The sequence below is a fragment of the Ovis canadensis genome, chromosome 18, assembly GCF_042477335.2.
Source record: "Ovis canadensis isolate MfBH-ARS-UI-01 breed Bighorn chromosome 18, ARS-UI_OviCan_v2, whole genome shotgun sequence".
Taxonomy (NCBI): domain Eukaryota; kingdom Metazoa; phylum Chordata; class Mammalia; order Artiodactyla; family Bovidae; genus Ovis; species Ovis canadensis.
In genome coordinates this window covers 34,320,763-34,608,809 of record NC_091262.1, presented here as the reverse complement: position 1 = coordinate 34,608,809, position 288,047 = coordinate 34,320,763, and the positions used below count along the sequence as shown (strand labels likewise).

Sequence of the window (288,047 nt, the reverse complement as noted above, 5' to 3'; positions counted from 1 at the left end):
TAACACATTTTTCTTGTTGCATACACAAGGAAGTGTGAACAGTGATAAACTCTATCAAGAGGTACTAGAAAACAGGAGGGAGACTTTTTTACTTTTAATTTCATAGTTTCCTAAAATATATGACAGTTTACCACGTGTGTACATTTTCTTATTTTTCAATAATAATAATGTTGAGGAATTTTGTGTTATTTCCTCTTAAAACTTTTTGTATTAAAATAGACGTACTGGGACTTCACTGGTGGTCTGGTGGGCTGCCGTCTATGGGGTCACACAGAGTCGGACACAACTGATGTGACTTAGCAGCAGCAGCCAGTGGTTAAGACTCCGCCTTATAATGCAGGGGGTGCAGGTTCAATCCCTGGGCAGGAAACTAAGACCCCACATGCCACATGGCCAAAAGATATAAAAAAATAAAAGAGTGTTGATGAGGATGTGGAGCAAAATAGCACAATTACTTTGGACGATAGTTGGGTAGTTTCTTATAAAACAACATATGTGCTTTACAATGCTGTTAGTTTCTGCAGTACAACAAAGTGAATCAGTTATGTGTATACATATATCCCTCTTTTTTGGATTTCTTTCCCATTTAGGTCACCAGAGAGCACTGAGTCGAGTTCCCAGTGCTGCACAGCAGGCTCTCATTAGCCATCTGTTTCGTACATAGCAGTGTATACACGCCAATCCCAGTCTCCCACTGCATCCCACCCCCCTTGGTAACTGTAAGGGTTTTTGTCTACATCTGTGACTCTATTTCTGCTTTGCGAATGAATTCATCTGAACCATTTTCTAGATTCCACATACGAGCAATATTATACGGCACTTGTCTCTCACTTTCTGACTTACTTTACTCTGTATGACAACACCTAGGTCCATCCACTGGACTTCCCTTTTACTCTTGCTGTGAACTTAAAACCGCTCAAAGGAATTCCCTGGCAGTCCAGTAGTTAGGACTCTGGGCTTTCATGTCCGAGGTCTTGGGTTCAATCTCTGGTTGGGAAACTATGACCCCACAAGCTGCACAACAATGCAAAAAAGAAAACACAAAAACAAGACAAACGAAAAACTATTCTAAAAAATTGCCTTCAAAAATAAAAATAACTAAAAATTGAAAAATCACAGTTGTATACCATGTACACCATTTATGAGAAAAATAAATATTTCTGTCAGAACAAAACAGCAAGCTGATATATACTTATTGTTGAAATTTTGGAACATACAGAAACTTTAAAAAGATAATAAAAAATGTGTACAATCTCAACCCAAATATAAGCTGTTACTATTTCAGTGGATTTTCTTTCATTCTTTTTTTCTGTGCACATGAATGTGGACAGTCTGGATGTCTTTAAACATTTTCCAAGGCAAATGAAACTAAAACTAACTCTAGCCTCGAAACTCTAATGTTTTGGCCACTTGGTGCGAAGAGCTGACTCATTGGAAAAGCCCCTGATGCTGGGAAAGATCGAAGGCAGGATGAGGAGACAACAGAGGATGAGATGGTTGGATGGCATCACTGACTCAAAGGACATGAATCTGAGCAAACTCTGGGAGACAGTGAAGGACAAGGAAACCTGGCCTGCTATAGTCTATGGGGTCACAAAGCCAGACACGATTTAGCGACTGAACAACAAGAAGCCTCTAACCACTAAATTAGCCAGTTACCTCCTTGTTGGAGCCCCCCCTCTTCCTGGACTGCTCAGAGCCCTGGGATTTACATAACCCACAAAGAAGTCCTGCAGACACTGACACGGGTGGGAGAAAAGCCCAGACCTCCCAAACCCTGGACAGTGGCTGTTCCTGCAGTTTTTCATCACTACCACAAGGTGTCACTATTTGATGCTCCTGAGCATTCCCACCAAGGTGACGCTGCAGGCCAGTCCTTCAGACGCAGGCCTGTTAGGTGATTCCACTCCCTCAGCGCCAGGAGTCTTTGACCAGCTCCCAAGGCTTCATTTTTAGTTCCCAATCCTTTCAGCCCCCTCCCCTCAAGCCTCAGCATATTAATTAGCTTTTAATTTTATTAATGTTTTTCATGTTCACAAGTTTTGTCAGTTTAGAGTTTTTTAAGATTAAAAATATTTCTAACAGATAAAATTTATATACACAATGAAATGCACAGATCTTAAGTACACATATCAAAGAATTTCAACAAATATATTTTGCTGTGATGTACACATTTAAAATTTTTATTTACTTAGATTTTTTTGATCTTTGCCTCCCATGGTCACCGTTAGGAAAAAGTGAAAGGCTGAAACGAAGCGAAAAAAAAAAAAAGTTACTGGCTGCCTTATCTAAGGTACTCTTCCGTATTATCTCTGCTTTTTATTGTCTTTGGTCTATTTTACAATTCTGTAAGTTGTAGAAAACCTTTATTAACAAAAATTATTCTTGTCCATAGAAATTCAAATTTTAGTTGTGTTGGGTAGAAAGCAATTGTTGATTGCCCTGTGGATAGATATACATTTGCATCTATTTATAAATTAATTTTAGCGTTCCCTTTCTGCCTCTGTGTTCACGTGTGTTCTTTGACTTATCTTGTGAATCAGTTGTAACATCGCACTGGTTAATTAATGAGTTGAATTAAAATCCTGGACATGTGTTCATTTTTAATCTATGTGAGAGTCATGATTATGTCCTCTTCAAAAGATTATCTTTATTGACATATGTATGCTGCTGCTGCTGCTAAGTCACATCAGTCGTGTCCGACTCTGTGCGACCCCATATGTATGCTGCCACGTGTGAAACATACAGCTGGTGAGGAGCTGCTGTACGGCGCAGGGAGCTCAGCCTGGCGCTCGGTGATGACCCAGAGGAGTGGGATAGCGGGGAGGTGAGAGATACATGCACATACAGCTGATTCACTTTGTTGTACAGCAGAGAGTAACACAGCAGTGTAAAACAATTATATTCCAATAAAAATTATATTTAAACATCACTCATATTGAAAGCATGAGTTAATAAGTTACAGTCTGGATTCATTCCGGAACCAGTTTATTTTCAAGGTCAAACTGAGTTTATGTAAAAAGGCTAGGCCAAGACCTAACAGTTCTTTAACTATGAATCATCAAGGAGAGCTAGAATTCCTTCTTGAGCTTAGAAGACATTAAGAAATATATTCACGAGGATTTCTCCAGGCAAGAATACCGGAATGGATAACCATTCCCTTCTTCAGGGGATCTTTCTGACCTAGGGATCGAACTCAGGTCTCCTGCATTGCAGGCAGATTCTTTACCATCTGAGCTTCCAGGGACGCCCAGAAAACATAAAGAAATATATTTGTGTACATTTCTAAATTTTCAGTCAAATAGGGTGGAGTCTGTACATGGTAGTCTTTCTGTGTTTTTTTTTTTGTTGCTTGTTTTTCACTCCAGCGTCTTGTTAAGGTCTTAAAATTCCAGTGAACTTCTGAGGAGTTCCTGGAGGGCAAGCACTATTTTCATTCATGTCTAGTAATAAGTTGACTCAAAACATTTGTGAAATTAAGCAATTTCCCTAATGACGTGAAAGTTTTTATACAAATGTAAGGGTAAGTAAAGAACCTGCTTGCCAGTGCAGGAGACATGAGACGTGGGTTCGATCGCTGGATTGGGAAGATCCCCTGGAGGAGGGCATGATAACTCACTCCAGTATTTTTGCCTGGAGAATCCCATGGACAGAGGAGCCTCGTGGGCTACAGTCCATAGGGTCACAGAGATTGACATGACTAAAATGATTTGATACACACAGAAGGGAATCGTAGAGGCCTCACGGAGGAATAAGACAGAAGATGCCCCCTCAGCCACCCACCCAGGCGGGCAACCCAGAACACTGAGGCCCTGACGTTTATGTCCCTCCCTTGCTCCCCGTCTCTTTCCCCGCTCTGCAGGCCAGTCACGTGGCAGAACCCAGGACCGCAGGAGGAAAAAGAGTGACAGCTGGAACTGGGGTGGTAGGACAAGCCTCTCTAGCTAGGCAGTGTGGCGGCCACTTCTGCCAGACCTGGAGCTACAGAAGTACAGGATAGGAAACCCCCCGGATGTGGGTGGATGAGGAAGTCGAAGAACAGGAATTCCAGGGTGCTAGCAAGAACACGATTAAAAAGCCTACCACAGGGTCTAGACTGAGTAGGAGGCTGAAAAGGAACAACAAGCAAGGAAGCGAAAGAGGCAGTGGTGAGGATAAAGGGCAGATTTGGTTATTGTAAGGGGCAGGGAGAGATGGAATAAGGAGAGAGGAGCTGAGGTCCTGAAGTGGAAGCAGTTTGCAACAAGGCCAGGCCCTCGGAGGTTGATTAGATGGGGGTGGAAGGTGCTGGAGCAGAGGAGGTGAAGGGACCACGAGCAAAGGTGATGGACACGGGATCAGTGTTGCTTCTGAAGTCACTGAGGGCAAGGGCCAGACACAGGAATGAGAGGAGCTGGGGAGCCAGGTCCCAAAGCCATCAATCAGAAAAGGTTACAGCATGGCCAGGAAAAGAGGTTCCCAGCTAAGCTGTGGCACCCATGGGTGGTGTGGTCATTTTGAGGCAGGAGAGAGATGGGCCCCAGGTTGAGTAGCTGGAATTTCTCCTCTGGACAAATGTGCCAAAATAGCAGGAGTGAGAGAGGAGCTGAGCCCTGCTGAGATAAGAGATAAAAGACCACATATTCCTCATTCTTAAGGGTATCTTACCGACTACACGTGTACAGAAAGGCTCCTTTAAGGTCAAAATGGGAGGGGGTACATGTCTCTCTTTGCTAGAATCCATCTTGGCTGAGAGATGCAGGTACACACATGGGAGGATGCTGAGAGGTACCAAATACGGACACAGAACCAGGCAAAGCGAGACGACTGCCCGAAGGAAACCCAGAATTGCTCCATATAAGTGATTCAAACTACCACGAGGGCATGACTCTCTTGAGTCCGTTTATGTGCCTATACACACCTACTCTTTTTCCTTTTAATGAACACTCAGCTTGTTTCACTCATTTCCGTCTCAAGGTGGAAATTCACTGCTACACAGCTGGCAGGACAGGGCCTTGTCACTGGCCACTGCTCCCTGGAGGTCTAGTGGCTAAGATTCAGCACTCTCGCCGCCTCGGCCTGACTTCAATCTCTGGCTGGAAACCTGAATCCGGCTTCTCACTGCTGCAGGCTGAGGCCACCCGAGATCAATTTCTTTTCAAAGGGAAGTCGCTCAGTCGTGTCCGACTCTTGGCAACCCCATAGACTGTAGCCTACCAGGCTCCTCTGTCCATGGGATTTTCCAGGCAATAGTACTGGAGTGGATTGCCATTTCCTTCTCCAAGGGATCTTCCCAACCCAGGGCTCGAACCCGGGTCTCCCTCATTGTAGACAGACGCTTTACCATCTGAGCCACCAGGGAGTCCTTGTTTTAATTTAATTTCTTTATTTTTGACTGCTCTGGGGCTTCACTGCTGTGCGGACTTTCCTAGTTGTGGTGAGCAGGGGCTAGCTATTCTCTCGTGTGGTGCACGGGCTTCTCATTGTTGTGGAACATGGGCTCTAGGGTGTGTGGGCTCAATTGCTGTGGAGCACAGGCTTAATTGCTCCAAGGCATGTGGAATCTTCCCAGACCGGGGATCAAACCCATGTCCCCTGCATTGGCAGGTGGATTCTTAACCATTGTACTACCTGGGAAGTCCTGCTCAAGACCAATCTGGGAGGGATGTTGGGGCAGCATGGGCAGCATCAGGAGCTGTGGTTCAGCTGCATCATGCCACCCTCCACGGAACAGCTGCAACGCCGAATCTACATGGCAGTGCTCGGCAGGGCAGAGATTGGCGGGTGAAACTGGGGAGGCCGTGTGGTTGTTCTGCTGGTATGTCACCATTGCTGGAGTTTGGGGGTAGTCAGTAAACAACACCCCTCTTTCCCTCCCCTGAGTTTAGCATTAATTGAGAGATGGGTTCAGATGGAATTCATTCAAATAGATTACTCTCATTCAGCAAATATTTATTGAGTTTTATTTGTATGTGTCAGACTCAATGGACTTGAACTTGGGAAGACTCCAGGAGATGGTGAAGGACAGGTAAGCCTGGTGTGCTGCAGTCCATGGGGTTGCAAAGAATCGGACATGACTGAGTGCCTGAACAACAACAATGAAGGATGTGTCAATGACTGAGCAATGGATAAAATTGCAAAATCCCTACCCTCATTGAGCTAACATTCTGGTTGAAAGAGATGGACAATAAATTTTTAAAAAATTTTAAAAAATAAGTAAAGCACACGATATGCATGTGTGTTCAGTTGCTCAGTCGTGTCCAGCTCTTGGTGACGCCATGGACTGTAGCCCACCAGGCTCCTCTGTCTATGGAATTTCCCAGGCAAGAATAATGGATCGGGTTGCCATTTCCTTCTCCATGGGATCTTCTGTACTCAGGGACTGAGCCCGAGTCTCTTGCATCTTCTGCATTGGCACATGGTAGGTAAGAATAACGGAGAAGGTGATGGCACCCCACTCCAGTACCCTTGCCTGGCGAATCCCATGGACGGAGGAGCCTGGCAGGCTGCAGTTCATGGAGTCGAGAAGAGTCGGACACGACTGAGCAACTTCCCTTTCACTTTTCACTTTCATCCATTGGAGAAGGAAACAGCAACCCACTCCAGTGTTCTTGCCTGGAGAATCCCAGGGACGGGGGAGCCTGGTGGGCTGCCGTCTATGGGGTCACACAGAGTCGGACACGACTGAAGTGACTTAGCAGCAGCAGCAGGTAAGAATAAACTAAAGCAGAGAAAAACACATGGAGAGTGCTGGAGGTATAATTGTGAACAAGATGGTCACAAAAAGCCTTGCTGATAAGAGGAGAAATAGAGAAAGACTGGAAGAATAAAACAGTTCGAAATGGACATGGAACAACAGACTGGTTCCAAATAGGAAAAGGAGTACAGCAAGGCTGTATATTGTCACCCCGCTTATTTAACTTCTATGCAGAGTACATCATGAGAAACCCTGGGCTGGAAGAAGGACAAGCTGGAATCAAGATTGCCGGGAGAAATATCAATAACCTCACATATGCAGATGACACCACCCTTATGGCAGAAAGTGAAGAGGAACTAAAAAGCCTCTTGATGAAAGTGAAAGAAGAGAGTGAAAAAGTTGGTTTAAAGCTCAACATTCAGAAAATGAAAATCATGGCATCTGGTCCCTTCACTTCATGGGAAATAGATGGGGAAACAGTGGAAACAGTGTCAGACTTTATTTTGGGGGGCTCCAAAATCACTGCAGATGATGATTGCAGCCATGAAATTAAAAGACGCTTACTCCTTGGAAGGAAAGTTATGACCAACTAGACAGCATATTGAAAAGCAGAGACATTACTTTGCCAACAAAGGTCCGTCTAGTCAAGGCTATGGTTTTTCCAGTGGTCATGTATGGATGTGAGAGTTGGACTGTGAAGAAGGCTGAGTGCTGAAGAACTGATGTTTTTGAACTGTGGTGTTGGAGAAGATTCTTGAGAGTCCCTTGGACTGCAAGGAGATCCAATCAGTCCATTCTGAAGGAGATCAGCCCTGGGATCTCTTTGGAAGGAATGATGCTAAAGCTGAAACTCCAGTACTTTGGCCACCTCATACGAAGAGTTGACTCATTGGAAAAGACTCTGATGCTGGGAGGGATTGGGGGCAGGAGGAAAACGGAACAACAGAGGATGAGATGGCTGGATGGCATCATGGACTCGATGGACGTGAGTCTGGGTGAACTCCAGGAGTTGGTGATGGACAGGGAGGCCTGGCGTGCTGCAATTCATGGGGTCGCAAAGAGTCGGACACGACTGAGCGACTGAACTGAACTGATGCCTTACTGATACCTCAGGGAAGAGCATTCTAGGCAGAAGACTATAAGTGTAAGGGACCTGGGGCAGGATTGGAAAGCCTATTCTGAGACTCTAAGCTAATCATCCAGCATGCTTGGCTGGAGAATCCCATGAACAGAGAAACATGGCGGGATACAGTCCTTGAGGTCACAAAGAGTCAGACATGACTGAGCGACTAACACTTTCACTCTCTTTTGGGAGCTTCCCTGGTGGCTCAGACAGTAAAGAATCTGCCTGCAATGCAGGAGATCCAGGTTTGATCCCTGGGATGAGAAGATCCCCTGGAGAAGGGAAAGGCTACCCATTCCAGTATTCTTGCCTGGAGAATTCCATGGACAGAGGAGCCTGGAGGGCTACAGTCCATGAAGTTGAGAAGAGTCAGACACAACTGAGTGACTTTGACTTCATTTCACTAGAAGCTAATCTTGCTGATCCTGTTTCCCTTCCCAGTGACTGGTTTAAAGGGTGAACAGTGAGTTCTGACCTGTGAGATGAGAAAGATAATCTGCGTGAGGGCTCCTGGGAACGGTTTCCATACTCTGAAGAGACGGTCCCATTGTTCCTATGGAGTTTTCCAGGCTGATGTGGTGTCTGCCACTGTTGCAGTTATGCCATGGCAAGAGTAGGAGGCAGCCTTAGAGGGCAGAGCAGAAAAACAGAAAGAACCTAGGCTTTGGATGACGTCGGGAGGCCATTGACAGTGCTCAGCCTAGAGCTTCCTCAAGACCAATGCAATATAAATGGAATTTAAAAAGATGATAACGATGACCCTATATGCGAGACAGCAAAAGAGACATGATGTAAAGAACAGTCTTTTGGACTGTGTGGGAGAAGGCGAGGGTGGGGTCATTTGAGAGAATAGCGTTCAAACATGTATATTATCATATGTGAAACAGATCGCCAGTCCAGGTTCAATGCATGAGACAGGGTGCTCAGGGCTGGTGAGCTGGGATGACCCTGAGGGATGGGATGAGGAGGGAGGTGGGGGGGTTCAGGATGGGGAACACGTGCACACCCATGACTGATTCCTGTGAATGAATGGCAAAACCCACTACAATATTATAAAGTAATTAGCCTCCCATTAAAATAAATAAAAATTTTAAAAAGACCCATGCAAGGCCGTGTCACCCTGAGTAACTAGGTGTGTGGGTCAATGAATATGTAGATTTACTATTAATATAATGTTTGCGATGTCAGCATCAGGGGAAACACTGACCGAAACTGCCAAGCCTGGCCAGGCAAGATCACAGTCACTTACATGAATTGTCTTAACAATACAAGGTCCTGGAACTAACAAGCTACCACCAGCTGGGAGAATTCAGGAAAGGTCAAGAGGAGAGAGGCAACACCAGTTTATATGTCCTACCGACCTCCGAGAATCCTGTTTGCTGGAATCCCTGTTGGCTGAGCGACGCGTGTGCCACCATGACTGACCCTGAGTCAGAATGACTGTCCAGAGACAACCTGGAAACTAACCCACCACCATAAAACCCGAGACTGTGAGTCACCTGACACAGCAGTCCTCCTGGGTCCCCTTACCTGCTGCTCTCCACCCGGGTGCCCCTTCCCCATAAAGTCTCTTGCTTTGTCAGCATATGGGTCTCCTCGGTCAGTTCATTTCTGAGTATTGGACAAAAGCCCACTCTCAGGCCCTGGAAGGGGTCCCCCTTCCTGCAACATAAGAAAATTATATGAGAATCCAGCCATTATATTCTTCAAGTACAACCTCTTGAATTTGTCACTAAACATACGAAAAAGATATGCAAATTCCCCAATAATCTATATATACACATTAAAATCTGATATCATTGTATGACAATCACTTTGGGAAAATTTTTTTAGGAGTTGCTAATACCCAGTCTGATGAAGAGCCAGAAAAACAAGCACTTTCATAGACTTTTGGCAGAAGTATAAATGGAGAGAGCCTGTGGAATATGATTTAGCAGTATCTATCAATATTTAAATAGGCAGGCCCTTTCAAACAGTTTTGGACTTCTAAGTATCATAGAAAAAATTCATGCATATAGAGACATGTACAAACTGGATATAATATAAAAAAACTGAAATTCACCTAAATATTGCTTAATAATGGAGTGATTCAGTTGATAGAGGCATATTGTTTAATTCTAAATACCATTGACTTGTCATTATTTATAGTATTAAAAAAAAGAGAACATAGGCCCAAAATAGAGTTGATACTGTGTGATATCCCTTTTATGTGGAATCTAAAAAGAAATGATACAAATAAACTTACTTATGAAACAGAAACAGATTCACAGACTTAAAGAAGGAACAGATGGTTGCCAGGTTGGAAGGGAAAGATGGGGGATGCATACGTACACACTGCTCTATTTAAAAAGGATAACCAAGAAGGTCCTACTGTATAGCACAGGGAACTCTATTAAATATTATTTAGCAGCCTGGATGGGAGGGGAGTTTAGGGGAGAATCAGTTCAGTTCATCCACTCAGTCTTGTCCGACTCTTTGTGACCCCATGGACTGCAGCACACCAGGCTTCCCTGTCCATCACCAACTCCCAGCACCTACTCAAACTCATGTCCATCGCATTGGTGATACCATCCAACCATCTCATCCTCTGTCATCCCCTTCTCCTCCTGCCTTCAATCGTTCCCAGCATCAGGGTCTTTTCCAATGAGTCAGTTCTTCGCATCAGATGGCCAAAGTATTGGAATTTCAGCTTCAGCATCAGTCCTTCCAACGAATATTCAGGACTGATTTCCTTTAGGATGGACTGGTTGGATCTCCTTGCAGTCCAAGGGACTCTCAAGAGTCTTCTCCAATACCACAGTTCAAAAGCATCAATTCTTCAGCGCTGAGCTTTCTTTCTTTCTTTTTTTTTTTTAAATTTTTTTGATGTGGACCATTTTTAAAGTCTTTATTGAATTTGTTAGTATATTGTTTCTGTTTCATGTTTTAGTTTTCGGGTGCAAGGCATATGGGATCCTAGCTCCCTGGCCAGGGATTGAACCTGCACCCCTTGCATCGGAAGGTGAAGTCTTAAACACTGGACCAGCAGGGAAGTCCCAGCGCTGAGCTTTCTTTCAGAGAAGGCAATGGCACCCCACTCCAGTGCTCTTGCCTGGAAAATCCCATGGACAGAGGAGCCTGGTAGGCTGCAGTCTATGGGGTCGCCAAGAGTTGGACACAACTGAGCCATTTCACTTTCATGCATTGGAGAAGGAAATGGCAACCCACTCCAGTGTTCTTGCCTGGAGAATTCCAGGGACGGGGGAGCCTGGTGGGCTGCCGTCTATGGGGTCGCACAGAGTCAGACACGACTGCAGCGACTTAGCAGCAGCAGCAGCAGCTTCCCTTATAGTCTTCAAGGGAGAATGGATCCACGTGGACGCATGACTGAGTCACTCTGCTGTGCACCTGAAACTATCACAACATTGTTAGTCAGCTCTACTCCAAAATAAAATAAAAAGTTTTAAAAAATTCTGAATCTTCAGATATGTAATGCTAATAATTAATGATTAAATAAAAAGAGAACATAGGCCCAAAATGAAGTTACTTTTTCTAAGCCCATGTCACCAAGCCAAAACTTAGTACCCAACCTAATTGCAATTTCAATCTCCTGCAGGAATGTCATCTTAACCAGTCTCTCTTTTTTTTAATATTGTATTTATTTATTTGGCTGTGCTTGGTCTTTGTTGCTGCGTGGGCTTTTCCCTAGGCTGTGGCCAGGGGCTACTCTCTGGTTGTGGTGTGCCGGCTTCTCTTGCTAGGGCACTCCGGACTCAGTAGTTGCAGCACGTGGGCTCAGCTGCTCCGAGGCATGTGGGGTCTCCCTGGACCAGGGAGTGAACCCATGTCTCCTGCATTGCAGGCAGATCATTTGCCATCTGAGCCACCAAGGAAGCCCTTGACCAGTCAATCTTAAGAATTTGATGAATTCTTGGAATTTCTTGGTCAACAGTAGTGTGGTAATCTGCCTAGTAGATTCCTCTGATCCCTTAGAGGTTATCCACTTTTTTCCTGGTCACTGCCCCTTTTGTCTATAACAACCTTGCCCTTTCTGCAGCTCTCTGGAGCTCCTTTCTGGTTTTTAGATGGAATGCCACTTGATTCATTCATCATTGAATAAAGCCAGTTTGATTTTTAAATTTACTCACTTGAATTTTGTTTCTTAACAACATCATCATGTTCTATAAAGCCACTGAAAACACTGAATTAGCAAATACAGGCCCATTGCTCTTACCAGAAATAGGTTAGGTTCCTTGGGGCCTCTAACCACATTTTCATCAATTCATCAATTACATACGGCCTTCTAGGTGGCGCTAATGGTAAAGAACCTATCTGCCAATGCAGGAGACATAAGAGACGCAGGTTCAATTCCTGGGTCAGAAAGATTCCCTGGAGGAGGGCATGGAAACCCATCCAGTATTCTTGCCTAGAGAATCCCATGGACAAGGAAGCCTGGTGGGTTATGGTCCACAGGGTCATAAAGAGTCAGACACGACTGAAGGGACTTAGCATGAATGTATGCATCAACATATAACCTTGTTTTGTGTGTGTTTCTATTTAAAGTCACCTTATTTAATATATATTTCTCACAAATAATTGAATGCATGGTCTTTCAATGATTTAAAAGCAAGACTTTGTAGGCCATTTGTGTTGTGTAGGTTCATTTGCCAACATCCATGTAAAACAAGTTAATTTCATCAGCATTGTAAACTTACTCTTCCATATAACCCTTTTCCTGTATAACATTTAGCAGGTTTTTTAAAAAAAATTCTACCACAGCCTCCTGATCTGCAGAGTCAGCCTTGCCTGAAAATTTAATATTTTTCATGCTCTTACTGTCTTTTGAAATATTTGAGCCAGCCAGCACTTGCTGAAAAGATTTAATATTTTCCCGAGTCAATGTGACTATAAATTTCTTTATCTTTCAAACCTCACAACAGTGCTGTCAACTGAGCTATCTTATTGCTCGTCATCTCAGGAATCTATAAATTTAGTCCATGTTTTCTGTAACTTCATCACACACTATAAATGTTACTTTAGCACTTTTTGGAGCAGCCTCATATACAGGTCAGCTAAGTTTCTCTTCCTTGTTCCAGGTGTAAGGTATTGTTGATTCATTAGCATGGAACTCACAACCAAGAACACTGTGATTCATGCCTGAAGGAAACTTACCTAACACACACATTTTCTCCATAAGACACATTCCAGCCTTCTGGATCCTAGAAACACTACACAGCACTTCAACACTACGTTTGGGAGCCGTTTAAAAAGCGAAATCAGGAGACTGTCTCAAAATGGCAGAGCAGAAGTACAAGCACTCATCTCCTCCAGCAAGAGCACCAAGATCGCAATTAGCTACTGAACAACCGTTGACAGGAGGACGCCGGAACCCACCAAAAAAAAGATAGTCCACATCCAAAGACAGAGAAGAAGCCCCAGTGAGTTGGTAGGAGGGGTGCAATCATGATAAAATCAAATCCCATACCTGCCACATGGGTGACCCACAAAACCGGAGAAGAATAAGCCAAAGAAGTCCTCCCACTGTTGTGAAGGTTCTGAGCCCGATATCGGTCTTCCCAGCCTAGGGATCTGGTGAAGGGAAATCAACAACAAAAAGCACAAAAATACAACAAGCAAAAAAGTGGCATTAAATGAAACACACAAAGGATATTCGTTTGCAGTATGAGAGCTGAAGCTGGAGGCAGAGCATGGCCTTGTTCAACCTCAGCTGGAATACACTTGTCAAATGACTCAAATTTTTTGCAGCTCTGCTCTTGCTGCTGCTGCTGCTGCTAAGTCGCTTCAGTCGTGTCGGACTCTGTGCTACCCCATAGACGGCAGCCCACCAGGCTCCGCCGTCCCTGGAATTCTCCAGGCAAGAACACTGGAGTGGGTTGCCATTTCATTCTCCAATGCATGAAAGTGAAAAGCAAAAGTGAAGTCACTCAGTCGTGTCTCATATCTGCAAATGACCCTAGAAGGGCGATAAGCATTGATGTCGGAGTTACAAATAATTTTCGAGAGTAGGTAAATTTTCAAATATGGAATCCATGGACAACGAGAATGGATTGTACCTAGTAAAAACAGTAAGATCAGACTTCCCTGGTAGCTCAGTGAATAAGAATCCACCTACCAATGCAGGGGATAGGGGTTTGATCCCTGGTCCAGGAAGATTCCACGTGCCATGGAGCAGCTAAGCCTATGTTTCATAACTGCTGAGCCCGTACTCTTGAGCCTGGGAACCACAACAAGAGAAGCTACCACAATGAGAAGCCCACACACCGCAACACAGAGTGCAGCTAGAGAAAAGCCCAAGCACAGCAAGACCCAGCTCAGCCAGAAATAAATACATACTTAAAAAAAATGGATAAGATATATCAGTATGTATTTGCATACCAGGATGCCCCTGGGATGTTTTTAAGTGAAAGAGTTACAGAAAAATATGTATAAAGGTTAAAAAAAAAAAAGTGACTGCTTATACGGGCCATGCAGGTAACATAAACAGTGGCGTGAACCAAAGGAGGACATCTGGGGAGAGCAGGGACTAGGAAGACGAGCGCTCACCCCACCTGCAGGGGGCAGCCCACTGCTCAGGACAGTCAATTGTTTTCAGGCAGAAGTAGGCAGCCAGTGAGGACTTCTCTTCCAGGTTTTTAAGATTTTCATGAACTATCCCAATTTAAAATGTTGATGACTATTTCCAGTTTTCTTTTTTTTTTTTTAATATTTATATTATTTATTTATCTGGCTGCACTGGGTTTTATTTGCAGCTTGTGGGATCTAGTTCCCTGACCAGGTATCAAATCCAGACCCCCTGCACTGAAAATGTAGAGTCTTAGCCAATGGACCACCAGGGAAGTCCTCTATTTCAAATTAAAAAAAAATTCTCTGTGAGTCAAACAAAACCCATTATAGGTTATATTTGGCCTACAAGACTGTGTTCCCCAGTGTGTGGCACTATGTATGAGAAAAGTACACATATAAATAGGAGAAAAAAGGTCTCACATTCACTAGACCATTCACAATGGTTACCTTGGAGTAGAGAAAAAAAATAGCATTGTTGAAGGCATGGAGTAGGTAGGTATTCAGTTTTTCTATATTGTTTGAGACCTTGGCCATGGAAGTATAGTAATGTATTATCTACTGTAAAAGGAAGAAAAGAGTCCTGTGAACTAAAGGCCAAGGAGTATTAATCCACGGTCACTGAGATTGGACAATATCAGTGTTCTCTGCCTTGGACTGCAAAGATTTTATTTCTAACTTGGTTTTTTTGGGGCCATGCTGTGTGGCATGCAGGATCTTAGTTCCCAAACCAGGGATCAAACCTGCACCCCCTGCACTGTCTTACTAGTCACTGGATCACCAGGGAGTTCCCTCTGACTTGCTTTTTCAGCTATCATTGTTTTACTTATTAGGGAATGTTTGTTTTCAAGGAATGGAAACCCACTCCAAATAGTTCTATAACGGGACTTCCCTAGTGGTCCAGTGGTTAATACTCTGTGCTTCTAATGCAGGGAGGTAGCAGCAGGGCAAGTGTAGGGCTTATAATGGCACAGAATCTGAGTCTGGTGCAGATAAGAACACCATGTTTCTCTCACTCTGGAATGCACACATATTACCTTTTAGTATCACTGAGATCAGGATACATTTTAGAGTTGACAACATATCAGAGTGTAACTGGCAGTTTTATTCCCTTTCTCAATAGTACATAAGTGGCAGGTTAGATTAAATATGTTAATTTCTTTAGGTTGATGTATATCAATACGTCCCTTGGTACCTTGGGCTCAGAAATGTTCTCACAGAAGAGGCGCTCCTATCGCCTATGGGAAATACCTGTAACAGGAAAAGGGATTAGCGAATTCATAAATCAGGGAGGTCAAATCTTCATTGTCGATAATAAACTTTCCTTATGGTTAATATGGGGCTTCCCCAATGGATCAGCTGGTAAAGAACCCGCCTGTCAATGCAGGAGCCACAGGAGATGCGGGTTCAATCTCTGGGTGGAGAAGATTTCCTGGAGGAGGGCGTGGTAACCCACTCCAGCATTCTTGCCTAGAGAATCCCAGGGACAGAGAAGCCTGGTGAGCTACACAGTCCTTGGGGTCACAAAGAGTTGGACACAGCTGAAGCCAGTTAGCATGTATTCACACATGGTTAATATGACCATTCATTGCTTATAGGTATCAGTAACTGCAAATGTTTGTCAAGTGCAAGATGTGAAACAAAAGTTCTTTCATGTGTTTATGATGAGTAATAGCTTTAATGAAGGCAAAACTCCATGCTAAAGATTAATAAATACCTCATCAGCTTTGACGGAAGAATTGTAACAGCATGATTCAACTTTTTTTTAAAGCATGTATGAGAATGTTTAACCAGTATGTTTCAGGTGTGTGTTTATATTAATATCCCAAATTGTGATTTTCTAAAGTGTAGTCTTGATTTCTAAATCCTCACTACTCAAAGTGAAGTCCTTGAACCAGCAATATGGTACAACACTTGGGAGTCTGCCAGAAATGCAGAACCTCAGGCCCTACTGAATCCAAAAATATATTTAAAATACAAGCTCCAGGACTTCCCTGGTGGGCCAGTGGCTAAGACCCCACCCTTCCAATGCAGGGGGCCTGGGTTCGATCCCTGGTCAGGGAACTAGATACCACATGCCACAAATAAGACTTGATGCAGCCAAATAAATACATATTTTTTAAAAAATGAAAAATAAAATGTAAGCTTCCACATCAACTGCTGAGTGGATTAACAAAATGTGGTGTTTCTGTGGTATGTGTGTGTGTGTTAGTCGCTCAGTCTTATCCGACTCTTTGAGACCCCATGGATTATAGCCTGCCAGGCTCCTCTGCCCATGGAATTCTCCAGGCAAGAATACTGGAGTAGGTTGCTATTCCCTTCTCCAGGGGATCTTCCCAACCCAGGGCTCAAACCTGGGTCTCCCGCATTGCAGGTAGATTGTTTACTGTCTGAGCCACCAGGAAAGCCCTGGTACAACCATACCATGGGTTATTATTCAGCCATAGAAAGAAATGACATTTTGATATATGTTACAACATGGATAAGCCTTGAAAACGTTATGTTAAGTGAAAGAAGCCAGGCAAAAAAGGCCACATATTGTATGATTCCCTTCATATGAAATGTCCAGGATAGGCAAATCCATAAGACAGAAAGCAGATTAGAGTTTGCATGGGGAATGGAAGAAGGGAGGCATTGGAAGTCCCTGCTAATGAGTAAGGGTTTTTTGGGGGATGATGGAAATATTTTCGAATTAGGTAGTGGTGATGGTTGCCCAACATTGTGAATATACTAGACCCCACTGGGTTGTACACTTAAATTTTTGGAATGTTATATTACATAAATTTTTATCTCCCAAAAGTTTTAAAAGTGAAGCCACATCACCTGCAACCTTTTAAAAAAATCATGTGTTGTTGCTTCCTTTTGTTCCCACAGGATAGGAAAATAAAATGCTGCTTAAATCATTGTATTAGAAAGAAATGCCGTCTGATATTTCTTGTTCCCCAAGTAGTACAGCTTAAAAATCTTTGGGATTTATTTCGTATCATCCATGTAAGTGAATGTAAAGTAAAAATTCCCCTATAAATAGAGTGCTGTCGTTAATGTCCTTGAAGGAAAAACAATCAAAATAATAAGAGGCGTTTAAAAGTAAAATTTTAAAAAGCTGTCTCCCCAGATGATTCATATGTATGTTCAAGTTTGAGAGCTTTGCTCTAAATCCCGTCTCCTAGACTACAAGACCTCAGAGTCTTTCCCCACCCTCACCCAGGAAATTCTTCCCTTTTTTCCATAATCCTCAGATATGGCACTATTTCTCTTGTTTTGCTAATCCCACATCCTCCTCTTCACCCTGGCCTGTCTGCAACGGCCTTGATTCAGACAGCTGCTCCACCAGGCAGCATCACCATCGCCCATGGATTAAGAGAGGATCCGCCTACGCAAGAGACGCACAGGAGAGAGTTTGAGCCCTGCATCAGGAAGATCCCCTGAAGGAGGGCATGGCAACCCACTTCAGTGCTCTTGCCTGAAAAGCCCCCATGGACAGAGGAGCCTGGCGAGCTGCAGTCCACGGGGTGCCAAGGAGCCGAGCATGACTGGGTGACTGAGCACACACACACTCATCCTGGCTCCAAGTCTGGGCTGCATCACTTCACCTGTGCCCCGAAGAGAACTGCCAGTGGCCAAGGTCAAGGTCAGCCTCTGCGGAACACAGTTCTCTCCTTTTCTTGGCCCACTGTAATGGAAGAAGAAATAAAGCAGACACCACACTATTCCTTAAATTCTCTTCCTCGCCGCTTCTCCTCCCCAGGCAACTCTGTGTCAAAAATCTCCTCCTTTGAATAAAAAAAAGAAAAGACACCTGATGCCCACACACTTAAGAGAAAATGCAGTAAGGAAAGAAAGGAAGGAGCCTCCTACTCTCCCCTGAGATATTCCAACTCTAACCTCTGCCCAGCCAAAATTTCCTATCAAACACACATAAATACATACACACATACACACCCTGATAGGCAGTAAGATATCAACAATGGTTTTTTTCATGGGTGATAGGATTTCTCTCTTCTTTTTATTGAGCTACATTTCTAGTGTTTCAAATAGTTTTTCATATTACTTACATACTCATACAAATAAATAAAAGTCCTTTGTTAGAGGAAATAAGAAACTCCCCATGGTGATGGAATATGTGATTTCAACATGCATTTTTAAATAGAGAGTTTCTGTCTTGCAGAAGTTAGCCTGTGAGGGTCACAAAGCCCTTCTCAGAAGGTTCACAGTGCACAGAAAAGTCTTTTAATAAGGGCTGTCGGGTTACCAGAGACAGGAAATGAAGTTGGTTCCCAGATCTTGGCAGGGGGTGTGTGGGGAGGCCCTCTAGAAATCTTGGGCTTCCCTTCAAATGAGGACATGCTGAACTCCATCTTCAATAAAGAGGGGGTTCTTAAGAGAACTACCCCATTACTATACACCAGTTGGTGATAATCCCTACCTAATTCTTTTTATCACGTAGACCTAGGCATTAGATGCTTTCTTTTGAATTTCTACCAAGGAGCTGAATTGGTTAATTATTCTGGAAGTGATTTGGCTTAAAAGGATTTAACTTGTTTGTTTGTTTGTTTTACTATTTTTTATTATTAAAAAGGATGAAAGTTGCTCATTTGGTTTCTAATTTTATTCCCTTTTATGTGAGTTATCTGAACCTTTTTTGCTTAAATGGCTCATTGTAAAACATGGCATTAAAAAATTAATGTATTCATTGAAGAATATTTAAGATACAGATGAGCAAATGTTTATGTGTATATACATGTGTGTTTGTGTGTCTACACATGCTTGGATATTTTTAAAAATAGAAATGGTGCATTAGTGGGGAATTTTAAAATTTCGAGTGCCTAGGGGCCTTCCCTGGTGGTCCAGTGGTTAAGACTCTTTATTCCTATGCAGGGAGTGAGGGTTCCACATGTGGTGTGGCCAAAGCAAAATTTCTTTAAAATAATGATTAAAAATAGAGTCGGGGTCAGGTAGGAGGGAGGCTCACGAGGGAGGGGATGCACATATACTCATAACTGATTCCTGTTGTTATACAGCAGAACCAACAAAACATTGTAAAACAGTTATCCTCCAATTAAAATTTTAAAATAAGAATGAAAACCATCAGAGAAGACAAAAAAAAAAAAAATCGAGGGCCTGAACTTTACCATTCAAACTAGCTTAGTCAAGAAAGGACTATTTACTGACTCATGAAAGAAACCTTCAGGGTTATTTCTGGCCTCAGTAACCAGAGACTCAAATATTCTCAGGACTGCCTCCGGGCTTCTGCTCTTGGCTTTCCTCTCTCCCGGGTCACCTCCTTCTCTCAGAATGCAGTTGGGCTGGTGAGAGACACCACTGCCCTGCAAACTCACATCTTCTCATTTTCAGTTCCAAAGAGGGAAAGGTCTTTCCCTTTTGGTTTTAACTTAAAAAGTCCCAGGGAAGGTCCCTCATAGGCTTAGCTTGGGTTACTCGCATGTTCCCTGACAAATTGTCATGTGAAAAGTGACCCAGTGCTGTGATTGCCTCAGGGCTGGTCAAGTGCCACGTCTAATCCAAACCCAGAGACAGAGGTGGCCTAATAAGGTGGCAGTTCCCATCTGAACAACTAGGTGCTGTTTTCTACAGAAGGATTAGGACTCAGGTGGTAAAGAACCCACCCGCAATGCAGGAGACCCCGTTTCTATCCCCGGGTCGGGGAGATCCCCTGGAGAAGTGATAGGCTACCCACTCCAGTATCCTTAATCCCATGGACAGAGGAGCCTGGCGGGCTACATTCCATGGGGTCGCCAAGAGTTGGACACAACTGAGGGACTTTCATTCCCTTGTGGTCCAGTAGCTAAGACTCTGAGCTCCTAATTCAGGGGGTGCAGGTCTGATCCCTGATCTGGGAACTAGATCCCACATGTCATGACTAAAAGGGTCCCACGTGCTGTAACTAAGACCCAGTACAGCCAAATAAACAAATTTTTAAAAAAGAAAGAAAGAAAGAAAGATCAGGTGCCATTGCCCATGGAAGGATATCATGCTGGTAGACAAATGACAAATACTACATACAAATGGGATTATTTTTCAATAACTGTGTTACCACTCATAAAAAAAAATTCAATGATAGTAGCATTTAACGACAGAATGGTATTCTATTCTATTCTGGAATGTAAACATGATGACTGGAAGTGACCATGAGGACAAGAGCCACACACTAAATTTGGCAGAGCAGGAAGACAGAAGATGCCAGGATCCTTTTTTTTAAAATTTAAGTGTTTGGCCTCACCGTGCGGCACATGGGATCTCAGTTCCCCAACTAGGGATCAAACCCATGCCCCCTACATTGGAAGTGTGGAGTCCCAACCACTGGGCCGCCAGGGAAATCCATGCCTGGGTTCTTGATGTCATCCCAGACTTCCTGCACCAGCCCTGTACTTCTTGATACATAAGAAAAATAACCCCTGATTTGGCTAAGCCACAGTGGTCAGGTTCCTCTCACCCATGCCAAGTGCAGTTCCTCTTAAACAGACTTCCAGGCAGCCACTAAAAGTAGGCCAGGGAATTTATTATGAGTGACGGGGGAGGGAAATAAGAACCCAGAGAGGTTGAAAGGGAAGCTGAAACATGGAAAGTACAGCCTATTTATTCTTTGAACTATTAAAGGAAATTGACTCATAGAGCATCCACGAGGCAGTTACAATAGGTGGAAATGGCAGCCACAGGTGAATTGAGCAGAAAGAGGGTTAGAGGTAGCACTCAAGGCTTCTCTGATGCTATGAAGCATGAAGGGTTTCAGAAGTCCCTACGAGCTCCCCGTGAAGGCACTGAGGTAGCTAAAGCTAGGAAGCATCCCAAGGGGCCAAGACTCCTGGGTAGCAGCTGAAGAACGCAACAGAGAAAACAGAGCTTCAGGCTTGAATGGGTCAGGCGGGGGTGCAACCAGTACAGAGACCACCTCCACAATGTGGAGGTGAGCTGCACCTCATGGGAGTGAGCAGGAGCCAGGGGAGAAGGTCAGCTGGAGAACCAGGGTCCTTTCTTGTTGCACTGAAATAATATCTTTGGAAGAAGAAGTGGAAGGAAGAACTTTGGAGGAGATAGTTTCAGAGGGAGTTTGAATTTCAAATTGACTAAGATTTACCCCAAACTGGCTTTGTTTAAACCCAGAAGAGACTATTAGCTGGTAAGCTGAAGAAATGAGAAATCTAAGTTTAATTAGGTGGAAGAAAGCCTCTTGATGAAAGTGAAAGAGGAGAGTGAAAAATTTGGCTTAAAGCTCAACATTCGGAAAACGAAGGTCATGGCATCTGGTCCCATCACTTCATGGGAAATAGATGGGGAAACAGTGTAAACAGTCAGACTTTATTTTGGGGGGCTCCAAAATCACTGCAGGTGGTGACTGCAGCCATGAAATTAAAAGACGCTCACTCCTTGGAAGGAAAGTTATGACCAACCTAGACAGCATATTCAAAAGCAGAGATATTACTTTGCCACAAAGGTCTGTCCTGTCAAGGCTATGGTTTTTCCAGTGGTCATGTATGGATGCGAGAGTTGTTGTGAAGAAAGCTGAGCACCGAAGAATTGATGTTTTTGAACTGTGGTGTTGGAGAAGACTCTTGAGAGTCCCTTGGACTGCAAGGAGATCCAACCAGTCCATCCTAAAGGAGATCAGTCCTGGATGTTCATTGGAAGGACTGATGCTGAGGCTGAAACTCCAATACTTTGGCCACCTCATGTGAAGAGTTGACTCGTTGGAAAAGACTCTGATGCTGGGAGGGATTGGGGGCAGGAGGAGAAGGGGACGACAGAGGATGAGATGGCTGGATGGCATCACTGACTCAATGGATATGAGTCTGAGTGAACTCTGGGAGTTGGTGATGGACAGGGAGGCCTGGCGTGCTGCGATTCATGGGGTCGAAGAGTCAGACACAACTGAGGGACTGGACTGAACTGAGTGAAAGTGTTAATCCCTCAGTCGCATCCAACGCTTTGCGATCCCATGGACTGTAGCCTGCCAGGCTCGTCTGTCTATGGAATTCTCAGGGCAAGAATACTGGAGTGGGTTGCCATTCGCTTCTCCAGGGGATCTTCCCGACCCAGGGATTGAACCTGGGTCTCCTACATTGTGGTGGATTCTTTACCATCTGAGCCATCACAGAGAGACTTAAAAAAAACATTGTACATCTCACTCATAATGTGAGCATTGTGACCACACCACACCCCTAATTTCCCCATACATATAGATCTCTACTATAAGTTTCCAAAAGGGGTGTCACAGGACTTTGAGATTAGTCATGACGAAAATGTCTTAATATCGGTTTTAGACTTGTGACAGCCACAGTGATTCCTTCCAGCCACCCCCACCCACCTTTGGCTGTGCTGGGTCTTAACTGCAGCATGTGAGATCTAGTTCCGTGACCAGGGATAGAGCCCCAGTTCCCTGGATTGGGAGCGTGGACTCTTAACCACTGGCCCACCAGGGAAGTTCCTCAATGATTCTTGCCTCCTGGCGTTCATGTGCTTGCGTAGTCCTCTCCCACACTGTACCAGGGGTGGTATATCGCTTCCAAGATCAGGTTAGCTCCTCTTCCTGCCTCTCTTAGATCACTCACTCTGGGGAAACCAGCTGCCATGTGATGAAGACAGGCCTGTCTGAGGAAACTGCTGGATGAGTGATCTCGGAAGCAGGTTCAGCCCCAGTCAAAACTTCAGATAACAGCAGCTCCAACCAACACCTAGACAGCTGCCTCATGAGAGACCCTCAGCCAGTGACACTCAGCTAAGGTCTTCTAGATTCCCGACTCACAGGAACTGTAAGATACTAAATGTTTGTTGTTTTGGGGACTTCCCTGGTGGCTCAGTGGTTAAGAATCTGCCTTCCAACGCAGGGGATATGGGTTCCATCCCTGGTTGGGGAACTAAGATCCCACATTACCAGGCAACTAAGCCTGAGCCACAGTCAAAACATGACACTGCCAAATAAGTAAATACCAATAAATGTTGTTTTAAACTACAGAGTTTGGGGGTAGTTTGTTATGCAGCCATAGATAACAAATATACTCCCTCTCCCTGCCGAAAATCTTTCTCCACAACATGCTTTCACAGTTTCCCTCCCCTCCTCTCAGCCACGCTCAAGCACCCAGATCCCACCAGGCCAGAGTCCTCTCTCCAAGTGGCCACCTGCGGCACATGGTCTCGTTTCCTCTACTGACTGCTCCTGTGGACACCGAGTTTCTCTGTTCGCCCAATCCTGTCTTCACTTTCCCTCCACAACTAAAAGACTTCGGCACAGGGCTTCCTTGGTGGCTCAGTGGTAAAGAATCCGCCTGTCAATGCAGGAGACATGGGTTCGATCTCTGGTCTAGGAGGATCCCACATACCTTAGAGCAACTAAGCCTGTGTGCCACAACTGTTGGACCTGTGCTCTAGAGCCTGGGAGCTGCAACTACTGAAGTCTGAGCACCCTAAAGCCCCTGCTCTACAGTAAGAGAAGTCACTGCAATGAGAAGCCCACACACTGCAGTCAGAGAGTAGACCTTGCTCGCTGCAACTAGAGAAAGCCTGCATGGAGCAACAAAGATCCAGTGCAGCCAAAGATAACAAGTAAATAAATTATTTTTTAAAAAAGACTGGGGCAAAAGAGACAAGTCAGAGAGAGAGAGAAAGAAGCAGCAGGGGATAAGCATCAGCCAGGTTCTATGAGTCTTCCCTCATCTTCCCTTCACACTTCCTACTGATTGGAGAGCTAAGGAATCTCCCCTCATCAATGGCAGAATACCAGAAAGACCCCTGAGAGGTCGGGAGGTGCCTTTGATTCTCTAGGGTCTGAACTGTGCTCCAGCCCCATGAGTCCTAGAAAACTCTTGGTATCCTGGATGTTCCCTGCTGTTGCTGAAAAGTAAACCCAGACATTGGTTTATAGTGGACAGAAAGCTCTAAACTGCTATTGTGGTCACCTTGCAGATGACTACAATTATGTTGCAGATACTAACTGAATCCCTCTGGTTAAATGAAACAAAGAAGAAAAGACAGAATATTAACTTTGTATTTTAGTGTCTTACTTGGCTTATCTCCCCTGTCAGGCCCGGCCGTGAGCTTCATGAGAGCAAGGACCATGTGTGCTTCCTGTGGGTATCCACAGTGTTCTTGAGCATAGAACACTCCCAGTGAATATTTGTTAGAAGATGCATCATGCTGGAGAATGGTTGAATTAGCATCAAAAGTGTCTTCTGCGGTTAGCTCTTTGGCTGGTAATTCTCAGCTTTTTACAGTCCATCGCAAAATGTACTTTTCCTTTTTTTCCTATCCATTGCTTTATCTATTTTTTTAATCATTACTATTTTAAAAACTGAAGTATAGTTGATTTACAATGTTGTGCCAATCTCTGCTTTATAGCAGTGTGTCAGTTATATACCTATATACATTTTTTATACCTATATATATTCCTAAATGGGCTTCCCTGCCATGCAGGAGACCGGGGCTTAATCCCTAGGTTTGGAAGATCCCCTGGAGAATAGAATGGCAACCCACTCCAGTGTCTTGTCTGGAGAATTCCAGAGGAGCCTGGTGGGCTATGGTCCATGGGTCACAAAGAGTGAGACATGACTGGGTGACTAAAACTTTCACTTTCACATATTCCTATATATGTATTTGTTATATGTAATATACCTAAATAGTCTTTTCCATAATGGTTTATCACAGGATAGTGAATACAGTTCCTTGCACTACACAGTAGGACATTGTTGTGTATTCATTCTAAATGTAATGTTAGTAGTTTTCATCTGACAACCCCAAACTCTCCCTTGTTTGGACTCCCAAGTCCATCCCTCTCCCTTCCCACCACCCCTTAGCAACCACAGGTCTGCTGTCTATGTCTGTGAATCTATTTCTGCTTCAGGGATAGGTTCATTTGTGTTATATTTTAGGTTCCACATTTAAGTGACATCATGTGGTATTTGTCTTTCTGACTTACTTCACTTAGCATGAGAATCTCTAGATCCATCCACGTTGCTGCAAATGGCACTGTTTTGTTCTTTTTAATGGCCGAGTAGTATGCCATTGCATATACAGAACACAGCTTTAGCTGCTCATCTGTCTGTGGACACTCAGGTTGTTTCCATGTCTTGGCTATTGCGAACAGTGCTGCTATGAACATAGGGGTGCATGAAGCTTTTTGAATTACAGTTTTATCCAGGTATAGTCCCAGGAGTGGATTGTTGGATCATATGGTAATTCTGTTTTCAGTTTTCTGCTGATGTACTTTCTTTTTTTTTAATTGCAGTGAAATAACAGAGTAGATAGGCATACTTTTTCATTGTAAGGAAAGGCTTTCCTTATTTTTTAGGTAGTCCCTGCCTCCCCCACACCCCCTCTACACTGGCCCCCAAGTGAACACTGGTTCTCAGGTAAGATCCAGGAGTCTCCACAGTTTGGAACCCAATACCTCATTTCCTAAAATACTTAACGCTCTTGCAGGCTTCCTCTGGCTATAACGGAAAGGAGATTCGCCTTAGAATTGTGCTGCTAATAGAGGAAAGCAGAAAGTCTGTTTTCCACTTAACGGCTCCTGATTGGGGTCTGTTACGTCCAGTCTGAGTTGGCCCGGAACTTGGCGTCGGGACATACCATTCAGGCTCTGGCCGCCCCGGGTTAGGGCGGGGACCCGGCAGAGGAGGCTGCACCCCAAGGTCGTAGCGCCAAGCTGCTCCTCTCTCTGGAAGGCTAGGTGGCAGAAAGAGGGAGATGCCGTGTTTGGTACGGGGCTGCTCTGAGCCAGTCAGGCGAGGCCCGGAGGTTCGCATCTTCAGATCCCTCTCTGACTATAGTCCTTGGATTCCCTTCTCAGCTCCGAAGAGGCGGTCCTAGCAACCAGGTAGCTCGGGGACAGGGTTTAATATACTTGTCACCGCTGGCAACCCGGCTTCCGGGACTCCCGAGCCTTTGCGGTCTCGCTCAGAACTACATTTCCCAAAAGGCTCCGCGGTGATTGATAGCTCTCTCAGCCTATGGACAGGGAAGACTTCTCGACCTAAAATCTAAGAGGCCAATGGGAAGAGGACGGGGGCGGTATTTTCCGGCTGCTGCTGCCTTGCCTGGCGTCCCACCTGTGTCCCCACAGCCCTGTCACGAATCCCGGTCGGGTTCTGGGCAGGACCGCCACGGCGTAGCGGGCCGGCTGCGGCTCGGCGGTGGAGGACCCTCGCTCGGTGTTCCATCCGGGGCTGGGCCCGAGGGCGGTGAGTGATCCGGGGAAGGAGACGGCGGCTGCAGCCTCGGAGCTGCTGAGGGGCGTGGATGGGGCTCGCCCAGCGCCCCGAGGTTCTCCCTGCCGGGTCCCTGCACTCGCTTTTCGGAGCCCACGGGTCTTGCTGAGGAGTGGGGAGAGGTGGCTGCACTTTTCTCTGCCGGCGTCGGGATAGCTCATCCTCTTAATCTTTTTTCTTTTCTTTTTCTTTTTCTTTTTTTTTTGCTCTTCGGTGATGGTCTGATTTCAGTTTAGCTTTGCGACCCTCTGATCGCTGCACCCAGATTAGGGCCTGCAGCACCGCGAGGGAAGAAAGTGGGTCTCGGTCCTAGCCATACGGTCATGTTCCTATTAATAAACCAAGGGCTTCTCACAATGGCACTTAGTCACAGCACCACGGCCTCTAGGGCCTTTGAGGTCACCTGAGGTCACCTGTACAGGGGGCAACAGACTGGGTAGGAAACAGTGTTTGTCTAACCCTAAGAGTCCTCATGCGAAGTGTTGACTCAATGGAAAAGACTCTGATGCTGGCATGGATTGGGGGCAGGAGGAGAAGGGGACTACAGAGGATGAGATGGCTGGATGGCATCATTGACTGGATGGATGTGAGTCTGAGTGAACTCTGGGAGTTGGTGATGGACAGGGAGGCCTGGCCTGCTGCAATACATGGGGTTCCAAAGAGTCAGACACGACTGAGTGACTGAACTGAACTGAACTGAACTGAAGAGTTCTCCATCCTGCTGTCTCTTACAGGGGGGCCCTGCTGTGGGTTTGTAATGGATGTAGAAATAAAATGTTTGCTCAGACTCATTACAGTGTTCACATCCTAATGACATTTTTTTATTAAGGTTTTAAACCAGAGAGATGATATGTATTCCCAGTACATTCTAAGTGGCCAATAGCAATGTCTGTAAATGCATCAGTGTTCCCAGGAAAAGTGTTTGTGTATTCTAGTAGTACCAGGTGCTTCGACAGGTAAGACAAAAGATGAAAAAGAGTCAAACTTCCTCACCCCAGTCTAATCCATTCTCCACTGAAACCCAGAATTCTTTGTAGCAGATTCAGCTTGCTAACTTGTATTTGTTTCTATTGGAAACTCTTTAAGTGGAAAAATGAACAAAAAAACCAACATTATCTTATATTTTTTTTGTGACTCCTACTGCCTTACAGCATATTGATTACTGAATGACTTAATGATTCATCTAGTAACCTGACCATCTCCCCCCAAATAATTTCTTCATGATACTGATGTTGATTTTATTAATGTCTTAATGATTGTTTTCAGTCCCCCAAATTTTGTTTTATGCTTATCCCCATTAAATTTCACCCAATTTTACAGTTTATCCATGTTGGTTTTTTCAATCCATGTCTTTTGAGTCCCATTTCCAACTGCATTAAACCTTGAAATAGAATGATACCTAGGACAGTTCCCTTTGGGCTTCTTCACAGTTTATCCCTTGAAATTAACACTAAATCTATAAGACAAGAAAAGTCAGCCTTTCTCATAACTAATCTGAGTCTAATTAAGTCCGAAATCTCCTACCTAGCTGAGGAAAATGTTGTTGGAGAGAATCCAGTGCTTTCCAGAAATCGAGTTATACCTACACACTCTCCTCTGTTTTTCTTGTCCATTGTGGACAATTTCTTCCTCAAAACAGGCGTGGCTTCAAAAGAGTGAGGGTTCTACAGATGTGTTTGGAGGCCCAGTCCTCACTCTGTGATGAGAAATTTGGCCAAAGGAATGATTATGTAAAAACAGAAAAGAAGAGCATCTGTTGTTGACAGCGTTATTGTTGTTGTTCGGTCTCTAGGTCGTGTCCAGCTCTTTGCAACCCCATGGACTGTAGCATGCCAGGCTTCCCTGACCTCCAGTATCTCCCTGAATTTGCTCAGATTCATGTCCATTGAGTTGTTGACGCTATCTAACCATCTCATGCTCCGCTGGCCCCTTCCCCTCCTGCCTTCAATCTTTCCCAGCATCAGACTCTTTTTCCAATGCTCTTTGCATCAGGTGGTCAAAATATTGGAGCTTTATCTTCAACATCAGTCCTTCCAGTGAATATTCAGGGTTGATTTCCTTTAGGATTGACTGGTCTGATCTCCTTGCAGTCCAAAGGACTCTCAAGAGTCTTCTCCAGCACCATAATTTGAAATCATCAATTTTTCAGCACTCAGCCCCCTTATGGTCCAACTCTCACATCCATACGTGACTATTGGAAGAACCACAGCTTTGACTTTACGGACTTTTTTCAGCATTTACCTCAGAGCTATTCTGGTTGAGAGGGTTTTGTTTGGGTGTGGTGGTGGCTGTCTTTTGGTTTTGAGATAATGGTGAGAATGTCTAGAGAACTCTTGATGCATACTGAGATCTCTTGCTTTAGGAACTGATGACCCTCAATGATGTGGCTGGGGACTTCAGGGACAAGTGGGTTACCTGGACACTGTTTAGAGAGTCCTCTTCAGGGATACCGCACAGCACAGATACAAGAATGGGCTCTCAAAGGGTAAGGATGCAAATTTCCTTCATCTTAGCTTTATTAATATAATTTTTAAATTTTTGGTTGTGCCAAGTGGCTTGTGGGATTTTAGTTCCCTGACCAGCAATTGAACCCATGCCCGCATACAATGGATCTTGGAGTCCTAACTGCAGGACCACCAGGGAAGTCCCTTTATCTTAGACACTTTGAAAGGGCCCAGATCTGAGTGGTCTCTGGGGATGTTGGTCTCTTAGAGCTCCAGCTCTGTGAGAGTAATCACCTCCCTGGCAGAAAAAGAATGACTTCTATTTTTATGGCACTTAGTGGTTTTCAGATTTCTTTGGTATTTTTCTGTCTGATTGGTATCTTACCATAGCCCTTTGATATATGTATTTTCATTCCCCCTTTCCAGCTGAGGACCCTGAGACTTAAAGTTAAGTGGCAAAAGTGAGCCCAACCCAGGTCTTTGTGGAAAAGGGAAGGTGCTCTCCCCAGAGTTTTTTTTCCTGTCACTTAAACAAACAAACTGACCCCTCCAGTGCTCTTTCTAAAATACCATGGCAACTCTGCTTTTTTTTTTTTGGGGGGGGGCTGTACCATGAGGCACACAGGACCTTAAATCCCTGACCAGGAATTGAATTCATGTCCCTTGTGGTGGAAGCACGGATTGGATCACCATTGGATCACCTTCTTTCTGGGATGTCTCTCCTTCTTTCTGCTTTATTTCATATCTATTACACAAGTACTATATATTCACTAAAGGAAAAGATAAGCAAAATGAAAACAAAAGTCATCTATGAAGAGTTATGATCCTTCCAGCCATTTTCCTAAGCATATATACAATTTTAAAAAAAAAGAAAAGAAAAATAATTGGGATCATACTGAATATTCAGTGGTATATCTTACTTTCTTACACAATGTACTGTGAATATATTTTGACAGTAATAAATATCTGTACATTACTTAAAGTAACTACTTAGTATTTTATTGTATGGAATACAGTAATTACATTAAATTGAACCATACATGCGACCATTTTTGGACTACTTTTAACCTATAAACTGGCAATTTCAGATGGCTCTCCTGCTGCTGCTGCTAAGTTGCTTCAGTCTTGTCCGACTCTGTGCAACCTCATAGATGGCAGCCCACCAGGCTGTGCCGTCCCTGGGATTCTCCAGGCAAGAACACTGGAGTGGGTTGTCATTTCCTTCTCCAATGCATGAAAGTGAAAAGTGAAAGTGAAGTCGCTCAGTCGTGTCTGACTCTTCGCGACTCCATCATGGACTGCAGCCCACCAGGCTCCTCCATCCATGGGATTTTCCAAGCAAAAGTACTGGAGTGTGTTGCCACTGCCTTCTCAAATGAAATGATTTCTTTGTTTGGAGCTATTTGGGTCATTTTAAATTTTCACCAGTATTGTGATGATGCTGTCTTAACTAATTGTCTTTTTAAAAGTCTTATTTATTGAAATAATTAGTTAACAGTTAGCTAATATATATATATTTTGCACAATGTCCTTTTTTTGTTTGTTTGCTTTTGTTCACTTCTTTAGACTCTCTAGAAATTTCTGGGTTTGAGAATAGATACATTTCTAAGATATTTGGTATTTTTGCCAAGTGTCTTCCAAAAAGACTGAATCAATTTATTTATTCCTGTTAGCATTATATGAAGTATCTATTTCTTCATATTCTATCTATCATGGGGGGGTATCATAATCTAAGAGTGTAGGTAAAATACTAGTGATAGCTAATAGTTATTGAGGACTTAATCATTTAATCCTCATGACAACTCTGTAAGGTAGGTCTTTTTAATTAAATTTATTTATTTATTTTTGGCTGTGCTGGGTCTTTGTTGCTGCACAGACTATTTTCTAGTTGCAGTGCAAGGGCTTCTCATTGCAGTGGCTTCTCTTGTTGCAGAGCACAAGCTGTTGGGCGCTCGGGCTTCAGTAATTATGGCACATGGACTCTAGAGTACTCCTGGGCCCTAGAGTACACGCTCAGTAGTTGTGGGCTTAGTTGCCCCTCGGCATGTGAGATCTTCCCCCAAACCAGGAATTGAACCTGTGTTCCCTGTATTAGTGACTTTAGGGACATAGTCGTTCCATGGCATGTGGGATCCTCCCAGACCGGGGATTCATCCCCATGTCTCCTGCATTGACAGTCGGATTCTTTACCACTGAGGCACCAGGGAAGCCCTAAGGTGGGTTTTATCATTATCCCTAATTTATAGATGAAGACACAGAGACACAGGGAGTTTAAGTAACTTTCCTAAGGTCACACATCTAGTCAGAGACATAGTTAGGATTCAAATTCAGACAATAAGACTCTTGAGTGTACATCTCTTTACCTATATACTGTATTCCCTGTGTGTCATTGTTTTAATTTGAATTTCTTTGGCTAATGATGAGTTAAAAGTTTTTCACATATTTATAGGCTGCTTTATTTTCTTTTGTGAATTGCCCATTCATGTCCTTTGTCCCTTTTTTTTCCGCCTACAAGTGTTTGTCTTTTTCTCATGGTTATATTGACGGCTGCCCTTCTGGGAAAATTTAAAAACCAAACACTATAGTTAACTTCCTTGCTTCTTTCTAAGGGTGAGGTCATGGCGGCTTTGTTTTGATAAAGTTATCTCTCCACAGGAGTTTAGCCTTGTGCCTTGAGGGATGAGTTACTGTGCTTATACTAGAGTTTCTATCACCCAAGTCTGATTTTTTTTTTTTAATGGGAAGCAAAGAGCTTTTCTTCCTCAGCCTCTTGGGGAGATGACCCTGCTTTATCCCTTTTCACTTTTATTTATTTATTTTTGGCTGCACTGGGTCTCTGTTGCTGCACATAGGCTTCCTCTAGTTCAGCGCAGTTTCCTCATTACAATGGCTTCTCACTGCAGAGCACGGGCTCTAGAGCCAGGGCTTGGTAGTTCTGGTGCACTGGCTTAGTTGTCCTGCAGCATGTGGAATGTTCCTCAAACAGACCAGGGATCTAATCTGTGTACCCTGTATTGGCAGGTAGGTTTGTAACCACTGGACCACCGAACATACATTAGAATTTCCTGGGGTGGTCTCCTGTACCTGGGGAAGAAGAGGGGTTTGCATTTTCTCAAGCCTTATGTGATGGTTCAAATTAATATCCTGTGTTCACCTTCCTTATAGGATTTCAAAACCAAGTGTAACCTCCCAGCTGGAGCAGAAAGAAGAGGCATGGGTCCTACCACTGCAAAATTTTGAGGCCAGGAAGATCCTGAGGGAAAGTCACACAGGTGAGGTGTGTTACCTGGTGGCTGGAAGTCTAACATTTCAGCCCTTGTTTAGTTAAGGAATTTGGAATGCTGCCCTAGACTTTTTAAAAATTTAAATTTATTTTTGGCTGTGCTGGGTCTTCATTGCTTCATGCGGGCTTTCTCTAGTTGTGGTGAGCAGGGGTTACTCTCTACTTGCGGTGCATGCTTCTCATTGCAGTGGCTTCTCTTGTTACAATGTACTCGCTTTAGAGCTCCTGGGCTCAGTAGTTGTGGTTCACAGGCTTCGTTGTCCTGCAGAATGTGGGATCTTCCCTGACCAGGGATTGAACCTGCATCCCCTGCATTGGCAGGCGGATTCTTCACCACTGAGCCAGCAGGGAAACCCTGCCCTAGACTTTGTTCTTGCTATTAGAAGTTTAACTTTGACTTCCTGGACCATCAGTCATTGACCAAATAAAGTCTTCATTTAAATTAAACATTTAACTTTTGTCTAGACTCTAACGTCATTGAAAAAAGTTGCCCAGTTCTGACAATATGTGCTTTACTCTTGATATCAAGGTCACCTCAAGGTTCACTGGACCATCTTAAAATAAAAAGGGCTTGGGAATTCCTTCTGTCATGAATGGGAAGCTCAGTGATCTTCAGTAAACTCTTCAGGAATCAAAATGAGAGTAGTCAGAATAAATGTGGTCTGTTGCAAAAACACTCATTTTAATCTTCTTGCTGCTTTCTGCTGATCTTTCCTGATTGATGTTTAGTCGCTAAATTGTGTCTGACTCTTTTGTGACCCCATGGACTACAGCCTGCCAGGCTCCTCTGTCCATGGAATTCTCTAGGCAAGAAAACTGGAATGGGTTGCCATATCCTCCTCTAGGGGATCTTCCCAACCCAGGGATTGATCCTGAATCTCCTGAACTGACAGGTGGATTCTTTACCACTGAGGCACCAGGGATATACTCTTCAGGAATCAGAATGAGAGTAGTCAGATTAGATGTGGTCTGTAGCAAAAATACTAATTTTACTCTTTCTTGCTGCTTTCTGATGATCTTTCCTGATAAGTAATAACTTCATCCTGTGTTACTTCTGTTAACTTTTCAGAATTTAAGCATCAGGTGGGACAACTCGATCAGGACGTTTCCGAAACGGCAGAACCATGTGGAACATCCTCAGAAGGGGCCAATAAAGATATTTCTCCTCCTCCTAGTTGGGGAGGGAACTGGGAGAGAGGTCTTGAGTTAGCAGGGCAGTGTGGAACCCTCCTGGGAGAGGGCCAGCAGGGGCCCTTTTCACAGGAGAAGGAATTAAACAAGCTCCTGGAAGGATATATAGGAAAGAAGCTGGTGTGTGCGGAATGCGGGAAAATCTTTAACCAGGCCTCCTATCTCATAAGGCACCGAAGAACCCATACTGGTGAGAGGCCCTATAAGTGCATGGAGTGCGGGAAAGGCTTCAAACAGAGTTCAGACCTCGTCACCCACCGCAGAACACACACAGGAGAGAAACCCTACCAGTGCCACAGGTGTGAGAAGAAATTCAGCGACAGCTCGACCCTCATCAAACATCAGAGAACCCACACGGGCGAGAGACCCCACCAGTGCCCTGAGTGTGGGAAGACTTTTGCACGGAAACCGCACCTCACGGTGCACCAAAGAACCCACACGGGGGAGAGGCCCTACAAGTGCCTCCAGTGTCACAAGAGCTTCAGTCGCAGCTCCAATCTCATCACCCACCAGAGGACCCACACGGGAGTGAAGCCCTACGGGTGTCGCGACTGCGGCGAGCGTTTCGGCCAGAGCTCGGATCTGATTAAGCACCAGCGCACCCACACGGGAGAGCGGCCCTTCAAGTGCCCCGAGTGCGGGAAGGGCTTCCGAGATAGCTCTCATTTTGTGGCCCACATGAGCACTCACTCGGGAGAAAGGCCCTTCAGCTGTCCTTACTGCCACAAGAGTTTCAGTCAGAGCTCGCACCTGGTCACGCACCAGAGGACACACACGGGCGAGAGGCCTTTTAAGTGTGACGGCTGTGGGAAGGGCTTTGCCGACAGCTCTGCCCTGGTCAAGCACCAGCGGATCCACACCGGAGAAAAACCCTATAAATGTGGCGAGTGCGGCAGGAGCTTCAACCAGAGCTCCCACTTCATCACCCACCAGCGGATCCACTTGGGAGACAGACCCTATCGCTGCCCCGAGTGTGGCAAAACCTTCAATCAGCGTTCCCATTTCCTCACACACCAGAGAACACACACAGGAGAGAAACCCTTTCACTGCAGTGAATGCAACAAGAGCTTCCGGCAGAAAGCACACCTTTTGTGCCATCAGAACACTCACCTGATGTAGGAAAGTCTTTCATGCCTCTTTTTCTCCCTTCCAAATTTCCATCGCTCTTATCTTTGTTTCTATTTTTTCTTGGCTGTGCTGCAAGGCATGTGGAGCCTTAATTCCCTCTGTGCATGCTCAGTCACTCAGTCATGTCCAACTCTTTGCAACTCCATGGACTGTAGCCCGCCAGCTCCTCTGTCCATGGGATTTTCCAGGCAAGAATATTGGAATGGACTGCCATTTCCTTCTCCAGAGGATCTTCCCGACCCAGGGATGGAGACCAGGGGTCAAACTTTACATTAGAAGTTCAGAGTTTCAACCACTGGACCACCAGGGAAGTCCCACCGCTATGATCTCAAAGTGCTCCAAACAGAGAAAAGCTGAGCATTGGTAGCTTATGTCAGGCCCTAATCTGTTCTCTTTTTCTGTTTTTTCATGGCAAGGATAAACCTAGAGGGTCCAAACAGTGTTCTAAACACAAAAGGCATTCCTTCAGTGTTTTTGACTGACTCATAGAGAAATGTGAGTTTCGTAGTTGATGCCTGGTTACTAGAAAAGAAGTGAGATAAATGTAGTCATTTTATCATTGTGTGTGTGCTAAGTCCCTTTGGTCCTGTCCAACTCTTTTTGATCCCATGGGACCGTAGGCCACCAGGCTCCTCTGTCCATGGGATTCTCCAGGCAAGAATACTGGAGTGGGTTGCCACTTCCTCCTCCAGGGGATCTTTCTGACCCAGGGATCCATCGCAGGTTGCTTGCACTGCCAGCAGATTCTTTACCGCTGAGCCACCAGGGAAGCCCTAAATGACTCATTGTGGGTCATGTGATTAACTCACAGAAAAGCCAGAATCTGTCTGCAGGTCTCTTCCACAACATGGAACAGACCAGCTCTGGGATTTGTTAGAGCAATCCCGAGGCACCACAGGACTGAAGGAACCATATTATGTCCATCAAACCACTCTGAAATTGGAGATGATTCAGGGAGGTAGGCTAAGTTCCCAACAGCTCTACAGGGTCCCATGCTGGGCTCCTTGATACTCACGGCATATGTAAGTGGGTAAGGAGGGAGTTGGGTGTTGAACACTTTGGAGAGAAAGGTGGGAGACTGAAGGTTTTTCTTCCAAGCTTTCCTATGTCAATATAGACTAATACATCAGCCTTGGAACACTAGTCCTCTTCCATTATATGGAGTGCCATCTGAGTGCTGTAACAGGGGATAGAACTCAGCTGACAACCTATTTGCTTTCTTTAATAGATAATTGATCAGAGGGACTTCCCTGGTGGTGCAGTGGCTGAGACTCTGTGCTTCCAATGCAGGGGGCCCAGGTTTTGTCCTTGGTCAGGGAACTAGATCCCACCTACAGAAACTAAGCATTCAAATGCCACAACTAAAGATTCTGCATGACTCAATGAAGAGCTGGTGCAGCCAAATAAATAAAAAGTATTTAAAATTTTCTGTCCTTTATTGTGCCCATCTTGCATGAAATGTTCCCTTGGTATCTCCAATTTTCTTGAAGAGATCTCTAGTCTTTCCCATTCTTTTGTTTTCCTCTATTTCTTTGCATTGATCACGGAGGAAGGCTTTCTTATCTCTCCTTGCTATTCTTTGGAACTCTGCAAAAAACCAGTCAATCCTTGGGGAAATCAGTCTTGAATATTCTTTGGAAGGACTGATGCTGAACCTAAAACTCCAATCTGGCCACCTGATGCGAAGAACTGACTCATTGGAAAAGACCCCGATGCTGGGAAAGATTGAAGACAGGAGGAGAAGTGGACAACAGAGGATAAGACAGTTGGATGGCATCACCGACTCAATGGACATGAGTTTGAGCAAACTCTGGGAGTTGGTGGTGGATAGGGAAGCCTGGTGTGCTGCAGTTCATGGTGTTGCAAAGAATCAGACACGACTGAGAGACTAAACTGAAATGGAAGTATTAAAACATAGATAATTGAATGGGAAAAAAATCTGGTTAATTCAGCGCTGTAAGTTCCTAAAATGTGATCCTTGACCAGCAGCGTTATCATCATCTGGGAACTTGTTAGAAATGCAAGTCCCCATCCCAGACTTACTGAACTGGAAGCTAGGGGTGGGACCTAATAATATGTGTTTTATTTTTAAAAAATTTTTCAAAGATTTTAAAAATGTGGACCATTTTTTTTAAGTCTTTATTGGATTTGTTACAATGTTGCTTCTTTTTTTTCTTTTTTTTAAAATTCTGGTTTTCTTGTCCCAAGGCCAGTGGGATCTTTGCTCCCTGACCACGGATCCAACCTGTGTTTCCTGCGTTGGAAGGCAAAGTCTTAACCACTGGACTACAAAGAAAGTCCTACAATATGTGTTTTAATAAGCCCTCCAGGTGATTATTATGCAGGCCCAAGTTTGAGAACCACAGCTTTAAAAGATGGCTCTTCTACTAAATGCAGCCACAGTACTATTATTGTTCCTACAAAAATTTAACAGGATTTTGTAATACTCCAAATACTAACTCAAATACTGCAGTCAGTGTTCACATTTCCCTAATTATCTTATGTTTTTCTATTTTTAATTTACATGCCTTTTGGTCGTGCTGCATGGTTTTCAGGATCTTAGTTTCCTGACCAGGGATTGAACCCGGGCAGAGTCCTAACCCCTGGACTGGCAGGGAAGTACCTGTTTTTATTTTTCAGTTTGTTTGAATCAAAATCCAGATAAGATCTTTGCCTTCAGTTGGTTGATATGTTCCTTACATAAGCCCTCCCTCTTCTCTCTGTCCTTTTTTTGTATTTCATTTGTTGAGGAAAAAAAAAAACAAACAAACTTGTCCTTTAAGTGTCTACGGTTGTATATTTTGCTAATTCCAACCTAGGGGATCCTTTAATATGCTCCTCATCCTCTGCTCTCCTAATGTTGGTAGCTGGATCTGTAAACATGATCAGATTCAGATTTAGGGAAGGGGAGGGCAAGAATGGGCTTCCCCAGCAGCTCAGTGGTAAACAATCTGCCTGCCAATGCAGGAGATTCAAGATCAATCCCCAGGTTGTTAAGATCCCCTGGAGAAGGAAATGGCAACCCTCTCCAGTATTGTTGCCTGGGAAATAAAAAGATCATGATGCTGGGAAAGATTGAAAGCAAAAGGAGAAGGGGGAGGCAGAGGATGAGATGGTTGGATATCATCACCAACTCAATGGACATGAACTTGAGCAAATATCGGGAGATAATGGAGAGCAGAGGAATCTGGCGGGCTCTAGTCCATGGGGTTGCAAAGGGTAGAACATGACCAAGTGAACAAACAACAATAATATGGGCAATAATACTCCATGGTGATCTTACGCACTTCTGTCAGGAGGCACCTGGTACCTCGTTTAGTCTCATGAAGTTGGCAACCATTGATAAGCTGTTATTTCACTTGGGTTTGCCAAATGCTTTTATATCTGTCATCCTTCTTCATCTATAAGCTGAAATACTTCTTCTGTAAAGAGAACTCCCCCAGTCAACTATTTTGTTTCCCTGAGGTACAGCTTGTATAGGAACAAGAGTTGCTTGATTAGAACCCCTTTGATTTCTTCTTAATATCATTATATAAATGTTGGCCTCCATGCCTTATATTTTAAATGCCTTTCAGTGAGAGACTCTGCTCTGACAGGACATTTATAAATGCATGAATCTCAGAATAAATTTTTTCTAATGGCCTCTGATGTTTTTCTCCTGCTTACACCCCTCCGGTTTGACTGGGTTCTCCAGAAAGCCATGTGCTAAAGAGCTCAGCAAACACCTGAGTGATTCCTTAGGGATGGACTTGCTAAGTTGCCAACTAATACTGGGTTGGCCAAAGAGTTCATTCAGGTGTTTCTGTAAGATGTTACAGTAAAACCTGAAGGGAAATTTTGGACAACTCAGTATTTCTTGACCCAGGCCTGAAAACAGGAGAGGAAATTACATTCCCATTAACTGGGAATGGTTTTATAGCCCTTTCATGGTACTGTAAGAGCACATCATCTTCGTTTATCTTATCTATCCAAGCATTGTTCTAAGTCAGATATAATCAGTATGTTAAATAACCAGGGAAGTCCCATATCCTATTTTATTTTCATCAAAGTCCTTAAACCTGCCTGATCTTTTCCTGTTTACTTGTTTTGGTAAACATCATGGTAGGAGGGAGCCATTTCTCCTACATGCCACTGTTTCCCTCGCACCTAAAACAGTGCCTGGCATGTACTAGGTGCTCAGTAAGCATTCACTGGATGAATTCATGGAGGCGTGCTCATAGGCAAGGGACTCGTGCTGGAAAAATAGCGGTGTGAGATGAAGAGGGACAGGTGAGTGAGAGTTACACCAGGGAGGCTCTTAGTTGCCAAACTGGGTGTGGATATTATTCTCTGGGGGGAAGGAGTGTCTGTCCTCAATGATGGTTTTCCAATAGAGGAAAGGCATGGTCAGTGTTTGAGGAAGTTTGATTGGGCAGCCATGTGTAAATCACATTCCAGAGGGAAAAATGAAAGGCATTGCTTCAATGCATGACATCAAGGGCTTAGTGTCTGGCCCATAGTAGCTCTCCAATAAATGACTGTTAATCACCAAGCACCGTGGCAGGCATTGGGAGAAACAGAACAAAAAGGCAAGACCATTAAACCTTCTTTCTACCTCAAAAGAATTCTTCCTAAACCCTACTGTCACATTCCTTTCCTCCCCAACCTTTTTGAAAAATTTTGTTCTCTATGCCTGTGAAGACTCACTATATTTTTAAAAAATGTTTTATTTATTTGGCTGTGTTGAAACCAAATAAATAGTTGCAGCACAAGGAATCTTCACTGGGTCATGGGAATCTTTTGATCTGGCGCACAGATTCTCTCTAGTTGTGGTGCAGGGGCTCAGTAGCTCATCAGCACATGGGATCTTAGTTCCCCAACCAGGGATCACACCTGTGTTACCTGCCTTGCAAGGTGTATTCTTAACCACTGGACCACTCTCCTTTTTGTCAAACTTCCATTAATATGTATCATATTCTCAGGGCTATCATGTCCAGGCTCTTTTAATTGAGCGTCTCACCTCCATGATACCTTTGGCTTAGATTTCTCTTTCCCCTTCTTTCCTGTATTTTGCTGGTGCTGAGTCACAGAACTTGTCTCCACACTGCCCTTCACCTTTTAAATTGTAATAGCACCATGTGCTTTTTGTAAAATTCTCCAAACAGTACAGAAGCGCTCACAGTAAAATAAATAAATAAGAAAAGAAAATGCCTTGACTTTTCCTTTTTCCTTCCCACAACCTCACTCCCCAGAATTCACCCCTGTAGTCATCTGGCATCCCAAATCTTGTTCCTAGCTCCTGTTTTCCATCTGCACTCCAGCCTCTAAAGAGATGGTTTTTCATCTGTTCTCAATTATTTTTCCCTTCAGTTCAGTTTAACTAAAAAGAAAAAAAAAAACACAAACATTTATTGAGTGCTATACTGCAAGTATCAATAACCTCAGATATGCAGATGATACCACCCTTATGGCAGAAAGTGAAGAACTAAAGAGCCTCTTGATGAAAGTGAAAGAAGAGAGTGAAAAAGTTGGCTTAAAGCTCAACATTCAGAAAACTAAGATCATGGCATCTGGTCCCATCACTTCATGGCAAATAGATAGGGAAACAATGGAAACAGTGGCAGACTTTATTTTTTGGGGCTCCAAAATCACTGCAGATGGTGACTGCAGCCATGAAATTAAGACACTTACTCCTTGGAAGGAAAGTTATGACCAACCTAGACAGCATATTAAAAAGCAGAGATATTACTTTGCCAGCAAAGGTCTGTCTAGTCAAGAATATGGTTTTACCAGTAGTCAGGTATGGATATAGGAGTTGGCCTATAAAGAAAGCTGAGTGCCAAAAAATTGATGCTTTTGAACTGTGGTGTTGGGGAAGACTCTTGAGAGCCTCTTGGACTGCAAGGAGATCCAACCAGTTCATTCTAAAGGAGATCAGTCCTGAGTATTCATTGGAAGGACTGATGTTGAAGCTGAAACTCCGATACTTTGGCCACCTGATGAGAAGAGCTGACTCATTTGAAAAGACCCTGATGCTGGGAAAGATTAAAGGCGGGAGGAGAAGGGACGACAGAGGATGGGATGGCTGGATGGCATCACTGACTCAATGGACATGAGTTTGAGTAGACTCTGGGAGTTGGCAGTGGACAGGGAGGCCTGGCGTGCTGCAATCCATGACTGACTGAGCGACTGAACTGAACTGATACACCAAGTCCTACACCAGATACTAGAGGTATAAAGACAAAACAGTGAAAGAATTCCACATTTAAAAAGCTGTTACATTTGGGGAAGTTACTCTCTCTGATCCTTATTTCTTTACCTGTAAAATGGGGATAAGCCTTCTTTATGGGGTCGATGAGGATTAATGAGATGATACATAGAAAATTCTATGCATAGTACCTGGTATGTTGCGTGTGTTCTATAAATCTCAATAACAACAATGATAATGATCTCATCTTTGCCTTGGAAGAGTTTATAGTTTAATGAGGAAATTCAAAGAATAAGAATTATGCAGGTGAAGAGGGGCTTCCCTGGTTGGTCCAGTGATAAAGAATTCACCTTCCAATGCAGGGGTTGCAGTTTCGATCCTTGGTCAGGGAACTGAGATTCCACATGCCACAGGGCAACCAAGCCTGCAACCGAAACTACAGAGTCTGCATGTGAGGACCCAGCACAGCCAAAGAAAAAAGAAGAAGAAAATTGTTGGAAAGTGGGAGACAAGCAGTTGAAATGAAATTAAAAGGTAGAGGTAGAGAACTGGGAGACTAAAAAGTAATAGCTTGGCTTCAACCTCTAAGAGTATTTCTCAAAGCATGAGTGAAAAACCACCTGCATTCCTCCTCCTGAAGTGCTTGTTTAAAACTCAGATTTAGTGGCCCCACCTCCAGCAAATACGGTAAATTCACACTGTGGAATTCTTGAATACATCAGGACAAATGAATAAACTATAGTTGTATGTATTAACACAGATAGGCCTCAATAAGTCAATATTGAGAGTGAGAAACAAGATGCAGGAAATACATGTAGCAAGGGTCAAAAGACAACACAGATTAAAACAAACAAAACCAAATACTACATTGCTTAAGCAATAAGCACAAACTGTCATGAAAAGCAAAGGATTTATTAATACAAAATTCTAAGCAGAGGTTAATAGGAATGGGGAGGAGGGAGGCTCAGTTTCTTTTCTATTTCTTAAGCTGGATGCTAAGCACAAATATTCTTTTGATCATAGAATTATAATTCTTTAACTTCCTGGTGGTCCAATGGTTAAAACTGCACCTTCCAAAGCAGGGGGTTGGGTTCTATCTCTGGTCGGGGTGCTAAGATCCCACATGCCTAGCGGCTGAAGAACCGAAACATAAAACAAAAGCAATATTGTAACATTTCAAAAAAGACTTTAAAAAAATGGTTCACGTTAAAAAAAAACTTTTAAAAATCAATTAATATGTATTGTTTATATACTCTTGACTTTTAATTTATATTTCACAAGAGAATAAAAAGCAAATAGGAAAACAATACTCTTCCACAAATGAATCTTTTCTACTTAAACCTTATAGAGATGAGTTACACTAAGAAGAGAAAAAAGAAGACAGTTCAGAATGCCTGAGTCCGAACAGACACCAACCAGGTCAATCTCCTCCATTTATTCTAAATCACACACTCACACTTTGTCACTTTTCCTTCAGCTAAAAAACAAACCCTCCCTTTATGTAGATCAGTTAGTGCAAACGAACATTCAGAAGATTACAGGCTCACCCTCCTATAAAGAGCCAAACTCAGACCCTCTGTTTGAATGGAGGATGACCTGCTGTATTAATAACGCTCTTGAGAACATCCTTATTTTTTCCTCTCAGGAAAAAAAATATATTTCCACATTTTGGATTATTTCCACAGGGTGTGAACACTTTTACAGCTCTCGTTGCTGGTTGCCAAATCGTTTTCTGAGTGAATTGTACCAATTTACAATGCTACCAGTCATAAATGACTGCTAGTTTCACCACACCCTCATCCTCGAAAAACACTGTTGCTAATATAATAGACATGATCCTTACATATTGTTTTAATTTGCATTTCTTTATCAGTGAAATTAAACATTTTTTCCAGTGTCAGCTTCTTTATTTCGTCTGTTGTCATTTGTGTACTTAGGATATAGGGTCAGAATCAAAGAACTCCACTATTTAACTTTCAGGAAGTTACTTTTTTCCTGTTCCCGTCCCCTCCCTGCTTCATTATTTTTCAAATGTTCATTTTAGAAATATCATAAAATAGAATTCAGCAAACAAGAAAGGTAAAATCACCTATTACTCCACCTACCAGGGATAACCACTACTGTTAATTGTACATCCTTTTAAACCTCTTCTCTAACAACCTAAACTTTCTGAGCATTTCCCCCCACTTATAAAATGAGATTACTTGTCTCTAAAGTTGATAATTAAATGAGTTGGTGTAGGTGAAAGTGATTTATAAGGTACAGGATGTTTTATAATTGCAAGTTGCTGTGTTTATTATATAAAACACCCTTTACCGTGCCAAACAGAAAGGTGTCACTTTGTTCCCTGGATGTAGCCTGCCAGAACATTCTTCTCTCTAGGATGACTTTCTGCTCAATTCTTCTGAATAAACAAGCATCCACTTAAAAAAATAATAATTTTATTTATTTATTTTTGGCTGCTCTGGGTCTTTGTTGCTGCGCTCATGCTCTCTCTAGTTGCAGTGCGGTGTTTTCTTGTTGCGAAGCACAGGCTCTAGGGCTGGCGGGCTCAGTAGTTCCTGCACGTGGGCTCAGTAGCTGGGGCTCCCGAGCTCTAGAGCACAGGCTCAATAGTTGTGGCCCACAGGCTTATTTGCTCCACGGTGTGTGGGATCCTCCCAGGCCAGGGATTGAACATGGGTGTCCCATACTGGAAGGTAGATTCTTTACCACTGAGCCACTAGGGAAGCCCCACTTATTCTTTTTTTTTTTTTTAATTCAGTATGGAAGATATACAAAAGGGGAAATTCCCTGGTTAGGACTCAGCCCTTTCATTCCATGGACTGGGGTTCCATGCTTGTGTGGTGGCATAGCAAAAAAAAAAAAAAAGTATTATAAAAGTTACAAAGAGGAGAGGAAAGAACAACTGTGTACCTGCCATTCAGCTTAAGAAATTAAAAAAAAAAAAAAAGGAAAGAAGATTTTACCGATACATTTAAATATTCCTGTGATTTCCTCTCCAGTTACAGCCTTTCTCCAACCCATATTCTATGTCCTGAATTTGGTATTTCTCACCCCTGTGCCTTTGTATTTATTGATGCCCTCTGTCTCTCTAGATATATTGATAAGGAGATACTGATATACATCCCTAAGCAATGTATACTACTGGTTTGTATAAACTTGTTTATGTTGTATATAAATGAGTAGCAAGGTTAAGAATTCTGTACCCTGCCTCCCCCAATATTATGTTTGTGAGGTTTTCCATGTTGAACTTAATTAATTTCCTTACTTTAACATTCAGTATATAATTATACCACAATTCACCTGTTTTCCTGACGATAGCTATTAGGTCATTTATGGTTTTTGCTGTCACAGGTATTTCTGCCTATTTTGGGTACATCGTCTTGTGTATTTTGCAATATGTAGGAGTTTCTCTGGGTATACACACCTGGAAGTGAAATCCTGAGGTCACAGGGTGAGCGCATCTTTACCTGGATGTTGCCAAATTATTCTCCAAAGTGACTGTACTAATTTCCACCATCACCATCAGGGTGTAAATATTACCTTTACTATATTTTCTTGTTGGCCCTGAGTTTTAGAGACTTGAATTTTTCAAGTCTGATAGATGTGAAATAACATCTCATTGTGGTTTTAATATGCACTTTCCTGATTAGTCTTGAAGTTGAACAACTTCTATGAGTTTATTGGCTGTTCAGTGAATTCTGTGTCCATAAAGTATCTATTCTTTAAATTCCCTTTAAAACACTCCCTCTCCAGGAAATATTTCCACATCTCCTCCATCAAGCAGGTGGAATCTCCATAACCCTTTCTATTGTATGTCTTGGGTTTCACTCACTTTTTAATTTTACCTTGTACTTTGTTTTGTGTACCTGTCTAAAGGGCAGAGCCTATGTTTAACTCAATTTTATGACCTAATTAGTACCTAGTACAACATTTCATAAATCTTTATTGAATCAAATCATTCCTTCCCTGCTTATAAAATCTTAGTTGCCTATTGTCTACAGGAGAGAGTTGAATCTCCTTAATGGAGCATGTAAGACCCTTACATGGGCTCTGAAAGCAACTTTCCTTCCTGACTCTCCTCTTGGGAGACCATGCTTTCTCTCCCAGATTCTGGATTCTTCATCCACAATGAGGTCCCAGTACTCAAATGTCTGGCTTCTCTCCTTGCAGTCAGGATGCCACGTTAATCCCATCTGTTTAAGCTGCACATCAGATTACTTAACAGAAAAATTTAAGGATCCTAAAGTTAGCAGCTTGCTTTTACTGATGAGCAGGAATTTTGCCCTGAATCTGTCATTTGTGTACTATGTGTATATACATTTCCTTATCCAGGTGCTTTAGGCTCATCTGAAGAAAACTCAAAGCACTTAACTTTATCACCTTAGCCTAGAGTCTAAGCCTGGACACAGCCTGCCCTACCTCTTCAGAGTCAGAGGCATATCACAAACAGAATATATGAAAACATGCCTAATCCACATCGTATCTCCCCAACTGATTCAATTTAATTCAGCAAATACTTATTATACCCCTATGACATCCAGGCCCAGTCCAAGGTGCTAGGGATATAGATATAGACACAACAGTTCTCTCAAGGAGCACATTAGGTAGTTGAAGGAGACCAACATACAGACACACATTTTCAATACAAGGAAGAATATGGGAGCCACAGAAGGGCTGTCTATTTTTTAAAATTTTAATTTATTATTTGACTGCACTGGGTCTTAAGTTGTCCACATGGTATCTCTTTTTTTGACTGCGCTGGGTCTTCACTGCTGCATGTGGATTTTCTCTAGTGTGGCAAATGGGGGCTAATCCTTCGGTGCAGTGTCTGGGCTTCTCACGGCGGTGGCTTCTCCTGTTGTGGAGAACGGGCTCTAGAGTGCACGGTCTCAGTAGTTGTGGTGCATGGGCTTAGTTGCCCCGCAGCATGTGGAATTTTCCTGGAGCAGGGATTGAATCTGTGTCCCCTGCATTGGTGGGCTGATTCTTTACCAGTGAGCCACCAGGGAAGTCTGAAAGGGTTATGTTGAGAGTCAAGGAAGACTTCTTGGAGGAAGTGTCACTTAGAGCAGTTGATATATGAATAAGTAGATGACTACTTCAAGGCATGGTCTTGAAATTAAATTCTTTAAGTTTCCTGTATGAATTCTGCTGAGCTTCCCTAGTGACTCAGTGGTAAAGTCTTAACCACTGGACTGCTGGGGAAATCCCTCCTCATCCTTAAATTGGAGAATTCTTCTATAGTTGACCCTTAAACAACTCATGGGGCTTACCTGGTGGCTCAGCTGGTAAAAAAAGCTCACCTGTCAATGCAGGAGACATAAGAGAGGTGGGTTTGATCCCTGGGTCAGGAAGATCCCCTAGAGAAAAAATGGCAGCTTGCTTCAGTATCCTTGCTTGAAGAATTTCATGGACAGAGGAGCCTGGTGGGCTACAGTTCATGAGGCAGAAAGGAGTCCAACACAACTGAGTGAGCATACACGTGCATGTACACACACACACACACACACACACACACATTCACAGTTCCTTGGCATCTGAGGATTCCATCAACCACCAACTATGTAGTCCTGTAGTATTTACTGTTGAAAAATACTTGCATCTTAGTGAATCTGTGCAGTTTAAACCCATGCTGTTCAAGGATCGGTTGTAGTTCTTGCCTCATAGGCCTGTTGCAAAGATCAAAAAGATAGTGCACAAAACATTTAGAAGTGGACCTGGAGGACATTCATCACAAGGTAGCTATTGTTACTAGTAATGCACTGTTATCCTTGTAGATGTTTAAGAAGCTTGCCATGAGTGAAACCAGCTCATGCAGGCTTGTGTCAGTATCCAGTCCCATGAGGGAGTCCGGTGTTCTTTGCCCCATTTACCTCTCTTCTCTCCATAGTCTGGTCTGGTTACCTCCTGAACAGATGGATCCTAGTATGTCTCTTGATAGTCCTTGTATTGTCCTTTGTCTATAGCCTGGAGACTGCAGTAATGCCTTGTGGCTTATTTTAAGCCCAGCCAGGAAGTCAATGTTCCAGCTCCTTGCTGGGCTGACTTCCCGGCTTTCCTAATGCAATTTCTGAGCCTGTCGTGGTCAGCTGTCCCTAGACCAGAACATGGATGTTCAGAAATGTTTGCTGAAAGGTTTCCAGAGGCAATTAGGCATGCACAAGAATTGAATGAACACGTTCTCATTGACATGCTGTCTATTATCTGTGAGCTGGTGTTGAATGGTGATTTGTCAGAGATTTTAGAATCACAAAGACTTAGGCTTGATTCCTCATCCTGATTCTTGTGACCTTCAGCAAAATACCTAACCTCTTTGTGCCTGTTTCTCAGTTATAAAAATGAGAATAATTATATCTTTTTCATAGGGTTAATGTGAGGATTAAATGAGACAGTAAAGCACCTAGCGTGTTTTGGAACATGGTAAATAGTTGGTGAGTGAAGTGAAAGTGTTAGTCTCTAAGTTGTGTCTGACTCTGTGACCCCATGAACTATAGCCCGCCAGTCTCCTCTGTCCTTGGGATTCTCCAGGCAAGAATACTAGAGTGGGTAGCTGTTCCCTTCTTCAGGGGATCTTCCCCACCCAGGGATCGAACCCAGACCTCCCACATCGCAGGCAGATTCTTTTAAACAGATAGTTTAAAAAATTTTGCTCCTTTCCGAAAAACCGTGAGGTTGAAGATGTATCAAAAGTCAAAATACCTGGCAGGAGATATGCCCAGACACAAGGTCTGGAATATCTAAATACTTGAAGTGCAAGGCAAACTAGGTTTTCTTCAATGAAGAGTAAAGGAGAGTTAAATAGTGATAGACAACACTTATGATTTAAAAAAATATTTATTCATTTATTTGGCTGCACCAGGTTGTGACTGTGGCATGCAGGATCTTTAGTTGCAGCATATAGGATCTAGTTCCCTGACCAAGGCCCAGGCCCCCTGCACTGGGAGCACCGTCTCAGCCACTGGACCATCAGGGAAGTCCTTAACTTAAGCCTTAAACTTAAGGTTTAACGAAGATGAAAACTGACTTTTTATAGAGACCCAGTTCATGGTATTCTGTAATTTGCTCTGTTGACCCCTTTGTTCTACTCTAGTCTTAGCTTACTTACCCAAGTTGTTCAGTCTATAGGAAGACAGAGAAATGAGATCAGAGATTTCATAGATCAAATGGAATACTCACTTTTATTATTGGTTACAGCTGCTCAAAAGACTCATTATGGAGATCATATTGTAAGAGAGGAACAGGGTGCCCAACTAGCTCATCGCTCTTTTAATGCAAAATTTTACCATCAGTATATTTGGCAATACAACTTGTTGACCACTTTATTCCCCTTGCCATACACTCAAGTGTCCTAGGGCATATATACTAGTTTTCTATTGAATTCTGAGCAAGCTTGACTGGATTTTTTGCTCAAGACTTATAAGACCAAAGTAAGAATGTTCACTGGACTGGGCTCTTACTTTGAGCGTCTGGGGAAGAAACTATTTCCAAGCTCTTTAAGTTGTTGATAGAATCAAAATTCTTGAGTTTATAGATCTGAAGTCCCTGTTTCCTTTGCTGACTGTTAGTCTGAGGTCACTCTCAGCGCCTCAAGGCTTTTTTCAGGTCCTTGCCAAGTGGCCCCAACCATCTTTAAAACTGGCAATGGCCCATGAGAGCCTTTCTGTGCTTTAAATCTCTTTGACTTCTGCTACCAGCTAAAGAAACTCTATTTTTAAAGGGCTCATGTGATTACCTGGATAATCTCCCTACCTTAAGATCAACTGATTAGTAACCCTTCATTACGTCAGCAAGAGCCCTTCAAAACAGTACCTAGATTAGTGTTTGAATGGATAACCAAGGGCAGAATCTTGGGCATTGATCTTAGAATTCTGCTTACCAGAGCATAGCCACGGCCCCCTGAAAAACTATATGTCAAATTTCTGAACCTTTGACCTTTAAGAGTATTGAAAAGCTATAGCCTCAGATTTTCCAGCCTCTTGTAAAAGAAGCAATATGCATCCAAGCCCTATATGTATTCATACAAGAAAAAGAACCAAAGCAGTCAAAAGTGTTGCTATCTAACCTAAGGAATCCATCCTGCAAATTTTCTATATGAACTATGTAAAAAGCAAATCTTAAAATTCCAACTGTAAGTATGCTGCATTTGTTGGCAATTTGTTGACACTGAGTTTATTTACCCAAATTTCTGTCTTTGAGAAGTTAATGATCTGCCTGGGAAGATCGACAGATAAATAACTAATTGTGATCTATGAGTTAAGTGCTATAATAGAGCCATGTAAAAGTACACACTTCTTGGAACTGAAGACATTTTTTTATAACTTAAGAATTATTTTGATTAAACATTAAAAAGACAATAAAGTCAGATTTCCTTCATTATAGCATATTATATAGGATATAGTGTCAAATGATAAAAGTATTATTTAAAATAATATACTCATTAATATAAAATAGAAATGAATTTAAATTAAATTTAAATAAAAAAGGAAAAAAGCCTCTATTATGCCTATATATACATACATTATGCCTATACATATAGAACATTTGGGAAAAACTTCACACTTTCTATTTGGATTGGTTCTTTAGAATCATGAAGTTTGTCTGATAAGTGGTGGGGTCTGTGAATGATGACTGAAGAAGGGGCCTACTCAAATTCAATGCATTATTTCTATCACAGTTTGGAATATCTCGAAGACCATCCATTTCATTAAAGAGATTTTTGCAGGAATAAAATTTCTGGTAGCAAAGGCTATTCATATAACTAATATTTAGTTTTCAACTTATATTTTTAAAGAATAGGAGTTAGTTTTTCAATATCTAGGGCCTTGTACCTCATTCACTGGAACTGAAGACAGTTTTGATTGTCTTCCAGCAGCTTTTTGGGACATTGAGAATATCTTTTCAAATGTACATTGATTGACAATAGAGTATATTTATCATTGGGATTTAGGCTTCTCTAGTGGCTCAGACAGTACAGTGCCTGCCCTCAATTCAGGAGACCTGGGTTTGATCCCTGGGTCGGGAAGATCCCCTGGAGAAGGAAATGGCAACCCACTCCAGTAGCTTTGCCTGGAAAATCCCACGGATGGAGGAGCCTGGTATGCTACAGTCCATGGGGTTACAAAGAGTTGGACATGACTGAGTGACTTCACTTTTCACTTCATCACCAGGATTACTTAGTAACTCTTCTCTAAATCAAAGTTAGAGTCAAACTTTTTGTGAAAAGTCTAACTTTATTTGGATCCACTTAGCCATTCCTAAGTCAACAACTGTGGCTCAGATGGTAAAGAGTCTGCCTGCAATGCAGGAGACCTGGGTTTCATCCCTGGGTTGGGAAGATCCCCTGGAGAAGGGAATGGTTATCTGCTTCAGTATTCTTGCCTGGTGAATTCCACGGACAGAGGAGTCTGACAGGACTCCTGTCAGAGATGACAGGTTACAAAGAGTCAGACATGACTGAGCGACTTTCACTTTCACTTTAGTCATTCAGCAAGCATGAATCTGTCATCAGTTCCAGCTCTGAAAGTTCTCTGTCCTTTTCTGAGAAATTAGCTAAATTAACACATCTGCAATAACAATTATGGTACTTTCCCATTGACTTCTCTACCTGGCAGCTGGCTAGTTTCTTTTATGCTGATTGTACGGCTATCTGATTTCAGAAGTATTAAAATGTGAAAAAAAAATTGGGACTTCTTTTTTTTTTTTTTGAAGACATGTAGTTTTTAGTGCTATGGGAAATAAACAAGGAAGTGATTAATTTTGCTTGGGGAAGAGGTGACATTTGAGTTGAGTCTGGGAAGTTGAGCAGGAGTTTCCCAGGCAGATAAGAGGCTAAAAGCTATCCGAGGCCAAGAGAAATCTTTATCATGGTGTTTATCTGAACCTATTCTGTTAATATTGCTTCACTTCCATGAGTCTATAAATGCCTTGAGGCCATGAACCAATTCTGTCTCCAAAACAGCCCATTAGCTCATTTTTGGGGGGGACATTTAATTATTGTTTACTTATTCTTTTCATATTTACTAACTTTATTCATGTATATTCTTACTGAAAAAATGTTATGAGTAGCTTGTTGTAGAACCCTTGGTTAAGTACAGAGAGGCAAATAAATCCTGCACAAATCTGCTGTAATTCCCCATTTGGAGAAACCACTGTTACTATATTGCTTCAGTCCTTTTAAAAAAATTCATATGTACATCTATATCTATCTACCTATACTTTTAAAGCAAAAGTGGTATGTTTATTAGTTCATAATGTTATTTTTACTTAACCATCATATTAAAAATATTTGATCACTATTTGCCTACCCATTAAAGGAAATAATGTCAACTCATAGTTTTCTACTCTTAATTGACTTGATCTCATGACCCCAGCTGATTGAACTAAAGGCTTGGGATCTGATCCAAGGACAGCCCACCTCTAGATGGTCAGAGACATGCTCATGGGGTGAAAAGATGAGCTGGGCCAATCAGACGTCCCTGGATCATAGAATTGGGGAACTGACATCCTCAGTGGAGCTGATGGTGTAAGGATGCCATGGCCTTGCATCAGATAGAGGCTAGAGTTGTGAGGGAGCAGAAAAAATTAGAATGGAGGAAGCTGGTTGTCAGAGAGAGGAGGGTAGAACAGACCTGTGGCAAAAACCGAGATGCCCAGGAGGACAGAGCCGTGCCATCAGGCTTCTGTTAGTCCTTTTTTTTTTTTTTTTTTGCTCTAGTGTTCTAGTCTATACATGTTTATTATAAATACTTCCCTTTCAGTCTTCTTTCCTCTAAAGATAACAAAGTGGGTTTTCTGAGTTCCCTGGTGGTCCAGTGGTTAGGACTCAGTGCTTCCATGGCAAGGGGCATGGATTCAATCCCTTGGTGGGGGGCTGGGTGGGTACTAAAATCCCACGTGACATGAGGCAAGGCCAAAACAAGAAACAAAGAAAAAAAACAATGGGCATCTATTTCTTCAATCTGACCAGAACCATAAACCATTACTTATGGCTGTATAGCATTCCATTGTGTGAAGCTGCCATTACTGAGTAAAAACCAAGCAAACAAAAACAACCTAGTGATGGGCATTTAAGATGTTTCCAATAAGCATCTTCATCATCAAATTTTTTCAGGTTAAAAAATAACTTTGCTACAATATATTCCAAGAAGTGAAATTCCTTGTTTGAAGGATGGCTGTGTAACCACAAAGTTGGACTTCAGAAATATTGTATCAATGTACAGCCCAATCAGCAGAGCATGAGAAAGGTTGCTTTTTCACCCTCTTGCCAATAGGATCAATTAGGTACTGATGAACCTATTTGCAGGGCAGGAAAAGAGATGCAGACTTGTGGACACAGCAGAGGAAGAAGATGGTGGGACGAATTGAGAGAGTGGCATTGAAACATATAACCATGTGTAAAATAGATAGCTGGTGGGAAGTTGTATAACACAGGGAGCTCAACCTGGTGCTATGTGACAACTTACAGGGGTGCGACAGGATAACGGGTGGGACGGAGGTTCAAGGGGGAGGGGACATATGTATACTTATGGCTGGCTCACGCTGTTTTATGGAAGAAACAAACACAACACTGTAAAGCAATTATCCTCCAATTAATATAAATTAAAAAAAAGGAAAAGGTTGGTACTCTGATGTCAGTTATGACCATAATGTGCATTTCTTTGAACTTGTTTTCATTGAGCAGGCATGTGGATTCTGTCATTAAACAGACCTGAGCTTGAGTTCCAGTTATGCCTGTTGCTGTGTGGCTTCAGTTGAATTACTTAGTTCTCCATTTTCTCATCTTTAAATTGTTGAGATAATATTTCTTTGTTAGGATTATTACAAGGTTCAGATGAGAAAATAAATATAAAATACAAAGTCCAGTAAAGCCTCAGTACATTTCATTTATTATACTTAAGAATGACAATTTGTGACAATTAGATAAAGCTATTTTAGATATTCGACACTCAGTGAGATACGAGCTTAAATATTTAATACCTGTTGGAACTGTATGGTTCAAAACTTCCCTGGTGGTCCAGTGATTGAGACTTCTCCTTCCAATGCAGAGGGTATGAGATCCATCCCTTATGGGGGAGCTAAGATCCTGTAGGCCTCAGGGCCAAAAAAAATACAAAACATTAAACAGAAGCAATATTGTGACAAATTCAATAAAGACTTTAAAAATGGTCCACATCAAAAACAGCTTTTAAAAAAGTGATTTTGTTTTGAAAAGCTTGAGAAACAACTAATTTCTGAATTTGTAACTAATTTGTTTAATTAGGGTTTAATTTAACCTTTGGCCATTTTTTTTTTAAATGGAGGTGTTCTATACTTATACATTAACAAGTATCTCACTTTAATATTTTAAAGGAAGAATGGGTAAAACAAAAGTTGCTACAGCAAAAAGCCTGGGTCAGGTTGTGAAGTGGTTTATTTGGCATGCTAAGGAACTTGGGCCATATCCTGAAGAAAGTATTAGGAAAAGACCATAATAAGGAAGAATACGACTGCATTTGTCGTTTAGAAAGAATAAGCAAGTCACTGCAGGGACTTTGCTGGCAGAGTGGAGAACAGAGATGATGTAATCACAGTGGAGACAGAGACAAAAGCAAGATACTTCAGAAATAATACCAACTGCACATAAGACATGAGACAAGGAGCCTGGTATGTCCCTAACTGTGAACTGAGCACTACTAACAACGGTTATTCCCTGAAGTTTGGATTTGCTAGGGTTGGAAAAACTGGACTGTAGTAGATTTCCCAGTGATCACTGGGATCTTCTGTAAAACTTAGATGTAATATTGTGAACTCTTTTCAAATATGAGTTTTCAACATCCTGAGCAATTTTGTTCTGTGTTTCTGCTAATATAATTCCTATCTGTCTGGAAAGGTAGTTTAATACGGAGGAGTTATATACTGGATCGTTGTAAGAGAAGAAAAAACTATCGTGATTTTATTTTGTGGATTGTGTCCTCAAATTTCAGAACTAAATTGTAATGTTTATTTAACCTAAAGCATACCTGTGTTCAGAGCATGAGTTCTCTTAATGGAAGGTCACAACGGCTACCAGAGCTTGTGATAGTACCCAGAGCTGCTGGCTGGATTTCAAGCAGGAGCCCCACTATCTGTGGACTAGCCTTTATACTAGATTTATCTTTTAAATCAGGCACCCAAATAGTTAATATTTTCAATAAGTCTTCAAAAAAGAGAGGTTGAGTCCTTGGGGCTGGATTTTTAAATTATATTTCATAAATCCAGATAATCTTAATCTTATAGTTATCCTATATTAGACTTTTTGTCAATTAACAGTGCCTAATTCTGCCAATGTAGGAGATGCCCCCTAGGGTCCTGGGTGGGGAAGATCCCCTGGAGGAGGAAATGGAAACTCACTCCAGTATTTTTGCCTGGAGAATTCCATGGACAGAGGAACCTGGTAGGCTACAGTCCATGGGGTCACAAAGAGTCGGACAAGACTGAGCGACTGGGCATACACAATAGGGATTATAACAGGAGCAGGGTCAGGGTTCGGCCGGTTAAAGTTTCTGCGGGATTCATAGGTTAAAATGTCCATTGAAGTGAAGTCACTCAGTCGTGTCCGCCTCTTTGTGACCCCATGGACGGTAACCTACCAGGCTCCGTGGTCCATGGGATTTTCCAGGCAAGAATACTGGAGTAGGTTGCCATTTCCTTCTCCAGGGGATCTTCCCAACCCAGGGATCGAACCTGGATCTCCTGCACTGCAGACAGACGCTTTACCGTCTGAGCCACATTACACAGCCGAAAATACTGAACTGGGGCTTCTAGGAAGTCTGGTCTGAGATACAAATTTACGACTCTTCAGCAATTTAAGGTGAACGTGCATAAAGTTATTCAGAAAAAAGTGGGCAAGGGAAAAAACGGAAGAGTGCTGAGGCCAGAATTCCGTTGCATACCAATATTTTAAGGGCAGGCCACAAGTTGCAAGGAGAGGAGGCACTCCTAAAAAGGTAAAGAGTCCCCTAAAAAGAAGAACTTGCAAAAAACAGTGGCAATGAATCTAGCGGGAAGGAGATCTGGACAAACACAACTCTCCTGCTTTAGCATCCACTTCTCAGATACTAGAGGGGTTAAGCAGTTCAACTCCGGCGACAGCTGGCGAAGCTGGGAGACTTGTCTCGACTGCCAGCCTGTGCGGCCCCTTAGGGCAGTCTGGGTCCTGCATGTGTCCACAGGAACACACTGGGCCACTTCAAAGGAGGCCTTCCTTGAGCCCTTTGGTGCAGAAGAGTTTGGTTAGGCGGGAAGGGGAACGGAAGATGCCCACGTTTTTTATGTCAGGCTACAGACACTGGCGGCATTTTGATAAGTGGCGCGGATCGGGCGGCGGCCGGGGAGGGCAAAGATCCAGGGCCGGGGCGGGTCTTCTCCGTCCAGAAGAGCTGCCAGCGAGAAGGGTTGGCGGGCAGGCTCCTCCTTCTTCCTTCCGCCTCCAGAGGGCTTTTTGGGTGCAGGGAGGGGGCCGGGGGCGGAGCCGGGAGGCACAGGCCCTGCCTCCTTCCGCCCTCTCCCGTCGGCGCGGCAGGGCGGGGACGCTGGGGCGGGGCCCGCGGGTGGGGCCGGCGGCGCGGGGCGGAGCCTCGGGGACCAGGGCAGCCCGCGCACTGTGCAGTAGCTGCCGCCGCCGCCGCCCGCGCCTCTAAGGTCTCTCCGCTTCCTGAGCAGAGACCCGGGCTCGGCCGCCATGTCCTCCACGGACGAGGTTGACGGACTGGGCGTGGCTCGGCCGCACTATGGCTGTGAGTGTGGGCTCCGCGGCGCGGGGGTCCCGGGGCGGGCTCGCCGTCCCCCGGCGCCGTTTTCCCGGGGGGCTGGCCTGGCGGGTGGGACAGGGCGGCTGTGGGCCGTGCGGACCCGGAAGAGCCGATGCGACGGGGTGGCGGGTGGCGAGGCTCCCAGCGCGCGCCCCCTCGGTGTCCGAGGCGGCGGGGAGGACCCCGGCCGCCCCCACGCCTGGTCCCGGGCGCTGCGGCCGGAGGGCCCCACCCAGCGCCTCCCGCCGCCCAGCTCGACCGAGATTGGGGAGACGGCCTAGGGTGAGGTGGCAGGAGGACGGTGCAGGGCGTGTCCCGGGAACCGGAGCCCCGAGACGCGGGCTCTGCTCGGGCTTCGCGGGAAGGCGCTGCCCGAGCGCTGCCTGCGGGTACATCCAGGGTCCAGACCTGCCCGGCCCCAGGCTAGCTGAGAGGTGCGGCCCTGGGCAAGTCACTTCAGCTTTCTCGGGCTTAGTTCCCTCGACAGGATTTCAAAAGTGAAGACACAAAAAAGAAAAAAAGAAACATACCTCTGACTTCCTCATTTTCCGAATCTCATTTTCTGTCCCTGTCCTGGGACATCACTGAACTGCAGGTGGAATAGTTACCGCTGGCCAAAGGAGGGCCTTTTGGAGTCTTGAGGTTCCCGATTTTATTTGATATTCTGAGAATAGTGTTTTAGGCTAATTTCACTCGACAGTTCTGTGCCAGGTATTACGTCAAATTTGTGACATTAAAGCTGAGTAAGACCAGACCCTGCTTTCAAAGAACGTTTTAATTAGGGAGGCAGACAGGTGTAACTATCTAATGATAATAAGGAGGGATAGAGATAAAGGTGTCCTGTGAACCAACCAGGCTTAAAAGGTAATGTGGATGAAGAAGAGGGGTTTAGGGAAGGCAGTAGGAACACAGTTGGAACATTTGAACAGAGCCTTGCAGGATGCTGTGCAGTTTGACAGGGCAGGGTGGGGCAAGGCATGAGGGTGAAGCGGAAGAGAGTGAACTAAGTTATGGAAGAGAAGAGCGCTGTGTGTGTTGGCTCCTGAGTTGTGTGGAGTACACAGTAGTGTGGGGGGAAGAGTTAGCAAAAGTAGTTGCGGCTAAATTGGGAAAGGCATTGAATGCCAACCCCAATTAGGCATTTAGCACTTAGGCATTTTTTCTGTTTCCTGGATGCCCCAAAAGAAAGCAGGTTGCTTTGAAGTTAATCTTAGGGGCTTTTGAGACAGACCACCTGGGTTTGAATATAGGCTCCATCATTTATTAGCCTTGGGGCAAAGATCATGGAGCCTCAGTTTCCTCATTTGTAAAACATTTGATAATCACAGGATTGTTGTGGGGCTTCCATGGGAGAATGCATGTAAAAAGCACAGTACAGTCACTGCCACTTAGGTCTCAGTGACTGCTGGCTTTAGTGATTAATAAAAAAGTGAAATAGCACAAAGTGCTCTGGATTGAGAGTCTGGCAGATAGATTAGCGCAAATTTGGACCAAAATCTCAAGTCATATAGTACATATAGTACATGTTCATAATATTGGGGGCTTCCCAGGTTGCTCACCAGGTAGAGTCCACCTGCCAATGTAGGAGACATGGGTTCGATCCCTGGGTCAGGAAGAGCCCCTGGAGAAGGAAATGGCAACCCATTTCAGTATTATTGCCTAGAGAATCCCATGGACAGAGGAGGCTGGTGGGCTACAGTCCCTGAGGTTGAAAGAGGGACAAGAGGGACAACTTAGCAACTGAACAACTGTAACAACTGTACAATATGTTATTGTATTTAAAAGTAAAATAATATTGTACTTTTAAATAGATACTAAGATGAATATATAACAGTTGAAAAATGGTTCCTATCTAAGGAAAGTCATTATAGTCCACCTGGCTATCCACACGTTACCCTAACTCTCCAGGTGACCAGCAGGAATTTGATGCTGTGGCATTCTTTGATAGCTCAGGAAGGGTTACAGATTCTTGCGCTTACATTCTTTCTTTCATGTTTTAGCTGTCCTGGATAATGAGAGACTTACTGCAGAGGAGATGGATGAGAGGAGACGTCAGAATGTGGCCTACGAATACCTTTGTCATTTGGAAGAAGCAAAGAGGTAAAGATTGGCTGGAGAGAAGACTGGGAGAAAGGAGCTGATACTGTGTGAACAAAGATAAAGATCTCGTTGAGTATGTAGATGCGACTGTGGGAGGCAGGTTGTTTGAAGGAATAAGTAAGTATAGCTAGGATATTTTTTTCATAGGAGCAAGTAGCCTTGATGGTAGTTTTATCATGAAACAGTCTGATGGGCACTTTTGTTCAGTTTCTGAGTCATGTCCAGTGGGCGCTTACGTATACTGAAAATTTTCCTGGTTTGTGTTGTTCGGTTTTATGCTTATGGTGCATGTTTTGGGCACTACCAGCTATATGGGAGAAAAGCATTTTTAAGGTTTCAAGTTTGGGGCCTTAATGTTTCGCTGGTTCTTTACTAATTTTGCTTTATATGTGAATTGGGTCCGTTTTCCCCTTGGTAGTGCTCTGGGTGTAGCTCCATCCATTTGGCAATATTCAAAGACTGTTTACCAAAGGCAGTGTCATCTGCATTCTTCGTGAAGTTAATGTGCAACTGCTGTTTTCCATTTTCAGATGCTCCAAGACCTTGTGGTCTTAGGGTGTCAATTTACTATCAGTGGTTCATTTCTTTTGTTCTGGTGCTTGTTTTTTGTTTTTGTTTTTTGCAAGATTGCCGGGTAGATAGATGTAATTACAGATCATGTATCCTATAAGTGAGCTTTGGTGGAAAAGGCCAGCAAGGGAAAATGAGAGGTTTTGTGGTTAAAGTCTAATGAAAATCCAGGATGTTTCAAAGGGTGCTAATAAACAAGAGTTTTTTGTCTTGTTTTGTCTTTTTAATTTTGAAAATCTTAAAACACTACCAGAAAGTCCAGAGAACAATACACCAGACATCATGTATTCCCAAACTAGCAAATGTCAGTCCTTCAGATTTTTCCCTTTGCTCTAAAAAGGCACAGTTGGAGTCCCCTTTGTGTTCCTCCCTGGTCCCATTCTCCTCCTTGCTATTCCTGGGGTTACCTCTAATATGCATTTGATGCATCTTCTTGAATCTGGGCTTCTTTTCTGAGCTTAAAGCCCTTGCATGAGACTGGGGAAGGGGAGAGGGGATTAGTGATGATTTAGGTGGAGAGAATGGTAATAACACTTATTTTTCTAAATGGAAGGTTAAATGGAAGGAGGTGAATATGTTATTAGGAAGGGGGATGTTTCTCATGCAAAGTTTATAAGGAACAAAAACATTAAGTCCTCTGTTACTCATATTATGGACTAGATCTAGTTTTGGAAGGTAAAGAATTTAAAAGCTGTAGCTGATATGAAAGACCACCTTGTGCTCTGTGAAGACTTGGTTGGTGTCTTTGTTGAGGTGACCTGTGGGTGAGAGAAGGGCCCCAACCTATCTTCCTTCCCCCGTCTAAAACATTTCTGTTTTTAATATCGGCTTTGCACAGTAAAATTCCCTTTTTAAAAAAGGATATTTTAGTTAACATTCCCTTGCGACCACTAATCCAGTTCTGTTATTATTTTTTAATTTGCCCATGCTTGTGGCTTGTGTGATCTTGGTTCCCTGACGAGGGATCAAAATTGCACCCTTGGCCGTGAAAGCTTGGAGTCCTAACCACTGAACTGCCCAGGGAAGTCCTCAGTTCAGCTTATCTGGTTCAGCCGTCTCATTTCAGCAAGGAAACTGAGGTCTGAATGTCCATGGTCACATGTAGTTTTCTTTATTGAAGAATAGTTTCCATCGTTTTAAACAGTGGTTTCTAACCAGCTGTGTACAGTAGAACTGTCAGGGGAGCTTAAAAAATGTGGCTATTTGAACTTTACCACAGAGATTCTGGTTCAGTAGATCTGGGCTAAAAGGTCCAGATACCTATATATTTTAAAAACTCCTGATGGTTCTGATTGGGCTTCCCAATGCAGGAGATGCAGGTTCGATCCCTGGCTTGGGAAGATCCCTCTGGAGAAGGAAATGGCAACACACTCCAGTATTCTTGCCTGGAGAATCCCATGGACAGAGGAGCCTGGCGGGCTACAGTCCATGTGATCGCAAAGAGTTGGACATGACCTAGTGACTATCAACAACAGCAGGATGGTTCTCATGGTCCCCCCTAGTAGAGAAATGAGATTGAAAATCACATTTGAGACCTCTCCCTTACACTAGATTACAATAGCCTGACTAGGATGGTGTTCTTTTTTTTTTTTTTTTTTGAAGTTTTGAAAACTTTTATTTTATATACAAAGAGCTAGTATTTCCGCCTAAGGTTGATGTGCTGGATGAGCCATCTGAGGAAGTTCGGTTAGTCCAACTTAATGAAGCCGATGTCCTTCGCATACTGGTGGAAACACTGGCGGCACATATTGAGGCCGTATTTCCGGATGAGACCGTGCCGGTTTGAGCAGACTCGGCAAGAGCGAGAACCCTGGCCGAATTTTCTCGGATGGCTCCAGTAGAGCTGCTGGTGACCCATGTTGCTTTCTCGGCTGCAACGAGGTAAAAGGCTAGGATGGTGTTCTTTATCACATTTCCTTCTTCAAGTGCTCCACTAGGAAGGCATTTAATTTCCCTCTACTCCAGAGCATGTTCTTTTCTGGCAGGTGTTTTGTTTTTTTTTTCCTTTTCCTAGAATAAAAAAGGAACCCATTTCCTTTAAAATCCATCCAGGGGCCATGATCCCCTGGGACGTTTTTCGGTTGGGTGCTTCTGCATACTTAGGGAGTGACTAAGGCGGTGAGACAGTTGAGACAGTCTTGATTTTTCATGCTTTTGGCTATAGGGGAGAGCATAATGGTGGCTTTTTATCCTTGTATGCTCTGCGCTTTGGCCCCACATTGAGGAAATGTGCCTGGTTTATTATATGGAGGCAGTTACAGAAGATCTGGATGCAGTAGCTTTTGTTGTTTGTTTAAAGCTTTGATTAGATTATCAACTTCAGAAGCACCTCTTTAGACTTTACACCTAGAGAGGGCTAGGACAAGAGGCTTGGGGATGTCATGCTGAGAAAAGGAGACTGGGATACCTCCTGGCCACCCATCGAGGCTGCTGCCGCCCCTGGAGTGTCCGAGGTGTAGCACAGACAGATCACATGCTCTTGCTCATTAGCTGCGGCTTCAGCCACCAGTTGTGTCTCCTGCCCTGGTGAGCTGGGGTGTATCTATCTTGTGTGCTGCCCAGGCTCCTCTGGTCCTTTTTGCCTCTTTGGATTGGCCCCATCCTGTTTCCTTCATAACCTCTACCCCTCCCAGTTTGGAGGAGTCCCAAGGTCTGGAATTTACACCCATCCCAAGGCCAGGAAGAAAGATCAGAGAGATCCAGGGGAGAAAAAGCCCCCTCTTTAGTTCTATTTATAACACTGCTGCTCCTCCCACTAGTAGCCCCACCTTTTGCACAGTGGCCCCATTGTGTATCCCAGGGCGCTGTGCTTTCTCCTGTACCTGCCACAGCTCTGTTGTGGGAAGAGAGGAGGGCGTGTGGAGGGAGAGAGCATATTAACAGGGAGTGCAGGCAGGGAGTGTAAGTGAGAGTGTGGGTAGAGAATAGTGAGAGCGTGTTGTGAGTTTAACCTGAAAGGGTAAGTGGGAAAATTTAGGAGTGATTCTCTAAAAGTGTACATTCTGGGAGTGGTTGGGAAATAGAAACTGCAGATTCTGCTTTACTCTAGTTTCGATACAGAAATTAAGTTATTGTCCTAATGCAGTGTCATCAGGTTTTATGCTGAGGGCTACAGAGCAGACCAAGGGCTTTTATTAAGCGAGACTTCTTACATTCTGTATTTATGCTTACATACGGGCTCATTTTTATCCTATTGCCTGTTCTGATTGGGCTTTACATTTGTTTTGGCTAAGCAGCAGTTGTACAGTAGAGATGAAGAGCATTTTTCTCTCAGTTGAAGGAGGTGAGGTTTAAATATATGAGATATGATAAGTGTTCAGTAATAGAAAGAACAGAAGGTTCAGGTGAAAACAGCTGAGAAGGGAATATAACAGACTGCAGGGCAGGAGAACGAGTGAGTAGGACTAAAAAGTGGGAGGAGATCCAGTTAGGTTTAAGGTCACGGAAAGAAGGTTAATTCCAGCATTTCCACAAGTTTGACAGTTTAGGATTCCTTCTTTCAGAGGCTTGCCCATAGGCCTTCTGAGCCTGCCATGGGTCTCCTTCCTCTTGCTCAAGTCAGGGAGCAGAGCAACTCCTCCCCGCTCCCCCAAATCGGGGAAAGCGAAGGCTGTGGCTGGTTGGAGACTGTCAAAAACCATGTGATGTTAACAAGAGTGTAACACTAAATAGAAGCACTTTACCGTCTGTAATTTAGGGGCGTTGAAAACGTATCTTGCAAAGAAATTGGTCCTTGAGAACAAATTCTCTTTTGTACGAATGTATGTCTTTGTTTCTGGCATCGAGTATTTTCCAGATCTCCTTTCCTGTAAGTGGGATCAGAATTCCAGTTACATCTGGATGTATCTAGGCTAGTACACTGCGATCATGAAAAGAGAAATTAAAGACGTTTAACTAGAAGCTTGCCCACCAGCTTGGAGAATTCCCTTAGGGAGGAATATCACTTAAAGATTGGGGAGGGTCATTTTTAGATTGACCCAAGCTCTCCTTTCACAGATGAGAAAACAAATGTAATTGTTTGATGAGGCCCAGTGTGACTAAGGGGCCACAGTAAATGTAGCTTTGTAGTGGTACTTTCAGAGTACAAGCTGGATGCATTCATGTGTTTGTGATTATCAAGGAGAAGTATGGGGCGGGATTTATTCTTAAAATGGTGACATAGATGAAAGTCTCATTTTTTTCTGAAATTTACCTAGTGCAACTGCCTTGGAAAGACTCCATGGTAAGAAGTGGGTTGCTATTTAAAAGTGATAAAACTGATTCAAACTATGAGTGCTTTTTCTTATTATTACAATGTTACAAATCCGCAGATAATGTTCCCAGCGTGGCCACGTAAACCTTGCCTACAGTGTAGCTGAGCCATTTAGTAAATTTACAATTTGAGAAAGGTAGACAGTAATCTGGTATAAATTAGGCAGTCTACTAGTTATTAGCTGTTGTGATTACTAAGAAAAGTCATATGACCATAGTCTCATAATACTTATAATTAAGTAAAACAAATTTTAAAAGGCTGAATAGAACATCTTTGAAAATCTTGACTGTTGAAATACTCGAAGTGTAAAGAATGAGGACTTTCAGTTTTGGCAGGTGTGAGTCTGATTCTGGTCTTGCCAGTTTCTTAACCTTAGGGGGAAGAGCCCAAGTTTGTACTTTGCAGAATGCTGTGCATTTTAGGGAGTTGAGGTGAGTGTTAAGTGCCTGCCTGGCACAGTGTCTGAAGTACAGTAGGCACTCAATAAACGTATTCTTTATCCTGGTCCTTGGGGAAAAGCAGATTTAATGTGGAGATGAAGAGGCATTCATAAACTTTTCTGGGGAATTTTCTGGGTTCTTTCAAGATTCTCAAGGTTGGTAGCTCTAGTTTTTTTGCTTCATTCTTAAGCTGTTGTCTGAAAGAACAAGAGGATACCTCTAGGTATTGGAGGGTGTGAGAAGACTTTTCCTTTTTACATAATGCTTTTCCATGTACTTAAAATACTTTTTGAAGGCAATGGCAACCCACTCCAATACTCTTGCCTGGAAAATCCCATGGGTAGAGGAGCCCGGTAGGCTGCAATCCATGGGGTCTCAAAGAGTCAGACACGGCTGAACGACTTCACTTTCACTTTCACTTTCATGCATTGGAGAAGGAAATGGCAGCCCACTCCAGAGTTCTTGCCTTGAGAATCCCAGGGACAGAGGAGCCTGGTGGGCTGCCGTCTATGGGGTCGCACAGAGTCGAACATGACTGAAGCGAGTTAGCAGCAGCAGCAGCAAATTGCTTTCTACAATGATCATGAATTTTATAATGAAAAAGGAATGGATTAAGAACAAGGAAAAACTGGGAATTCCCTGGTGGTCCAGTGGTTAGGACTCTGCACTTTTACTGTGGAGGGCCCAGGTTCAATCTCTTGACTGAAAAAAGAAGAAAGAAAAAGGAAAAAGTGTCCAAGTATATAATTTTTAGGTAGTGGTAATCACAAATTTTGGGCTTCCTTGGTGGCTCAGACAGTAAAGAAATTTAGAATTTGTAATTGTCATCTTAATTATGATTTTCATTGGGTACATGATGTCTGTAGTTTACTTAGATTTATTCCAAAGTTATATTGCCTTGATTTCTGAAAAGATTAAATGTTTTCCCATATATTTGTTTACTGTTTATTTTATTATGCAAATTATCAATGGTGTTTGTTTTCTAGAGTTATATTGTTGATTTTTGGAAGCTTTCTTATGGGCATCAGCCTGTTGTATTGCTATATTTTCTCTTGATTTTCCATTTTATTCTTTTACTGTATAGAATTTTTAAATTTTATGTAGTTTAAGTGTTAACCTTTTTGCAATTTCTTCTATCTAGTTTAATTTCTGTAAGGCTTTGCTAAAATCTGAAGTTTTCTGTTAGCTTTTCTATGATTTAGTGATTTAATTTTTTAAGCATCTAAGTCTTTAAATTTCCTGTTTCTAAATCATTCCATATTATTTAAAAATAATCTTTCTACTGTGTATTATCGATTGATATCTACTATGTCAGATATTGAATTACATATAGTTCTCTTTCTAGGCTTATTCTGTTATGGTGAACTGTATTTCATTTTTCTTAGAGAAATGTATAACTTCATTTTTTGTATTTGTTATTTAGAAACAACATTTGAAGCTAGCTTGATTTTTAGCTCCAAGACAAGTAACATTTTAAAAATGCTTTTTCACAATTTGAAACTCGTAAAGTTCTTGTTTCTTATAAAGTGTCCTCATGTTACATATTACAGTTGATACCGGCTTAGTAATTTTGCCTGTAAATGTGGAAACTCTTCTCGATTTATATCTTCATATCTTTTTTGTTTATTTTTGCCCTTGGAAATCGTTATACCTTTAATAATTGGTTCTAATTTAGTAGTCTTTCTTGAGGGTGCCTGGTGGTACGTTAGATATCTCAGTGTCTTATGGCTGATCTTGTTTGTTTAAATTTTCTGTTTCACTGACTTGGTTTTCTGCCATCTTGATTTTTCCTCTTTGAGTCTGTTAATGGTGGTTACTTTGTCCTGTTGGAGTGTTCATTTGGGCCTGTTAACTCCTTTTCCCTCTCTACTGTTGTTAATAGGTCAAAAGGTCTCTGATTTGGCTACAAAATCCTTTCCACCTGAAAAGGATCCTGTATGTATCACTAAATACTGTGATTTAGGATTCTTTTCAGGTGGAAAAAAGGAGTTTGCAGTCAAGAGAATTGGTTACTTTACCAGTTTCCCTTATTTTCAGTAAGTGTTGGAGTGGATCTGACCACAGGAAATTGGTGTTAACCGGTTTGTCTGCCAGTCAAGGTTAGGAAAGTCTGGTTGGGCTAAGTCTTGGGCCATTAGTTTGACCTCATCTGACATATTTCTTCTGGCCTTAGATGTCAAAGCAGCAATTGTTCATATGTCTTGATGTTCCCAATTTAAGAAACAGTAAAAATATACTTGAAGGCCGAAGTTGGCATGTTCTAGGAATGTGATTTTCTGGTTTTGCATGATACTCTGTCTCTAATTTCTGCATGATTCCTTCCGTTTCACAGTTTAGCAATTTGGGGATACCTGATGGTAGAAAGACCTGTTTCGAACATTTTTAAACATGAGGTATTTGATGGTTGCATGGCTGTTTCTATCTGGGGCTGCTAAGTAAACCTTTTCACAGGAAGTATTTGTGTAAGAAAGTGCTGGTAGGCAAAGTGAGACCATCCGGAAGTGATTCATACGACTGGGGTTGTTTGTTTAAGTTGGGACTTGGTTGCCTAGAGACCGTATCTGTGCAAGCTGAGTGAAGTGCCACATGAATGCAGAGGTCTCATTGCCTACCTGATCGAAAAAGGACCCTGCCATTTGATTTTTCTTCTGAAAGACCTTTTTATAATCTCATTGATCCCCATACTTTGACTATGTGTGAATCAAAAAATCTTTTATAAATGAAAAAATCTGGTTAAAGGGTTTATGTTGAAGGGAAGTCTACTTGCTTAAATCTAAATGTTTAAAATTTTTTTCATTTAATTGTGCGATAGGAAGAATTAATTTTTTTCAGTGTTTTATTATAGAAACTTTAATACTTCCGATACCTTTACACCAGCTAAGAGGTAGCAAAACAACCCCCACACCCCCTAGCCAAAATCAGCCCTGCAGTTTGCATGGACAGCATGGTATGCAGGATTCCTGTTTGCCCCGAGGTCAGTGTCTCCCCACCCCCTCATCATCATCGTCAGTACCATTTATTGAGCACTTAATCATGTACTGGGTACTGTGCTAAGCACTTCATATGTGTTGTCTAATTAGCTGTGCTTGAAGTCACGTGAGGTGCTTATTCTTATCTACGTTTAACAGAAAAGAAAGCAAAACTTGACTCACCATCTCTTTAAGTGATAGACCCAGATTCCAGGCTTGGCGAGGACTCCAAAGCCTTTGCTCTTCCCTGGTCCAGTCTCTCACTTCCGTACCATTTATGCTTCAAACTCTAATGCCAGCAACAGTAGTTACCGGTAATTAAGCAGAATGATGGTGTGTTGTGTGTTCAGATGCTAAGTCATCTCCAACTCTCTGCGACCCCATGGACTACAGCATGCCAGCTCCCCTGTCTTTCACTGTCTCCCAGAGTTTGCTCAAATTCATGTCCATTGAGTCAGTGATGCCATCTAACCATCTCATCTTCTGCCACCTTCTTTTCCTTTTACCTTCAGTCTTCCCCAGCATCAGGGTCTTTTCCAGTGAGTTGGCTCTTTGCATCAGGTGGCCAAAGTATTGGAGCTTTAGCATCAGTCCTTTCAATGAATATGCAGGGTTGATTTCCTTTAGGATTGATTGGTTTGATCTCCTAGCATACAACGTTACAGTGAGATAGGCATTGTTTTTATTTTAAAGAGTGACAAAAATGAGTTGGTATCACCTATTTCAAGGTCACGTAAGTATCTGTGGAACTCCAGCCCACTTCTGTGTGACACTGTCACTACCGCTGCCAACCTCTACTGAAGGGGCAATGTTTAAGTCCACAGTTCAGTCAGCTAGTTCCCAGACATTAAACAACTTCCTTGGTGTCAGGTGGGTGAGGGAATGTGAGCTATTTCTTGCTTCTCATTGCAGAGTCTCTTTTACCTGCTTCATATAGGTGGTCTCTGTATTTGTCTCATGTATTCTTGCATCTAACAAATTGTCGGACTCTGCCTAATATACTTTTTCTTATTCACTGCAAAGCTAAAGATAGTGATAGGCATACATGAGTAACTGCTGACTATTGATTGAGGAGAAATTTGTGCCTGCATGCTTATAAGAAAGGCAGTAAACATTGAGTTAAGTGATTTTTTACAGGGGTCTAGAAACATAACTTGGGACTTCCCTGGAGGCTCAGTGGTGAAGAATATCTGCCTGCCAATTCAGGAGACTCAGGTTTGATCCATGAGTGAGGAAAATGCCCTGGAGGAGGAAATGGCAACCCACTCTAGTATTGCGGAGAATCCCATGGACAGAGGAGCCTGGTGGGCTACCGTCCATGGGGTTGCAAAGAGTCAGACACCACTGAGTGACTAAACAACAAAGAGACATAACTGGTCTGTGATAAATTTGCATCTGTTTAACTTTTTTGGCCTAACGCCTACTCACTAAGATGGCCTCCCGGGATTGGAAATGGACACAGTGGAGGGCCCATGGTTACATATAGCAACTCTGGGGAGACTAGAGAGAGGGCCTGGTTAGTTTTCTTCTTCCTAACCTGGCACGTCTTCTCAGTTCAGCTCAGAAAGGCTTTCCCTCCTTCCCAGTTGCTTATTTTTTCAGTAGTGACCTCATGCAGACAGGAGTGGCATTGGAAATTGCCTTGGACAGTTTGACAAGAATTGTATTTTTTGGTGTTGTGGGTGGAGGAAAGGCCCGTCTCCAGGCCTCCATTTCTTCCTTACTCTGAATACCTTCCTGCTGACTCACTGGAAACCCTAACGAGAAGCAGAAGGAGTGTCAGAGAGGCGGCTGCCAGCCCAGGGCTTGGCTTCTGTCGGGCTAGAAGTCTGGGGACTCAGAGGACGCTGGCCTTAAGAAAAATTGTGAGCCTTTTGCAGTAGAAGGGAATACTGTTGTTGTGACAGGTGTTTATCCGTAAGGTAGAAAGCATCAGCCTTTTGCTAGGGATCATTAATCAGCAACATAAAAAACTATTTCCTTGAAATGGCTTAATTAGTGTTCCTAAAAATTGAAGCAGAGGAACTGAAGTATAAAAAGAGGGAACGGGGCACATTTAGAAGACCTGAAAGGGAAAAAAACCTATGATATTAAAAATAGAAAAATGGTATAGAAATAAAATTTAAGGAAATTCCCTGGTGGTACAGTGGTTGGGACTTCATGCTTTCACTCCCAAGAGCGAGGGTCCGATCCCTGGTAAGATCTGGTAAGCCGAGTGAAGCAGCCAAAAAAAAAATTTGAAAAAAATCTCATGATGTAGCGGATCATTTTATTACAAATAACGTACATCTTAGATAAAGTTTAAAACAGCTAAAAGGAGACAAAAGTTACTTATCACTTCATGGCCATCACAGCACAATGTTTTCCTGCCTCGAAGACTTAGTCACTGCTAATTTGACGAGCTTGTTCTAGACAGTGGCTTGACTTTGGGGGTTTTCCTTTAAAAACTCAAGAATACCCACAAAGGTGTTAGCAGATTTGGTCTTTAACTTTTTAAAATTAAACTTTTATTATTAATTATTTAAAAAACAGGTAATATAGAGACATGAAACTTAATTCAGAAGCTCTGCTAGGCTATCCAGTAAAGAAAAAAAAAAGAGTCTGCCTGCCTAGTCTTGTTTGCCAGGCACCCAGATCTTCTCTGTATATGCAAATCACTTTTGTTTCCTTGTGTAGAAGTGATAACACTATACTTTCTTCTTTGCATCTTGTAACATATTCTGTGTGAATACATTATAGTGCTTCATTTTTTTCCCCCTTCACAGTTGCTTGGTTTTTCAGTATACAGATTTAACCTATCAGTGGACGTATCCCTCCCAGCTTGTACGCTTATCAGTAGTGGTGTAGTTAGCAACTTTGTATGGCTGCCGTCTTGTTGCATTTATGAGTGTTGTAGGATGAGTTTCTAAAAGTGGAATTTCTTTATTTTTTGGTTTTGTTTTAGATCACTTTATTGCCAAACAAGTTGCTACAGATTTATGAGAACAAATCATTTGATTTTCAAGGAACCTTGAATTTTAAATATTGGAATAAGGGATTGTGGACCCATACCTCTCCATGAATATTATAAAGAAAAAAATCCAAACCAAGAATTTACAAAGATGAATTTATAATCATCCCTCTTCCAGTTTATCTTCTTTCTCAACCTCACTTGCCAGCTCTACTAGACATTCAGTTAGGAAAACCTAGAAATTACTTTTTTTTTTCCTGTCACCTTTCAGGTCTAGTTGGTGCAGTTTTTTAGTGTTGTTTTAATACGTGCATGTGCAGACATGAGTGCACACACACCCACACCCCATCTATTTCTGTCAGCTCGCCCCATCCTCACTGCCACTTCCCATATTCAAGCTACTCTCATCGCCTAACTGATGTACAAAGATAACCCTTCATTTGGTCTCCTGTCGCCTGGGCTTTACTGATGGCTCAGCAGTAAAGAATCTGCCTGCAGTGCAGGAGATGCGGGTTTGATCCCTGGGTTGGGAAGATCCCCTGGAGGAGGAAATGGCAGCCCACTCCAGTATTAAAGCCTGGAGAATTCCACGGACAGAGGAGCCTGGAGGGCTATAGTGTGTGGTGTCGCAAAGAGTCAGACACGATGAGCATGCACATATCCACTTTTGATCTCTTGCAAGTGATTCTTTATCTTTAAAGACAATGATCATTTACAGGCAAATAACCGCCCCCCCCCCCCAGCCCAATGCTATCCCATGCTATTTAATTTCCTCTCTCCTTCATTAACAGTTAAGATAGGAAACAACACACCTGCAAGGTGCTGGTGGAGTTTGACTCTAGGCCCAAATCTATGATCTAAACCAAATTAGTTTGTTTTTTTGTTTTGGGGCACTAAGCCCTGTCTCTTTTGTGACCCCATGGACTGTAGCCCGCTGGGCTCTTCTGTCCATGGAATTTCCCAGGCAAGAATACTGGAGTGGGTTGCCATTACCTCGTCCAGGGGATCTTCCTGACCCAGGGATCGAACTTGAGGCTCCTTCTTAGGAAGTAGATTCTTTACCACTTAGCCACCAGGGATGCCCCAACACATTAGTTGAAGTACTGCATTAGTTATATTATACTAAAAGTAGAATTTCTAAGTCAGTGGGAATATCCACATTTTGTTGTTGTTCAGCTGCTCAGTCATGTCCGACTCTGTGAATCCATGGACTGCAGCATGCCAGGCGTCCCTGTCTTTCACCATCTCCCAGAGTTTCCCCAAACTCATGTCCACTGAGTCAGTGATGCCATCCAACCATCTTATCCTCTGTCATCCCCTTCTCCTCCTGCCTTCAATCTTTTCCAACATCAGGGTCTTTTTCAGTGAATCAGTTCTTGGAATTAGGTGGGCACAGTATTGGAGCTTCAGCTTCAGCATCAGTCCTTTCAATGAATATTCAGGGTTGATTTCCTTTAGGTTTGACTGTTTTGATCTCCCTGCAGTCCAAGGGACTCTCAAGAGTCTTCTCCAACACCACAGTTTGAAAGCATTAATTCTTTGGCGCTCAGCCTTCTTTATGATCCAACTAACATCTGTAAATGACTACTGGAAAAAACCATAGTTTTGACTATACAGACAAATATTGTCAGTCTGCTCTCTCTGGAGGTTGTACCAGACTATATGTACATCAGTGATAAATGAGAAGACTGCTTTCCCTATGATTTCACTAACCTAGAGTACGTTTTCTTCGGTATGTTTTCATAGTTACGAATTTCATAGTTGAACGTGGTGTTGTAATTGCAGTTTGTTTTTCAGATTGCCTTACTCCGAGTGAAGCTGAGCATCTTCACATGTGTTCAAGAGCCTTTCTGTGTCCTTTTCTGTGAACTGTTTGGGAGTTCTGTGCTCGTTTTTCTTTCTTCTTTTAAACCCGTGAAGTTTTTGTTTGTTTATTTTGGCTGCACTGGGCCTTCACTGCAGGCATCCTCTAGTTGTGGAGAGCAGGGGCTGCTCTCTGGTTGTGCCTGGGCTTCTCACTTCGGTGACTTCTCTTGCTGTGGAGCACAGGCTCTAGACGCTTGGGCTTCGGTAGTTGTGGCTCGAGGGCCCTAGAGGGAAGGTGCACCGACGTCAGGGCTCCGAGGCTTGTGGAATCTTCCTGGGCGAGGGATTGAACCTGTGCCCCCTGTACTGGCAGGCAGATTCTCACCCACTGGACAACCAGGGAAGTCCTGCTCATTTTTCTAGCGTGTTATTGCTCTTATTGATGTAAAGCGAGCTCTTTTTATATTGAGGAGGTCGACCCTTTGGATGCTGTCTTTTAACTTTCAATTTTAAGGTGTTTAAAATAATTTAGAATTTTAAAAACATGTTTGGTTTTACTAAACTTTTGTTTTTTAGCTTTATGGCTTTGTATCATTTTTAAAGGGACTCTTTAGTCCGTCTCCATACAAAAATATTCCCCCAGGCTTTCTTCAAGTATTTTTAGGATGTAAAGAATTTTAACATTTGACTCTTTGATCCTTTTAGAATTTATTTTGGTGTAAAGAGTGAGGTAAAACTCTTTCTCTAGATGGTATTTGGATAGTATCTTAAATCAGCTGTCCCCAGCCTTTTTGGCACCGGCCCCTGGATTGGTCCCACGGATGGGGGTTAGAGGAGGTGGTTTGGGCTGATTTAAGCACAGCAGCGTTGGCGCTCTGATGAGAATCTACTGCTGATGCTAATCTGATAGGAGGTGGAACCTAGATGGTGATACAAGCAATGGGGAGTGGCTGTAAATACAGATGAAGCTTCATTCGCTTGCCAGCTGTCATCTCCTAACAGGCTACAGACTAGTACCAGTCCGTGGTCCCAGGGCTGGGGACCCCAGTCTTAGATGTTGAGCACCAGGAATGGCTCTCTCATGAAATGTGCTCCGGAATTTGCCAAACTCTTTAGTCTATGAATTGAGATTTAACTTTCTTTTTTTTTTTTTTTCAGAATAAAGCATTTCAACTTTTGAGAATTTTGCAACATATGGCTTAAATATCCTCTTGGAAAAATTAGCTAGAAGTTTCCAGAGAGTTTTCAAGCAGATTGTATTATGTTAAAAAGGTTAATTGTGTAATGAAATTGGTCTTGAGAAAACCGGTTTTGGATGGACAGTTTTGACATGTATACTGTGAAGGTATGAGTCAACTTGTCAAACTCACCATTTATTCTTTGTGTTAAAGGAGAGTACAGTTTTGAGGAACTTTTGAAGACTGTGTAGCTAACCTCTGTATCACTATTTTGAGGTGTATTCTGTTAATGTGACGTTAAGGAGGAAAGGGTTTAGTGGTCAGATATGTTTCAGAAGTACTGTAATATTAGACTGTCATGGGCTGTAAATTCTGAATCTTCAAGGGCGAGGATCATGTAGGCAATATTCCTCCAACCTAGTTTACTATCAGATTTTTTCCTCACAGATTGTCTTTCTTAGGACTAGTTGTTTGGGAAACAGTGTTGTCTATCAGAATAATGGATTCAAGGGACTATTTCAATTAAGAATTCAAGACCTCTTGATGGTCACTTCTTAACTGTTTTATGTTTTATCTGTAGTTTCATTACTTCCTTCATTGAGTTCTCATGTTCTTGATTTATGGAGCTTAAACTAAAGCCATTAAGGTACAAATTGGGTAGGCACAATTACTGAACTGTCGCCAGTGATCTTTAAGACGTTGTGAAGAACAGGAGTGTGAGTTTTGAAAATGGGGGACTGCAAATGTACTAGTTACTAAAAAGGAGAAGATACCACAAATTCTAGTCTAGCGAGCTAGTCTCTGGCAGAAGTCCGTAGCATACGCCCTGTCATGTGTTAAAGAGGGCTCCCCTGGTGGCTCAGACAGTGGAGAGTCTGACTGCAGTGCAGGAGCCCCGGGTTCGCTCCCTGGGTCGGAAGATCCCTCGGCAAAGGGAATGACTATTCACTCTAGTATTCTTGCCTGGGAAATCCCATGAACAGAGGTGCTTGGCGGGCTACAGTCTATGGGGTTGCAAAGAGTCAGACACGACTGAGAGACTAAGCATGTATATATGGCTTATGGGAAGAAATGAAGGGATCCTTAGGAGTCAACCAGGACTTCCTGAGAAAGGCCCTGTCACCATGACATCATTGCCTTTTGGACAGGGTCCCCAGATTAGTGAATCAGAGAAGCAGAGTAATGTCTAGATTTCAGTAAGGCATTTGAGAGTTTGTCTTGTGATGCTTCTGCAGATTGGATACATGTGGACTAGACTGTAATGTGATTAAGATTTGTAACCAGTTGAATAAATCATTCCAGAAGAGCTGCTAGATGGGGAGTGACTGCTTCATGGGTGTAGGGTTCCTTCTGGGTGGAAATTTTCTGGAATTAGATAGTCATGGTGGTTGCACATCATTGTGAATATACTAAAAACCACTGAACTCCATTCTGTAAAATGATTAAAAAATGGTGAATCTGTCTAATATACATTGTAGCTCAAAAAAAGGAGCTGCTAGGTTTTTAATTCAAAGATAACTTGTTAGGGCATGTTACATGCAAAACATTTTTTTTTTTTTTTACACATTTAAAACATTTGTGTTTGGACTTGTGAATGCATTAGTGGTATACTGATCAAACTTCAGTTGCTGGAATGGTTACTACGCTGCACATAGTTAATACATGACAGATTTTGCTTTCAAAATACCTTGAATGTAATGATGGAATTTAATAATGATAACTGTGACGTCCTGCACTCGGGTTCAAAAAATGGAGTGTCTGCAACACAGGATAGAGAAGTAGCATTAGTAGGGAGAGGATTAGTGAGAATAAAAACAAAGTGAACCAAACCTGAGATTTCTTTTTTATTTTAGGAGCTAAGGCAATGGCACCCCACTCCAGTACTCTTGCCTGGAAAATCCCATGGACGGAGGAGCCTGGTAGGCTGCAGTCCATGGGGTCGCGGAGAGTCAGACACGACTGAGCGACTTCACTTTCACTTTTCACTTTCATGCATTGGAGAAGGATATGGCAGCCCACTCCAGTGTTCTTGCCTGGAGAATCCCAGGGACGGGGAAGCCTGGTGGGCTGCCGTCTATGGGGTCACACAGAGTCGGACACGACTGAAGTGACTTAGCAGTAGCAGCAATGCAGCTGCTGACTTTCTTTCTTTATTTTTTTAATTGGAGGATGATTGCTTTACAATATTGTATTGGTTTCTGCCATACATCAGCATGGATCAGCCACAGGTATACATATGAGATGTTTATTAACTCATTAGTAGGAATGTGACCTGTGCAGCAAAGGAAGAGGTGGTTCTACTGTCCTCTGTAAGAATCAGAGGCTACCTGAAGCTGGTTTTATGTTCTGGAGGCCATACTTTAAGAGGGACGTGGACAGAGGAGCCTGGTGGGGTACAGTCCATGGTGTCCCAAAGAGTCGGACACAACTGAGTGACTGAGCACAGCACAGTACGGAGATTATAATGCTTGGGGAGTAACTGAAGGACAGATCACTTAATATGGAAACAGAATTTAGAGGGAACACAGAATCATAGAATCGCAGAAGATCAACGTCTCCTCCAGTGTAGGAGTTTATTCACCCGTTAATGTTTTGCCTGCCATTATTTAAAAATCCCTGAAAAATGAAAGAGAGTTTCAGTTTATCATGTGCAGTACCAGAGGAATGGAACTTGTCAATGAAAATCTGCTTAATTGAGGAAGAACTTTGTAACAAGAAGAGATTTCCCAAAACTTGCTTTGAGAAAACACATGTTGCAGATTTTTATGTACAGATTGTATAAGGATTAGTGGAAGATTTATGTTCTAACCTAAGGGCTTTCTCAAGTCACTTAAAAATAGTTTTTATTTCCATTTCCTATTATTAAAAGGTACTTTTATTTTGAATGACTTGATAATATTCCATTGCTCATTGTATTTTTTTTTCTGACAGGGCTAAAATTGTTGGGATGGTTATGTTGCGTGCTTAGTCGCTTCAGTTGTGTCTCACTCTTTGTGACCCCATGGACTGTAGCCCACCAGGCTCCTCTGTCCATGGGATTTTTCAGGCAAGCACACTGAAATCAGCTGCCATTTCCTTCTCCAGGGGATCTTCCAGACCCAGGAATTGAACCTGGGTCTCCTGTATTGCAGGTGGATTCTTGACTGACTGAGCTACAAGGGAAGAGTTATTCAAAAATTACTCAACATCAAAAAAAAAAAATTACTCAACATCAAAGGATGAAAGATCTAACTGATGTCAAAAGGCAATATAGATTGCCCTGGAAATGATGCAGAAAGTTAATATGTGAAAGTTTAGCTAAGGAAGAAATTCTTTTATGGCTGAGTTTTGCAATATAGTCTGAAATAGTATGGGAGGGAATGGACAGCATAACTGTGTGTGTGTGTTCGTCTTACTCTCTTGTGCTCCTTTAGGGGTGAGTCTTTTTCCACTTCTTGGTGTCCAACAGCATCTGGCCACAGATGTTGCCACAGTGCTTTTCACAGAGTAGATGCTCAGAATATCATTCCATTGAATTGGTGAAAAGTTGTGTGGAATAGGGGGGCTCTGGTGGTTAAGAGAATTCCATTGTTGATGATGATGAGAGTTCAGCGTTATTTCTTTTTTCTTTCATTATTTGGCTGTATTAATCATTGAGACCAGGACTGTGGTCCTCAAGCGAGAGAGAAAACAGTTTGACATTCAGCAGTTATTTACTGAGCACCATGCTTCAAATAGAAATCAGAAAAGGATTCCACCCTTACCTTCTTAAATAATGTTAAGAGGTAAAGAGATACTGAGTAAAAAAGTCTAGAGGAAGTTTGGAGGAAGAAGAGATTATTTCCAGTGGTAGACGGTGGGAGAGTTCATGGATGGAGGTGCCTTTTGAAAGTACCACTTGAATTGTCAGAGATTGGCTGTGCCGATCAGAAGTTTTATCAACCTTTATTCTTAGTACACATCTCCATCCCTGGCTTCCCATGTCACAACTTGATGAACTCCACTTTCTCTACAAACTCCCTCATTTTTTCTGGCCCTAACAAATTTACGGCATCTCTTTTATCATGCCGTCTTGACTTCCTTCCCTGTAGCAATGGAGAACTGTTTTTCTTCTTAAGATTCAATCTTCTCTCTGTGGTCTGGATCCTGTGCCTTCTTATCTTCTAGGGTTCTTATCCAGTGTTTTTTTCTTAACTTGGGCTCATAACTTGACTTTTTTTTTTTTTTTTCAATTCTCTTTCTTTAGCGCATAAATGTCCTCACCCATTTTAGATAGGCCCCCTCAATCTGAGACCCTGTCTAGGATTATTGTCTTTTCTTTTCTCCTTCAAGAAAAGCTTGTCTTTATTCCCTATGTCCACTTTCTTGGTGTGTCTTAACTCAGGTGGGTATAATCGTGTGCCCTCCTTTCCACCCACTGTGATTTCTCTTTCTCGAGTCACCAGTGACCTAATTGCTGTGCCTGTTGGAAAATTTTCATGACTTATTTTACTTAATCTCTGAAGCATATGACACTCTTTGTCTTTTCGCTTCATGAGATTTTTCTTAGTTTTAACTGGGTCTCTTTTTATGCTTTAAAATTTTGACCTGTGTAAAAATATATTGCCTATCTAAGAAAATAAATTTGGGCAGTGCCTCCTCCAAGAAGCTTACTTGGACACTCACCCTTACTCCAGGTCTGAGTTAGATGCCCCTCTCTTGTGTCTCTATGGACTTCCCAAGTGTCTCAGTGGTAAAGAATCCACCTGCCAGTGCAGGAGATGCGGGTTCGATCCCTGGGTCTGGAAGATCCCCTGGGGGTAGGGCATAACAACCTGTTCCAGTATTCTTGCCTGAAAAAGCCCATCGACAGAGGAGCCTGGCAGGCTGCAGTCCATGGGGTCACAAAAAGTTGGATGTGACTGAGCACACACACACTCTTGTGTCTTTTTAGCTCCTGCCCCTCAGGTGTCTTTACTGTAGTTTTCACAGTATAGTGCTTTATACTTATGTCTTATCTAATTTACTGTGAGCCTTAGGGGCTTCCCTAGTGGCTCAGATGGTGAAGAATCTGCCTGCAGTGCGGGAACCCTGGATTTGATCCCTGTGTCAGGAAGAGCCTATGGAGAAGGAAATGGTTACCCACTCTAGTATTCTTGCCTGGAGAATCCCATGGACAGAGGAGCCTGGTGGACTACAGTCCATGGGGTCACAAAAAGTCAGACATGACTGAGTGACTTTTTTTTTCACTTTAGAGACCAGGAGCTATGTCTTTGATGATTATCACAGTTAACCCCGCCTCTTGATATATTCTCACTAACGATTAGATCTGAACCATTAACTTTTTTGGTGTATTCTTGCTCTGCAGGCTCTCCTTGCTCCCCTGGGCTCTAGCAGCTGCTGCAGTTGGCAGTGACTCAGAGAACTGGTTTTTTTGCAAAGAAATATGTGCCTGTCTTCCACCTAGTAGAGGACTCTCACCTGTTTTTTTTTTTTTTTTCTCAAGAGCTGATTGCAGTCAGCAGTGACTAGGCTGAGGCTTTAGCTTACTTTGAAGTTTTTTTTTTTTTTTCTTTAGGGTTAAAAGGTCTTTCATGCTTTATGATATGTGGTAAAGTCGAGGTGGATGGGTGGATAGGTTGAACACAGTAATGTTTCACCAGGCTGAGCTTCTGAATATTTGGTCCGAAAGTGAGTTAATCCTTTTTGCCCAGAACTTTTCACTGAAGTATAAATACCGTAAAATTCACTCATTTTCAGTGTATAACTCAGTGATTTTTAGTAAATTTACCAAATGGTACAAGCATCATCATCATAGTCTAGTTTCTACCACCCTAGTTAAGACGAGGGACCGTTTTGAAATTCAGACATTTACTTTTGGCAAATGAACCTGGCATATCTCATGTCCAGTTCAGCAGAATGAAATGATTAGTTCAGGGATGGGTCTATATTAGGTATCAAGGAACACAGAGGTTAAACTAAGTTACTTAAGATGAAGAAAAAAAAAATTCCCTTCTACTTCTCAGTTATTCCTATAGCTGTTCAGATTGGTTTAATTCATATTCAGAAGTTTCTTTTAAAACAGATACTATCAAGATTTCTCATTTTGCGTGTATGGCTTGGAAAACTAGCCTGCCTTTCTTCAGTAGTTCTGCACCCATTAATAGCCCCTCTTCCTAATCCATTGTGTTTGGAGTAATCTTGTAAATCAGACCTAATCACTTCCTTCCCTGTTTCAAATCCTTCAAAGTTTCTGTACAGTTTCTTCCTTTGGCTTGACATGTTCCCCCGCATCAAGACACACAGACGCACACAAACCCATTAACACATAAATGCCATTTTCTCTGGGAACCCAGCCCTAATTCCCCTCCCTCTTCATATGGTGAGGAATGCCTTTTTGAGTAATCTACACTCCTTTTTCTCAGGACTGGGTTTTTGCCACACAATGTTGAAATTATGAGGCTGTTTCCAAGGCTGAGATGGTGCTCAATGTGTTAGTGGCTCAGTACTTATCCTGTTTATGAGGAAAGACGGCCTACTCGGGAGGTTTTTCCTCAGTGAGTCATGCAGACATTTGGGGGCCGTTTGCTCTGCAAGCTGGGTGTGTACGCGCCGAGCCGCTCCTGGAGGAACTGAATCTCAGTGGTTTGGAGTAGTCAGTTCCGGCATTGGTGTGTTCCGCTTCTGTATTGCACAGAGCTGGGCAACCGCTGAAGTCATGTGCTGGGTGGAACTTGTTCAACTGGTTTCCTCTTCACAGACCCCTAATTCAGATTCCCACCTTGATTCTTCTCTCCGTATGCTCTCGGTCTGGGCTTGTTTCAAGGCTTACCACATCAGAGTCCTCCAAATAGTAATTTCTTTGTCTTGCCGAGCGGTGGGATGGTAGGGCCACGTAGATGCTCCCTTTGACAAATGTTATCAGGGAGCCCACACGTTACTGGGTGTCAGACTGTAGAAGCAGGTTTATTTCTGGGATTTGGCTGTCCTCTACACATGCACAAACACATAGCTACCAAAATTTAGAGCCTTAGCGCTTATATGCGTTACCTCAGTTAATCCTCACAGCAGTCTTCTGAGAATAGGTGCCATTCCTAATCCTGCTTTACAGACAGGAAGTAAGCTCAGAGGTGTAGTTAGGTCATTCTTGTTCATTATTTCCTTCCCTCTTTTCTCAAGGAAGAAGCGGGTATGTTCCTTTCCATAGATAACTGCCCCCTGTGTTCTTGAGAATCTTCTTCTTTACTTTGTTTCTTGTGTCTTTAGTCCCGCTTTCCTTGCAAGGTGCAAGTAAGTGCCTCTTCTTCAATTATTTAAAAAAAGAGAGAGGGAAATGCATGCCTTCCCTGGCCGTGCCACCACCGCAGACTCGGTCGGTTCAGTCGCGCAGTCACGTCCGACTCTCTGCGACCCCAGCTGTTTCTTTTCTTTTTTCTTTATTTCTGGCTGGGCTGGTCTTCGTTGCTGCTCTTGGGGGCTGCTCTTTGTTGCAGTGCGCAGGCTTCTCTCAGTGTCTTCTCTTGTGGTTGAGCATGGGCTCTGGGGCTGTAGCAGGTTTCAGTGGTTGTGGCACACGGGCTTAGTTGCTCCACAGCGTGTGAGATCTTCCTGGACCAGGGATCGGACCTGTGTCCCCTGCCTTGGCAGGTAGATTCTTAACCAGTGGACCACCAGGGAAGTCTGAACCCTTTCTTCATTCCTCTGATTTTTCTTCCCTTTTTAGATTTCTTGAGAAGGAACTCTACACTTGTTGTCTGTGGTTTCCCACCTCTACTGACGTTTCTGGTGATAGTATCTGATCCTGTCTCACCACTCCACTGAGACACCCCCTGTTGGGGTCCCAGATGACCTTCTTTCTTATTTGCCAGGTTCTTTTCTTCTGGCCACCCATCTCTGCAGCATTTGAAGTTGGTGACCTCCCCAATTTCCTAAAATGTTTTCTTCCTTCCCTGCCATCATGTGATTCTCTCATAGTTCTCATTTTACCATAGGAACTGTTCTTTCTCTGTAATATTTGCCTCTTAACTATTCGTGTTTTCCAAGGCACAGTCCTGGAACTTGAAAATTTTTCACTACGGTCTTTCTCTAGGGAGCTCATCCACTCCTGGGGTGCCACTTTTCAAATCTAGGTCTCCAACCTGGTTTTTCTCTTGAGTTTTTCAGACTTGTACTTCCAACACATCTCTGCCTGGGTGTCTCATGGACCTCTCCAGTTGAACACATTTCAGACATGAGCTTTTCATTCTGGCCTGCTTCCCCAGGGGTCCCCAGCCTTGTTTAGTGGCATTGTCTTTTATTTAGCCATCCATTCCATGAGTCACCAAATCATCTCTTAAAAATAAAACAACCTTGTTCCTTTTACGGAAGCTTTTGCAAGTTTGCTATAGATGGTACACGTTGCCAGTGGGACAGTGTGAGAATGTGAGGTTTCCCTACATACTGGGCAATAATAAGTTACTATCCTTTTTTATCTTTGCCATTCTGATAACTGAAAATGGTTTTATTGTTACTTTAATTTGAATTCCTTTGATCAGTAGTGAGGTTAAGATCCTTTTCCCCATAATTGCTGGTTATTTGTATTCTTTTCTGAATTGTCTGTTTGTGTTTCTAGAGCATTTTCCTAGGGAAATATTTGTCATTTTATTTATTTAAAGCATATATATGTGTGTGTGTGTGCGCGCGCGTGTGTGCGTATCTAGAAATTATGTGAGGGAACTTTCCGGGTGGTCCCATGGTTAGGACTCCATGCTTCCACGGTGGAGGGTGGGACTCAGGTTCAGTCCCTCGTCGGGGAACTAATATCCCACATGCCATGTGGCCAAAAAATAAAAATAAAGATTATGGGAGATTATTAGCTCCTTGTTATGAGTTGCAAATTTCTCCTCCAGCTTCTTTCAGATTTTAATTTTTTTTAATTGCCTTGTAGAAGTTTAGTGATGTAGCCAGTTTATTTCTCCCTTTTAAAAAATGATTTCTGTGTCCACAGTCTTGTTTGGAAAGGCCTTTCTCATTTCAAGGTTATATGACCATTCATTTATTTATTTTTAAATGTTTAAAATTTTTAATGTTAATTTTAAAAATTAAAAATTTTAACATTAATTTTTTAATGTTTTAAAATGTCTAATCCACTTGATAGGAGCTTTTTTTCCCCCCCATTTGTCTGTTAAACCTTCATCTTTCTCAGTGTCCTTCTAACCCCTACTCCCAGCCATATAACAGATCCTCAAGTGGGGTCAATTCTTTCTCTGAAATTGCTCATCACTTTTCTTTCTGTTTCCACCGTTGCCCTAATTGAAGAGCCTATTACCTCTCACCTGGATCCTTGAGGTAGTTGCCTAATATTTCTCTGTTGACCTGCCTTCTGTGCTGTTGTCCTAGTTACCGTGCTAAATGTCAGATCTGACCAAGCTACTCTTCTGCTCAGAAAGTTTTGTGATTTCCATTGCCTGCAGATTAAAATCCTAATGTTCCAGACACATCTCCACGTACTCCTCTACCACGAGGATTTGTCATTCCTTAAATATGCCATTTGTTTTCAGTCCTTTTTGCTCTTTTTTTGTGCTGTCTCCTTTATCCTCAGTGTCTGTTTTTCCCATTTTCACCCCTCTACATGCAATTTACCTTACAAAGCCTAGTTCAAATATCATCTATTGTAGCCAGTAGTTTAAGCATCTCTCTTCTCCGAGGGGTGATCTCCAGGTATTCAGCACTTTTTTATGCCACTGTAAGGTTGCACAGAGTGATCCATTAGAAATGTTTCCTAAATGGGTATATAATTGTCAGAGTACATTTTTAAAATATGTATAAATCAAAGTTTTATCAAAATAGGCTAAATATGAAATTATATCAGGACTATTTATAAGAATTATTATGCCATTATAGTAAAGATGGGCTTTTATAAAAGCACGTATTTTTCACACTAAGGGTGTCAACTTCAGTGTTTAATAGGTCTCCTTTTTGGTACTTGATAGAATAAGGGTTGTTAATGAGGGCCATGCCCTGTAGTTTAGGATGCTTTCACAAGCATCAGAACTTGAGTATTAAGAACTTGAGTATTAAGTAGATGATAACTATTATTATTTTCAAAGGAAGCAATATATTGCAGCAATTGAGTCTGAGCTTTAGAATCACACCAACTTGGGTTTAATTGTGAGCTCAGACACTTACTAGACAAGTAATCTTGGATAAGTTACTTTGCTTTGAGGAGTCCATGTTTTGCCTTTTTTTTTTTAATCAGTAAAGTAGGAATAATAATACTGTTTACCTTAAGGGGTTTTGGAGGGATCAGCTGAGATACTGCATGTGAAGTAGTCAGCTTAATGTCTGTCTGCCAAAATTAAAACATGGTGTTAGAGGGTTTTTTTTTTTAGCATTATTTCTAGAAAATGAACCATTTAAAACTTACTTTTTCTGTTTAATAGTTGTGTTTCAGGTAAGATGTCACTTAATTTTTTTTTTTTTTTTAGTAATTTTCATTTGAGTTAGATTTGTTAAAGCTGTTGTAGGGTTAAACTTGAGGAGAAAATGTTCAAAGTTTATATCCCTTTTTGTGGGAGGAAGGACTAACAACTCTGTTCTCAGTTTCCTTAATGTTAGGAGTCTTGTCGCCGAGGCCTGTGTGTGGTCCTGGTGGAGACACCTCATCACAGATAAGAGTGTGCTGGTATCACCAGTTGGTATAATATTCTCAGAACTTTTTGTTTTTAAGTGACTTATTTGTTAAAATATTTGTACTTAAAGAAAAACTTAAAAGTCCTGTTTGTTGCCAAAGAGATTTTCTAAAACACTGATCTGATCAGGCCACTTCTGACTTAAAATCCTCCAGTGTCCCTTGTGACAGATGGAAAGGTTTCTTAGCTGATAAGCAGGCCTTGCACCATCCAAGCTGCTTTTTGTTTTTGTCATTACCTCCTGCCTTCCCTTCCAGCAATGTCAGTGCCGAGCTGTTCTGTAACCCACTGTGTTTTCTCAGCCCTCCCTTCCTTTGTACATGGTATGCATTCTGCCTGGAGGCCTTCTCTGCTTTGCCCATTTGGTTGACTCCTCACCATTCTTCAAACTCCACTAGTATTTATGGATAATGTGAAGCTGGGAGAGAAGTTAGTATTTTGGGCCACAGAATTAGGATCTGCAAATATGTTGACATTCGGGACAATGGGCTGAATCAGCAGAAAGAAATGTGCTAGAGATGAGTGCAAATAAGAATCTAATACACGGAACTGTAGAGATCAGGTTTAGCAGCTGTGTATTCGGGGGAAAACATACTAAGAAACTCTGTTGATTAGCAAAGTGTTATACAGTAATAAAATCAAGGCTTTGTCTGTGGTTTTGGTCTGTTCAGAATGAAGAAGTGATGTTCCAGTTCCATTTCAGGCCAGTCAGACCACACCTGGAACATAAGTGTTCAGAGATGAATGAGGAAGATTCGAGGGACAGGGAGTCACATCTCAGACTCCTGGTAGCACCAGCTGATGCCCTGAGTGGTAACTTCATGCCAGGCACTGTTCTTAACTCTGTGTGGTAATCTCTTAACCCTCACGGTCATCCTATGAGGTAGATGCTGTTCTCTTTTCTTGAGGCACACTTGAAGGAACTGGAATCATCTTACTGACAGAAGTGTCAGCATGCGACTCATCATATAAGAGGAAAGGAGGAAAAGCACATATGTTTTTAAGATACCAGCCAAGCCCTGTGCTTAAGCCCTGCATTTCATATGTAATCTTATTTAAGCCTCAACAATAGACCTATCCGGAAAGTATTGTTATTCCCTTTTAACAAATGAAGAAATTGGGTAAGTAACAGAGACAAGATATAAATCCAGGTCTTTAAAAGTCCTCGGCCATTTCTGGACACATTATATTTTAATTCCATATGTTGTCTTGCTCCATGAGGCATCTTAGGGTGCTCATGGGGAGCTGATGCTGGCTTAATAAAAAGCTTTTTGGCTACTAGAATCCTGAGATGAAATGGGTTAATAACTTGAATGTGTGATTCCACGTCAGCATCAGTGATCAGAGGTCAGCCTGGATGCTCATATACTTGAGCTCACTCAGTCCTGTCCAACTCTTTGCGACCCCGTGGACTGTATCCTGCAAAGCTTCTTTATCCGTGGGATTCCCCAGGGAGGAATACTGGAGTAGGATTTTCTAATCCAGGAGATCTTCCCAACTCAGGGATCGAACCCGCCTCTCTTGTGCCCCCTAACTTGCAGGTGGATTGTTTACCACTGAGCCACCACAGAGTCAGTTTACAGCATGATTTGACCAAGATGTTTTGGGAGTATTCAGGCGTTAAAGTGAGGGAGGGAGTGGGAGGTGAGAGGGGAGTGGAGGAGTTAGGTAGCCTGGAAGGGTTTTAATGAGCCTTCCAACCGTGAAATTCTATGAACAGTAAGATAGTTTTCAACATGAGAGTTGGTAACATGAGAATTGTGTTGGCCAATGACTTTTCTTTTGTGCATAGATTTTATTTATTTATTCATTCAGTTAGTTTTTGGTTTTTTTTTGGCCTCACTGCACGGCGTGTGGGATCATAGTTTCCCAGCAGGAATCCACCCTGTGCCCCTTGCATTGAAAGCATGTAGTCTTAACTGCTGGACTGCGAAGGAAGTCCCAAATTTATTTCATTTTATTTAGATTTCAGCTTTATTTCGGTACAAGTAACATATAAAATTGTAGGACTTTGAAAGCAAGTACATTGTGGTGATGTGATGTATGTATGCGCTGTGAAAGGATTTCCTCTGTCTAGTTAACATATCCATCACCTCACGTGTTTGTCTTTTTCTTGTTTTTCTGGTGAGAACATTTACGGTTCTGCTCTCTTTCGCTTGCACAATACAGTGTTATCAAGTATAGTTACTGTGTTTTATGTTAGAGCCTCAGGCCCTGTTCATCTTACAGGTGTATGTTTGCATCCTTTTACCAATCTCTCCCTATTTTCTCCAGGCCCTACCTCCTGGCAGGCACTAAAAGTTAGACTTTATTTATGTATTTTATCAGATTCCACATGTCATTGATACCATACAGTATTTTTTTTTATACCCTTTGGTTTATTTTACTTAGCATACTGCCCTCAAGGTCTGTCCATGTTGTCACAAGTGGCTGGATTTCCTTCATTTTCATGGCTGAATAATATTTCTTTGTATGTATATGCATACCTGATGCTGGGAAAGATTGAAGGCAGGAGGAGAAGGGGACGACTGAGGACGAGATGGTTGGATAGCATCACCAACTCAATGGATATGAGTTTGAGCAAACTTTGGGAGATGGTGAAGGACAGGGAAGCCTGGTGTGCTGCAGTCCATGGGGGGTCACACAGAGTCAGACACAAGTGACTGAAAGCAACAACAACAGTACATATATCATAACCTCTTTACCCATTCATGCATTTGTGGGTCCTTGGGTTGTTTCCCTATCTTGGCTGTTGTGAATAGTGTTGTGATGATTGTGAGAGTGCAAATATATTTTTGATATCCTGTCTTCATTTCCTTTGGACATACAGTCATCCCTCTGTATCCGCAGGTTCAGCATCTATGGATTCAGTCAACTGTGGGTTGAAAATATCCAGAGAAAAAATAATTCTGAAAAGTTTCAAAAAGTGAAATTTGAATTTGCTGCTTGGCAGCAATTATTTACATAGCATTTACATTGTATTCACAATAATTCACATAGCATTCACAATGTATCAGGTATCATGAGTAATCTACAGATGATGTAAAGTATATGGAGGGGGTGTGCTTAGGTTGTATGCAAATACTACGCCATTTTACATACAGGAGTTGAGCATCCTTGGATTTGGGGTCTTACCTGAGTCCAGGGTTTCAGTCCTGAAACCGCCCTGTTAATACCGAGGGACGTCTGTATACCCCGCGGAGGCACTGCTGGATGGAAGGCAGTTCTGTTCTTAGTTTTTGAGGAACGTCCATATTGCCTCCGTTGTGGCCACACCAATTTATATTCCCACTGTTGACTAGAAAAAAAAGTGCAATCTGGAAGCTGAGAATTATGTTTCATTAGGCTGACTTAAACCCAAGAGACAGCCTCCCAGATAGCTCAGAAGGACTGTTTCAAAGAGGTAAGGGAGGAGCCAGGAAAAAGTGAGAGTATTTTGGGAAAAAAAGCCCAAAATGCTCAGGTAGTCAGAACATCATAAGACTACTGCTATCAACACCACCACCACCCAGACATCTCAGGTTAACAAATTTAGTGTTTTTCTACATATGGGAAGATGCAGGAGTCTGAGCTTATTGAAATTATTCCTTTTTTTTTTTTTTTTTTTGGTGGTACACTGTACACCTTGTGGGATCTTAGTTCCCCAACCGAATCGAACCTGTGGTCCCTGCATTGGAATCACAGCCTTGTCTAACTCAGTGAAACTAAGCCATGCCATATGGGACCACCCAAGATGGATGGGTCATAGTGGAGAGGTCTGACAGAATGTGGTCCATTGGAGAAGGGAATGGCAAACCACTTCAGTATTCTTGCCTTGAGAACCCCATGAACAATATAAAAACGCAAAAAGATAGGATACTGAAAGAGGAACTCCCCAGGTCAGTAGGTGCCCAATATGCTACTGGAGATCAGTGGAGAAATAACTCCAGAAAGAATGAAGAGATGGAGCCAAAGCAAAAACAACACCCAGTTGTGGATATGACTGGTGATAGAAGCAAGATTCGATGCTATAAACAGCAATATTGCATAGGAACCTGGAATGTCAGGTCCATGAATCAAGGCAAATTGGAAGTAGTCAAACAGGAGATGGCAAGAGTGAACGTCAACATTCTAGGAATCCGTGAACTAAAATGGACTGGAATGGGTGAATTTAACTCAGATGACCATTATATCTACTACTGCGGGCAGGAATCCCTCAGAAGAAATGGAGTATCCATCATAGTCAACAAAAGAGTCCAAAATGCAGTATTTGGATGCAATCTCAAAAACAACAGAATGATCTCTGTTCGTTTCCAAGGCAAACCGTTTAATATCACGGAAATCCAAGCCTGTGCCCCAACCTGTAATGCTGAAGAAGCTGAAGTTGAATGGTTCTATGAAGACCTACAAGACCTTCTAGAACTAACACCCCCAAAAGCTGTCCTTTTCATTATAGGGGACTGGAATGCAAAAGTAGGAAGTCAGGAAACACCTGGAGTAACAGGCAAATTTGGCCTTGGAGTACAGAATGAAGCAAGGCAAAGGCTAATAGAGTTTTGCTAAGAGAACGCACTGGTCATAGCAAACACCCTCTTCCAACAACACAAGAGAAGACTATACACATGGACATCACCAGATGGTCGACACCGAAATCAGATTGACTATATTCTTTGCAGCCAAAGATGGAGAAGCTCTATACAGTCAGCAAAAACAAGACTGGGAGCTGACTGTGGCTCACATCATGAACTCCTTATTGCCAAATTCAGACTGAAATTGAAGAAAGTGGAGAAAACCACTAGACCATTCAGGTATGACCTAAATGAAATCCCTTAATGATTATACAGTGGAAGTGAGAAATAGATTTAAGGGACTAGATCTGATAGAGTGCCTGATGAACTATGGATGGAGGTTCGTGACATTGTACAGGAGACAGGAATCAAGACCATCCCCAAGAAAAAGAAATGTGAAAAAGCAAAATGGCTTTCTGAAGAGGGCTTACAAATAGCTTTGAAAAGAAGAGATGCAAAAAGCAAAGGAGAAAAGGAAAGATATAAGCATCTGAATGCAGAGTTCCAAAGAATAGCAAGAAGAGATAAGAAAGACTTCTTCAGCGATCAATGCAAAGAAATAGAGGAAAACAATAGGATGGGAAAGACTAGAGATCTCTTCAAAAAAATTAGAGATACCAAGGGAACATTTCATGCAAAGATGGGCTCAATAAAGGACAAATGATAGGGACCTAACAGAAGCAGAAGATATTAAGAAGAGGTGGCAAGAATACACAGAAGAACTGTTCAGAAAGATCTTCACGACCCAGATAATCACAATGGTGTGATCACTCACCTATAGCCAGACATCCTGGAATGTGAAGTCAAGTGGGCCTTAGGAAGCATCACTATGAATAAAGCTAGTGGAGGTGAGCTATTTCAAATCCTGAAAGATGATGCTGTGAAAGTGCTGCACTCAATATGCCAGCAAATATGGAAAACTCAGCAGTGACCACAGGACTGGAAAAGGGCAGTTTTCATTCCAATCCCAAAGAAAGGTGATCCAAAGAATGCTCAAACTACCGCACAATTGCACTCATCTCACATGCTAGTAAAGTTATGTTTAAAATTTTCCAAGCCAGGCTTCAGCAATACTTGAACCATGAACTTCCAGATGTTCAAGCTGGTTTTAGAAAAGGCAGGGGAACCAGACATCAAATTGCCAACATCCGTTGGATCATGGAAGAAGCAAGAGAGTTCCAGAAAAACATCTATTTCTGCTTTATTGACTATGCCAAAGCCTTTGACTGTGTGGATCACAATAAACTGTGGAAAATTCTGAGAGAGATGGGGATACCAGACCACCTGATCTGCCTCTTGAGAAATCTGTATGCAGGTCAGGAAGCAACAGTTAGAAGTGGACATGGAACAACAGACTGGTTCCAAATAGGAAAAGGAGTGTGTCAAGGCTGTATATTGTCACCCTGCTTATGTAACTTATATGCCAAATACATCATGAGAAACGCTGGGCTGGAGGAAGCACAAGCTGGAATCAAGATTGCCAGGAGAAATATCAGTTACCTCAGATATGCAGATGACACCACCCTTATGGCAGAAAGTGAAGATGAACTAAAGAGCCTCTTGATGAAAGTGAAGGAGGAGGGTGAAAAAGTTGTCTCAGCATTCAGAAAACTTAAGATCATGGCATCTGGTCCCATCACTTCATGGCAGATAGATGGGGAAACGGTGGAAACAGTGGCTTACTTTATTTTTGGGGGCTCCAAAATCACTGCAGATGGTGACTGCAGCCATGAAATTAAAAGACGCTTACTCCTTGGAAGGAAAGTTATGACCAACCTAGATAGTATATTCAAAAGCAGAGACATTACTTTGCCAACAAAGGTCTGTCTAGTCAAGGCTATGGTTTTTCCTGTGGTCATGTATGGATGTGAGAGTTGGACTATAAAGAAAGATGAGCACTGAAGAATTGATGCTTTTGAACTGTGGTGTTGGAGAAGACTCTTGAGAGTCCCTTGGACTGCAAGGAGATCCAACCAGTCTATCCTAAAGGAGATCAGTCCTGAATATTCTTTGGAAGGACTGATGTTGAAGCTGAAACTCCAGTACTTTGGCCACCTGATGTGAAGAGCTGACTCATTTGAAAAGACCCTGATGCTGGGAAAGATTGACAGCAGGAGAAGTGGACGACAGAGACTGAGATGGTTGGATGGCATCATTGACTCGATGGACATGGGTTTGGGTAAACTCCAGGAGTTGATGATGGGCAGGGAGGCCTGGCATGCTGCGATTCATGCGATTGCAGAGTTGAACACTACTGAGCGACTGAACAGAACTAATGATTTAATGATGCTGAGCATCCTTTCAGTTACCTGTTTGTTGTTTGTATGCCTTTGGAAAACTATTCCGTACCTCTGTCCATTTAAAAATTGGAGTGTTGGTTTTTGTGTGTGTGTGTGGTTTTTTTTTTTTTTTGCTGTTGAGTTCTTCAAATATTTTGGAGATTGACCCCTTAACAGATATATGATTTGCAAATACTTTCTTCCATTCTGTAGGTTGCCTTTTCATTTTGTTGATGGTTTCCTTTGCTGTGCAGAAGCTTTTAAATTTTATATGATCCTTCTTGTCTATTTTTGCTTTTGATGTCAAACCCTCCAAAAAAATTGTCCCCAAGACTGATGCCAAGGAGCTTACCCTCTGTGTTTTCTTAAAGGGGTTCTACAGTTTCAGATTTACAGTGTTGAAGTCTTTAACCCATTTTGAGTTGATTTTTTTCGTGTCTGGCATAAGATAGGTATCAATGCATAGATTTATTCTAAAGTGAACTTATACAGTTAAATGCTTAACTGTTATAAGGAAGTTTTGTATCTGAGCTGAGAAATACTGGTGGACTTACAGTTAAGCTGAAATATTTAAAACCCTGTTAAGTGGACAAAATGTGCAGAGATACCAGTCTTTTTCCTGCATGGGAGAGTTACAGCTCTGTCCTGTTTAGACAGCTCTGTGGAGCTCAGCCGTGTTAGGCTTCTGGGGTGATGTGGTAAGAGCAATAGTGGTTTAGTGAGAAGGATTCTAAACTAGGAATCAGGGTCCTCTTATCCCACCTTTGTCACTAACTGGCAGGTAGCCTTGGATAGACCTTAATTCTTATTTGTAAAACAAGAGGGTTGTGCAAATTGGTACAATCTTTGGGTGAGCTTTTGGTCAATAACGTCTTTTGTTTTGGAGTTAGACTTCTAAGATCTTTCCTCAGCAGTTAATTATAAATACAGAAGAATATTGTGTACAAAGATGTTCCTTGGAGAATTATTTAACAATTGAAAACATTTAGAAATGTTATAAATATCCAAGATAGGTGACTGATTAAGCACTTAGTGGAATTTTAATGTGACTCAGGGTGTTCAGAGACTGTATAATAACATGGAAAATATTTATAAAATAATGAGAAAGTTCTTGTAGTTTTCTATAATGGATGTGTGTTATATTGGGGGGAAGACCCCAAAGGGATTTGTCCTAACAGCTCCTTGCTCTCGCATTTTGTGGTTCTTTGAATTAGTGGCAGAGGGGGAATCTCAGATGGGCTGGAGAGGATGGGTGAGTTTGTTGTTATCTCCTCAGAATTATAGTAGAACTCAAACTGCTGTTATGATTAAAAATGATAGTAATATAGCACGTCATTTAATATTCTTAATTTTCCAAAATAATTTGGTCCTCATTTAACTAACTTTATGCTTATGAACAAACCAGATGATACTTTTGCTGTGGAGCAGAGTTTAGAATGAAGGGTGAGCCGTGCAGGGAACTGGAGTGCAGATAGGGGCTTGTTTAGAGACCCTCGTATGCTTTGCTTGTTTCTTCTAGCTCCTGCTCTCTGCTTATCTTTTTTGACCAGGTCACAGGTGACTTTTCTTTCGGCCTGACAGTTGTGTGGTACGCAGGGCATTCAGCTCCACCAGAAAGCTTGCGAGTCTTGTCCTCAATCGGGACTGTTTTAGAGTAGTCAGACAAGAGGAGGCAGAGAAGGATTGTAGGGGGTGTGGCTGTGGTCCCTCCTTTTAATGTGATTGTAATCTAGTGGTCTCAGAGGAGAGGAGAGCCTGCAGAGCCCTGGTCGCTGGCTCTGACGCAAGGCAAAAGAACTAGTGAGCTGTTTATCCAGTCTTCTCCATTTTGAGAGGAAAACGTTACTTTTTCTTTACACCCTTATGTGGTAAAGGACTGTGTTTCGCTTTGAGTTATTCCAGATTTGTCCCTGTTAACGAGAACACAAGTTAGACTGCCTCCTGAGAGCAGGGGTTGCCAGGAGCTGTTTGCTGTATCCTTTTCAGCAGTAAAACATTGGAGGGACAATTATTTCCGATGACTACAGCTCTTTTTCATACCATGGACCTACGTTCTTCTCCACATTGCCCTCCTGGTCTTTAGGCTGTTGGAGAAGCATAGTTTGGATTTTATAGTTGTTACTAATTGGTATCTAGTTACTGTGGCAACTCTCTTGGGAAACTAATTTGTTTCTTCTTTTTCCTGTAGTGACATTTCAGTTCTACTGTGTAAAAGAAAATCCAGAGGAGAAAACATAATATCATTGAATATAGGAAATAACCAGAAAATTCTCTTGCCCATTCATCTATCCAACTAATATTTATTTGAGTACCGACTTAGTGTCAGATGTTATGCTGAGTTAGAAACAGGATAGTTTTGAAAGTGAGGTTGAATAACTATTTTGTAGAACTTGAGAAAAGTGGGGCCACTGTTGCTTTCCTTTATTATTTTTTTTAAAGATTCTGAGTGGTAATCTAAGTTTGAAAAGATGGAATACAAGAAATTTTATTATCTTTTAAACTTTATGTATCAATTGACATTATAAATGGTTAATTTTTCTGTTGTCTCATTTGTCAGTAAATCTAATTTTTACTTCAGTCTGCTGTATCTTTGTTCTTTTGTGTTTTTCATTTGGCTTTTCAAATATTTAGCACTAGTGAAATAGACCAGGCATCATATAGGGGTCCTCTTCCCACCCCACCCACTGCCCTGGTGTGGTGAAGAACATGGGGATAAGAATAGCCTTGTAAAGTTTGAGTAGCATAATTTTAAATTAAGGGTTTTCAATATGGAGTCAATGAAATCTCTGAAATTATAAACTTAGGTATGTGTACATTTTTGAGGGGAGGCATATAGCTTTCCTTACATATTCCAAGGATTCTGTAACTCAAAAAAAAAGTTTAAAAGCATTGCCCTGAATGGTATTTTAGTTACCTACATTTCTGTTGGTAGAAAATGTATGCAACTAAATTTTGCTTTGTTTTGTCTTGAAAGTGAAAGTGTTAGTTGCTCTGTCCAGTGACTGCGAGCCTGTGGGCTGTAGCCCACCAGGCTCCTCTGTCCGTGGAATTCGCCAGACAGGAATACTAGAGTGGGTTGCCATTCCCTTCTCCAGGGGATCTTTCTTACCTAGGGATTGAACCCAGGTCTCCTGCACTGCAGGCAGATGCTTTACCATCTGAGCCACCAGGGTTTTATCTTGGGCTTCCCTAAAATCTTATAAGAGGAATCTGAGGTAGACAGTAGAGTTTTCTTTTCCTTTCCAACTTCCTCTCCCCTCTTAAAAAAACACTTAATTCATTTGTACTGGTTCCATTGGAGTTTCCTAAAGTATTTTAGGTGAGATGATTGACTGTTTTGGTTAACCCCCAAACGGCTTTAAAATCTGAATCTAGAAATTCACTGTCAATGCTGAATTCTCAAACCAGAAGAGAACTTCATCTACAAATTTAAGTTTCTGAGCAGCTGAGAGATGGTGGCTTCAGTTACAAAGGATTATTGTTAGGAGTTCTTCAGGAGCAACTGAAGGAGTGAGGGAGAGGGTCTGGGTTGAGCTTCGTGGGCAGTGAGGACCCGGTCCAGCTGGTGTCTTGTTGCAGGAGAGGAAAGGAGGGCAGAGAAGTGGGTGGCGTTTATACTCAGGAATTTTCCTCAGCTCCCAGCTTCTGAGGTGTGACTGGGCCAGGACAAGGATGTATGTGAAACTTAATCTTTTTTTTAAAAAATTATTTATTTATTTATGTTTGTGTTGGGTCTTCGCTGCTGCTCGGGCTTTTCTTAGTTGCAGCAAGTTGGGGCGGGGCGGGGGGGGGCGGCTACTGTCTAATTGCTGCATGGGTTTCTCTCATTGCAGTGACTTTTCTTGTTGCAGAACGTGGGCTCTAGGGTGCTCAGACCTCAGTAATTGTGGCTCCCGGGCTCTAGAGCACAGGCTCAGTAGTTGTGGGGCACAGGCTCAGTTGCTCAGAGTCGTGTGAAATCTTCCCAGATCAGGGATCAAACCCGTGTCTCCTGCATTGGCAGGTGGATTCTTTAACCACTTAGCCACCAGGGAAGCCTCTGAAGTTGAATCTTTAAAGAGTGTTGCCTAGGTTCGATATAAACTTGTCCAAAGAGAGTGGAAATTAAGCTTGAGATCTCTGAGGAAAGTGTTCAGACCTTCCCTCGCTTTTCTCAAGTCCTTTCTCCTTCTGTGCAGGTGGATGGAAGCATGCCTTGGGGAAGATCTGCCTCCCACCACGGAACTGGAAGAGGGGCTTAGGAATGGGGTCTACCTCGCCAAGCTGGGAAACTTCTTCTCCCCTAAAGTGGTGTCCCTGAAGAAGATCTATGACCGAGAGCAGACCAGATACAAGGTGAGTCCTTCCCTGCTTGGTGCTTCAGTTTCCATAAATCAGAGAGAGAAGTTTAGCATCCCTTATCCCATGAAAGAGTTACTGAGAAATATGTGGAAATGTCTTTGTTCCAACAAAATAAAATGCCTGGCAGAGTGGAGAAAGTTCAGTGCAAAGTCAAGATATAGTAGTAAAAGAACTTGAGCTGACTATTCCTGGTGCAATTCTAATCAGTAATTTGTACAGAGAAATTTTCATGGTCCTTAATGAATTTTTTGTTTCTTAGAAGGCAGAGGAGATAACTAGGGGAATTACTACTTTAATTTTAACCAAACTCTGAGATTTGTTGACAGATTAAAAGCATTAGCAACTTTGGAGGGGAGAAAATCACCTCGTGATATTAAAGTTTAAGATAAGTAGGAAAGTGATCTGATTTTAAGAAGTTGAGATGAGTGTTTGATTCTTGCGGTCTGGGACCCTCAAAAAGAGGACTACTTTAAGTAAGTTGGGATGTTGACTAGGACCAAATTCCATTGCCTACAGAGTTTTTGTGGGGAGCTTTCCTAAGAACTCTTATCTAGAAAAGGATGAGTGTAGAAGATAGTGGAGGATTACAAAACCAGAGCAAATGTATGAGGGGTCAACTGTCAGAACTGGGTCAGAGCTGAGAATTAACAATGAAGACAGAGTCAAGAAAGATTTTTGCTTTATGTTTAACTTGGAAGGAAAACAAGGGAACTATAGATCTTAAGCCAGAATTAACATCCCAAATAGAAACTTTCCCTCATCAAAAAGCAAAGACTTGGGACTTCTCTGCTGATCCACGAGTTGAGACTCCATGCTTCCATGCAGGGGGTGTGGGTCCAGTCCCTGGTTGGCGAACTAAGATCCCACATGCTGCACAGTGCAATCAAAAAATAAAGAAAGAATTATGCTAACCTCATTTAAAAATTTTTTAAAAAGCAAAGATTTATGTGTGGAGTGTTAACTCAGTAGTTATTCTAGAGATACCTCCTGAGTTGTTCTGTCAAGAGCTTACAGAATGTGTGCAGAACAGATAGGCATGAGAGGCCTGGAGACTGCAGCAGCAGTAAAGCAATTAGCCTACTCCTCTACCTGTCTTGAGAGTGAGCCTTCCTGAAAAACAACAGGTGCAGAGGTTTAGAGGGGGACGTTTGTATGTGTAGGATGAGAAAACCTCATTTGGGGAGTATCTTCTGCCTGCCAGGCACCACATTGCGTGTTTTATGTACATTTTCTCAGTTAATCTTTCTGACAGACATAAAGTAGATGTTTAAGATGGGTAACAGTGTCAGTCAGTAAGTCATGCCCAACTCTTTATGACTCTATGGACTGTAGCCGGCCAGGCTCCTCTGTCCATGGCATTTCCCAGGCAAGAATACTGGAGTGGGTCGACATTTCCTTCTCCATGAAAGATGGGGAAACTCAGACTCAAGGGTGAAGTGCCTTGCCCAGTGTCACCAATAGATGGCCACGTAAGGAACAGAATCCAGAATAATTGAATTCCAAAGACCATGTTCTGTTGAGCACACCGTACTCAGAAGATTCTCCAGATGGTACTTCATTGAGAAGAGCTGAGATGTGGTTTTGGCTTCTAGGGATTAAATGTGAACGTATGCTAGAGATAGACCTTAAGTTTAAGGGGACATGCGAAGTCTCACAGAGAAGCTTTTACAAGGAGAGTTTTTATTTAGGATTTGCTTCAGTATTGCCAAACAATGTCTAATGGTCTTTCGTTTGTTCTAGGCAACTGGCCTTCACTTCAGACATACTGATAACGTGATTCAGTGGTTGAATGCCATGGGCGAGATTGGATTGCCTAAGGTAATTTATGTGATAGTCATAGTTCTGGCTTAGTTCTGGCTGTTTTGGCGGAACAGTTCTCATTCAACATATAAAATTATCTTCAGTTGGTGTTTTATATATATATGTGTGTGTGTGTGTATGTGTGTAATTTGTTTTTCTTTTTTAAATGCTAAAGGCTCTCTCCAGTTTGTTTTAGGAATTAGCTTTGTTCTTTTTCTTTTATATTTCTCATCCCTGCTTCACCTTACCTAGAGAAATTCCCTATGATGTCCTTTACTTTTACTACACCAAATTATAAATGTTAAAATTCTCATACCATGAGGGAATTCCTTGGTGGTCCAGTGGGTTAGGACTCCAGACATTTAGGTTCAATCCCTTTTTGGGGAACTAAGATCCTACAAGCCTTGAGGTGTAGCCAGGGAAGGGAGGGTGGGGGGTGGGAATCACGTGCCATGAAATGTACCATTTTAAAGTACACAATTCAGTGGATTTTGTTTGTTCACAGAATTGCTACATTCAGGTCTGACTTTAGGAAACATAAGGAAATATTTTAGAAACATCATTTTGCAGCTTTTGAATAACTAAATCTGTGGGGAGTATGAAGGGCTTATTTTATATTTCAGACTGTGTAGGCCATGTAATGATGTTGACTTCCTATATCTGGTCTTGGTGATGGCTGTAGTTTGTTTTTATGACGGCTTTACTGAGGTATAATTGATGGCAGAAAAGTGACACATATTTAACTTTTACGTCTTGAGTTTGGAATGACGGCTGTAGCTCTGTTTTGGCTGCACTGAGTCTTTGTGGTTGCTCTCAGGCTTTCTCTAGTTGGAGAGAGCAGGGACTACTCTCTAGTTGCAGTGTGCGGTTTCTCACTGTGGTGGGTTCTCTTGTTGCAGAGCGCAGGCTCTAGGAATCGGGGCTGCAATAGTTGCGGCATGTGGGCTCAGTAGGTGGAGCTCCCGGGCTCTAGAGCACAGGCTCAGTAGTTGTGGCACGTGGGCTTAGTTACTCCATGACAGGTGGAATCTTCCCAGACCAGAGATCAAACCAGAGTCCAATACATTGGCAAGCAGATTCTTATCTGCTGTGCCACCAGGGAAGTCCAGGGCTGTGCTTTTGATATGGGAGTAGGCATCTTTGAGCATTTTTGCTCCTGAGTTTGTTTAGTGCTGCTTTTAGTGAAATTGCTATCTCAAATGTTGGGCTGCACTTCACAGGCTGGCAAGCCTTGTAGTTGCCCAGCTTTGAGACTGAAGGAAGAGCCCAGAGACAGCAACAGAGACATCCTTGGTTTATTGGATAGGGGATCTTCTGTGTCTGGAGCAGGCTCTGGAGTAACACCCTGCCGTGGGTCGCAGACAGCAGACAGAACATGGCGGCAGGCTTTGCTGTTGGTGGTGCAGATGGGGGGTTGTTTACCACTTACTTTGGCCCAGGGAAAGCAGCAGCGGAGCACGTCCTTCTTGGCCCCTCGAGCAGAAGTCTTCCCTTTGATAAAGTAGCATCGTGGAGCCATTCTGATCTAAAGATTAGAACAGTCACTAGCATTTACTGATCAGGCTGTACAGTTAAGAGGGAATGTCAGTCATATGAATAGGGTATAGGTGAATCAGGGTCTGGTTGAGCAGGTGATGTACAGAAAGCAAGAGAATCACTGACCTGGGTGGTGATCATACAACTAGCTGCCCAGTCCTACCTTGAATAGCCAGAGAGGCCATGATGTAGTACAACTGTTAGAGGCAAGGACAGCTTTTATTCCCACTACCCCCACCATCCTTTGACTTAAGAATTCTCCTTCTAGGAATTTATCCCCACCCACATCCCACCAGCTCAAAATAAAAAAAAAGGAAAAAAAATTAGACAAGCACAAAAAAATATTATGTAAGGCTTTCTAGCATTGCTTATGATGTAAAAAATTGATAGCAAACCACATGTTCCTCCACTCCAGGTATTAACCATGTTACAGCCCATCAAATACTACTGCTGCCATTGAAAAAGGATGATGTCAATCTGTATACCTAACTGTGATGTGTTAAGTGAAAAATGAAATCAGGCTAAGATTATACAACTTTGAGTTCTGGCTTAGATGAGGTCAGGATTTTTGTCTAAAAATAGAGTGTTCTTAGGAAAAATCTGCAGACAGAAATAGTTTTCATTTCTGTGTGATGGAGTTAAGGGGTGGTTTTCATTCTATTTATACTTTCCTGTGGAGTCTAAGTTTCTGTAACCAAAGAAAGATCCAGAAGAAATGTAGAGTATCAGAAGGTGGCTGAAGCCACTGGGAAATTAGCGTTTGGCATTTTGCGGAGCGCTCAGCTCACTGTTGCACACATGCCTGTTGAATTGAGTTTAACTCCGAGCTACGTCTTGGCTGAAGACTAGGCTTGTGTCCTCTTTTGTTCAGAGCAAAGTGCTGAAGCTCTCTTCCCTGCACTGGTACATTTGAGAATTAAGCCCCACACATGTCAGGAAGTGCAATACGTCATGCTCTTACAGCCACTAGGCCTTTCTGCGCACCTGTAACTTCCTGATCCTGTTTTTTATATAGTATGCCCAATGGGCAATGACAGTTTAACCTTTTTGAATGATACTAAGAGTTTTGTTAATAATTGCTCTTGCTAATAGTATTTTTACTATAAAAATGCTTTTTTAATAATTTAATTTTATTACCTTTTTTGTTTACTAACAGTAGTGCATTGTCCTGAACCACAGTCTTGACAAACAGAATTCCCCAAAGGCTGTCAGAACAATTGTAGAAGGGAATGGCAACCCACTCCACTATTCTTGCCTGGAGAATTCCCATGGACAGTGGAGCCTGGCAGGCTGCAGTCCACGAGGTCGCAAAGAGTCGGACACAGCTGAAGTGACTGAGCCCATGGCTATTAGCCTTGCTCTGTAGGATTTAAATCCAGAAGATTTCTGAGTAATGTAGACTAAAGATGCTTAGCCTAAAAAATGTGTTTTTGCCCATAATATAATGTGTGATCAATAATTGACAACACCTATATAGTATTTTTAAAATTTTATTTATTTTTAGTTGGATGATGATTGATTTACAATATTGTGTTGGTTTCTGCTGTATATCAACACATATATAGTTTGGTTGAGATGTCTTTCCTAATCTTTTTATGTGGTACATACAAACTATAGAGACTTAATATAATTTTTCGATTTTTATCCACTTGACTCTTCATTATAATTGGTGCTGTTGGCCAGCTCCTCCATGAAGCATGTTATTGTTTTTGCTTATTTATTTATTTTATTATCATTATTATTTTTACTTTACGATATTGTATTGGTTTTGCCACACATGAACATGAATCGGCCACGGGTGTACACGTGTTCCCAATCCCGAGCCCCCCTCCCCCCTCCCCCCGCCACACCATTGTTTTTAATCTGCCTGATAGGCCTCTGTTTTCTTCAGCTTTTCTACCTTCTGTATCCTAGTGGGCATTCTTTAGGATGCAGTTCTGTTTTTAGCCACTTTCTCTAATTCTTATGGTTTCAGTTGTTTTGAAGGCTCTTTGCTTCACGATAAACGCAGCGTCTTCAACTGGCTACTGGACGTTTTTCTGTGGATAGCTTTCTATCTCTTGGACTTTCTCGTATCTAAAACTAAACCTGCCTTTTCTCCCAAGTGAACTTCTCCTCTGAGTAAGTGGCACCGTGTCATCATTTTCCCAGTCACCCAGGCTCAAAGCCTTGGCGTTTCCTTGGACTCCTAAACAGTCTTTCCCCAAGCCTTCCTCAGTTGTTTGCAGTGTCTGTTTTTTCTGTTGAAACCACCTCCCAGCCTGGTTTCTCCAGCTTCAATCTCTTCACTATTCACTGTGTTTTGTGCCTTGTCTGCAGTCAGATCTTCCTGAGGCTCTGGTTTTAGCTTTGGCTTCGAAGCTAGGACTTCTCTGAGGCCTGCATGTCAAGTTCAAACTGGTCTGACTGTCAAAGTCCTCATAATCTGTCTCTGTCCTATCTAACCAACCTTTTTTTTCTATTACTTTCTAAAATGGATTCTGTAATATTTTGGGGGAAGGATAACTGACTTTGACCATGATTTTCACTGATCAGGGGAAGACATGTTAGTCTTAGGAAATGAGCATATCGACCTCAGATCAGACGTGGCGACCCGCTGAATTTAAGCATATTAGTCAGCGGAGGAAAAGAAACTAACCAGGATTCCCTCAGTAACGGCGAGTGAACAGGGAAGAGCCCAGCGCCGAATCCCCGCCCCGCGGTGGGGCGCGGGACATGTGGCGTACGGAAGACCCACTCCCCGGCGCCGCTCGTGGGGGGCCCAAGTCCTTCTGATCGAGGCCAAAAAAAAAAAAAAAAGGAAATGAGCATATAATGTAAAAATTATCGAAAGAGGTGATTCTGGTACATCTTGTCTCTCTTTTGGTGCACAGCTCTTATTGGGAGCCACAGGTATTGTGGGAGTGGTGGTAGTGCTCGGTCGTGTCCAACTCTGTGACCCCATGGCTGCAGCACGCCAGGCTTCCCTGTCTCTCACTGTCTCCTGGAGTTTGCTCAAATTCATGTCCGTTGAGTCAGTGATGCTATCTAACCATCTCGTCCTCTGCTGCCGCCCCCTTCTCCTTTTGCCTTCAATCTTTCTCAGCCTCAGGGTCTTTTCTAGTGAGTCAGCTCTTAGCGTCAGGTAGCCAAAGTATTAGAGCTTCAGCTTCCAATGAATTCCTTCCAGTGAATATTCAGGGTTGATTCCTACATTAGTAAGGTTGATTCCTTACATTGCTTATGATGAATTGTCTGTTCACCCTAATGAAGTTATTTGCGGAACACTGATGATCTTTGCTAATTGTCCAAAGTTTTATTTGTATCAGTGATGGCTGGTGAATGATTAAATGAAACCAGATGGGTGCATACCTGACTCTGCTTCTTTTATTTCTCCTTAGATTTTTTATCCAGAAACTACAGACATCTATGATCGAAAGAACATGCCCAGATGTATCTACTGTATTCATGCACTGAGGTAATAGGGTTTTCTTGGTTGAATAAGCAGTATATAGGTATAGAACACAGATTGGTAGTTGCCAGACGTGGGGATTTGGGAGTGGGTGAAATGAGTGAAGGTGGTCAAAAGGTACAAACTCCCTGTTATAAAGTAAACAGGTCCCGGGAATGTAAGGTACACCATGGTGACTATAGTTAATAATACTGTATTACGTATTTGAAAGTGGCTAAGAGAGTAGATCTTAAAAGTTCTCATTACAAGAAAAAAAATTGTAATTATGTGTGGTGATGGAAGTTAACTGGACTTACTATGGTGATCATATTATGCTATACACCCGAAATTAATGTAACATTATTATGTCAGCCATATCTCTCTGAACTATGCATTTCATTTGAGATATAGCCCCTTTCTTTTAAATTAAAATCTCTTAAAATTATAAAAAACTATATGTATTTGAAAACTTATTGTTTACCATTTTGTTTCAACCTGATAAACTGAATTACAAAATACACTGTGTCTTTTTTTTAAACTCTTTATTCAGTAGTGGAGTATAGCCAAGTAACAATGTTGTAGTAGTTTTAGGTGAACATGAAGGGTCTCAGCCATACATATACATGTATCCGTTCTCCCTCAAAGCTTCGTCCCATCCAGGCCACCACATAACACTGAGCAGAGTTCCGTGTGCTATATATATAGCAGGTCCTTGTCGGTTACCCATTTTAAATATAGCAGTTTGTGTACATGTCCATCCCAAGCTCCCGAACTATACCTTCCCCCCGGTCTTTCCACCTCAGCAACCATAAGTTCGTTCTCTTAAGTTTGTGAGTCTTTCTGAACATAATACTCTATGTCTTGATACTGATTGGTAACATAGTACCAGCAATTATCAAATGGTTGATTGATAATTTGTTTAGTTATCTAGGACCTTGACAAGTCATTTGTTCCTTAAATAATTTTTATGACAATGTAAATATAATAAATAGGAATTGAAACAAGGTATAATTTTTTTCTCAGTTTCATAGTAAATTTGGAAGATGACTTAATTTCAGGTCCTCAGCCCTTAGAAGGAACACAGTACTAAATTGGAGGGAGGAGGTGATCTGTCTGGAGGGGGCGGGGTAGGATGGGAGGGGAGCAGGTGCTGGTAGTCTGGTATTTCAGAGTGGCTTAGATTTACTGGATGGCCATAGGACTAAACCAGAAGGCGATACAAGTGGGTGAGTATAAGAAGGAACATGGACTATGAGATTTCTTTTCGCTTGGGCTGTTCTTTTTATATAGCATCCTGTGTGTGCACCTAATAAATGTTAATTGTATATATAAATGTATGTATAATGTTGTTGTTGTACAAGAAGCCTGCTGTCTCCAGTTTCTTGATCAAATGTGTGCCAAACCCTGGGTATCACTGAAATCAGCATGAAACCCTTGAAAGAGAGAATGTAACTGAGGGCTGGTAGACCTCTTGTGTGGACTGATGGATGCATTAACCCCCTCAGAGTTTCCCTCCCTAGGCTCTCTACCTTCTCGTCCATCTGTTAGGCTGCATTGAGAGCTATCTTTCCAGAACAGTCTTCATATTACCAGACACTTCATAAAATGCTTTGATGATTCCTTTGTAGTGTCACCTCTAGTCATTCCCTCCCGTGTATCTGTGCTCTAGTATCTCATGCCTTTGCTTCTGCTGTTTCCTCTGCCTAAAATGCCCTTTTCTCCCTGGTTTAACCTGTGCTCTTCCCCGGGTGCCACCTCAGGATGCTGCTATAAGTATCTTCTCTTGCTTTTTCCTTCTGAAGCAGAATTAGCTACTTACCATCTTTGTGCTCCTTTAGCATTGCCAAGAAAATGCATTGGTCATAGCAAACACCCTCTTCCAACAACACAAGAGAAGACTCTACACATGGACATCACCAGATGGTCAACACTGAAATCAGATTGATTATATTCTATGCAGCCAAAGATGGAGAAGCTCTATACAGTCGATAAAAACAAGACCAGGAGCTGACTGTGGCTCAGATCATGAACTCCTTATTACCAAATTCAGACTTAAATTGAAGAAAGTAGGGAAAACCACTAGACCATTCAGGTATGACCTAAATCAAATCCCTTATGATTATACAGTGGAAGTGAGAAATAGATTTAAGGGCCTAGATCTGATAGATAGAGTGCCTGATGAACTATGGAATGAGGTTTGTGACATTGTACAGGAGACAGGGATCAAGACCATCCCCATGGAAAAGAAATGCAAAAAAGCAAAATGGCTGTCTGGGGAGGCCTTACAAATAGCTATGAAGAGAAGAGAGGTGAAAAGCAAAGGAGAAAAGGAAAGATATAGGCATCTAATTGCAGAGTTCCAAAGAATAGCAAGAAGAGATAAGAAAGCCTTCTTCAGCGATCAATGCAAAGAAATAGGGGGAAACAACAGATTGGGAAAGACTAGAGATCTCTTCAAGAAAATTAGAGATACCAAGGGAACATTTCATGCAAAGATGGGCTTGATAAAGGACAGAAATGGTATGGACCTAACAGAAGCAGAAGCTATTAAGAAGAGGTGGCAAGAATATACAGAAGAACTGTAGAAAAAAGATCTTCACGACCCAGATAGTCATGATGATGTGATCACTAATCTAGAGCCAGATATCTTGGAATGTGAAGTCAAGTGGGCCTTAGGAAGCATCACTATGAACAAAGCTAGTGGAGGTGATGGAATTCCAGTGGAGCTATTTCAAATCCTGAAAGATGATGCTGTGAAAGTGCTGCACTCAATATGCCAGCAAATTTGGAAAACTCAGCAGTGGCCACAGGACTGGAACAGGTCAGTTTTCATTCCAATTCCAAAGAAAGGCAATGCCAAAGAATGCTCAAACTACCGCACAATTGCACTCATCTCACATGCTAGTAAAGTAATGCTCAAAAATAATAATAATAAAATAAATAAAGTAATGCTCAAAATTCTCCAATCCAGGCTTCAGCAATACGTGAACCATGAACTCCCTGACGTTCAAGCTGGTTTTAGAAAAGGCAGAGGAACTAGAGATGCCAGAGATCAAATTGCCAACATCCGTTGGATCATGGAAAAAGCAAGAGAGTTCCAGAAAAACATCTATTTCTGCTTTATTGACTATGCCAAAGCCTTTTTCTGTGTGGATCACAATAAACTGTGGAAAATTCTGAGAGAGATGGGGATACCAGACCATCTGACCTGCCTCTTGAGAAATCTGTATGCAGGTCAGGAAGCAACAGTTAGAAGTGGACATGGAACAACAGACTGGTTCCAAATAGGAAAAGGAGTGTGTTGAGGCTGTATATTGTCACCCTGCTTATGTAACTTATATGCCAAATACATCATGAGAAACGCTGGGCTGGAGGAAGCACAAGCTGGAATCAAGATTGCCAGGAGAAATATCAATAACCTCAGATATGCAGATGACACCACCCTTATGGCAGAAAGTGAAGATGAACTAAAGAGCCTCTTGATGAAAGTGAAGGAGGAGGGTGAAAAAGTTGTCTCAGCATTCAGAAAACTTAAGATCATGGCATCTGGTCCCATCACTTCATGGCAGATAGATGGGGAAACGGTGGAAACAGTGGCTTACTTTATTTTTGGGGGCTCCAAAATCACTGCAGATGGTGACTGCAGCCATGAAATTAAAAGATGCTTACTCCTTGGAAGGAAAGTTATGACCAACCTAGATAGTATATTCAAAAGCAGAGACATTACTTTGCCAACTAAGGTCCATCTAGTCAAGGCTATGGTTTTTCCTGTGGTCATGTATGGATGTGAGAGTTGGACTGTGAAGAAGGCTGAGCGCTGAAAAATTGATGCTTTTGAACTGTGGTGTTGGAGAAGACTCTTGAAAGTCCCTTGGACTGCAAGGAGATCCAGCCAGTCCATTCTGAAGGAGATCAACCCTGGGATTTCTTTGGAAGAAATGATGCTAAAGCTGAAACTCCAGTACTTTGGCCGCCTCATGCGAATAGTTGACTCATTAGAAAAATCTCTGATGCTGGGAGGGATTGGGGGCAGGAGGAGAAGGGGACGGCCGAGGATGAGATGGCTGGATGGCATCATGCACTCGATGGACGTGAGTCTGAGTGAACTCCGGGAGATGGTGATGAACAGGGAGGCCTGGCGTGCTGCGATTCATGGGGTCGCAAAGAGTCGGACACGACTGAGTGACTGAACTGAACTGAACATACCTCTCACTCCACTTATCTTACTTTTTACACTGTCCTCTGGTTACTGTTTCTGCTTGGCTGTCTTGTGGACTCCTTTGGGGCAAGAAGTATTTCCTTTGTTCTTTATCTTTGTGTTGTTAGTACTTAGATGCCTGGTATATAACCACAATAAATGTGTGTGTCCAACTTATACATTATAACAAATCTCCCTCCCTTTCTCCAGCCCAAGGGGATAATTTGTGCCCTGTCAGTGAAAAAGGAAATGGTACTTTGTCTTTATCAAAGGGCTCTTCATGTTTGTCTCTGCTTATCCAGTCATGGTTCAGTTCAGTTCTCACTTTCTTGGTGAAGTTTCTCCAATGACAGCTTTTATCTTTTCCTAAGCCTCTGGATTTTTTTGTTTGTTTGTTTGTTTTGTGTGTGTTTAGTTATATATTCCTTCTTTCATATCTTTTCTTCCTATTATATTTATTAGCATCTTAGTGACAGAAGTCATGCATTACTTTTTTTCTCTCAGAGGTACATGGCATAATGTTGGACAGACAATGGTAAAATGAGGATTTAAGAACATTGTTCAGGAATAGGTGATAAGTCAGAGAATTTTCAGAATGTAGCCATTTCCGATGTATATGTCTGAGCTAAAATCAGATTAATTCTGAGTGCTGTGGTTGGCTCAGGGTTCCGTGAGGCCTGTCAGTGTTGCTAATCTTGTGAAGGCAGTACCCACCATGGTATCTGAAGTTGGCAGGCAGAGAAGCTAAGCTGGCAGAGTTCCTCTCTGCTAGGCCTGTAGCTACAACTCTCTGCCATGTAACCTGGGTCCCAGGCCCTCACTTCCCCTGAAGAGAGACTGAAGAACTAACGGTGCCTTTCTCATGATGGAATCAGAATGAGAAAGGGAGGAAGCCTGCTATTGTTCTCTATTTCTCTGCAATAGGCAGTTTGTGCTTAGAAAGTATATACACAGCAGTGTGTCCCGGTTGGTGATTTACAATTTCTTTCCTCCCTGTTTTTCCTGAGGGGTGGGTTGGCCACTCTTGGTAATATGTAGGAAGTATTTCTAAGTGCTTGAGGCTCTTGTTTACCTTCACAGGACTGTGTTCAAGGCCGCTCCCTCACTCCACTTAACCTGTTTTGGGTGAGGCACTTTTTCCCTTTGGATCAATAGTGATAAAGAAGCATTATCTCCTTGTTTTCCCCCTTCCTGCCATCTGTCATCACCCCCCCACCGCCCCAAGTCTTCGTTATTCCTGAGGTACTCACTGTTCTTAAGTCAGACTAAATTACTCTTATAGGTTACACTCCACTCTCAGATAAGACTCTACTTCTCCATTATTCCAGATGTATTTGTATACTTCCTTTCCATTCCCTACCCACATGCTTTATCTTTTTAAGAATTCACTTTGGGGTTAAATTGGCCCATAATCGTTTATCTTAAATTCAAAAAAACATGCTGAAAACTCTGAATTTTGGTTCAGTTCAAACTCATTTGTTGGCAAGATCTGATCAGTATTAATTGAGATTACATAGAATGTATATCTACTTAATGTGATTATTCAGATGTTTTTCTGCAGAAAAGGTAATGTATTTGATTAGGGGTGCTTCCCCAAGAGTTGTTGGGGGGTGTTTTATAATGCTGCATACACTGTACAACTTTTCTGAGAAATCCTAAGTTAGTATTTGGCCCAGAGAATTTAGGTAAAGGATGTGGGCCTGTACTAGATTCTGTTTCCTCATCACCTTCTGTGTTTAAGAGCATTTGTTAGTGATCTTTGAGATTAGCATAGTGATTTCTTTCATAGGTTACTGTACAGTCACTGATTTGTATTCCCTGGTGGCTCAGACAGTAAAGCGTCTGCCTGCAATGCAGGAGACCCGGGTTTGATCCCTGGGTTGGGAAGATCCCCTGGAGAAGGAAATGGCAACCCATTCCAGTACTGTTGCCTAGAAAATTCCATGGATGGAGGAGCATGGTGGGCTATATAGTCCATAGGGGTTGCAAAGAGTGGACACGATCGAGTGACTTCACTTTCACTTTCTTTCACTTTCACAGTCGTTGATGATAATCAGAATCCAGATAGGCTGACACAAGCTTCTCATTGCTATAGAGTATAACTTAATTAGGAAAAAAAAAGAAAAGAAATCTGAACTCAATTACAGGCTGATTGTGATAGATAGCTGATAGCTTATTTGTGAAAGCAAGCATAGGAGGCCAGGAACAAAAACTGAAAGTGATGTTTGTTGTTAGGATTTTTAAGTTTTAGCTGTGAGTTTAAGTGCTTTCGAACATGGAGCAACATGGAACACAACAGACTGGCTCCAAATAGGAAAAGGAGTGCGTCAGGCTGGATACTGTCACCCTGCTTGTTTAACTCATAGGCAGAGTACATCATGAGAAACGCTGGGCTGGAAGAAGCACAAGCTGGAATCAAGAGTGCCGGAAGAAATATCAATAACCTCACCTAAGCTGGTTTTACAAAAGGCAGAGGAACCAGAGATCAAATTGCCAACATCCGCTGGATCATGGAAAAAGCAAGAGAGTTCCAGAAAAACATCTATTTCTGCTTTATTGACTATGCCAAAGCCTTTGACTGTGTGGATCACAATCAACTGTGGAAAATTCTGAAAGAGATGGGAGTACCAGACCACCTAACCTGCCTCTTGAAAATCTGTACGCAGGTCAGGAAGTAACAGTTAGAACTGGACATGGAACAACAGACTGGTTCCAAATAGGAAAAGGAGTGTGTCAAGGCAGTATATTGTCACCCTGCTTATTTAACTTCCATGCAGAGTACATCATGAGAAATGCTGGACTGGAAGAAGCACAAGCTGGAATCAAGATTGCCGGGAGAAATATCAATAACCTCAGATATGCAGATGACACCACCCTTATGACAGAAAGTGAAGAGGAGCTAAAAAGCGTCTTGATGAAAGTGAAAGAGGAGAGTGAAAAAGTTGGCCTAAAGCTCAACATTCAGAAAACGAAGATCATGGCATCTGATCCCATCACTTCATGGGAAATAGATGGGGAAACAGTGGAAACAGTGTCAGACGTTTTTTTTTGGGGCTCCAGAATCACTGCAGATGGTGACTGCAGCCATGAAATTAAAAGACGCCTATTCCTTGGAAGAAAAGTTATGACCAACCTAGATAGCATATTCAAAAGCAGAGACATTACTTTGCCAACTAAGGTCCATCTAGTCAAGGGTATGGTTTTTCCAATGGTCATGTATGGATGTGAGAGTACTGTGAAGAAAGCTGAGCGCTGAAGAATTGATGCTTTTGAACTGTGGTGTTGGAGAAGACTCTTGAGAGTCCCTTGGACTGCAAGGAGATCCAACCAGTCCATTCTGAAGGAGATCAGCCTGGGTGTTCTTTGGAGGGAATGATGCTAAAGCTGAAACTCCAGTACTTTGGCCGCCTCATGAGAAGAGTTGACTCATTGGAAAAGACTCTGATGCTGGGAGGGATTGGGGGCAGGAGGAAAAGGGGACAACAGAGGATGAGATGGCTGGATGGCATCACCGACTCGATGGACGTGAGTTTGAGTGATCTCCGGGAGTTGGTGATGAATAGGGAGGCCTGGCATGCTGCGATTCATGGGGTCACAAAGAGTTGGACACAACTGAGCAATGAATTGAACTGAACTGAACTAAGCGCTTTCAAGGCTGAATAAGAGGACCCAAGTGGCCATTATGATTCCATTTATAGTTCCAGCATGTCCTTAAAATATTCCTAGTAATTAAAATGAGATAAAAGCAAGATGATGCCCATCTGCTTTCAGCTTCCCTTCTCTGCTTTTTACAGCAACTAGTGATAGCATTGTGATGCCTTTGATTATCATTGAAGACATTAGGAACTCACTCTTTTTGGGGCTGTGAAAGTAACATGCTCAAGCTTTTGTTGAAGTGTGGCAACCACTTTCTTGTTCTACAGTAGAAATAAAAGAGGAAGAAGTTTCTGGAGAAAAATATTTTTACCAATTTAGAATGCATATGGAACATACTGTACAGGGAAAGTACATGAAGAAGCATATTACATGTCCAGAAAGTTATTAGCTCTTTGACTTTGGAAACTGTGTTGAATAATGTAAAATCTTTGGAGAGAGGAACTTTATTTCCATCTCGAGCATTTTATTGAAAAGAAAAGCCCATAATTGTATATGTATCATTTGTATTTGTACTTACCTGAGAAAATGATTGGTTACTGTGGATGTATGTATTCTAATGTGTTTTCAGAATACTTGATTTTTTTAAGAGTATGCATTTGGGTTTCTCTTATACCGTTTGGATGCTGATCAGTTTTGTGAATGCAGTGTATGTGATACATGTTTGTATTTAGATAACATTTGGATGTAGAGAGTATCTGCAAATGCTGTAGGCTACTTTGTTGAGTCTGTGGTTTGTTTCTTAGATATTTTTTATTTCCTCTCTTATTACTAGGCTGTCAGTGTCTTGCTCATGTTAATCCCTGTGGAATGGTTTTCTGATCTAATTTATTCTGAGCTGGTAGAGCCTTAGTCTCTGGTTAATCTGATTCATATTTATAGACATCCATCCATCTGTGAAATATTGATTATTATTTATTAATATCTGTCAGGCTCTGGGTAGGCCACTGGTAAACAAGACTTTTATTGACCCTGACCATGGGGCTTAGAGTCTAGGAGATTTTTATTTAAAGAGTAAAGATTTATGATATATACTTTATGTAAAACTCTTAAAGTACCTGAATTAAACTTTTCCACCAGTAATACGAATTCAGCTTAAGTAAGATTTGCTGAGTCATTTTCATGAGACTTTTCTAAAACGTCTTTTCAGTTAAAAGTTACTGATCACAGGAAGTTAAACAGAAGGGAAGAGACTTCACTTACATTTGTTATAATAACATTTATGTTAATGTCTGATTGCTTATTGGATTTGTCCTGGAGCTAGGACTTAAACTTGTGTCTCCTGAGTCCCAGCCCAGTGCTTTTTGCATTACATTATGTGACTTTTAAGGACCTCCTTGTTATATAAAACTAAAAGAAGGCTCTGAGATAAAGTATCATAGCGGCTGAGTGTAATATGGCAGAGTCCTGGGAGTCTCCTTGTTCAGAATGCTTCTGTTCTTTATGCTGGTTTTCCCCTTTGACTTTAGAGCAGCAGAACATCTGGCTGGGAGTCCTGACTCTTTTGCGTATTATGTCTTCTAGTTTGTACCTGTTCAAACTAGGCCTGGCTCCTCAGATTCAAGATCTGTACGGAAAGGTTGACTTCACAGGTAAGAAGTTCCAGACCTGGCGGGAAGTGCTTGATTTATGTGGAAATAGCCTGGAGAGTCAACTGTACCAATCTTAAAGATGCGGGGCTTTAAAAACACTGTGCCAGCAGAGATTTAAAAAAAAAGCATGAGGAACCTGCTTCCCTGGTGTGGTGGAAGGAACACAGGACTTGGGGTTTCAGGCTCTGTTCTCTCAGTTATGACATGGTGTGGTTGAGAAGTCTCCATTTTCTTCTATCTAAATTAGAAAGAATATTAACATCTAATATTAAATGGTCACGTACAGTGAGAAAAGCTTTATGACAGTCTTTCCCTTTCCCTTCCGGTGAGCACCATTTGTAGGCAAACGAAGTGGTGTGATGGTGGTGAGATGATACAAAGTTGACAATTTACTAATTTTAAAACTTTAGTTTATTTGGGTGGGTGTTTCTGTGTATATTTGCTATAGTCAAATCCTTAAAGAGATGGGGGCTTGGGGAGAAAAAGAACAGGGGGAATATTGGCGAAGGGTAAAATAGACTCAAATATTTTTGAACTGGTGATTATTTTATAGGCCTATAGGTAATACAGCTTTTATCTATGATGTTTTTTCTTCCAGGGAAGTTGTTCCCCAGACTTGGGGCAAGGGCCAAACCTTAAAATGTTTCTTTTATCATTTGGCTTCTGGCCTTAGACACAAAATTGTTTAGTAGTAGCTAGTGACTTGGATTATAAAGACTAAGATAACTGGCTTGTGATTCACTTCTTGTTCGAGGTCCCTTTAAAGCTACTCCATTCATAAGTTCATTAGAGGAAATCCCATTAGTAGCAGTTTGGGAAAACTATTCTGTATAGAGCCATTCTCATGTTATGGTTATTTCTGATGCTCTTGATAGTACTAGTAATAGTTCCTGTGTCTGTTGAATGCATGTTATATACCAGATATCAGGTTAAGTGCTTTCCGTATATTATCTTATTTAAATCCTTATGACAACCCTAAGAGTTAGATATCATTTTTTATCCAGTACATTTTGTGGTTAAGGAATCTGTTTCCTTCTAAGGCCTGAAAAGGTGCTTACCTTTGGGTCTTCATTCTTTCCTGTAGAAGAAGAAATCAACAACATGAAGATTGAACTGGAGAAGTATGGGATTCAGATGCCTGCCTTTAGCAAGATTGGGGGTATTCTGGCTAATGAGCTGTCAGTGGATGAAGCTGCATGTAAGAAGAGAGTGATTTCATGGGTTCAAGCGGAGTTGTTGCTTCTGCTTTCAATGATTAATACTATAATGGTGGTCTTGGACATGAGGCATTTTGCCAGCAGGTGTCTAGTGGCTCAGACAGTAAAGAGAGAGTCTGCTTGCTATGCAGGAGGTCCCAGTTCGATCTCTGGGTCGGGAAAATCCCCTGGAGAAGGGAATGGCAACCCTCTCCAGTATCCTTGCCTGGAGAATCCCCATGGACAGAAGAGCCTGGTAGGCTACTGTCCATGGAGTTGCAAAGAGTCAGACATGACTGAGCAACTAACACTTCTTTCTTTAGGTCAGTAGATATAGTTTCAAACACTGCTATACAGTTGTCTATGCTGTTAATTGGAAATAAGTGAGAAAAAATCAAATAAGTTTGATTAAAATAAAAGCACTAGAAAGCAAATTTTACATTTCAATGCCTTTTTTAGTTTCTTATCTTCTAATGGAGTTTACATGATAATTAAGGGTGAACATTTCCATAACAAATGCTCACATGCTCCCTGCAAAGTCCCTTACTGAATGTTTTCCCCATAAGATTCCAGGTTGAGCATTTCAGATATGGATTATAGGCAGAGCTGTGACTTTTTGTGTTAGGGAAAAGACAGGGCTCACAAGATCTGGGGATTCCTCTAACCCCTCTGTCTATGAAAAAGCAGCCTCTGTTTGTGCTGGGGGATTGCCATGTTTGAATGTGTAATGTACATCCTTTACTTTATATAACCTCAGTGTTCTGTGTTTTGAATTCTTTTTTTTTCAGTACATGCGGCTGTTATTGCCATTAATGAAGCTATTGACCACAGAATTCCAGCTGACACCTTCACAGCTTTGAAAAATCCCAATGCCATGCTTGTGAATCTTGAAGAATGCTTGGCCTCTACCTACCAGGACATACTTTACCAGGCCAAACAGGACAAAATGGCAAATGCTAAAAACAGGGTAAAAATGGAACATTTGCTCTTTTTAATTGATCTGTAGAGGCTTCCATGGTAGCTCAGCTGGTAAAGAATCTGCCTGCAATGCAGGAGACCCCAGTTCAATTCCTGCATCGGAAAGATCTGCTGGAGCAGGGATAGGCTACCCACTCCAGTATTCTCAGGCTTCCCTGGTGGCCCAGCTGGTAAAGAATCCGCCTGCAACGTGGGAGACCTGGGTTCGATTGCTGGGTTGGGAAGATCCCCTGGAGAAGGGAAGGGCTACCCACTCCAGTATCCTGGCCTGGAGAATTCCATGGACTGTATAGTCCATGGGGGTCACAAAGAGTCAAATACAACTGAGCGACTTTCACTTTTCACAACTGATTTACAGTCTTTCATTATTTAATATGACTCCATTTTAAAGATCAGTTTTATTGAGATACTAATTGATGTATAATAAAACCCAGCCATGTAAAGTATCCAGTTTGATGAGTTTTGACCAGTATATACAGATATGTGACCACCACCCACAAAGTGCCCATATCTCCCTTTCAGAGTCAACCTCTACTGCCTCCCTCTGTCCACCCCTGACCCCGGCAACTCCAGGTCTATTTTTTATCACTTTAGCTTATCTTTTTTGGAATTTTATATAAATGAAATGGAGTTACCAATATGTAGTCTTTCAGTATTAGATTCTATTTTGACATCTACTTTCTTCTTGAATTGTGTGCAAACCTGTGAGAGGCTCTGACATCTAGTCTGAGACAAGGATTCAGGCTCCCAGATGAGCAGGGCAGGGTTCACCAGTGTCTCCTTCTGCCGGATTCTGGAAGAACCCCTTGAGCTTGTTACTTACGAGTGGATCTCCTTTCTATGTTTTTGGTCACAATCAGGTAGCACTCTGCTTTGTTGTTTATTAAGGATTTTAAGCCACACCCTTCCTTGCTCTTGACTCTGTCGTGGTGGGGGAGGAACACGTGTATTTCTGTGGTCTTCCTGGAGACCTCAGCTAATTTAGCTACACCTTTTATTCATCTTCAGACAGAAAGCTCTGAGAGAGAAAGGGACGTTTATGAGGAACTGCTCACTCAAGCTGAAATTCAAGGCAACATAAATAAGGTCAACTGTAAGTATGTGCCCCTGTCAAGCCTCTAAAGGAATGTCACTGAATAATGGGCCTGTGGACCTGTCCATGGTTTAAGTCCGTATCAGGCACTTGTGGGTTTGCCTAGGAACCATCGCCTGATGACTGTCTTTTGTGCTCCTGCGTCTTCTCTTTGGGCTAACATGGTCCTCAGGCAGCACGCCCCCCGCCCCCCCTGCTCTTCTGTTGTAACTCGCAGACTGGAGTTTTTGGCTGCAGTTTTACTCTTTTCACCCTGTGTTAGACACTTAAATCTGAAGAGGGATTTTGTTTTTCTGTTTTTAAAGTAATACTAGTTTTGTTTTTCTTTTAAAGAGTAATACAAGTTATCTAGAAATGAGCCACAAATAAAAAATAAGACTCCTAAGAATGACCATGCTTGGTATTTTTAACATATCCTTCAAAATGTATTTAAACAGAAATGAGGTTGTCCTGTTCACCTTGATTTTTGTATATGTGTTACACAAAAATTAATTTGAAAAATTAATTTCTTGAATTAATTTAGTCTCTCTTTTGCAAAAGAACCTGCATCAGTTTCTTATTACTTGCCAATCAAACGCTGTTCCCTGGCCTCATGGAGCTGTTTATGCACTGTTTCATGCATACAGCTCTCTAGATACTCATGTGCCTACTCATCTCCCACGTTCATTGTGTTCATTTTATGACTCATGAAGAGTGGCTCTGGAGTTGTTCAGACCTGGGATTTGATCTCTTGCCCTTGTATTAATCATTGTGGGAACTGGGCACCTGTGGCATAGAATCATTATACGCGTGATGAGATAATATATGTTAATTGGCTCGTATTTAGTAAACACTCAATAATATCATCATTACTGTTGTTAATCATGTAACTGCCCCACTGTAATGCCCTCACGCCTCATCTCTTACCTCATCCAAATTATACCCATCATTCAAGATTCAGCTCAGTTCTCACCTCAGCGTGTATCCTAGCTCACAATATACTTGCCTTTCACATCTCCTACAGCATCTGTATGCTTAACCACACGATTTTGTATTTACTTCTCTGTTGTCTTTTTTCGTTTTGTTTTGTTTTTTTACATCTGTATAGACTTAAACTTGGGAGAAGGCAATGGCATCCCACTCCAGTACTCTTGCCTGGAAAATCCCATGGATGGAGGAGCCTGGTAGGCTCCAGTCCATGGGGTCGCTAAGAGTCGGACACGACTGAGTGACTTCACTTTCACTTTTCACTTTCATGCATTGGAGAAGGAAATGGCAACCCACTCCAGTGTTCTTGCCTGGAGAATCCCAGGGATGGGGGAGCCTGGTGGGCTGCCATCTCTGGGGTTGCACAGAGTCGGACACGACTGAAGCGACTTAGCAGCAGCTTAGCAGACTTAACTTGAGTTTACTTATGAATTCTGCTTCTTTTTAAATCCTCATAATTCCTAGCATAGAGTTAGAGTCACCGAAAGAAGTAAAGAAAACCTTGTTTAATTCAACCAGACTTGACCTTATGTTATTTTGATCAAGATGATAATAATAGTAGTAATAGTCATCAGGGTCCTCTCTGTTCTTTGGAGATCCTAATTTCTCACTTGTACTAATGCTCTGAATAACTGGTGAGAATTTATAGATTTTGCCAACTCCTTATGGTAGAGAGTTCTAAATCCTGACCAGGAGTCTGTGTGTTTTGTTCCATTCTGGTTCCTTTAGGATAAATAGCTTTCTGAATAGAGCTGTAGTTCCATTCACGTGTGGGTAAACCAGAATGTCCTTGCACTCAGTTCTCTCTGTAGAAGAAAGTCTAGCACATTTCCTGCTGTACACACTGCATAAAATACTCTTTTATTTACTGAGGGACTTTACTATGTTGTGTGGGGCCTTTATTGCTATACCTGGCTGATTATGTTAGAGTTAGTTATAAACTCATAAGGAAAGAAACGTATGTGTATATTTTGGAAGTGTTCCATGCATATTGTTCTTACATGGTCAAAGGAACAAAATAATAAAACTTCCCTCAGATATGTTTCAGTGAGGAAGGTAGGCAAATGCATAATTTCAGGGCAACTTGGCTAGAACAATTCAGTGAATAATTTCAAGGCAACCAGAGACGTGTGAAATACAGTCAGAGTAAAGAAAAGAATGATGACTTTTCCTCAAGGTTTGTACATGACCCTTCACTGGGGTTCTTAGGGTAGATAAGGAGGTGAGGATAAGGCAGAATTCTCAATAGAGGGACAGTCTTTTCCTAACAGTAGGGAAAGTCAGAGACAAGGGAACGTTGGAAGACAGAGGGACTTTTAGGTCCCAAGAATTATCTTAATGTAATTATAGATAAGATTCTTTCCCTAGGGCTTGCAGTGTAGCCATTATGCTGCCCCAGAAGAAAGCTGCAGGCCAAATAGTTATAAATGAGAAAGAGTTCTTATTTTTTTGTTAAGTAGGATAAGAAAAATTAGATAATTAAAGCATAGTGGGAGAAAGTATGTGAATAATGTTCCGGACCAGTGGTCCCCAACCTTTTTGGCACCAAGGACCAGTTTTATGGAAGGTAAATTTTCCATGAACCAGGGTGATGGGGGTGGGGGTGGGAAATGGCTTCAGGATGATTCAAGCACTTTATATTTCTTGTGTGCTTTATTTCTGTTGTTATTACATCAGCTTTACCTCAGATCATCAGGCATTAGATCCTGGAGGTTGGGAACCCCTGTTCTAAACTTTATAGTATAAGTATTAGTAAATATCCACTTAAATATTTACATATTTATGTACATAGTAAGTTTACCTTTCCAGTAAAAGCATAAATGACTAGATACCTTTGCAGATGGATCATCTGAAACTCTGTGTTACAGAGAGGAAGCCTGGTTGTTACCAGCCTGTGTTGCTTGTATTTTTAGTCCCCCACTACTACAGAAGCTTCCTGAGGATGGAGACAACCTGTTTGTTTTGTTCTTGACTATGTTTACAGCCTGGTCCTTGTGGTGGGAAAATGCTTGGTTAGTTGGCTAGCGGCCACGTAGACCTGCAGCCATGATTCAGAGAGCTGCTCACCTCCTCTTTGTGGTGACCTGTGAGCCAAATCATAGGGGAGAAGGTTGGGAAGAGGAGAACACTCTTAGGAATCTAGCCTTTCGCCCTTTTACCTCTTGGTGTTATTTATTAGTTCTGGTTTGAGACTGTTTTTCCTTGGACTATTTTCTTTATGACATCTTACGTTAATTTTCTTTTTTGTTTTTGTTTTTGTTTTTTTTTTTTTACAAATGAAAACAGTTTAAACTGATAACTACTGCTGTGCCCCCAGTATTTTGATTTTTAGTATTTTATTATTGATTTGTTTTGCTACTTTGGTGATAAGATTAGATGTTCATTCCTGGGTGGGGCATGGGAAGGAGAACCCTATTTTTTCTTCTAAAAATAGGGAAGCTGAAAATAATAATTACGATTTTCCAGGGGCTGTCATTTCTGAAATCAGAAAATGTATTATTTTGACTTTCAACTTAATACCTTATTTATTTTATAATATGCAAAGTACTTTCACATGTATGATTTAATTTAATCTCATGAGGAATCTTAGGAGGAATGTACCTTTATTATCATTTTCAGATTAAGGGAAATCTGCATTTTTACTGTTGATAATGTGTTAATGACTTGTGTGATGTCAGGTTCTATGCTAGAAGTACAGAATGTTGAGGCAGCGCTGAGAGCCCCTTCTGCTCCACACGGTCAGACCAGCCTTGATGTCTCAGCACTGCTTAGGGGCAGGAGATGCCAGGATGATGGAGGGATTCAGAATGATGCTGTATAAGGAATATTTGAAGGAAGTAAGGCTCTTTGGTTGGGAGTAGACTGTCACAGGGAAGAGGGGTTGGAGGTACTCAAGTATCAACTCTAGTGTGTAAGCTTTAACAATTTTTTTTTAAACAGAATCATCTAGAGATGTAGTAAATTGCAGTGGGAGACACTTTCTCCTGTGTAGTAGTTCAGTCTGGATAAAGACTCGGCATTTTATCGGGAATGCAGGCATGTATCATTGGTGCCTCTTAAATTGCTGCCCTTATTGGTGCCAAGCTGTCTACATCTAGAAGTTTGTAAGTAGGCCTAGGGTGTGGTCTAGGAATCCATTAATTCTGAACACCCTGAGAACCTCTGAACTTGGAGACTTTAAGGTTCTCTTCCACCCTCAAAGCCTAATGCTGCTGTGATGCTTCACAGGAAAGGCTATCTTTTTTTTTTTTTAATTTTACTTTATTTTACTTTACAATACTGTATTGGTTTGCCATACATCAACATGAATCTACCACGGGTGTACACATGTTCCCAATCCTGAACCCCACTCCCACCTCCCTCTCCATACCATCTCTCTGGGTCATCCCAGTGCACCAGCCCCAAGCATCCTGTATCCTGCATTGAACCTAGACTGGCAATTCATTTCTTACATGATATTATACGTATTTCAATGCCATTCTCCCAAATCATCCCACCCTCTCCCTCTCCCACAGAGTCCAAAAGACTGTTCTATACATCTGTGTCTCTTCTGCTGTCTCGCATACAGGGTTATCATTACCATCTTTCTAAATTCCATATATATGTGTTAGTATACTGTATTGGTGTTTTTCTTTCTGGCTTACTTCACTCTATATAATCGGCTCCAGTTTCATCCACCTCATTAGAACTGATTCAAATGTATTCTTTTTAATGGCTGAGTAATGCTCCATTGTGTATATGTACCACAGCTTTCTTATCCATTTATCTGCTGATGGACATCTAGGTTGCTTCCATGTCCTGGCTATTATAAACAGTGCTGCGATGAACATTGGGATACACGTGTCTCTTTCACGTGAAAGGCTATCTAATTTTATTTCCCCAGTCTGAACTGAGACTGGTTTTTGGGAAGGAAAAATATTCCCGGCTATGATGTTAACACAGTTTTGTCTTAAGCATTTGCCTTTTTTTCCTCCTCAGTGCTTGCTGCATTAACAAATATAGACCTGGCTTTGGAGCAGGGATCTGCACCAGCCTTGTTTAAGATCCTGCAGTCACCTGCACTGGGCCTGCGAGGGCTGCAGCAGCAGAATAGTGACTGGTACCTCAAGCAGCTCCTCAGTGACAGAGAGCAGAAGAGACAGGTAACCTCTTGAGTGGCACCTGTAAGGCTTGACTTCCATCCATTTCAATCTCATGCTGTTGTGTAAAGATATCTGTGGGGCCTTCCCCCCACCCCCCCACTAGTATAACTGTTTCTCCTACATGTGAATTAAGCTGTTTAATATCCTCAGGTAAACTGCACATTGTCTTCGGCTCTCTTTTCCTTGTAGAGTTGTAAATCCCCTCTTAAACAGCTTCGCCCACCCTCTGAATCTCACCACCTCTTCACTTGAAGTCTGTTAAATCCCCAACTTGAAACTGTTGGGCAGAGGACTTCCCAGGTGGCTCAGTGGTAAACTATCCACCTGCCAATTCAAGAGATGCAGGTTCAATCCCTGGGTTGGGAAGATTCCCTGGAGGAGGAAATGGCAACCCACTCCAGTATTCTTGCCTGGGAAATCCCATGGACAGAGGAGTTTGGTGGGCTACAGTCCATGGGGCTGCAGAAGAGTCAGACATGACTCAGTGACTGAACAACAAAAGCCGCTGGGGAGAACCTGAAATTTTATGTTCTTTAGGAATTTCCACTTTAAAAAAAACACACCACACCTCACTAGTTTTCCTCTCGCTAACACTGGGAAAGCATTTAATATTGTGGTAAGAGTAGACTGTGTGGGATTGTACTCTATGGGTTTTTATTTTTTGGAATAAATACAAGGGGCTTTTTTTTTTGCTAAATAAGGACTAGTATACATTTTATAAATTCTCATTATTGGCCAGAGAAAGCAACATTAATGTGCTAATGCTTCTGTAAAGATTTTATCTTGGAACATTTCGACGTTCTTTGCAAAATATTGTTTTAAGTTTGCTGGTATCTGGAAAGTCATTCTTCCCCAGATTTGACAGGGTTTTGCCTTCAGTTTGGGCTGCTGCTCCAGCTGCTTGTAGCCTGAGCTGTCTCTTAGGTCTGTGTCTCAGTGTCCCTGACGACTGTTGTTGAGATGTGAGAACTGTGAGGTCTGGACATGCAGGCCAGAGTCATCTTCACCTGAATGTTCTCTGCTTTTCTCAGGGTGGTCAGGCTGAGCTCCTGCAGAAGGAGGAGCTACAGTCTGGAGTGGATGCCGCAAACACTGCCGCCCAGGAATATCAGAGAAGTAAGAGTCCCCTCAACTGTGTGTCCCCTGAGGTGCTGAGTAGGGGAGGAGAGTGCCTTTGTGTCATGGAGGAGCCTAAGAGTAGATTCTGTCACTCCTCACCCCACCCCAGGCCTATCAGCCACAGTCAACTACCAGGCACCTTTGGTGGCAGTAGCAGTTCTCCAGTTTTAAAAGTGGAGCCAGAGTCTGGGCAGGCCCACTCTGGCTCTAAGCTCGTGCTTACACGGCTGGTTAGGACTCCCTGGTGGCTCGGTGGTAAGGAATCTGCCTGTTAATATAGGAGAAGTGGATTTGATCCCTGGGTCAGGAAGAGCTCCTGGAGAAAGAAATGGCAACACACTCCAGCGTTCTTGCCTGGAGAATCCCGTGCGCAGAGGAGCCTGGTGGGCTTCAGTCCATAGGGTCACAAAGAGTCAGAAACAACGTAGTGTCTGAACGACGACGACGACGACAACTTTGCCAAGCTCTCCTTGATGCAGAGGAGGGATGTTTTAGGTAGAGTGTAGTGGTGGCAGGCAGGAGGAGTTGGAGCAGAAAGAAAACGGGTGAGGAGAAGAGAAGAGGAAAGAAAACATATTTACTGAGATGCAGCTCACATCCCATTGAGTTCATCCTCAGACTAAGAAGACCACTGTCTGAAGGTAGAAGTTCCACTTCAAACGTCACAACTAATAGTTTAGCTGCAGAATATGATTTTCTCCTGTGAAGACTGGTGTCTGTGCCCCTTTGGGGCTCTGGGAGCCAGTGGCTTTTCTGACCTCGAGTTCTCTACCCAGGGTTAGCGGCAGTGGCAGCCATCAATGCCGCAATCCAGAAGGGTGTGGCCGAGAAGACTGTCCTGGAACTGATGAACCCCGAAGCCCAGCTGCCCCAGGTGTACCCGTTTGCCGCCAATCTTTATCAGAAGGAGCTGGCCACCCTGCAGCAACAGAGTCCTGAGGTGAGTTCACCAAACCCGTGCTGTTTGTGAGCAAAACAAGAGTGGACATGAATTTAATACCCACTTCTGGGTGTAGTTAGGCAGAACCTTTGATTTTTTAACCAGGATCTTAGACTTCCTGTGCTTTTATTAAATGTCTGACCTCCCTGGGTCTTCCAAGATGTCCTTCCTTACTCTTTCCGCACGCCTCCCTTTCTCTGCAGCATAGCCTCACCCACCCTGAGCTCTCTGTTGCGGTGGAGATGCTGTCATCGGTGGCCCTAATCAACAGGGCACTAGAATCTGGAGACATGAACACAGTGTGGAAACAGCTGAGCAGTTCAGTGACAGGCCTTACAAACATCGAAGAGGAGAACTGCCAGAGGTGGGTGCCCCTGACCCTAACCTCTTCTGTGAGCCAACACTCTTATTTTCTCTGCAGGAATCGGGACTTCCTTGTAATCGTCTTTTGGTTCCCCACCCACCCCCGTATTTCAATTCATTTTGTTATGCTCAAGGATTTGTAGTAAATTACAGATACTATAGCATTCTACTCCTAAATTTATTATAAATATGCTTATTTAAAACAATGAGGATATTTGTCATGTAGTCAAAATAACACTCGTATACCTTGTCAAGTCAATAATACTTGAATATTTTCTAAACTAGTCTGTTTTCTTACTTCTTCTCTTGTTCCCAAATTGTTTATTCTTTTCAGCTGGTTGTTCAAACCAGGATGCAATCCATATTGTGTCCTTTTGGTAGCTTTTATTTATTTAAAAATTTTATTTATTTTTAATTAAAGGATAATTGCTTTATTGTGTTAGTTTTTGGCATACATCAACATGAATCAGCCATAAGTACACACATGTCCCCTTCCTCTTGAACCTCCTTCCACCTCACCCCCCCCCCACCGCCACTTTGATATTTTTGTAATCTAGCATTGTCCCTTTCTTTATAGTGCTGACTTGTTAAAGAGTTGGAGCCAGTTGTCCTCTAAAATGTCCCATCTTCAGTTTTGGTTGCTTCTTAATATTTGTTTTATTCCTGTAAATTGGAAATCAGGTCTAAAGGCTTGTCAGGATTCAGTGAAGTAGTTTTGGTGACGTGTGTTTCATATTTTCTCATATTAAGAGGCATGTAATACCTGCTTGTCCCCACCATCAGAGATACTGAGATTGATCCTTGGATTAGGCAGTCTGCTAGTCCCTTCATTGTGTATTTATTTTTCTTCCTTATCTCCAGAACATAATCTTTTTTTTGGTACCTTTTACACCATCACAATGTCCAGTTTCCACTTAACCATTTGTCTAATGTTTTTGACTCCGACTGATAATCCTTGTGTAAACCCAGACTTTCGGTGAGAGTTGCTGAATGGTGACTTGTTGACCTGCCATCCCTTCTGTGTTTATTAGCTGGCGCATGACCTTGTTTTCTGATCCCTCAGAGGGATCAGGGCTGCTGCCTCTGATTCCAGAGTTAGTCTTACCTGAAATTTAGAACAAGTAATATAAATATTTTTCATATAGATATTAAGAATTAGTGGTATCCTTGTATTTTTACCCTTTGTTCAGGTTAACGCCTGGGTGCCAAAGCTGACCTAGAATACATCAAACTGTTGGGGTTCCTCAGCCATCTCTTGGATCCTGTGCCCCCACGTCTTCTTATTCCCATCCACAGAAATAACCCTGCAGGTCCCTTTTCTAATGTTGCCCTTCTCTCTTTTGTTGGGGGAATGGGGCAGGTATCTGGATGAGCTGATGAAGCTGAAAGCTCAGGCCCATGCAGAGAACAATGAATTCATTACGTGGAATGACATCCAGGCTTCTGTGGACCACGTGAACCGGGTGGTGCAGGAGGAGCATGAGAGTGAGTGAGCTGCTTCCGCTCCCCAGGCCGTGCCCCAGCCACGCATGTGTGACCCCACCCTCCCGGGGACGCTGCCCCAGGGGATTTCTGGGAACTGCAAAAAACAAAAAAGCCTGTCCATTTAGCTATCTCAAAAAGCTATGGTTGTCTATTTTAAAAACACCAGGCCACTGCTATAATTGGAGAAGAATGTAAAGAGAACTAAGGTTTTTCAGGAGGTGAATTGAATGTGGTCTGTTACTTTTAAATGCTGTTATAACAGGTTCTGACACTGCCTGGAGCTAGATCATACCGCACAAACTGTCCTCCCTAAGAGGTCTCTCACTTCAGACACCAGCTTTGAACCTGGTGTTCCCAGGTCACCACACTTCCAAAAATATATTCAGGGGTCCCCTGCACCCCCTCAGTTTCGGTAATTGATTCAACTGAGTTACTAAACCCAGGAAGGCACTGTACTTGTGGTTATAGTTTTATCATTGTTGTTGTTCAGTCACTCAGTCGTCTCCGACTCTGCAACCCCATGGACTGCAGCATGCCGGCCTTCCCTGTCCTTCACCACCTCCCGGAGTTTGCTCAAACTCATGTCCATTGAGTCAGTGATGCCATCCGGCCGTCTTGTCCTCTAGTGTCTCCTTTTCCTCCTGACTTCAATCTTTGCCAGCATCAGGGACTTTTCTAATGAGCCAGCTTGTTGCATCAGGTGGCCAAAGTATTGTAAAGAGTATAAATTGAGTTTTATTGTACAAGAGTACAAAGAGTTTTGTGTAGAGTACGAATCAGGACCACTCGAAAGAAACCAATGGGGTGGTGTCTGGAAGGGCCCCAAATTCAAAGCTTCTGTGTCCTCAGGATATGTTGCCCTTTCCAGCCCACCGATGTGTGTCATATCCCCGGAAGGTCACCTGAGCTTTGGCTATCCAGAGGCTTTACCGGGGCTTCATTGCTTCTGATTGATTGAATTACGTGGCAAAGTAGTGGCCAAGTGATGGAGCTCAGTTTCCAGTCTGCCTTTTGTGTCTGGAATAGCCAAGCTGATGTTCCGAGATCGTAAGACTCAAAACCCCAACCTTCTGATCACATGGTTGGTCTTTCCAGCATGACCAGCCCCTACCCCAAAAGTTTCTAGGGGCCCAGCAGGAGTCACCTGTTTGGCATAAACTCAGGTGTGATCCTAGGAGCCTACCATGAACAACGAAGATACTCCTATCACTTGGGAAATATGGTAAAGAATCTGCCTGCAGTGCAGGAGACCCGGGTTTGGTCCCTGGGTCGGAAAGATCCCCCGGAGAAAGGAGTGGCTTCCCACTGCAGTATTCTTGTCAGGAAAATCCCATGGACAGAGGAGCCTGGTGGGCCACAGCCCAGGGGGTCGCATGGTGACAAGACACGACTGAGCAACTTTCACTTCCCAGAAGCCAGAGACAAAGACCAGCCAAATTCTTTATCACACAGCGGAGTCTTTACAGAGGCAGCGCAGGGCCTTCGCTGGCGGCCCGGTGGTCGAGACTGTGCGCTTCCACTGCCGGGGGGTGCGTTCGATCCCTGGTGGGGGACGAAGGTCCCGCATGCCATGTGGTGTGCCAGAAAATAAAGATTAAAGAAGAGTAGTCCAGCTGGCTGAGATACTTAAGGAGTGAACATTCCTAGTTTTATTTAGTGTTTCCTGTGAGAAATAATCAGTGATTTAGTGGAAAGAGCCTTGCCTTGGAGAAGGAGGCCCTGAACTTTGATTTTCCATCTGCCACTTGTTTACTGTGTGATCTTAAAGAGATACCTAAACCTCATCCTTTTATTTTTTTCTATAAAAATGTTGAACTAGGTGATGTTTAAGATTCCCTTGAATGCTTGAGTTTGGGATTGACATGTGCAGACCGCTATATTTAAAATGGATAACCAACAAGGACCTATTGTATAGCACAGGGAACTCTGTTCAATGTTATGGGGCAGCCTGGATTATTTGAGGAAGAATGCTGCTACTGCTAAGTCGCTTCAGTTGTGTCCGACTCTGTGCGACTCCATAGACAGCAGCCCACCAGGCTCCCCTGTCCCTGGGATTCTCCAGGCAAGAATACTGGAGTGGGTTGCCATTTCCTTCTCCAATGCATGAAAGTGAAAAGTGAAAGTGAAGTCGCTCAGTCGTGTCCGACTCTTAGCGACCCCATGGACTGCAGCTCACCAGGCTCCTCCATCCATGGGATTTTCCAGGCAAGAGTACTGGAGTGGGGTGCCATTGCCTTCTCGAATGGACACGTGTATATGTATGGCAGAGTCTCTTCGCTGTTCACCTGAAGCTATCACAGCATTGTTAATCAGCTGTGCCCTAATCCAAAGTAAAAAGTTAAAAAAAAAAAAAGATTCCCTTGAACCCTAGACTTTTTGTGAATCAAGAATAGCTTTGATCACACGTTGGAGTATACTTGAAAGCTATCCTGTAAAGCTAGTTTCGTCACAGTCTTCATCACTCTTCAGTTAGACCAATTAAAAATAAAACAAAAAGACTTGAGATTTCAGTAGGAAAATAGATATAAGGGAGTTTACTTAGATGAAAAAACCCCCCTACATTTAAAGGAAAAAATTTATATGCTGCTTAACATTTTGGATGGCAAATTGTAGTTTAACTCGTGGTAGCACTTACGGGGGAGCCTGGTGGGCTGCCGTCTATGGGGTCGCACAGAGTCGGACACGACTGAAGCGACTTAGCAGCAGCAGCAGCAGCAGCAGCAGCAGCACTTGGGTAGAGGATTGATGGTCACTTAGCTTGTTTAAAGACTGATTTATTTATACAGTTTCTTAATTAAAAAAAATAACCTTCTGTCCATCCCTGTGTAGGGATTTTAGCCATTGGTTTGATTAACGAAGCCCTGGATGAAGGTGATGCCCAGAAGACCCTGCAGGCCTTGCAAATTCCTGCAGCTAAACTCGAGGGGGTCCTCGCAGAAGTGGCCCAGCATTATCAGGACACACTGATCAGAGCAAAGAGAGAGAAGGCCCAGGTGAGTGGCCCTGAATTGTTCCTTTCTGTTCAGAGAATGCCATCCATCCTAGAACTGAGACAGGGGGACGGGCGTTCACTCAATGACTCTTTTCCTTGGGCACCCTTAGATTCGGAGCAGTGGCGTACACAGTGTAAGAGTCATAGACTCTGCCTTCCAGAACTTGTGCTGTTTTACACTTTTGATTTGTTTGTTGGTGTTTGTTGTTAGGGTTGTAGACACACCTCTTATGTCTCTTTACATAAATTATCTGTTGAAACATAAGATCCAGGAAAATGTGTCAGTTATTTAAGTATACAGTTGTATAAATGTTCAAGTGAGCATACCTATGTAACTGGCACTCGGATTATAAAAAGCATTAAGAGAAACCCCCTTATATTCCCTCACATCCTTACTCATTCCCTGCAGTGTGCTGGTAACCAGCGTCCTGATTTCTAACACCCCAGTTGATTTTTGTCTGGTTTTGAACTGTATTTAAATGAGATCACACATTATTTACTCCCGAGTCTGGCTTCTTTTGCCCCACATAATGGTAGTGAAATTCATCCATGGGGTTGCATGTAGCAGTAGTTGGTTCATTCTTAATGTTGTGTACTGTTCTGTTTTGTGGTTCCATATTCTGTTATTGGTGAATTTTTGGTTGTTTCTGACTTGCTATTGCAATCAGTGCTCCTGTGAATATTCTAGTGCATGTCTTTTGGTGAATGTATATATGCATTTCCGTCAAGTATACATTTAGCAGTGGAATTTGTAGGTCATAGGGAATACATATGTTAAGCTTTAGTAAATAATGCCATGAAGTTTTTTTTAAAATAATGGCTTTATTGAGATACTGTTCACATGCCATATAGCTCACTGCTTAAAAATGTACAGTCCAGTGGTTTTTCGTTGTTCATAGACAATCAATTTTACAGCATAACCAAAATCAATTTTGCAGCACTTTCATCACCCCAAAAAGAAACCTAGGGGACTTCCCTGGTGGCCCAGTGACTGAAACTCTTAAACTCCCAGTGCAGGGGGCCCAGGTTCAACCCCTGTTCAGGGACCTAGGTCCCACCTACTGTGACTAAAAGATCCTGTGTGCTGCAACTGAGACCCAGCAAAGCCAAGTAAATAAACAAGTATTGTTTTAACAAAGAAAGAAACTTGGTACCCGTCAGTACCAAGTTGCTCCCCTGCCATCTCTTCAGCTCTAGTCTACTAGAGCTACTTTCCGTCTACTTGCCGTCTGTGGATCTGTCAGTTCTGGACATTCCATATAGATGAAATCATCAGTACAGGGTGTGGTCCTTTGTGACTGGCTTCTTTCACTTGGCTTGGTTTATCCAAACTGTAGCATGCATTAGTATTTTCTTTCTATTGTTGAACAATATTCCGTTGTATGGCTGCACCACATTCTATTTGTCTGTTCATGAGCTGATGATCATGATTCCACTTTGTGGCTATTAGGGATAATGCCGATATGAATATGTTTTCCAAAGTAACTGTCACACAGACAGTTTTAGAAAGTTTGTTTTGCCTCTTAGGCAGTTTGTTGAGGAGATGGATGAGATTTACACCTGTTTTAGTCCTCTTGGTGAGTAGGAATTTGCCATGCGTTTAGTAGGCCCTCAGTTGTTTGTTCTGTGATTAAAATGTAATGACCATCTGTTTATCTGAATTGTGGTTCATCTCCTTTTAAATTCTTCCAACAACAGTTGAATAAGGACCTCCTCAACAGTTATGCTGAGACCTGCAACTTTGAAGATCCCTGCCATGAGGTTCTTGCAGCAGGCAGAAGAGCTAAAAGAATTTCTTTATTCAGGAGGTCAGATTCTTTCTGGAAAGTGAAAAGTAGTAAAACAGACCAGTGCTTTTGTATAATTGGAGCTTTTGTACACTGACACCCTTGTGGGTTCTGTAAGTTTGGGCTGTGGGGCGGGAGTTGTAGATAGTACAATTTTTTTTTTTTAAGAGGCAAAAATGAACTGTGGAATTAGTCCAGGGACTAGATTTTATTTTTAAAATGTGTGTATTTATTTAGGCTGCATTGGTCTTTGTTGTTGTGCGTGGGCTTTCCCTAGTGGTAGAGAGTGGGGCCTACTCTAGTTGCAGTGTGGCGTCTTATTGCAGTAATTTCTCTTCTTGTGGAGCATGGGCTGTAGGGTGTGTGGGCTTCAGCAGTTGTGGCACATAGGCTTTTGGTGCCCCTTGGCATGTAGGATCTTCCCGGACCAGGAATTGAACTGGTGTCCCTGCATTGGCAGGCAGATTCCCAACCGCTGGACCACCAGGGAAGCCCCATAGTATAATGTGGATAGAACTTTGATTCTGTTGTCATGAGGGTACTTGACATTAATGTGTCCTGAGTGTACACATGTAGCAAGTACCAGGCTCCTTTTAAGAGGGTCGTTATTATGCATGTCGGTTGGTCCTGTGCTGCCGGCTGAATCACAACTCCCAGGAAATTCTGTAGCCGGGAAATTGAGACAGAGACATTAGCTGCTTTTAGTTACCTCTAGTGAGAAACAGTTGGCCATAGGAAGCCATAAATGGAGGTCTGTCTGTGATACCAGTTTGTTGGATCAGAGCTTCCCAAACTCGACTGATCACTAGAAACCTTGAAAGGTCATTTTTAAAATGCAGATTCCTAAGCTTTAACGCTGTTTCTACTAATCCAGAATCTCTGGTGTGGGGCCTGGCTGCTATGATTCTGCACAGGCCAGTGGTGGTCATGTTGTCTTTTGCTGCCTTATTAGTCCAGAAGGAGTGGACCTTTGAAAGAATGAACTAAGTCTGGGTCCATGTCTAAAAAAGGAAAGAAGATTGAGGATATAAGTTGCACCTGCTCTCATGTGATGGGCCTCACTGCTCCTTTTGTTTGGGTCGTGGGAGTTAAACTTTTAGAGGATGTGACTGGAGTTTGAAGTATTTCCTTTTGGTGTGGAATAACTTTCCAGAGTCCATCAAAGGCAGGGGAATAGGGAGAATTAGAGGAAAATTTACTTACACTGCCAGGCTCAGTTGGGTGCACTATAGTTTCGGTATAATTGTCTTCTTTTAAAGCTTAAAAGCTCAGCTTTTAAGTTCCTCTTGGGAGTAGTTTTAAAAATAGCCATCTGAGTTCCAAATTTAGCAAGTGAAAGAGCTTAATTTAAGTTTGGTCTGTTTTTCTTGTATTATCTCTGTGTCTGGTTTTGGTACCAGAGTAATAAAGGCCTCACAGAATGAATTGAGTAGTGTCCCATCCTCTTTTACATTTTAGGAAAGTTTGTAAAGGATCAGTGTTACTTCTTTAAACATTTGGTAGAATTCGCCAGTGAAGTCATATGGTCCTGAATTTTTGGTTTGGTTTTATTTTTGTAGGCTATGTTTTGATTTTTTTTTTTTAACTGATTTTTATCTCTATATTTGGTATAGATCTGTTCAGATTTTCTTCAAGTAAAATGCCTCTTTTTCTTTCACTTTGCCTTCAGGGAATTCTGTTATGCATATATCTTCCCTTTACTCAAATCTGCTGAATCCCTCTAGTGACTATTTCAGTTATTGTGTTTTTCAACTCCATAATTTTATCTGTTTCTTTAATGTGTGTGTGCGTGCGTGTGATATTCTCTATCTGGTGAGGCATCGTTCTCGTTTCCCTTAGTTATCTGAGCATACTTTGGATTGCTGACTGACTGTTTTGTCTCCTGGTTGTCTGCTTTATTCTTGTCCTCTCTGGACTGTGCTGTCTTGTTTTTTCACGCATCTTGTAACTTTTGGCTGAAGCTAGACACTTTAATAATGTAATAGAGAAGGTTGGGAATCAGCTTCTGCCCCGCCTGGGGGTTTATTGCTGTGCCGGTTCCCTTCTGTCGCTGCTTGCTAGTGATTTTCAGTTCTTTCAAGTCTGTGTTCTTTGTCATGTGTGTCCGCTGAAGTCTCTGCTTGGTTAGCTAGTGGTCAGCTGATGATCAGACAGAAATTTCCCTGAATGCCTAGAACCAGCAAAGCTTCCAGCCTTTGCGGAGGGGCTTTGTGTGTTGGGGCCTGCCTTCAACACTCAGCGAGGCAGGTCACAGTTTTGCTTTAACCTTCACTTCATGCTTGCCCGGAGCCTCAGGCTCAGCCAGTGGCCAGAGCTTACAGTCTTATCAGATCTTTTCTGAGCGTGTGCAGAGCCTACACATGCACTATCATCGTCTAGATCCCTGTCCCAGGAACTTGCCAGCGCTTTTCAGAGCTGTCTGTGGACATCTCATTCTCTAGCTTTTCCTCTGGAGTTGGTTTTATTTTTTTGTGCACTGCAGCCTGTGGGATCTTAGTTCCCCGATCAGGGACTGAACTCCAGGAGTTGAACTCTCCCTTGGCAGTCAGAGCATGGAGTCTTAACCACTGGACCGTTGGGGAAGTCCATCCTTTTAAGCTCTTCTGTTAGCCTTTTTTTTGCCTAAGTGTGTATCCACTGTCTCAGACATCTCTGATGTGAACCAGTTACCCCTTAACTGTTTTGGACAGATACTTCAGAAAGGCTGTTTGCACTGGGCATGCTCTGAGTCAGGTCAAATAAAGAGAACCTAGCTGTGGTCTTCCAGGGAACCCCCTAATGTGTCAACTAATGACAGTTCTCTGGGAATAGGTAGATTTGAAGGAGGAAGGTGTGTACGGGGTGGGAGCCGAGTGGGTGGGCAGAGCACAAAAAGGGAATAAAGCCATTTAAAGCGCCACAAACCTCACTCTTCTTACAGAGAGTCAACTGTTCTTGATAAACTCTCTCTGACTGCTGGAAGCCTTTGGTTAATTTCTGGAGTTTTGAAAAAGTTAATTCTGATGATTTTTGCCAGTGTTTCTGTTGCTTTTGTGTAGAAGGGATATTCGGAGGTTCTGCCTCTACTGTTTTCACCAAGTCACTTCTCTTCCTTTAAATGTAGTGCCTTGGGAATCCTTGCTAAAAGTAGATTACTGGTCATTGGTTAGTATTGTTTGAATGCCAAGGCATGGTATTAGTGATGCCTAAAGCTCAGCTTCTGCATGCAGCAGTGCCGAATCGAATCTCAGAGACAGAGTTTTGAGTGAAGCAGAAAAGAATAGCTTTATTACTTTGCTAGGCAAAGTGGGACACAGCAAACTCCTGCCTTGAAAAGCTGCATGTCCCCACTTGGAGAAGACAGTAAGAAGTTTTATAGACTGATGGGTGGATAGTGAGGTAAGGAAGAGTCAGCGTCATCAACCTTTAGGTCTAACTAGTCTGGGGTCTACATGCTTGTGGGCAGAATACCAAACTCAGGGAAGGTCACAGAGGCTGAATGAAAGCTGTTTCCTGTAATCAAAGAAATGGGAGACAGAAAGACTCTGTGCCCCGGAACCCCACAGGGCCCTGCCTCAGTATCATCAGGGGTTCTCCAGGAACTCACAACTGTAAATATGAACGATGTTAAGTCTTGCTTCTCCTCAGCCGCCGCAGTCTGTGTGGACACAGGCATGCATGCGTGCACGTAGCTGAAACCCAGCGGGTGTGCACTGACACAGCTGGCCCAGCTGTTAGAATATTGGAGACTTTGGTTTGGTACACTGCTCCTGTCCCAAACCTCCCAAATGTGTGGCACCCCCAGTTCTAGCTCTTCCCTGAGCGTTTACTGTGAGCAACTAGAAGATCGATACCTAAACCATCAGGGCTCCATTTTGATCGCTCAGCACTTGTGTTAATAAATGTTTTATAGATTCATTTATGTGTGTTTCATGTGTATATGGTAGGTATGGTGCTTTAATGTATATCTATGTGTATATATAGCATGGTTAATGTATGTGATGAGTGCTAAGATATTACATTTATATTACACATATATGTGTCTACACATTTATGAATATTTTAGAAATCATGACACGTGCATCCATGCCACATAAAACAAGAGAGACTTCTAAGGAGATTTTAAGGGGTGAGACGTGCCCTTTGTGGGCTTCCCTGGTAGCTCAACTGGCAAGGAATCCGGATCAGGAAGATAATAGGCTACCCACTCCAGTATTCTGGGCTTCCCTGGAGGCTTAGACAGTAAAGAATCCACCTGCAGTGTGGGAGACCTGGGTTCAATCCCTGGGTTGGAAAGATCCCCTGGAGAAGGGACTCTACCCACTCCAGTATTTTTGCCTGGAGAATTCCATGGACAGAGAAGCCTGGGAGGCATGGTGTCGCAGAGTCGGTCACAACTGAGCGACTTGCACTCTCACAGTGCCCTTTGCAAATGTCTGTGTGCCTTCCATATATACACATAAAATGGTAACTGTTCTTTCTTTCACCTGTCTTCCCTTTCCTTTCCCTGTATCTTGTGGCATCTCTACCTCTTTTACCTCCAATCACTGCCCACTACTTGGATTCTTGTTTCTGGTCCCTGGCTCTTTACCTCTTCTAAAATGCAGTGTGCTTCAAAGTGTAGTCAGAGATGTCAGGGGATGTTATTTCGGTATATTTTATATGGCATTTTCACATTAAATATTTCATCTTAATATCCTCTACAGTATCTCGTCAGGTTTTTAACTCTCTAGAGTGGTTTGAGTTAATCCTTAGAGCAAACTCTCACAGGAGGATGTTGGGTTTTGTCATCTGATTTGATCTAATTGGAGCAGTGAGGTCCTCTTCATGCCTTATACTGGGGTGATGGTGTGTGTCATCTGTCTTGCCTCCTTCAGTCAGAGGAAGGATGTTTCAATCTCATTTCCCCCGACCCCCCTGAGACACAGATCGAGTCTGTTTTTCCCCTTTCACACCGCAGCTCTGTCGCTCGTTTCTGAGGAAAGTATGAAATGTGTGTGCGAAAGGCCATGTTTTGTTCCTCCTGCTCTAGTCTGCATGGGACAAAGATGACAGAACTCTGGATGGTCAGAATTTCTTTTTCTTGATATTTACTTGTTTATTCAGCTGCACCAGGTCTTTGCTGCAGCACAAGGGATCTTCGATCTTCGTCTTTCATCTTAGTCGCAGCATGTGAGATCTAGTTCCCTGACCAGGAGCTGATTGAACCTGGGCCCCCTGCATTGGGAGCACGGAATCTTAGCCCCTCGACCAGCAGGGAAATCCCCTGGATGGTCAGAGTTCTTGTTAAGCTCCGCCTTTCTCCAGATGCAAGGAAGGCTGAGCCAAACCTCCCAGCTTTGCTTACAGGAGATTCTGTGCAGAGGTCGCTCGTGTACGATTAGCCTAAAAGTGAACCTCCAAATGACGCGATTCTGTGGAAGTACCCGTTTTTAGGGGGCAAGGACGTTTACGCCACTTCTCTCAGAGACTGCACCTTCAGCTGCCTCGCTCATGACTTCTCAGTTTAAGTTGTCACTGACTCAGTGTATTATCTCATGTTGAAACTATTACTTCGCACTGCCAGTGTTTATTCATAGGACTCTTGAGAGTTGTGTGTGGCCATTTTCTATTTTGAGTAACAGAAACTGACCAGTGGTAGAGAACAGCTAAGTTCTGCAGCTGTTGGGTGACTTGTTCTTGCGTTTGTTTATTGGAGTCCTCTTTTCCTTTACCGAGACTGTGAGCTTCCTACATTGGTACAGTGCCTATGATTATAAGCCCAGCACTTAACATAATTTAAAGTGGTCTTTCTTTCTAAAACTCTGCATTTGAGCAAAATCTTTACTTTGGATTTCCGGTGCCTTCCTTTGGCCTTACCCTGTTACCAAGGCACTTTGTAAACTGCGGGGATTTGTGACTTCTTGGCTTGGCTGAATGAAATAGTGTGTCTCTCCCCAATAACAGAGGAGGAAAGCCAAGCCTCCTCTAAGATTTTGTAGTTTCTTCAACTACTGGGCATGCTGAAGACAGTGAAACTTTCCATTTTTTCCCAAAGCCAAGACCCTGCTTCATCTGACAACACAATTAAAGTAACTGACCCCAACCGTCTCCTTGGTGCCTTGGCAAATTATATTTATATCAAGCAGTCTCAAAGGATTTTTTGAGCTGCAATTTATCCCAACTGCTATTAGCTCAAGCCTCAGGAGTAGTTACTCTTGCTAGGTCTGCCAAGGTTGTCTCAAACACAACTCTCCCAGCCTGGTCACTTTGAAACCCGAGGTGCCTTGCCTAAAAGGAGAAAAAGACTCCATTTCTGCCTCACTCTTGTCACTAGTATTCAACTCAAACTACACTGTGGGCTGGAGAAACTCTTGTTGGCCACGCTGAGTAAACTAATCACCATTTATTATGTTTCTGTGTGAAGAGGTCTCTAAGTTTCCAACAACTGCTTTAATTTCCAAGTTTTAGAATATAAGTTGATGATAAGCTTAAATTCCCCTAGTGACTCCTAGCTTTACATGTGATAAAGTCTTGATAGTCTTAAAAATAGTGGTCATAGAGAATGTATTTTTGTTGTTGCTTAGTCGGTAAGTTGTGTCTGACTCTGTGCGACCACATGGACTGTAGCCCACCAGGCTCCTCTGTCCATGGGATTTCCTAGGCAAGAATACTGGAGTGGGGTGCCATTTCTTTCTCCAGGGGATATTTCCAGATTAGGGATCGAACCTGTGTTTCCTGAACTGGCAGGTGGATTCTTTACCACTGAGCCACCAGGGAACCCCCCAAAATATGCAGAGAATATTTACTCCCTCTGAATATTGCTGGCAAAGAAGGTTTTTTTTAAAAAAAAGATGTACTGTGTGTTCATATGCGTGCTGTGGTCCTTGTCAGCATTTAAGTCCCCGGGTCTCTTCCCAGTTTGGACCTTTTGCCCCTTCTAGCTGCTCTTGTTCTCCTGAATGACTGGAATTCATCTTCCTGTATCCGTCACTTACATTTGAGATACTTCTCATGTGACCCTTTTACTAGTTTTTGATGCTGGCTTCTTCCAGTTGATTATTCCACATGTCTTGTATATTTGAAACCTCTTCCTCTGTTTCTCATTGAGTCTCAGAAGCCACCATCATGGCATGTACCCTGATTTCATGCCTCTAATACCGTTTTGCTCTTAATGGTTTATAGGAAACCCAGGATGAGTCAGCTGTGTTATGGTTGGATGAAATTCAAGGTGGAATCAGGCAGTCCAACAAAGACACCCAAGAGGCACAGAGGTGTATGTATCTGTTTTATTTCCGTTCTGATGGAAAGTGGGGAGTGGCAAGGTGTTCCATAGCTCAGTACTCAGCTTGACCAAGATAGAGGGCTGGGGATTCTCTGATTGCCTAGTGGTTAGGATTTGGCGCTTTCACCGTGGAGGCCCGGGCTCTATCCCTGAATGGGGAACCATCCCACCGGCTGGGTGGTGTGGCCAAAATTAAAAAAAAAAAAAATAGTTGTAGGGGGGACATTGTGCTAGTAAGCAAATCTAGATGCTTTCTAAACTATTCCAGTAACCGTTCTCTCCTGGGGTAGTTGCCTTAGGAATCTTCGCCATCAATGAAGCAGTGGAGAAAGGCGATGTTGGCAAAACACTCAGCGCCCTTCGTTCCCCCGACGTCGGCTTGTATGGCGTCATCCCCGAATGTGGTGAAACTTACCAGAGTGACCTTGCTGAAGCCAAGAAGAAAAAACTGGCAGCAGGTGAGTTATGGGTAAATCAGTGTGTCAGTAAGTAAGAGCTTAGAAATGTCATGGAACAGAGGAAGAGGAAAGGGCCAAGCTGTAGGGAAAGGCACTGTATGCAGTATGGGGCTCATTGCACAAGGAGATAATACTGCCGTGTTTAAAAATAACTGTTTCTGCTCCTTGAGTACAGCTACTGTTAAGAAGGTCAATTTTCTGAAAATGTTTCTTTCATAGGATATAGTTCTGATTACCTAAGCCTATAAGATACTTAAAAGTAGTTCATCTGCAGAAAGGGGGGAATAGAGATAAGATATTTTATCCCATTTTATGCCCCCCCCCTTTTTTTGAAAATTAAGTAGAGAGACTGAGTGTTTGCAAGTCTTTTATGAGAATAGTTTTCTGATACACGTGGTCTTACTTTGGTGTAGGCTTTGAAAGGGGCAGAGGTAGACGAGGTCAGTTTCCCCATGTGGACTTCATAGGGATTTTCTTTTTATAGTGTGGACATGAATGAGCTAAATGAGACATTACAGAGCCATAATTTAAGAGGCACTGAGGATCCCTGTTTACTCTCACAGAGCCAAGGGGCAGGTTTTGGGAATGGTCTTCATTTCGGTTGCTCAGCCTGATCAGAATGATCCTGTAGGATTAGACATGTGGCTGTGGGGAGTGTGGCTCTGAGTTTCTCTGATCTTTCGTTTATGTCAGGAGATAACAACAGCAAGTGGGTGAAGCACTGGGTAAAAGGTGGATATTATTATTACCACAATCTGGAGACCCAGGAAGGAGGATGGGACGAACCCTCGGACTTTGTGCAGAATTCCATGCAACTTTCTCGGGAGGAGATCCAGGTAGGTCACATTTATTCACAAAAGAAGAAGCTGAGAGACAGTACCTGTAGTTTAGAGGTTATACTACTTAGGAAGAACAAGGGTGTGTGGTCCGAAGCCTTAGACTAACATAACAGTAAGGCTATAGAAAAGATCCTGCTATGCAGCGCGGGGAACTCTGCTCGGTGTGATGCAGCAGCCTGAATTGGAGGGGAGTTCGGGGGGAATGGATACGTGAATCTGTATCGCTGAGTCACTTTGCTGTTCACCTGAAACTGTCACAACGTTATTAATTGGCTATAGTCCAGTATAAAATAAAAAGGTTTAAAAATAAATAATAAATTTTAAAAATAAAATTAAGGCTATATAACTAATTTGGAATAATTTTTTTTAGTACGAGTACCTCAGATCTAAATTAGTAGAACATCTGGATTATAGAATTAGGTCAGATAAATTGTGTGCTTTTTTTTTTTTTTTTAAGAAAACTTGAATGGTCCAGCAAAAAAGAAAAATGAAAAGTTGTTCTGACACCTCATTAAATACAACTACTCTTACTCTTTCCCAATTTACATGCTTAATCTCTTTTCTGACTGTCCCACAAACTCCAAACTTTGTTAGACTATAGCCTGCACTTTCACATAAAGTTAGCATTTTTTTATCTCAGCTTTCAGAGCACATCTTTACCATCCCCTGTGTCTTTGCTGATGCTGATGTTCATTCTTTTTAGAATTTCTTCATTCATTTGACACTTTCTGAACACCTCCTATCCTCCTACATGTACCAGATATTCTTCTGCGCATCAGATGTGTAATCATAAACAAAACAAAGTCCCTGCTAATGTGAGATGTCCCTCCCCTGCCATCTACATCTGTCAAAATTCTGGCTGTCCAGGCATACCCATCTCAAGTGTTACCTCCTCTGTGTAACATAGATCAATGCTCTCCAGAACTTAACGTGTGTGTGTGAATCACCCGGGGATCCTGGTGACGTGAAGACTGACTCTGTGGGTCTGACATGAGGCCTGAAATTCTACATTTCTGACCAGCTCCCAGGTGATACTGGTGCTGCTGGTTCAAGCATATAGTTTTAAATACCACCTACATACATAATCATGTCTCCCTGTCTTTGAAAAACAAAAAAGAGAAAAATTTTAATCCTCTAGAGCTCTCCCGATTCAGTCTTGCCTGTAGGTTCATACTCTGTTCTTACTAAATGCCTTTGAGTTCGTCTGTCCTTCGTGAATTCATTTTCCATTACCATTCACGTCTTAGCTCATGGCTATCCAGCTCTTACTTTAGTAAAACTCCTGCTTCAGAATGCATCAGTGGCCTCTTAATGGCCAAGTTCAGCGAGGAGGTGTGCTCTCATCACAGGCGGCCTCTCAGTGTGTTTGCTTCCTTAAACCCTCAACTCTCGGCTTCTCCAGCGCTGTTCTCGTCTGGTTCTACTTCCGAGTGTCCCTTCTTAATCTTTCTCTCCTTTCGTTTCCTCTGACTCCGCTTGTGTTATATCTGGGTTCCATCAGCCCCTTTCGCTTCCTCCGTAGGCTTCCTCAGTCGTCTCTTTCAAGCCGGTAGCCCCCACTTTGGCCTGTGTGCCTGCAAACCTAAGTCTTGTTCCTTCAGACTCGCTGCCTGCCACCTGAGTCCTTCTCCTCACCACCAGGTGTGCCTTTGCATCTGCAGTTTAGGAGTCCAGCAGACACCTCAGCACAGGTTGGCAGGAAAATCGGGCCTGGAGTGGTACATAAGGGTGTATTTTTTTTTCCTCACATAAAGTAATTCTGGAGTTGAGCATTCAGGGAAGGTGTGGTGGCTCCACGATCTGGTCTGTCCCAGGGTTCTTCTGTCTTCCTGCTCTGCCATTCTCAAGGTCACCTTGTCCTCCAGAAGGAAGGCAGGCAGGAAGTAGGAAGACGGGGAGGAGAACAGGTAGGCCTGATGCCAGCTGTCTGTCTCTCTTAAAGAGTTTTCCTTCCCAAAGATCTTACCAAGCTGCTTCTGCTTGCATCCCATGGACTGTCCCTAGGTCATATAGTCTTTTTGTTTCTGTTTATTTGGGGGTTTTTTTTGGCTGCACTGCATGTCATGTGGGATCTTAATTCCCTGACCAGGGACCAAACCCATCCCCCCTGCAGTGGAAGCACAGAATCCTAACCACTGGACTACCAGGGAGGTCCTCATGTAGTCTTTTAACTGTACACATTGCGGCCTGGGGGTAGCAGGGGAGCAGCTCTGACATCCAAGACAAGAAGGGACCATGGCTATCAGGTGGGTCTGCAGGTGTTCTCAGTAACCATTCTCGGCACTCCTGCCCTCACCCAGGGTGATCCAGGGCTGCTCTCACTGGGATCATACGCTACCAGGATTCTAATTCACCCGCTCACGCTAATCTGCCAGCTACTCAGCTAACCATGCTGCTTTTCTAAAACATATCTGACGGTTTTATTCCTCTTTGAAGGTTTGCTGGTTCTCCGGAGCTGGTAGTAACAGTCCAAACACGCTAGGCTGCTTCTCCAGACCATCTGTAGTCTGTCCACTCCCCAACAGGGCCCTCCTCTGTGGCGTTCCAGGGGCTCCAGGCCTTGGTGGCACCTGTCTCTCTGTCTTCTTATCAGTATGACCCCAGATCAGGAAGCACAGTTCCTGGGATGGTCAGCATTAGGTAGGTGAGTGAGTAAAGGAAATGACATGAGGTCAAAGAAGGATGTGAGGACAACTTGGCCTTGAAAAATAGACCTGAAGTCTTCATTCCTGTTTCTTGGCTAAAGGTCTAGAATAGGGGCTTCCCTGGTGGGCCAGTGGTAAAGAACCCACCTGCCAATGCGGGAGGCATGGTTTTGATCCCTGGTCCAGGAAGATCCCACATGCCATGAGGTCAGTAAGCCTGTGCACCGCAACTATAGCCTTGGCCAGCTGTGAGCATTAGTGTGTGACTGCAGATGACACCATGTTAAAGCTCTGTTATGTGTACGTCTTCTCATGTGACTGCTGTGTTTTCAGAGTTCCATCTCTGGGGTAACGGCTGCGTATAACCGGGAACAACTTTGGCTGGCCAACGAAGGCTTGATCACCAAGCTGCAGGCTTGCTGCCGGGGGTACTTAGTCCGGCAGGAGTTCCGATCCAGGATGAATTTCCTGAAGAAACAGATCCCGGCCATCACCTGCATTCAGGTATTTCAGAGCCTCCTGTGCGCAGACTGCAAGGGGGCTTCCAGAGCAGGACTGATGAACAGTCAGAGCCTATAGTCGAGTGTCTGAGTGTAATGAACAGCCAGCACCTGCAGTCGAGTGTCTGAATGTGATGAACACCCAGTGCCTACAGTTGAGTGTCAGAGTGTGGTGAACACCCAGTGCCTACAGTCGAGTGTCTGAGTGTGATGAACAGTCAGCGCCTACAGTAAAGTGTCTGAGTGTGATGAACACCCAGTGCCTACAGTCGAGTGTCTGAGTGTGATGAACACCCAGTGCCTACAGTCGAGTGTCTGAGTGTGATGAACACCCAGTGCCTACAGTCGAGTGTCTGGGTGTGATGAGCAGTCAGCGCCTACAGTCAAGTGTCTGAGTGTGATGAACACCCAGTGCCTACAGTTGAGTGTCTGAGTGTGGTGAATAGTCAGTACCTACAGTCAAGTGTCTGAATGTGGTGAATAGTCAGTACCTACAGTCGAGTGTCCGAGTGTGATGAATAGTCAGAGCCTACAGTCGAGTGTCTGGGCGTGATGAACAGTCCAGTGCCTATGATCGAATGTCTGAGTGGGTTTTTGCCTTCTGACCATCCCTTTCTCTACTGCCACATAATCAAGTGTGTGCTTAATGGTATTCAGTGGTAAGTTGTCCAGCTCAGTGGCAGTTCTTCTCAGCACCTCGCGGTCTCCTAAGACTATTCCTTTACGTGAGGTTTGAATATGGAGAGAAGCAACTCTTGATTTTGCTTCAGTGATAGGGAAGCTCGGAAAGAATTCTGGGTTAGGAGTTAGGACTCCAGCACTGGCAGGTGGCGGCGAGCCTCTTCTCTGAGTCCTCCTCTGTAAATGTGGATGCTAATGTTCATCTTACATTCCTTGCCGATTGGTTGTGAGGAGCCAGTGACAGCATCTGTGTGGATGCCCTTTGAAAAGCGTGCAGCGCTGTGCTCACCTCCAGGAGGTGGAAGTTGGCCAGGTGCTCTCCTGGTGGAGGTGCAGCCCAGTTGCTCCTTCCTCCATCACAAGCGGGCGTGGTCCTTTTTAAAGCTGTGTCGTGAATTGCTCTTGGGGGACCTTTTTTAACCTCCTCTGAGCCTTGGGAAATGATGTGTCTTCTGTAACATTTGGGTTTCAGTCTCAGTGGAGAGGATACAAGCAGAAGAAGGCGTACCAAGACCGCTTGGCTTACCTGCGCTCCCACAAAGATGAAGTTATAAAGGTACGTATCCCAGGCAGGGTTTCTTGTCAGCATGGCATGCGAGCGTGGCATGTGCAGAGATGAAGGGCTCTTCTCATTTCTGGGACCCCCTCTCCTTCTCCACAGATCCAGTCTCTGGCAAGGATGCACCAAGCTAGAAAGCGCTATAGAGAACGCCTGCAGTATTTCCGAGATCATGTGAGTACCCCGGGAGAGAAGTACCAATAGAATCAATTTTGCTGTGTTTGTGGTGGACATATGAATTGAGAAAGTTCTTCTTTTGTGTCCCTTAGATAAATGACATTATCAAAATCCAGGCTTTTATCCGGGCAAACAAAGCTCGTGATGACTACAAGACTCTCAGTGAGTAACTTGGCTCAGCAGAGAAGAGTTGAGGCAGTGGCTGAGAGCCATCGGGTTCTGGGTATTCTCCACGGATCTCTTTTCTTGTCCTGCAGGCAAGGCTTGGGGGGCAGGGTGCTGCTTGTGACTGAAGCCCCTTTGCTAACCCATGGCTTGGTGTCTTGCTGCTTGCCGTATCTGCCTTCCACATAACAACACAGCAGTAGCATGGCCAGGAAGATTGCACTTGGTGGTTGTCTCTGCACATCTCAAAAATAAACGAATATCTTACGTGTGAATAGAGCTGCTTTTGTTTTCCTTTGTAAATATATGACAATGCTGCTGCTTTCCAAGAGACAGAACTTCTTCTGGGAATGCCATTCCTCATCTGACACATGCTTTCTCTCTGTCAGTCAATGCTGAGGATCCGCCTATGATTGTGGTCCGGAAATTTGTCCACCTGCTTGACCAAAGTGACCAGGATTTTCAGGAGGAGCTCGATCTTATGAGGATGCGGGAAGAGGTTATTACCCTTATCCGTTCTAACCAGCAGCTGGAGAATGACCTCAATATCATGGATATCAAAATCGGACTGCTGGTGAAAAATAAAATTACACTGCAGGTATGGTCCAGTGTCAGCCAGGGCCTTGGGGCACTGTCCTCCCTGATACCTCTGCCTCCCGCCTTTATGCCTTGCAGGGCTGGCCTTCTTCTCAGTGAATGCTGTACGTTTTCTTTCATGTTATATAAGAAATGAAATTATTTGATCATATAGCTTTAGTCTTATCCATCCAGTGGCTAAGACTGTGCTTCCAGTGCAGGGGGCCTGGGTTCCATCCCTGGTCAGGGAAGTAGATCCCACGTGACACAACTTAGAGTCTGCTTGCCACAGCTAAGACCTGGGGCAACCAAATAAATATTTTTTAAAAACAGAAAAGAATAGATAAAATCATCCCATAATTCCACCACTCTAACAATCATTTTGTATCCTACATTTTTATTTAATATAGAGGATAAGATACATTTTATGTGATATCATCACAAAAATTATTTTTAATGGCAGTGTAATAATTGATCAGGAAGTAGTCTGAGTCACGTCTTTTTCCAGACTATTTGGCATTTTCAACTTTTTTTTATTACAGAATAATACTGCAGTTAATATTTCAGTGTACATGTAGCTTTTATTGTATATAAGACTTTGTAAGATAGACTCCTAGAAGCTGGTTTCCTGAATCAATGGACATTTTTAGGATTAGGTTCTTTATAAGTAGACTTGAGTAGGAATAGATTTGATTGACATAATGAAAATAGGATTTAATGCAGTGATTCCAGGGGCTTCCCAGATGTCTCAGTGGTAAAGAATCAACCTGCCAAGCAGTTCGATCCCTGGGTTGGGAAGATCCCCTGGAGGAGGGCATGTCAACCCAGCCCAGTATTCTTGCCTGGAGAATCCCATGGACAGAGGAGCCTAGTGGGCTACAGTCCATGGGGTCACAAAGAGTCAAACACGACTGAGTGACTAAAACAGCAACAGCAGATGGTAGTAATTCTAAAATATATAATGGGATCTGCCAGTGCAGTAGACCTTCATGAAAGTTTTTACGTGGTAAAAACCTGTCCATAATGCCCAGAGTTGCATCTTTGAAAGTGTTTTGATTTATGTATATATGTGTTTGTTTACAGGATGTGGTTTCCCACAGTAAAAAACTTACCAAAAAAAATAAGGAACAGTTGTCTGATATGATGATGCTAAATAAACAGAAGGGAGGTCTGAAGGCTTTGAGCAAGGAGAAGAGAGAGAAATTGGAAGCGTATCAACACTTATTTTATTTACTGCAGGTGAGTGGCTCCTGGAATCAGTACTGTAAAAGTTAGTTAACTTTTTCTCAAGAAAACCTTATGCATGGATCTCTGTGGAAGTCTTTCTGATTTCCACTGAGGGGTGAGCAAAGGGCTTGCCTTATTTTTCTTTTACTATTCAGGTACATCCTGATCCTTTAAGCTGAAAAGTCTTGAATATTTGTGCCAGCCTTCACGTTACATGGAAGTCACTTATCCCTTGGTTTATGTTTCAGACCAACCCCACCTACCTGGCGAAGCTGATCTTTCAGATGCCCCAGAATAAGTCCACCAAGTTCATGGACTCTGTGATCTTCACTCTCTACAACTATGCCTCCAACCAACGCGAGGAGTACCTGCTCCTGCGGCTCTTCAAGACAGCCCTGCAGGAGGAGATCAAGTAGGGACAGATTTCTGCAGAGCTGGGAACCCCTCCCCTCCATCACAGATGCTGCCAGTTAGAGATTCAGGCCTGTTTGTGCCTTTTCTCCACACTGTGATATGTGTGAAATACTTAATCTAAAGAAGCATCTATTTTTTATAACATAATAATACATAGTATAGAACTTCCCTGGTGGCTCAGCGATAAAGAACCCACCTGCCAATGCAGGAGATGTGGGTTCTATCCTTGGATCAGAAAGATCCCCTGCAGAAGGAAATGGCAGTCCGCTCCACTATTCTTGCCTGGGAAATCCCATGGATGGAGGAGCCTGATGGGCTACAGTCGATAGGGTTGCAAAGAGTCGGACACGACTTGGGGACTAAACCACAACAGCAATGTATGTTATACACTAATGCAAGCTAATTGTACTGAAAGTACAAATTAACTACACATATACCATATATATGTAATTAATTGGTCTTCCCTGGTGGCTCAGATGGTAAAGAATCTGCCTGCAATGCGGGAGACCTGGGTTTGATCCCTGGGTCGGGAAGATCCTCTGGAGAAAGGAATGGCAACCCACTCTAGTATTCTTACCTGGGAAATCCCATGGACAGAGAAGCCTGGTGGGCTATAGACCATGGGATCACAAGAGTTAGACATGACTGAGCAATGAACAGTTTCACTTTCACTTTTTCATACTATGTATACTACACACCAACATAAACTAATCATATATACACAATATAAACTAATATGCTAATGATGAACTAGTATAAACACTAATATAAAGTGTTGCTGTTTCTGGGGAGATGACAGAGTAAGACATTTGCCAGTAATTTTAGAAACATTCTGTATTAAGATAGAATTTTAAAGAAACTGATCCAAATAGGAAACTTTCTCATCTTTAGCTAATAAGAGACCCGATCATGTCCCCATGATAAGAGTTTGCAGCAGCAGGCAGGTTCCGTATTCAGATGAGAGTTGGGAAAGTTTCTAGAGAAAGAGCATGTACCCAACCTCTTTCCAGCTACTTCTGTTTTTAAGGAGATGGGGGTCTTTAAGTAGGAAGGATCCGAAAGTTGGTAGATTCGTGATTAGTTTGAATTGAACTTGTTTCTTGTGTTTTACAGGTCGAAAGTAGATCAGATTCAAGAGATTGTGACAGGAAATCCAACAGTTATTAAGATGGTTGTGAGTTTCAACCGCGGCGCCCGGGGCCAGAACGCACTCAGACAGATCTTGGCTCCAGTGGTGAAGGAGATCATGGACGACAAGACCCTCAACATCAAAACTGACCCCGTGGATATTTACAAGTCCTGGGTTAACCAGATGGAGTCCCAGACAGGAGAGGCGAGGTATGATCATCACAGCCCCTTTTTCTTTCATGCTTTTAGTATTTTCTCTCTCTTTTTAGGCAGTTAATATTTCTTTGATTTGAAAGTTAGTAATTGTTCAAATAGTTTTTCCATAGGAACCTCTTCTTTAAGTAGTTGAGTTGGTAGTTTCTTCACTTATTTAGCAAATATTTATAGAGTACTTCCTAAGTGCCAGACAGTGGGTTAAATGCACATATACTGATACGATGCTGGGGACTTCCCTGGCGGTTCAGTGGTTAAGACTTCACTTTCTAAGTGGGGTGGGGTGCGGGTAATCTCTTGTTGGGGAGCTGAGATCTCACATGCCTCTTAGCCAGAACAAAACATAAAACAGAAGCAATATTGAAACAAATTCAATAAAGACTTTAAAAAAATGGTCTACATTAAACAAACCAAAAAAAAAAAAATACAATAACAGATGAGACATACAATAATGATTGAAACCAACACACTCCCTGCCCTCTGTTCATAGTTTGGAGAGATGAGACAGGTACATAGAAATGAAGTTGCAAGCTGAGAGTAGTTTTGTGAAGTTTTGTAGTCTTGTAGGGAGCTGTGATGAAGCATACAAGTGGGAGCTACCTTAGAGTGGTTGGACAGAGCCTCTCTGCGCGGGTGAGCGTCATGTGGTGGAGGCCGGAGGGTGCAGTGGGCCCTGCCGAGTGCAGAGTCTTCCTGTCCAAATGCTGGCAGGTGAAAAGAGCTCAGAGAGCCTAAGACTGGAAGGACACTGGCATCGCAGAAATGGGGCTAGGTGTGAAGAGACACCTGGATCTGAGTGAGATCTCTCTGTTCTGTGAGAGGGAACAGGAGATGCTGTGGGCGAATGATGAGCTGCCCTGGAACACTGCAAGTTAGGCCAACTAAATTACCATAATCCAGGAGACTTCTGTGCCCAGGCCATAGTTTACCACCTACATGAGTACATCCAGAGCAGGAATGTGTCACCAGAATATGGGAAATGCTGGGGAAATATAGCTCAGAGAGCCAAAATGTTTCTGATTTTATCTAGCTTGGGTGAGGGCTAAAGATGTGAGCAGTGTGGTCTGCAGTGGGTTTCTCATTTGGTGCAGAGTAGGGTTAGATCATACGTGAGGTTCTCGGGGGGTAATCTTCAAAATTCAGATCTCCTATCCCTTAAATGGCTCTCCCTGACTTCTGGGGAAGTCCAGACTTAGCAATACACACAGGGCCCTCCATGACCTGGCCTCTATTTATTTTAATGTTCTCATCTCTCCTCCTCTTACCTCCTTGTGTTTGATCTTCTTTCCTAGAAGACTTTTTTTCTCCCATATTTCTGAGTTCATATGTTCTTTCCTTATGGACGTCTTCTCGATTCCTCCAATCTGAGTAGAAGCCTCTTCTCTGTGGCATTGTAAGACTTCCGGTCAGCTTCTTATTGTTGCACGATGTGTTTACAGATATTACGTGTGTGTCTCTCCCACACGTATAAACCGTGAGGAACTCAGGGAGCTATCATGTCTCTTAACGCTTTGATCCCAAATGCCCATCACAGTGCCTGGCACATAGATCTAGGCTCTAAATTCACAGCTGAAAACCCGAGCCCCAGTTCCAGCCCCACCATTCACCAGCTCTGTGAGTGTAACAAAATTACCTGGTCTCTCTGGGTCATTCTGCTTGTGAAAGACACAGCCTCGCCTCAGGCTGCTGGTCTAGCATGTTGTTGTTCATTTGCTAAGTTGTGTTCATTTGCTAAGACTCTTTGCGACTCCATGGACTGCAGCACACCAGCCTTTCCTGTCCTCCACTGACTCCCTGAGTTTGCTCAAACTCATGTCCATTGAGTCGATGATGGTATCCAACTGTCTCATCCTCTGTTGCCCCCTTCTTCTTTTCCCCTCAATCTTCCCCAGCATCAGGGTTGGATCTGGGATCTCCTTGCTGGAGGTTGGATCTGGTTGGATCTCCTTGCTGTCCAAGGGAATCTCAAGAGTCTTCTCCAACACCACAGTTAGAAAGCATCAGTTTTTTGGCACTCGGCCTTCTCTGTGGTCCAGCTCTCACATCCATACATGACTACTAGAACCATAGTGTTGACTAGATGGACCTTTGTCCAGGAAAGGAAGATCTGTCACTGCTTCTACTTTTTCCCCTACTGTTTGCCATGGAGTGATGGTCTAACATACTTGGGGGTAATGTTTGCTTTCCCAGCAAACTGCCCTACGACGTGACCCCAGAGCAGGCCCTGTCTCACGAGGAAGTCAGGACTCGGCTAGACAATTCCATCCGGAACATGCGGGCTGTGACTGACAAGTTCCTGGCAGCCATCATCAGCTCCGTGGACAAAATCCCGTGAGTGTCGCCCGCTGTGGCCCCCGGTAGAGCCCAGCACTAGTGGCCTCCAGCTCCCGGTCCTTCTCACCAAGTTTTGTCTACCCCACAGCTATGGGATGCGCTTCATTGCCAAAGTGCTGAAGGACTCCTTACACGAGAAGTTCCCTGATGCTGGTGAGGATGAGCTGCTGAAGGTAAGACCGAAAGCTGGCACGTTCTTTCCCTTCCGATAGTAGCCCTGGGAGGGAAAGGTGCCCAGACCAAACCTGGCCTTAGACCTTCGTTTTGCTTGTTTCAGTCGCTTGGTTGTGACTGCCTCTTTGAGAACCCATGGACTGGCCTGCTGGTCTCTGTCCATGGGGTTCTCCAGGCAAGAATACTGGAGTGGGTTGTCATTTCCTTCTCCAGGACTAAGCCTGACCTTGAAAATGAAAAGTAAAGGTGAAAGTCTCTCAGTCATGTCCAACTCTTTGCAACCCCATGAACTATACAGTCCATGGAATTCTCCAAGCCAGAATACTAGAGTGGGTAGCTGTTCCCTTCCTTAGACCTTTAGTAATAAGGACCTTAGCATAGATTTTGTCAGTAGCTCACCATTAAGCGTGAGGTTTTGAAAGTGATGGTAAACAATAAATGATACCTCTCTTAGTTCCTGTATGGTTCCTATGTTGTTTGAATGGCACATGGCTATCAACCAAGTAGAGAAGATGGATTTTTCTGTCTTGAGATAGCATTTCTTTGAGTCCTGTCTTTTTGCTGAAGACTTGCTCCCCCTGCTGGTGGCCAGGTGAATGGTAGCAAGCACAGTTGTTTGCGCTAAGGCTGTTGCTGATAACTCTTTCTTACTCAGCTGTGCTCCCTCTTTTTTTTTTTTTTCCTTAATCTGAACGCTTTTTTCTTCTCTCCTAGCTCTCTGCTTTCCTACAGTGAGGCCTCGATTCTAGACTTTCTGTTCAGGTGAATTCATTTTCTTTTTTTCTGAATGAAACTCCAGGGGAAATGCTTTGACTGTCCTTGAATTCTTCTGTAGAAGAGATATGTGTTGAATGGCTTTGATTTCAGAGGCATTGACTTGTCTGCCTTTGACGTCTGCAGCATGAGGATGGTGGGGGTTGGACAGATGACGCTAGGTCAAGTTCAAGGGTTTGTTTTAGCTTCTTAGAATGAGTGCCCACCTCCATGGTAATGAAAAGTACATGTGGCTGACGCGGCTTTGTTTGCTGCTGTGATATGTGGACAAAGAATGCCCTAAAGTGCTCAATAACAGACTTTATGTCTACCATTTTTACCTTCTGAATCTGTTCTTTCATTAGTAGTGATTCTCAATTCTGTTCTCATTTTCTTTTTTTTTCTGCATCCAGTCGAGGGAAGTTTGGTCATTTTAGTTTCAGGCCTTGAGAAAAGGTGTGTGTGTGTGCGTGTGTGTGTGTATAGAGTGGTTTTTTTTTTTCCTCACAGGGCCACATTTTCTGGTTTTGTTAGCAAAGTCATTTGTGGCTTTCTTGTTGAAGTGGCTTTTAACACCCATTTCTTTTTCCTCTGTTCCCAGATTATTGGCAACTTACTTTACTACCGATACATGAATCCAGCCATTGTTGCCCCCGATGCCTTTGACATCATTGACCTGTCGGCAGGAGGCCAGCTCACTACAGACCAACGCCGCAATCTTGGGTCCATTGCCAAGATGCTCCAGCACGCAGCTTCCAATAAGATGTTCCTGGGAGATAACGCTCACTTGAGCATCATTAATGAATACCTCTCCCAGTCCTACCAGAAATTTAGGTAAGGGGAAAGGGATGAGGTACATAGAAGACAGTGGGTGTGCTTCTAACTTTTAAGGGTAAAGACGAGATGAAATACCACACCCAGAATTCCCTGGACCACAGTATCGTAGGATACGTGCCTGATGTGCTCAGAGCTCCAGATGATGATGAGAAGCATGTGTGAGCTGTTAAAATGTGTTTTGGACTTCCCTGGTGGTCCAGTGATTGAGAATCCGCCTGCCAGTGCAGGGGACAGAGGTTGGATCCCTGGTCCGGAAAGATTTCACATGCTGTGGAGCAACTAAGCCCCTGTCCCGCAGGGAGAGGAAGCCCGTGAGCAGCAGCAAAGACCCAACAGAGGCAAAATAGAAATGAAAAATAATACTTAGAAATATATTTTAAAAGTAAAATGTGTTCCTATGAGATAGACAGTGCTTACCATAAACATAACGTCTACATCAGGCACATGTTACTTTGCAATCAGAGAAGAATTGGAGAGCAGTTTTAGTATTTGTAAGTTAATCATTCAGTCGTGAGTTCAGGGCGTTGTCTTCGAGAGTTGGGTCCGACAACTGGTGTTTGAGAACCGTCTTAAATTATGGTTGAGCGGTTCTTATGGGCAGAACTAAAATAAAGTGGAAAGAGCGCCAGCGTCCCAGGGCTGTCAAGCACAGCGGACAGGCCGCGGTTTCTCTCAAGTCAACCGTCTCACCTGGCTTCTGTTTGAACTCACCATTCCAAGGGTTTGTGGGGTGTCCTTCCTTCATCAGCTTCTTAAACGCCTGGCACTTGTTGGGGCCCGGCTCCTGTGTTTATTTTCAGACGGTTTTTCCAAACTGCTTGTGATGTCCCAGAGCTTCAGGATAAATTTAATGTGGACGAGTACTCCGATTTAGTGACCCTCACCAAGCCAGTGATCTACATCTCCATCGGCGAGATCATCAACACCCACACGGTGAGTGTTCCTCAATGACGTGATTCCATTGCCCTGTCTTAGCTGCCTTCTCTGGCCGCTGCCCACTGTCTCTGGATGCTAGATACCTCCCCATCCTTTGATCTTACTGACATCACATCTGCCTTGTTTCTTATCTTCCTTTGCTTATTTTTCTTAACTTTCTTGAAGTGATCCCCAGGCCACCTGTGTCAATATCATCTGGGCCGGCTATTAAGAACAAAATTTCCAAGAACCCCACCTCAGGCCAGCTGAATCAGAAGCCCCGTGGGTGGGCTTCAGAATTTCTGTTGTGACCTCTGATATAATGACTGGATAAAATACTGTTTTTACAGCTCATTCCTTTTCCCCTTTGGGGGCATATAGAACAAGAAATGAGGAAGTAAAATGAAATTTCAGTGATTGTCATTTTTGAGGATATCACCATGCAGGATTTGGCGAATGGCCCTGAATTATTAATAATGTTGATCTGATGCACTCTTCTCTAAATTAAAAGATACTATATACCAGAAGCTTTTAGCAAAAGCATGAGTGTGAGTCATTTGAACTGGTTGTAGAGTACGTTGATAACTTGGGTATTGAAGTCTGTGAGCTTCCTTGTTCTTTCTTCTGTACTGAAGTCGCTCAGTCATGTCTGACTCTGCGACCCCGTGGACTGTAGCCTACCAGGCTCCTTTGTCCATGGGATTTTCCAAGCAAGAGTCCTGGAGTGGGTTGCCATTTCCTTCTCCAGAGGATCTTCCCAACCCAGGAATCAAACCTGGGTCTCCTGCATTGCAGGCAGACACTTGACCGTCTGAGCCGCCAGGGAAGCTAGTTTTCTTCTGCAGGGTACATTTAAATCCTTTCTGTCTGGTACTGGGAGAATACCAGCATTTCTTCTTCATGCATCGCGGGCCAGCATGCTGCTCTGTGTGTCATGTTGCTTATTTGGGTCAGTCTGTTGAGGATTAACTTGTCAGTTCTTAAAAACACAGTTTTGTTGTCTATCTTTTGTGCTGTTAGATGTTGTGGGTGGGGCTGGGGGATGGTGGGTTGAGTGTGTGAATGGAATTGACCCCTGGATGTGTGGATGCAGCTCCTGTTAGACCACCAGGATGCCATTGCCCCAGAGCACAACGATCCGATCCACGAGCTGCTGGACGACCTCGGCGAGGTGCCCACCATCGAGTCCCTGATAGGTAAGGTTCCAACTTAACTGCCTGGAAGCTGGAGATGGGGAGCATGGTAGGAGTGCTGTGATTGTCTCCTCATCTGTCTCCACGCTGTTCACGCTCCAAATACACATCAGGGAAGAAATGAGGTGCCATCCCCATCTGTTTGGAACTGAAGTCCAGTGGATAATGGACTCAAATAATGCATATTATAAACGCTCAGATATAACACATATCTGAGGATGAGATGGTTGGGTGGCATCACCAATTCATTGGGACATGGACTTGGACAAACTCTGGGGGATGGTGAAGGACAGGGAGGCCTAGCCTGCTGCAGTCCATGGAGTCACGAGTCAGACGCAACCTAGCGACTGAACAGCAAGAGCAGTACAGATAATCGTATGACTAGAAAGGACTGAGCAGGGTATTTTGAGAGAGAAATATTACAGTGTTGATTTGTCAAACATTTATTATTTTATTAGGGGTCCTTTGTCTTAATCATTTGGCATAAATTTTTTTTTTCTCACTGAAGGGTATCCTTGCCACAAGGTACATATTGGCTGATTCAGCTATCTTCTTAAACTTGAATTCTCTTTTATTTGAATTATCATCTACTGTCCAATGTCTCTTCTCTGTATTATACTGATTTTTTTTCCCTACCCTTCCAAAACTTTAGGAGAAGGTGCTGGCAATTTAAATGACCCAAATAAGGAGGCACTGGCTAAGACGGAAGTGTCTCTCACACTGACCAATAAGTTCGATGTGCCTGGAGACGAGAATGCAGAGATGGATGCTCGGACCATCTTACTGAAGTGAGGATTGAAAGGAGGAGGAGTGGAGTGACTAACCCAGTGATCACGCCTGTCCCTTGGTCTTGCTGAACGAGTCCACTTGTTCATACCTAAAATGACCTTGGCCATTTAAGCCCAATACAGTTCTGTCATCTCCCATAGTATAGTTGGCACAGAACTCACCTGCCTTATTTGCTAATGAGATGCTGAAACGAATTTGCATCTCTGAGATCCTGACCTTAGTGCCCACTCTGTCATAGCTGCATGAGTGATCCTGCGGCTTCAGGTACCTGTGTTAGGGCTGCCCAGTGGGACTCTGGGAGGCGGTGTTTGTTCTGCTCCTGCCGAGGTCCCTTCGAGAGGAAGCGGGACAGGTGCTAATGTGTGGATGCCTCCTGAATCTCCTTTCAGCACAAAACGCTTAATTGTGGATGTCATCCGGTTCCAGCCGGGAGAGACCTTGACTGAAATCCTAGAGACACCAGCCACCAGTGAACAGGTAAAGTTTGGGGGGTTAGTGTGTACCATAATTAGATGGACAGGTGCTCCTGTGGTGGGCATGTGACAGGGCTGACACAGATGGTGAGAGGCGGTCACTGGGAGGTGGGCCTGGATGTGGCTGGCAGATGGTAGCGTTCAGGGCTTCCGGAGAAAGCTGGTGGTCCCTAAATCCAGAGGTAGATGTTTCTAGGGCACAGAGCTCACTGGCACTTGCATACCGTCTGTCTGTACGCTTTAATTTAACCTGAGACAGAATCAGTGAGTCTGCCCAGCAATTTATTGAATATTGTATTTCTAAATTTTTTAAAATTTCATTATTTTTTGGCTGTGCTGGGTCTTTGTTGCTGTATGAGGGCTTTCTCTGTGTGCGGTGAGCATGGGCTTCACATCGCAGTGGCTTCTCTTGCTGCAGAGCACAGGCGGTAGGGCCTGAGGGCTTCAGTAGTTCTGGAGCATGGGCTTAGCTGTCCTGAGGCGTGTGGGGTCTTCCCAGACCAGGGATCGAACTCATGTCTGCTGCATTGGCAGGTGGATTCTTCACCGCTGGACCGCCAGGGAAGTCCTGTAGTTAGAATTCTGTTAAATGCCTTGGTAGGTAGGAGAGAAGAGTAGAATATGGCTCCTGAGTTGTGTGAACTCATGATACGGTTTGATATATGTGACATATAAACTGAAACAATTAGAAAACCACTGAAAATTCACCGTGGTCTTGACTCTAAAAATAATAAAAATTAAGAAAGGGGCCAGTGAGGAGCAAAGCATCAGGAAGGTATGGGGCTTGAACCAAGGTTCCTTATTTCACAGATGACAAAACTGAGACCCCCTTGAGGTTAAATAACTTGCCCACGATCATTCACTTACAGTGGCAGAACCAAACTTGGGTCTGGTTCAGTCTGACTCCAGTTCATGCTCTTTATATCACATGATAAGCAGTAGTTATGATATTAGAAGAAAAAGGAATATTGGGAAAGGAATTGCTCCAGGTTGGGAAAAATTACAACCTTTCTGAGTATAAACATCCATAGTATAAACAATTCAAAATAGGGTCCCAGAACCTTAGCCACATGCTAGGATCTATCAGCATTAGAGGTGATCATTGATGGTTTGAGAGAGAACAGTCATCAGGAAAGGACCATGGGTCCTTTGGCAGCACCAGCCCTTGCTAGGACAAGGAAGATGTGCAGAGAAGATGAACAAGGCAACAGCTAAGAGAAGGCACTGGATTTGGGGTGAGAGGAATGGTGATGAGAACTGGTGATGATAGCCAGACTTTGAGGAAAGTGCTGAAAGAAGGGGAAGGCTCGTTTGTTGGGTGGGAACACAACAGACAGACATTGGTTGGTGACTAGAGAGATACCAGATACAAGAAGGGTCTCTTCACTGGCGTTTGCAGCACGTTTGAAAGCAGAGGGCAGGCTTGCAGGTGATCCAGCTGTGACGAGGTCGGGGGAAGAAAACATCCACCGGCCACTGGCATTGCATTGGTGTGATTGTAACGTTCATCACGCCAGGTTTCAAGCAAAAGTAAATGGTTTCCATATCCCACATGTGATAGGGAAAAAGTGAGGGATTTTGTATGCAGTAGAGTTCAAGCTCCTGATTAAACCTCGGAGTCCAGGAAAGAAGCCAGCATCTTGGGACTTCCCTGACAGCCCAGTCGTTAAGATTTTGCCTTCCAATACAGAGGATGCAGGTTCAGTCCCTGGTCAGGGAGCTAATATCCCGCACGCCTCACAGCCAGAAACCGGAACGATATTGTGACAGGTTCAATAAAGATTTTTTAAATGGTCAACATTAAAAAAAAAAAAAGATGCCAAGATCTAGCTTCATAGATGTTTCTCTTCTAGATGAAAGGAGAGCGGCCTCTGCTTTATGCAGTTTGTCGTGTGTTGGGCTGGGGGGCAGGGGGGATATAAATATGTTATCCTCTGTTTCTAGAATATAACGTGTGAGCTGGGTAGGCTCCGGCGTGGGTTAGGGTGGAGGCCTCCCACGAAATCCTCTTTCTTGCTGTAGGAAGCAGAGCATCAGAGGGCCATGCAGAGACGCGCCATCCGTGACGCCAAAACCCCGGACAAGATGAAGAAGTCCAAAACCATCAAGGAGGACAGCAACCTCAGTCTTCAAGAGAAGAAGGAGAAGATCCAGTCAGGCTTGAAGAAGCTCACAGAGCTTGGCACCGTAGACCCAAAGAACAGATACCAGGAACTGATCAATGACATCGCCAGGGTACGGCATTTAGGGGACAGCAGTGGCCTGGCCGTGCTGAAAGCTGTCTCAGAGGCTTGTGGGGGCATGGTAGCTGTTCCAGTGACAACATACCTTTAGTTCACGGGCCGATTCAGGTCCTCTCCTCCCGGGAATCGCTTCTGACCCTTCCAGCATGAGGTCCTAGCCCGCCCTCCCATGGCTTATTCCCTGGCCTAAATTAGTAGGAAGAACATCCTGATTAGAATTTCCTGTGTCTCAGTTTGTCTTTTGACCTTAAAGAATCCCTCTGGCTCTTTTCAGCGATAACTGTGCAATAGAAATTCGCTTCAGATCGATTATCACATCCTAGGTTTGTGTGAGTCTCCTCAAGTAAGAGGCTCTGGTGCAGGCCGAGGAATTTATGCGTCCTCTGCCGTTGCACTAAGGGCACACCACACACACCTTGGCACTTGTTATAGTAAAATGATTTTTTTCCTCCCTCTCCTGACAACATATTTAAGATGTATAAACAAGCTTTGCAAGTTGATTCTGAGACTGTGAAAGGAATCCATTTCCCCTGCCTCTAGAAAATAGAAATGGGGGGAAAAATGGATGAGGTCTGAATTTCCTTGTTCATTCTTGAGCATAAAACTGCTGCCTATGACGAACATGTGGTGAAGCAAGGCCGAGTTAAACCCTGCCAGATTCTAGTGTTAATGGTTCGAGAAGCACATGACATCGTTATTTTTGTGATTTTAATAATTATGTCTCAGGATATTCGGAATCAGCGGAGATACCGACAGAGGAGGAAGGCTGAGCTGGTGAAGCTGCAGCAGACGTACGCTGCCCTGAACTCCAAGGCCACCTTTTATGGAGAGCAGGTGGACTACTATAAAAGCTACATCAAGACCTGCCTGGATAACTTAGCCAGCAAGGGCAAGTGAGTATTTTTATAAAGAATCAATGTCAGGGGAAGAAGCAGAGGCAACTGAAGTGAGTGACATTGGAGCTTTTTACTGACAACACACTGGATCTGTTTATTGCATTAGTCCTTTGTTTGGCTTCTAATTGTTTGTAATTTCCTAGTTCCATTTGTTACGTGTGCGTGCTTGCTAAGTCACTTCAGTTGTGTCCAACTTTTGTGACCCCATGGACTGTAGCCTGCCAGGTTCCTCTTTCCATGGGATTTCCCAGGCAAGAATACCGTAATGGGTTGCCATTTCCTTCACCAGGGGATTTTCCCGAACCAGGGATCGAACCCAAGTCTCTTACGTCTCCTGCATGGCAGGCAGGTTCTTTACCGCCGAGCCACCAGGGAAGCCCTCCTTTTGTTATGGTATGGTGTAAATAAATAATGTGTGGAGGGTTTCAGGGATGCTTATTTCTAAACATCCTGTGTTCCAAAGTATCTTCTCGGCCCTAGAAATTAAAGAACCTTGTAAAGGGGTCATTTAGTGGCCCCCAAACCAGGATGTGCCTCAAAACTCAATTAAGAAACAATATAAACAGTTAAATTCCTGTATTTCCTGAGCACAGGCTCCCAGACCATGATTTTTTCCCAGCTTCCAAGGAAGAACTGATGCAGCCTCCTTGGTGCTGGCTACAAACCATCAGTCTGCCCATTTTTCAAGGAGGGAAATTGAAAATCCAGAGAGTTGAAGTGATTAAGCACAGGTTCTGCTTACTAGAAGGCTGTTTATTATTTACTCCCAACTTTTCATTTTGGGACTTTTCAAACCACAGAAAAGTAAGCACCCATATACCTTTCAGCTATCAACAGATTGACTGTGTTTAGCCCATCAGCTTCCCCTCTCCCTAGCCTGCTTACTCTTCCCATCTGTGCCTTTTCTCTCCCTCCCTGAAGACTTCCCAAAGTAAGGCAGGGCTGACAGTGAAGGGGTAAAAATCAGATTCACGTAACCGAGCCCGTGGAGTTGGCGCCTCTGTCCTTCTGAAATGTCCCCATCATTCTCTGAGCAACCCTTGACTTTGTGACGTAAGATGTTTCTGGTTCAGTTTGTATTCTCCCCTCCCCTGGCTTGGAATCAGCTATTTTTCCAAACATCCTTTGTTCCTTTTAATGAAGAATGGTATTTAGAAACCGAAATCTAGGGACTAGATATGCTCATTGCCAGAGCCATTATTGTTTCAGGCCTTCTAAGCAGACAGAGCTAGGTTCTCATTTCCTTTTTAATGGCTGCATGGTATTCCATTATAGAGATAAATTAACCACTGAGTCAGTTCTCCATTGATAGACATTGACATTGTTTCCAGTTACTTATTATAAAAAATTCTGTAACAAATAGCCTCTTGTACATATGTCATTTTGAAAATGTAGGCATATTTTTTAAGATAAATTTCTAGAAATGTAATTTCCAGCTTCAAAATTTTATGCAGTTGTGATTTTGATAGATACTTCAGTTGCCAGCTGTAGGGATTATTACCTTTTATACAACTACCAGCTTTTCTGCCCCATTTCTTGAGAGCCCTCACTTGAGAGTCCCAGATCCTGTTCTTATTCATCTCAGTTCCTCCCTAGCTTACTTTTCTTACGGCTTCTTGCCTTGACTATCCCAGTGGCCTGCTAACATCTGTTTCTTTTTCCTTGTTCCCATTCCTCTGTGTTGCTATGCTGACTTAAACTCTTCTAAAAATGACACATTCTAAGGTATTTTTTTTTTCCTCTTCACAGCCAAGGGGGCTAAGAGTGACTCCTGTGGGATTCCCTTCAGTATAGTTCCCTGAAGCAGAGCTCCTAGCCTTCGTTTGCCATTTTAGAATTGGTTTGTTGCTTATGCTTGGGTATGGGAAGTTTGTTTTCCAACCTCATATCCTTGAGTGACCAACAGAGATTCACAGTAGATAGTAACTTATAGAAAGTAACACAATGTGGTCTTTACAGGGTCTCCAAGAAGCCTAGGGAAATGAAAGGGAAGAAAAGCAAAAAGATCTCTCTAAAATACACGGCAGCTAGACTACATGAAAAAGGAGTTCTTTTGGAAATTGAGGACCTGCAAGTGAATCAGTGAGTGTTTACTTTTTAACTTTATTTTATATATTGATTATTTTTGTTTCTGCGTTTGTCATAGCTTTATCTTATTGACTTTCTCTTATCTGGATAATCATTATTATATTTTATGTGTGTTTGTGATTGACTAATTAATCAGTTATATGCAGAATTTGGCCTAATACCCAGAGTTAATTTGTCTTTCATAGAATGGAATGTATTTGTATCTTTTCCCTAATAGGCCTCTATTCACATAAAGATTATTCACTCACTTTCCTACTTTTTTTTTTTAACATAAATTAGAATGATACTGTTTATAGTCATGTATCCAGCTTTCTTCCTCGTTACATGTTGTGAGCATTTTTCGCATAGTTTGAATGACCACATAATTTTTAATACTGTAGTTTTAATTTAACCATTTACCTATTGTAGAATATTTTAAGTTGATTTTGCTTTTTACAATATTACACATATAATAACACCTTTATAATGTAATCTTTGATTCTACCTCTGATTATTTATTTTATGATAGATGCCTAAAAATGCAATTTCTGGTCAGTGTATAATTTTTTTTATTGTGAAAAACACAAAACATAGAATTTACCATCTTAACTATTTTTTTCTAAGTAGTTAGGCTTTTGGCCACACTGTGAGGCATGTGCGATCTTAGTTCCCCACCCAGGAATCAAATTCATGCTCTGTGCATTGGAAGTTGGAGTCTTAACCACTGGACCGCCAGGAAAGTCCTTTTTAACTACTTTTAGGTGTATAGTTCAGTAGTGCTAAGTACATTCACATTGTTGTGCAGCCCATCTCCAGAACCTTTTCATCTTAGAAAACTGAAACCACCCATTAAATTACGACTCCCATTTCCCCCAGCCCCGGAAAACCAGCATTCTCCTCTCTGATTCTGAGTCTGACTCCTAGTTGCCTCATACAAGGGGAGTAATATACTTGTTTTTTGTGTCTGACTTTCTTCAGTTAGCATGATGTCCTCAGGGTTCATGCAGGTTGTAACCTGTGACAGGTTTTCTTCCTTTTTAAGCCTGAGTCGCTTTTCACTGTATATGTGAACCACATTTTGCCATCCATTTGTCCCTTGATGGACATATGGGTTGCTTCCATCTTTTTGTTGTTGTGAATAATGTTACACTGAACATGGAAGTACAAATATCTCTTGAGACCCTGCTTTCAATTCTTTTTGATGTATACCTAGAAGTGAAATTACTGGATCATATATGATAAAGTCTATTTTTAATATTTTTAGGAACTGCCATACGATTTTCCATAGCAGTTGAAAAAAAATTTTTAACTCATATGTATTAATATTACAAAATATTTTCAAACAGCGTCCAAAATGTGTATGAAAGTACTTCAGTTCAGTTCACTTCAGTCGCTCAGTAGTGTCCGATTCTTTGCGACCCCATGAATTGCAGCACGCCAGGCCTCCCTGTCCATCACCAACTCCCAGAGTTCACTCAGACTCACGTCCATCGACTTGGTGATGCCATCCAGCCCACTCAGCCTTCTTCACAGTCCAACTCTCACATCCATACATGACCACAGGAAAAACCATAGCCTTGACTAGACGGACCTTAGTCGGCAAAGTAATGTCTCTGCTTTTGAATATACTATCTAGGTTGGTCATAACTTTCCTTCCAAGGAGTAAGCGTCTTTTAATTTCATGGCTGCAGTCACCATCTGCAGTGATTTTGGAGCCCCCCAAGATAAACTCTGACACTGTTTCTACTGTTTCCCCATCTATTTCCCATGAATTGATGGGACCAGATGCCAAGATCTTCGTTTTCTGAATGTTGAGCTTTAAGCCAACTTTTTCACTCTCCTCTTTTACTTTCATCAAGAGGCTTTGTAGCTCCTCTTCACTTTCTGCCATAAGGGTGATGTCATCTGCATATGTGAGGTTATTGATATTTCTCCTGGCAATCTTGATTCCAGCTTGTGCTTCTTCCAGTCCAGCGTTTCTCATGATGTACTCTGCATAGAAGTTAAATAAGCAGGGTGACAATATACAGCCTTGACGTACTCCTTTTCCTATTTGGAACCAGTCTGTTGTTCCATGTCCAGTTCTAACTGTTGCTTCCTGACCTGCATACAGGTTTCTCAAGAGGCAGGTCAGGTAGTCTGGTATTCCCATCTCTTTCAGAATTTTCCACAGTTTATTGTGATCCACACAGTCAAAGGCTTTGGCATAGTCAATAAAGCAGAAATAGATGTTTTTCTAGCACTCTCTTACCTCAGTAATTCTTTACCATCATTGAATAGCAAAGCAATTTTTGATATTTTTGACTTAATAGATAAAAAAGATAACACTTAAATTTTGCATTTTTTAGAATTCTAGTTGAGGTTTTTGGGGTGTGTGTGTGTATTTAAACATGGCTTATTATCTATGTTTTCTCTAATTATTTTTTCAACTGAGCACCTTGGTGTTTTGGGTTTATTTGTTTTTTAGATTAGCACTGTATGCATTTTTCAGACCTGTTTCATAATTTGTTATTTATTCCCTTCTTTTTTGTCATTATTTCCTGTTATTGTTCAGATGCCTATCATTATTTAATAATTTGCTACCACAGATTAGAAACCAGATGACAAACCAAACCAGTTAAAATAAAATTACTTATTACGTAAAATAATATCTTTATAAAACCCATGAGAGTCTCCTGTTGAGTAAAATGCGTGTGTTTTAGTCTGTGGACTCTGTAACCTCTCATCTAGCTTCTTAGTGACCTCTTTTGCATCCTCCATGATTCTCAGCTCTGTTTATAATAGAGCAGTTTGCTCCATAGTTGAGTTTTGGAAATCTGGGGTGACACACTTTGATCACCTGGAGAACAGCTTGCTCCCAACGTCTGGTGCCATAAAGCTCCTGAGCATGTAACATGTTGAGAGTGAGTGGCGCCTTAAGTATTCTCAGTAATAGCAGTCTGTCTTTGGTAATACTCGGTCCATTAATATCTGTAGCACCTACTCCTTCCAGAACACCCGCTGTCTTGGTTCTTTTGGTTCTGACCCCGGCTTTGTTTATGTACCATTTCCAGTCCTCAGACATGCTTGTTTTCAGACATCTGTCTTTTCCTCCTTCTCCTGGCCCCATTTCCTCTTGATTCTCCTTTCACTATCATGTTTCAGGAGTGGCCACATGGAAGGCCAGGATGACTCCTGACGTCATCCCTTCAGAGGTCACTGTGTCCTTCCTCAGTGGCGCCTCTCTCAGTAGGAAGCACGTTCTCCCAGGAGAGGTTGCCACTCTTCTCTCCAGATCCCAAAGCAGATGGTAATTACAGCATCAATATCACACACATCCCCCCCTGTGAAAGCACTTTGCACCTTTATTTTGTCCCCCTTTTCACTGCTGAACACTGAGCTCATCTCCTTTCCAGACTTCACAGAATATTTTTATATGAGAACACAAAAATCAAACCCTCATGATGTTGTGTTTCAAACAGGTTTAAAAATGTCATCTTTGAAATCAGTCCAACAGAAGAAGTTGGAGACTTCGAAGTGAAGGCCAAGTTCATGGGAGTTCAGATGGAGACGTTTATGTTACATTATCAGGTGGGTCTGCACCAGGTGAAACTGACAGCTCTTCGTGTGAGATAGTCGTGTTCTTGTCAGGGTAGGAACGGGCAGAAAAGCAGACCCACGTGAGGAGAGCTGCCCGCACATGGCAGTGAGCTGAGGGCTTCTGTGTGTCTGACTTGGTCTGTTTGGGCTAGTGAGCTTTTGCAGACGTATACATCTTCAGAGAGCATACCTGAAGCTTCCACTTAGGATTGCCGCTAAATTAACCGACACCTTGGATTTGAACAAAATGCTTAGGTACAGATCTCGACAGTACAAAATCATGAACTTTTTCAGTAGCTTGAAATCTTTTTCCCCCCTCTCATTTTGATTTGATATAGGGGGTTTAAAGGTATACTTCTGACAAGATGTGTGTAAATTGCATCTTTGTAAACTAAATCTCACTTTATTTATATTTTGGGAACTTTTTTTTTTTTTGGAGAGAAAGCAACTTTTTTACTGAATCTAAGTTAATAAATAGGGATCACAGAACAAATAGCAGACAAACAGCGTGAGTTACATCAGAATGAAAAAAATAAATGATGGGCCTGGGTTTCCAGTCTGAAGCTGTTATGCAATATGGCTCTTTTTTGGCCACACCACACTGCTTTGGGATCTTAGTTCCCCCACCAGGAATTGAACCCAGGCCCTGAGCAATAAAAGCACCAAGTCCTAACTACTGGACCACCAGGGAATTCCCCTCTGAATCCCTTTCTAAATTTAAGAATTCTGCAGTGAATTATTTTGTAACATAACTGTCCCTAATTTTTATTTTAAAACATCTCTCTCTCTCTTTTTTTTTTGCATTAAAAAATGTAAGGGTGGTGAGAGGACTCCTAGGTAATGTCCAGCTTCCATTAGTTCTGTGAGCACAGTGCTCCGTGGTTGGTACCCAGCTTATGTTCCTCAGATGGCTGCACCCTGTCAGGCTGGGCAGGGGCCTTTCCCTGAAAGGAAATTCGGGCTCTTGCACATGTTGCTCCCCCTTCGTTGGGAGTTTTCCCCCGCTTTTTTCCTCTGTCATTTATTGAGGACTTTCATGTCATTACCACAGCTAAAACTTGCCCCACCAGCCACACCACAGTCAGTTTCTCCTTCACCTCCATAGCCTATAGAGCCAGCCCCTGTTCACTACAGGCATCAACTTACTTTCCTCTCGACTTCCAAACTGCAGACTCCTTAAGGACAGGTAGTATTTCTCTGTCTCCTTCTCAATGACCAGTAGACCCTCAAAACACATTAACTGTACAGATGTGAAATGATTTTATGATGCACCTAGCTAACTCAAGTCCTTACGCGAAAAAGAGCCTCTTATTCCCTCAGTTTCACCAAATTTGTGTTGGCTGCCCATTCTGCCTCAGCGTATCACTCCATGCACAGAGTCATTAGCTATGGAATGACCGCCAGGTGCAAGGTGTTGCAGTTCAGATAACACACCAGGGTCCTTGTCCAACTGGAGCCCCTGAGATTTTTCCAAAAGATGAATTGGTTGAACTTTTGGGGTCCCTTCCAGCCCCTCTCTTTTTTAAAGATTTTTTTTGCAGTCTTTGTTGAATTTGTTACAGTGTTGTTTCTGTTTTACGTTTTGTTTATTTTTGGCCCTGTGGCATGTGGGCTCTTGGTCCCCCCACCCCACCCAGGGATCGAACCCACACCCCCTGCTTTGGAAGGTGAAGTTTTAACCACTGGACCACTGAGAAGTCCTGCCTTCAGCCCCTTTGATGGTTGCTTTTTCACTACCGCTCTTCCAGAGTTTGGGTGTGAGACCACTCTGATTTCCTCGATTTGTTCTGGACAGTGGAGGGTAGTAGAGAAACAGGCCTTAGCTGTCAGGTCCAGATTTACCACGTCCTGCTCTGTTCTGTTGGGCAGGTCATTTAACATCCTCCAGCCTCAGTATTCTCATCTTTAAATCTGAGATAATCACCCCTGGTAGGATTTCTGACAGGACTTAAACAGACGTCGTATAACATGCTCCTACACTCAGGGGCATATAGTAAATGTGAAAACCATTTAGTCCTCTCTTCCCCGTTGTGTTCAGGATAGGAAAGCTGTCATTTGAAAAGGGAATGGAGACTCTAGTAGACAGTGTTGAGATGACATTACTGGCCTTATCTTGTGTTCAGGGGTTACTGTGTCTCAGCCTGGATTGAAACGCCGTCACCTTCTCCAGGCGACATGTCACCTAGACTGACTGGGCCACAGCAGGCAGTTCCGTAGCTGGGGACTTGTGTCGCACCCCAGCTCACATCTGGCACACAAGGCAGGCCTCGTCCCTTCCGGATCCCTCCTTTTCTTGTCCCACGGACTTGATTAACCATCAGAATGTTGTTTTTGAACAGGACCTGCTGCAGCTACAGTATGAAGGAGTCGCTGTCATGAAATTATTTGACAGAGCGAAAGTCAACGTCAACCTCCTCATCTTCCTTCTCAACAAGAAGTTCTACGAGAAGTAACAGAGCATTTGCTTCCAGCCCAGAAGGATGAAGAAAGAAGTGCCCAGCGGCAGCCTTTCTGAAGGTCCTTCTTTACTTCTTGGAAACAAGGACCCAGCCCACACCATTGCTGCAGTCTAATATCGCCCCCAGCTCCACAAGTTTAACTCCTCCCGCTCAACAGGGACATTGGTCGTCCTTTCTTCATAGTGAAATTGTATTTCAGGCCCAGTCTGACCCATCTTGTTCCTTCATTCTCTTCTATTAGGGAAGAGTGGGAACTGTCCTAAAATCTCTCATGTTGTTACAGTCGTAGAGGTTGCGTTACTATATTGTAAGCTTTGGTGTTTGTTTCTATTAGCAATAGGGACAGTGGGATTTGAATACTTGCTGTTTAGAAGTGGAAGCCATTAGCCCAATAACGTGCATACTTAGAAGACACACAGTTAAAATGTTAGATTATCCATAGTTATTAGGTTGTCACTTAAAAGTGAAGTTCCTTTATATTACTGTTCCATCAGTAAAGTTGAAGGATATGGGGAGGCTTTGGTTGTCTTCCATTCTGTCTTCCTTTATGGTGGGAGCTAATAGAAGTCACTGTTCTGTGTTCAAAGGAAGCATTTTCTAGAAAGAGAGGGATATTGTTTTTAAATTTGACCATTACATTTGGGCAATTCTCATCAGTGGATGGGAGAGTCCCATTGTTAAAATTAAGCTATTTAGGTAAATTCAGAATGGTCTGAACACCTGCTTGTTTCTCTTGGTGCACAAGATTGACTAGTTTCAGGCAAACGATCCACTCCATCCCTATGGCAAAGGAATGGGTTATCCCTAGCATAGAATGTAACTATTTTCAAAGCTGTTTTATGTCTTAAGAGTGCCTTATGAAAGTGTAGATTTATTTCTTAAAGTGGGGGTGATAGGAATTTTAAAGATTTATATACTGCTTCAAAAGTCTTTAGAATACTGTAAGAAAACGGTTTGGGTTTTTCTTTTTTTTTAATTGGCTTATCTGTATATCTGAACTCTTAAAACTTTCTTATAGCTAAAACACTAGGGTTTATCTGCCGGGTTGCAGAGAGATTATCCTGCCTTAAACAGACTGAAACAAAACCAGGCAAAAGCAGCCAAGTGATGTTACACGTGATATTAAAAGCTGCCCCCCCCCCCCTTTTTTTTTTGTCTTTTCTCTTGCTGCCCACACTATGCCTTTATTTTATGAACTCTGTTTTTCAAATTTAGTCACAAACAATTCAGTGCTAAACACTGAGCTCATGGAGCTTTCATTCTTAGATTAAAAGTCATGTACTTTTTTAAAACAGTCTTTTTATCCAGGAAAATATATTGAAATCATGCTACTGAGCCTCATTTCCTCTGATGTTTTGGTTCAGTGTTCTTTTATCATAAAACATAAACTAACAGTTAAACATTTACTGGTGTATATTTAAAGCCAATAAACTGTCTTCATTGATAACAAATCATGTGACGCATCCCAGTTACAGATGTTAAGTGTTGGAAGTGTGTTTTTCATGATAGACTGTTTACTGAGTCAGTTTACTGAGTCAGGTCCACAGGTGCAGATTACGAGTCTACACACCCCATGCAGCCCACAGACAGGTGAAGAGGTGAGGTGTGGAGTGTCATGGAAAGAGTCTCCACTACCTTGACCTCGTTTCTTGTGTTTTGCAAGACAATTTTTTTAGTAGATATTTTCCTCAGATTAAAAGAAGATAACCACTCTAAGTGGCATTGCCTCAAAAACTGGGACCAACCAAACTGTCAACTGTTTTACATTAAAAGATGATATTCAACCCAAATTCATGTCGGGCCCCAAAGGCCACGTTGATGACAGACAGTGAGCGAAGTTCACAACTCTTTAATGAAGCATGATGTGTCAGTGGCTGTAAGGAGCATGGTTCCCTTGCCACAAAGGGCACAAACTACCCTCAAGAATTCTGATGGTAACTGTGCGTAATTACATTGTTCACAGCATTGAGGATGCCCAGACAAAGTCAAGTCATGGCGTTAAAACCTGGTAGCTCTTTGTAATTTTAATTTATTAGCCATAGCAGTCTCTGTCTCAGTTCTCTCCTTCTTTGACCTTCTCTTCAACCAGCCATCATGACATTTACCATGAATTTCTTCCTTCAAGAATTTGGACTGCCCATCAGATCGTTGCCCCACACAATTGCCTCTGTATCTCTGTATGAAATAAAAGGTCATTCGTTTGTTTTTGTGTTGATTTCCCTCAGTCTCATTGTTAGCAGTTCCTGCAAAACAGTGTTAACTAGAGTGAAGTTTAATAATTGAAAACCACAACAGAAAACAACCCCTTCATAGTCTTTTTGAAGGAACAAACACAAATCAGCTATCTCAAAGCAATTGTTTTAAACTTGTGAGCCTTTTTAAATATAAAATACTGTAAGTAGCCTCAGCATAAAAAGAATTGGGGGGTGTGGCAAGGTGGAGAACTAGCATAATGTCACTTAATACTTTTTTAAAGTGAAAAAACCATCCAGGGAGTTCCCTGGTGGTCCAGTGGTTAAGACTCTGCTCTCCCAATGCAGGGGTCACTGGTTCAGACCCTTGGGCAGATCCCACGCGCCACAACTAAGGGTCTGTGAGTGCAACTAAGACCCAACACAGCCTAAATAAATATTTTTTTTAAAATCATCCAGTTTTTCTTTAATCATTATTGGTGGACATTTCAATGTCAGTTCTGATCAGCAAATGGCTGGAAATTTCAAATTACCATAGCATTAAATGTTTTATGGCAGTAGCACTCTAGGTCACAGTATGTCCCTCCGGGGACTTCTCCATTACATACAAATCACCAGAAAAGACTATGGAACATTGGATATGGGAAAAGAAAGCAGCAGCAAAAGGGAGGGAAAATAGCTGCCTTTTTAATAAGACCCCAAGGGGCAGCCGTACTTAAAAATACAAATAAAGGGTCTTCCCTGGTGGCTCAGTAGTAAAGAATCCATGTGCCAATGCAGGGGGCTAAGGTTCAACCCCTGGTCTGGGAAGAGCCCACTTGCCGTGGGGCATCTAAGCCCGTGCGCCATAACTACTGAGTGTATGCTCCGGAGCTTGGAGAAGGCACCGCAGTGAGAAGCCCACGCCTAGAGAGGACCCAAATAAAACCCCTAATTTTATTTTTTAATACTTTATTAATTGGAGGAAACACCCTGCTGTGTATGAGAGGAAGAGCTCATTGGTAGGGCACTGCAATGGGACTGACTGTTTTAAAAGGCGCATGAAGCGGGGTAGGATGGATTGGGAGACTGGGATTGTCGTATATACACTGCTATGTATAAGATAGATAACTAATGAGAACCTACTGTATAGCACTGGGAACTCAACTCCGTGAGTGCTCTGTGCTGACCTCAATGGGAAGGAAGTCCAGAAAAGAGGGATATATGTGTACGTATGGCTGATTCACTGTGCTGTACAGCAGAAACTGACACAGCATTGTAAAGCAACTACATTCCAATAAAAATTAATGGCATGTGGACATAGCCCTTTGTCGATTGGAAAGTTGACATCTTTTTTTCCTCTTTAAACTCGTGTTTCTATTCCATTCCCTTAGAATTTTATTCTAATGTAATCTTTTAAAGCATAAGTCTTAACTTTTGACCATCCTGTCATCATTATTTGTGAAAAAATTTAAAATATTTTATTGCCTGTGACCATAAGGCTCTTAACGATCCAGAAAAATACTTTGCATCATAATTATTATTAGTGCATCTTTAATCAAAATCCCCTAATGTATTGTCTTGACAAAAAATTCTAAAAGATATTTGAAATGCATCTCTTAATGAGATAAATGAAAGTTCTTAAAGTGCAGGTTTAAAAGCTTATGGCTAGGGACCTCTCTGGCAGTCAGTGGTGAAGACTTTGCCTTCTATTGCAGGGCTGCTGCTGCCGCTGCTAAGTCGCTTCAGTCATGTCCGACTCTGTGCGACCCCATAGACGGCAGCCCACCAGGCTCCCCCATCCCTGGGATTCTCCAAGCAAAAACACTGGAGTGAGTTGCCATTTCCTTCCCCAGTGCATGAAAGTGAAAAGTGAAAGGGAAGTCGCTCAGTCGTGTCTGACTCTTTGCGACCCCATGGACTGCAGCCTACCTGGCTCCTCTGTCCATGGGATTTTCCGGGCAAGAGTACTGGAGTGGGGTGCCATTGCCTTCTCCCTAGTGCAGGGGACCCAGGTTCAATCCCTGGTGGGGAGCTCACATACCTAGCAGCCAAAAGAAACAAAACACAAAACAGAAGTAATATTGTAACAAATTCAATAAAGACTTTAAAATGAGCCACATAAAAAAGAATAAAAAACTTTAGTGCGTGCATGTTAAGTCACTTCAGTTGTGTCCATAACTTTGCGGTGCTATGGACTGTAGCCCGCCAGGCTCTTCTGCCCTTGGGATTCTCCAGGCAAGAATACTCGAGTGGGTCACCATGCCCTCCTCCAGGGGATCTTTTCCCACCCAGGGATCAAACCCTTGTCGCTTTTGTGTCCTGCATTGACAGGCAGGTTCTTCACCACTAGCGCCACCTGGGAATACCACCCCTCCCAAATATGTGGATAAATATTACTGCTGACCATAATAAAAGAGCTGTTGACCAGTTCTCTTCCTATTTTCACTTTTATAAATGTGAGCTCTCAGAACCTTTGCTACCATAAATAAGTCACTCAGTCGGGTCTGACTCGTTGGGACCCCATGGACTGTAGCCTACCAGGTTCTTCTTTCCATGGGATTTTCCAGGCAAGAATACTGGAGTGGGTTGCTATTTCCTTCTCCAGGAGACCTTCCTGACCCAGGGATTGAAGCCGGGTCTCATGCATTATAGACAGATGCTTTACCTTCTGAGCCACCAGGAAGTCCATAGTAAGTACTAATATATGGAATGGAAAGTGTTTTGTGATAATGATGTCACCCATTTTTTAGGACTCTAATCATATCTCCCAAATCTCAATGAAATTATAATTAAAAAATTAAATATGATTAGGCCCTCTAATTTTGCTGAAAGCAAAGAAAGTTTGGAAAAGAGCTGATTATCCAGTCTGTAGATCATACACTGTGTCAAGGCTTGGGAAGTGGGCGAGGGACTTACACTAAGACTTATTGAATGACTATGAGTTACACTCATAACCTTTGACTTGTGGTTGTTCAGTTGCTAAGTCGAGTCTGACTCATTGCGACTCCATGGACTGCAGCATGCCAGGCTCCTCTCCTTCTCTGTCTCCTGGAGTCTGCTCAGATTCATGTCCATTGAGTCACTGATGTTATCTAACCATCTTATCCTCTTCTGCCCCCTTCTCCTTTTAACTTAGAGATAACTTACTTAAACTAATACACTAGTGATGCTTTGGAAAAGTAGAAATATTTTAATACTCCTTTGGTACAACAATTTTTAAACAAAATTTTATCATGGAAAAAAATGTCTAACAATCTAAACAGAAGGAATGGTATAATGAACTCCCATGTGTCCATTGTCTAGCCTAAGCAGTTACCAACACTTTCATCTCTACCTTCATCCACATCCCCTTGGGTTATTTTTACAAATCCCAGCTACAGTCTCATTTCAACCGCAAATACTTGAGTATGTATCTCCACCACAGTGTTTCTCAACAGGGAGCAACTGTCCCTCCATGAAACACTTGACAATATCTGGAGATGGTTTTTGCTGTCTTTATTAAGAGAGCTCTGCTGGCATCTAGTGGGTGGAGATGAGGGTTGCTGCTCATGCACGTCTTAATGCAGAGAACAGACCCCTCAACAGAAAATGAGCTAGTCCAAAATGTCGGTAGAACCCAGGGTGAGAAATCCCACTCTTAACATTGGGAAAAAAAAAAAACTCCAAGCCATTATCACACCTAAAAAATAAATTTGAAATACTGAATAGGCAGTCACTGTTTACATTTCCCCAGACATCTGATAATTGGCTTAAACATTTCATATATTTGAATCAGCTGCCAAACAAGATTCCCACATTACATTTAGTTGATGGGTTTCTTAAATCTCTTAATCTATGAATTCTCTCTCTTTTTAAAATTTTAATATTTTTGAGTACTCTGATTCTCTGTTGCTCTGTGGGGACTGTATCCAGATGCGGAGAGCAGGAGCTTCTCTCTAGCTGTGGCGTGCAGCCTCCTCGTGGTGGCTTCTCACGGCAGAGCGCAGGACCTAGGGCACGAAGGCTTAGTAGTTGTGCACGGGCTTAGTTGCCCTGTGGCATCTTCTGGACCAAGGATTGACCCAGTGTCCCTTGCATTGCAAGGCAGATTCTTAACCACGGGCCACCAGGGAAACCTCTCTCTGTTTTTTCAAATCTTGGGTTGGCCAAAAATTTCTATCAGGTTTTTCTGCAAGATGTTACAGAAAAATGCAAATGAACTTTTTGGTCAACACAATATTTGGTGTTGATCCTATAGAATTTCTATTCTCTGAGGTTTCTTATTATATCTTGATCTACAGGGTGATCTCAGGGATGTATCTCTTTGTGATGTAAAGCCTGATCACAAAGTTCAAATATTTCCAGCTTGATTCATTTGTTATAAATTTTCCTGTCCCCTCTTCATCACATACCACATGGGTTCAGCAGCCACTGACATGACTGACTAGATTTCTTACTTCATTGAGGGTTGCAGAATGGTGATAATCAGCCATTACTTCTTCATTTATCAGAATTTTTCTAAAAAGAATGTCCTATCACCAACTATTTGGTTACCTTGAAGACTATTGAAAAGATGGAATGCTGTCTCTCTCCCTTTATTTGCCAGTTTTCAAAAAAAGCGTGTTCCCTAACATCTTCATCTTCCCAGGTGGCTCAGTGGCAATGATCCCGCCTGCCACGCAGGGGATGCAGGTTCTATCCCTGGGTTGGGAAAGATCCCCTGGAGAAGGAAATGGCAACCCACTCCAGTATTCTTGCCTGGGAAATCCCATGGACAGAGGAGCCTGGCGGGCTCCTAACATCTTCTAAAGGTGACCGGTGAGGTTTTGTTTTTTTCAATCCTGTGACTCCTGGTTTTTTTAATGTTTTAATATTTGATGTCTTTCAGTCCACTGTAGATATACATATATTTTAAAAATATATAAGAATTTTATGGTAAATTTTAAATTTAAATGTTAAAAATTTTTTAATGTTTTTACATGCTCAAATTGTCCTCTTTTGGACCAGTAGAAGTCCTTCAGTGGGGACTGTCCTTTCATCATGACCCCAGTAGACTTTGATAGCTTCCTTGCTTTCTGGCTTAAGATGTTCCAGCCACATCTTGCTACTTTACTCACCCCCAGACTTCAAATCAGCTATTTCTCCAAGGACCCCTGCTTACTTTTAGTGGGAAAGGGTACTTGGAGAATATAGTCTGGGTGCTAGGAGAACTCATGACTGTTAGGTTGGTCATTGTCTCTGTTTTCAATAGAGTTTTTTAAAGAACATTTCCTGAGTTCATTCTTTTCTTCTAATAAAATGCTTTTATCTTAACATATGCAGTTCGATGAAAGAAAAAAATAATGGTTGTAGCATTTGCCAATTCCGTAGTGTGAACACCTCCCACAGCTGATTTCAGGCTTGATGCCATTGGTCATTGAACATAGAGTTGAGGGGTAGGAGTGTTTTTGTTTCGTCTTGTTTGGCCACACCGTATGGCAGGCGGAATCTTAAGTTCCCCAACCAGGCATTGAACTCTCACCCTGTGCAGCAGAAGCATGGAGTCTTAACCACTGGACCTCCAGGGAAGTCCCTAGAGTTGGGAAAAGATGCTAACAGTTGGCTTTCGTGAGTTGGTGCTAAACTACTGATTTTATTCCAACAGTAATAGGGAGCAATGGATGGGTTTTAAGAAGAGCAAGAAATGATAAGATCTGGGTCTCAGAAATGTGGAGGATGGATGGGGGTACGGAGGCAAGACTCCAGGTTACGCTACTTCCTGTTTGTCCCTCAGATCCACTCTCCACCTTCTACTCTCCTCTGGGCCCTAGGAAGCTGGCTGTGTAGACTACATCACTGTCTCCCTCCAGCTTCTGCTTGGGTTTGGCCAATGACAGGCACCTCAGGAGAGCAGAGGTCTAAAATAAGGTGAAAAAACAGTGAAGTGAAAGTGTTAGTCGCTCAGTCGTGACTGATGCTTTGTGACCCCACGGACTATAGCCCTCCAGGCTCCTCTGTCTGTGGAATTCTCCAGGCAAGAATACTGGAGTGGGATGCCATTCCCTTCTCCAGAGGATCTTCCCAACCCAGGGATCAAACCCAGGACTCCTGCAGTGCAGGCAGACTCTTTACCATCTAAGCCACCAGGGGAGCCCAGAATAAGAAGAGGTTAAGACTTATTCTTCCAGGTCCCTGTGAATTAACTTCTCTCCCTGCCAAAGGCCAGAGTTCCTCTCGGATTCCTCCCGGGTTCCTCTCTACAGATAACCACCTTCTCCCTGTTGCAGTAAGCAATCCTTCCCCAGGTTCCCTGTGGCCCAGAGAGCTAATGATTCCTGCTGTAACTAGCCCCAGGGGGTCCTGCAGTATCTGTAAGCCTTGCCTGTGTCTTTATTAACTTTTCTTCCAGTCTCCAGTTTCAGCAGCCATCTGTTTCCTGCTGGACCCTGACTGATACACAAATGGACCAGTTAAGGTCTCAGTTAGTGAGAGACTTTGCTACTTGAACTGGATAGTGGTTGTTAGGATGAAAAGGGGTGGGTAAATTCTAGAGATGTTTAGGAAGCAGAGTTGGTTTACTGGGTGTTGGAAGAGTGGAACCTGGGTCAGCAGGTGCTCTACAGGAAGTATTCTAAGATCAAGAGAGATGATTTTAGAAAACATTAATTTTTGCCTAGCTAAAGCATTTATGACATTTTGATTCTACTTGTTTGACTTAGTATGAATAGAATGCTAGATTTCTAACAAAAAAAAATAAATATGCAACAAGCAACAAAGGTTTACTATATAGCACAGGGAACTATAGTCAATAGCTTGTAGTATGTAGTAACCTATAATGGAAAATAATTTCAAAAATAATATATGTGTTTATGTATAACTGAATCAGCTTGCTGTGCACTTGAAACATTGTGAGTCAACTATATTTCAGTAAAGTATATATGTTAAGAAAAAAAAGAAATTTGGAAAGGGTTGTATTCCATCATTCTCCTTGGAAGTCACAACACACATAAACATATTAAAAACCTCTGAGGGACTTCACTGGTAGTGCAGTGGTTAAGAATCCACCTTCTCAATCCACTATTGTCAAATATCTTTTGATATTGATTTCTGACATAATTCCACAGGGATAAAAGAACAGACTCCATATGATCTCAATACCTTTAGACCATGACATTTTTGCCCCTTGTTTTGCTTTCCTGAAAATGTTCCAGTGTCTCCTTGTTTATAGTCTATGGGAACTTGGACAGAATTTGTATCCTACTGTTGTGTGAAAATTGTATAAATCTTAATTATGTTGAATTGGTTCATAGTGCTTTTTAAGTCTGCTGTATCCTTCTACTTTTTTTGTCTATCCATTCTATTAATTTTTGAGGGCATGATATTGAAAGTGTCGGACACGACTGAGTGACTGAACTCAGTCGTGTATCCTCAAGGAGGATATTGAGGAGGCTACAATAGTACCTGGCTTTAAGCTCTCAATAACTGTTAAATATTACTTAGGAAACAAAAAAAATAAACTAAAAATCTTAATTTACCTATTTAAAAAAATAATCATAAGCTAAATGGAACTATGTATGTAATTTTGTTCTGTATTTTCCAAGAATCCTATACATGTGTTATACTTTCATAATTAAAGAAAGAGCCCACCTTCCAATGCAGAGGATGCAGGTTTGCTCCCTGGTCAGGGAGCTAAGATCCCACATGCCCACGCACAGCTAAGCCCACGCACTGCAACCGTGAGCCTGTGTGCCACAAGGAAAGACCGCACGTGCTGCAAATAAGACCTGATGCGGCCAAAAATGAAGAAATAAGCAAACATTTAAAAAATAAGAAAAAGCTTTGAGAAATCCTACAGTCAGGAGACCAGCCCACCCCTCCTGCTTTTCAGGGAGCCTCTCTTAGCCATCTATAAGACTCATGTTCCATGAAACACACCCTGTGAGATGCTAGAGAAAGAGGAGGCTACAATAGTACCTGCTTTAAGCTCTCAATAACTGTTAAATATTACTTAGGAAACCAAAAAAAAAAAAGTGGGTGTTTGTAGGTCACTTTTGCTAAAGAATTTTGGATTCCATTAAAACACTTGAGTTGGGTGAAGTTATTTGTGAAATGCTTTGGGCCTTAAATTGCAATTCTGACATTTACCCCTAAATTTGATATGATTCTGTAAAAATGTATACTTGATAAGCTCACTATACTTTCTGAGTCACTGACCTTTGGAGAAACACATTTCCAGCTCCTATGAATACAGAGGCACCAAGTCTGCAAAGTGGAGAATAATCTGGATGTAGGGCTTCCCTGGTAAAGAACCTGTCTGCCAATGTAGGAGACACGAGTTCAATCCCTGGGTCAGGAAGATCCCCTGGAGAAGGAAATGGCAGTATTCTTGCCTAGAGAATCCCGTGGACAGAGGAGCCTGGCAGGCTACAGTCCATGGGGTCACAAAGAGTGGGAGATGACTTAGCAACTAAACAACAACAACCGGGGTTGAGAAGGCACACAAGTGAAAGGGTGACGTAATAGAAGTTAAAGGATAATTCCTCTCAAAAAAAGCCGACTCAGAAAGACTAGCTTCCAAAAATAAAAGAACCAGTGCCCAAACACCCTTTTCCATGAAAAGAAACCAGGACTGCTTGGAGAAGTAACTGGTTCTGGGACTGGAAAGGAAAAGTACAAGATGGTCAGGATATCTTGTTGTGTCCAGAAAGGAAAAAAAATACTAAAAAATGGATAGGGACATATTAGAAGGACACAGAAGCCAGATTAAAGGTTAAAGCTGGGATAACTTAAATGTAATAATAGTAGTGGGTTATAACCTATTGAATAAAATAAGAATTCATGAGCCCATTCTAATATAAAAGAATAAATAGGGAGAAGGCAAGAATCGTTAATGAGTGCTAAAACTAGTTTTCTGCAAGTTTACTGAGTAACAAAATATTTATACAGTCTCAGACTGTCTCCCTTTAAGAGTTCTATTGACTATTAATGGAAAAAATAGAAACTTTACAGTGGAGAAACCTGGCAGACAGCATCTTAGCTAAATGATCCAAACTTAACGTCATTAATGGGACAAGTTGACATTGTGTGCCTCCTGATGGATAAAATAAAAACGCAATATTGCTCCTGGGCTCAGTTCACTTCAGTTCAGTCGCTCAGTCATGTCTGACTCTTTGAGACCCCACGAATCGCAGCATGCCAGGCCTCCCTGTCCATCACCAACTCCCGGATTTCACTCAAACTCACGTCCATCGAGTCGGTGATACCATCCAGCCATCTTATGCTCTGTCGTCCCCTTCTCCTCCTGCCCTCAATCCCTCCCAGCATCAGAGTCTTTTCCAATGAGTCAACTCTTCGCATGAGGTAGCCAAAGTACTGGAGTTTCAGCTTTAGCATCATTCCTTCCAAAGAAATCCCAGGGCTGATCTCCTTCAGAATGGACAAGTTGGATCTCCTTGCAGTCCAAGGGACTCTCAAGAGTCTTCTCCAACACCACAGTTCAAAAGCATTAATTCTTCGGCACTCAGCTTTCTTCACAGTCCAACTCTCACATTCATACGTGACCACTGGAAAAACCATAGCCTTGACTAGACAGGCCTTTGTTACTCCTACCCAAAATGCATAATCTGAAATTAATCAGGAGGACACACTACACAAACCTTAATGAAGGGACTGTCCATAAAATAACTGGCCTGTCACTACAAAGGGCTTCCCTGGTGCCTCATTTGGTAAAGAATACACCTGCAATGGGGGAGACCTGGGTTCGATCCCTGCATTGGGAAGATCCCCTGGGGAAGGGAATGGCTCCCCACTCCAGTATTCTGGCCTGGAGAATTCCATGGACTGTATAGTCCATGGGATTGCAAAGAGTTGGACACACTTCAAAAATTTTCAGAGTCAAAGACAAAAACTGAACAACTGTTCCAAATGAAAGGATACTAAAGAGGACTTCCCTGGTGGTCCAGTGCCTAAGACTCTACATTCCCAATGCAGTGGTTGGGGAACTGTATCCCACATACCGCAACTAAAGATTCTGCATTCCCAGTGAAGACTGAAGATCTTGCATGCTGAAACTAAGACCTGGTGCAGTCAAATAAATAAATAAATATATTTTAAGAAAGAATAATAAGATTTTTTTAAAAAGCTTTAAGAAAAAAAGGGATACTACAGAGACATGTCATTCAAATATTGAGAGCAATCCTAGATTTTCTTTTGCCATAATAATGTATTGGGATAGTTTTCAAAATTTTTAAATAAATATCTGCAGATTATATAATATACTAAAGCAAAGTCAATTTCCTGATTTTGATAATTGTATTATGGTTACATAAGAGACTACTCTTGTTTTTATGAAATAAACACCAAAGTTCTTATGGATAGATTGGCATCATATCAACTTACTCTCAAATGGTTTAGAAAAAATGAACATATATACAGAGAAAGAAATAATAATGCAAGTGCAATAAAATCTTAATATTTGGGAACCTGGGTAAAGAGTATATGGGAATTCTTTACAAAATGGCAGCTTTTCTGTTAATCTGAAATTATGAAAACATTAAAAGTTAAAGGAAAAAAAAGAAATGAAGGTCTTTACCAAAGTGCATCAGGAATGATTTTGGCTGCAAGAAATGGAAAACAGACTGCCAGTGATTTAAAGATTGAGAGCTATCTTTGTTTCACAGACGTCTGGAAGAAAACACTTGCTAGTGTTGGTTTAGCTGCTCACAATGCTAGCCCTGATCAGGTTGTTTTCCGTCTTTCTGAATCTGGAATTTCTTAATGCTTTCTCTTTTTGTGACTGCAAGATGGCTTCCATAGCTCCAGGCATCACGTCTGTATTCCAAGTACAAAGCGGGTAGGGGCTGGCTGCAGTTGAATATGTTCCTTTGATCTGAAAACCAAAGTTTTTCAAAAAGCTTCCTGTTTGGCTTTCCCTTAAGTCTCAATAACCAAACTAGTCATGTGGCCAGGCCCATCTGTGAGAGAGCCTGGGAAGTGGCATCTGCCTTTCTGGGCTCTGCAAAAGAAGAGTGGAGGGAGTTTTGCTAAGGAGTGATTACTTTCCATTTGAAAACTATGGCCCATATTAATTCTTGGGTTCATCCTTTTTTATATTTATTTCAATCTTTAAAAATATATATATTTACTTACTTGGTTGTGCCAGGCTTTCATTACTGCATGCAAAGTCTTAGTTGAGGCATGTGAACGCTTAGTTGCAGCATGTGGGATCTAGCTCCCTGACCAGGGATCCAACCCAGGCCCCCTGCACTGGGAGCACGGAGTCTCAGCCACTAGACCACCAGGGAAGTCCCTGTGATTTCATTCTTAATGGCAGCATTTCTTAAGGTTGACCCACAAAGGACCTACATCAAAATCGCCTTCTATGATTTTGATCTATGGGCCCTGAACATTCCTCAACATTCTGGCCGGTTATGCCACAGATACAAAGCGCTGGTCATTCCTCACTGGGCCATTCCTCAGAGTTGTGTTTATAGCGAGCAGCTCGAAGCAATGAAGCAATGTCTTCTTCTGAGTCAAAGAGCAAATTGATTCCTCTCCTGGGACAGAACCCATGCATGTCTGGGCATCCATCTGGGCCCTTATTTTTTTTTTTAATTTTAAAAAATATTTATTTTTGGCTGCCCTGGGTCTTTGTTGCTGCTGGGCTCTCCTGCAGTTGGGGTGAGCAGGGGCTACGCTCTAGTTGTGGTACACGGGCTTCTCATTGCGGTGGCTTCTCTTGTTGCAGAGCACGGGCTCTAAGGCACAGGGTCAATAGTTTCACAGCAGATGGAATCTTCCTGGACCAGAGAAGGGACCCATGTCTCCTGCATTGGCAGGTGATTCTTCACCACTGAGCCACTAGGGAAGCCCCATCTGGGCTTTCCTGCATCATCCCCGTGGGACCTGGTGGGCAAGGTGAACTGACACATAAATGACGCTCACGATGCTTGCTGTCTCTGACCCGGGAATCTCATGCCTCCTGGCAGCAGCCATGCAGTAGTAACAGGCTGATGTACAAGTCTGTAAGTGGGGTAAAATCCCAGCCTGAAAGACTAAACTCTACCACAGGCAAAGCTGACAAGGAAGTTTGACTCTCTCTGCCTGGGTTCTGGGAGGAGGGGTGGGGAAGCCCCTTGAGAAGCCAAAAACTCGGCCCATACACGGGTTTAGGATCTGAATGTATGGTTTCTATGTAATAAAATTCTCATGTCTGGTAATTGATTCCCATGCACCTCATGGAACAAAAAAACCCAACAGCAACATTTGAGTCATATTCCCACTACCCAGGATTTCCATGGGGTATAAATCAAGCCCTCCTAAAGTTGAAAGCATAGTTAAAAACATTAGGAAATAATCCATCATAAACAAGAGCCTGCAGATACAACAAACAGGGTTAGAGCTCCCCAAACTTGAAATAAGAGAACTACTTGCTGAAAGAGAATATAAAATTAGTATAACTAAAGGCATAAAAGGAAGAATAAAAAGATAAGAATAGAACCCAGTGAAGAATAGTTGTGCGTGCTCAGCTGTGCCTGACTCTTTGCAACCCCATGGACTGTATCCTGCCAGGCTCTTTCTGGGATTATACTGGCAAGAACACTGGAGTGGGTTGTCGTTTCCTTCTCCAGGGGGTCTTCCCAGCCCAGGGACAGAACCCATGTCTCTCGCATCTCCTGTACTGCAGGCAGATTCTTTACCGCTGAGCTACCAGGGAAGCCTTAGTAAAGAGTTGGCATATCTGACAAAGAACTAAATGGAGTTTGTAGATGGGAAAACAGTTCTTAAGGAAGAAAAAACTCAACGGATAGGTTAAATGACAGATTACACATGCCTGGAAAGAGAAGTCAGTAAACTGGAAGACAAATTTGATGAAATTACCTAGATGTAGCACAAAAATTAAGAGTAGAAAAATATAAAAGGGAGGTAAAAAAGACATGAAGAATAGAATGGAAATGCTTAATACACATCTAATTAATCTTCTAGAGGGAAAGAACAAATATGAATAAGCAGCATTTAAAGAGATTTTAGAAAAATTTCCTAGAACATTTGGAAGACATATAGCAGAGTCTTCCAGTTGTTCCCTGTCATCTAAAAGTGATGGCCCTCAAAGTGAAATCCCAGAGAACAGGCAGCATCAGCATCACCTGAGAATTTGCTAAAAGTGCGAATTCTCCCCACCACCCAAGACATACCAAGGCAGCAACTCAGAGTTTCTGAGCTCTTTGAGCCCCAGAATGTGCTCAGCAATCTGTGTTTTATGCAACCAGGGGTCAGCAAACTATAGCCAATAGGTCAAATCTGCCCCACTGTCTGCTGTTGTAAATAAAGTTTTATGAGGATACAGTCATGTCCATTTCTTTATGTGCGGTCTATGGCTGCTGTCATGTACACTGGCAGAGGTGAGTAGTTATGAGGAGACAAGAGCAGATGATCTGTAAAACTCTTCAGCAAAAAGTTTCCAACCCCTGACTTTGACAAAGGATACATCTCAGTGAGTGTGGTTCCCAGAGTTTCTTTTCTATTCCTCTTAGACGGATGCTCAAGTGATGGTAGCAATGGTCAACAGACCCAAGGAGCTTCCAAATAAAGCTCCCTGGTAGTCCAGTGGTTAAGAATCTGCCTGCTAATGCAGGGGACATAGGTTCGATCCCTGGTCTGGGAAGATTCCACATGTCTAGGGGCAACTGAGCCTGTGCGCCACAGCTCCTGAAGCCTTCCTTCTAGAGCCTGTGCTCCACAACAAGGGAAGCCGCTGCAATGAGACACCTGTGCACCACAGCTAGTGAGTAGCCCCCACTTGCCAGCCTCAACTAGAGAAAGCCTGTGCAGAGACAAAGACCCAGTGTGGTCATAAATACATTTAAAAAGAATTTTTTTTAAAGGTCCCAGTTTTAAATTTACTCCTGCAAAAGCAGCCATATCAGTTCTTGGAAACAACTTAGGTGACATTAGCACATAAGAAAATACTTTTGCCATTCTGCAACTCAGGTCACCTGGGTCCTGATTCTGGGTTCACCATCCTGAAATTCTTAGCATGTCCAACATATGCAGTTTTTCCTTGCCTGTGCCTTTACTTTTAACTCTTTTTTTTTAACCCTCCCAGCACTTCAACATATAACTTTTAATTTTTGTCCAGTTAGGGGCTTTCCGGTAGCTGGCCTAGCCATGACTTCCACCCTATGGACCAATGGTAATCAGCACAGCAGAACATAAAAAGATGAAACTGAAATGCCTGCAAAGCAGGGGAAAGGGGAAAATCTAATGAGAAGCAAGATGATTTGAATCAGAGAACTTCAGAAAGAGGGCCAAGGCACCTGAAGAGGGAAGGGATAGAGTTAAAAATACAAATATTGGTCAAAAATGTGTACAAGATGCAGTTAGACACCCAGATACTTTGCACTGTGGCTGTAGGCGGGAGGTTAACTGGGGAAACAGAGGCAGAGATGTTTTGGACTTAGGGTGAGGCAAAGACAACACCAGTGAGGTGTTGTCTGAAAACAGAGAGATTAAGTGCAAGGCAACACATCAAATAGTGGAACTCTTAGGACTTTTTTTCCCCACGTGACTCTCAGAGAGCCAGCTGCTTATTTATACTTCTGGATAGTCAACTGGAAGATTCTTTAGGCCGGAGAAATTGACCTGCCCAAGAGAAAAAACAAATTTTAAAGTCTGTTCAGTGGTACAGATGAACCTATTTCCAGGGCAGGAACAGAGATGAAGATGTAGAAAACAGACACGTGGGCACAGGTGGGGAAACGGAGGGTGGGGCAAATCGGGAGATTGGAATTGACATATATATACGGCCTGTGTAAAACAGCCGGCTGGCAGGAACTGACTAGAAAGCACAAGGAGCTCAGCTTGGTGCTCTGTGAGGACCTAGGGGGGTGAGATGCAGGGGCGCAGGAGAGAGGTCTAAGAGGGAGGGGATATATGTATACACATGGCAGATTCACTTCATTGTACAGCAGAAACTAACGCAACATTGTAAAGCAATCATATTCCAATAAAAAAAGCAAAACACACACCAAACCCTAGGGATATTGTTACCTGGAGGACATGCACTGAAAATTCTGGGTCTCTGTTCCAGTGAGTTCTCTAGTTAAGAAACCTCACAGGTGCACAGAGCTTCCAGTTAGTTCTTTAAAAACAAGTGATATTTGTACTTCCTTATTTTTTCCTGATTTTACTAGCAATACATACTTATCTCTAAAACTGTATATAATTTAGAAATGTGTAAAGTGGAAGATAATTTTTCCAGTAGTCCCTATTCCTCAAAGACAAATGTTATTAACCCATATCTTGATATACTTACAAATTTTTTTCTATTTAAATGTAACAGGTCCTGGCTTGATCCTGTAATAAGGCCAAAATAAGTGGGCTTGAAACAAAATCGGTACTTCTCTCTCAGCCACGTCATAGCCTAGAAGCAGTTGAGAGCTGATACTGTGGTTCCCCAGGGCTGGGAAGCCAGGGGTCATTGCTACTACTGGTTTGTCATTCTCAACACAGTTTTTATCTAATGGTCTAGGACAGCTGCTCTATCTAGTTACCACATCCATATTTCAGCCAGTGAGGAGAAGAGGGAAAAGGTCTTTCTCCTTTTCATTTAAGGGCATGATCCCAAAGTTGCCTGTATTTCTTCTGCTAACATCTGTGGCGTGAAACATGACCAGATCTATTCACAAGGGAGAGTGGGAAACGTAGTCTTCAGCTGATTTTAGCTGGGCAACGAAGCATCCAGTTAAAGTTCAGAATTTCTTTTAATAAAGGAAAAAGAGGAGAATGAATGTTGAGAGAACAGCTAGCAATTTCTGCTACAGAATATATAAAAATATTAATTTAAATCATTTTAATTTCCAGAAACAAGATATCTATACATATTTAGTGTTTCTGTCTTAATTATGAATGGAGTCAAGGATTACCAGAGGCTTGAGGGAAGCCTCTAGATGGAGACCAAAATGAACAAACTAAAAATTGAACTCAGACAAAGCAGAGACAGACAATACAAGGAGTAGAAGAAAATATAAAAACAGAAATAACCTCTAATTAATAGCACACCCTTGAAATGAGTATAGGATGCTATTTTAAAAAGGAGCAGTCAGAAATCAGGAAAGAGCATCTAGAAATTAGAAATACAATCACAGAAATAAAAGTTCAACAGAAAGGAAAGACAAAATTGAAAGAAAGAGCTGAAAAAATTTATTAGGAAATAGAATAACAACAGCAAAAGACAAAAAAAAATAGAAAATAGGAGAGAAAAGATGAGAAAATTAGACAAGCAATGTAGGAGACCCATTAACTGACCAAGTAGAATCTCCACGAAAGAAAGAAAAAAGAATATTGCCGAAAAGATAGGACAATTTCTCAGAACTAAAGGATATGAGTATTCAGTTTCCACATACATATCTAATGCCAGTGTGGTGAACAAAAATAAAGCCTCCCACCGAAGTACATTATCATAAAATATCAGAATACTAAGCCTTCAGAGAATGGGGTGTGTGTGTGAAAATAAATAAACAATAATCACCCTCAAAAAGCAGGTCACCTACAAAGGAAAGGTGAGAGTGAGTGGAATGTGAGTGGACTTCCCAATGGCAACACTGGAAGTGAGAAAACAGTGAAGCAATGCATTCGAAGAAGTAAATGTGAAGGATTTCTGATGAAGACTATTCTTAGCCCAAATGTCAATCAAGTCTGAGGGAAAAATAAAAACATCTGCATACGCACAGAGCCTGAAGGATTTTATCTTTTATGTATTCTTTCCCAGGAAACTATTGGAGAATGTCCTCCGCTAACATGAATTAGTACATGAAGCAGGAGGACAGCTTGAGATGCAGGAGGCAGAGGTCAGAAGACGGGAGATGAAGGGAACTCTCAGGATGAAGGGAGGAGAGCCAGCAGATAGCAGGCGAGGAAAGCAAGAGTCCAGGATGCAGCAGGGAGGCAAAGTGGTCTGCGAGAGAAGTTCCCTCCCAAACTGCCCGTTCATAGGTTCAGTAATGTCTTTCAGAGTTCAACGAACTTTAGAAAGAAGACCAGAGGGACCAGAAGAGGGGAGAGACAGAGCTAAAACCCAAATACTATAAATCAGAGTTTGGGAAAAAAGATTTCTAATGAGTTGAGAGAAATCTAAGCAAAAAAAAAAGTGAAGGCAGGTTTTAACTAAAAAAAAAAAAAGTTTAAAAATGGAACTATTGTGTATTGTGTAAACACTTAATATTGACTTACCAAAAATTATCATATATTAATAACTACATTGAAAGAATGGGAGCAGGGAAAATCATATTTGTGTTGGGGGCACAAAAGAGCCAAAGCATTCTTCCCATAGTAGAAAATGAATAGTTAACATCTAAAACTAAAAAAATAATCACAAAACAGCAGGAAAAACTTATTTACCATGGGAACTGGGACTTACTTGGGAAAATTGTGTGCCTTGTAAAGCTATTGTTAAAAAATTCACATGTATTTATTTGATTAAAAAAAATTAAATGGAAAGTGATTAGATTAACCACGACTATTTTCCAAATTAGATAAGGGCAAAATGGAAATAAAAAAGAGTCATTCAGGGCTTCCCTGGTGATCTAGTGGTTATGAATCCACATGTCAATGCAGGGAACACTGGTTAGATTCCTGATCTGGGAAGATTTCACAGGCCTCCGGGCAACTAAGCCCTTGTTCCGCAACTACTGGGCTCCCAGGCCTAGAGGCCAAGTTCCACAACAAGAAAAGCCAGTGCACACAGCAACAAAGACCGTAAATAAATACATAACTTAAAACAACAACAACAACAGTCATTTAGTGCAACAGAACCCAGACATGATAGATCCCTGCATTGGTGAACTGGTAGATGAAAATAGAGGATTTAGCTCAACACCCATTCCAGTGTCCTACGGCGCCTCCCTATATCTCAGAAGCTGAAAGGCTATAACCACATTTCCTAGATGTTACTGCAGCTAGGATTCTGGATGCAGTTTTGGCACTTCCAGTCCAATTTTGTTTCTTATTTGATTTGTGAGGTGGAAGTGAAGCTGAGCCTTTGTATGTGCTGTCTATTGGTGAGTACTGCTGTATTTTTCTATGGTGGCTTCAGGGTCCAGGAGGTGGCCAGGGTAGTGACAGCCCTCCAATTCAGTAGGTGGCTTCCAGATTTTAGAAGAAGCAGTGGCTCTTTTGTTGGCCTGGTTCTGCAGCATGTGTCTCCAGGTCACTGCTGACCCTTTCGACCCAGAGTCTGCTTGCTCAGCCCTCCTCACAAGTCCTTAAGCCATTTTATACCCTATAGTAAATCCTTCCGTACTTTATCTAGGATGAATTCTGTTCTTTGAAACTGAAAAAGCAGAAAATATAGAGTAAAAGCATGATAAACAGTACAAAATAAGACAGAAGAAATAAATCCAATCATAATGAATCAAACTAATCATAATGAATCAAACTAACCTCTAGCTAATAGAGGTATGTTCTCATTAAATTTTCTGAAAAACAATCTATGAGACGCAGGAAAAGTAGAGAGAAATACTACACAGGAATTAAAACAAATGAATCAATACAAACGAATTTCAAAAGCAATGGTAAATGAAAAAAAGGTGCCAAAGTTTATCTAGCATGATGTAGCTTTTCTGTAAAATTTTAAAAATAAAATTTGGTATTCCATATGCAGTTGGTGGATCCATATGCCGTATATAATAAAAGTGTAAAAACATTAATGTGAATGATAGGTACCGACTTGAGCCCAGTGACCACCTCTAGGGAGGAGGGAGAAACAATAAGGGTGGGGTTTTAGATCTGCCTGATTTTCTATTTCGTTAATAAATACCAAGTAAATGAAGCAAAATGTTTTGATACATTTAACCTTGATAGGGGAGGGCGTGGGTGGCGCTAACATCATTTTCTGCAGTCTTCTGCGTGTCCCTGATAGTTACTAGCTTACAAAAGGCAGAGACACACTCTCAGAGGCGTCCAGGACATCTTTACACACATCAACATCTCTACGGAGAGGAACTACGGGGGCTGCAGACAGGGAGAAAACCAATGAGGCTGACTGACTAGGTTGGAACTGGAGTCCAAAAGAGCCCACGGATGCTCATAAAGAGCCTGGAAAAGGGGCCGGGGCTGAGGAGCGAAGAGGGGGACCCCCGGGCGGGGGGGATGGTGTCTCAAGTGCAACTCGGGAGACGGTTTTAGAAACTGAGATCCAGATTTAGTAACTGTTTTCTTGGGTGGGCCCGAGCGGACCGTCAGCGACACAGATCGAGGGAGGAAGCGGGCTGGGAGGCGGAGGACGGAGGGCAGCTGTTAGGCCCCACAGGGGTGGGAACCGAGGGAGAGGATTGCTCAAGCGTAGGTCGCCCGTTTTCGCCCCGCTGAAGGAAGTCGGCCTGGCTGGGGAGGGCGAGCAAGGTGTTCAAACTCTTTGAAAACTGTAACGTCAATCCGAAGGCCAGGCGAGCCCTACCGGGGAGCGCTTCAGTAAAATGGTACCCTAGCGGCTCCCTCACGTCGGGCCCGCTCTGCCGCGCGAGCCGGGGGTCTCCTCGCGGGGTCCGCGCGGCGGGTCGCGAGCCGGGCGCGGGACGCCGGGGAAAGCCCTCCGGCGGCGGGCGCGGGGCAGGGTCGGGGCCGGGCGGCGGGCGGGCCGCGCCGAGGGCGGGGCCGGGCGCGCGGGGGCGGACCTCGGCGCGCTCCCGGCCGCTCGCTGGCGGTGGGGCCGCGGCGGCTCCTCTGCCGGGTCGCGCCGGAGGACGGGCTTCGGGCGGCGGCTGGGGCTGGCCTGCGGACGGACGGGTGGGCCGAGGCAGGGCCCGCGCCCGCCGTCTCCCGCCTCCTGCCGGCGCCGGGCCCGCGCCATGGCCGCCTCGCCGGGCTCCGGCAGCGCCAACCCGCGGAAGTTCAGTGAGAAGATCGCGCTGCACACGCAGCGGCAGGCCGAGGAGACGCGGGCCTTCGAGCAGCTCATGACCGACCTCACCCTGTCGCGGGTGAGGGCCCGGGTCGCGCGGGCGGGGGCGGCCACGGCGGCGGCGGCATGGGGAGAGGTCGCGGGGCCGAGGCGCCGGCGGGGCCGGGCGGGGGGCCCGGGAGCGGGCCGGGAGAGTCCGGGAGCGGGGCCGGCGCCCCCCGCGCGGCCTCGGCGCGGGCCCGCCTTCCGACACCCGCTGACCGTCTGCGGTCGCCGCGGAGGTGGGAGGGTCGCGGGGGCCGGCTGTGCGGGGAGATGGGAAGGGGCCGAGCCCGGGAAGGCGGGCCGCCGGGTGAGGGAGGCCTAAGGGGGAGGGTGACCGGGAGCCCCGGGAGGAAATCACAAACAGCTTGGAGGCGGGAGGTGCGGCTTCTCGCTGCTCCGAACATCCACCGCCCGCGAGTCCTCCGGGACTGCCCGGCGGGGCGGGCCCGGGGCTCCCACCCGCTCCCTCGGGAGAGCTTGGCGCACCCGTGCATCCGGGGACGGCCCCGGCCTGCTTTGGGGTCCGTCTGGGTATCAGGCGGTGACTCCTTATCGAGTATGGGGCTTTGCTCCTCTCTCTCAGTGGAAGTGCTATATCCGTCCGGTTTACCGAGTTCGGCCCCGGTGTATCATGCGAACTGGGAAGGTGCACAGCGTTGCGGGTGACCCGAGGAGGGTCCAGGGGGACCGAGTAAGGTCCAGGGGGCCGCGCGACCAACACCCGGCGAGGTTAGGTAACTGTCGAGGGAGGCAGTGGAGGATGGAGGATGGAGGACACAGGAGTGTCTGCGCAGGGCTGCGGGGAAGGAGGGTCAGCGTGAGCGGGGGCAGGCCTTGAGGATCCTGAGTGCTGACCTTGAAGGACCATCAGGAGGATGGGGGAGGGTATGCAGGCGCGGGGCCGGGGTGCGGGGCAACCCGGAGGAGAGCCCAGTTGCAGCAGACTGGTGGTTCCTGGCTCGCTGAGCTGCAGACGCGTCCGTTGCTGGCCAGCAGTGTTTGGGTATCTGTTGCCAGAATTGGGAGGGTTTTTGTAGAAATCAGTTAAGAGATTTTAAATGTAAAACCGACATTTCTTTACATTTAAAATTGGGAGACCTGATAACACTCCTGATTCCCATGTGACAGCCGCTGGCGGGAGCTGGGTGGTGGCTGCGCACGCCTTCTCTGGCTGGCCACAGTTCACACCACACCCTGTCATGATCCCCCCTCCTGATCCCCCACTGCTGAGCCTAGATGTCATTTGCCATTTATCATATTTTTGATGTTTTGGTTTTTTTTTAGTGAAGTTAAGGAGAAACAGAAATATTTCTTATGCTTACTTTTCTATCATCATGAGAAGAAATATATGCAGATTAAAAAGACAGGATTTCAAGAATTTTTTTTTCCCTTGTGTCCTGGCTGGTTTCACTCATTTATGACCTGCCTGGTGTCCATTTGTGACCTTGGTTGTGTCCCGGGATGAGCATGTCAAGCTCATCACATTGAGGAACATGACAGGGTGAAAGCTGAGAATTAATGCTGGGGCCTGTGTTGTTTAAATACATAAATTTTATGTGTACAGATACATGCATTCTGTATGTATATCTAGAGGTGATCTGCTTGCTCACCCAATTCATGAATCCCGTTTAAAGTGTCTCAGACAAAGGAGGCCGTAATGTACAGACTCTTTCAAAGGCAGTTAATTTTCACAAGTCCTGTGTTCACTGAAGTGAGTCTGATTATGTTACTTAAATATGTTCAAATGTAAACTTGTATGTAAAATTCTTTGCTTTAACTGTGATATAACCATTAGCTAAAATATAGGTACCAATAAATTCAAAGTTACAAATGTAGTGAGTTCAAATGGAATTAAGTTAATGTGATAAATGCTGTTTTGCTGAACTGAATTGAGGCTTTCAGTGTGAATCTCATGTTAAACCCTATAGTTCAGATTATCTGGAGTTTAGCAAGCCTGACCAACTGTGCCTTATATGATAATTCAATTCAGCCACCACTTTTCTCTGTTCTAATTACCATAAACTTATGATGTCATTTTGTCCTTCACCTTGTACAGGACATTATTTACATGTTAATTCTGCCTATTACTGTCTACCAATTGCAAGTAAAATAATGAATGCTAGTTGGGTCCTCTGTGTTCATAAACACAAAGGCAAATGATAATTCTGAATTTGCCTAGTAATTTTTGCTTATTTACATTTTTAGGAATAACTTTCATAATGAAATTACAAAGCTGAAGTACTTTTCGTAGAGAGTTCTTTGATTCCCCGAGCATATGTCCCAAATTCCAAGGGTCCAAAGATCTCAGATGGAAAAGAATCTATCCTGTTCAGCAGATTATCGATAATCTGATGGCACATATACTGATTTTCCATCACCAGCCCATGGCAGTCATGCTTATGGATGGAACAGACATTGCTAATCAACCTAGGTACTCTTTCCTTCCTGAGTCTGTGCTGGGCTTTGAGTCTTTCTCCTTATAATCAGAGTTGGAACTAAATCCTATTTGTTTAGTTGGTGGGATAGATTAGATTATGGAGAATTTTCCACTCTAGCTTTAGGGGTGCAGCCTTATCAGGAAGCAGTGGATAATTTTTGAGAAGAGAATGCTAGGAGGATCAGTTCAGTGATGATGGTAAAGAGAAGGAAGAAAGCAGAGGCAGATAGGCCTGGAAAGAGGCTGTTCCTTTGTTCATTCATTAATTTGTCAGTACTTGAGTGCCCAGTGGGGAGATGTTGGGGTGGAGTGAAAGGTGGGAGGAGGTGAAGATGTGGTACTTCCCTTCAGAGATCTTGTTAATTTGTTTAGCAAACACCTTTTGAGTCTCTTGTGTGTGTGGGAGGGGGTGTGGGGTAGGATGGACCCTGGGGATACAGTAGTGTGAAGTCGCTCAGTCGTATCCGACTCTCTGCAACCCCATGGACTGTAGCCTGCCAGGCTCCTCTGTCCGTGGAATTCTCCAGGCAAGAATACTTCTTTCCATTTCCTTCTCCAGACAGTAATACGGTAGTGTCTCCTAATAGATTGTAGGGATGCTATGGAAGACGAAGATTAATGGGGAAGACATTCATTTGACAAGTAAGCTCACATTTTGATGAATATTATGAAAGGGGAACAGCTGGGAGGGTATGGTAGAGAGTCCTCACCTCTTACAGTGTCATAAAGAATTAATGGGAGTGGAGAAGGTGTTTGAGGGTATATACTTGTGTGTTGAAGGAGGCAGAATGTTTTAGGCACAGGGACAGAGGTGCAGCAAGGGAATGAAGAGGGTAATTTGAGATGAGGCATTCTCAGGAATTTGGGACTTGATCCCAAGGACAATGGAAAGGTACTGAAGGGGTTGAACCAGGAGAGATTTACGTTTTAAAAGAATGACTGTAACTCCCGAATAGGATAGATCAGAGGGCGAAGTCACAGGGAAATGGTTTAGAGTCTAGGAGGTGTGATGGTGGGAATGCAAGGATGCAGTGAGGTGAACAGGTTGATTCTTAGAAGGCAAAAAGGACCAGAATGGTGAATGGATGAGGGAGCTGAGGGAGAGGGAGGACTCGAGAATGATCTCCAGCTTTCAGAGCCGAGCCATTTCAGGGTGTCCTCTGTTGAGAGGGGCTTCCCTGGTGACTAAGATGGTAAAGAGTTCATGTGCAATGCAGGAGACCTGGGTTCGATCCCTGGGTCATGAAGATGCCCCTGGAGAAGGGAATATCTACTCACTCCAGTATCCTTACCTGGAGAATTCATGGACTGAGGAGCCTGGCAGGCTACAGTCTTTGAGATCACAAAGAGTTGGACCGACTGAGCAACTAACACTTCCACTTCACTTCTTTTAAGAGAGGAAGTGCTGGCAGGGGCAAGTCGGGAGCAGACTCGGTGTCAGGAGATGCCGAGTTTGAGGTGAGCATGAGGCACTTAAGTAGAGATGGTTCAGCGGACAGTTGTCTGTTCGCTTCTGGAGCTCAAGAAGGAAGTCTTAGCTGGGGGGGGGGGGGGGGGCGGGGGCGGGCGGGTCTCTTTGCTGGGTAGCAGCAGGAATAGATTCTGCTGCCTAGAAAGAATTTCTAGAACAGATCTTATAGATTGGTGGCCTGAATTGTAATTTGGCTGTGTGATTTTTTTTTTTTTAATTTCTTTGGTGGGAGGCCCCAAATGTTTTTTTTTTTTTAATTAGGGCCAACAGTGAATATTGAGATTTTTACATTAAAATCTGGACTCTGGCTTCTTTTGAAAAATGAGATTATCTAACAACACTTACTGTCCATTTCTGCATGACTGCTGAATGGCAGCTGCCCCCATTAGACATGCCCTTCATTCTGCCACAGACTTCCTCACTCTCTGTGGTTTCCTCACAAGTGATTCTAGCCTGCTTCGCTTATTTGCCTTCCATACTTGGCACCCCTCCGCTCTTGAGTTTGTAACTCTGCTGCAGAATGAAACATGCAAAGGGCCTAGGAGATGTCCAAGGAGCTGCACCATTTAAAGGAGAGGGACAGGAGGAAGGGAGGAGAAGGGGCGACAGAGGATGAGACGGTTGGATGGCATCATTGACTCAGTGAACACAAGTGTGAATGAACTCTGGGAGATGGTGAAAGACAGGAAAGCCTGGCATGCTGTAGTCCATGGGGTCACAAAGTCGGACAAGACAGCAGAGGAGGATGAGCCCGCAAAGATGACTGAAGGGTAGACAGAGAAGTAGGGAAAAAACCAGGAGGGTCATGGTTCAGAGAAGGGAGGGCGGACCAGCCAAGCCCAGTGCTGCTGGCTAGTCTGATGTGATAAAGACCCAGCCTCTGGTCTAGTCGTTTGGAGGTTGTTGGTGGCCTTGGTGAGAGCCACCACATCCACAGCATACTGGGTGGAAGGGAACTTGTGAGGCACTGAGGGCTTGAATGAAGGAAGCAGGAAAGGGTTGGGAACCTGCTTAAGAAGTCTGGCTTTGAAGGACAACTGGTAGTGTTGAGAAGCCCCAGGATAAATGCCACATAATCTGGAATGTTAATTTTGCTTGAATATTTGGGAGGAACTGTCACTTTCATGGGCTTCCCAAGTGGTGCGTGGTAAAGAGTCTGCCTGCCAGTGCAGAACATGCAAGGGATGTGCGCTTAGTCCCTGGGTCGGGAAGATCCCTGGAGTAGGAAGTGGCAACCCGCTTTAGTATTCTTGCCTGGAAAATCCCATGGTCAGAGCAGCCTGGTGGGCTGCAGTCCTTGGGGTCGCAGAAGGTCAGACATGACTGGGCATGCATGCACATCAGTTTTGCATTAAAACAGGCAATAGATACGGTATAGTGAGGCCTCTGAGAGAGGAGCAGAGAGAGGAGAGGATAAAGATTAGGTGTGGTTTGACTGTGGAGTGTTATCGCTTTGCCAGGCATTGTGCTGATCACTCTCCATTCATTGTCTCCTGGAGTTCTCACAGCAGCCCTATGGACTGTGTGGTCTACAGTGTTCCTCATTTTGTGGAAGGTGGCATGGCCAGTAAGAGGCAGTTCTAGGGTCTGATGATGGTTGTCACACTGAATGTCTATATGCTCAGCTGCTTTTCTCCCCCACTAAGATACCCAGTTGTACTAGTGGCATCTGCCGAAAACAGTTCTCCACTGAACTGCTGTGACACTTTGGTCAAAAGTCAATTGGCCATATACGTGTGGGTCTGTTCTTGGACTCTCTCCTGTTTCTGCTGATCTGTTCATCTTTCTTTTGAACAGTAGTGCACTGTCTGGATTATGATAGCTTTATAATCAGTCTCAAAATGAGGTAACTTAAGTCTTCTGTCTTTACTGTTCTTAAAAATTGCTTTGGTTACTCTAGCTCATTCACTCATCCATAAATTTTAGAATTGTCTTGTCAGTTTCTGTGAAGAGGCCTGCTGGGATTTTTGGGGGGGATTGTGTTGACTCTTGACAAGACTTTTTCAAAAACGAATCGGTGAGACTTAGATCTCATTTCTTATAGACATTGGAGGAAATTCCACTGAAGTATGAGACCAAAAAAAAAAAAAAAAGATAACCAACCTCTACTGTACAGCACAGAGAACTCTGTTCAATATTCTGTAATATCCTAAATGGGAAGAGAATTTGAAAAAGAATATATGTATATATATAAATTAATCATTTTGCTGTACATCTGAATCGAGCACAACATTGTAAATCAACTATAGTCCAATATAAAATAAAAAACTTTTTAGACTTTTTAAAAAATTGAAAAAAATAAAGTGTATGCCTATAGGCTAAAAGTTGCTAACTCAAGGTACCAGGTGAGGTAAAAAAATGAATGGAGGGATCAGGAATGAGGTGGTAAACGGTCACTGATCTCAGGCCAGAGTGGAGGATAACAGGGTACAGTGAGGACTTGGGGAAGCTGGAGAACCCAAGCCTTGTCTGAACTCCATGCATTGCCTCGCAGCTCCATGCCTTGTTGCCAGGCAAGAGTATGGGTTTAGTGTTCGTCAGATCTTTCAGTCAAGAGAAGATGGAAATCCAGATTTTTGTGCCTTCTTGCAATGTTTTAAAATTTAAAACATCGAGTGTGTCAGTTCCATGTGGGTCGAACAGAACTCTCTAGGCTAACCATGGCCTGTAGCCTGATGGTCCAAGTCCTCTGTCTCAGGCTACTCATTCTTTGATCCTCATTCTCCTTATCAGTAAGCATGATGGTATGGGAGACCATCTCTAAGGTTCTTTCTAGCTTACTGGTTCTCAGTTTCAAAAGAGGAGGGCCTCAGAATTACTCAGTAGTTTAGGAGATGGCTGAAGCTATCAGCACTAATGACGTTTTGAGCAGTTGTCCCAGACCTTTACACACACTGTCACATCTGTTCTCTGACTTAATCCTTCCATCATCTGTGTGAAGTAGGCAGCAAAGTGGTTTGTGCAACCACATGGGAATGCCAGGTTACGACGTCAAGTCTTCCCATTCCAAATCCAGCGCTCTTTTTTTTTTTACTGTGGTGCAGCCATCTCTGAAAACTCTAGGAATGGACATTTTGGTAGAGCCAGCAGATGCAGGAGACGTGGGGAGGGACTCCAGTTCGGCTGAAGGCCCATCTCTAGCTAGATCCAGAGCTCAGCTTGGTTGAAGTGTCAAGGCTTTTGGGTAAGAGTTTAAGCCTTTGTGAAAACTCCCTGAAGGTAGAGACTTTGGCACATATTCATCTTAGTAAGCTGGTACCTGGCACTGTACCCAATACACAGTTTACCATTTTTATGTAAGTGAGTAAGTAGATGGGTTGATGGAAGAAGGAATCAAAAGCTTTAGATTAAGGGGGCTGAAAATTTTGTCTAGAGAATCTCAAGGACAGAGAGTCGAATGTTTCCGGTTGAGAATGTTAAAAGCTGAGACTTTATACTGATTACTTAGCTGATAGATGGGAAAAGCTCACCATGGCCTCCCTCTCGTATTTGACTCTCAGATCTGGGTTTTGATTAATAGATTATTACCATTTCCCTGTGCCATGTTTTTGAAAAATCAAGTACTGTGGGTATAAGGAAGCTAAGGCTGCCAAAGGATTTTATATGATATGCTTTTATAACCTCCAGACAGATATAAGCCCTTATCTTTGGAGATACCTATTGAAATATGGAATGCTAGGCTGTCTGGCTTTCAGTGGAGTGTAATGGGTAATGAAGGAGATAAAGATGAATCAAGGTTGGATGTAAGTTGATCGTTGTTGGAACTGGAAGATGAAGAAATGGGGTTTCATTATACTCATCTCTGCTGCTGCTGCTGCTGCTGCTGCTAAGTCGCTATAGTCGTGTCCGACTCTGTGCGACCCCATAGACGGCTATTTTGTATGTATTTGAAAGTTTTCATAATAAATGTAAAAACAAAAACCCAGAGCTCGCCATAGGCTCGGTGAAGCTTTTGGTCACTTTTCCCTGAGCATGTGAATAGTGTGATCATTGAGGAAGAAATGGATCACAGGAGAGGAACATGGCAGAAATAAGAATGTGGGTTTTGAGTTTGCCATAGCTCAGGCTCCTCTAACTGGGTGACTTTGGGCAGGTCTCTGACCTTCCCTAAGTCTGGGTTTCCAGGGTTGTAAAGGCAGGATCACTTGGTCTCCCTTGGTTGTTGAGAGGGTGAGGGATAAAGTGGGCATAGCATCTGAGGACAGCCTCTGGCTCATCTTAGGGGCTCATATCTGGTAGTTTTTATGATTATTAGGCAAAGACAGAGAAAGTAACGAAAGGGTAAAACTCTGCCTCAGGGTTCCCAGCTACCCCCTTCTTCCCTACATGAATTACAAGTGCCAAGGGTTATATAACCACCGAGGTAATTTATTGTTTTAGAAACAGAACTCTCAAAGATCAAATTGGACCACTCTGGGATTAAGGACCGTAACCAGTTTACTGCCTTTTGGAAAATGAAGCAAGAAAGAACTTATAGAATAAAAGCATATTAAAACAGTGGGACACTATGTTATACCTGTTGAATTGGTCTCCTTCTTTCCTCTAATTAAGGATAATATCCCATGTTAGTGAGTTTTTGGCCAAACAGTTTTCTCACATATACATTGCTATACCCTCTGGGAAAGCATTTTGGCAATGTGTGTCGAGAGCCATCTAAGAGCCCAAACCCAAGACTTAGTAATCACTCTTTGAAATGTATTCTAAGTCAGGAATGCAGAAGAAGAAATGTTATGTAGCCATTTAAAATGCTTATATAATATCATAGAAAAAGAGTTGTGATGCAAGCTTGTAGACTTGTGCCTATGTTGTGATCACCACTGTGCAGTTTTGTTTTGTTTTTTAATTTTGGCTGTGCTGGGTCTTTGTTGGGGCATGCAGGCTTTTTCTAGTTATAGTGTGGGCTCAGTTGCCCTGCAGTATGTGGGATCTTAGTTTCCTAACCAGGGATCGAACCCCTGTCCCCTGCTCTGGAAGGAGGATCCTTAACCGCTGGACCACCAGGAAGTCCCAGTGCAGCTATTACACCTGAAAGTAAATGGAGACTGGAAAAGAGCATGGAGAAGGGAGGATAGTATGTTAGGATCATGGGCAGTGGCTTACTTTTTTTAAATTTCTTTTATTGCTGTTAAAGATTGTGCCTGCATGCGCCACCTCCCCCACCCCCCCTCAACACACACACACATGCACTCAAAGACTGTCTGTGCAAGAAGGTCTTTGAGTCATGCCTGGGACATGACATGGATAAATTCCTTCCCCAAAATAGACGAATCAAAACCCAGAAAGCCCCGGAAACTGGAAGGTTTTAAGTAGAGAAGAAATTGAAACCAAGACTTTCACTCTTGAACCATGTCGCTGCATAACACTGTACTTTGATGCTTCTTTCAGATCTTTGCTGTCATGTCTCAACAGCTTTGAAATCTCTCTGTCCCCAGGTTCAGTTTCAGAAGCTTCAGCAGCTGCGCCTTACACAGTACCACGGAGGATCCTTGCCCAACGTGAGCCAGCTGCGGAGCAGTGCCCCAGAGTTCCAGGTACTGGAGACACTTGCTTCCTTCACACCTTGTGAGATCTCAGCTCCATGGCCAGGGATCGACCCCAGGCCCTCAGCAGTAAAAGCAGAGTCTCAACTACTGGGCCACTAGGGAATTCCCAATACTTACTATACTTTCTTTGAACTGAGTGGAGTGTAAAAGAGGCAAAAATTTTCCTTGAAAAGATTAGATATCAAAGGATAAAGTTCAATAGTGTTCTGGGCAATCCATTATTATTCGTTTCACAAATGGTCCAATGTAGCACTGTCCAGTGGAAATACACTGTGAGCTACATATGTCATTTAAACATTCCTTCATTTAAACCATGTTAAAGAGAAAGAAATCAATGTACTTAATTTTAACATTGCTTAAGTAATTTCAATAATTATTTGACCCAGTGTATCCAGAATAATATTATTTCAACATATAATCAGTATTAAAAAATTGATGAGATATTTCATCCTCTTCTTTTTTTGAATGAAGTCTTTGAAATCTCATGTGTATTTTGCACTTAAAACACATCTTAATTTGTACCAGTTATGTTTCACCACCTTCATGTGACTGGCTTCCACCATATTGGACAGGACAAATCTATGGCACAGATAAGTGGTCAGTACTTTGTTTAGAGGAGTAGTGTCATAGAGCGCTTTAATCATTCATGTTATTGAAAAGCCTTATTCGAAACAATGTGGAATCAGTGATTTGGACAATGGTATATGATATTGTTGTTGAAATCTGAATTAGATTTAGGTATCCTAGTCTCTGAAAACTTAGGAGCCTGACATTTTCGTTAACGCAATTTAAGATTAAGTGTTAAATCTGGTATATAAACTTTAAAATGAGGTATAACTGTATTCATTTGGATGCCTCTCCATTTTAAAAGTACTGTCTTCTTTCTCTGTGGCGAAATCTGGTTCACTTGTTTGATGATGTCCCATAAAGCAGAAGTAATATTATTTAAATGGAGACTTGCATTTGAGAGTGCTGATAGAAACTCTTAGGTATAAGGCGGGTAGAAAAAGTACTCTGTGAACCGGTTTGTGCCTTAGTACACTGGAGTCTTGTCTTTAGCATAATGACTTTGGGATCTCACCGCAACACTGCCTGCATTAGAAATCCACTTCTAGCAGTCAGACTATCTTACATCTTGGCCCGTTGGGTCATTCAGTATCCAAATAAAGTAGATCTCTACCTTACGCTGGAGTTCGTGCTTCAGAAAATAGGGCATCGCCAAGGGGTACTGGGTTTGAGATTCCAGTTTTGTGGTACTTTCCTATCAGCCTTGGAGGAATACAGAGCAAACTGTACTGTCCCTCCCCTGGTATGTTGGATGGGACAAAGTGACAGGCCCTGGGCTCCCCAGGATTCTTTGAGTAATTTCTAAACTTTGAAGCAATTGCAAACTTAGAGAAAAGTTGGGAGCACAGTAAAAATAGCTATATTTTTCCCCTTGAGAATAAGTTGCTGATCTCATGCCCTGTCAGCCCCAAATACTTGACTGTGTGTATTTCCCACCATCAAGGCTATTGTTCTACATGAGCTGAGTAGAGCCGTGAAATCAGGAAATTAACAGTGATGTGTTACTACCATTTGACAAGCTTGGGCACCTTCAGGGTGGTATGGCTGAGGACACATTATTAGTATTTGATCCTGAGACCCCATTCAGGTTTCCCCTAGAGGTCCCGTTACTGTCCCTGACAGCAAAAGGATCGAGTTCAGAGCACATACATTGTCTTTAGCCCCTTCTGGACAATTCTTCCGTTTTTTATTTTTGACAGTAAAAAAATCATTTTCAAATTGTGTGACCTTGCCACTTCTGAAGGTTGCAAGCCAGTTCTTTTGCAGAATATCCCTCGATTGGGGTTTGTCTGATGCTTCTTCAAGATTAGATTTAGATTATGTGTCTTTGGCAGAAATAGCCAAAATTGATTTTAATTTTGTATCCAGTGAAGTGAGTGATGTTTCATTTACATGATGTTCACTTTTATCACTTGATTCAGGTGGCGTTTGTCAGTCTTCTCCACTCTAAAGTTACTCTTCTTTGTAATTAAATACGTATTTTGGCACCCTACTCCAGTACTCTTGCCTGGAAAATCCCATGGATGGAGGAGCTTGATAGGCTGCCGTCCATGGGGTCGCTAAGAGTCGGATACAACTGAGCGACTTTACTTTCACTTTTCACTTTCATGCATTGGAGAAGGAAATGGCAACCCACTCCAGTGTTCTTGCCTGGAGAATCCCAGGGACGGGGGAGCCTGGTGGGCTGCTGTCTATGGGGTCACACAGAGTTGGACACAACTGAAGTGACTTAGCAGTAGCAGTTTGTGAGGAGGTAATTTATCAGGATTCTCATCAAACTTTCAACTTATACATTTATTTATTTCTACATATATATAGGGTGTAGTGATTTCTTATATTATCTGATGGGTTGTAATCTCTAACTATTATTAGTATTTTGGTCCTCACATTTTCCCTGATTAGGCTGATAGGAGCCCCTTCCCAAGAGTCTTGTCAAAGTGAGAAAAAAAGGGAATCCCAGAACCATAAACTATTTTTTAAGCAAACAGCGCTAGAGTTTAACTTATGTACAGTACCTACTTGTATATACGGGGGCCTAATCTCTGGCTGCAGTGTGTGGACTTCTCATTGCAGTGGCCTCTCTTGTGGTGCGCGGCGTCTAGAGCTGATGGGCTTACGCTGTATGTGGGCTCAGTAGTCCAGTGGCTTCTCTTGTGGCGCACGGCGTCTAGAGTGGATGGGCTTACGCTGTCTATCTGGCTCTAGAGGATGAGCTCAGTAGTGGTGGCATATGGGCTTAGTTGCTCTGAGGCACATGGGATCTTCTCAGATCAGGGATTGAACCTGTGTCTCCCGAGTTGGCAGGCAGATTCTTTACCACTGAGTCACCAGGAAAGCCCTGACCTCTCTAAGATTTATAGTTTTACATTGTATAATTACGACCACAGCCCAAGTTAAGAACAGTTTCATCATCCTGCAAAAGTTCCCTTAACATCCCTTTGTAATCTATTTCCATCCCCACCTCCTGCCTCTGGAACCACTGATCTGCAGTTTTGCCTCTTCCAGAGTGTCCTCCAAATGCAGTCAGATGCAGAATTTGTTGACATAGAAATTGCATTTGAGACTCACTCACCTCTATTGTAGCATGTATGTGTTTCTTAGAGCTGCCATAACAAAATACCACCAACTGGGTGGCTTACATTTTAAACAACAGAAATGGATTCTGTCACAGTTCTGAGGCTGGAAGTCTGAAATCAAGTCCATAAGGCTATACTCTCTGGGGACTCCAGGGAAGAATCTATCTCCTCGTCTCTTCCGAGCTTCTCTTGGCTGCCACCAGTCCTTGGGGTCCCTTGCCTTGCGTGCTGTCACTGCCCTGTTGATCTCTATTCCATATGACCGCCCTGTTTGCCTGTGTTCGGATACCCGCTTCCTTCTCTTATAAAGACACCACCCTAATCCAGTATAACCCCATCCTAACATGTTTACATCTGCAAAGACTCTCTTCCCAAATAAAGTCACATTCACAGGTACTTGGGGTTATGACTTGAACAAATCTTGGAGGAACATGATTCAACCCACTGCATTGCAGTTATCAGTTGTTGTTTAGTCGCTGAGTTGTGTCCATGTGTCTTTTGTGACCCCATGGACTGTAGCCCACCAGGCTCCTCTATCCATGGGATTTCTCAAGCAAGAATACTGGAGTGCATTGCCATTTCCTCCTCCAGGGGATGGTCCCAACTCAGGGACCGAGGCCAAGCACCCTGCATTGGCAGGCGGATTCTTTGCCACTGAGCCACCAGGGGAGCCCTGTTGCTGAGTAGTATTCCACTGGAGGGAGGGACTATAATTTGTTTATCCATTCATCACTTGGTGAGCACTTGGATGGTTTCCACCTTGAGGCGGTTGTGAGTGAAAATATTCACATTCAGTTTTTGTGTAAACACCTGGTAGCGGAACTTTTGGATCAAACGTAAGTGTATATTTACCTCTGTGAAAGACTGCCAAACTACCGTACAAAGTGGCTATACCATTTCACATTCCTGCCAGCAAAGTTCCAGAGACTCTGTACTCTCTCCAGCCCTTGGTATTTCAGTTTATTTTTTTTTAAATTATGATTAAAAAAGCACAACATGAAGTTTATCATCGCCACCATTGTTAAGTGTGCAGTTGAGTAGTGTTGAACATATACACGTTGCTGTGCAGCCAGTCTCCTGAACATTTTCATCTTATAAAACTGAAACTCCATGCCCATTAAACAGCAACTCGATTCCTTCATTCTCCAGCCTCTGGCAACCACTGTTCTGCTTCTGTCTCTCTGACTCTGACCACTCTAGGTACATTATATAAGTGAAGTCATATAATACTTGTCTTTTTGTGACTGGCTCATTTAGCATAATGCCCTTGAGGCTCATTCATATTGTAGCATGTGACAGGATTTCCTTCCTGTTGAAGGTTGAATAATACTTCATTGTATATATATGCCACATTTTGTTTATCCATTCATCTACTGATGGACACTTGGGTTGCTTCTACATCTTGGCTATTATGAATAATGCTACTATGAACATGGGTATGCAGACACCTCTGTGAGATCCTGCTCTGAATTCTTTCTGATGCATTGCCAGAAGTGGGATTGCTGAGTCACATGGTAATCCCATCTTTAATGGTTTGAGGAACCCCCATACTGTCTTCCACAGTGGCTATAGCATTTTGCATTCCTGCCAACAGTGTGCAAAGGTTCCAGTTTCTCCACATTGTTGTTACTATTTGCTGGTTTTGTTTGAATTCTTTTTTTTTTTGGATAGTAGTCATCCTAGTGGGTGTGTGGTGGCAGTGTATCAGTTTTAAAAAGTTGGTCATTCTGGTGGATGTGTAGTGGTATCTCATTGTGGTTTTAATTTGCATTTTTCTAATGACTTAGGAGGGCATGGCAACCTACTCCAGTATTCTTGCCTGGGAAATCCCATAGACAAAGAAGCCTGGCAGGCTATAGTCCAGGGGATTGCAAAGAGTCAGACACGGCTGAAGTGACTTAGCATGCACAGTACGCGATGACTTACGATATTGAGCATCTTTTTGTACACTTATTGCCGTTCTTATCTCTTCTTTGAAGAAGTGTCTGTTTAAATTTTTTGCCCAGTTTTAAAAAGGAGTTCTTCTTCTTATTGTTAAATAGTTAGAGTTCTTTATTTATTTTGAATACCTTTTCTTCAATAGATATGTATTTGACAAATAGTTTGTTCTGATCTGTGGGTTATCTTTTAATTTCTTAAAGTTTTGAAGAGCATAAGTTTTACATTTTGATGAGGTCCAATTTATCAAAATTTGCTCTTTTATGATTTATCTTTTATATTGTCTCTAAGACTTCTTTGTTTAATTCAAGGTCAGAAAGATTTTTTTTCCAATGTGTTCTTCAGAAGTTTTATTGTTTTAGGTTTTATACTTCAGTAATTTCAAGTTAATTTTTTTAATGTGATGCAAAGAGTGGGTTGGAAGGCTTTTTTGCATATGGATGTTGAATTATTGAGCATCATTTGTTGAGAAGACTTTCCTTTCCCTACTAAATTGCCTTGGCACCTTTTAATATTTTTATTTACTTATTTATTTGATTGTACTGGATCTTAGTTGCACCACTCGAGATCTTCTGTCTTCCTTGCTACATGTAGGATCTTAGTTGTGGCATGTGGGATCTAGTTCCCTGACCGGGGATCAAACTTGGGGCCCTGCATTGGGAGTGCAGAGTCTGAGCCACTGGACCACCAGGGAAGTCCCACTTTGGCTCCTTTGTTGAAAATCAGTTGACCGTATATGTGTGGGTCTGTTTTTGGACTCTCTCTTCTGTTCCACTGGTCTCTATGCCCATCATTTCACTAATATCACACTGTCTTGATTGCTGTACCTTTACAAGAAGACTTGAAATCAGGTAACAGGAGTCCTTTAGCTTTGGTCTTTTTCAAAGTTTTTTTTGCTTATTTTAGTTCCTTTGCTTATCCGTAGAATTTTAGATTTAGCTTATTGACTTCTACAGAAAGGTCTGCTGGGATTTCAGACGGGATTTCATTGACTCTATAATGATGGTGAATCTAAAACTGATGTTTTAATACTGAGTCTTCCAATCCATGAACATGGTGCAGAAGCGGAGGTTCTTGAGTCAAGTATCATTTAAACACAGCCCACTTCCTGTTTGTTTATAGATCCTTTGGAGTTTACAGAATGTTTTCACTTCTGCTGTTCTACTTGATCTTTAATACATTAATTGGTAAGCATGCTGCTACTGCTGCTGCTAAGTCGCTTCAGTTGTGTCCGACTCTGTGCGACCCCATAGACGGCAGCCCACCAGGCTCCTCTGTCCCCGGGATTCTCCAGGCAAGAACACTGGAGTGGGTTGACATTTCCTTCTCCAATGCATGAAAATGAAAAGTTAAAGGGAAGTCGCTCAGTCGTGTTCAACTCCTAGTGACCCCATGGACTGCAGCCTACTAGGCTCTTCCGCCCATGGGATTTTCCAGGCAAGAGCACTAGAGTGGGTTGCTATTGCCTTCTCCAGTTGGTAAGCATAGTACTGTGTTAGTATTGGTTAAAGACTAATTTTCTATTCTAATGGAGGATCTGAAAGTATACTCTTCATCTAACCCATTGGGCTCTTGTTCGGAGAACACAAACTTACCTGATGAGTAAACCAAAGTAAGCTTTTTCAGGCTATGTTCTGATAGTCCTTAGCAAGAGGCAGGTCATCAGTCAGGAATGGCTAGGGTCACAGCCCTCCTGTTTCTGGGCCGGGCCTGGCTTGTGTGCATGGAAGGCAGAGAGAGGAACTGAGTGATACCCTCTCTCGGAGGGTCCGGGGAGGGCCAGCTGGTCTCTGGCGTGTTTCAGCCTGCATGACAGCCAGGGCTCCTGTTCACTGTGCAGCCTGATTGTCAGGCAGCTACTGAGAGAGACAGAGGGCATCTATTTGTACAGCACTCTCTGGGCGCAACTCTGTCCTTTCCTAACCTTCACGTAACTCATCTAGTTCTTTCAAACTGTATCACTAAAAACTAATCACACGTTTGACATTTCTGACTTCATTTTTAAAAAGTTGGGTCATCTTGTTTGTAACTGAGAGTTTATAAGATCTAACTAATTTAGGAAACAGTCTGATGGGAGAAAACCCTGTTGCAGGTAGCAAGATGTGGGCCAGATGTGGAAGCTGATTTTTCTGAGACCCACTCCCAATACACAGGGGTATAGTGAAACCAACAGTTCCTGTAGCAAGTATGTAGGAGAAGCCGAAATTGCAAATCCTGGTTCGATTTTAATGGCTTTCCATTGATGCATTTCCTTTAAAATTTTTATAAGATTCTTTCAAAAATGATTGACAGAAGATTTATTGGTTGAATTCAAACAAATGGAAGACTTAAGTAGCAACATGAACCTTAAAATGCTACTAATAATAGCCAACACTTGTTGAGTGTAGGCTGTGTGCCAGACACCACATTAAGCTCACTACAAAGATTATTTAATTTTCACAAAAACTGATTGGAGTTGGTATATGTCTTTGGTAGTTGTCAAAGCATTCTTTGAGTTGTATGTGATAAAATAACATAGCAACAAATTACAGTTCTGAGACAGGAAGAACTTGTATTTATCACTTTTGACTTCTTTTTCTTTCCCCCTGTGCTCTTCACGTTCTCCCCACCCTGCCAAGACCTGTGCTGTCCAGCGTGGTAGTCACTGCTGTGCTGTCTGTGCTTAGTCGCTCAGTCATGTCCAACTCTTTGCTACCCCGTGGACTATAACCCACCAGGCTCCTCTGTCCATGGGGAGTCTCCAGGCAAGAATACTGAAGTGGGTTACCATGTCCTTCTCCAGGGGATCTTCCCAACCCAGGGATCGAACCCACGTCTCCTGCATTGCAGGCGGATTCTTTACCATCTGAGCCACGAGGGAAGCCCAAGAATACGGGAATGGATAGTCTATCCCTTCTCCAGGGGATCTTCCTGACCCAGCAATTGAACCAGGGACTCCTGCATTGCAGGCGGATTCTTTACCAGCTGAGCTACCAGGGAAGCCCATGGTAGTCACTAGCCATATTTAAATCTTTAATTAAGATGAAATAAAATAAAACACAACGGAAGATTCACTTTCGCAGTCACACATCCTTCAAGTCTCAGTAGGCACTCCCTAGATTAAGGCTGCACGTGCCCCTGAACACCCAGTGCTTTCGGATGATCTGTGCTCCCTGCTTTCCTTCATCAGCCAGTCAGGTCACTGTGTCTTGGCTAAGGTGCTTGTTTGGATTATAAGAAAAGTGTTCTGGGGGAATTCTCAGTGGTTAGGACCCCACGCTTTCACTCCCAAGGGCCCAATTCCATTCCTGGTTGGGAAACTAAGATCCTGCAAGCCAGTCGTGTGGCCAAATAAATAAATATATAGATATATTCTGATTAAATTTATATTAAAAATTTTTGAATGGACCTAGATATTATTATACTAAGTAGAAGCAAGTCAGAGAAAGAAAAATACCATATGATATCACTTAAATGTGGAATCTAAAATATGATACAAATGAACTTATTTAGAAAACAGAAACAGACTCCCAGACTTAGAAAACAAACTTATGGTTACTAATGGGGAGAAGGAGTGGGGGAGAGAGAAATTAGGAGAGTGGGATTAACAGATACAAACTACTGTATATAAAATAGATAAACAACAAAGTCCTACTGTATAGCACAGGGAACTTGTATTCCGTATCCCCTAATAAACCATAAAGGAGAAGAATATGAAAAAATGCACATATGTATAACTGAATCATTTTACTACCCACCAGAAACTTAACACAACATTGTAAATCAACTGTATTTCAATTTAAAAAAATAAAAAATGTTAACTTCCACTTCACTACTCTGAGGCACATGCATTTTGAAAGAGGGTGCCTGAAAAAATCACACATCTCCAGTTGGCAGAATTCCACACAGTAAATGTTGGTGGTTAACCTGAAAGGCTGTGCAGAAGGGCTTATCCTTAAATTATGGAACGCACGCACACACGCATATGCCGGTGGGCATCTGAACGAACAAACTGACCTGTGAGGCCTTTGTGTTCTCCTGTTCCTTCCCTCCTCTAAGAGAGGATTAACTACTCTTCTTTTTCTCCTCTCACTAATTGATAGATAATAAATACATTCATAAATTTCTTGCAACCACTGTGGTGGCAGAAACGTATTTCTGTATGAAGCTTACAAAGAGTGGAAATGGGTGAGTTGGCCTCTCCGCAGAAGAAGACTGTGGCCCAGTTGGTAATGGTGGAACCCCCTCAGCTTTGGCCCTGAGGTCTGGGCAGCCTGCACGCGGCCACTGCCCCTCACTGAAGGAGGGCTGCTGTGCTTTAGTTCCATGATCATGGACTCTCAGAGACGATCCCAAAATAGTCAGGGCTTGAGTCATGGATTAGAGTCTCCACAGAGACCTCAGAACAGCCTCTCTTGTGCCTTCAGATGGTCTTCAGAAATTCCATCTATCTCCACCTTCAGCTCTCTCCCAGAGCTGACAGCATCTGCTGACCCTCTCCCACCTCATTCTCCCGTCTCCTGGAGTCATGGCAGCAGCTTGCAAGGTGAACTTGCCCTGAGCCCCTGCCTCCGTTAGGTCCTGGGCAGGGGTAAGCTGTGGTATGCCGAAGAGTGTGGCTTGGGTGTCCAAGCTCTGGCTCTACTGCTCTTTTGATCTGTGATCCTTGGCTTTCCCTCAGCCTCTCTAAGCTTTTTTTTTTTTTGCGTATAAAATATAATCATAATTATCCATAAGGTAATCTGAGATCGTGGGAGGCATGGGAGCATGGACCGAGGGATTTGGGAGCTGGACTGAGTTAAGGGAACTAGGGTGTAAAGATAACTGATTCCTTCCCAAGCCGCTAGCTAAATTCTGTTTATGTATGCTCGTTCGTCATAGTTTGTGGCTTCTGTGGCAGTCATCTCTCAGAACTTGAAAGTGAGAGGGAATTTTGTTCCCAAGGTCATAAACCTTAGCTAGTGCAGCACTTGGGCACAGCATGCTCTCTGCCAGCCCTGAAACAATACCCTTTTATCCAAATACTATTAGTTAATAATAGAGAGGGCAGTGGCCTTGGTCTTCTGCGTGAGATTTAGAAGACCACATTTATAGATTATTTTATCATGCGTTATTTCCAAGAAAGATTTTCACCGATTGCTAGTATCTCTTATGTCTAAATGACAGTTTTCTGAATTTGTCACTAAACTTTGTTTAGGAGTCTGTACCTCCCCAAACTACATGCACTTTGCAACTGTAATTTTTTCCCCACTGCCTATCTCTGTGCTTGATTTGCTGCCTGGCTTGCCTTTGCTTTTGACTTCAATGAGTTCTTCTCTTCTGCCCAAGGAAACAGTGAGAAGCCCAGAAAGCTAGGGCCTTACTTAATAGCTTTGGAATGTGCCTCTGTCCCAAAATAGGAACTGTGACCAAGAATACGGTTGTCATATTTTTAATACAGAGTCGGGTAGTGCTTTCCCCCCTTTTTGTCTAACCATACATGTTGAGTAGAAAACTTACAGCATGAAGGAGAAAAGTAGGCAACTCATGAATCTCTAGTCACTCGGAATAGAGGTCTTTGATATTATGCTAGGGGCAAGGAAACACTGGCCCCGCACCCTGAATCGGGAACATCTGCCTCCATGAGAACTTGAACAAGAAACCTGGAATACGGCCACATTCATTCTGCTGTTCACGTGCTCCCAGCTGCTCATGTGATGGAGGGTAAGGAAGAGCATGGATACTCCAGACAGTGCTTCCAAGACTGAGCTGTATTCCATTAATTTAAATTTTTTTATGCCAGATAATACTGGAAGAGATGGGAACTTCTCCTGAGAAGTCCACCTGTTAGATAAAATCAGGGGTCTGCTTGAAAAGAAATTCTTTGAGGACTAGAGTGCCAGACATTTTGTTGTTACTGTTTTCAGATGCTAAGTTGTGTCTGACTCTTTGCGACCCTATGAACTGCAGCACACCAGGCTTCCCTGTCCCTCACTAACTCCTAGAGTTTGCTCAGATCCATGTCTATCGAGTTGGTGATGCCGCCCAACCATCTCATCCTCTGTCGTCCCCTTCTCCTCCTGCCTTCAGTCTTTCCCAGCATCAGGGTCTTTTCCAGTGAGTCAGCCCTTCACATTAGGTGGCCAAAGTATTGGAGCTTCAGCTTTAGGATCAGTCTTTGCAATGAATATTCAGGGTTGATTTCCTTTAGGAGTGACTGGTTTGATCTCCTTGCAGTGCAAGGGACTCGCAAGTCTTCTCCAGCACCACAGTTCAGAAGCATTTTGCTTTAGAATAAAAGCTTTAGTGCCACACATAGGCTGCCCAGCATGATGGCCAAAAGGTCAGACTCTGAGTTCAAATCCTGCCTCTGCCACTTTCCAGCCAGGTGACATGGGACAGATCACTAACATGTCCGCCTCAGCTTCATCATCTGTAAAGTGAGGGTGGTGGCAGGGCCCATGTCAGAGTTTTGTCGTGAGGAATGGATGAGTTAATATCTAGGACACTGTCAGAACAGTGCTTGGCACAGGATGAGCCTCTGGAGGTCTTTCCTCTTGTTGATGGCTTTGTTCCTACCCGCTACTCCCACCCTGCTCTTCCTACCAATGTAATTACTTCTACCACCTCGTCTGTGGCCACCTCAGTGGGCACTGCTGCCTCTAGGGCTTTGGCCTCTGCCGGGCTTGAGTTCCAGCTCTGCCACTGTTTAAGTCCAAAAGCCTCTGTGTCTGCATTTGCAAGATAGGGGTGTTACGAGTGTCCTTCCCAGGGTCCTGGTGAAGATGACCTCAGGGTCGTGCATGTGAGGCTTGTTGCTGTCTTATTTTACTGCGACAGCTCGAAGCCAAGGTGTCACCCACAGAGTGCTGGGCTCTGTGGTGAGTTCCAAGTACTTTGTTCTTATTAATAAGCTGCCAGTGCTTGAGAATTGACACGACTGAAGCGACTTAGCAGCAGCAACAGCAGCTTGAGAATTATTTTTAAAAGGTAATTGGAACTAAGTCAGGTTATCCTCATGTAGCATTGCTGTTTGCTTCCATATTGAGAAATGGGCAGGTGCTTGGAGGTGGGGACACCCGGGGTGCACCTGCTGGACTATGGGTCCTGCATTTGAAAGTTGAGAGCTTTGTGTGAAGCGAAAAGCAGGTGCGGGAGCCACGGGTCTAGGGGTGCTGGCCCCTCTGTCACAGAGTCCTGTCCACGGTCTTCCACATTCGTGCTCCTCCACAGGGCAAATCCCTGTTCCTGCTGCTTGTCAGACCGAAGTGCCGTCCTCCCCACATCCAGCCATTTTTATCCTGTCCAGACATGTGCAGGTGTGCTCAGCCGCTCTGCCATGTCCGACCCTGTGGCCCCCGTGGACTGCAGCCCACTGGTCTCCTTCTCTCCACGGTATTATTCCAGCAAGAATACTGGAACGGGTCACCATTGTTATTCGTCCAAACATACGAGTGTGCTCAGTCGCTCAGCAGGGTCTGACTCTTTGTGACCCTGTGGACTGTAGCCGGCCTGGCTCCTCTGTCCGTGGGATTATCCCAGCAAGAATACTGGAGTGGGTAGCCCGTTTCTTCTCCAGCAAACATATGTAGATACTGAGGAAATACTTGCTTGGACTCTGAAAATCGCTTTCCATATACATTAAACAGCTACTATGACTTGTTCTGACTTTACCCATTAATAAATATTGACTGAGTGCCTGTTAAGAGTCAATGATTATTGAGCTTATAAAGATAATCATCCACTTAGGAAGCTTATAATCAAGTTTGAGAGACAGGTTGTGTACACAAGAACTTTAACAGAAAAGCATTGACTCTAGTTTCTTTTTCTTTTTTAGCTTCCATTTTAAACTTTTATATTCAAAAAAAGTAAAACATTGTGTTTTTTTTATAGCTTGTTCCCTAATTCTTTGTTATTCCTTGAAAAGTGATATATACCAATTGTATAAAATATAGAAACTGTGTAAAAAATGAAAAGGAACAGAAAAAGTTATCTGTATCTCATCAACTAGAATCTCCTTTTGAATGTTTTATTTTAGTTATTTTTCATGCATCTTTTATAGGTGGTATCATTTTCTGTATTTATAACCTTTTAAGAAAATTTCAACCATTATGTAATCATTATTTCCCTAAGTTATTAAGATACTTTATAATTTTAGTAGCTAAATAATATTTCATCACAAATGATATAATTTATAACCACTTTCAGTATATTTTGGATATTCTGACTGATTCTGAGTTTTCTTTATTATACATCATACAGTAATAAACATCTTTGTGTATGAGTCATCTGTTTCTGAAACATAGATTCCCATAGGAAGAATATTCAAGGAGTAGAAATATTTGTAAGGTTATTAATACATGTGGCTTTGTTGCTGTTTTGTAAATATCAAAGATATTTAACCTAACAAAAATTTTGACTCTGATTTGAATATTTATTGGCTTAGCCAAAATGTTCATTACCTTAGGTCCTTAGCCTTTGCAGATCTTATGTTCCAAGTGTTGACTGTTTAAGAATGACTCCAAATGGGGGAAATGAAACTATATAGATACATATATATATATACACACCAGAAACTAATACAACATTGTAAATCACCTATATTTCAATTTTAAAAAAACTAAAAAAAAAAATGGAATGACTCCAGAGTTCATGACATAAGAAGTCTGCATATATACTGAAGCACGAAACTTAATCACATGGACCTTGAGGGGCCATGAGTTGAGCCCCTTGTCTAGTGAGGGACCAGGGCTGCTTAGCACATGTTTCACTGGGGCTTCATGGTTCTTTCTGCAACACCTCTGGTATGTTGCTTTAAAAATTAACTTTTTTAAGTGTAGAGAACTTCTGTGAAAACTGAAAAAGCCATTAATTTATAGTATACAAGTATGCAAAGAAAATCTGTGATCATCAGAGAAATGTGCCTCAAGAAAAAAACAAGTTTGTACAGTTTTTTCCATATTAGAAAAATGAAGATTTTCTTTCTGATTGTTTAACGGTGTTTATTAATCTGTCAGTTATAGAAAACAAATATGATTTCATTTTTAGTGCCTACTGAAGAAATTTTTCTCTGTATAATAAGTCATGAAATGGTTATATGTATCTTTATGTCAAAATAAGAAAATACATTCATGAAATCATCAGACAGTAAGCTGCAACAGCTCAACAGACATTATCCCCCTTGCATTAATTCTAAAAGATCTTTGTATTTTGGTGGGAATGCCTTATACTCTAGCTAGGAGAGACAGTATGTGGAAAACAATTTAATCAGTGTCTAGGAAGAAGTCAGAGAGCACTGTTAGTAAAAGAGACACTGCTTAGACCAACCACAGGTTAAGCTCTGCTAAACCTAATACCTCTGAGTGAAACCACCCACCTGCCAGGCCCCAGCATCACCATCTAGAGCAGCTTCCCCCTGCTCCCTTTGTCTGAACTGTTCCCCTTCAAGTTGCTTTCTGTCCTCTTGGAGACGAGGGGATGGCAGTTACTTCCTATCTCGCCCCCAGCATGTTTCTTGCTTTGATTTCCCAGTCCCTTGGCAAACTGTCACCCCCAGCTCTTCCCATCCCAGGAGCTGCCTTTTCTTCGCTCCCCTCTGCAAGGTCTCAGACATGTATGAAAGGAGAGAGTCGTGTTTCTGCATGCCCGGACCTTTCACATAGTGACCTGGCCCCGTGGCCCTGCCCAGTGTGCTAAAGGCCTGGAGTCAGTCTGTGATGGGCCAGCATCGCCCTGATGATGCAGCTGAGCGCAGATATGGAGTCAGGTCTATCTGGTTTCTGGCTCCCGGTGTGGGCTTCTTCCCCAGGCTCCGGAGGCCACGTGACCCCTGATCAGCCAGCCTTCGCGCCATCCCTGAGGCCCAGAGAGAGAAGCAGAGGGACTGGGGCTGCCTCTCACCCTGTAATTTGGCTGCAAGTCACCATCGTTGGCCTCCTGCCTCAGCTCTGATAACTGGACTCCTGTCTGGTTGTGATTGCCAGGATCCCATGGTAACCTGCTTCGTATCCCTGGGCCTCCCTCCCGGGGACTGAAGTCCTGCCCTGAGTCAGTGACCGTGGCTCTTGGCTGATGTCAGCCACCCCTCTCCCTGGATCCCCGTGCCCTAGATTTCTCATTGTTCCAAAGGGCCTGCAGTCAGGAAGCCTCTGTTCTGGACTCTTATCTCAGCAACGGCAACTCTGCCGTCCCAGTTACTCAGGCCGAAACCTTGGGCTCATCCTGAACTCCTCCCGTTCTCTCTCCTCCCACGTCTGAGCCTTCAGCAAATTCTTGGTCCTACATGAAACATGTATCCCGCCTCTGCCTCCTGTGATCTGCACTTGTATCATTCCTGCCCTGGATTCTTACAAAGACCGGTATCCCAGCTTCTTCCTTATCGCTTTTCAGTTACTCTCAGCCCTGCCATTCGAATGATCCTGTGAAAAAATGAGCCAGATTCTGTCACTTCTGTTTTCAGAATCCTCCGTGGCTTCCGGTCTCACAGCGCAAAACCAAGGTGCGAAGCACAGTCCCTGCCCCATGAGGCCCTTCCCCTCTCTGCTCTCGCCTGCTGCGTGTCTGTCCAGCACCCTTCTCAGCACTCTCTCCACTCTGGCCCCTCTCTCTGCTCCCCAAGCCCCCGTGGGCCTCACTGCCAGGAGTACTCTTCCCCAGATGCCTTTTTTTGGCCGCGCTGGGTCTCTGTTGCCGTGCTCGGGCTTCTCTAGGTGCAGCGTGTGGGCTTAGTTGCTCCGAGGCACATGAGATCTTAGCTCTCCTACCAGGGATCGAACTTGCATCCCCCGCACTGGAAGGCAGATTTTTTAAAAAAATTTATTTATCTGTAATATTAAAGGATAATCACTTTACAATATTGGGTTGGTTTCTGCCATACAACAACAACAATCAGCCATAAGTGTATGCACATTCCCTCCCTCTTGAACCTTCCCCCCAAACCCACCCCTCTTTTGATTGTCACAGAGCACAGAGTTTGAGCTCCCTGCATCATACAGCTAACTCCCACTGGCTATCTGTGTTACATATGGTACTGTCTGCGTTTCACTGTTACTCTCTCAATTCATCCCCCCCTCCTTCCCCAGCTGTGTCCACAAGTCTGCTCTCTGTGGCTACGTCTCCATTGCTGCCCTGCAAATAGGTGCATCAGTACCATCTTTCTCGATTCCTTGTATATGCTGTATGCTATTTGTCTTTCTCTTTCTGACTTACTTCACTGTGTATAGTAGGCTCTAGGTTCATCCACCTTATTGGAACTGACTCAAATGGAAGGTGAATTCTTAACCACTGACCATCAGGAAAGTGTGCCCTTCCCCTCCCAGATACCTGAATGGCTTCCTTCCCCCTGGTCTTGGCTCTTTATTCAGATATCTCTCTTCGGTGAGGCCTTCCCTCCTTATAATCGTAACCCCACCCTAGTGTCTTGTTTCATTATTTTTTTTCTAATTACTATCCCACGTGCTATGTATTTCTGTTTATTCATCTAATTTTTTTTTCTGTTTCCTCCATTGGAATGTAAGCTCCATGAAGTCAAGGGCACTTTGGTTCACTGTTATATCTCCAAAGTCTGGAACAGTGTCTGGTCAGGGTATGAATTCATTAGATTATCTGTTGAACGAATAAATCAGGTAGTTGAAAGAATGAATCAGGTAGTTGAATGTTTGCCATGTGTCAGCACTGTTCAGGCATTTTATATGAACATTATCTCATTTAATTCTCGTGACTACCTACGAGATGGTACTTTTGTGAATCCCATTTTGCTGATGAGAAAACTGAATCTAATGAGAGGTTAAGTGACTTGACCAAGAGGATCTGACCACACACAAAACATTGGTTAGGACAGTATGTTAGAATGAATGTTTCTTTTTACTAAACAAATCTGCATTCAAGTCCAGCTCTGTCAGTTATTGGCTGAGTTAAAACCTCTTTTGAGCTTCAGTTTTCTCAGATACAAAATATGGACAATGATTCTACCTCTCAGGTAGCAGGACTGCATGAGATCATGGGTATGTGATTTTCATGTATTTTTTCCTGATGACTGGTAGGGTTGACATTTTTTCATAAATATATTGGCCATTCAGCTTTCCTCTGGGAATTTCCTGTTTATAACCTTTACCTTGCTTTCTTTTCCTTTCTTTTTTCCTTATCAAGTTGCAAGAGTTTTTTGAGTATTAGATATACACATTGTCCTATGTGTTACAAATAATTTTCCTCCCACTGTCATTTGTCTTTTGGTAATGTTTTTGGAATCTTCTTTGATTCATGTATAGGCAGACCTCAGAGATACTGCAAGTTCAGTTCCAGACCACTGCAATAAAGGAAATACCACAATAAAGCAAGTCATAGGAATTTTTTTTTTGTTTTCCAGTGCATATACAAGTTGTGTTTATACTATATTGTAGTCTATTAAGTATAATAGCATTATGTCTAAAAAAACAACATACATCCCTTCATTAAAAATATTATATTGCTAAAAAAAATTCTTTAGCAAGTGGTAATCTTTTTTACTGGTGGAGGGTCTTACCTGTGTGTTGACGGCTGCTGATCAGGGTGGTGGTCGCTGTAGGTTGAGGGCTTAAAATAAGACAACTCAAGTCTGCTGCATTGATTGACTGTTCCTTCCACAGACAGTTTCTGTGCAGTAGTCAGTTCTGTTTCATGACATTTTACCCACAGTAGAGCTTTCAAAATTGGAGTCCATCCTCTCAAACTCTGCTGCTGTTTTATCAACTAAATTTAAGTAATATTCTAAATACTTTGTTGTCATTTCAACAATCTTAACAGCATCTTTTCCAGGAGTAGATTCCATCTCAAGAAATTACTTTCCTTGCTCATCCATAAGAAGCAACTTATGTTTAAGTTTTATCATAAGGTTGCAGCAATTCAGTCACATCTTCAGGCTCCATTTCTAATTCTGGTTCTCTCACTGTTTCCACCACATCTGCAGTGCCTTCCTCCCTTGAAGTCTTGAATCTCTCAAAGTCATGCAGGAGAGTTGGAACCCACTTCTTTTAATGTTGATATTTTGACCTCTTCCCTTGAGCCATGCATGTTCTTAATGGCCTATTGAATCTTTTCCAGAAGGTTTTCAATTGACTTTTGTACAGACTCATTAGAGGAACCACTATCTATGGCAGCTAGAGCCTAATGAAGTGTATTTTTTTTTTCTTTTGGCCACACCGTGCATGGCATGAGGGATCTTAGTTCCCTAAGGATCAAACCAATGCCCCCTGCAATGGAAGCACCAAGTCTTAACCAGTGGAGCACCAGGGAAGTCCTGAAGTGTATTTCTTAAATAATAAGACTTGAAATTACTCCTTGATCTATGGGCTGCAGAATGGATGGTTCACACCTGCTAACACAACATTAATCTCCTTGCACATCTCCATCAAAGTTCTTGGGTAACCGTGTAACTTGTCATCAAGCAGTAATATTTTGAATGGGATCTGTTTTTTTCTTTTTTTTTTCCTGCGCAGTAGGTCTCAAGCATGGGCTTAAAATATTCAACGAATATGTTGCCAACAGACGTGATATCATCTAGGCTTTGTTGTTCCATTTATAGACCACAGGCAGGGTAAATGTAGCATAATTCTTAAGGACCCTAGGATTTCCAGAATGGTAAATGAGCGTGAGCTTCAACTTCCAGTTACCAGCAGCATTAGTCCCTACAGGAGAGTCAGTCTGCCCACTTTGAAGGGCACTGACTTCTCCTCTCTAGCTATTGAAGTCCTGGATGGCTTCTTCTCCCAATAGCAGACTGTTCATCTGCACTAGCAGTCCCCAGCCTTTTTGGCACCAGGGACAGGTTTTGTGGAAGACAGTTTTTCCGTGGACTGAGGTTGGCGGGGAGGATGGTTTCAGGATGATTCGAGTGCACTGCTTTTATTGTGTACTTTATTTCTATTGTGATTACATCAGCTCCATCTCAGATCATCAGGCATAGATCCTGGAGGTGGGGGACCCTGATCCACTGAAGATCTGCTGTGTAGTGTAGTCACCTTCATGAATTATCGGCGCCAGGTCTTCTGGATAACTTGCTGCAGCTTCTACTTCAGCACTTGTTGCTTCACCTTGTACTTTTATGCCATGGAGGTGGCTTCTTTCCTTAAACCTCATAAATGACCTTTGCTGGCTTCAGAAGTTTCTTCTGCAGCCTCCTCACCTCTCTCAGCCTTCACAGAATTGAAGAGAGTCAGGCCTTGCTGTGGACTAGACTCTGGCTTTAAGGGAATCTTGTGGCTAGTTTGACCATCTGTCTAGACCGCTGAAACTTTCTCCATATCAGCAATAAGACTGTTTCCCTTTCTTATCATTCATGTGTGCACAGGAGTGGCACCTTTACTTTCCATCAAGAACTTCTCTTTTGCCTTCACAGCTTGGTTAACTGGTGCAAGAAGCCTAGCTTTCTGCCTTTTCTGGCTTTCGACATGCCCTCCTCACTTCAGCTCAATCATTTCTAGCTTTTGATTTAAAGTAAGAGATGTGCAGCCCCTCCTTTCACTGTGAACACTTAGAGGCCACTGTGGGGTATTAATTGGCCTAATTTCAGGACTGTTGTGTCTCAGGGAATGGGGAGGCTGAGGAGAGGAAGAGGGATGGGGGACGGCTGGTCGGTGAAGTTAGAATGTGCTCATTTACTGCTTAAGTTTACTGGCTTATCTGGACCCAGGTCCAGGGTACCCCAAAATAATGACATCAGAGATCACCAATCACTTATCACTGCAACGAATACAGTGATAATGAGAACGTTTGAAATCGCAAGAATTACCAAATGTCACAAACGCACAAAGTAAGCAAATGCTGTTGGAAAAATGACACCAGTAGACTTGCTCGATACAGAGTTAACCCAAACCTCAATTTATAAAAAAACAAAACAGAACGCAGTATCTGTGAGGCACAGAGAAAGCATTATATACCTGTAGTTAGCGATCGAGTGTTAGTGGCCGCTCAGGCCCGGGAGAATACAGATTTACTCGTTCAGCAGTACTTCTTGAGTGTTAGGACCTCACAGGACGGTCGCTCAGTAAGGGCAGTGCTGTATCTCTGACTTTGAGCTTGCGTCACCGACGGCGGCTAGCAGCTTTGATTGTAGCAGATTCTTGAAAAAGAACGTGTTTTCTCAGAGTCAAGTAGACCCGGACAGCTCCCAGACTTTGGCCACATAACCAGAAATTTCCAGAGGCTTGGAATTTGTGGGCGTAGCTCCAAGAGATCAGGCCTGCATCATCCTCTCCTTTCCCCGGCAGCTCTGCGGCATGGATAGAGCAGAGAACGAGGACTTCAGACTTGCCCTGTGAGGTGAGCACCAAAGGCAGCTACTGGAGGCATAGTTCTTACTCCCAGCCTGGGAGGCTCTTCAGAAATCATGTGATGTATTACCAGGTCACCAGCTCTGTGGATGCTCGAAGGTTAGGGTGGGTGCAGCAGTGTGGACCAAGAGCAGCATCCAAGTGCTCCCCGCCCGAGCCCAAGCTGCAGGTCTGTGCCCCTGGAAAGTAAATGTCCTGGGAATGAGTCACCAATCCTCCTGGTTTCACCCTCCGGGCCAGGTTTAGTTTGTGGAGACATCTCACACAGGAATTGTCTTGTAAGCCTCTTGGGGGTCAAACAAAATGGGTCTCTCAGAAACCTTTAATAACACAAAAGTCCTTGTTTTGAAAGAAGCATCTTCAGCAAATTTCTCCCATGAGACTCTACAACCTGCCAGCCAGTGCATCAAAATAAATACAGTGTTCATGCTCCACTTTCGTATCTTAGCACCTGGTCAGGTATGCAGTCCTCGGAGGCAGACTGGGGAACTGGTGACCAGCTTCCCCACCAGCTAGCACTGGGACTTTAGACAAACTCTCTAAACTCTCTGTGCCTCAGCTCACTTGCTGAGGGGTGCTACTGAGAGTACTTAATACAACATTGTGGTGAGAATGTAATTACAACATGTGTCTTTAGAACAATGCCTAACATGTAGCTACAAGGATGCTTGCTCCTTGAAAGAAAAGCTATGACAAACCTAGGCAGCGTATTAAAAAACAGAGACATCAACTTTGCCCACAGAGGTCTGTATAGTCAAAGAAATGGTTTTTCCAATAGTCATGTACAGATGTGAGAGTTGGCCCATAAAGAAGGCTAAGTGCCAAAGAATTGATGCTTTCGAACTGTGGTGCTAGAGAAGACTTGAGAGTCCCTTGGAGAGCAAGGAGATCAAACCAGTCAATCCTAAAGGAAATCAGTCCTGAATATTCATTAGAAGGACTGATGCTGAAACTGAAGCTCCAATACTTTGGTCACCTGATGTGAAGAGCTGACTCTTTGGAAAAGACCCTGATGCTGGGAAAGTTGAGGGCGGGAGGAGAAGGGAGGGACAGAGGATGAGATGGTTGGATGGCATCACTGACTCAATGAACATGAATTTGAGCAAATTCTGGGAGATAGTGAGGGACAGGGAAGCCTGGCATGCTTGCAGTCCGTGGGGTCACAAAGAGTCGGATACGACTTACCAGCTGAACAATAGCAACAACACTTAGCTATTGCTTGAGAAATGCTGTGAAGTTCCTCATACATACTCTCCTGTTGAGTGAAATTCTAGAAGCTAAGTGTACCAGCCTTCCAATTTGATTTCAGTAAATTGTCAGTATCATTTTTCTGTCTTTCGTTGCAAGTACTCTTTCTAGGGCTAGAAAGTTAAGCTTTGGCTGTTTTTTTATAAAGCTGCTTAAATTCCAGACAGGCTAGTTACCTCCTACTCAGACTTCAGTGACTAGCTGAAAATACTTTTGCGGAAAGTCTTCATCAGCCTCTCGTGGGGTCAGCAAGGCTGTGTGTTGATCCCTTGACCCAGCGCAGCTTCCAGGAAAGGTAGAGGGAATAAATACCCAGACAGAGAAGACGGGCCTTGGTGGTGCACAGCCCAGGACAGAGCCCAAGCCTCTGGATTTCCTTGCATTTCAATTTCATGTTAAATTCATCTTGTATTGATACGAATGCTTTCCTCCTGAGCCCAGCGTGTGACTGCTGAATCATGAAGAGAGGGAGAAAGAGCACTACCTTTAAAGCAGTGATTGTCTGCAACTAAACTTTTCATTTCTCACACTTTTTGGCAGTAGAAACAGCCAAAGTTTTGTTCTAATTCCCTGCAAAGTTTCACAATAGTCAGGAGTCAGAATTGGTCCCTGTGTTATGAAACTGCCACTTTTTATACTTTAGACTTTAAAAATGAATCTTTAGTTGTGTATGACTACTTTTGATGTTTTCCAAGAGTCAGGGTAGCATCTACAGAAGATTCTACACTGACCTTGATACCAGGTACCAAAGCAGTTTTCCCAATTCCAAAGCAAGAGTTGGTGCTTCAAGGAATTCCCCAGGTACAGAAATTGGCTGCCTTGGTGACAGCTTACTAACTAACATCTTAGCCCTCCTCCGTCTTTACCCCCACCCTCTTGGGGACATGAGTTCAGAAAGCTCTCCTCTAATTTTCTCCTGAAACCTCGGCAGAGGCAGTTGCCTTGGAAACCACCTCCTTTTATGTTAGTTTGCTTGAGTGCAAGAGAAAACATTTCCCCACAGCCATTAATTAGGTAGAAGTTTAACAGTGGCAAGGAGAAGAGTGCAGACTGTGCCTGAGTGCCTGCCTGTGCTTTGTGTACCCCATATCCTTTAATCCTTGCATCAACCCTCTGAGATAAGCATTATCGCCATTTACTGGGGCTTAAGTAGTAACGTGCCCAGGGTCACCCGAGGGTTAAATGCTGGAGTCTGGCTTCATATCCATGTTTCTCTTGCCCAGGCTTTTGCTTTTATTTTGCAAATCAAACAAGTATGGACACACAAAATCAATTCATTTTCAGTTAGGAAAGTGTTTGTATTTTCTTTTTCTCAGTTTGGGTAGGTAGATGCCTTTTTCTCATCCCCTGGGGCCATCAGTTGCCCAGTTCAGGGTGACTTGTGCTTGGGTTCCTCCTCTGAGATTCTGTCTGTTCACTTGTCTGCCCCCTGGAAAGTCTTTTTGCTGGTTGAATCCTACTTTCAGGGCTTTCCTTGACCCTCTAGGAACCCTGTCCTGGGGTTAGTCTGAAGTTGCCCCTGAAATGAGATCTCCCTGCTGGAACTTGGTCGGGAAAAGCTAGAACTGGATGGCTAGTGTTAAGTCACTCAGTCATGTCCAACTCTTTGCGACCCCATGGGATGTAACCTGCCAGGCTCCTCTGTCCATGGGATTCTCTAGGCAAGAATACTGGAGTGGGTTGCCATTTCCTTCTCCAGGGGATCTTCCTGAGCCAGGGATGGAACCCGCAGTCTCTTGCACTGAAGATGGGGCTCAGATAACAAAGGCAGGAGCAAGACCAAATGCATGCAGGGTCCAAAAGGTCAAGGAGCCAGTGAGGATGGTGGGGGGTGGGCAGTGGTCAATTCGAGCAGACACGGCCCCACAGGTCGTGACTCTCCAGGCGCCATGCCTGCCCAGCCTGCTGGGTGCCTGGGACCTGAAGAGCTCAGGGACTTGCTGTTGAATCAGAGGCACGCTATCTCTTCTCAGTATCTCTCACCCACCATCTTGTCATTCACGAAATTGCTCAAGACATGCCTTCTACTAGTCTGTGCCTGTTGATCTCTAAGTAATTTACAGGCCTAATTTAGAATTAACTGATTTAGGACCATCACTCAAAAGGTTTGAAGCAGCTTATAAAGTGTAACTCGAAATGAAACCAAGAGGAGGACACTCAAAGGGAAACATTTATGGGAAGCAAAGCACAGCCTTGGCTGGGCTTCTGCCGATAAACTCTCGCTTGGAACAGAGGTCTTTCTGTATTGACTGCTGGCCCTGGCCAAGACAACGCTGAGCTTTTAGAACCAGAACAGACCCTGTAAGTCTTTTGTTGCAACACGCTTACAGTTATGGGTGAGAAAATTGAAAGCAGGAAAAAGTAGATGATTAGCTTAGTGTTTCTCATCTAGTAAGTAGCTGATCCCAGGATCAAATTCTACTTCCTATGTCTATAGAGTTTTCCAGCCACCCTGTACCATTTGACCAGTACATTTGCCTTTTGTTTCTGCATGCAGTGGAAAAGGAAATTTACCCCTTCCTCCCTCCCTCCCTCCCTCCCTCCTTCCCTCGCTCCCTTCCTTCCTTCCAAATAGGGTTAATACCATTAATTTTTGTTTTTTAAGATTTTTTTTTTTGATGTGGACCATTTTCAAGTCTTTACTGAATTTGTTGCAATATTGCTTCTGTCTTATGTTTTGGTTTTCTGGTCACGAAGCATGTGGGATCTTAGCTCACTGACGGGGGATTGAACCCACACCTGCTGCCTCGGAAGGTGAAGTTTTAACCACTGGGTCACCAGGCAAGTCCCTCATTTCAGTGCTACCACTTGTACCACTGCCTTGCATGGTGAAAATGTAGCGAATTTGTACCAGACGTGGGGCACTATTGCTCAATACTCTGCATATACTGTTTACTCTTCCCAGTAGCCCCAGTTACTGTCTCGATTTAAACCGGGGGACAGTGGAGACTAAGCAGGATGAGTACCAAGCAGGCTCCCCAGATCTCGCAGCCGTACGTGGTAGCACCGGATCTCAAGTCCTGGCTCCTCTCTTACGGAGATCATGCCTGTGACGCCTGGCAGCCCTTCTGGCAGTTTTGTGGTGTTTGTTCTTTTGTCAGATGACTAAAACAGAACCATTTTCTCCAAATGCAGAAGTTGAAACCTGTTGAGGAAATTCAACCGGAGTATTTCTTGAAGAAAAAAGAAACCATTTCCTGATTTCTTCATCTGTCCACCCGGTGACATCTTTAGGGCTGTTACTAGCTGCCCCCTGCCTTCACACACCAGGATGGAGTTCTGCGATAGTTCTTCAGGGACTTCTGAGGCTGTTGGGAGGGTCCGAAGCTCGATGCCCCGCCTCTTTGATTCCTTTGGCCTGACATCTGGCCCTTAAAGTCTCACTGTCCCAGCCGGCCGTCAAGGAGAGGCAGACGGCAGAGGCCCCAGGTCTAGTCCCTGCGGTTACTCTAGACATTCCTCTCTAGATTCTGATTGGCTTTTACTGCAGACTTCTGGCGTGTCCATTGTCCAAACCTTGGCGCTGAAGCTCTGGCTTTTCAGCTGCCTCTGATCCTTTGGACTTGTTTGTATTTGCCACAGATAGAAAAGTCAGGAAATATGGAATTCACCAGCAAAGAGACCTCTGGGAGTGTGTCTGTTACTCTGTCGAAGCAATGATACGCCAAGTAGAACTACAGTTAGATGCCATGAGCCAGAGTGATTGGTAGATGGGCTCAGACTGTAGACAGCGTGGGTTCAAAGCCTGCCTCCACCCTTGCTGAACTTCGTGCTGAAGAACATAAGCTTTCTAAGCTTCAGTTTCTTCATCTGTGAGATGGAGATGTTAGTAACATCTCACAAGTTTGTTGTAAAGTTAAATGAGATGATGTATAGGAAGCATATGTGCCTGGAATGTTGTCAGTGCCAATACAGGTTAATAATTTAGCCTTTTTGCCCATCAAATAAGGAAAAATTTTGAGTTCATACTCAGTGTTGGTGAGGGGCTAATAAGATTTGTTCTTGTCTGTGTTACTATAGACAGTGTAAAGCAGTGTACATCTTTTTGAGAGCAGTTCAAGAATATGTATGAAGTGTTAAGATATTCATATTCTGTGATGAAATCTACTTTTGGGGCTCCAGCCTAAGAAAGTAATCCAAGGTAGCGAAAGAAAATTTCAGGTGTGATAATGCTGCAGTATTATTTATCATAGTGAATAACTGACTCGAGTAAAAGATGGTACATCTACTCAGTGCAGTTAAAAATGACAGGTGTAAAGACTCTGCAGATAGATGGAAAAATGTTTCTGCTGTTAATACTGTATTAAGGAAACAGTTGAAAAGGAGGCCCAGCATTACAGGCACCAGCGATTAGAGGAGAATGTGAAATTCCCACACAGCTGCCAGGACACGGCTGCTTTATCTCCAGGGACTTTTTGACACGCCCACTGTGACACTAGTTTGTTTGTTTGTTTTTAAATATGGGGGGGGGGAGTGAAGTAATGAACGAAACATAGGACCTAACTCATGCCTGAGTCTTACCATCCGTTGCCAGCCTCTAATCTCAGGCCGAGGGTAAAGGGTGAAGGGCAGTGAGGGGTGAAGCAGGAGCTCAGAGATGCTCTGAGAAGTCACTCGTGTCTTACGTGGGTGTCTTCTCAATTTCTCGAACTTCTCTTTGTAGATCCGGGGTGGGGAGAGGCGGATGTGGGCATCCGTGTGGTTTCTCACTCTTGACCTCGCCACTGTTGGGGACCTACTCAGTGAAATTCCTAACAGTTTCTTCAGCCACACATCCATCCTATTGATGCTTTAACTCTTCTTCCTAGTGATTATTTGGGAGAAAGAGTGATAAGTTTTAAAAGTTAACCAAAAAAAAAAGTTAACCAAGTAGGTTGTAAATTAATCATTGTTCTTTACAAAAATTTTAATAGTAATTCATCCTCGTAAGACTTCAAACAATCCAGGAATTAGTAGGATACAGAGTCCTCAGTAATGAGAGGTAGGTTCATGATGAGAAAGAGCCTGGAATGTCTGTAGTCTCTTGCACATGACTTGATTATAAAAACAGCAGTCTTTACTTTGGCTGATAAGTCTCATGTTTTGACAGGGTTCAGCAAAATGTTCCCCGAACAAAATGCCTGTGTCAGAGGGGTCTTGTCAAAATGTCCAGCTTGGTACTACAGCTAGGAAAAAACACATACAGGGAGCAAAGACACTGAGTGAAACAGTGCTTCTTTTTGTGCAGCAGGATTAGAATTATTATATAGTTATAATGTGTATATATTATAATATATTATTAATAATATATTAATATATTATATATAAATATATAGGTTATTATAATAACCACCTGTCCTTCTGTGTCCCAGATTTGTCTATGAAAGTGTTCTGTCATTGTGAAGTGATGTGATAAACCCAGGGTGGAGGGGTTCAGAAAGCGGCTGGGACTCATCTGAGCGGTGCCTACCCCAGACCAGGGGTCGGGGGGGGCACCAGGGAAGATTTTCCTGGGGGGAGAGGTGTCTGAGCCAGGACCTGAGGGCTCTAGGACTATAGGACTAAAGGTTGGCATGGGGCGTGTTCCAAGCAGAAGAAACAGCATTTGGCAAAGCTTGGAGGCAAGAGAATGCGTGTCCTGTTTGAGGAACTGGAGGTTTGGTGAGACTGGAACACAGATCGAGCGTGAGATGGGGGTGGTAAGAGCTGAGACGGGAGGATGGAACAGGAACAAGATCACAGAGGATTGTTCTTTCTTTGGAAGGGATTTAAATTTCCTCCTAAGGGCAATGTAAAGCTGTTGGGGAAATACTTCTTTATTTGCTTGCCTGCTCACTCAGTTATATATTCTCCCAGATTAATGCTTATGTAAAAGTAATACATGTTTGTTGCAAAGACTCAATACAGAAGTATAGAAAATGAAAAGTAAGCTCCCTTTCTCTCTCTTTCTTTTAAATAAACATATTTATTTATTTATTTAGGCTGCCTTGGTTCTTAGTTGTGGCATGCAGACTCCTTAGGTGCCTAGTTGCAGCATGCATGAGGGATCCAGTTCCCTGACCAGGGATCGAACCCAGGTCCCCTGCATTAGGAGCGCAGAGCCTTAACCTGCACTCTGGACCACCAGGGAAGTCCCTCCCTTTCTTTTCTTGACAAACTCCTCAGTCTAATCCCTGGAGGGACTTGTTGCCAAGGGTTTCTTTTGCACCCTTCCAGGAGTTTTCTCTGTATAAGCAAGTATATATTGTGTGTATGTATACTTTCTCTTTACACAAATGGAACCATGCCATTCTAAATAACTTCCACCTTAAAAACAAAACTTGAACATCTTGGACATCTTTCTATATCAGAACATAAAGATATGTATTCTTTTCAAAGACAGCATTGTACACTATTACATAGCTGTCTCATCATTTATAATACTCAACCAGTTTCTTATTGAGGTCTAGCACTTAAGACTGTGTTGTTGTTGTTTAGTCGCTAAGTCATGTTCAGTTCTTTGTGACCCCATGAACTGCGGCACACCAGGCTTCCCTGTCCCTCACTATCTCCTGGAGTTTGCTCAAATTCATGTCCATTGTGTTGATGAAGCCATCCAACCATCTCATCCTCTATTACCCCCTTCTCCTCCTGCCCTCAGTCTTTCCCAACATCAGGGTCTTTTCCAATGAGTTGGCTCTTTGCATCGGGTGGCCAGAATATTGGAGCTTTAGCTCCAACATCAGTCCTTCCAGTGAATATTCAGGGTTGATCTCCTTTAGGATTAACTGGTTTGAACTCCTTCCTGTTCCAGGGACTCTCAAGAGTCTTCTCCAGCACCACAATTCAAAAGCATCAATTCTTTGGCACTCAGACTTTTTTATGGTCCAACTCTCACATCTGTACATGACTACTGGAAAAACCATAGCTTTGACTATATAGACTTCTGTTGGGAAAGTAATGTCTCTGCTTTTTAATATGTTGTCTAGGCTTGTCATAGCTTTTCTTGCGAAGAACAAGCATCTTTTAATTTAATAGCTGCAGTCATCATCTGAAGTGATTTTGGAGCCCAAGAAAATAAGTTTTTCACTATTACAAAGCAAACTGCAGTGGAAAGTCTTGTTATGTGTATCTTTGGGTATTTATGTAAGGTTGATACCTATAGGTTATGTTCCTATACATGTATAATATATACCCAATATATACCTGTATATCCATGTACAATAGCTGGGTAAGAGGATGTATACATTTACAATTAAGGAAGATATTACTGATTTAATCCCTGTAGAGACAGTTATACTTTCTATTCCCACCAGCATTATCTGAATGTCTGTTTCTTTGTATTGTCTGCACCATAGGCTATATATGCTTTTAAAAATTGTGGTTAAAAAATAAAAATACATGATATATACTTCACCACCTTTACCATTTTTAGCCATACAGTTCAGTAATGTCGAATATGCACTGTTGTGCAATCAGTTGCCAAAACGTTTTCATCTTGCGAAATAGAAACTATTTCCATTAAATAACAACTCCCTGTTTGCCCCTCCCTCTGCCCCTGGTAACCACCATTCTGCTTTCTCTCTCTGTGATTTTGGCTACTCTGTGTCCCTTATAGTAGTGAAATCTTACAGTGTTTGTTCTTTTGTAATTGGTTTATTTTATTTAGCATAGTGTCTTCCATGTTCATCCATGTTGTATGATGTGCCAAGATTTCCTTCTTTTTACAGGCTGAATAGTTTTCCATTGTATGTATAAACTATGTTCTGTTTACCCATTCATCCAGGGAAGGATCTTTGGGTTGCTTCTACATCTTGGCGATTGTGAATAATGCTGCTATGATCATGGGTATGCAAATATCACTTCGGAATCCTACTTTCATTTCTTTCTGATACACTCTTAAAAGTGAGATTTCTGGATCCTATGGTAATTCTGCTTTATATTTGAGGGAACAGCCATACTGTTTTCCATACTGTCTATACCATGTTACATTCCCACCAGCAGTGTACAGAGTTCTTATTTCTCCATATCCTTTCCAACATTTGTTATTTTCTGTGGTTTTGATAATAGCCATTCAAATATGTGTGAGAGGATTTCTCATTGTAGTTGATTTGCATTTCTCTAATGAAAACTGATGTTGAGCATCTTTTCATGTGCTTATTGGCCACTTGTATGTTATCTCTGGAGGAAAGTCTATTCAGATAATATCCATTTTTTTACTCTTTGCCAATCTAATGGGTAAAAATGCATCTTGTTGTTTCAACTGGCATTCCTTTAATTATGAGTGAAATTTATTCATTCCTTCAGCAAATAAATATTGAGCAGCCTCTAGTTGTCTGGCACTGTGCTAAACTATTAAGGACATAACACAAAAGGCAGGTTGAATGTCTCTTTATGCTTCTTTGACCATTTGTATTTCCTGTTCTGCATGCTTTGTTTTTAAGTCTTTTGCCTGTTTTTCTATTGAGTACTCTTTTTATTGGTTTTTGAGACTTATTTATTACATATTAAGGAAATTGACTTTTTGTGTATTAGATTTCTATTGCTGTGTAACAAATTACCACAAGCTTAGTGGCTTAAAACAACAGGAATTTTATTATCTAACAGTGTCTGTGGGTCAGAAGTCTGGTTACAGCTTACCTAGGTTCCCTGCTTCAGGGTCTCACCAGTCTGCAGTCCAGAGAGTGGCGGAGGCTGTGGACTCATCAGAGGCTGAACCGAGAAGGCACTTCTCAGCGCCCATGGGCTGTTGGCAGTTTATTTTCTTGTGGTTGCCGGACTGAGGCACCAGTTTCTTGACGGGGAGTCCCCTTGGTTCCTACCAGCTGCCTACACTTCCTTGCCCTGTGGGCTTCTCTAGTTTGGCCAATAACTTCACAGCAGCTTATTTCTTCCAGGCCAGTGAAGAGTCTCTCCAGCACCTCTGCTTGCAAGACAGAGTCTTTAAAATATCAAAACAGATTCACTCCATTGCCATATCCTGGTGGTTAAAAAAAAAGTCACAAGTTCTGCCCACATTTCAGGGCAGAGAATTTCACAAAGGCATGAACCCCAGGCTGTGTTGATCATCAGGAGACACCACAGAGTCTGTGCACCACGATCTGCCATATATATTCCAAATAGTTTCTTCATTTAGTAGCTTTTATTTGTTTGGTAGTTTTCTCCTCTAATTTTTATGGAACAAATGTATTGATTTTTGTCGCTTCTGTATTATAATTTGTATGTTTAGAATGACCTTTATCATGTCAAGATTTCTCAAGCATTCACCCAATTTTTTTAAAACCCATACCATATTCTAATACTGTTGTTACTTTGGGATTTATTTTGACTTGAGCCTTGAGACAGCCTTTTCCTTCTATGTCCAACTTATTGTCTCAGTTCTTGAATAATTTATTTTTTATATGATTCTTTCTGTTTTGTTACATTGATGTGGCTGCCCATTTCCTCTGTCCATTTCCATATCAGTGTAGTTACTGTAGCTAAATTTATAATATACTCTTTGTTTTTTATTTTAATTGTTTGTTTTTTAATACATATGTATTGGGTTGGCCAAAAAGTTCACTTGGGTTTTTTCATGTGACGTAGTAGGAAAACCCAAAGGAGTTTTTTGGCCAACCCTGTATTTAGTATTCATGAGGTTTAAAATTAAAGATAATCAAAAGAGTATGCAATGAAAATACCCCTTCCATCTCTGTCCTAATCACTCAGTTCACTCCCTACGGGCAATAACCATACACATTTTTGTAACTTGATATTCTTCCAGAGGTATTTTTTTTTTTTTTTTTTTAGTTTTTGAATGCTCCAGAGGTATTTTATTTAGTATTGAATCCACTTCACCCCAAGGTAGCTAACCATACCCATTTATGTACCTTACATTTTTCACTAATATATTGGAGATCTTTCCATCGCACCTCACCAGGAGCATCCTTACTCTTCTTTTGTTTTGTTTGAGTGCACAGTATTCTATTGTATGGATTTACCAAAATGTCTTCAGCTAATTCTCCATGGATGAACATTTAAATTATTTACAGACTTTTTGAAAATTTACAGACTAAGTTGCAACAAATAACCTTATACATATATAATTTTGCACACCTGCAAATACAGCTGCAAGAAAAATTTTATAGGAGTGGAGTTGGTAGGACAAGGAGTATATGCATTTATAGCTTTGATGGGTAGTATCAGTTCACCCTCCATAGAAACTGCACCAGTTTACATCCCTACCTGCCACATATGAAAGTGCCTGTTTGCCCACATCCTCCCCAGCTCAGTGTTTTATCAAACTGATCTTTGTCAGTCTTACAGATGAACAGTCATGTCTCTGTGTACCTTTAAGTTACATTTCTCTTATTATGAGTGCCATATATTTTCCCCTATGTTTATGAATTATGTATTATCTTTACTGTGAACAAACTGTTCATATCTTTTGCCCTAAATTCTTTAGAGTGGTTGATCTTTTTCTTATTGCTTTTTAAGGAGCTCTTTATATATTAAAAAGGAAAGTAGACATTTTCCCAGCCTGCCATTTGTCTTTTGACTTTTTCTGTGATTTTTTTTTTTTTTACCATGCAGACATTTACATTTTTTATGTATCAAAATTTAATGTTTTTCAATGACTTCTAGGGTTTTGTAAAAAGTCTTTTTCTCCTTGTTTCTTGTAGTACTTTGTTCCTTCCTCTTTAGCTGTAAAATCTTTGATCCATTAGGAGCTTATGCTGATATATGGTGTGCAGTGTGGATCTGACTTAATTTTGTTCAGTTTCCTAGCCAGTTGTCCCAACACTGTTTATTGAATAATCATCTTTTCTTCACTGATTTAAAATACCACTTTTATCAGATACTAAATTCCCACAAGTGTCTGATGATATTTTGAGACTTCCTGTCCTCTTTTATTGATTTGTGTGTCTATTCATACACCAGAATCACACTAACTGATTACCATAGCTTTATATTACATTGTAAAATTCTAGTTGGGTTAATTCACTCTCATGTTTCTTTTCAGGGATTTTTCCAGGCTGTCCTTGCATGGGTATTTTTCCAGGTGAACTTTAAAATCGACTCATTAGTACCTATCTAAAAAAATCCTGTCATTAATGAGTTTTATGTAGTTGAATGATGTGATCAGATTTGTGTTTTAGAAAAATTACTCTGACTGCATTGTGGAAGCTAGGTTGGAGGAAACAAGATCGGAGACGAAAAGACCAATGACAAGCTGCTGCAGTGACTGGGGAGTGGGTGGGTGAGAAAGTGAGGAGTAGGCTTGGGAAGTGTCTGCAAGGTCAGAGTGACCAGACTTAGTGACGCCTGGGATCGGGAGAGGCTGGGAGGAAGTGTTCAAAGAGGACCCCAGACTTCCAGGGCTCAGCCCTGGGGCAGTGCCATCCCCAGACATTTGAAACACACGAGATAGAGCCGGTATGAGAGGAAAAGGACAGATTTGCCTCCGCACATGCTGAGTTTGAAGTACAGCCAGGTAGTCCTAGAAGAGTTGTCCAGTGAGCTGTCAGACTACAAGTCTGAAGCTTTGGTGAGAAGTCTGTGTTGGAGATACAGGATTATATGACAGAGCCCTGAGGAAGGCCAGCACTTACAGGATGATCAGGGAGTTCAGGAGCTGGCGTGTTGTTGTTTGGTCGCTAAGTTGTGTCCGACTCTTGGCGAACCCGTGGACTGCAGCTTGTAAGGTTTCCCCATCCTTCACTGTTTGCCTGAATTTTCCCAAACTCCTGTCCATTGAGTCGGTGGTGCCATCCAACCATCTCATCCTCTGTCGCCCCCTTCTCCTCCTGCCCTTAGTCTTTCCCAGCATCAGGGCAGTCAGCGTAGAAGACTGGACAGAAGCTCCCACAGCGGTGGGAGGAGAACATAAAGTCGTAGAAACCAGGGAAGAACGTCTTCAAAAGAGAGTGAATTGTCAGTCATCTCAGATGCCTCTAAGAGGTCAAGTAACTCAACAGCTAAAACAGTCCGACTGGATTTAATAACAAGGACAGTCTGTGGTTATCTTGGGGAGAGAAGGGTCAGTGGGGAGGGGTCGGGGGCTGAGGTAGGGGGTCGGGGGCTGAGGTGGGGGAGTCGGAGTTGCGGTGGTGGTCGAGGCAACTCCGTCAAGAAGCTTGGCTGTGGAGAAGGGAAGAGACAGGGATGAGAGGAGAACAGAGTAGCAAGTTCTGTTTCAAGCCCCACCCACCGCCCATGGGAGAGGCTTGGCTGTGATGAAATGCAGGTGAGAGGGAGGCAGTTAAAGGTAAGAGGGTAGTGACTGAAGGCTTGGAGGACCCGTAATCCTGAGATGGACAGAAGGACTTAGGTTACAGTGTTGATATATGTTCTCTCAGGGGTTTTTTTGTTGTTGAGTTTTCTGATATTTTTGTTTGGCTATTTTTTAAAACTCTATTTATTTATGGTGCACTGGGTCCTTCTTTGTTGCCGCACATGGGTTTTCTCGAGTTGTGGAGAGCAGGGGCTCCTCTCTAGTTGTGGTGACGGGCTTCTCATTGTAGTGACGTCTCTTGTTGTGGAGCCCGGACTCTAGAGCGCTGGCTTAGCAGTTTGTGGCACATGGGCTTAGTTGCTCCAAGGCATGTGGGATCTTCCCGGATCCGGGATTGAACCCATGTCTCTTGCATTGGTAGGCAAATTCTAAACCACTGGACCACCAGGAAAGTCCCAGTTTGGCTATTTTTATATCTTGAGAATTTAGAGAAAGAACTTCTAAAAATTGGAATCAGGTTTAGAAGTTTAATTGACGATTAAGTTAAAAAGCAAAGTATAGAATAGTGTATTAGTATGCTACCATTTGTGTAAAAAATGTAGTAGAAATAATATATATTTATATTAACTGTACGTGTATAATCAGTATTTGGACGGAGTTACAGAAACTAATAAATCTGGTCACCCACTGGGAGGTGGGAGATGGAAACAGGTGAGTAAGAGTTGGAGGTTGTCTCTTCACTGTCAAGCTTTTAAGAATTTAAATGTGTTATTTATCCAAATGATATGATCTAAGCTGGTTGGTTGTTCTAAAAAGTAATGGTTCCGCCAGAGCCTGAGCTTTCTTAGCTATTTATGGCTCTAAGTGTGATCTCTCTGTCCTGCCATGTCTGAGAACCTCCAAGAAGCAAGCTTTATGTCTGTGAGCTGTAGGTGTTTGCTTTTTCTCTGCTTTTCCCCACTGGAGACCAGCAGTTCTGAGGAATTGGAGAGTCCTCTATTATGGTTCAGGGAAAAGGACTTTGCCCTGGACTGGTGTGTCCTGGCCGTACTATCCACAGTTTGACTGAGTGGGCAATTAAGGTTTCTGCACCCAATTCCACCATGGACAGCAGGGGGTTCCTGGCATCCATAGGCTCATCTCCTACCATTCAACCCGGTTATGACACCATCTTCCCAGAGATAAAGGACTGCTGCCCTCTACACTTTAGACACCAGTTGCAAATCTCAGTCTTGGAGTTACCTACAACTTCTGTCCAACTTGGCTGCAAATCAGAGGTTTCCATGATCTCCCCCTCCTTTGGATTCAATGAATCTGATAGGGCATCTCATAGAACTCAGGAAAACATTTACTTACACTTACCAGTTTATTATAAAATAATATGATAAAGGATACAGATGAACATCCAGATGTAAGAGAGGCGTAGGGCCAGGAAGGTGGGAAAGGGCACAGAGCTTCCAGGCCCTCTTCAGAGCATACCACTCAAATCTCCAGTGTTCAGCAACCAGGAAGTCCTCCAAACCCCATCCTCTTGGGTTTCTATGGAGATTTCATTGCAGAAGACTGATTGATGACATCACTGACTGTTAGTGATTGATTCAGTTCTCAGTCCCTTTCCCCTTCCTGGTGGTGGGGTGGGGACACTGAAAGTTGCAACCCCCTGATCACAGAGTGGGTTCTCTTGACAGCCAGCACCTACCCTTAGGTATGCTCCAAAAGTCACCCGATTAACAGCAAAAGACACCTGTGCCGCTGTCAGCCCTTAGGAAATTCCAAAGGCTCTAGGAGCTGTGTGCCAGAAATGAGATGCAAAGCTGGCTTATAGGGAAGAGAAAGGAGAAAGGGGGCAGTCATAATCCTGACAGGGGCAAAGTTGCCCCCTGGTTGTCCGCTTCCCAGCTGAGGCACACCCCCTGACAGTTAATCCTGTGACTTTTCAGTCTCTCTATTACCGTAAAGAATCTGCAGTTTCGATCCCTGGGTTGAGAAGATCCCCTGGAGGAAGGCATGGCAACCCACTCCAGTATGCTTGCCTGGAGAATCCTATGGACAGAGGAGCCTGCCAGGCAACACTCCACGGGGTCACAGAAGAGTCGGACACAACTGAGTACACCCATACACTGGGATCCAAATGGGACTTCCCTCCACCTTCCTCCCTCCTCCTGGAGGTGAGGTTGCCTGACCTGGCATTGTCAGGGCTGACCATGCTGACCTCCCCAGTCACAGAGCTAGGGAAAAGCCCACCTTCCTCACAAGTGAGGGGAGACTCTGCCCTACTCTTGGAAACCAAGAAGCTGTCAGTACATGGTCTCCCACCAAAGGAGAGGCCCCACTCAGGATGGCAGCCCTCATCAGCTCACATCTGAGTGGTCGGTTATCTCTCTCCTGTCTGTAGGCAGAGCGGGGCCCTTGTAGGTGAGATGAAATGGTTTCCGCCTTGTGAGTCCTGCCAGTGTTTATATGAGTGAGGAAAGGAACGCCAAACCAACATAACCCGGGGTCTCCAAACGAGCAAACCGGACGTATTTGCAGGTTTAACTCAAATTAAACGGAGAACCTGGTCCCACAGCTCAGCCCCTCTACTTTTGCTAGTTTGGTTCCTCATGGAGAAGAGTGACCTTATAATGGTGAATTTTTAGAAACCTCTCAGTGGGCAGATTCCCCCAAGGATAGTTTACAGCTCAGCCTAAGGGAAGATGTAGCAGAAGCAGGGCTGTATGAAAAGGGAGTGGCCTGCCTGGGAAGGCTGTCGGGTCCCCTCTCAGCAGGGGCTGGATGCCCACAGCCAGGGTGCTGCTTAGTGGGATTGATGGCCTGTAAGGGTGTTGAGGCCCGGAGGAGCAGGACGCTCTATGTGCCTCTTCTGAGCAAGTGGTCAGATGAGGAAAAGTACCCAAGGCTCTTTTAAGTCAAAAACAGGATGTACTTTTTTTTTTTAACTCAACATGCTTTATTTAGAATTGCCACGTGCTGGTCTAACTAAATATTTCAGATTATTTTATTCCCTCTAGAAACATTTTCTTTTAGGATACCTTTTTAGTTCCTTTATTATACACTTATTTTGTCCTTTAAAGTCATGTGAAAAAAAGTACTTTAGTACTAACTTTGGCAGGCCATGTGGTAAAACACTGAGCTTTCATCCCTTTTTTTGCATGTCTGTAAAAGTTATAGAAGGTCCCTGGAGAAGGGTATGGCAACCCACTCCAATATTCCTGCCTGGAGAATCCCCATGGACAGAGGAGCTTGGCAGGCTATACAGTCCATGGGGTTCCAAAGAGTCAGACACGACTGAAGCGACTTAGCGCACTTAGAAGTTATTGGGCTAAAGCTAATAAAGGTATCCTTAATTTATTCTAGTGTCAGAATTTAATTTTTAAAAATTAAAAAAATTTTAATTAAAAAATTAAGCTTTTAATTTGAACATTTAAGGTATCCCCCAAAGTAGAGAGTAGAATAGTGAGCCCCTTTATACTCATCACCAGCCTTCTTGGTGTGTCCCAGCTTTACTGAGGTGTAATTGGCATGTGACGTTGTATTGGTTTAAGGTATACAGCATAATGATTTACTGTGTGCACACACTGCAAAATGGTTGCCACAATAAGCCTAGTTAACATCTAACAAAATAAAAACTGCTCCCTCAGGTGATTCAGGGGCTCTGAGAGAGTACTCTGTAAGGCTGGACTAAGGCCAGCTTGAAGATAGTGTAGCCCTGGCCAACCTCTGGGAGAAAAGCCCGACCTTATTGCCCAAACCTAGGAGCCTTACAGTTTTGTGAATCAAAATATCTCCCTCTGGTGTGGCTGAGCACCAGCTCCTGCCCAATTCTGACACTGCAGAGGGCGGAGGAAGAGGTTGGGGAACTGTGGTCCGCTGGGGCTGGCAGGGCACTGGTGGGTCTGATCCTGGAGATTTGTAAAGTATTTTGAATTTTCCTTTAAGTTTTTTTTTTTTTAATGGTGATATAATAGAGTCTCTAAGCAAGCTATGAAATCCTTTTTATTCTGCTCATATTTTAAGCTAGAAGTTAACTGCTCCATTTAGCCCCGAGGCAGTGGATTTCAAGCTGCTGCTTTGCTGTGGGCTGGTCTTCCTCCCTCCTTCCCTTCATCATGAGAACCAAAGGAGGCACTTGCTGTGGCTGGAATGAGCTCCAGCTGTGTTCCCAAGAGACGACAGTTGTCCCTTGATTCGACTGACCCTTTTAGAAAAAGGGAACCTATAACATCTTCCACTGACTTAACCTGCATGTAAATAAGAGGCCTTGCAAGCTCAAGAAACCTGCCTTACTCCCTACCCTTGTAAAGTCTCCACTCTTCCCCATAGAGAAAGTTATTCAGTACCAGGGGCCAGTCTTTCCTGCACTTACCAAGAAGTAAAGACGAGCTGCCCAGCATTGTGGAAAGGCTAGAGTGCCTGCTGAGCAAACTAGCGAGTGTGACCTCGGGGCCAAGCAGTAACACACCGTGTCCAGTAGTACCTTTTTGATCTATTGAACTGCCAGCCAGTCTCCTGCCCCACCTATAAGTCTACTAGGACAGATGAAACAGATGGGAGCTCAGATACATAGAGGAGTTCGGGATAATTGAGGTAGCATTTTAATTCTATAGGAGGGAGCATGGGATGGTCAATACATAGTCTTGGAACTCATGGCTTATCTTTTATAAAATATTAAGTCAGACCCCTACCCCAAATGAAACTGTTGGATCCAGTGTAAAGATGTAAGCATGCTGTTTATACTACAAGTAGCCAGATATTTCAGCTAGGCTGTTACTCTGCAGTTAGATCTTGGGCGTTCAATAAATTTATAAGAACGTAGTTAAAAGTTTATTTGGGACGTTTCTAGAAAATACATATTGTTTTCTGTATATATCAGCAAAAATCCGCTTATAATCTGCTTATATGTGGGCAGCTGAGCAAAGGAGGCAAAACAGCGAGGTGATGAGAGCCCCGAAGGAGTCTCAGAGCCCCACGTTCAGATTGCTGGGCTATATGGCTGTGAGGAAAATCACTTTGTCTCCTTGGATCCCGGTTGCCCGGCTGTAGGAGAGCAGAGAGCTGGGCGCCATGGTGGCCAGCGGCCCTTTGCTCGCCGCTCGGGTAGCCAGCAGCTCCTGTGCCCTTGTGGTGCTCATCCCCACCTGGTCTTCACGTGCTCTGTGCTGAGAAGCCAGGTGGCCAGTTCATGAGGCTCAAGTAAGGTGCAGTGGAGAACCTGAGGGGCTCCCTCCCGAGTGCTCTCCCAGGGGGCTCTGTTTTGCTCCTGAGAGCCTCTCTTTGCTTCCTGGTGAGAGGGGTGAGATGGTCGCATAAATGACCCCTGCTTCAGGCTCACACGTGGTCCTTATACTGTGAAACAACAATGGCATTGCATCCTGTCAGCATGTATTTCCAGTACTGACTGGTATTCCAGAAAAACGTTTCTTGCTCTTACAGGAATTTTATTATTTTTTGTCTTGCTCTATAGTCATAACATCTACAAATGAAACTATTGAGAATTGTCCTCTGTCGACTTGTTCCTGTTTGAGAACACTGACTGGGCATCCCCTTGTAAGGATACTGAGGTTATGGTATTCTGGATCAGGATGTTTCAAAGGAACCATTTATCTGCTTAATCTCAGTCTTCTAAAATTTTCTTAACTGTTTTTTGAAAAAATATTTATTTGTCTTCACTGAGTCTTAGTTGCTGCATGTGGGATCTAGTTCCTTGACCAGGGATCAGACTCAGGCCCCCTCTATTGACAGTGTGGAGCCATAGCCACTGGACTACTAGAGAAGTACCCCTAAAATGTTTTAAATCCATTAAAGCAAAACCTCAGTAGAACTTCTGACAATGCAAGAAGGTACTTGGTCATCCTACTAGCATTTAGAAATCTGTATTTCACTCAAGAAAATTTGCAAATTACATGTCTCCCGCTTTTAAGAACACTGTATAGAAATATAGCTGTACGCTAAATTGACTTCGTTGCAAGGAAAAATGTCTTGGTCATTGACATACATATAGTATACTATAGCACATATACCTTTAATAATGACCATCTCCTTGAGTTGGCAATAAGCAGCTCTCCAGTTCTCAGACTTCAGCTCACTTCACGACTAAACATGGGCTTCGTAGGAATCTGCTTGCAGTTTCTTAGTCACATGAGAAAGATCTGGGGTTTCTAATTAACCACAAACTTAATGGTACGCTGGCAGTGTTGAGCATCTGCTGAAAGAACCAATGCAAATGTGGGTCACGTTGACAGATCAGCAGTGCCTAACTAGAGGAAGTGATCTTCCCCTAGGAAAAGGCTGCCAGGCTCAGCCATTCACCCCAGGCGCAGGTGATGTGCGGTGGGTGGCCGCAGGTGGTGCCTGCCTGAGGTCTCGGTCCTTGTGGGGAGAACCCAGGGAGTATGGTGCTGTCTGACACTGGCCTGCAAGTCCACAGTGCTGCTGCTTTTGGCAAACCCACATATCCTATTTCATCCCAGAAAGAGTTCTGGCATCAGCATTAACCCTGCCACCCCCACCGCATCAACCACCCTAATGCCTACAAACCTGAGCCAGTTTGCTGTCCACGTAGAGATATTTTCAGAGACAGTCAGGAGCACGCAGTCCTACGGAGTGGGGAGAGTCGAGGCCAGGACTCTGCGCGTGGACACTCAGTTCCCGGTAGTACCTTGAACTCCTTTAGATTTGTTTCCTCCTCGCAAAGTTCAAGGCTTCCCCGATGGCTCAGCAGGTGAAGAATCCGCCTGCAGTGCAAGCGACGCTGATCCAGTCCCTGGGCCTGAAAGGTCCCCTGGAGGAGGGAAGGGCAACCCGTTCCAGTATCCTTGCCTACAAAACCCCACGGACAGAGGACCCCATGGCGGGCCACAGTCCATATAGTTGCAAAAGAGTCGGACGTGACTGAGCAGGCATGCACGCCTAAAGTCCAACCACAGCAACTAAGTAAGGGTCGCCTACGACTTCCTGCTTGCCAGCTCAGGAACCACCCTGACCCTTGCACCGCAGCTTCATTGCCCTCTACTATTAAGGTTTGTGGAACCTTGGTGTTCAGGCTGCACTCCATGCGTCTGCCCTCTCTCAGGTTTGGGGCCGTAAGCCCAGAAACTACCTTTGCCCTGCCTTGGGTTACCACTCAGTCCTTCCTCTCCGTGCGCAGCCCTTGGCAATTCAGTCACAATGCAAAGCAGAATTGTCTGGCCACCACTGGGCTGTTTGGGTTCCTGTTGAGCCTCCTAGTGCTAAACTTCACTGTCAGGCTGTTGATGCTGGCACCCCTGAGTTCAGTTCCCTCAGCTGCCAGCAAGGACACTGCTGCCATCAGGGTCCATTCCCATCTGTTTTCTAGTGCCTGGGGGCCTGCGGCGAGACCTGTGCTGGCCCAGGCAGAGACTTGAACTTGTGCCACAAGGAGGAAGAGAAGAAATTATCCAATGTAGGCAGAGATTATCCCACCAAACACACACTGAATCCAAGTAATAATACAGGATCTGGGCCAACAGGGGTTAAGTCAAAAGAGGCAAGTGTAAATAGAAAATATATATGTAATAGGAAACCTGGAAGACATTCCAAGAGGTTTCTGTGTTTTGGATCGTCGTCTTCTTCTTTTAAATTTAATGTTCTGGCCGTGCTGCCTGACATCTGTGGCTCAGGGTCTTAGTTCCCCAGTCAGGGATCAAACCTGCACCCACTGCGGTGGAAGTGCAAAGTCTTAACCACTGGACTGTCAGAGAAATCCCCTTGGACCCCTTTTGAAAGACCCTCCATGCCCCCTCTATTCGCTGGCCTCTGGTAGTCCAGTCTGGCAGTAGCTGTGCTCTAAGACTCCTAGATGAAAATGTTGTTTTCAAGTACATTTCCCATTCGTGTGATTTTTTATCACCAGAGAGACCTCTGTTTTCTTTAGTCCTGGAACAGAGTCATCCGTCTCTTAAAATTATGTCTGTTGTGTGAACAGGTTCTGATAAAGTACACAGTGGGTGTTCAGCCTCTTGATGAACAAAGGTGTTTCCGTTTATTATTCCCTGCAGTAGTGCACTCTCTCTTCTGAGCTCAGCATCCGTCTTGCCTATCGCAATGGATATTTTTCTTCCAGTACCACAGGTGTTCCTCAGGAAGATCTTTTTATTTTAGGTGTTGATAGATTTGGATTGTAAAAGAACTGTTCAACTAAACCAGCCCCAGCATTTCATCAGCCCCCTTGGGAGAAATAGGAGTCATCCCCAAATCCAAGATATGAAAATCCGTATGTTTAACAGCAAAATGAGTGGCTAGTTCTTAACTAAAAGGAGCTCCCCTAGAAAGACATACTCCATCATAGGGTTCTTTTCATAATGAGCTAGCTCTTTGACCTACGATTCAGCTTACGTGCAAGAAGGTCTGTTTCCATGTGTTTCTCGAACATCTCTGGCATAATATTGTATACACATTGCCCCATTATGTATGATATAATGGCGCAGCCTAGAATTTGGTTTTTGTCAACCAAAAAGCTTTGCCTTTTATGATGCCAGACTCAAAAATGTAGAGAATGTACTCCAAGCCTGCCTTAACAAAGGACTTTGGATTTATTGACCATGACTTTATCTTGAATCTGTTTGTATTTTCATTTGTGCCATTTGGGCTGTGGCGAGTTGCGTGTTTCCCACTAGTATTCAGGTACTATTCTTTTTTTTCTCCTTGACTCGGGGTTCACAAACTCAGACGTCTAACATAAGACGTCCTCAAAGTGGTCTGGTGTCCCATTTGCAGAGAAGAGCTACTCTCAATTTCAGTCCTCATTGCCATGTGGGAAGTTGGGACCAGTGTGGCTAAAATGTTCAGACTTTTCACTAGAAGCCCCAAAAGTTTTTAAACATTGTTGAGTTAAAAAAAGACAGTGAGTTTAAAAAAGACTGTGTAAGCCAGTAGTCCCCGGTCCAGAGGTACCCCATTTTATCTCTGGATGCTGTGTCTGTGTTTCTGCATGCCGGATGCCATAGGTACCCACTTCGTTTCTGTCTTAAGCAAACCTCTTTTTCATTTCACACATACCTCCTTGTTACTGGGATTCTGTGTATAAATTCATAGTCTCCAAATTGTGACAGTGTTTAAAAAGTCATTCTTTCAACTTCCATCTTCACACACTAAAGACTCATTTATTTTTTTATTTGGCTGTGCTGGGTCTTAGCTGTCTTTAAGACAGCTGGGTCTTTGCGGGATCTAGTTCCTTGAGCAGGGATCGAACCCCAGCCCCCTGCATTGGGAACTCAGTCTTAACCACTGGACTACTAGGGAGTCCCGATACTATTTTAAATTATTCTATAATTATGCTGACACAGCTCCATGCTGCATTTGATTCGCCTTGACTCAAGGCAGAGTCACAGATACCAGTAAAACTATAAAGCCAGTCTTGTCATCTGTTGTTGCTAAGAGTTGTTGTTCTTGATGGCAAGTGGCAATGTCACAGTCACAGGCCAACCGACTCTTCTCCATTCTCTCTGCAGCCGGCGTTCCACCCAGCTGACAGCGTGCGAGGGACCCGCCACCACGGGCTGGTGGAGCGGCCGTCCCGGACTCGCTTCCACCCGCTTCACCGACGATCCGGGGACAAGCCGGGACGACAGATATCCTTTCTCATTGTCTGAGGGGAGGATAAGTTTTGAAATGTTTGAAAACTTTTCAGAGTTTATTTTCCCAGTAATTTCCTTTTGGCCTCCAAATCTTCGTTTCATCTGACGAATGGAGGCAATAAACCTAAGTGACTTGGAAACTAGAAACATTTCTGCAACTAAAAATTGGAAGGATCCTTGTAGGTGTTTACTTTATGAAAGTGTCAATAAAGTTCCGTCTAATGAAGTAACTGTCATAAGCAGCCTGTCATTCAGCCCCATTGCAAGGCCTTCTCAGCATTTTCTTCAGACATTGACAAAATCAGAATTAACCCTGACTTTAAACCAGGTTAGATTTAGTCGGTCACACTAAAACAGACATAGAGATAGGTGATTTATGTTTATTTCTGTTCACGCACTGGCCTGCTGCTAGAACTTATGGAAGAAATTTTTATATAATTTTCTATTTAGGGAATTTCAAACTCAACCAATGACATCTAAAATACAAAGCTGGTATTTAGGAGAATCTTGCATAGTGATATTTATTCACACCAAATCCTGTGCTGTGAAGTAGGAAGACAGAAAAGGAGGCTGTGAACTCATCGGACAATTTTATTTATCAGGTCAGAGCAGGACGTGGTCTAGCGGTGTGTACAGGGCTTTGGGAAACAGGCCTGAGCTGGGATTTGCGGGAGAGGAGACAGGTAAGTATTCCAGGAGAGTCTGCACTCTGCCCTCGTTCTTCTCACCCGCAGGGCCGGAGGCAGGCAGGAGAGGCGGGGTGAGTCTTGCTGCAGAGCTGGGTTCCTGGCAGTGATGGTAGGGTTGGCTTCAGCAGCCTAGAAAGCAGGAAGTGGGGGGAGGGCTCTCGTGTTTACCGAGCACCTACTCATGCCAGGCACTGTGCTAGGCAATTCATAATCATTTAGATGAACTCAAAATTTACTGGGCAGTTTGCTTTTTTAACCCCCACTTCCCAGTGAGGAAACTTGAGTGTCAAAGTGACTTGCCCCAAATTCCACAGCTGAGGCTAGAAGGGCCCAGATTCAGCCCCAAGTCAAGCTGACTGACCCCCAGCCTGGGCCGCCTTCTTGCTCCAGTGCTCAGTTGCCCCCAGGACCACACTCAAGAGAGACCCCCGTGGAGGAGGTGTGGGGACACAGAGGAGCTCCCACTGCTTGTCTAGCCCTCAGGCTTCTCACAGTTTTTTATCAATCTGAGGCGAGGATAAGGACCCCAATGGATGTTTGCTTCTCGCCTCTCCCCACCCAGGGGCTTCCCACCCAAGTCCACCAAGATGCCTTGACTCCTGACATCATGCAGCCATTATCAGAGCAGGCGAGAATGATGACTGATTCTTTCCCTTTCCCTTCTGGGAGGTGGGAATTCTACCATTTAACCACCAACACATCCCTCAAATTCCTTTCTGGAATGGATCATAACTTTTACATAGAAATGCAAAAGGGAAATGAGAATAGAGGCAGTTCTTCAGCAAATTCACACATGTGTAGGTGGTTGTCCATCGAACCATTTTCTAAATTGCTTGGAATTTTCCAGTAAAAGACTTAGTGTATTTCTTTGCTTGATGTGACTAACATTATATCTTTTCCTAATTTCTCAGCTCCCTCTTTCTCTCAGAGATGTTCTCTCTAAATATTTTAATACATACAGATATATTTATGGCTACCTCAGATCTTTTTTACAGCAAGTATAGTCTAAATATATGCATATACTCACAGCTTTTTAATTTAAAAAAATTTTATTTTATTTTGGCTGCACCTTGTTGCTTGCAAGATCTTAAATTCCCCCACCAGGGATTGAACCTGCTCCCCCTGCAGTGGAAGTATGCAATCTTAACCTGGGCTACCAGGAAAGTCTTCCTCACAGCTATTGTTTTTTTTTTTTACTTTTTATTTTGTATTGAGCTATAGCGAGTGAGCAAACAGTGTTGTGATAGCTTCAGGTGGACAGTGCAGGGACTCAGCCATACATATACATGTATCCATTCTACCCCCAACCCCCACTTCCATCCAGGCTGCCACATAACACTAAGCGGAGTTCCCTGTGTTGTACAGTAGGTCCTTGGTTATTCATTTTAAATACAGCTATCTCATAGCCTTTTTTTTTTTTTTTTTGGCTGTGCTCGGTCTTGGTTGTTGTGAGGGCTTTCTTTAGTTGCAGCAAGTAGGTGCTCCTCTCTAGTTGCAGAACGCAGCCTTCTCCTTGCGGTGGCTTTTCTTGTTGCAAAGCACAGGCTCTAGGCACACAGGACCCAGTAGTTGTGGCACATGGACTTAGTTGCCCTGCAGCATGTGGGATCTTCCCAAACCAGGGATCGAACCAGTGTCCTCTGCATTACAAGGTGGATTCTTAACCACTGGACCACCAGGGAAGTTCTCATAGCTTTTTAAACTAGGAGACTATCTAGAGAAGGAGGAGATCGAGGAAAGGCAACAGAGAAAAATGTTCATTCACTTAAAAACAGCTGGTGTTGGGCGCCATTTACATTCTGTGGATGTCATGGCAAACAATCACGCACTTCTGCCCTCCAGTCACTCACAATCTAGCGGGAGAGGCTGTGTGGCGACTGCAGGCGCCACCGCCCGGAGGCTGTGCAGACTCAGAGGCGCACAGCCTGAACCAGTCCTGGGGGGATGGAGAAGGCATCCTAGAGGAAAACCTGAGGCTTGAAGGATAGGTAACATGCGAGAGGACAGTGTTTTTATTTATTGAACAGGTATTTTCACAGAACCCCTTCTCCGCACAGGTACTGTTCTAAGCACTGGGGACTCAGTGGTGAGAGAGACAGCGGTGTCCCTGCCTTCCTGAGTGGGCGATGTCAGACAGCAAACAGGTTAAAAAAAATTATCAAAACAAAATAATTTCAGGTGGTTGTAAGTGATAGACAGAGAGGAAGACACCCCTGGAGGGCGTGTTTCAGGCAGAGGGAATAGCCTGTGCAGAGTGCCAGAGAGGGAGCCTCCACTGTGTGTGCAGGCGACTCTGTCTCCTTCCAGGTAGTAAGCTGTAGGCTGTATAACTTGACCATGTATCCGGGTCAACTCATGAGAGCAGCTGCAAAGCAGATCACCTCCTAAAGGGAGGAGAAGCAGGAACCAAGTAAATACATAGATGAATTAGAGTTTCTCATCAGACAGTATACATCTGATTCACAGACCATGAGACGTCTCTCTCTTAAGCACCTAATGGGGGTCCCAGGACTGGACATCTGCTGACTCAAAAGAGTTGTTTCGTGTAGGTCTGCCCATGAATGAACAGTGAGTCTCCTTTGAGGAATCAAGGGACCTTGAGCTCCTGTGTTGAGTCCGTAAGTCATGTCTGACTCTACAGCACGCCAGGCTTCCCTGTCCTTCACTCTCTCCTGGAGTTTACTCAGACTCATGTCCATTGTGTTGATGAAGCCATCCAACCATCTCATCCTCTGTCACCCGCTTCTCCTCGTGCCCTCAGTCTTTCCCAGCATCAGGGTCTTTTCCGGTAAGTCGGACCTTCATATCTGGTGGCCAAAGTTTTGAGCTCCTGGTAAAATGTAGAAGTAGAATGATTTTATGTTGAAGATACTAAAATATGTAGAAAGGATGGGGAAGAGGGCTGCAGTGCCATCTTTTCTTTCATGGCCTACATTCATTTTATTTTGTGATAATTTGCTTAAAATGGTTGCCTTTCTCACCAGTCTATTACCTCCTGAACGAAGTTTTATCATTTGAAAGGATTAACACTGGTTTGAATCTTTGTTAGAACAAAGAGAAGACGTGTACCCAGAATTTTCTTATTCTAGCTGTTTCTTGGCTCAGGTGTTATTTTAGATAGCGGGTACACTGGCTTAGGAAGGGGTCGGTCTCATGATACAGTGATTGCAAATACAATGAACTCCGCTAACAGTGTGGCCAGACACAAGCAGCAGAGCGCCGGCACCAGGGCGTTCCTCCTCCGGTGGGTGGCCATGGCCACAGAGAAGGCTGGCGCAGTGGGCTCTGAGCTCTGCCATGGGCATGGGGCCACCACAGGCAGAGACAGGGCACTGCCCAGCCGAGCTCTGGTCCAGGCCATACTCAGGACAGAGGTGAGGCGCTGACTGGTGCCCGACTGGGGGTCTGGGCTTGAGAACTCAGAGGAGAGGCCCTCCCGCCTTCCTGCAGCTGCTTGTGTCCTAAGCAGCCCTTCTCACTCCTCAAAGGAGCAAATGTGTACCCCAGACACCATCCTGCTGAGTTTCCAAACTATTAACATAAATTTACGTATTTGTCATATGATCTCAGACCTGGGGGTCGTACATAGAAGAGGAGGAGGACACACTAATGACTCATAGAAGTGCCTTCCTCTCAAAGAGATGTGTTTTTAGGAAGAGAGAAAAGCAAACGTCTAGAAATTTTCTGATTTATATTTGCCAGCAAGGTTGGAGCGTGTGTTGCATCTGGAAAACTAGAATGAATGGTCATGATGAGACGCCTTGAGATCCACTAAAGCTAGGAGTGGCTTTCCTCTTTGGAGCAGGCCTTGCTTTGGTTCTGTTCATACAAGGAGATGAAAATGTTAGAACATTGGTTTATAGGACCAAACTGTTTCTTTGAAGGGCATCACCGTTGTATTTGAGAAATGTTGGACTCTGTCTCTTCTGGAAGGTTCACAGTTTTATATTAGGGCTGTGAGAAGCCTGGCAGTTAAGAAACTTTAACCCAGAGTTTTCAAATCTTGCTTGATCACTAAACCCAGTTTTTACCTAACACCCTTTAAAGATTTCCATCTCAAAGGGAATGCAAGTTTTTAGAGTTTTAAGGGGGAAAGAGTCAGACTTCAGAATTCTACCCATCTCCCATTTGTCACTCGTGTGCTGAGGGAAACAGGAAGATATCCTCGTACATTCAAGGACCAAAAAAGGTCTCGTTCCTGTGCCTCCCTTCACGTGTGACGTGCAGATGTATTCCAGCAGGACGTCACTGGAAGCCAAAGGACCAGAGGAAGTTGAGCGATGGTGAAGACATGGTTAAGAAACTAGGAAGGAACCAAATGCTGACTGGTTTTATATATTAAATCCGGCCCTGACACCTGTCTCAGTGAGTGTGGGTTCTACTAAGCAGACCTAGAGTTCAGGAACCCTGCCAGCTGCATGGATGACCACGGGCCAGCCCCACAGCTCCAGCAGAAAACAGGGTTCCAGAGGGGAAGAGAGAGCCTGGCGCCTCAGGCTGCTCCTGAGCCCTGCCCCAGGTGCCCTTCCCGCATGGGAACAGGAAGCCAAAAGAAGAACCGGGCCATGCAGCCATTACTGGGGAGCCCAGGGAAGAGACAGGGTGGGTTTTGTGTGGGGTTTCTGACGCTCACTGACCCCACCCATGTGCAGGGAAATGGGCCACAGATGTCCTGTCTCATCAACAGAAGGGCAGAACGTTCTCAGTGACTGAGGCCTTCCCCTCTAACATTATCTGAGCTGAGAAGGAACAGGAGTCCCTTGTGGGTGGACTGGGGCAGGAACAGGGAGGAAGGATTCTCCTCCGCAGAGCCACAGGGCCTTGGGGAGAGAGAACAGCCCAGGGTGACTGACACCTCCACCTGAGTGCCTGGGTGGAGGGCGCCCCCCATTATTTAGGATGGACTGGAATACGATGGAGAGAGGAGAGGCAGCATGACGAGTCGGGGTGGAGGTAGAGTTTGGGATGCTTTGGGTGGAGAAGCCAAGTAAGGCAGTGGGAAGGGCGGGCTTGGAGTTCATGAGAACTGTGGCAAGCTGGAAGTTTGGATTCATGAGTTACTGGACTGTGGGTGATGGATGGAGCCAAAGGCATGGATGGGACTGAGCAAGGCAAGCATGGCGGGCAGAGGAGGGGGGCTGCCTCTCAGAATCTCCTCAGGTGATCTTCCCAAAGTGGCTGCACCCGGAATCTCTCTCCAGCCTCCCACCCTACTCCCACTCTACTTGGTACCCACGATACCGAGGCTGTTCTCCCCATCACGTGCTTTTGAGAGCAATGCAGGCGGATGTGGGCTGAGAGACCATGAAGCCATAGAAACTCTGGGACCATTAGGGTTGAAGGTAGAAGAGGAAGACCCAGAAAAGGAGCTGAAAAGCAGTGCACAGGGGGATAAATCAAAAGATCCATTATAATGTGGGTTGTTTTTTGACTTAGGTTTAACTGAGGTGATGGAGGCTTTCCTGGTGGCTCAGATGGTAAAGAATCTGCCTGTAATGCAGGAGACCCAGTTTCAATCCCTGGTCAGAAAGATCCCCTGGGGAAGGAAATGGTAACCTACTCCAGTATTCTTACCTGGAGAATCTCATGGACAGAGGAGCCTGGCGAGCTATAGTCCATGGGGTCACAAAGAGTGGGACACAGCTGAGCGACTATCACTTTCACTTTCTTTCAAGGTGATAATGGGTGAGGGGCTGACCTGGCTTGTTTTCCCTGTCGCCTAGGCTGTTCTTCTGTTTGTTTCCTGGAAACTCGCAGGCACTCTAGAAATGTTCATTGAATTGAATGGTAAATTCTAGTTTACAAATAAGGGTATTTTTTCTGTCTGTTTAGGATGTTCTTCGAGGCGTATCAGTACCGTGGAGTGATTAAAGCCACCTGAACAAAGTTTTCTCAGATCTTCAGAAGAGCAAATAAACGTTTTCTAAAAGCTGCTTCTGTTGAGTTTAGCTGTAAGCCACTGACACGAGGGGCAGTAAAGCAGACGGTATAGTACCCGCCTGCAGTGCAGGAGGCCCGGGTTCGATCCCTGGGTTGGGAAGACACTCTGAGAAAGAAATGACAACCCACTCCGGTATTCTTGCCTGGAGAATCCCATGCACAGAACAGCCTGGTGGGCTACAGTCCATGGAGTCACACATACACACATACGCACGCACGCACGCACGCACGCACGCACGCACACACACACACTGAGATGAGTAGGCTTCCCTGGGGGCTTAGTGTCAGACATTACCGAGTCACACACACACACACACACACACACAGATGAGTAGGCTTCCCTGGGGGCTTAGTGGCAAAGAATCTGCCCGCCGTTGCAGAAGACATGTACCAATCCCTGGTCCAGGAAGATCCCCTGGAGAAGGAAATGGCATTCCACTCTAGCATTCTTGCCTGGAAAATCCCATGGACAGAGGAGCCTGGTGGGCCACAGTCCACGGGGTCGCAGCGCTGGATACGACTTAGTGACTGAACAACAGCAAAAATTGACGTGAGTGATGGCTAACGTTAGGGCATCTCTTGATGCCGATAGGTGTTGGGTTTTGAATATCCATTAAGTGAGACGTGAATGGTGAGAACTGGGAGAGCTCAGAGGTCACATCTTTTAACTTTTGATGCCTCAGCCCCGTCACGTTAAAATTTCAGAAATTCACCACGTACTCCTCAACATTGAAAAGATCGATGTTTGATCATTGTACGACTATTACTCCACTATGTTCTGTTTGTTTACTGGTTCTAGATAAGTGGACTTAATGACTTTAAAGGTGGCAGTGTCCTGAGAGAAGTGGTAAATTTCTACTTCAGAATTAAGTATTTCTGGACAGAGGTTCATTAAAATCTGCTGAAAAGAGAAGGGCCCAGTGCCTTCTCCCTAGTGGTTCTGCCAACTAAGACACTGCCGTTTTTCCTTCAGAGGCATTCTTGTCTCTTCACCTTTTCCTCTCTGTCTCCTACTGTGGTCCATTCCGACCTGTACTTTGCGTGCATACATATGTACTAAGTTGCTTCAGTTGCGTCTAACTCTTTGCAACCCCGTGGACTGTAGCCCATTGGGCTTCTCTGTCCATGGGATTTTTCAGGCAAGAATACTGGAGTGGGTTCCCATGCCCTCCTCCAGGGGATCTTCTGGACCCAGGGATCCAACTCACGCCTCTTCTGTCTCCTGCACAGCCTAATAGTTAATGTTGAAGAAGCGTCTGGTCTCTCTTCTGAAAGCACCTCTGTTTTATTGCATTGACTAAGATTCAGATTAAGAAAGAAGGTAACTAGAGCTGACCATACTTGTGTACAGGAAGTGAAACTTGTGATCATAGTGCTTCTGGCAGAGAAACATTTCGTTAAGAGTTCATCAGTGTCCCTGTTTCACTCATGCCAGGTTCTGCCTACATCATAGTTCCTTCTCCATCAAGGCCTCCGTTTCCTCCTGAGCCTTAGATGGTAGTGGCTTCTTTGATACAGAATCACCGAAGATCACAGGAGAATAATATGACTTAGAATGTGTTTAGAAGGTATTCTATGTGTATAATTAAATTAACCAAATGGCTCTATTGTACTCAGCACATATAGTGTAGCATCCCATCTGTTTTTCCCTGTTTCCATTTCATCTGGAATGTGTTCTAAGGCAGGCTAGACCCAGTGAAGAATACAGAATCCATAAAACGGGGCCCCTGACCATCTAAGGAAGTTCACATTTCTCCACAAACCTAATGTAGCTCTCTTAGGGTTATAAGAAACAGGAACCCTCAACTTGAAGAAAAAGGAAATGTATTGGCTTATGGTTACTAGAAGCCCAGAGGGCTAGATCCAGGGGTCCATACAATAGCACTGAGACTCAGGATCTGGGGGCGTGCCACCTGTACCTTGACTTCCAGGGAGAGAGACCCAGGCCCACAAGGTCCCTGAGCTCACCACCGCAGCTGGGGGCAGTCCTTTCTTCCCCATGAGCCCATCCCTGAGCTAGTCACAGGGGTTAAGTGACGTTGAATGGAAATGCTGGGTGTGGGTACATTCTGTGGGACAGGGAGGCCTACACAGAGTGACAGCCAAACCAGGTTTCGGGTCGGGGTGCAGGCAGGTCTTGAAAGTAAAAGAGGTTGGGCACGTAAAAAAGAAAGAAAGAAACACCCCACATGAATCACGCAAAGATGGTGCTGGTTAGGAAATAGGGGAATAAACTTTTCCAGGGGAAGTTGATAAGCCAAAGTAGGAGGAAGAGCTGTCGGGTATAGAGATAAAGATACAAACTGAAAACTCAGCAGCTGAACTCCGCACAACTCCAGCCGCTCAGTTCTGCCTCAGCTTCCCCTTCGTCTGAGTTTTCCTTGATTGAAATTTCTACTTCGATGGTAGCACGCTTGGAGCAAATTACGCCTCACAGCCCCTGGATGAAAGTTGGCCCAGGTAAGCAAGTCATATTTTCAAAGATATGATGGGCATGTGCTGTGCTTGGACAGTCTCACTTTATTTTACCCACCTCAGATGTCATTTTAGAAATTTCTAATCTAAAGCACAGACAGACTCTTGTTTTCACTTATAAAACTTAAATCTCTCCACATAATAATCATAGGCTTATATGAAAGTCTAAAATTAAAAGTTATTTAAATCAATCTGAGTCTTCATTTTAAAGACCAAATAGAAACACATTCAGAATACATTGATCAATATGATAGTCTGATTTGGTATTATTATATTTAAATATATAAAGGTGTCATGGTAAGCTACTGGAAGAAATAGAGGCGATAGTAAGCCTCTAAAACTGTAATTTGCATAGTGGATTTGATTTAGGGTCTCTTTGAGTATTTTTATATGTAGAGAATATGTACCCCCAAATTGAGTATTTTTTGGAATAGTACTGAAGGGGACAGGATATAGAGCTAACTGAACACATTCTTACATCCAGTGGATGCAAGATACCATTTTCAGATCGCCTGTTCAGATTTAAGAGGCGTTTGAAATGGACATGTTGAAAACTTCTAGCTCCTTGGATTGAAGTCCATTCTCCATCTATTCTTGGGGCAAATACTGACAGCACTTGCTGTGGATAATGTAGTCAGGACCTGGGAAAGGCAGGTATGAAGAGGGTAACAGCGGGCCCCTACTGCAAGTAGAGTTTCAGCAACCCTTAAGAATCTTGGGATCCATGATTGTAGAATGAACATAGTATCTTATTTTAAATCATAAAAGCATTAGGCAGTCCATGGTGCCTCTGTCCATGGGGATTCCCCACGCAAGGATACTGGAGTGGGTAGCCATTCCCTTCTCCAGGGGATCTTCCTGACCCAGGGATCAAACCTGGGTCTCCTTCATTGCAGGCAGATTCTTTAATTAAATCATAAAAAGATATTTCCAATTTGAGATTGTAAAAAATTTGTATTTAAGAGAAAAATGCCCTATGCTTTCTAGAGCATGAGGATTAGTTAGATTAATATTTTCAAACATTGGATTACTGTAGCAGTTATGTTCCTCTTTATGGAACTCTGTAGAGGAGTGCAGCATTTCTGTATCAGGGTTTGCCAGGCATCCCCTGTGCACACACTCGGGGTATGTGATGAGGGGTAGTTTTTCACACATCTGGAATAAGACCTCACATCCCCAGAGAGGAGTTGGTCATGGATCTGAAATATTTTGAAAGGCATTCAAAAGTGCTTGTTTGTCGTTTAAAAAAAAAAGACCAAAAACCTCCTTGCATGCCCAGCTGGCTCATTTGCTCGCCCTATTTGCACGAGTTTCTGATAGTTTTTATCATAGAAGTCAGAAATCACAGGACCTGGAGAGATCAGCTGTGCAGCTGGGTGAGTAGAAGGGCCGGTTCTCAAACCCAGGCCTGAGGTTTCCCTTGCTCCTTGTGGACTGAACTTCTTTTCTTTTTATGTTATTCTGGTTTTTAAAGGCAGCAGCCTCCTTGGAAGGAAGAGAAGCACCCTGGGTTCAGGCTAACATCTGCACTAAACAGGTACATAGCTTGTTTTCTAGTAGAAATAAACTTTAAAGAAGGCAAATCACCTTGATGGTCCTGCTGCTTTTTAGTCTATCATTTGTTTGCCAGAGTACTCTTATATCGATGGGTTGTGTTTTTACAAAGTGTTAAAAAAAAAAAAAAAAAGCAACCTGAATCTCCCACCATGTAGCAAACACCTGCTCAGGACAACGTAGCCGTGAGAACATGACGTCTGAGTGAATGACAGAGTTCGCCTCCTACTCTGTGTCCTTGAGCAAGGTGCATAGCTTCTCTGTCTCACTTTACTCATCTGGGAAAAGGAAGATAACAGTACCTACATCAAGGGATGGTTGCAAGGATTAAATAAGATACATAAGAAACACAAGGAAGCATAAGCATTCAATAACCGTTTTGAACTTCAAGCTTGACCCCAGTGTTTAGGTCATTTTGTTCAATCCTGATCACATTCTACAAGAATGAGTATGACTTTCTGTTCTAAGAAGTTACAAATGACTTGTCCAAGGTCTCTTAGCTAATATGTGATGGAACTGGGATTAAAAAAAAATTTTTTTTAGTGCAGAATTTTAACATACACAAAAGGGAAAAGCGTTACAAGGATTCCATGTGCTTCTGTGTCTAGCCTATCCCCTGCCCTTCCCACCCTTATCCCACCACCAGCCAGATAGAGTATTTCACCTGCAAATATCTCTAACACTATAAGGCTGATAGGAACCTTTAAACAACAACAACAACAACAACATAACCGCAATGCCATTATTTCACTTAACAAAATTAACAATAATTCCTAATATTATCTAATACTCAGTCTGTATTCACATCTCCCCAGTTGTCTCTCTGCATTTGATTGATATTCTCTTGAGTCTCTTTGAATCTGAACCCAAGGCTCCCCGGTCCCAGAGTCCTTGCTTTTGCTGCTGCTTCATCCTGGTTCTGAACTGCCTGTCCTTTGTGTAAACCCAGCCCAGCCATGGTGCACAGTCCAGCCACAGGGCTTAGTGGCTGCAGAAGGCCATCACCCGAAATAGCCCACAGAGAAGCATTTTAGGCTAATTTGAAGCCTCACACAAGTTCTTTTTTGGCAGTTTGACCCTTGATGGGACAAGTAAATAATATCTCTTGGAGTCAAAGCTGCATGTAAACTGCAACTGTCTGGGAGAATCTCAGAAATTTGCTATAGTTCCACACTCCCCCCAATTTTTGTCATACAGTTCTGTCACAATCTTAAAAACCATTGAGGCCCTCAAACAGTATTTATTCATGTGGGTACATTTGTTTGTGTTTAGCTATTGATATTGGAAATTAAATTGAGAGATTTATAGAAGATACTTATTAATACACTTAGAAATAGCAATAATAAACTCATTACTCATAAATAAACTCATTTATGTCAACATAAATCGTATTTTTGTAAGCCAAGTTATATTTTCTGAAACAAACTAAATCACTGAGAAGAGAGGCGTTGTCCCTTTTATGTATCTCTTGAAGACAGCTCGATCCTCTGCTTGTGCGTTCAGTCTGCATTGACATTGCGCGTCACGAGGCTCTGGAAAGCTACCGTACTCATGAGGGCAAGAGTGAAAGGGCAGAGAACACGTTAGAGTTAGTCTGAAAATCGTCCTGACCTTGCATTCTCCCTGGAAGGGCTGGAAAGCCGCTGCTTTGGTGGTCCTTCCTGGGGGAGGAATTAGTCCCGGATGGAGAAGATCTAGCCCAGCTGCAGAGACTATATTGGCCGCAGCCATCTTCTGAGTTGTGAGGAAAGATGGAACGTTTCTTAAAGAAAGCCGTGAATCCAGTATCTTCCTTGTTGAACCATATCGTTACGCCACTAGCTTCAAAGTGTGAGATCTCACAAGTACAAATTGCTGTCTTCTGGGTGTGGGTCATCCTCAGAGGCTGATGTTGTTGTAAGGGACTGCAGGTAGGTCCAAACCCCTCATTTTATGGATGATTGTAAATCTGTTATTCTTGCTTTCTCTCCCATTGGTAATTTTCAGGAAAGAATATTGCATTTTCAGTAAGGAAAAATGGATTTTTCAGCCAGACTCTCTCTCCCACCCCTCCCTCTTAGGACCAATTCTGACTCTGCTCTTCACACCAGCGCTCTGAGTACCAAGCCCCAGGACCCCTATGGAGGAGGGGGCCAGTCGGCCTGGCCTGCCTCATATGTGGGTAAGACACGTAGGCCGGAGGCCAGCCACTTCTGTACCGTCTTGTTCTGTCCTCGGGGAGTGAGGGGGAGAGAAAAGCTTATACCGTGTGCCTTTCCTTGGCTCGTCTTCCCCGGGGAGCAACTCCTGGCCGGGGAGGTGTGTGTGTGCTCGTGATGAGATGAGAGTGGACCTTCCCTCCCGCCTCTTCCTCCTCAGGTTCTCCGTGGCGTGTCTCGGCCCTCAGACTTTCCTGCACGCTCTCGCATTGTAAGGTCCTCATCGGTTTTATGGGGACTCGTAGCAGCTTTCTAACTGGTCCCCTTATTTGCAATCTCCTGTCTTCCTGATCCAGTCTTATGTCGGGTTCTCTGAAAGCCCTTTTTCCACCCAGGATCTGGACAAACTGAGAAATAAAAGCAGAAGTGACACAGGGAGGTGGATGCCGCCTTTCCCCCTGATAAGAGGAAGTGGCTTCTCTCTGGGGGGTCATGTCTATTCAGACCAAACCCCAGAGGGATGCTGACTCCCCCAGTGGCCAGCAGCCCGGGGCCAGAGGAGCGGGAGCTCACCTGTTGCCCACTTTGCTGCAGGTCGTTGTCCCGCCTCCCCAGGGTGACCAGGAGTGGGGGAAAGAGTCATGCCATCTGCTTCCAGAATGACCCAAATCTGATCAGATTCCAGTCACAGTACCACTCCCCCACCTCTAGGAGAGAATCCACATCTCCCATTTTGGAACCATAGGGACCCCAGGATCAGGCAGCCTGTGCCCACCTCACTCCCCTTTCTCCTTACTCACCAACCCTTCCCCCCCAAGTCTGTGAACTGCTTTGGGTTCCAGAACTGCTTCATCCTGCTGCCATCTGGTCCTCTCTTAACTCACTCCTGACTCAGCTGGCCAGCACCCTCAGCTTTGTCCTCATGTCTGCAGAGCCATCCTTACCCTTCCTCCCTTTGCCAGCCCAGAACCCGCCTTGTCCTCCCAAAATCCTGGAGCCCCTCCCTGTAGACGGCTATCGTGCCACTGACTGCCTCTCCCATGGGTGTGCTTCTCTTCCGCTCCAAGTAGATTGCTCTTTTAAAAAAAAAAAAAATTAACTTTTATTTTAAATAGGAAAGCATTTCTAGTGCGACAGACATCAAGGTATTTAAAAGGCATCAAAATTTGGTGCATAGCAACTCTGGATCATAGAGGTTTTTATTCTTGAGGGCAGCAGAGCAACCCCCACGAAGGGTCTTGCAGGGGAAGCTCTTACAGGAACCCCACGTGAAGCAGCTGTGTGAGGGGCTGCTCCCAGTAGAGTTCCTGCAGTCAGCGTGTTAATGGTCTTATCTTCCACACAGAGTCAGGCATGGAGGAGCCCTCAGTGATGGAGAGTGAGGAGGAATTACTTGGTGGCTTATGCATACAGAGCACACTCTAGTCACTGACTAAGCTGCACCTGAATCACATTTGGTTCAGTAAGATGCCGTCCAAGCCTGCCTTTCTGGGGTTTATTATCTAGCACGAACAAGGGTCCCGAAATAGCCATTCCATGTGCACACTGACCGTTGTCCACAAACAGAGCTATGTGTTTGGTCTGAAAACGAGAATAAATACATCTTTGGCCAAGATACTACTAGCCTTTAGTTTCTTTTACTTTTTAGATAGTTTAAAGCCTGAGTAGTCCCTATTCCTTTTGAGGAATCCATTCTGGGTCTTATTTCCTTGCATACAGTAGGGATGGGGTTTAATCATCCCGTTATGTGTTGTGATAATGCTGTATTTGTTCCCTTGATGCGATTCAGAGATGCTCCATTTACCCAAGCAGTTTGTCAAGTATGAGCTGCTTGAGGACAGGATGGGGCCGTCGAGCTTTGTGTGCACACAGGGGGCTGTGAGGGTAAAGCTGGCAGCTGTGTTGAAGCTGGATGTGGTTCCACCACTCACCACTTAGAGGAGTAGGACCTATGGGAAGCTGGAGTAGTTTAGCTTCCGCATCAGTAGTTACAGGTAGTGCGTAGGGATATATAAGCCTATGGACTTCCCTGGTGGTCCAGCGGTTAAGACTCCACACTTCCAGTGCAGGGGGTATAGGTTCAATCCCTGGTTGGAGAAGATCCCACACGCCCGCTGCATGGCATGGTCAAAAAAAGCAGAATGTGTGCTTAGGGCTTGCCCAGTGGCTCAGCAGTAAAGAATCCATCTGTGATACAGAGATACAGGAGGCGTGGGCTTGATCCCTGGGTCGGGAAGATCCCCTGGAGGAGGAAATGGCAACCCACTCCAGTATTCTTGCCTGGAGAATCCCATGGATGGAGGAGCCTGGCAGGCTACATGTCTGCCACATGGCATGGTCAAAAAAATAAAAATGAAAAAGAGGGGGAGAATATATAAGCCTAAAAAAGGTGCAGCAAGGTCTTAGTCTCCGTGGATTGGGAGGGAACCAGACTGATAGACTTCAATCTGGAACTCCCGAGAAAGAGCTGCCTTTCTGCCTCTGCCACTCCTGCGTTCCTGTTGCCCTCTGTTCAAAGTGTGCGCTTCTCTAGAAAGGGCTAAAGGCCTAGAGAGGACAAGGAAATCCTAAGTAACAGGACTTTGAGGCCTACATGCAGAGAGGAAGAGAAATAGCTAAAGCAAGTGATTAATCAAGTGAAGTATTTACCCTAAGAGTGATGTTGCCTGCAAGGGAAGAGGTGCGAAGTCTCAGAAGGCGTGAGTGAGGACAAATAAGAAAAGCAACAGAGTGTCAGTGTTGATCCTACAACGGAGCCATACGGCAGGCAGAAAGAAAGAAGGAAATCCTGGAGCAGAGTCCCAGGGTCCCTACTTTTCACATCAGCAGCTCGAGCCTGCCGTGTTTGTACCCCGGTATCTGACAGCTGAGGAAGGCAGGCCGACCTCCAGCCTGGACGTCGGAACCGTGTCCCTGCTTCAGTTGCCTTGGAAGTACAGCAGAACTCAGAAACACATCCAAATATGGCTGTGTTTACATGGGAAAGCCAGTGTGTTTAAAATATTATTCAAGTCTCCAAGGATAGGAATTATTTCTGGAGAATTCTATCTGTTGGTGGGAGCTATTTTAAATAGTTTCTTGTCTTTCCCCTCTCCCCCTGTCATTCATGAAAGTTTCTCATTTGCTTTCCTTTCAGACTTTTAAAAATATCGACTAGCTTTGCAAAAAGGTATTTCTTATTATAGGAGCTACCAAATAAAGTAAAGATTTTTAAAGTGATGGGAAAAATTATAATTGAAGCTGGGAATTAGACTCCACAAGCAGAGAGCAAGAACTGCCTTTTCCCTGGGAATCTTTCCTGAGGATAGTGATGTAGCTTCAATTAATGTTCCCACTATTTTTTTTGGTTCTGAGTAGATCATAAGGGAGCATCTGCTGACAGCTTAACTACATGAGCAGAAAGCTGTGATACATTCACGAGCAAAAGTTTGTGTCCCAAGAAGACACAGTCATTAGGCTGATACATGGTTAGTAATTCTCATAATGGTTATTCAATTTGTGCGACAAGGCATCCATGGTGAGGAGTTGATGGAAATGAGAGAAATAGACTTTTATGCAACCAAGCAAGATTTTTATAATTTCTCTCTTGTTTAATTATCCAGAACTTAGCAGCATGTGCAGTTTAATTATCATTTCATACTCACAGGCACGCACACACACACACACACATATACCCCCTGAATGGGTAAGCCTGATGGCACTCTGTGACACTTGCCTATTGCCCTGTAGTCTAGGACTGTACCTAACCCACCTCTGCTCATCACTAGCAAGTGGAGGAAGGGGCCAGGGTGGTCCTTGCCCTTTCAAGTAGCAGTCTAGAGCTAAGGGCAGAGCAAGGCATGTTGTCTTCTTAGCACCCAGAGCTGAGTCTCACCAGCCTTAAGAAACACAGCCCTGAGCTCCTTCCCAGGGAAGGAGATCTGCCTTGAACCCCAGTGATCCTACCGCAGGTAATACTATACCTTTGACCAGCACCATGAAGGCTTAAAATGCAAATAGCCCTGAAAGAAATGAGCCTGTTGGAGAAGGAAGTGGCACCCCACTCCAGTATATTCTCGCCTGGGAAATCCCATGGACAGAGGAGCCTGGTGGGCTATATATTCCATGGAGTCACAGAGAGTCAGACACAACTGAGTGACTAAACAAACGAGAGAGAGAGAGAGAGAGAGAGAGAGAGAGAGAGAGAGAGAGAGAGAGGTGAGCCTTGGTTGCACAGACGGGAGGGAGAGGGGGATGGCAAAGGCATCGGAGATCTAAAGAGGGGGCAGAAGTGTCACACAGGTGGCAGGAGGGCTCAGAATGGGGAGGTCTCCTGAGAGAGACACTCTGGTTAAGTACTCTGCCCCCTGCCCTCTACTTCTGTTCCACAGATCCAGGCTGTGCTGGGAGGTGTTCTAGATTCGCCAGGTGTGAGGGTGGGGAGAGGGAAGGCGGCCTCAGTTACGTTCAGGAGGTCAGCCCCTGGCGGCTCCTAGTCCGCGAGGTTTCTTGGAACACACGTGAGCCTTGGTTGTGGCTGCTTGTCCCCTGCAGGGCTGCTCCATGTTTCCCCTGCTTCTGGATACCCACTGACAACTCGCTCCCTTTTATTTTTATCCCTGTATTTATAGTTGTATCATCTGATATTTTTCATCCAGTAGTAAAAATCCAGGCTTGGATATGTTGGGAAAAAACTATACAACGTGAGAGCTGTGAGTTAAGTTTTATTTGGGCAAAATGAGGACTGCAGCCGGGAGATGGCATTTCAGATAGCTCTGAGAGACTCTTCTGAGGAGGCGACAGAAGGAGCCAGGATCTGTAGGAGTTTTGCAACAAAGGGCAGGTAGTCTGAACATCAAAAGATTGTGGTTAATTAAAGAAAACCAGACAACCTGTGTATGGGAAGGTGCAAGTGTCCAGGCTCCCTGAAATCCTTCCTTTCACGTGCAGCTCAGCTGTTGGGGCCAGTGCCCTGTGTCTTCACATCCCGAATTTCCTCAGGGCTCACCATGGGGAGTGGCTGTAGTCTGATGGCTGGTAGATGGAGGTGTTTTTTCCTTCCTGAGTTCGCTGGTGGCTGCAATCGCTGGTGACTGTGACAGCCTTTGTTTACTGATACGGCAGGAAACATTCCATTTCTCACATATTTTGGTTATATATTAACTTGGTGCTAACACATTGGTTATTGCCACCATCATCCCTCTAGTTACCGAAACTCTGAGCCAGGAGTTAATTGTCTTTAATTACTCTCATTCCCACACCCCTCACACCCATTGAGTAGCCAAGTCCTGTTCATTCCACGCCTGCTGTGTATCTCAAATCCGCCGCCTCTTTTCTGTCCTCGCTGCCAATAAATACCCCACTTATTTCCTTCTTGTCTGGACTGTTATGGAGGCTTTTCACTTGGTCTTCCTGCCTTCAGACTTTCTCCTTTCAATCTACCTCACATTCTGCTGCAACAACAGTCTCTCCAAAACAGAGGGGATACACGTATGTGTATAGACTTCCCAGCTGGCTCAGTGGTAAAGAACCCACCTGCCAGTGCAGGAGCTGCAGGAGACGTGGGTTCAATCCCTGGATTGGGAAGCTCCCCTGGAGGAGGAAATGGCAACCCACTCCAGTATTCTTGCCTGGGAAATCCCGTGGACAGGAGATCCTGGTGGGCTACAGTCCTTGGGGTTACAAAGAGTCGGACCCAACTGAGCGACTCACACTTTGTGCCTTTTTACTTCACTCTCTATATTACTTCTTTCTTTTCTTTGTGATTTGGTTAGAGGTTCTCAGACTTTGTAAACTGTTCTTCTTTCAGGACAGAGGCAGTAAAAGATTTTAAAGACGGAGATAATTTTAAAGAAAAGTAGATAGGCACCAACCTTAGACTTCAGTTCAGTTCAGTTCGTCGCTCAGTCATGTCTGACTCTGTGACCCCATGAATCGCAGCACACCAGGCCTCCCTGTCCATCACCAACTCCCAGAGTTCACGCAAACTCAGGTCCATCGAGTCGGTGATGCCATCCAGCCATCTCATCCTCTGTCGTCCCCTTCTCCTCCTGCCCCCAATCCCTCCCAGCATCAGAGTCTTTGCCAATGAGTCAACTCTTCGCATGAGGTAGCCAAAGTACTGGAGTTTCAGCTTTAGCATCATTCCTTCCAGAGAACACCCAGGACTGATCTCCTTTAGAATGGACTGGTTGGAAGTTAGCTCTATCTATTTTAAGTTTACTATAAATGCTGATGCCCTCTGAGTGAACATCACTATACCAAAATTGCCTTGGAATTTTCAAAATTCTATTTGAATCAGAAAGATTTACTAATTCATTAATAAATAAAGGTGAAAGCACTGCATAATAGTGTTTTTTTCTTTCCCACTAGGTTTCTGTGATGGTGAGAATGACGTTCATGGGGAAGGTAATGAACTGATTTCACCTACCTGTGCTGAGTGGGATGCTGACTGTAGTATACATAACCTCCTCTTAACATCTGATCTAGTTAATACTCAAGTTTTCTGGACTTCCCAAAAAATGCTGACAACTGCTGACTTGTTTACTTTTCTGAGAGGCTCTACAAAATTAAGGCCAGCCCTGATCAAGGCCATGAGAAGGGAAGTGTGTGGTTAGACTACGAAGGCTCCTTGTCATCTGGGTCCCCATGGTCCCACAGTCATAGGGCTGTACAGGGGAGCAAGTTGTGATCACATGAGAATAGTGATTAGACACTTAAGCCATTGGTTGTTCCAATATCCATCCTTCCTCAGCTGTCTTTCTCAGCCTGTTTAGAAAGTTTTGTGAGCCAGTAATCGACAGATATAAATAATGTGAGGAAAATGCAAAGTGATTGCAAAATGAAATTGCAAGCCTTACAGAAGATAATGAGTTTCATAAAGCTGATTAATGTTGGGGATCTCCTAAATGACTCTGGAAGCTATTGACAGATGAAGGCCTGACACAGCTCATTTATTCATGCAGTACCAGGAACTATTTTCTTTTCCCTAAAATTTTATAATCTGAAATTTAATTTTCATAATCTGAAAGTGAACAACTAAATTAGGTTTATACACTGCAGGGGTCAGGACTTACAGGGACTGTGATAAATGAGGAGCTTCCTGTGCCAGAAGCAAATCTCTTTCATCATCATATATGCTCCTTTCTGGGAAGGCCATTTCAGGCCAGGAGTAAAATCATGAAAAGATGAAACAGCAATAAATATCTAACCCACTAGGACAGAAATAAAGAGATGGCTGCAAGGTTGTTTGCATTTCCAGTGAGTTCTTTGAAGAATTACAACCAGTCTTGGATATGAAGTGACAAAAAGCAATGAACTTCTCCAAGGAAACAATCCCCTTTACAGTGCTGGAGTCCATTCCAGCCATATTCTTGTGACCAGACTGTCATAAGAAGTAGCCTTAAGCCATCTCACGCATCCCTTGCAACTTTTCCTGTCATCTGATGTTATCTTTCAGGGGCTTCCCTGGTGACTCAGATGGTAAAGAATCCAGCTGAAATGCAGGAGACCTGGGTTAGATCCCTGGGGCAGGGAGATCCCCTGGAGAAGATTTCCTCATCCCTCTGGGTTCTCAACTCCTCTTTCTGCCCCACACCCAGCTCAGGACCAGGCATCTTCACTGCCACCTTGTCTTCCATGGAATATTCCTCTTCTCTCTTTGTTACCTTCCTCATTCCCTCTCTCCTGGATTTTTGTGGGTCCCTCCTCATTCCTTTTCTTCCATCCTCTCCTCGCCAGGTTTGCAAGGCCCTCCCTGACCTGACCTTGACCTTCCCACCCTTCTCTTTTATATACTCAGTGGCTGTCCATCACCTCCACTCTCAGCCTTCGTTCATATTGCTCTCTCTCTGGGGATGGCCGTTTCCTGTGTCCCTAAAAGGCTGGAGCCCTTTGACCTTTTGGGCCTCCCCCAGTCCTCTTTCCAGACATGGGTATCCACATGCCACCCTTTCCCATGTGTAGGGTACGAAATCCTCAGGGGCTGAATTCACGTCTCACCCGTGCATCCCCCACAGTAATACTCAAAACACCATCTGTAGTAGACAGTCAATATATGTCTAACTCAGCTGTTTTCACAAAGGTCATTTGTTGGGCCAGAGGTGGGGGTTGCAGTGGGGGGCCTTCTAACACGGCGACTGTGCTTCTTCTCCCCTTCAGTGGTGTCTTTCCCCAGCCCGCTGAGGGAAGAGAACCTGCTGAACGTCCCCAAGCCACTCCCGAAGCAGCTGTGGGAGACCAAAGAGGTAGGTGGACAGCTGTCCTCATTGTCACTGAATGTTTGCCCTTCAGAGGTCAGTGTCAAATCCCACAGGGGATTTGGGAGAAAAAAAGCAGAGCAGAAGTCTGGCGACAAAGATAGAAGAATATACTAGGGGATGATGGTTCAAATAAAACAAGCATAATTGTATCGAAGGGTTAGCGTAACTATCTCTTAACTTTCTAGTTCCCATATGAATTCCCTCTTTCAGAAAGACTGGTTGGTCCCTCCTATCTCTTTCATATTATAGGAAGTGCTGAAACCCAGTTACAAGTCAGAGGCAGATTTTTCTGTTTTATAGCCAACACCAGCTGCCAGTCACTAGCTTCTGTCCATAATGGCTGGTTCACCAGATAACTCCTTGCTTTAGTGAAACCCATTTGACCTGCGTCACCTGGAAGTCGGAAAGAAGTCCTCTGTTTAACAGTTTCTAAGAGCCTTTGAGTACTTGTCCCTGTCTCCACCCCGGCTCCCTCTCTGTTAACCCACCTGCTGTGGAAGAGAGGGGGGTCCCGTGGTACCAAGTCAGGCTTTCTTCCATACAGAATCTGCCACCTCTGAAAGAAAACAACGTGTCCGCCCAGCTCTGAGCCAAAGGAAACCAAATGAACTTTTTGGCCAACCGTATATATATGTGTGTGTGTGTGTATATATATATATACACACACACATACATACATACATATATGCTAAAAAATAATAATAAAAAAAGGAATGAACCTATTGACTCAGCTCTTCTCCCAGAAACGATTAATGGAGAACTGCAAGTGCGTCAGAGCTGAGTGGGATGAGGGGCACTCCCTGGCGGTTCAGTGCTGTGGTCGTTGCTGCCTGGGCAGGCGTCCTGTGGGCCAGTTTCTTCTGCCACGTCTACCAAAGTCATCATTAACATTAGGGTGGACTGGAAAGGCCTTTTGTAAAAGCAAGGTGTTTTGATATTCAGTCTTCTGGGGGCAAAGAGATGTAAAAGTTCACATACTTAGACACAGGAGAAGCCCACTGTCCTTTTCCACGGGAGGCGCCAGTGGTCTTGGAGGCCTTTGTCAGAGGACAGCTGTGTCTTCCCCACAGAGGGGTCAGAGGCAGCCAGTCTTCTCTGAGCACCAGGGAAGAGGTACTCTCTAGGGAAAGCGGTGTTCATCTCTATCAGTTCTTTTTTTCTCTGCTGTGCTGCATGGCTTGCAGGATCTTAGTTCCCTGACCAGGGATTGAACTCAGGACCAAGGCATTGAAAGCACTGAGTCCTAAGTATTGGACTGCCAGGGAACTCCCCTCATCTCCCCTAGCTGTTACAGATTTGCAGTTCTCCATAAATCACTGCTGTGAGAAGAGATGAGTCAATAGCTTCATTCTTTTTTTTTTTTTTAATCATGTATTAGGTTGACCAAAAAGTTCGTTTGGTTTCCTGTAACATCTTAGGAAAAAAAACCTAAACAAACTTTTTGGCCAACCCAGTATATATTGAGTACCTGTTGCCAGACATTGAGGTGCAGGGATGGGACAATAAACAAAATGAAAATACCCTCAGGGACATCCCTGGTGGTCCAGTGGCTGAGACTGCCCGCTCCCAATGCAGGGCACCCCCGACTTCCATCCCTGGTCAGGGCACTAGGTCCCACGTGCCGCAGCTAAGAGTTCGCAAGCCTCAACTGAAAGGCCCCCCATGCCACAGCTGGGATTGAAGAGGCCGTGAGCCGTAACTAAGACCCAGCACTGCCAAAGAAATGAAGTAGATTTTAAAAAACAAGGGAAAAAAAGAGAAATCCTCCCCCCCCCCCCACCCGCGCCAAGTTAGATTTTACTTGAAATATTTCTTTTCTTCAGATGTTAATTTCCTGTTTCTTCACTCTAGTTCATGTCTCTTTTTTCTCCTGTTCCTCTGAGGCTCGTTAGAAAATGAATGTTTATTTAAAAGCTCTATGGGACGCATATTGGCCTTTTACAAGAAAATAATTCATTTAGAATAGAATCATCTAGAAGGATCAAATAAGAAAAATTTATTAGTATCATGCCTCCCTTATGCCTGGAAAAGTCCAGTCAAAACTTAAACTGCTGCTTTGTGAGGATGCTGTTTCTATGCTGGCTCTCCACTCGCACTGACTGGAGCCCCAGGATACCTGCAATGACAGTTTTTAAAAACTTGAATTTGGCTTTACGGTGAGTAAGCCCGGCTTCCTATGTCTCTCCCCAGATCCAGTCCCTGTCTGGGCGCCCTCGATCCTGTGATGTGGGAGGTGGCAGGTAAGAGATGTTCTTTCAGTTCTTGTTTCAGGGCCGTCCTGAAGGTTTTACCGAAAGGAACGTCTTGCTGCTTCATCAGAGAACACTGAGAAATTTCACACATTACATATAAGTTGAAAGTCAACTGAATTTTCACAAAAACAACAGCTCTCTTTTGGTATGCTCATATTTCATTTGTTCAAAGTAATTATATGACATAACTGCAAAAGTAAAACTGCCATAAATATGTTTGAGAATAATATCACCGACTCTGGGTAAACAAACAACCCCACTGGAGGAAGCCGGGGCCTGCAGGCGTGGAGGGGGCCCACCAGCCTCTTGCCTTTGGAATCCGTGGGCCCCTGGCAACTTGGTGACCCAGAAGTTACCTAAGAGAGTACCGAATGCCACAAAACCATGAACCTCAAAGGGATAGATTCTGTGTTATGTACATTTTATTTTTACCACATTTTTTTTAACTGATGGAAAATGAATAAATAGGAAAGCTTGTGGTATTAAAAGGAGTTTCTGTGGAACAGCTAATTAATGTATTTAGAAGTATACACCTTCACTCCCTGAAAAATGTGAGAGACAGCTTTCACAAAAAAACATGTGCAGTACTAAGAGATTAAAATGTTCCTGAGGAGACGGGACCAAGGAGGGACGTGGAGACAACAGAGCTGATGAAGCCCGCACACTGACGCCCGTGAAGGCGCTCTCACTGAGACACAGGCATGGGGAGGGCCCTCTCGCGGTCTTCGCAGAGAGGGCTGAGCCCTGGGGTGCACGGTGGGGTCCTGAGAGCACGGGGGCAGAGGGAGCCCCAGTGACCCTCAAGGCTGCCCCCCAGGGTTGAAACAAAAACCTCGAAACGGCAGCTCTTCCAAAGCCAAAACCGTGTGGTTTGAAGGCTGGCCTCTTGCACGGTCTAGCTGAGCGCAGGTGCGCTTTCTAGATGGTCTGACAGTCTGCAGAGGAACTCCAGCTATCATACCTCAGGCCGTCCTTCTTTCTCATCTCCCCTGTAAAGCCTTCACTGTTGTCTAACAGCACTGAGTTCAGGGCCCACCCTCCTGAGCAATGGGAGCGCAGGCATTCTTTTCAGCTAGTTAAATATAAACTCATGCAATGAACAGCCCACTGAGCTGAGATCAGGGTTGACCTCTTGAGAAAGTCAAAATGCCCTCTAGGATGCCCACCTGGTGAGACCATCACACCTGGAGTATAGGTGGTCCCCACAGCTAGGGCTGAAGATTCTTCTCAAGAATTCATTTTGGCTCAATCCTCAGGCAGATGGGTGATGGAGGCCCCACAGGCCTAAATTACAGAAGGGGCTGTGTACTTTCAACTCCTCATCCCCGCCCCCAAGAGCTTTGAAACCAGGGTTCCTTAGGTGACAAAACTTGGTTCCCTGCTCTTACACTAGGTGTAGGATTCTGTCCCGTGACTTCTGTTCATCTGGTGTTTATTGACCCCCTACTCCTAGGCACTGGAGCAGAGCAGTGAACGAAACAGTACAGGTGCCTGCTCTCAACGAGCTGAGGCTCCTGTGGAGCGAAGTAGGCGAAAACAATCAAGCCAATGAATACACGTCATGTGTTGGTAAACGCAGTGAGGAAAAAGAAAGCCGAGTAAGGAGAAAGGCGACCGCGGGTGTCTGCAGGAGCCTCTCTGACACGATGGCTGTGACCAGAGTCCAGGATGCAGTGCAGGGAAGGGCAGAGGGAGCAGCAGGAGCTTGCCTGCAGAGCGTGGAGGCAGGTGCAGCCCGACCCGGAGTCAGGCTGGAGAGCTGGAGAGCTGTGGACCAGGGAGTACGTCGTCTGCCTTATAGCGGATCCAGGAGGTGGCTCTAGCAGCTGAATTTGGAAAGTTACAGGGTATATTCCTCTCCAGCAGAGGGAGGGGCCTTTGAATGTCGGTGACAGCCTGGGTTGTGTTTGTCATGGTTACTTTCTCCGTCCCTGCTCTGTGCTACCAGATGCGGTTTCTGCCTTCGCCTTTCCTCCCTCCCTCTGAGCACCCAGCCAGAGAGCCCGTTGCCCTCATAGCGAGCAGCTCTGCATTTGCCAGTTTATTTCCTAGTCCTTGGCCCTAACACTGCAACCAGCTGTCTGGAAGACAAGGTGTCCCGTTCAGCTTTTCTACAGTCTAAATCATCCTCCTTCCTCACCCCAAAAGGACCCCTTTCCTACTTCCCCTTCTCTCTTCAAGCCTCCACAATGATCCCAGTCCTACTTCACCAAGAAAAGAGAAGCGGCAGGAATGAACGCCCAGCTCCCTCCTGCCCCGCACTCCATGCCTCCCAGCCCCACATGCCATCCTTCCTGGTTTCTAGTCCCCAGGGACCCAACTGGCCGTCTGTTCACACCCGATAGCTTTACCCATGCCCTTGGCCTTTCCGGAAGCCTCTCTCCTGCTTATCCTTCCCGCTTCTGTGTTTTCTACCTTTCCCTGTCTACTAGATCTTCTCTCTGCATTAATCACACTTAAGGATTCTGCACCGAAAAGTACTATCTGACCTTGCGTTCCCTTCTAGTTCCTTCTTCTCACTTCCAGACTTCTCAGCCACACTTTCTGAAAGGCTTTCCCCTCGAGGCTCCCTTACTGCTTGTCTGTTGCTCGGCCTACGGTGGCCTGGCTCCCTCCCACACTGTTCTGACAGAACGTTCCTCGAGAGACATCCCATGACACGTCCTCCCGTGTTACCGAAGCTCAGCATCTACGGCAGAAGTCCTTCTCTTACCCACACCACCTACCTTGTCCCCAGTCTACTCATGTGCTTCCCTGTTCCCTGTCCTGGTGGGGGTGGTTCCACCCGTCCCCGTGCCAGAAAATCAGGAGTCACCCTTGAGCACTTCCTTAAACACCTCCAGAATTTCTCCATATCTATCCGCCTCCACGCTCTCATTATGTCTTGACTGCTCAGCGGCAGCACTTCTCACCTCTTTGCCTCCAGGCCCCGCTTCTTACACCCTCCCCCAAGTCTGGCCTAAGGATGAGTGTGTCTTTCCTGTGCTCTCCACCTTCCCCTGGCTTCTTGTCATCAGTTTAAGCCTCATGTACTTTCTGCCTCCTCCTCCAGGCCCATATCCCATCACATCTCCCCTCCAAACTTGACCTTCCTGTGGCGGCCAAGTTCCTAGTGCCCACAGTGTAGTCACATGCGTCTCTGCTTCGCCCGTACTGGGAACTCTGCCTGCAACGATCTTCCCGTTTGGAGCATCTGAATTCTTGAGCCTTCCAACTCAGCTCTGACATCCGTCAGGAATCTCCCCTCCCCCAACCCTCCAGGCCTTGTACCATCAGGCTCCGTCACTGCACAACTGAATCGGATTATACTGAAAGTTATTTTGTTTATGGTTGCTTCCCTTGCTTTGTCCAAGTCTCTTGAGGCCCTGATGCCAGTGGCCTGCACCTGGAAGGTGCTCCGCTGTGTGTGCTGTGCTGAGTCAGGGTCTTCAATCACGTTCACCACCTTCCTCCCATCCTGGCTGAGGGCCCCTCCTCCAGCCACTCTCCTCCTCATCACCCACTCTGTTCTTTTCCTACATCAGACATGGACCGCACAGTCACTTCTAACCGGTTCTCCCCACCTCCCTCTCTGCCCCTGTAAGGAGCTCTCCACACGACAACCACAGGGGCCTCTCTAAACTGTGATTCTCCATCTCACACCTAGGCTCTCTGTCTCCTGCCAGCACTGATCCACACTCTCCAGAACAGCCTGTCCTCACGCCCTTGTTTCCTCCCTCGCCCGCTCATCTGCCCCCGCTTCCGCACTCTGCCCAGCGCCCTGGCCGTGCCATGCTGCCTGCTGTTCCATGAGCACAGGGTCACACGCTTCTCCAGGCCCTCCCTCCCTAACTGTCCGCACAACCACGACTCCTGCTTCTGCGTTCCCAGTGACACTCGTATCAGTCCTGGACCAGCAAGCTTCCTGCCATACTGCAGTCATTTGCCTTACCTGTCTGTCTCCAGCCTGTCAGTGAACGCTAAGAGCAGTGCCCCCACCCAGCCCTGGGCTCAGTGGCCCCTCCCCGGGCCCACACTTCAGAGGGTTCCACTCCCGTGGAGTAAGGAGTCCAAGGGGCTAAGAGGATGTGGGGAGCGGCCAGACCTGGGTCCCTGGGCTGGGGAAGACACAGGCCTGGTCTGCGGTGCAGGACAGGGCTGGGGAGGTAGGGAGTGGACTGTGGGCTGGGGCCGCCTCTCTGCATGTTCTAGCACAGAGCTCCAAGGAGTGGGAGAATTCTAAACTTGAATCTGGCCTTCCAGGCTATTATAAAGGTACAATCTGTCAAGATGGAAACATAGAAGATAGTTCATTTAAAGATTTATTGATTTGATTTATAACTTTAAAAAATTTAAACAATTGGCCTGCGGGGCCCCCGTCTGTACTCCTGCTCACACTGCACACGCCCTGCTCATTCATCATCCTCCCACCAGCACTCAGCCTAGTGCCTGGGCTCAGAGCAGCCGCGCCACCGATCCTGACAAAGGAACAGTCACATCTCTTTCTCACTTGAAAGTTTATGGAAACTATTAATGGAAAATGTATGCTTTGGAAGGTATCTGGCTGATACAGGAGATCCTTTTTGGGGGGGAGGGAAAGATAATTTAGAAATGTAACCAAAAGAATTGAATAAATGCAGAGCAGCGTCTCATATCTTATACAGTGCTTGACAATTTTCAAAGTACTTTTGCATCAATAATCTAACCTTCTGTACAGTGAAGTAAACCAGCTATATGTGTATCCCCTCCCTCCTGGACATCCTTGTACAGTGGAGAGTAACGCAACATTGTAAAGCAGCTGCATTCCAGGGGGGAAAGAAATGCTGACAAAAGAAAACAGTAAAAGCACACACATGCAACTAATCTTGTCTTAGAAAAGATTCCTGTAACGCGGGCATAGATGACATCCTTAGTCTAGCATTACAGGTAAGCAGATCACACTCTCAGAACGAGGAAGAGGCAGTCTCCACGAGGACTTGGATCTTTGGTACCCACGGCTTTTATTGAACAAGGAAAGGTATCATACACGTCCTATTCCCCAGCAGCCAAATGCATTTTAGAAAGTAATACTTAACCCTTCTTTTTTTCAGCACTTTCCCACACAATGGTCAAAACATGGGCCTCTCCCCCTTCCTGGGAACCCTGAACACTGGGGGGTCGTTGCCAGATCTAACCAACCTGCACTACTCGGCACCACTGCCAGCCTCCCTGGACACCGGTGACCACCTCTTTGGGAGTATGAGTGTGGGGAACAGCGTGGGCAGCCTTCCCGCTGCCATGACTCACCTCGGCATCAGGGGCTCTTCTGGTAAGTGGTCCCTGCTCCGTCGGGACCATGCCTGTGTCCCCTGGTGGCTCAGCCATTGGTGGTCCCTGGCCGGGTGGCATGTTAGTAAATCGTAGAGTGAGAATGACTGTGTCTGAGTTAGAGATAATAACCCACTGGGCTTTGCAGGTGGCCCTGGTGGTAAAGAATCCACCTGCCAATACAGGAGATGCAAGAGAAGCGAGTTCAGTCTCTGGGTCGGGAAGATCCCCTGGAGGAGGGAATGGCAACCCACTCCAGTATTCTTGCCTGGATACCATAGATAGTACCATGGGTAGAGGATCCTGGTGGTCTACAGTCCATGGAGTCACAAAGAGTCGGACACGACTGAGTGACTGAGCAGGCATGCACACAGCCCACTAGCTCAGGTACCTCTCAACTCTGCTGGCATTTCACTTAGGTGGTTCTCTTTCTGCTGAGTTTGGTGAGCTCTGGGGCAGCTCAGTGAAACCTCATTCTTTTTTGTTATTCTGTTTTCTTTTGGGTCGGGGGCAGAGTTGACTGTACCACACGGCATATGGGGTCTTAGCCCCCTGCATTAGGAGCATGGAGTCTTAACCACTGGACCACCAGGAAAGTCCAAAACCTCATTCTTCATTGTCTTCTCCAGCCCACATGCCCCAGGGACTTGGAGAATAAGATTTGAGAGTCAAGAAATAAGTGTCCATTCTATTCTGTGTTAGCTGTGGTCCTTTATCAACATGATGATATTTAATAATTGCAGATATCTCTTTAGATTCCTCCAACTTCCCAATGGATTGCAAAAGAGAATATTTTGAATTTTAGAAAATTGTGGGTACAAGGAAAATATCTATCCTTAATAGCTATGTATATTAAGTATAAATCTGCCATAGTTCAAAACTACTGGATCAAATTTTCAGAAGTGCTTAAAGGTGCTTTAGCTTTACTAAAAAGCTACTCATGAGGTGACTTGGCTGTTACCATAGGAGTTTGAGTCCCTGTCACTCAGACTACATGTTGAAACATGACTGCATTTGCTTGAACCCTGACAGACGCTCTTGTCAATGTCTGGGGCAGGTAGTATAGCCTCCAGCCACAAGGGTCCCAAGAATGGTGGCATAGCCCATCTCCTTTAGAAAGATCCCCAGCAATGGTCTGTCACTGGGGAAAGTGCTTGCTCTTTCCGCTCTGGGTTCAACAAGACGTGTCTATGCAGATCTGAACTCACTACTCAAATGAGGGTAGGCTGCTTCATCATGGTCCTCTGGAAGTTTCTCTGTTGATTACAGTGACGCTACCATTATGCCTTTAATATATAATTTTAGGTTTGAAGAATTGACTTAAGAGACCACCTCTATTTTGGGGTCTCTGGGAGTCTTTGGGATCTCTAGGGTCTTTGAGTTATCCTGTTGCTTTACTTATGTGACCTTGGTGACGTCTCTGAACAAGGTTATCCGAGGTCACGTGAATCCAGCAGCACTGGCGCTTAGCCCCCTTGGGTCTTGGGGAAGCTGGCATTCTCCAGTACAGCCTTGGACGTTGCTTCAGCTGAAAGTCCTGTGTTTAATTGCTGGCTGTTACTTTCCTCAAACAAGCATTGTATTATCGAGGATATGTCACAACCAGTGCTTAAGTTCTTAGAGTTTCTCTGCACTCCTTAAAAATGCATGGTATGAAAGATTGCACATATACTTTTTAAGATGTGTGTGCTTTCTTTCTGCATGACTGAGTTTTAAAAAAATGTCTAAATTCATATCTTTAGCTCTAATTTTCATTCTTATTCGAGCCAGCCACATCTCTGACTTTTCCATGGTGAGTTAGGTAGGGGGATAACTACTTAGAGTTTTGTCAGAGACGTCTTTCCTACCTTTTCAAAATCAATTGTGTGTGGGTGTGGGTGTGTGTGTGTTAGTGCTCAATCATGTCCGACTCTTTGCTACCCTATGGACTGTAGCCCATCAGGCTCCTCTCTCCATGGAATTCTGCAGGCAAGAATACTGGAGTGAGTTGCTATGCCCTCCTCCAGGTGACCTTCCCAACCCAGGTATTGAACCTGAGTTCTGCATTGCAGGCAGATTCTTTACCATCTGAGCCACCAGGGAAGTCCTCAGATCACTTACTGGCTAAAAAGCCTTGGTCATTTATGCATTCCATAATTTTCATCTAATACTTAACTTTTTATCGATGTGAAACAACACAGAGTTTTGCTCACCCCAGCTGTGGGCACAAGAAGGTGGGCTGGGCTCTGAAACACAGGGGTCACCCGCGGAGATGCACTGCAGGGCTAGCATTCATTCACGGAATGAAGGCACTCTGCCAGGCCCTGGGCCAGGTGCCAAAGATCCAGCGGGGCAGAGAACAGGCTCCCTGGCCTCCTGGAGCTTGTGTCCTTGCAGCATGTGTTATGGAAATGCCTTTCCCAAACTCTCTTGCTCTTGCTAAAATTCACTCCCCTCCCCTTAAAACAAAGCACCAACAAGGTGTCCTTTTCACTACACTGGAGGAGACAGTGATGAACCGCTTTTCAGCAGCCAGAAAAACAAAGAGAAGGGAAACCCTGGTAGAGGGTCCCTACCTGTGACTTGGTGCTGGGCTCAGGGTGTTTAAAGAGCCCCTCTGAGGCAGCCTGCCCTCCACATCGAGAGCCACGACACCCAGTGAAGGCAACCGAGGGTCCTGGCTGGTTGCCAGGGACAAGGCACTGGGGGCCCCAAACATAATGGGTTGTGCGGCCTTGGGATCTGTTCTTGGACTGGAGCGGAGGAACTGGACAGTCACCTCTGCTGCCGCCTGCACCAGTTCTTGCTCTCCCAGTGGTGGTTTACATGATCTAATTCTCGAGAAAAATCTATTCTCATCCTTTTTTAAAAAGCTTTTTATTTTGTACTGGGGTAGAGCTGATTAACAATGTTGTGTGATAGTTTCAGGTGAACAGCAAAGATACTCAGCCATACATATACATGTATCCACTCTCCCCCAAACCCCCCTCCCATCAAGGCCACCACGTAATGCTGAGCAGAGTTCCCCGTGCTGTACAGTAGGTCCTTGTCGAAACCATTCTCATCAGAATGGCGTCGTCCCTCTTAGTGTGAGTGCCTCTTCTCCTTGCCCTTGATACCACTTTTTTCCCCTTTGGCTTAAACAGCAAACATTTATTTCTCACAGTTCCAGAAGTTTGGCAATCCAAGATTAATGTGTCTGTGCAGAGCCCTTCCTGGTTCATAGGTTCCTATATATATATATTTTTAGTCGGACCATAAGTGCTTCACAACATTCTGTTCGTTTCTGCTGTACAACCTTGGTACCTTTTCCAGCAGGAGAGTTGCCCAGAGCTCCTTCTCACACGAAATCATCATCAAGTACAAATAGGAAGTTGAGTTTTTTCTTCACTGTTTGGGAAACAGACGATTTGGTCGGTGACTATGGGGTGTACATTGCAAACGTTCTGTCTTCCAGGTCTCCAGAGCTCTCGGAGCAACCCCTCCATCCAGGCCACGCTCAACAAGACAGTCGTCTCCTCCTCCCTGAACAGCCGCCCGGAGGCCTCCGGTCCCAGCCCCTCTGCCCTCCACCCCTCTCTCCGCCTCTTCTCGCTCAGCAACCCGTCCCTCTCCACCACCAGCCTGAGCGGCCCCTCCCGGCGCAGGCAGCCGCCCGTCAGCCCCCTCACGCTGTCGCCCGGCCCGGAAGCGCATCAAGGTTTCAGCCGGCAGCTCTCTTCAACCAGCCCCTTGAATCCGTATCCTGCCTCACAGGTAAAAAGCAGGCGAACTGACAGTGAAGCAGACAGAAGCAGATGGGAACTGAACCCGGTCCTCACTCTAAGCGCGGGTCACAAGGTCTCGGATGCAGTCAGTTCCCACTTCTGTGCAAAATCTCATCATTCCTAATGCACTGCTGCTGCTGAGTCGCTTCAGTCGTGTCCGACTGCCCCCCAGGCTCCCCCGCCCCTGCGCTAAGGGTTTCCTAAGAGCAGAGCTGTTGTGTCGCTCTGTTGTTGCTGTTTAGTCGCTCCGTCCCGTCCGACCCTTTTGTAACACCATGGACTGTAGCCCACCAGGCTCCTCTGTCCATGGGATTCTCCAGGCAAGGATACTGCAGTGGGTTGCCATTTCCTACTCCAGGGGATCTTCCCAACCTACCGATCAAACCCATATCTCCTGTGCTGGCAGGTGGATTCTTTACCTCTGAGCCATCAGGGAAGCTCATGTGTTGATTACTCTTAAGCAGACACTGAACAGTTTGCAGTACTCTCAGGAAGTTGGAAATGGAGGAAAGGGTTAGGTGTGGAGCGTGAAACCCAGTTATGTCTGAAATACAAGGGAAGCCAGGTTGGGGTTTTAAATTTGGTGTCGAAAATCATTAATTGACTCTCTGAGCACTGTAAGCCACAGAGAAAGCTGAGGAAGACATTGAAATACCCTCCTGAAGCTTCCATATTGAATTAGACCTCTTCCCTAATTACACAGACAGATTTAAGAACAGTCCTTCTCCTGTTGATTAAATACTTAGGTACAATAGGGTCATATCTCTATAAAAGGACCCGGATGAGTCTGTTTAGAAAGAGGTACACTTTGAAGTCACAAGCCTGTTACAGAAATTTAGGGTGGAAACGTCATCTTTTTTGACTTGTTGACTTTGTTTCTATTCTAAGGTTTCAGAGTAGTTTTTCAAAGTCATCAGTGAACATGTTTTTAACCTGTTGGTCACTCCCTAGATATATTATCACATCACTTACTCACCACTTCACTCTAAGTGAGTAATGATTTAGCAAGAAGTTGACAGAACACAACAGAAATTAGCAGATCCAGTTATTAGTCACTCTTTACCAATTATTAGCTATGGAATCTTTGTTATATGAGTAATCCCTTTCAGGAGGCAGTAAGAGAGTATTTCATAATTGTTTTTTAATGGTTCCTTCATGTTATTGGATTGCCTTTAATTTATTTTTCAAGATTATTTTATAGAGGCTTCTCTGGTGGTTCAGTGGTAAAGAATCTGCCTGCGGTGCAGAAGACCGCCTGCAATGCAGGAGACAACAGTTCAATCCCTGGGTCAGGAAGATTCCCTGGAGAAGGATAGCAACTCACTCCAGTGTTCTTGCCTAGAGAATCCCAGGCACAGAGGACCCTGAAGGGCTACAGTCCATGGGGTCACAAAGAGTCGGACACGACTTAGCGACTAAACCACCACCACAAGCTTATTTTACAGGACGTAAAAAATAACACCGTCTAGCTATATTTTAAGGAGACCGTAGAGATAAACAGCACTCTTTTTCAGATATTTTCATTTTTGTCTGCTAAATATTTAAAAATTAAAACAAAAAAAACCCGATGTTATTTGTGCACCTAATTTAAAAGGTCAAATAGTTCTGAAGGGCCTGTTATGAAGTAACAGCTGTCTTCCAGGCCCCGCCAGCCACGTTCCTCACTGCCTGGAGGAGGCTACTTCCGGCGTCTAGCTGCTCTTCAGTGTAACCGTGTTGCTTCGTGCTGGTTTTGTTCTAGGTTTTTAGCTTCAGGTGTTCTCTGAGGACATCCTCCTGTGGAAGCCCAGGGCTTAGCTCTCTTTCAACCCTCCCAGGCCCCTCCCTCCCTGCTTCCCACGTTCTCCTGCTCACTCCCCTCATCTTCACAGTGTGGTTTATTCCGTTTAGTTTTGCATAGAACAGTACTCAGTGTTTAGTGTTTTCATGGTTGTAACCGTGTAATCAGAGTTGAACCATATAGCTTGGTATGAAATAACAAAATGAGGATCTTTTTCTCCTGGGAGTTAATGTCTTGTGTTTTTCTCACTGTGGTTTTCTCTGTATGTCTTTCTCTGTATTTCTATTCAATCTCAAACTCTCAGCATCGGGTAGATCTCCTTCTGATATATTAAACACGAGCCCTCCAGTAGCTTTCCAAGAAAGAGTACATGCGGCGTGGCTTGACTTCATTGTGTCCTCATTCTCCCCACCGTTTAACTAATAATTGGCTAAGTATAGAATTCAAATGTGAAATAATTTTCTCTTGAAGTTTTGAAGGTATTAATCTGTCACCTTTTAGTTTCTAGAGTTGCTACTGAGAAATCCAGTGCCATTCTGATTCCTGAAGTGAATGAAGTGAAAGTGTTAGCTGTGTCCAACTCTTTATGACCCCATGGACTGTATAGCCCGCCAGGCTCCTCTGTCCATGGGGATTCTCCAGGCAAGAAGACTGGAGTGGGTTGCGATGCCCTCCTTCAGGGGATCTTCCCAACCCAGGGACTGAACCCACATCTCTTATGTCTCCTGAATTGGCAGGCGGATTCTTTACCATCTGAGCCACCAGGGTACCCCCTCTGTTACTTAATACTTGAAATTAAATCTCCCTTTTTTCCTTGCGAGGTTTGCAGGATCTTCTTTTTTCCCCCCTTAGTGTTCTAAAACTTCAAAATAATGTGGCCTGATATGAGTCTGACTATCTGGTTGGTTTCTTCAATCTGGAAACTCACCTTCGTTTCTGAGAAATTTTCCTGAATTATTTCTTTGACAGTTTCTTCCCTTCAGTTTTCTCTGTTCTCTCTTGAATGTATGAATGTTAGACATCCTGTACTTTCCCTCTAGCATTCCTTATTTTTTTCCTCTTTCTTTTCTCTATCTTTTTCCTCTGCTTTCTGGAAGAGTTTCTTAACATTATCTTCCACCCTTCTGTTGAGGTTTTCATTTCTGCTCTCATCCTTTTAAATTGCCAAGACATTTTTTGTTCTTGTTCTCTGAATGTTCCTTTTTTCAAAGCATCATATTTATTCCATGGATGCCTTATCATCTTTGATGTCTCTGAGGTTTTTAGTGATAATTTTTGTTCCAGTTTCTTTTTATTTTCTTTGAACAGATATTTTCCAAATTGCATAGAAGCAGCAAACATGATATAATGAATCCTCCTATGCCCATCATCCAGCCTCAACAGTCATCAACATTTTTTTTAAAAGAAGTAGCCAGGTCTTAGTTGCAGGAACCTGGGCTCCCCGTGGCATTGGGAGTGCCTTAGCCACTGGACCACCAGGGAAGTCCTCGACATTTTCATACTCTTGTTTTATCTGTATCCCCTCTCTAAAAAAGTGTGTATAGAGGTACATATTATAAATAAGTATGTATTTCTAAAAGATAAGGATTTTTTAATCACCCTAAATATTATATTGATAGTTCTTTTTCATGACAGCTTCTTCCTACATAAATTTCCCCAGGTTTGTTTTCTCAGTTTGTCTGCCTGGGTCTCTGACTTACATCCAGACACATTCCTCATGATCTGGTGATCCTTGGCGTCCTGCTCATATCTAGCAATAGGACACAGACACATGCACACAAACTGACTGGAAGCTCAGTGTAGGTGGGTGGGCTTGTTGAGTACACTCTTCACTGTAGACAGATCCAGCTCAGCCCTTTCCCTGGGGACCCTCTGGTATTATAAGTTGGATTGTCTCCCAGGCTGGTCAGATCCCCAAAGGATGCTCTCCTGATCTTGTGCCTGGCCTGTGCCTGGGCCCAGCACTGTGGGAACTGAGCTGAGAGAGAAGTGGAAGCTCAAGGGGCCACAGTGAGCTTTTTTTTTTTTGCTTTCTCAGAAGCCCTGAATTTTCAGCAGTGCCTCACCTTCTAGGGTCTGGTGCAGCCAGTCCAGAGACCCCGGGGCCATACTCCCTCCAGAGTGCCGCCTTCAGCCTCCCTCCAGGCATGGGCTCTGGAGCCCACTGCTGCCTGCCAGCCTCTCCAGATTTAGCTTTGTCTTCTCCCCTGCTGTCCCCCCTTCCCCCCCACCCCCACCCGCAGGGACTCTGCAATGGAACCAGACCGCCTCCCTGCTGCCAGCCCTGCATTTGGTTCCCTCAGGTCTGCTCAGCCAGCTACTGCGTGTCCATCTGCTTTTCATTTTCCAAACTTCATTGCCATTTTCTTCCTTTTCATTATCTTCATCCTCGTGTTGTTTATCTTCATTTTAGCATTATTTACGATGGTTTTCATTTTGTTTATAATGTTTATTGTTGTTTAACATTGTTTTAGGGTTTCAGTGGGGTTTGGGGAGACAGCAGAGCTAAGTGCTTTTTTTCAGTCTTCTATTTTTAACCAGAAGTTATGGCTGTTAAAAAAAAAAAACACCAAACAAGCATGATTTTCACTGAGAAAACTGAGACAAAACTGGTTAAATTGGCTGCATTTTGCTTTGTTTGTTTTTGAAGACAATAGAAATTGTCACTGAATGGAAAATGCTTTGTGGGGAAGTGACATTTGAAGTACACTTTGCAGGAACAGAGTAGCTTTCTCAGAGCACAGTGTAGACTGCCAGGGCAAGGAGAATATCAGGCTTTTTCCTCACTTTGACATTTCCTAATTGTAAAGGGGGGCTTCCCTGGTAGCTCAGCAGTTAAAGAATCTGCCTGCCGAGCAGGAGACTCAGGTTGAATCCCTGGCTCAGGAAGATCCCCTGGAGAAGGAGATGGCAACCCCCTCCAGTATTCTTGCCTGGGAAATCCCCTGGACAGAGAAGCCTGGTGGGCTACAGTCCCTGGGGGTCACAAAGAGTCTGACACAACGTAATAACTAAGCAGCAACAGCATTCATGAAGGAGTGACCACTAGCAGCTCAGAAGCTGAGTAGTTAGTGGCTTTGTTTTTCAGATGGTGTCCTCGGAGCGAAGCCCGCTCTCCTTCCTGCCCACAGAAGCTCAAGCCCAAGTGTCCCCCCCGCCCCCTTACCCCGCAGCCCACGACCTGCCCCAGCCTCTGCTGCAGCAGCCCCATGCCCAGGAGCCGCCTGCCCAGCAGCCCCAGGCGGCCTCATCGCTGTCCCAGTCGGACTTCCCGCTCCTCACAGCCCAGGTGAGTCCCACCCGGAGCCCCAGGCAGGAGGGGACACTCATGCCACCCCGAGTTCCAAGCTAAATGGTTCCTTCCTTGTTCCCTGAAGGGCTCATCTTTGACCAGCTTCTTCCCAGATGTAAGCTTTGACCAGCAGTCCATGAGGCCAGGCCCAGCCTTTACTCAGCAGGTGAGTGATCCCCGGGCCTGCCTCGTCCCCAGAGCAGGAACTGTCACCATCAGGCTGCTCTGCGCGGGAAACCCACACTAGCAGGCTTGGTCGGTGCCGCACCTCTCCGACCTCAGATGCACTCAATGGCCGGGCAGCCTGCCATTGCCCTGAGCCCTAGCTGCTGGTGCCGGCTGCCTTAGTTCATTGTCAGGCGTCAGCGGAGGACCTTTTGGAACACGTGGTAGAAGACTTGTGATGACATTCTAGCCATAGAATTATAGACGCGCTCATGCTGGAGGGAACCTAGCAATCCACGGGTCTATCATAATGAGGCGACAAGGAGCAGGCAAGGGCTTTGCCTCGGCCCGAGTTGCTGTGTGTGGCTTCCTGGGAGCCCATCCTGGCCAGGCAGGGGTCCTTCCTGAAGGTTGTTTCATGCAGCCATTTTCTTTTGCTTTTTAGTTTCTCCCTAATAACACAGACTCCCTAATATCTTCCCTGATGGCTCAGAGGTTAAAGCGTCTGCCTCCAATGTGGGAGACCCAGGTTCAATCCCTGGGTCGGGAAGGTCCCCTGGAGAAGGAAATGGTAACCCACTCCAGTATTCTTGCCTGGAGAATCCCACGGACGGAGAAGCCTGGTAGGCTAGAGTCCACGGGGTTGCAAAGAGTCGGACACAACTGAGCAACTTCACTTACTTAATAACACAGACAATCTTTTATATCCCTAGATTTTATGTTGTTGTTTAGCTACTAGGTTGTGTCCGACTCTTTGCAACCCCATGGACTGCAGCATGCTGGCCTCCCCTATTCTTTACTGTCTCCCGGAGTTTACTCAAACTCATGTCCATCAAGTAGGTGATGCCATCCAACCATCTCATCCTCTGTCACCCCCTTCTCCTTTTGCCTCAATCTCTCCCAGCATCAGGGTCTTTTCCAATGAGTTGGCTCTTCGCATGAGGTGGCCAAAGTATTGGAGCTTCGGCTTCAGTATCAGTCCTTCCAGTGAATATTTGGTGTTTATCTCCTTTAAGATTTTATAGTATTCAATAATTATGGTTTGGGCTCCAGGATATATTACAGAGAGAAGGAAGAGCACTTTCCAGAACTTAACAAAAACAGTAAAACAAATAAAGACAGATGTTTCCTGTGTAGGCCATGGGGAGTGGTGAGAACCAATAGTCTCTGCCGCCTGATTTTCTAGAGAAGCCATGTGAGTCTAGGTGAGTCAGTGTCTTTCTGAAAAGTGATGGAAACTCCTACTTTTGAAAGATTTTTTAATGGTTTAAAAATTAACTTCAGGAATGGCACCTAAAATAGCCCCAGTTCTGAGCTGTCCTTATCAAGGCTTTTTGCAGAGAGAGGCATGCTTGCATTCCTCCCTCTGAGTGAGAGAAGGAGATGGGGCTACTGTCTCATTTCTTTAGAAAGCAAAGAGGAAAAGAGCCCATCGCTTCCTTGGTTATAGACAGAGCCTTTGAAGGGTTCCCACCAATGGTAGTTTCCAGAACCCTCAGTGTGCTGAGGAGGGAGGTGGCTGTGACCGGTGGGCCCGCAGAAACCGCAGCCAGTGGCATTATCCAGGATGGTGTAGAGCGCCAGGCAGTGTGCAGACAGGGACACATCACCCACAGCGTGGCCCTTGGACCCCTCCTTTACTGCAGCCCACCCTCTACCCAAGCAGAATGTTCTGTGTGGGCTGTCATAGCAGAGAAGGCGTATGGCAGCTCCAATGGCTGGTTTTGCTTGGGGGGCACACAGCACGGTCCTTCCCAGGGAAGCAGAGACCGTCCCTCACACAGTGACCTCTGGTGCCTCCAGGTGCCCCTGGTGCAACAAGGTCCCCGAGAACCACAAGACTCCTTTCATTTGAGACCAAACCTGTATTCCAACTGCGGGAATTTCCCAAACACCGTCCTGACAGGTGAGTGTGGGCCACCTCCCAGCTGCTTCTTTCACGTCACTGTTTCTCCAGATACTGCTGTAAGACAGTTTAGACAACATGACAAAAAATAAAAGCCCTGCAGCTCAGCTTTACCTTGTTGAGATGTGGGAGTCCAGCCCCAGAGACTGTGAGGCAGCAGGGAAGGGCCTGGCAACCCAAGCCTTTTTCCGACCTGCTTAGTTTCCAGTGACTGACAACTATTCAGAGGGAGGAAACCTGCAAAACTGGGACTTGTGGAACTGACTGCAAAGAACACAGATTCCAGAGCAGGACTGTGGGACATGGGTGATGACTGTCCTGGTGGGCGAGATGGCAGGGGGTTGTCACCAGTTGTGTCCTGAATGACCTGACCCCCACACCTTCTAATCTGCACTGTTCTCCCTTCTCACTGCTCTTTCCAGAAGACTCAAGCACCAGCCTATTCAAAGACCTCAGCAGTGCACTGGCAGGCATGCCCGAGGTCAACCTAAGCATGGACACTCCGTTCCCACTGGAGGAAGAGCTCCAGATCGAACCGCTGAGCCTGGACGGACTCAACATGTTAAGCGATTCCAGCATGGGCCTGCTTGACCCTTCTGTAGAAGAGACATTTCGAGCTGACCGACTGTGAGGTGATCAGAATGGGACAGGAGGACGTATTTCTGAAACAGCTAAAACAGAACGGAATAGAACCAGCTCCACCCCTGGGCGTTACTTATCTCGGGCTTCTAACCTGGAAGGAGCCCAATTCCTCGGCTTCCAGCTCTCAGATAAGGTCCCATCTCAGTCGCCGTGGCCTTCTCTCAACCACAGGGCTGGGCGCCACCCCTCAGGCCGGCAGCACAGGCCCTGTCGCTGCAAGCCTGCTGCTTTGGCGCTTCTGGTGACTCGGTCGTCCTCGCACCCATAACATCTGTTATTGACCATCTAGCCGGTCGATGAGTAAGAGAAAATGTGTGCCGAGAGGCCTCAGCAGCCGTGTGTAATGCTTAGAACCACTGATCTCAGTCGACACTGAAGAAAAGAGCCAGAGCCAGGGCCAGTCAGGGGCTGCAGGCCTCTGGGAGCTGACTCACCTCCAGCGACGGTACCAAGCCCCACAAGGCCTGCCATGGTCCCGCTGTCTCACCTCGGCACCCCAGGCAGCCGTGGGATGTCCAGGGCAGCGTGGAGGGCCAGGACTCCCTGAGAGGCCTCCATTCGAACACAAGGATTTCTGCCGCACGTCCAAGAAGAGACTTGAGTTGAGCAAACTGAATTCTAATTGGTTTTCTCCCAGTTTGTAATCTCTTCTCTGCTGCTGCAGTACCCCTTTTCCTTTGGATGAGAGGAAAAGGAAAACTATTTTATTTTATTCTGTCACTGAAAAAAAAAATCAAAATCCCCTGGTAATGGATGAGCCTGAAGAGAACAGGGCTTCTACTCCGTGGCTGCGGAAGACAGAGAGGGGGCTGTGTGTAGGTATCTTACAGGCACACAATGTCCTCTAGACAAGCTACAAACCATCTAGGCCTCCCTGTCTACAGACTGGCCAGGAGGAGCAGCTGGGGGTCTGGACCAGCACCACCCCCCAACCCAGCAATTGTGCAGCAGCAGAGGGAAGCTGGTTCTCTGTGGAAAGGGCGTGTTCCTGTCACCCCACTAGACCGTAAGCTCCTTGAGGGCAGAGACTGTGCCTTACCCATCACCAAACCCCTAGCACCCAACAAGTGCCTGGCACTGAACAGGTGCCGCCGACCTGTGCGTCGAATGCACTCACGCGTGAATGAGCAGATGGATGCAAGAATGAATGACTCTGCCTCGCTAGGAGGCAGCCTAATCTTTCACTGACCCTCTTCCTCACCAAAGCTCAGAGCTTCCGCTTTTCTAACACTTGTGCCTGTGGTTAAGTGAAGCGTACACTTTAAGATGCTTTTAACACTAGGTGACCAAGTCCATGCTTAGGCCACATGCCCTGTCCTCCTCAAGGCTACGGACGTGGGTGGACACTGTCTTGTGAGTGCACCTAGGGTGGCTAAGCAAGCTGGGGCCTCCCCCATACTGGGACCTCAGGGGTCCCGGCCATCACAAACATCTTCCCTCTCAGACCCGTGTTTTGCTCTCGATTGCATTAAGAGATTCACCCTCTGAGGCTGAAGAAATAGTGTATGGCAAAACAAAGGCCTAATTTACAGAACTATCATTAGGCATCAGTAGTTTAGCACAAAATGGTATTACTGTATTTCCACCTGCCTCCTCTAATTCAGTCTGTGCCAGCCCCTGACCAGAAACCCCAATGGGTGGGCTTAAAAGCCATCAGGGGAGGAGTCTGGGCAAAGGGGCCTCACGTGGGCCTGGGAAGGCAGCCTAGAGTGGACAGACACACTGAAGGAGGGATAAAGATGCTAGAGCCAGACAGACAGCTTCTTTCCAGGGGACACCAGGCACGTTGCTGCAGGGTCCAGATTGCTCCCACCTAAAGAAGCAAGGCGGCATCGTGTGGGCCTGAACCTGACACATGTCCCTGGTGGCAGGAAGGGTCTGTCATGGGGTCCTTGGGCTGTTGGCCTCTCCAGACCTTCTCCTATTTCCTTCTGTCTTCAGGGGGCTCCCCTCCCTCCAATCTTTCAAGTAACCCCAATGGTGCACTGATCCATCTCCACTGCAGAGCCCAGGTCTTGGTCTTCCCGCGTCACATTCGCTCTGAACACCCCCGCTCTTGAATTAGAAAGACCAGAGCCCTCCCTGCCTGAGCTCTGGCTCAGGAAGAGGCTGTGGGCCTCCCCTTCAAAGCCTTATTCGCAGGTAGACTTCCAGATCTCAGTGACTTTTTGTGAAAGAAAATGGCCTTTCATTGCACACAGCACCCCAGCGTGCTGAAAGAGCCAGATGCTGCCTGCCTCTCGTGTGTCAGAGACTCCCTGAGATCTGAACTAGCCTCTCAGACAAGGGGGAGTGCTGATGTCATGAGAGGGTTTTTGTTTTTTTTTTTTTAATGGAGATTCTAGGATAGTCTGCTCTCTACACAGTGCCTTACCCGTGGTGATCACTGGTATCAGGGTCCCAACTCTCTCTGGCTGCACAGCAGCCCAGCCGTACAGGCAGAGATCCCGAGACCTGCAGGACCAAGTGTGCTCCCCCTGGGCATTCACCGAGGACTTGTAGAAATGGAGGCTCCTGGGAAAAGTGACTTATTTGGGGGGAGGGTAACGATGACAGTAAGGTTTAGCACTGAATCCAGTTTGTCCTTAGGTCCATCCATCCCCTCTCTTCCTGTGAAAAGGTTTTGGACATTATACAACCCACCTTGCTTACCCAGTGTCAAGGACACCCATGGACAGGGCTCGCCCTGACCTCCTCACCGCTGCCTTTGGTCCTCAGCATCTGAAATGGCTGCAGATTTCAGAGTAAACTATTTTTCAATATTTAGTTTTTCACAAGAAATCGATGGTTGTACTCCTCTCATTTACTAGCAGTTAAACAGCATAGAACTAAAAACCTATCTGTGTTTCTGTTTTTCTCGCCCTTCTATACGGTTGTGGTTTTTAGGACATAAGGTGTCAGGAGAACCTTGGTTATGTCTAGATCAACATGAATCCTCCACTGTCCTGTCTCATTTCTCCTAAGTCTACTGTATATTACCTGAGCTGAAATGTATATCCCAGTCCATTTGCATAGTTGAAGACACTTCCTACTCTGACCCTCGTTGTCTTTTCTGATTCACGCACGGACGGTCTGGTCCCAAGCGTGTTTCTTCCACTGCTTTGTGATGGAAACATCACAGCAAAACTAATCAGACCTCCCACCAGTATCCTAGTCCACATGCCCCTCGTCAAACAATATTTAAAGATTGGAAATTTGTATAAGATAGCTTCCAAGTTTTATAATGCATTGTTTTACATCTTTCGTAATTAAAAGCAGCACAATAAGGTTGTATGTGCGTCTGGTGTCTTCCTTGGCCTCCAGTGAGATAAACCAGTGGTGAGCCCTTCTCAGTCAGTGCAGCCCAAAGTCAGAGATTTCTGGTCCATGGCTGAGCAGAGCCTGCACTGGCCCGCTTCTCTTACTATGTGCTGTGGCGCCCTGTCCTGGGAGAAGTCCAGAAGGAAGTAGAGGCACATGTGTACCCAGGACAGAGGCATCATTGTAGGGGCTCAGCATTCTGATCCGTCTTCTGAGGTTCAAGCCACTGATGTACCTCCCCCAGCCTCTGCTGCAGGTACTGGTCTTTAGCTCTTTCAATCCTAAAGGAAATCAATCCTGAATATTCATTGGAAGGACAGATGCTGAAGCTGAAACTCCAATACTTTGGCAACCTGATGCAAAGAGCCGACTCATTGGAAAAGACCCTGATGTTGGGAAAGATTGAGGGGAGGGGGAGAAAAGGGGTGACAGAGGATGAGACGGTTGGATGGCATCACTGGCTAGATGGACATGAGTTTGAGCAGACTCCAGGAGATGGTGAAGGACAGGGAAGGCTGGTGTGCTGCAGCCCATGGGGTTGCGAAAAGTTGGACACAACTGAGTGACTCAACAACAACAACCCATTTCACCAAGGACTTGGGTTCCGCTTTCTACCCTCAACCCGCTCCCCCTGTCCCAGCAGGGTTCAGAGCATTGACCTCTCCAAACAAACAGCCTCAGCTGCCCCCAGAGACCCAGAGGCTCGTCAGAAAGATGACTCTTCTGAAATCTTACTCAGAAATCCCACCTCTGACCCCGACTTCCTGAGCCACCATTTCTACCCCAGTCCCCACAGAGCCTGTCATCTGACCCCACTGACTTCTGTCCCATGTCCCTCCTCTCAGTCTGCCTGTCCCCTCTTCATTCCCCGGCTGAGCCCACCAACTCAGAGGTCTTCAGGACACACTCGCCAGCCCTCCTCCTGCTCTGACCCTGGCGTTTCTCAGTAGCTGCACACTGCCCCTAAACTCCCTCCCTCTTCTGCCTCCAGACCTCTGCTCTCATCAGGGCCCTTCTCTCCACAAAAGCGGAAATTCCAGGTTTCCTTCAGAGGGCAGCTCCCTCGGCATCCCGGCTGCCCCCACACCATCCTTTCTCCTGGAAAACTTGCCTAAATCAGTACCCATCCGTACCTCCTCCCCTCTGCCTTACCTAGTTCTCGATTTTCACGTGTGATTTATCTGTGCTTCCTCCAAGGATTCCTGGTCCTCCCCAGGCCTCATCCGCTCCAGCAGCTTTTCACCCTCAGCCCGATGACGGTCTATGCGTGTTTAGTTCCTCAGTTGTGTCTGACAACACCAAGGACTGTAGCCCACCAGGCTCCTCCATCCATGGGGTTCTCCAGGCAAGAATGCCGGAGTGGGTTGCCATTCTCTTCTCCAGGGGATCTTTCCGACCCAGGGCTTGAACCTGGGTCTCCTGCATTGCAGGCAGATTCCTAAATATCTGCGGCATAGTCTCCTCCTTGCTAAAGGCCAACAGTGAAACAACGCTCTCAAATCTGACTTCTCCAACCACGACCTCTCTCTGGAAGAGCTGCTCGCGCTCAGCTCTGGTCTCAACTTCTCTGGCCAGTCCAGTCCCTGTCCTCCGTGGCCCTTCCCTGACATTTGAGCCCTGTGGCCACTCCTGTTCCCCTCCTAGGTACTCTCTCTGGCTCCAGTAAATCCTTCTCTTGTTCTCTCAGGGCACATCCTCCACTACCATCTCTTTTTTCAGAACCACTGTCCCCAGGCCATCACCTCCAAGCTGATGGCCCCTGACATCCAGCCTCCCATCCCCCTTCCTGTTAGCTCAGGCTCACCTGCGCTCCATCCCATGTGCCTGCTGCACAGCCCTTCATAGCTCTGTGTACACTGGCGAGCATTCCTCATCACACTCGACACTGGCCGTCCCCATACAACTCTCAGCTCTGTGAGGACAGGGACCTTGCCTTCTACTTGAATTCTGTATCGCTGGTGCCTGGCATGTAGGAGGTGCTCAATAAATATTTTCGAACTGCTGACTTTTGCCCGCCCTCTCAGATTACAGACCACACAGCCCTTCTCCTCCTCCCCTCAAATCCAGCCTGAGTCATTCTCTCTCTCCTTAGCCTGACACCATCTTCTCATCCGGCTCCCTCCTCATCTCTGGCCCATGAAGCAGCCTCTACCTCCCCTTAGAAATTAGCAGAGTAGGGACTTCCCAGGTGGTCCAGGAGTGAGGACTCTGAACTCCCAGTGCAGGATGCCCGGGTTCGATCCCTGGTCAGGGAACTAAGATCTCACTTGCCACATGATGCGGTCAAAATAAAGAGATTTTTTTTAAAGAAAAAAAAAAATTAGTGACAGATTTTACTCTTATGTTTTTGTGCCCCAGGGTTCTTAAACAATAAGTACCCCCCTTCCCAGTTTTATAGCATTGTAGGGGTTCATTGTGTAATGAATTCATAATGAGAGCACTTAAAATCATGCCCTGCACATCATAAACACTCAATAAATGTCAATTATTATAGTATTTGTTGCACGGATACACTGTCATTTAAAAAAAAAGGATTCACAAATCTTTAGAAGTACTGAATCTGTATAGGGCTTGCTTTGAAACACCAAATCTTACGGTCTTAAGTTGGTCCTATTTAGGTCCTGTTTGCCAAATGAGCGCTTTACTATTTGCAAGCATGGAAAAGCCAGTTATATATATGGGACTGTGTCCCCCTGTGGACACTAGATGGAGCCGAGACACAAGAGTAGCTGTTAGGACCCAGAAACAGCCCCTAGCGCCCCCTGACCCTCTCCTCCAATTTCACCTTTAGACGGGTAGACGGCAGTGTGCTTAGCAGGTAATCCTGCGACGGCAGCGTGTAAGTCTGTCGAGTGACCGCTCAGACCCTGCACGTCACACGTCCCCGAAGCAGGCCAAGAGTGGCTTCTTGGGTTTATGGGTGAGGAAGGAGGCCCAGATGGCGCTGAGTCACCTGGCGACACCGGGAGCCCAGACCTTGCGCACGGCCGGGCTTCCGCACCGGCGCATCGCGGACCCCCAAAGCTCAAATGTGCGGGCGGAGCCCGGCAAGCGGCCCAACCCCGTCGGACCCCCAGGGCCTGAACCGCGCCCCTCACCCACCCGGGGGCCCGGGGGACCCAGCCCCGAGCGGAGGGTCCTGGAGCGCGGGGAGGGAGCACGAGCCCAAAGGGAGGGCTGGATTTTCTCTTTCCAGCAGTGTTTTTACATTTTTTTAATAAAAGGCTTTGCTTTTATAATAATAGTACACGCACATTATAAGAAATTCAGGTTAACAGTGAAAAGCACAAAAAAGAAAATTGTCAGGTGGTCCGGAAAGCAGCACCCGCAGAAACGTCGACGGGGACATCTGCCGACGCACCTATTCAGAGAAAAGACCAGATAGATGCCTGGAAATTTCAACCAAGAAGTGTTCACAGAATACATGCTTCTTTTGGAAAAAGTCTTTCACAGAAAGGAAAAAAAAAGAAGAAGCCTAAATGTAACTAAAGAAGTTGCCGAGCTGCAAATAATTAAAAGAGAAGAAAAATACCCAGAAGCTGAATTCATCCTTTAAATTTGTTTCAACTATAGATGGCATCTCTTGACAGCAATGGAGTGGGGAGGAAATGAGCTCACCCACTTCCCCTCTCCTCCCCGCTCCCAAAGGTTGTGAGTTCTTATTTTCACATTGTCAAGGTTTGTGCTACTTACATCCTGTCCTGTAACCATCCTTCCCACCATTGTTTGGCCCCATTCTGTGTGTGCCTGGGTCCCCTGCTCACCGCCAGGCCTTTCAGAGTGGGTTTCCCAGCCCTCCCTCCTGAGTTCTTTCTTTCATTTATTTATTTTAGCTACACTATGTAGCATGTGGGATCTTAGTTCCCCAACCAGATATTGAACCTGCGCCCCCTGCAGTGGACGCCCAGAGTCTTAACCCCTTGACTGCCAGGGAAATCCCATTAGTACTTTGATTCTCCTCGTGTCTGACTTGACTTGTCCCTAAGAAATCTGTTTAGGAAGGGCTTTGGGCAGTGGTCACAGACAAGGGGGTGGTTGGCTGCTGGGAGCAAAGGTTGGAGACCTCAGTTCTGAAAAGGGGGTGGGTGGGCTCTAAAATTGGCTGAATTATCCCCAGTGAAACTGACATAAATCCCCAATGTAGGGACAAAGCACTCATACTCTCCAGTATGATTCCTGGCTGAAAACTGAGTCTTCAGCTTGTATTTGGTGGCACGTAGTCCCCAGGTGGCTCAGTGGTAATGAATCCTCCTGCAGGTGATGCAGGAAACTCGGGTTCAATCCCTGGGTTGGGAAGATCCCCTGGAGAAGGAAATGGCAACCAGAATACTGACACTTGTCTGGGAAATCCCTTGGACAGAGGAGCCTGGAGGGCTACCGTTCATGGGGGTCGCAAAAGAGTCAGACACGACTGACTACACAAGTTGAATTCTTAGAATTTGGAAATAGAGGAACTGACAGGAGTAGGGATCCCAGAGGGTATTGTTTCGTTCTCTCGCTCTCTCTCTCTCTCTCTCTTTTTTTTTTTTTTTTTTTTTGCCACCGCACACAGCATGTAGGATCTAAGTTCCTGGCCCAGGGATCAAACTTATGCCCTCTACCTTGGGAGCACGGAGTTTTAACCCCTGAACTACCGGGGAAGTCTCTTACTTTTTAAAGAAAGAACATGCCAGATTTCTGGTTCAGGGGGCCTCTGTCTCCAGGCCATCACCACTACCTTAACAACCCCCCTCACACACACGTACACACACGCACAATACATACACATTTCATCCCTTTGACAGCAGTGCCCTGTCCCATATTCACCTGGAAAAATCCAACTTCTCCTTTAAGACTTAGTTCAAATGACACCGCCTCTGTGAAGCCTCTGTGAAGCCTCTGTGAAATCTATGTTACGGCTTGGCAAACAGGGATGTGTGGTCAGCTTGTGCATAGGGATAGGACCTAGGGACTTACCTGGTGGCCCACTGGTTAGGGCTCCATGGTTCCACTACAGGGAGCCAGGGTTCGATCCCTGGTCCAGGAACTAAAATTCTGAATGCTCTGTGGCATGGCACCAAAAAAAAAAAAAAAAGACCATCTAGACACAGTCCTGCTTGGGGGCCAAGGGTGCGGGCTCTGGAGTTGTAGAGACCTGGGTTCAAATCTGCCTCCACTCTTCCTGGCTCTGAAGTCAGGGCACGCAAGTGGCCTCTGTGTGGTTCAGTTTCCTTATTTATAAAACAGGGATGGAAAGGTTGTGCCAGCCCCTGGTACACACTTCCTAAATCTTAGGTATTGTTTTCACTGTTAAATGTTTTCCCTAAATGGGTCCTTTATTGCTAGACCTCAGAAACACAACAAAAGGATTTGTTGAGAAGATCAAGTACTCTGAAAGGAGCACTAAATAGTTTTCTCCGCGCACAGAGGGCTCCTGTGGAGCCGCCACTCTCCTGTCTAAGGAGCTGGTGTGACTGGCATTGACCAGGCTGACCAGGGCAACAGCAGCCAAACTCACATCTCCTGGTTGCACCAGCTTTTTCTTTATTCCAAAGGACCTTCAGGACTAACCTCTTGTGCTGGTGCTCTTTCACTCAGCGTGTCTGACTCCTTGTGACCCCATGGATGTAGCCCCCCAGGCTCCTCTGACCATGGGATTTCCCAGGCAAGAATACTGGAGTGGGTTGCCATGCCCGCCTCTAGGGAATTTTCCTGACCCAGGGATTAAACTCACTTCTCTTGTGTCTCCTGCATGGGCAGGCAGATTCTTTTTTTTTTTTTTTTTTAATGGAAGGATAATTGCTTTACAATATTGTGTTGGTTTATGCCATACATCAACATGATTGAACCATAGGTATACATGTGTCCCCTCCCTCTTGAACCTCCCTGCCCCCTCCCACCCCATCCCACCCCGCTAGGTTGTCACAGAACGCTGGTTTGAGTTCCCTGAGTCGTACAGCAGGCAGGCGGATTCTTTACTACTGCGCCACCTGGACTAACCTCAGATAATGCTTCTTCTTCACCTGCTCAAAACTTGGCCTTGTAAGTATCGGATCTCCCTTAACTGCTTTCTGCAGGGCTCTGGTTTCACTCCAACAAGCCCAGCACACTGCCAGGGGACTGCTTTATTGGTTGCAAGATGAGCCATGCAGACTGGAGGCTGCTGGGCCCTCCCCTCCCAGAAGCTAGGCCTGCGCACACAGGGGCCCCTGGCATGTTGGCTGGACCCACTTGGCCAATCGGATGCTCCCTCCCAGGACTTTGAAGCCTGAGTGGGAGAGTGAGTGAAGCAGGAGTGAGTAAGCAAGGAGTTACTGACACTGAGCCACATTAATGGCAGTACCTTGGAAAGAAGTTTCCCCAGGCCCCTGTAAGGCCATTATTCCGCACTGGGAAGCTTGGCCATTCAGCAGTTCTCCCAGGCTGGGTGCTGCCCCGCTGACTTTCTCATCTGTCCTCTGGAGCAGAGAACTGCTTCACCTCACAGTTTGTGAGGCTGAACTCCCCAAAGAGAAGCCTGGGGATCTTGTAGCGCTGTGTCTTCCCCGGCCCCGGGGGCTGGCCTGCCATCTGGGCTCCTGTTGCTGACTCTGCCTTCTCCTTCAGATGCACGGGTAGCAGTGGGAGCTGGTGAAATGTGTCATTTCTGGCTCCAGGTTCTTTTGGAAGAAAGAATTCTGTGGGCCAGCTCTGGGGAGCGTCCACGGTTACACCAGCACACAGCTCTAGCTGCTGCAGACAGCCTTGACCCAGGGGGCCTGAGAACTAGTGCTCCCCACCGCAAAGCCTGGCAAACCCTAGTTCCTCAGAATGTTGACAAAGAGATGCACAGGTGGGGCTTCCCTGGTGGTCCAGTGGCTAAGACTCTGCGCTCTCAATGCTGGGGGCACGGGTTCCATCCCTGATCAGGGAACTAGATCCCACATGCCGCAACTAAAGTGCCTGCATGCCTCAACTAAGACCCGGTGCAGTCAGATAAATAAATTCACATTTTTAAAAAGGTCGGGGGAGATGCACAGAGCCGTGCTCCTCTGGCCTGGGGTGTTGGCTGCCTAAACACGGTGGAAAGACGTCTTCACTAAGGGCATTCTCAGGGGCTCTCAAGGGCCAACCCACTTCCAAGAGGTTGACCTGGTGGTTGGCATTGCTCAGACTTGTTTGACCCCTGAGTCCTTTTCTTCGGGACCATCTTGTGTGGCTGATGTTCTTTGGAACACACTGGAAAAGGCATGGAGACGGATAGGGATGGATGAGAGCAGGAGGTGGGAGAGAACTGGACTTTGAAAGGAGCAAAGGAGAAGGGAAAGGATGGAACAAAATGGAAA

The 288,047-nt window shown here is 44.0% G+C and overlaps 4 protein-coding genes across 8 annotated transcripts; 3 read left to right on the top strand and 1 right to left on the bottom strand.

Moving 5' to 3' along the window:
* Positions 1–26,374: 26,374 nt before the first annotated feature.
* On the top strand, positions 26,375–38,266 carry ZNF774 (zinc finger protein 774). Of its 2 annotated transcripts, XM_069560361.1 has the most exons (4): positions 26,375–26,551; positions 28,941–29,063; positions 32,188–32,294; positions 33,375–38,266. In XM_069560361.1, exons 2-4 carry the CDS (start codon positions 28,957–28,959, stop codon positions 34,613–34,615), a joined length of 1,455 nt encoding a protein of 484 aa, XP_069416462.1. In that variant the 5' UTR covers positions 26,375–26,551; positions 28,941–28,956; the 3' UTR covers positions 34,616–38,266. The 2 variants fall into 2 exon arrangements, with proteins under 2 accessions (XP_069416462.1, XP_069416464.1); XM_069560363.1 differs by lacking the exon at positions 26,375–26,551 and having other exon boundaries at positions 28,868–29,063.
* Positions 38,267–55,202: 16,936 nt separating this feature from the next.
* IQGAP1 (IQ motif containing GTPase activating protein 1) lies at positions 55,203–164,654 on the top strand. The gene is made up of 38 exons (XM_069560357.1): positions 55,203–55,570; positions 57,586–57,685; positions 93,483–93,639; positions 95,386–95,463; positions 100,362–100,438; positions 109,788–109,855; positions 110,940–111,053; positions 111,840–112,018; positions 113,038–113,122; positions 118,067–118,230; positions 119,262–119,346; positions 120,126–120,289; positions 120,493–120,653; positions 122,013–122,137; positions 124,967–125,130; positions 134,060–134,150; positions 134,450–134,617; positions 135,311–135,453; positions 138,435–138,605; positions 139,755–139,838; positions 139,944–140,015; positions 140,111–140,180; positions 140,573–140,781; positions 141,843–141,998; positions 142,235–142,398; positions 143,514–143,738; positions 145,932–146,072; positions 146,164–146,248; positions 147,604–147,836; positions 148,640–148,772; positions 149,848–149,950; positions 150,600–150,735; positions 151,126–151,213; positions 153,232–153,444; positions 154,179–154,345; positions 156,308–156,430; positions 159,877–159,985; positions 162,334–164,654. Exons 1-38 carry the CDS (start codon positions 55,516–55,518, stop codon positions 162,445–162,447), a joined length of 4,974 nt encoding a protein of 1,657 aa, XP_069416458.1. The 5' UTR covers positions 55,203–55,515; the 3' UTR covers positions 162,448–164,654.
* LOC138423926 (small ribosomal subunit protein uS14-like) lies at positions 59,833–63,673 on the bottom strand. Its single transcript, XM_069560358.1, has one exon. The coding sequence runs from the start codon at positions 60,111–60,113 to the stop codon at positions 59,943–59,945; it is 171 nt and encodes a 56-aa protein (XP_069416459.1). The 5' UTR covers positions 60,114–63,673; the 3' UTR covers positions 59,833–59,942.
* A 19,196-nt stretch (positions 164,655–183,850) lies between the features above and the next one.
* CRTC3 (CREB regulated transcription coactivator 3) lies at positions 183,851–280,716 on the top strand. 4 transcript variants are annotated; one of them, XM_069560355.1, is made up of 15 exons: positions 183,851–184,060; positions 193,868–193,966; positions 237,213–237,332; positions 246,366–246,427; positions 247,917–247,979; positions 250,057–250,157; positions 256,486–256,521; positions 258,274–258,359; positions 260,565–260,614; positions 265,696–265,913; positions 269,349–269,647; positions 274,527–274,727; positions 274,816–274,896; positions 276,699–276,801; positions 277,224–280,716. In XM_069560355.1, exons 1-15 carry the CDS (start codon positions 184,058–184,060, stop codon positions 277,430–277,432), a joined length of 1,731 nt encoding a protein of 576 aa, XP_069416456.1. In that variant the 5' UTR covers positions 183,851–184,057; the 3' UTR covers positions 277,433–280,716. The 4 variants fall into 4 exon arrangements, with proteins under 4 accessions (XP_069416456.1, XP_069416457.1, XP_069416455.1 ...); XM_069560356.1 differs by having other exon boundaries at positions 183,861–184,060; positions 277,227–280,716; XM_069560354.1 differs by lacking the exon at positions 183,851–184,060 and adding an exon at positions 184,215–184,561 and having other exon boundaries at positions 277,227–280,716.
* Positions 280,717–288,047: the final 7,331 nt, after the last annotated feature.

Excerpts from the sequence above, each read along its gene's own strand:
- ZNF774 (XM_069560361.1), top strand. The coding sequence starts at position 28,957 with ATGATGTGGCTGGGGACTTCAGGGACAAGTGGGTTACCTGGACACTGT. Across the intron at positions 29,064-32,187 it reads CAAGAATGGGCTCTCAAAGG|GATTTCAAAACCAAGTGTAA; the intron begins GTAAGGATGCAA and ends CCTTCCTTATAG. Across the intron at positions 32,295-33,374 it reads CCTGAGGGAAAGTCACACAG|AATTTAAGCATCAGGTGGGA; the intron begins GTGAGGTGTGTT and ends TTAACTTTTCAG.
- IQGAP1 (XM_069560357.1), top strand. The coding sequence starts at position 55,516 with ATGTCCTCCACGGACGAGGTTGACGGACTGGGCGTGGCTCGGCCGCAC. Across the intron at positions 111,054-111,839 it reads GTCAGTGGATGAAGCTGCAT|TACATGCGGCTGTTATTGCC; the intron begins GTAAGAAGAGAG and ends TTTTTTTTTCAG. Across the intron at positions 142,399-143,513 it reads GCCCTGCAGGAGGAGATCAA|GTCGAAAGTAGATCAGATTC; the intron begins GTAGGGACAGAT and ends TGTGTTTTACAG.
- LOC138423926 (XM_069560358.1), bottom strand. The coding sequence starts at position 60,113 with ATGGGTCACCAGCAGCTCTACTGGAGCCATCCGAGAAAATTCGGCCAG.
- CRTC3 (XM_069560353.1), top strand. The coding sequence starts at position 184,430 with ATGGCCGCCTCGCCGGGCTCCGGCAGCGCCAACCCGCGGAAGTTCAGT. Across the intron at positions 256,522-258,273 it reads GAATGACGTTCATGGGGAAG|TGGTGTCTTTCCCCAGCCCG; the intron begins GTAATGAACTGA and ends TCTCCCCTTCAG. Across the intron at positions 269,648-274,526 it reads ATCCGTATCCTGCCTCACAG|ATGGTGTCCTCGGAGCGAAG; the intron begins GTAAAAAGCAGG and ends TTTGTTTTTCAG.